This window comes from Halichoerus grypus, chromosome 11, assembly GCF_964656455.1.
Source record: "Halichoerus grypus chromosome 11, mHalGry1.hap1.1, whole genome shotgun sequence".
Taxonomy (NCBI): domain Eukaryota; kingdom Metazoa; phylum Chordata; class Mammalia; order Carnivora; family Phocidae; genus Halichoerus; species Halichoerus grypus.
In genome coordinates this window covers 90,819,770-91,063,562 of record NC_135722.1, presented here as the reverse complement: position 1 = coordinate 91,063,562, position 243,793 = coordinate 90,819,770, and the positions used below count along the sequence as shown (strand labels likewise).

General features: G+C 44.1%; 4 protein-coding genes and 1 pseudogene across 8 annotated transcripts; 3 read left to right on the top strand and 2 right to left on the bottom strand.

Moving 5' to 3' along the window:
- Nucleotides 1-14,396: 14,396 nt before the first annotated feature.
- EI24 (EI24 autophagy associated transmembrane protein) lies at nucleotides 14,397-26,835 on the top strand. Of its 3 annotated transcripts, XM_078058798.1 has the most exons (12): nucleotides 14,397-14,601; nucleotides 16,673-16,732; nucleotides 16,838-16,950; nucleotides 19,299-19,444; nucleotides 19,934-19,994; nucleotides 21,032-21,098; nucleotides 21,583-21,707; nucleotides 22,038-22,157; nucleotides 22,517-22,628; nucleotides 23,319-23,430; nucleotides 23,819-23,893; nucleotides 25,698-26,835. In XM_078058798.1, exons 3-12 carry the CDS (start codon nucleotides 16,909-16,911, stop codon nucleotides 25,858-25,860), a joined length of 1,023 nt encoding a protein of 340 aa, XP_077914924.1. In that variant the 5' UTR covers nucleotides 14,397-14,601; nucleotides 16,673-16,732; nucleotides 16,838-16,908; the 3' UTR covers nucleotides 25,861-26,835. The 3 variants fall into 3 exon arrangements, with proteins under 3 accessions (XP_077914924.1, XP_035979231.1, XP_077914925.1); XM_036123338.2 differs by lacking the exon at nucleotides 16,673-16,732 and having other exon boundaries at nucleotides 14,398-14,601; XM_078058799.1 differs by lacking the exons at nucleotides 14,397-14,601; nucleotides 16,673-16,732 and adding an exon at nucleotides 15,116-15,329.
- A 6,291-nt stretch (nucleotides 26,836-33,126) lies between these two features.
- STT3A (STT3 oligosaccharyltransferase complex catalytic subunit A) lies at nucleotides 33,127-63,405 on the top strand. Of its 2 annotated transcripts, XM_078058797.1 has the most exons (19): nucleotides 33,146-33,224; nucleotides 34,456-34,532; nucleotides 35,706-35,832; nucleotides 36,912-36,972; nucleotides 40,362-40,483; nucleotides 40,840-40,985; nucleotides 42,184-42,274; nucleotides 43,106-43,212; nucleotides 44,432-44,596; nucleotides 46,021-46,201; nucleotides 47,200-47,355; nucleotides 48,684-48,775; nucleotides 49,646-49,801; nucleotides 50,032-50,220; nucleotides 51,232-51,348; nucleotides 51,468-51,570; nucleotides 61,113-61,301; nucleotides 62,122-62,237; nucleotides 62,840-63,405. In XM_078058797.1, the coding sequence occupies exons 3-19, from the start codon at nucleotides 35,745-35,747 to the stop codon at nucleotides 62,876-62,878; spliced, it is 2,118 nt and encodes a 705-aa protein (XP_077914923.1). In that variant the 5' UTR covers nucleotides 33,146-33,224; nucleotides 34,456-34,532; nucleotides 35,706-35,744; the 3' UTR covers nucleotides 62,879-63,405. The 2 variants fall into 2 exon arrangements, with proteins under 2 accessions (XP_035979226.1, XP_077914923.1); XM_036123333.2 differs by lacking the exon at nucleotides 34,456-34,532 and having other exon boundaries at nucleotides 33,127-33,224.
- Nucleotides 63,406-67,987: 4,582 nt separating this feature from the next.
- Nucleotides 67,988-112,501, top strand: CHEK1 (checkpoint kinase 1). The gene is made up of 14 exons (XM_036123335.2): nucleotides 67,988-68,296; nucleotides 69,028-69,112; nucleotides 69,922-70,145; nucleotides 71,245-71,309; nucleotides 71,404-71,473; nucleotides 87,328-87,516; nucleotides 88,150-88,254; nucleotides 90,683-90,778; nucleotides 94,316-94,424; nucleotides 94,612-94,789; nucleotides 95,059-95,190; nucleotides 97,515-97,616; nucleotides 98,844-98,958; nucleotides 112,016-112,501. The coding sequence occupies exons 2-13, from the start codon at nucleotides 69,048-69,050 to the stop codon at nucleotides 98,937-98,939; spliced, it is 1,431 nt and encodes a 476-aa protein (XP_035979228.1). The 5' UTR covers nucleotides 67,988-68,296; nucleotides 69,028-69,047; the 3' UTR covers nucleotides 98,940-98,958; nucleotides 112,016-112,501.
- A 12,707-nt stretch (nucleotides 112,502-125,208) lies between these two features.
- Nucleotides 125,209-130,791, bottom strand: ACRV1 (acrosomal vesicle protein 1). 2 transcript variants are annotated; one of them, XM_078059183.1, is made up of 6 exons: nucleotides 130,740-130,791; nucleotides 128,344-128,412; nucleotides 128,059-128,148; nucleotides 127,807-127,983; nucleotides 126,345-126,464; nucleotides 125,209-125,594 (listed from the first exon to the last, which is right to left on the bottom strand). In XM_078059183.1, exons 1-6 carry the CDS (start codon nucleotides 130,789-130,791, stop codon nucleotides 125,470-125,472), a joined length of 633 nt encoding a protein of 210 aa, XP_077915309.1. In that variant the 3' UTR covers nucleotides 125,209-125,469. The 2 variants fall into 2 exon arrangements, with proteins under 2 accessions (XP_077915309.1, XP_035979234.1); XM_036123341.2 differs by having other exon boundaries at nucleotides 127,807-128,412.
- Nucleotides 130,792-223,832: 93,041 nt separating this feature from the next.
- LOC118540201 (small ubiquitin-related modifier 2 pseudogene) lies at nucleotides 223,833-224,335 on the bottom strand (annotated as a pseudogene).
- Between the last annotated feature and the right edge of the window lie 19,458 nt (nucleotides 224,336-243,793).

Here is a 243,793-nt window from a genome sequence, read left to right as displayed (position 1 = left end):
GCTCTGTCCTACTAGCAGAAAAGGCTGGTTTAAGAATCAGTGTGTGTGTGTGTGTGTGTGTGCACGTGCATGCGCGTGTGCACGGTAAAATATACATAAAGATAAAACTTAGCATATTCACCATTTTTAAGTGTACAGTTTGGCATTAAATACATTCGCATTAGTTACAACTATCACCACTATTCCATCTCCAGAACTTTTTCATCATCCCCAATTGAAACTTCATAACTATGTAACAATAACCCCTGTTCTCCCCTGCTCCCAGCCTCTGGTAACCACTATTCTAGGCACCTAAACCAGGTGCAATCTCCTGCATTTTACTGTTTCATCTTCCCCTTAATTTCTGAAACACAAAGCTGATCTCATTCCTTCCCTGATTCAAATGTTTTGTTTTTTCTAAAGATTTTATTCTTAAGTAATCTCTACCCCCAACATGGGGCCCGGACTTACAACCTTGAGATCAAGACTCACAGGCTCTACCCACGGAGCCAGCCAGGCCCCCCCGGATCCAAATGTTTTAATGTAAAGGTAAAGAAATGGCAGTGCATGGCTGAATCTTTCAGTTTTTCCAATATTTAAAAAATCAGATTTCACATGGAAATCCTGATTTCTGGCCTCTCTTGAAGAATTTTATCACCTAGCAACATTTTCTGCATTGCCACCAGATAGCAGCAACTCCCAGAGCCAAGTCACAACTTCCTCCACACCATCCACGCTGCTCAGCCTGCTTCAGGGGGCCTATAGACATCTGACTTTACAAGCCATGTTTGAACAGTTCCTCTGGGTCTGCAGGAAAAAGTCAAGACAAAACTGTCTCCTTAGGCAGCGATAGGGAAAGAATCAGATGTCCATATCACCTTGGTGCGATCTTCAAAGCAGTGCTGAGTGAAAAAAAATTAGAAGCAGGCTGACATGTATCGCACATCATTTATGTAAATTAAAAAATTATGTACATATTATAAGATGATTCATGTTTTATAAGAACATATTCAAATAAAATGATATCAAACACACAGAACATCTGTGTAGGAAAGGATGGGGAAAGGGGAGTGGAGGTTAGTGATACAGGGGAATGCAGAAATGTAAACAAACCAACCAACAAACGAACAAGCGAGGCCTTCCAGAGCCCAATGATGGCAGTATACTGTGAACTGAGAAGTACAATGAGCTCAATTAGCTGTAACTGATTTAAAAAAAAAAAAAGGAAAAACAAGAAGCTAAAACTCCTTAGCAGTTTATTTATTTGTATATCTTTTTCAAAGATTTTATTTATTTGTCAGAGAGAGAGAGAGCAAGCACAAGCAGGGAGAGTGGCAGGCAGAGGGAGAAGCAGGCTCCCCGCTGAGCAGGGAGCCTGATGCGGGACTCGATCCCAGGACCAGGGAATCATGACCTAAGCCAAAGGCAGATGCTTAACTGACTGAGCCACCCAGAGCTCCCATCTTACCACCTTCCATAATGGTCTTTGCTCACCTTACCAGCCTCTCCTTCCTATTCCACCTCCCATGGGTTCTGTGCTTGTGGTTACCTTACCCGTTCCTCATCCTAAACCAGAATGGTGATTTTTCCTCTTGGCCCACAGACATTTCATCAACCTGACTTTGGCTCAGGTCATGATCTCAGGGTCCTGGGATTGAGCACTGTATGGGCCTCTGAGCTCAGCGGGGAGTCTGCTTGTCCCTCTCCCTCTGCTCCCCCCCTCCTCCTGCTCATGCTCCCTGTCTCTCTCTCTCAAATAAATAAATAGAATCTTTTAAAAAAAACCAATTTATGGGGCGCCTGGGTGGCTCAGTTGTTAAGCATCTGCCTTCGGCTCGGGTCATGATCCCAGGGTCCTGGAATCGGCCCCACATCGGGCACCCTGCCTGGCGGGAAGCCTGCTTCTCCCTCTCCCACTCCCCCTGCTTATGTTCCCTCTCTTGCTGTGTCTCTCTCTGTCAAATAAATAAATAAAATCTTAAAAAAAAAATTATTTGAGTTCAAGTGAATAAAGTAAAGCTTCTATTTCATTTGTAAATTGCTGCCTGATAGGACATTATTATTCATAACATCTTTCAATGGCTGAAATACATTTTCACTGGTTTATTTGTGTAGGGGATTTTTGCCAACTGAATTTGGGCTCCTTCCTACTATCTAGCTATGGACCCTGTGGCCAAGACTCCTAGAATACCAGATTCCAATGATGGCCAAAGAGGCATTTTTCTCATTAGATTCATACATTTAATTGGGGTGTTTAGACCATTTACATTTAATGGAATTATTGATATGACTAGATTTAAATCTAACATCTTATTTTTTGTTTATCCCATCTGTCTCTTCCCGCCCCTTCTACCTTCCTTTCAATTAACTGAGTCTCTTTAATGATTCCATCTTATACCCCTTGTTGGCTTATTAACTATAACTCTTATTCCTTATTTTACAGGTGGTTTAGGGTTTATAGTCTACATCTTTAACTTACCACATTCAACCTTTAAGTAATATTGTATTCATGTGTATTTTAAGAAGCTTAAAAGAATATATGTTCATTTGTCTTTTCCTGGGCTTTGTAATATTGTCATACATTTTACTTCTACACATGGTATGAACCTCCAATATATTATTATTTTTGCTTTAAACAGCTCGTTATTTTTGAAAGAGATCTAAAAAAATTGTGTTAAATCTTTTATACACATATACGCCATTCTTAGAGCTTTTCATTCCTTTGTGTAAATCTGAGTTTCTATCTGGTATAATTTTCCTTCTTCTTGAAGAACTTCCTTTAATATTTCTTGCAGTGTAGGTCTTCTGGTGATGAATTCTTTTACCTTTTCTATCTCTGAAAAAGTCTTTATTTCACCTTTAAAAAACTATATTGAGGCAAAATTCCCATAACATAAAAATCATTTTAAAGCATTTTAAAGCAAACAGTTAAGTGGCATAAAATTAAATGTACACTCCAAAAGTCGTGTAACTACTACTGATGAAGGATAATTGGAAGGCAGGCAGGCAGGGACAAGGAAACCACCTTAAAGGAATTTTACACGCCTTGGAAGTAGCCCTCCACCCTTTCCCATATGACAGATAGGTGACAAAAATCTGATTGGATGACAGGCTCAGGGAAGGTTAATCAGATGGAAACAGCCCACCAATAAGTCCATAAAAACCCCTAGACTTAGAAACTCCAGGGGCAACCCCTTCTGGTCCCCTCCCTTCCTGGGAGCCTTGTACTATCACTTTGCTATCACTCAATAAACCTTGCTTTGCTGCCGACCACTCTATCTGGTCTATCTCTTCATTCTTCCAAGCGGCGTGACCAAGAACCGTGGGCAGCGACGGAGGAAAAATCCTGCAACATTACCTCTATATAGTTCCAAAACATTTTCATCTCTCCAAAATAAAAGACTGTACCCATTAAGTAGCTTCTCATTCTTCCTTTCTCCAGCCCCTGGCAATCACCCATTGCATTGTCTTTATGGATATTTCATATAAAGGGAATTACTGTAATATGTGACCTTTTGTAACTATTTTTTTCACTTAGCATAACGCTTTTTTTTTTTTTAAGATTTTATTTTATTTATTTGACAGAGACACAGCGAGAGAGGGAACACAAGCAGGGGGGAGTGAGAGAGGGAGAAGCAGGCTTCCCGCCGAGCAGGGAGCCCAATGTGAGGCTCGATCCCAGGACCCCGGGATCATGACCTGAGCTGAAGGCAGATGCTTAACTACTGAGCCACCCAGGTGCCCCTAGCATAATGCTTTTGAAGTTTATCCAGTTGTAGCATGTATCAATACTTCATTCCTTTTTATGACTGAATACATTGTATGTATATATCACACTTTGTTTATCTATTCATTCATTGATGCACATTTAATCTCTTTCCACTTTTTGACTATTGTGAATAGTGCTGCTATGAACATTTTTGTACCTGTATCAGTTCTTTTATGTCACCTTTATTTCAAAAAGTATTTTGCTGGGCACAGAATTTCAGTTTGACAATTATTTCCTTTGAATATGTTAAAGATGTTCCTCCATTCTCATATGGCTTACATTATTTCCATCATTCTGATTTTTGATTCTCTAAACATAATATTTCTTTTCTCTCTGACAACTTTTTTTTTTTAAAGATTTTATTTATTTATTTGACAGAGAGACAGTGAGAGAGGGAACACAAGCAGGGGGGAGTGGGAGAAGCAGGCTCCCCGCCGAGCAGGGAGCCCCGCATGATCCCAGCACCCTGGGATCATGACCTGAGCTGAAGGCAGACGCTTAACATCTGAGCCACCCAGGCACCCCTCTCTGACAGCTTTTAAGATTTTCTCTTTATCACTGGTTTTAAGCAATTTGATTATGATGCGCCTTGGTGTATGTAGTGCTCTTCCTGTTTCTTGTGATTGAGTGTCTTAGATCTGTGGGCTTATAGTTTTCATCAAATGTGGACATTTTTCAGCCATTCTTCCCCTCCTCACCTTAGTCTCCTTTAGCATTCTTTAAATCCCTTGAACATGTCCCCTGGCCCACTGATCCACGGTTTCCTTCTGTTTCATTTTGGATATTTTCCGTTCTTGTCTTTATAATTTCATCATTTTTTCTTTTTTAGTGCCTAATCTGCTGTGTAATCCTATAAAATGTATTTTTCATCTCAGACATTGTAGTTTAAATCCCTAGAAGTTTGATCTGGTTCTTTTTTAATATTTTCATACATCTACTTAACTTGCTCAGTTTCTTCTCTACCCTTTTTTTTTAAGATTTTATTTGTTTGAGAGCGAGCATGCATGCACATGCCTCGAGTGCACACACACACACACACACACACACGTTCGTGAGCAGCAGGAGGGGCAGAGGGAGAGAGAGAATCCCAAGCAGACTCCTTGCTAAACACGGAGCCCGACGGGGGGCTTGATTTCACAATCCTGAGATCATGACCAAGCCGAAATCAAGACTTAGATGCTTGACCGACTAAGCCACCCTTGTGCCCCCACTACCTTCTTGGATATATGGAATACAATCACAATAACTCTTCTTGGTGTTCTTACTTATTCTATCATTGCGTCATTTAAGGATCTGTTGCTATTGATTGGTTATTCTCATGATGCATTATATTTTCCTGCCTCTTTGCATGCCTGGTCATTTTTGATTAAATGCCAAACATTATGAATGTTTCTTTGTGGGGAGCTGGACATTTTTCTATTCCTATACATATTCTTGAGCTTCTTTCTGGGATAGAGTAGACTTATTTGCAACACTTTGGTACTTTCTTTCAAGGATGAGGATGGCTTTTAAGCTTTCTTAGGTAGGACTAGTGCAGCCTTTGGTAAGGGCTGGTTTTTCCCACTACTGAGACAATATCTTTCTGGGCATTATTCTACCTTATGTCCTTTAATTATCAAGTTTTTTCCCTTCTGGTTGGTGAGAACATCAAGTATTCCTAGCTCTTTGTCAGGTTCAGGGATTATTTCCTCAAGTCCTTTTGGGTGGCTCTTTCTCAAACTTGAGTAGTTTCCTCATATTTATGTGCTGATGCGTGTTCAGCTGAACCTGCGAGGAGCCTCTCTACAGCTCCCTGGATCCTCTACCCCTCTCTCTGTTCTCTTCCCTCTCTAGAGCTCCGCCCTGTGAACTCTAGTCACCTGTGCCTCCCAGGACCCCCAACTCCAGCTGCTATCCTCGGAGACTGCTGGGTTCAACTGGGTTTCCACTCTGTGTTACGGCCTGAATATAGTAAGGTGAATCAATAGTAGGCTCATCTCATTTGTTTCCGCGGCACTCAGGGATCACTGTCCTGCTTTGCCTGATGTCCAATATCTGAAAACCATTGTTGTGTGCATATTGTCTGTTTCTGTAGTTGTTTCATATAGGAGGGTTACTGTTACTACATCTTGGCCAGAAGAGGAAGTCTCCCTTCCACATAATTTAATTCAATTCTTGATTACTCTGCAGTAGATAATATCATTATAGATGAGGCGTCTGAAGCTTGCAGAAGTGGAATAACCTTGCCCAGAGGAGGGACGCCTGGGTGGCTCAGTCGGTTAAGCATCTGCTGTCCAGCTTGGGTCATGATCCCAGGGTCCTGGGATTGAGTCCCATGTCCCGCTCTCTGCTCAGCGGGGAGCCTCCTTCTCCTGCTCCCTCTGCCTGCCACTCCCCCTGCTTGTGCTCTCTCTGTCAAATAAATAAATAAAATCTTTAAAAAACCCAACAAGTCAGCAACTCTTTAAAAAAACAAAAACAAACCCCCCCCCCAAAAAAAACTTTGCCCAGAGGTTTGCATGGTAGATGACCTGGGGACACTAAAACAAAACAAATAAGCAAAAGATACAAAGATACAAATCTTTCCTGATGGAAGGTAAAGTGGCAAATCAAGAAACGTGCAAAAATCCTCTGATTCCCCAGTACTGTGCCCTTCCTTCCCTTATGACTACCTTGGGCAGTGTTTCTCTGCCTTAAGTCCAAAAATTCCTGCACCACAAACACCCGGAGGGCTGGTTTAAACTGCAAATTTTTTGGACTCCATCCCTGATACACTGAATCAAAATCTCTGGTCTGACTCCTTAGAATGTGTACTTCTAGTAAATATCCCACACCTTGCCTTAAGAAATAGACAAGGCTCCACAAGAACTTTTGATTTTATGCTCTCTCAAATCTCTTCAAGAATCTTTTCTCTAGGGGCGCCTGGGTGGCTCAGTTGGTGGTTAAGCGTCTGCCTTCAGCTCAGGTCATGTTCCCTGGGTCCTGGGGTCAGGCTTCCTGCTCATCTGGGAATCTACTTCTCCCTCTCCCTCTGTCCCTCCTCCCCACTGATCATGCTCACTCTCCCTCAAATAAATAAAATCTTATATTAAAAAAAAAAAGAATCTTTCTCTAGCTTCTCCTTCTGGTTTCTTCAACTTTCCTTTGTATCTGGCTCTTTCTCCTTATAAAAAAAAATTCAATTTTCTCCCAGCTTAAAAAATAAAAGACTTTTTTAGTTCTAATTACCTGATTCTTTCACATTTAAGCTTTTGTTACTGAAAATTGTTATTTTTTAAAATATTTTATTTATTTATTTGACAGAGAGAGATAGCGAGAGAGCAGGAACACAAGCAGGGGGAGTGGGGGAGAGAGAAGCAGGCTTCCTGTGGAGCAGGGAGCCTGATGCGGGGCTTGATGCGGGGCTCGATGCGGGGCTCAATGCTGGGGCTCCATCCCAGGACCCTGGGATCATGAGCTGAGCTGAAGGCAGACGCTTAACGACTGAGCCACCCAGGAGCCCCAATGAAAATGTTTAAACTGAAATGTAACATATATAAAGAAAAAGCACAAATTAAGTGCAGAGCTCAATAAGAAGTTTTCTAAGTGAACCCATCCATGTAACTCCCACCCAGATCAGTAAATAGAACATTACCAGCAACCCAGATGTCCTCCTCCTGTCCCTTCCCCCTTCTTCCCAAATATAAGCATTAAGATGATTTCTATCACTTTGGTTAGCTTTATCTGCTTTTTGCCTTTACGTAAGTAGAACTGTACAGTATGCATCCTCTTGAGTTTGGGTTCTTCTGCCTAATTTAATATTTATGAGACTGATACATTTTCATTCATACAGTACTCTATAAATATGCTAAAAATTTTTGATCAATTTACTGTTGATGCATGTTTTGGTTGTTTCCAGAATTTGGCAGTTGGGAAAAGGGCTGCTATAGATATTCCTGTGTATGCCTTTCACTTTCACATTGGTAAACTGTGAAGATAGAGGGAGCACAGTGTATAAAGAGCACCCTTATTTCTGACACCACTTGCAAGTTCAGGAGTCCCCAAGACCTCCCCTAGTTTCAATAATTTTCTAGAAGGACTCACATAACTCATTAAAAGCTATGTTATACTCATGGCTTCAGTTTATGCTGCTTCATTTCTTTCTTTCTTTCTTTCTTTCTTTCTTTCTTTCTTTCTTTCTTTCTTTCTTCTTTCTTTCTTTCCTTCTTTCTTTTCAAAAGATTTTATTTATTTGACAGAGAGAGACACAGTGAGAGAGGGAACACAAGCAGGGGGAGTGGGAGAGGGAGAAGCAGACTCCCCGCCAAGCAGGGAGCCCGATGCGGGGCTCGATCCCAGGACCCTGGGACAATGACCTGAGCTGAAGGCAGACGCTTAATGACTGAGCCACCCAGGCGCCCCATCTTTCTTTTTCTTTTTTTAAAGATTTTATTTTTGGAACATAACAATAAAAAATTTTAAAAAAAGATTTTATTTTTGGGGCGCTTGGGTGGTTCAGTTGGTTGGGTGTCTGCCTTCGGCTCAGGTCATGATCTCCAGGTCCTAGGATCAAGTCCCTCATTGGGCTCCTGGCGCAGTGGGAAGTTTGTTTCTCCCTCTCCCTCTGCCTCTCCCCCTGCTTGTGCCCTCTCTTTCTCTCTCAAATGAATAAATAAAATCTTAAAAAAAAATTTTTTTTATAAGTAATCTCTAGACCCCACGTGGGGCTTGAACTCACAACCCCGAGATAAAGAATCACATGCTCCACTGACTGAGCTAGCCAGGTGCCCCAATGCTGCTTCATTTCTGTGTGTTTCCCTGGTTGTTCTCTTCTACTTTCATCATTTCAACTATCCCCTACATGCCAACGACTCCCAAATCTGTATTGTTACCCAGATCTCTTTTTTGAGTCCATATCCAGTTGCCTACTGAAATATCTCCATTTGTGTATATGGCAGGCACCTGGAATTCAACACGCATAAAACTGAATTTATCTTCCTCCATGATTCCTACCTCTCCTGCATTTCCAATTTCAGGTCATGACCTTTCTTATCCAACAGGTTAGCCACGCTGGAAATGTAAGAGCCATTCTTTTTTATTTATTTTTATTTTTTAACGATTTTATTTATTTATTTATTTATTTATTAGAGAGCAAGCGAGAGAGAAACAGCATGAGAGGGGAGAGGGTCAGAGGGAGAAGCAGGCTTCCTGCTGAGCCGGGAGCCCGATGTGGGACTCGATCCCAGGACCCCGGGATCATGACCTGAGCCGAAGGCAGCGCTTAACCAACTGAGCCACCCAGGTGCCCTGTAAGAGCCATTCTTGAGCCCTTCTCTCTACCTCCTTGCCCAATCACCAAGTCCTTAAGTTGCTTTTTTCTTTTTCTTTTTTTTAAAGATTTTATTTATTTATTTGAGAGAAAGCGAGAGTGAGAGTAAGAGAGAGAGAGAGAGAGAACACGAGCAGGGGGTGAGGGATAGAGGCAGAGGGAGAAGTAGGCTCCCCGCTGAGCAGAGATCCGGACGTGGGACTCGATCCCAGGACCCTGAGCCAAAGGCAGACGCTTCACCAACTGAGCCACCCAGGCGCCCTTAAGTTGCTTTTTTCTTGTCTCTAAATTGTTTTCTGCAGATTCAGGCTTTCATCATCCCGCCTTTAAATAATGGAAACAACCAGCCTCCAAACTCCACATTCACTACTGCTAAGTTTGTTCTCTTCAAATCCACGTGTCTTCTTGTTACCAGAGTGGCCTTTTGTAAATGCAACTATAATCATAATTGCATAAGTAATTATAATTTAGCAGGATGAGTACTATGATAAGGGAAGTTACCGGTGCTCCAGGAGCTCAGAGGAAGAGCTGGGGGCTAATTGGGAAGGGCTTCACAGAGGATGTGATGGTGAGAAGGACTCTGCCTGAGGAAGGTGTGTGTGCATGGAGGGCGCAGAGGGAGGCAGATGGAGTGCCATTTGAAGACCTGGAAGAGAGAGAAACATTGGTGTGTTGTAGGAATTATGACTGAAATACAGAGTACAGAGAGACATATGGTAAAAGAGATATGTAGGCACAGGTCCCCAGAGTCTTTGTAAACCATAATAATGGTAAATAGTTTAGACTCTGTCCTGATGGGAATAGGAGCCACTGAAGGGTTTTAGGCAGGGAGAGGAATAATCAGATTTCCATTTTCTAAAAGCTCTGTCTGCCTGCTATGTGGGGAATGGGTTAGAGGGAACTGACTGGAGGCAGGAAGACTTTTATAAGAATTTAGGTGAAAAGCAGTGGTGGTGGTAGAGATGGATTCAAGGGTGGAATTGAGAGATTTTTAGGGGGTAGAATCAAAACTACATTTGACCTTTGAACCATGCAGGTCCACTTATGTGTAGATTTTCTTTGATACAGTACATTACTGTAAATGTATTTTCTCTTCCTTACGATTTTCTTAGCATTTTCTTTTCTCCAGTTTATTACGATGCAGTATAGAATACACATAACATACAAAATGTGTATTAATAGACTATTCATGTAATCAAAAAGATTTCCAGTCAACAGGAGGCTATCAGTGGTTAAATTCAGGGAGAGTCAAAGGCTATATGTGGATTTTGGACTGTGTGCTGGGGTGGGGGAGGGCAGCACCCTTAATGTCTGCATTGTTCAAGGGTCAGTGTACTTGGTGATGGATGGGATGTGGGAGGTAAAGAAGAGGAAGCCAAATATGACTATGTCATATTTGCAGCCACACTGTTCTTGTTTTTGTTCCTGGAACATACCAACCAAGTTCTTGCCGTAGGGCTGTTTACTTGGTTTCCCTTGTTTACCCCAGATGGTTACATGGCTGTCTCCTCTGCATTCAGATCCCAACACAAAGTCAGCTCCTTAACATGCCTTCCCTTCCTACCCTTCACATAGCCACGGTCAGCCAGCTTGCCGGCCTTCTCTAGGATGCTTCCGTGTTTTATTTTTTTCATCATTTATCACAATTATCTTATTCTATTTTATGCCATCCTGTCTATTTACTCAACCCCATTAATGCAGACATCTTGTCTGTCTTGCTTATCACTAAATCCTATTATTTCAAAAGAGTCTGGCAAACAGAAACCACTTGATAAATAGGGAGTTTATCTCTTGCCATTTCTCCTCCCATTCTAAGTTCCAGCCTTAATGAACAAATTACAGTGCTCTAAATATGCTGCTTCCTCGGTGTAGAATTCCTTCCTCATCCTTTCTTCTTTTTGCTAATTCCGCATTGCCCCTCAAGACTTTTTTATAACATTGCATTGCCTCGTCTGTTTTCCAGCTGGAGAGAAGCATGTTGAGAACATGATATATACCAAATACCTGGCCAAGATACGTAGGTAGATAACAGGCACTTGATAAATGTGTATAATGATCACCTGGAAGCTTCTTAGAAATGCAGACTCCTAGTCTGCACGTCAGATGAGCTGAATGACAATCTCTATTTAGCAAGGTCTCTAGGTGATTCATTTTCACATTAAAATTTGAGGAGCACTACTTTAGTGATGATAATACACAGCTGAAGTTTAACTAGGAGGCCTTGTAGTGATCCACAAAGCCAGGTATTGTGAAGAAAAGGGCATGGCACTGGGAATCCCACAAACCGGGCTGGTTTTTTTTTTTTTTTTTAATTTTATTAGTTACCTCACTTAAGTGGTTGTTGTGAAATAGTAAGTTTGAAAGGCTTGGTACATGTTTGATGTTTAATAAATCAGAGTATCTCTCTCCCCTGGAAGATTCCAAGACTGGTAACTGGGAGATCTAGCCTCTAGATCTGATATTGTCACCAATTCACTAAATCATGGCACATAGAGTTAGAAGGAACTCTAACCCCACCTATGTAAATATCTATGTAAATATGCCATATCTATGTAAAGATATCTATGTAAAGATTTACATAGATACCATTTATTTTCTTTAATTTTTTTAAAGATTTTATTTATTTATTTGACAGAGAGAGACACAGCCAGAGAGGGAACACAAGCAGGGGGAGTGGGAGAGGGAGAAGTAGGCTTCCCGCCAAGGAGAGAGACCAATGCGGGACTCAATCCCAGGACACTGGGATCATGACCTGAGTCGAAGGCAGACGCTTAATGACTGAGCCACCCAGGCGCCCCTGGGTACCATTTATTTTAGCAACCTTGTGTTACAGATACAGAAACTAAGACTCACAGCTAGACTGGAGGTCAAGTTGTCCGAGTTTAGTGCTCTGCCATACAGCTTCCTCATTTGTAAAATTAGGAAAATAATACCCTCTCCTATTTGTCTCATAGGTTGCATCTAATCTTTTGTTTGTGAGAGCTCTTTAAAAGTGCAAAGTATAATTATTACTGTTTTTTAATTCTAGATCATATTATACATGTTGGGATTCGTAAGATTTCCTTCCATCAAGCAAATTAGAGATTAATATGTATTAAATTCTTTTCTAAGTTCACACTTTTGAAAAAGGATAGAGTTCGGAGGAATGGCTACTATTCTGATAGTTAACAATATTCAGTCTATCATTAAGCCACTTAAATCTCTTTATAACACGATATCTAAGCCTCAGAGGATGGATTGCTTACTTTAATCAAAATAAAATTCCAGGGGCACCTGGGTGGCTCAGTTGCTTAAGCGACTGCCTTCGGCTCGGGTCATGATCCTGGAGTCCCGGGATCGAGTCCCGCATCGAGTCCCGCATCGGGCTCCCTGCTCGGCAGGGAGTCTGCTTCTCCCTCTGACTCTCCCCCCTCTCATGTGCTTTCTCTCTCTCTCTCTCTCAAATAAATAAATAAAATCTTAAAAAAAAAAAAAATTCCAAAAGAAAAAAGAAGCTATTTTATGTAATAAACAGTTTAAGATTTTTACTTGAATGGGGGCAAAAGGAATGCACAGGAATGTCTCCTCTTTGTAATGACTTGAGTGCTAGAGTAAATAAAGCAATAGTTTTGCAGGATTTCCTTTCCTTTGGTGCCTGCAGTCCTTGGTCACCGCTTTGAAGAATGAAGAGGTCGACCAGACCAAGTAGTGGGCAGCAAAGCAAAGTTTATTGATAGTAAAGGGATAGTACAGAACTCCGGAAGAGAGAGGGGACCTGAGAGGGCTGCCATCAGCTTTCTAAGTCTAGGGGTTTTTGTTTTGTTTTGTTTTGTTTTTTTAGATTTTATTTATTTATTTAACAGAGAGAGAGAGAGAGAGAGAGAGAGGGAGAGCAGGAGCACAAGCAGGGGGAGTGGGAGAGGGAGAAGCAGGCTTCCCACCAAGCAGGGAGCCCGATGCGGGGCTTGATCCAAGGACCCTAGGATCATGACCTGAGCCGAAGGCAGACGCTTAACGACTGAGCCACCCAGGCGCCCCAGTCTAGGGGTTTTTAATGGGCTTGTTGGAGGGCTGTTTTAATCTGATTAACCCTCCCTACGCCTGTCATCCAACTAGGTTTTTGTCATCTATCACGTGGGCAAGGGTGGAGGGCTCCTACCAGGGGATGTAAAATCCTTTTAAGGGTGGTTTCCTCTTAGGGCAGGGGCAGCTTGTCCCTGCACCCCTTTCTTCCACCTATCCTTCATCAATAGATTTCATGAGAAAAGGAAACTTGAGTGGATATTCCTAGATCTGTTTTCAGTGACAATGAGATTATTGAAACAAGTAAGAAAAAATGTCCCATCTCAGCTCCCTCCCCCCAACCTCTCCAGGAGTTTACATATAAATCCTAGGTTGGCCCTTTACTTCAGGGCTTCTATTCTGAATGCTTCATTCCCTTCTCTGATCTTGGTCATTTCTAGTGATCCTCTTCCTTGAAGGGAAGGGAAGGTTTCTGCAGGCTCAAGGTAGGGGGCTGGTTTATTTTGGCATGGGGCTGGATGTTGAGCCAGGGAGAAGAGGTCAAGAACAACTCCTAGCCCACTTAACTGGAAGAGTCAGGAGGCCTGGGCATTTGCTCTGCCAATGACCTTGAGTGAATCACTTGACACCCAGGCTTCCTGTCCCACAAATAGGAGGTTGCACTAAATAGCTTCCCGTGGTAAAAATCTGATCCTATAGGTGGCCCTAGCACTAGCAGTTCTAAACACAAGAGGTAAAGGGAAATATTAAAAGAAAAGAAATGGTGAGATATAAGAGGCTGGGAATAGAAAAGAAAAAGTTCTCGGTGAGGCTTAATGTGGATGCTAAGGAGTTGCCATCCCTGGGGTAAAAATGGATTGGTGGGGATGGAGATGAAAAGGCTTTACTTCTATTCACTTTTAGAATTTTAATCTCAACCATCATTTTGCCGGCAGAGTGCACACCTAATGCAGCCGAACGGCATGGCGCCGTGTCCTGTTCTTAATGATCTTGACTTAAGCCCATCGTTGTATAGTACCCTTTGGTTACAGAAAATTTCCAAGTAGATAAAGCAAGGTGACCTCTGTATTTTGTTCTCCTGTTAGGTTTCGTAGGGTTTTAGAAGGACAAGCAACCCCGCAGGAGTAAACGGGGAGGGCAAAAAACAGGATGAGGGATCCGGCAGGACTGGATAAGGAAGGCGGTCCGCGAAGCGTGCTGGGCGTTCCTGGGCGTCCCCGGACTCGGCGCGGGATGGGCGGGGTTGGCGCACGGACTGCATTTCCCAGGCTCCGCCGCCCCGCCTGGCCCCGCCCCCTCCGCCGCTGCGACCCCGCCCCCTCCACCCCACCCCACCCCGGGCTGCGCGGCGCGGCTCGGCTCGGCTCCGCTCGGCTCGGCGCCCGCCCGACTTCCCAGCGGCCCCGTGCGGCCCGGGCATGCCCAGTGCGGGCGCAGCGGCCCCGGCCCTGGGAGCGCCCGGGCGGGAGCTGGCGGCCGGGCGCGGAGGGTCCAGTAGGAGCCGAGTGGGCCCGCGGTGGACGAGGGGCCGGGTGGGCCGGAGCCGCGGCGGCGGAGCGGCCGGGTAAGTGCAGACTGGCCGAGCCAGGCCACTGGCGCCGCGGCGGCTGGGGCCCTGCGAGGCCCTGCGAGGGCCCGAGCGCGGGGGTGCGTGGTTCCGGGCAGGGGCTTCGGGAGGGGAACCCTAGCAGGAAGGTTCTGGCCCGAGTCGCAGCGCGGCGCGAGACGGCGCCCGAGGTGCGGCGCGTCTATGTTTAGCTCTGCGTGTGACCGGAGGTGAGCGTGCTCCGCACCTCGTGCACGGCTGGGTTCCTGGGGGGAAACTATGTTTCCGGTCGAAATTGGCAAGGAGCTACGGCGGAGACGGGTCCGAGCTGACCGGTGGACTTGAAGCCGTCTGTGGAGCCCTCGAGAGAAGCGAGGATGCTCACCCTTTCTGCACCTGGTGTGGGCTAGAACAGCTTCCTCCTTTCCGGACTTGGGTTTGGTGGCTTAGAAATGAAAGAACAGGATTGTGCCTCAGAAGATGCTTAACAAGCTCTAATGACTATTCGGCATCTAAAGGCCACCTGTGTTTCTAGGTTCAAGAGAAGTTGCCCATGGGATGCTCGGAAACTCATTGCAAAGTTTGAGTAAAAGGAAGTCCCGACTGTTAGAATACCAGCGTTTTGAAGTTTGCAGTAGCCTTTCATTTGCTGTAATCTTGGGCAGGCATTTAACTTCGGAGACTCCAGTTCCTGCATCTGTAAAGTGATGAGAACCAGATGCATCCTATTTCCTTCCAACTCAATTGTAAAGTTCCCCCTGTGTGGTCTTAAATTGTGGCAAGTTCTATTTTTCTCCATGCCTCAGCTTTTTGTTAAACCGGGCAATTCATCAAGTATCCGTGAAGGAAGGCTGCTAGGGTCTCACTACAGAATTGAGTGACTTGTCCTTGGACGGCCGCTGTTGGTTAGTAGGTAACCTGCCCCTTGTACGTGCGGAAACCAGGTGTTAATGGCCACGGTTCAGATAACCCAGCTGTTCTGCGGGACTAGGACTGCAGTGCTTCACGCTCTTTGTCAGTGTCCTGTGAGAAATCCAGACTCAGTGATTGGCTTCCTCAAACTCCCAAGCTAGCTCAGTCTTTAGTGGGATTGTGTTTATATAGAAGTTACTGTTTTTCTGTTACTACACCTATTCAAAAGACCTGTGAAGAATTTTAATATCCTTAATTTACAGAGGAGGAAGTAGCTGGTTAAGAATGAATCCGTGATAGTCTTCAGAAACTGGTATCCTGTACTGAATAGTTACTATTCACCTGACAGAGTTACCCTGTCACCCTGAGGTGTTTTTGTTTTTAAGGGAGTATTCACAGAAGTTTCTGAACCCTAGAAACTTCTTTATCTGAAGTAATAGGATGTGACCCCAGGAGCAGGTGGTATATACGGTGTTGTGCAAGTTGTCCAGGTACCTTCCTACTGCAATATTCTCTGCTCTTCTGGTTCTGGGTGGCAGTAGTCCAGTTGGGTCAAGGTACAGTTTGAGGTGGTTATATGTGTGAGGGAAAATGTGCTTATGTTTTGAAATGGGAGTTTTATACAAGGTGCTTGTGAAACTCTGTCATAATTTTTGAAGCTAGGTTTCTCATTCACCTGAGAAATACCTAAAATGAGAAAGCTGTAGTGTTTTAAGGAATACTTATACACGGAACTTTTTTGACCTAATTTATATTCCACTGTTTCTTGCATGTTTATTAAAATTGTGTGTGTATATATGTATATATTTAAAGTGGAAAACATGGGGAGGCCTATTTGATAGTCTAGGTGGGCGATTTCACATTGTACCTTAAGCTTACTTGTGTGCCAAAGGACCCTGTGTGTGAAGTGCATATTTAGTCATTTTTGCCAGAACCTTCATCTTGCTCTTGTATTTTCATTCAAGTGTTTGAGGTTCTACATCAAGTATAACTATCGCTTACGAGGATACTGAAATGTAATTATCACTCCTTTCCAAATACGCAAGTATTTGGGATGTGTAGGAGGGATGGTTTGGGACATCAAGGCCCAGAGAGGAGACTCCTGGACTGAGAGCACATTTACCCCCACGTAAAAGTGGAAGAGTGGGAAGTGACTTAAAAATTGTATTGCTTTCAGGTTTCCGCATTAGTTCCCTGTGTTCCCATCTCTGGGAGTGCCCGAATCTGCTACACTCAGGTAGAGATGCAAGTATGTGGAAAAGTCCTTACGTAGAAATGTACGTGAAGTAACTTACCTGTAAGATACCTATTTGTTGCCCCATTATGCTCCATCCCTTTCTAGGTCCTTCATGATGAAAGATTTTGAGACGCTTCTTCCTCCTCTGTGTAGTTGGTAGTTCGGGTGGTGAAGAGATGGCTGACAGTGTCAAGACCTTTCTCCAGGACCTTGCCAGGGTGAGTACATCGTGTGTCATCTCTTAATCTTTTTGCTGCAGGAACTGACTAGGAAATCCTTTAGGTTTTTTGGGAGGGCAATTTTTGTTATATTTGTTGGGTCCCTCACCTATAGGTTTTCATTCTCATCCACACTACTCAGAAGATTAAGTATTATCTTGCATCTTCCAGAAGCTTGGGAAAGCTGTCTAGTGAGTGTCTCTAGTATTGGAACCTTGGTTAGTTTGACTCCAGAGCCTTTTTTTCAAAAAAGTTTCTATTTTGGAATAATTTTAGACTTACAGAAAAGTTGCAAAATAGTACAAAGAGTTGCCCTATATCCTTCACCAGCATCAAGTTATTTTATGCAACCATGGTCCGCTGGCCAAAATTAAACAATGAACATTGATAGAATACTATTACCTGATCTACTTTATTCCTATTTACATTACAGAACCTACTTTCTCCCCATTCTGCATGGTGCAGATGACGATGCTCTAGGAAAATGTCCCGTAAAGATCTGTTTAGGACTTAGTAACCCAAATTAACCAATAGCAGAAAATTCCATTATAGTGTGTGTCTGAGGTTTAATGCCCTGGTTGTAGCCCCTGTAGCTATATCCTTGGGAGCAGGGGGCTCCTTCCTCAGTGGGAATGCTTAAAAGTTTATTACCTTTGAGTAAAAGAGGGGGAATTGAAGGAGTATCTTAGAAGGGTCAAAGAGACTTCATGCAATGAGATCTACTTTTTTTTTTTTTTTAAGATTTTTATTTATTTATTTGAGAGAGGGAAAGGGAGCATGAGCAGGGGGAGGGAGTAGAGGGAGAACCAGACTCCCCACTGAGCAGGGAGCCTGATATGGAGGCTCTAGGGGCTTGATCCCAGGACTCTGGGATCATGACCTGAGCCAAAGGCAGACACTTAACCAATTGTAAGCCACCCAGGCACCCTGAGATCTACTTTTAATAACTTTACCTCATCTTGCCATTCTTGTGCTATAAAATTTCAACCCTAGATCAGTTCTAAAATGCACTGTTAATGTTTGTCTGACCCAGTTAGACTAAGCATTCAGGGGTGGGAATCCTGTCATCGTCTTAGCACATACAAGGCCCTCAGCCCTTTGAACTTCGCTACCTTAAATATTTAAACAGTTTGTGGAAGATTTAGAAGTTAAAAGCAAGATAAATCTCTACTTGCAGATAAAAAGATCAAGTGCACACTGTGCCAATTTATGCTGTCAATGGTTAGTACATAACCACTTGGCGCATTCCCATTTTTCTGTATCCTGGCAGTTATCTCCAAAATTTGTTAGTAGCTAATAATAGGTAAAAATGCCATTTTTTAGTCCAGATTGGCCTTTGCTTCCAGAATGTTTTTTTTCCACCTATTCTTTGTGAGGTTGAATATCCCAGTGCTACCAATCCATTTTGGACATAAATCTGTTGTGGCACATATTTTAAACTGTTTTTGTTGTTTTTTGGTTATATACTTGTCCTGGTAGGCTACCCGTTTCTTGAGCATTTTCATGTGACCAATGTCTAGCTCACTGAGGATGCTTAACATGTGGGTGGATGGATGGATGAATGAAGTTTTTGGAACTGGGTGATAGGCTATTCTGGGGTTTGTAGCACTAACTTTTCCGCTATTGGAGCTCTTTCAATATGGTGGGCAAGTGCCTCTGTCACTGTCTTTATAGACTTAACAACCCTCTCCCCCTTCATATACTCCTTAAGGACATTCTTTTCTCTAGCTATACTACCATGTTGTTTCTGTCTTACGTGGCATGCTCTCATCCTCCAGCTCTTGCTGGATATCTTACAGTATTAATTTCTTTGTCCTTCCCTAACTGTGGTCCAGCCTCTGGTCCTTTCTAGAGACCAGTGTTTAATTTGTCCTTGTATCCCTGGAGTTTAGTAGTGATTTATACTATACTATACTCACTACTGAGGACCCTGGGATCAAGCCTGCATCGGGCTCCCTGCTCAGCCGGGAGCCTGTTTCTCCCTCTCCCTCTGCCACTTCTCCTGCTTGTGATCTCTTCTTCTCTGTCAAATTAAAAAAAAAAAAAAGGGATACGCATTCTGATACGGGAAAAAATGTGTATATATACATGTAAATAATAAGTTAATTTAGCACATTTATTATTGGTAAATCTGGAGAAAGGATATTTAGAAGTTCTATTCTTAGAACTGCTGTAAATTTTGAATTATATCAAGCTGCCAAGGCTCCCTTAAGCCCTGTGGCAAAATAAGTTCAGTGTTTCCACTGTTACTTCACTTTATGTAACTTAGGGAAGTCTTCTCTGATCCATAATCCTTCCTCTTTAAAATAATACTTTAAAATACTTTAAAATAATACCCTTGTCTATAGGGAATCAAAGACTCCATCTGGGGAATTTGTACCATCTCAAAGCTAGATGCTCGGATTCAGCAAAAGAGAGAGGAGCAGCGTCGAAGAAGGGCAAGCAGTGTGCTGGCACAGAGGAGAGCCCAAAGTATAGAAAGGAAGCAAGAGAGGTAAGGAGTGGGGTTGATGTCAGGAAATGTCTGAGGGGAGGGACTTCAGGAAGTGACTGGTCCTTAGTATAGAATTAAGACCCTATATAGTCACTTGGAATTTCAGTACCCCCTTGTTTGCTTTTTGCATTTTTGCATTTTTTTCCAAAAAATATTACAGGTGACTCTTCCACCCCCCGCCCCACATTGAATTAAACTAGGGTCTAGCAATCATGCTTGCTGAGAATGTCATGGTGTTTTAAAAGACAGAATGGTGAATTGAGAACCACACACACACACACACACACACACACACACACAAAGAAGAAAAACTGCTTCTCTAGAAATATTTTTAGACTTTTCTCATTGACACTAGGAGAACATTGGGAGAATAATAGGTGCTAGAAAAATAACAGTAACCAACAAAAGGTCTAAGGTGGGGAGTGACTGAATGATGATCTGGAAATAGCCTGTATATCTTACGAGCCAAATACATGTGGTCTTTTCCAGTGAGCCACGTATCGTTAGTAGAATTTTCCAGTGCTGCGCTTGGAATGGTGGAGTATTCTGGGTAAGTTCTTTTTCCTCAAATGCCAGGTGCCTTATTTTCAGGTTGTTGCTATGTTAATAGTTCTTGACTCTTGCCTTGAAACTGAGACAAGTAGTTTTCACGTGGTGATACATGCTCAAGACCATAACTGAGGAGTCTGTGCACCAGTGGTGATTTTATTCCCACACAAAGAACACTTGTATGTAAATGTCAGGGATAGCCCTAAATATACACTTTTATTTTTATTTTTTATTTTATTTTTTGAGAGAGAACACAAACAGGGAGGCAGAGGGAAAGGGAGAGAATCTCAAGCAGGCTCCGTGCCCAGCACAGAGCCCAGTGCGGGTCTCGATCCCATGACCCTGAGATCATGACCTGAGCCAAAATCAGGAGTCAGATGCTTAACCAACTGAGCCACCCAGGCGCCTCTACACTTTTATTTAAAAAAAAAATGACTATTTCACCAGTTTTAATGTTAAAAGAGTTCCTCTTGACATTGGACATTTTGGCTAAGAGCCACTATGGGAGATCAGAAGGGAAGGGCAGAAGGACAGGGGCAAGGTTATCCTCTCATCTGGTCTTATCAGTCTATTAGAATTGATTACTATTAAAACCCATACCAGAAAAAGTTACCTAGAGTTCATCAAGAGCCAACACAGACTTAAGGGAAGTTTAAGTACTTTGAAGAACAGGTAGTTAAATTTTTTTTTTTTTTTTTTTGACTTGGAATTCAATATAACTCAAGTTGTCTTGACCTAAACATTTCACAGATGTTTCCAGATGTTTAATAAAGTATTACTACGTATTTAGTATGTACCTGTATTTTGGTCTGAACAATATTTGAAACGTTCATCTATGTCCCCAGGAGTCTCACTGTTTTCATAGGCAATGTCAGGTTTGTACCTTAGGGGAGTATTGGGAGATAGAAATAGCTCTCAGTTTTGGTGTCTCTTCAAGCTTCCTTGAAAAGTCACCTCTATCTGGAAAATAATGACACTGAAACTTGGAACTCTTGTTTTAAAGAAGAGCTTTTAATGTTTATTACTTCTTTCCTTTAGTTAAGTCTCCTCTTGTTTTATCGAGTGTTTATTCCTGTACTACAGTCGGTGACAGCCCAAATTATTGGTAAGTATATGCATTGCTGTGTGCCACCTGCCTGGGATGGGGGTGGGAGGTATTTCCCTGTCTCCCTCGCTTCGTGGAACACTACTGCGTACCAGGAGCTTTAGATGTTCTTAGCTCAAGCCTCTCAACCACGCTTTGAGTGGGTACTGTTACAGATAGCTTTTTTATGGGTGAGGAAATAGAAATTGGTTACTGAGGTTAAACCATTAGTAAGTGACAGAGCTGGGATTGAAACTCGGGTAGTTTCCTGCATAGCGTGTGCTGTTAGAGACCTCTCAGTCACCACCAGGTAAGCAGCACAGATGGCTCCTCTGAGTGAGAGCTGTGACTAGAGGTGGGTGTGTGTCCGAAGAGGACAGTTGTCTGAAATCCGTATGGTGATGCGCTGGCAGGAAACATAGGTGGGGGGTGGGGGGAAGAGTGACCACCTAGGAGTTCCATGTTTGGTGTTTAAACTGACAACTCTTTTCCCCCCCTTTTTTAGGTGATCCATCACTACATGGAGATGTTTGGTCGTGGCTGGAATTCTTCCTTACGTCCATTTTCAGTGCTCTTTGGGTGCTCCCTCTGTTTGTGCTTAGCAAAGTTGTAAATGCCATTTGGTTTCAAGTAGGTCCATGGCAGAATGGAGTCTGGGTCCTGCAGCGTGATGGTTGATGGGTGGTGGGTTGATGGGTGGCAGGTTTTAGCCTGGTGGTCGGTGGCCATGCAGGGAATGATTTCATAGCCTTAACCTTTCTTGCTCATGCAGCCAGTGGGTGATCTTTGTGCGCTTGTAAAATGGAATTATTGTCTCAGGCCACAAAAGCCTCCCTTGGCCAGATGTCCAGGAGCTTTTCTCACCTGGCAGATCTAATGGTAGACCAGCGACCTTAGCTTTGGGGATGGGTGGTGAAGCCATCTTACTCATGTTTTGGTGAGCTACTTTCTCTGTTACAGGACATAGCTGACCTGGCATTTGAGGTATCAGGGAGGAAGCCTCATCCATTCCCTAGTGTCAGCAAAATAATTGCTGACATGCTCTTCAACCTTTTGCTGCAGGCTCTTTTCCTCATCCAGGTGAGACTGGCCTTCTGGGTACATGGGCAAGTTTTGAAAAAAGGTTCGTTAAAATGAGCTTCACAAAGACAGAGTATTGCATTTAAACTGGGGCAGATAAGCTTTATGGGAGGTAATGATTTTTAAATCATTTTTTCACAGAAACAACTAGAAAATTTAAAAATTGTAAAATAATAAGCAACATGAATTGACCTCCTCTTCCCTGCCCACGGGCATTCTCCACTCTCCTGCTGTCGAGAAACGTGAGGAGCATCTATGAGGCTGTATTACAGAGGCAGAGGGGGATGACTCATAGTGGCGGGCGAAGAGTGTTCGGTCTTGAAGCTTTGGGATTCTGATTTCCCATATTTGTTCTTTAGGGGATGTTCGTGAGTCTCTTTCCCATCCACCTTGTTGGTCAGCTGGTTAGTCTTCTGCATATGTCCCTTCTCTACTCACTGTACTGCTTTGAATATCGTTGGTTCAATAAAGGTGAGTCCATCTAAAGAAACTCAGAAGTAGGAGGTCCAGTTTGGAAGTGCTGCTAAACGGACTTCTCGAGAACTGTTCAATACTTAGGCCCTTGGTAAACCATCTTTGGAAGGAAGCAGCCTCTTTGGCAAGAGGGAATTTACACTTGGCTTAGGGGGTTTAATCCGTAACTTTGATGCCGGGGGACATGGCCATGTAACAGTACCTTCATGGTGCTTAATGTGATGCAGCTCTGACTGAGCCATACAGTGGCATAAAGGAGCACGCATTTTCTTGAATTCGAGAAATCAATTTGATGTCAGTGCTTTCATATTCTTTGGGGGATGTTTTAAAGACCTTGGCATATTTGTCCGGTTGTCTATGGTTGGAAGAGGTTACTTGGTTTCTAGAGAATGGCTGCCTTTTTATTTGATACCTTACTTTGTTCGAGACTAATCATGACAAAGGATGCTGATGTTGTAATTCATAATTCCTAGCAGCTTTGAAGTTGTGATTATTGAATTGAAAAACTTCACACAGAAGCCTTATATCATTATTTGGACAATTCCAATTTATATGCTTTAACTGTTCCAAATGACAGATGTGTACCTAAAAACTCAAACCTCAAATAATTTATCTACCATATGTAGTCATTTGACTAAAAGGAAGTAAGCAATCTAATTATTAATTGTATTGGCTGTCTTGTTTTAGGAATTGAAATGCACCAGCGGTTGTCAAACATAGAAAGGAATTGGCCTTACTACTTTGGATTTGGCTTGCCCTTGGCTTTCCTCACAGCAATGCAGTCCTCATACATTATCAGGTAATTTGGCCAGAGGGATTTGATGGGGACTAGTAAAAATACTCAGTGTAGGGAGCATCTTCTGTATGCCTGGTTTTATGGTAGGCACTTATTTGGCCATCAGGAGGCCTGTAGACTTTTTCTCTTTGACAGATAGACATTTGTCAGCATTAAAATCTAGTCTGCATGATGCTAAATGCCATATTCTTTTATGTTGCCTCCCGGAGCAGTGTTTACTGTAGCTAGTGCTTAGGAAAACAAAAAAAGTTTTTTTTTGAAGATGTGTTTGATAGATTAAGGTTTCATCAAGCCATGATGTTAGCTCTGGAGGCAAGGGAACTCTGGGCTTCTAATCTCTTCTCCAAAGTCATGGTTGTCATGAAGGTGTCTGTTTCTCTTCTGTTTACAGTGGCTGCCTCTTCTCCATCCTCTTTCCTCTATTTATTATCAGCGCCAATGAAGCAAAGACCCCTGGCAAAGCATAGTAAGTACTAGCCGGTATTAGCTAAAGTATAGTAAGCTGTGTCTCTGTATAAAGGATCAGGACTATAAGGTCACAATTATAGGAATGAGACTCTTTTTAAAAAAATAATCTCTTACAGTGTAGGAAAGCGTTAATATACACTATGATGAGAGAAGAACACTTTCGGAATATATCCCCCAATTTTCCGCAGGCACATATGCACCTATGTTTCAGAAAATGATGCTATTATACATATTCTTAAAATTTAAGTCACTGAGGGGCGCCTGGGTGGCTCAGTTGGTTAAGCGACTGCCTTCAGCTCAGGTCATGATCCTGGAGTCCCGGGATCGAGTCCCGCATCGGGCTCCCTGCTCAGCGGGGAGTCTGCTTCTCCCTCTGACCCTCCCCCCTCTCATGTGCTCTCTCTCTCCTCTCATCCTCTCTCTCAAATAAATAAATAAAATCTTTAAAAAAAAAAAAAAAAATTTAAGTCACTGAGTATAAGGCACTGTAGACACCTGTAGTGAAACCCATTTTTGTAAGAATGGTCAACTTTTTATAGTGGATCATGTGATCTGGCTTACATGAGTTTATTGATAGTGATAGTAAAACAAAGTATTTTTTAATATTTTATTTATTTGAGCGAGAGTATGAGGGGGCCGGGCAGCAGAGGGAGAGGGAGAAGCAGACTCACCGCTGAGCAGGTTCCTCTGGGCTCGATCCCACGACCCTGAGATCATGACCTGAACCAAAGGCAGATGCTAAACTGACTGTGCCACCCGGGTGCCCCAAAACAAAATATTTTAAAATGAATCTTTAGCGGGGTGCCTGGGTGGTGCAGCCCAGTCATTGTCTGACTTTTGATTTCGGTTCAGGTCATGATCTCAGGGTCGTGAGACCAGGCCCCATGTTGGGCTCCGTGCTGAGCGTGGAGCCCACTTGAAATTCTCTCTCCCTTTTTCTCTGACCTTCCCTCACCACTCGAGCACTCGTTCGTTTGTGCGTGCATGCTCTCTCTCTCAAAACAAATTTAAAAAACAAAATGAAGTGACTCTTTAGCAATAATAATAGCAATCCTAAAGTTTTACCATTTATTTTTTAATATATATATATTTTTTAATTTATTTATTTGACAGAGACACAGCGAGAGAGGGAACACAAGCAGGGGGAGTGGGAGAGGGAGAAGTAGGCTTCCTGCGGAGAAGGGAGCCCGATGTGGGGCTCGATCCCAGGACCCTGGGATCATGACCTGAGCCGAAGGCAGACGCTTAACGACTGAGCCACACAGGCGCCCCAAGTTTACCATTTTAAAAAAAGTTTAATCTTTGATCAATTTTGGTTGAGTCAGTGAGGATACATGTATTAGAAATTTCAGATCTGTTTCAGGTGTTTGCTTACTCTTAACTACCCAGCAGTGCTTAGTGTAATGGCAGTCGCTGGTGTAATTGGCTTTCCCTTGAAACTCTTGAACATGAAGCACATATAGTATATCTTCAGACAGAGCTGGAGGTTTATAAACAGCCATAGAAAAGTACTTCTCCAATCAGAATTAATCTGAAATGTAACTTTATTTCCTCTGAGCCTTTATACTTCAAACGGTGATTCCATTGCACTCATGACAGCAGCTGGACCCAGCGCCTTCTTTAGTTGCTGCCTGTTAACCCGTGTGTCTAAAATCTGTATAGTACTTCTTTGATCAAATTTCAGTTGTCTTGTTTTCCCCTATATCATTTTAAGTTTAATGTAGTCAGGTAAGTTGTCAAGTAATTAAAACATTAAGTTTGATGAACTGGGGATCTAACAAGTCGGGTCTCTTGCCTTCCAGCCTTTTCCAGCTGCGCCTCTTCTCCTTGGTGGTTTTCTTAAGCAACAGACTTTTCCACAAGACGGTCTACCTGCAGTCCGCCCTGAGTAGCTCGACCTCTGCAGAGAAATTCCCTTCACCGCATCCGTCTCCTGCCAAACTGAAGGCTGCTGCAGGCCACTGAGTCGCCTGCCATCCGGAGGAGATGGGTGGGTTTGGAAGCAGGCTGTAGAAGCTCTTTTCCTCGTACCCTCCTCTGCCAGGGAAGGCAGGACCCGCTCTGCCAAGGGCCCTCTGCCTATTCCCGTCTGAGGAATTGGGACTTTTGTCTCTGGTGCGCTTAAGGCAGAAATCTTCCTGTCACCAGTGTGTGGATTTTTAACACCGGTGAGTCTGAATGGACCACAGGTTTTTCTGTAGCTCTTTTCTAGCACTTGCCAGCCCCCGTGCCTGGACTGATTGGAATACTATTTTTGTCCCTGTGCCATTGACCTTCCCAGCTCCCTGTCCTGCCTTCCACCACCCTCGGATGAATGGATTTTGTAATTCTAGCTGTTGTGTTTTGTGGACCTGTTAATTTGTGTTGTTTTTCTGTGAAGCACATGTATTGGATGTGGGAGAGAAAGGAGTATCTCACTTGCTCCCAGCCACTCCCTTCATAGCCATCACTGTCTAGTGTTTCTTGTAACTCAGGTTAGATTCGGGTCTCTCTGGCTCCACTGCAAAAAAACAAGTCTGAAGAGATGGGACAGGAGGAAAGACCTCACAGCCAGATCTGCTGGGTTTGGGGGAGTGATTTTCTTTCTTACCCTTGAAGGGGAAGAAGCTTTTTCACTGGTACCTTTAAAGTTCCCCAGCTAAAGGGAGGTACCAGTTCTGGACAAGTGCCACTACAACACCGAATGCTCAGAGACCCTGAACTTGGAACTCGGAAGGTCTGAAGTGTACTGCTGGCCACTGCTGGGTTTGTCTGGTATTTCAAAGGAATATTGGGTGCTGCAAATAGGAACTGAAGGGGTACACTTATTAAACCCATTAAGCCTGTGATTGGTTGGTGTTTTCCTGTCATTTTAAAGGGACTAAATATGGGGGGGGCAGATGTCAAAACACTTGTCCAATTTTAAAATGTCACAATTAAACGTGAGCTGGTTTCCGACAAGCGTGTAGTGGTTGAATTTTCAAAAATCATCCCCTGGGAAACGTTAAAAGGGTTAAGTGGAACCACGACTTTGCCTCAGACAATTTGGTTGTAGTTTTGGGAGATTAGTCCTGAAAAGTGTTCTGTGAGGAAGTGTGGATTATGGGATTATAACCATGTTTACATCTTATGATAGAATTGGGAATTGTTTTAAAGTCCCTATGTATGTCTCCTGTGTATTCATGAAGGGAGAGAGGTCCTTTCAGGTTTCAGTGTGTTGAACATTCGCATTAGGGAAGAGATTAGACATTTGGTTAACAGAAACCCTTATTTACAAGATGATAAGGATATAAAAATCCTTGCTGGAAGACCTACAAGCAAGTTCAAAGTACAGGTTTTAGAATAGTGGGCATCTTGGAAGTGGGTGTTGTTAGCAGCTTGTGCACAAGAAATTGCAAAAGACAGAGTTAAAATAAGATGTCGTTCCAGTATTCCTCTGTGACCCCTCTGGTCATTTGGCCACGTTGCTGTGGGGTGGTTTGAAGAAGACCTCAGTATTTCAGCAGCCATTACCTTAAGGTGAGTGTAAAGTTTTTACAACTGGCTTTGTTCTTTACGGGCCCACATCTTAGCTGCCTGAAATTTGTGTTTGTACCAACTAAGCTGGTCTCACTTTAGAAGGGTGAGTTGTTACGTGGATGAAGGCACATGATTCTTATCCAGCACTGTGCCTCGCTATAGAAAAATGCGCAAAGTCGGAAGTGAGGAGTCTGCAAAGTTTTATTGGTGTAATTGAAAGGCCAGGCATATCTGCAGTAAAAATCTGACAACCATCTCAAATGAGATGTCCACAAAAGCAGAGTCAATTCCTCTTACATTTTCACTAGGGCGGTGGTTGGGAAATTAGGAGCAAAGGGAGAGTAGGCTCCTTTTTTGCCAAGTTCAGAATGGCAATTGGAGGCAAACTGACAGTAACTGAAAGGAAGGGAGATCGTCCTGTTAAACATGAGAGAGCTTGAGTTTTAACCATGCAACCAGGAGGATCTAAGACATCCTGTTCACAAAAGTCCTTTTCAGGGATAAGCGTCAGCTTGAACAGGCGTATGGGATTCAAAAGACTGCCCTTTTATCCCATCTAGAGCTCAGTTGTCTATGATAGCAACTTGAAAAATTGGAAAGTGGATACTTCAGACCTGAGTACGTTTGCTAAGTCTGTTGGAAACTTTGAAGTGGACAGGTTCATGTACTGACTTGTTCATTGCTCTGCACTTAGTAAGGAGCTAAGATAAAGTTGAAGAGGAATTGTGACAAACTGGAGCAAACCCAGAAGAGGGCAGTCAGTGGCTGTAGGTTTTTGAACAGCCTTAAAAGGATGACAGGTGTGGGGATAAAAAGGCAATTACAGTTGTCTGTTCACGGTCCATTCATTTTCCATCCTCTTGTATTTTCTGATTATAGAAGTAGGACATTCAGCTTCTATATTCACATGTTTACCTCCATCAGGACTGCTCTGGTAAAGGTTATCAGCTCAGTAGTACAATGGAATAGACCTTTCCCTCCTCTCCATTAATATTCCTCCTATGCTATATGACCCACAGAAGTTAAAATGAAGTTGACTTCAGGTCAGTGCAACATGCCTTTTAAACAATGACAGCCATGCATTACTGAGGTATTTTGGATGGACCTAAAGTGAGTCCATAGAGCCAGTCAAGGATCAAGTGGGGAATGGATGACTTCATCATGTAACATTTAAGTGCCTTATCTGTTGGGCACTTTGCAAAGCACTGGGGTTTCAAGGGTGAACCAGAAAGATGATTACTGTCCTCTTGGACCTAAACACAGGGAGAGTGACAAGTGATAAAGCAAATTTTTAAAAATAACACGATCAAATGCTGCTACTTTCCCTAGGTCTCAAAGCTAGATATAAAACATTGGATTTCAGGGAATCTCAGGGTGAGAGGTCAGGCTATACATTCAGCCTCCTATTCTTGTACTCATCATCTGATTTCAAGTTTAAATGTTTTGTAGTGCTTTAGATAAGTAGTTCTGGATCAGCATCAGAATTATCTCTGGAGCTTTCCCTAAATACACATACTACCTGACCCTGGAGGAAATTTAATTCCAGAACAAAAAGTAACTTTAAAAATTCTAATAACTACTCTAGGGGTGCCTGGGTGGCTCAGTCGTTAAGCATCTGCCTTCGGCTCAGGTCATGATCCCAGGGTCCTGGGATCGAGCCCCACATCTGGCTCTCTGCTCGGCGGGAAGCTTGCTTCTCCCTCTCTCATTCCCCCCTGCTTGTGATCCCTCTCTCACTGTCAAATAAATAAAATCTTAAAAAAAAAAATTCTAATAACTACTCTCATAGAAATTTGGGAAACTATTGCATCCGTAAAGTAAGAACAGATTGTTGTGAAAAGGGGACAGAATAGGAAAGTTCTCGGAACTTAAAACAGTTGTGGAAGTAAATGAAATGGCTTATAAAAGTGATAGATGTGCACAGACATTTCTACAAAGAAGACCTACAGATGGCCAAGAGACACATGGAAAGATGTTCAACATCATAATCAGGGAAATGCAAATCAAAACTACAATGAGATATCACCTCACACTTGTCAGAATGGTTAAAATAAAAAAACACAAGAAACAAGTGTTGGTGAGGATGGAGAAAAAGGACTCCCTCGTGCACTGTTGGTGGGAATGCAAACTGGTGCAGCCACTGTGGAAAACAGCATGGACTTTCCTCAAAAAATTTAAAAATAGAACCACCCTATGATATCCAGTAATTGCACTACTGGGTATTTACCAAAAAAAAAAATACAAAAATACTAATTCAAAGGGATGCATGCACCCTAATGTTTATTGCAGCATTATTTACATTAGCCAAACTCTGGAAGCAGCCCAGGTGTCCTTTGATAGGTGAATGGATATATATATATACATACAGTGGGATATTATTCAGCCACAAAAAGAATGAAATCTTGCCATTTTCAATGACATGGATGGAGCTAGAGAATACGATGCTAAGTGAAGTAAGTCAGAGAAAACAAATACTATATGATCTCACTCATATGTGGAATTTAGAAACAAATGAGCATAGAAAAAAGACAAACCAAGAAACAGACTCTTAACTATAGAGAACAAACTGATGGTTACCAGAGAGGAGGTGGGTGGGGGGCTGGGGGGAGACGGGAAGGGGATTAAAGAATACGCATCATGAGAAAAAGGTTAAGTGATAAAGTATATAAAAAAGTGACACTGAAGAGGCTAAATTAGAGAATTGCAAGATAAAACTGAGGAAATTTCTCAGAATATAATGATCAAGACATGGAAAAAGTTAATCATGGAAATGTCCAAGAATCAGGAGGTCTGACACTTGTCTAAATAGCACCTTCAGAAATGAGAATGGGAACATGGAGACAGGAATAAAACCAAAGAAAATTTCCTGGACTGGTGATGAAATTGGTGTTTTCAGATAGAAAGGGTCTGCAGAGAGTAAAGGTGAAAATGAGAGCAAAAATGAAAGGAAAACACACCTGGATGGGATCTCTAAGGAAAAGTCATTTATCAGAGAGAAAAACAGGTTACTTACAAAGGACTGTGATTCACATGGGCATTAGACTTCTCAAGAACAACTCTAGATAACAGAAGGTAAAATTGTAATGCCTTAAAAAGGATGCTTTTTCGTGTGGTCATGTTTATAGGAGATGTGTGGGTCCCCATTTTGTTCCCATAATTCTAGCTATCTTATAAAGGGCAAAACAAAGGCATCGTTTGCTTTCCATTCAGCTTTTCTGAAAAAGTTACATGAAAAATCTATCAAAGGGAAAAATAAATCCAAGAAATAGATGACTAATTAAAACAAAAAGCACCCAACCAAACACGAAACAGTGAAAAAGATGCATTAGGAAGAAATCTTGATAATGTAGCTTTGCAGCACATTTGGAAAAGAAGATTCTGGGGAGAGAATCTTCAAGAAGAAAATAAATACTGTTACTCTGGTGTGCCTCAGATGAGATGAAGGCATGTAAAAGAGGTAAGTCGACACTTCAGGAAAGGCCAGGAGCTCCATAGGAATGATCTGACTTGTACAAAGCAAGCAAAAATAGCATTATTCTAAGCAAGTGAGGAATAGTAAAAATAGTGTTTCTGAAAGAACCAACTCAAAACTTTTGGTCCAATAAAGCAGGAAGGAGAAGGATTAACTAATATGCTGAATTCATGTACAATCTCTGGGTTTACAATAATTTCCCCCATGACTTTGCTGTGCTGACTTTTATTTAATTATAGATAAGACTTTCCCTATCAACTGGTAGTAAAGAATCACCTAAAAATTGGCTTCATGGGGTGCCTGGGTGGCTCAGTCCGTTAAGCGTCTGCTTTTGGCTCAGGTCATGATCCCATGATCCTGGGATAGAGCCCCAGGACAGGCTCCCTGCTTAGTGGGGAGCCTGCTTCTCCCTCTCCTGCAGCATCCCTTGCTTGTGTGTTCTCTCTCTGTCTCTGTCAAATAAATAAATACAATCTTTAAAAAATCAGCTTCAGTTTTAAACTTTGTTCTTTGGTAGTATATTTTGACTTTTGAAAAAGTTGACTTAGTTTTACCACCTGGAAACTTAAGAGATTCCCTTTAAGAAACATGTTCAATAATTATTTTAAAAAATTAATGAAAACCCAAGATCTTATGTTCTTCAAACAGTATCTTTTTTTTTTTTTAACTTCAAAGGAATCTAATTTTAATTCCTTTTTCTGGGGCGCCTGGGTGGCTCAGTCGTTGAGTGTCTGCCTTCGGTTCAGGTCATGATCCTGGGGTCCCGGGATCAAGCCCGCATCAGGCAAGCGGGAAGCCTGCTTCTCCCTCTCCCACTCCCCCTGCTTGTGTTCCCTCTCTCACTGTCTGTCTGTCAAATAAATAAAATCTTAAAAAAAAAAAAAAGTTACCAAAATATACCAAAAAAAAAAATTCCTTTTTCTTTTTTGACAGGGAAAAAAAGCCCTAATTCCTGTTTTGCAGAAGCATTTATTTGAAGTTCTGCAATTCCTTTAGGTTCAGCTTTAGTTTCCTTGCGTTAATAAAATTACATTGAACACATTGTAAGAACAAAACAAAAAAGCAGAGAGCTGTTGAATCATAACGTCCTAGGGTCAACCTGGTCATGCCAATTGTGAAAAGCACTGATTTTGAAGCACAGATTTAAATGTGCTTTCAGTAGCATGTTTGGTCGGTTGCACTCATAGCACCGTAAATAGTAAGACTTTGAAGTTACCGACGCTCCCATTTTCTTTAGCGTAGCTTTTGCCCACTGCAGAGAGAGAGAGAGAGAGACAGAAAGAGAGAGAGAGAGAGAGAGTACATGCGTGTTTGAGGCGATGCAATTGGCTGCTGAACTTCGCCATCTTCCCTACCCTCAGCATTTCTTTTTGGGGGGGAGGAGGGTGTGGTTAAGGGGGAGAGAGGGAGGAGAGAAAGTGGTTAGGGCAGCTTTCACTGGCAGATATCTCACAAAGGGGTGAGCTGACCAGGCACAGCAAGGCTGCGTGCTGGGGCTCCGGATAAAGCCTATCTACCGCTTGGAAGGGCTGCCTCTGCGGCAGTCGTTGACCCTTACTTCTCAGGCAGGGCAGACCCTGCCAGCTTAACCCCCACGATCCCTCTAGGCCGAGCCATGCTCGCTATCGAAGTCCGGGGCTTAAGAAAGGGATATGCCTCAGAAATGTGGCAGGGCTCTCTCGTCTGTCGCAGTTTGCGGGAGCATTGTCAAAAACAGCTCTTGAGCGAATTCTCAGACAAATCTTGTACAAGATGTAGCGGTCCGAACCAGAAAGCGTTTCAGTTTTCATCGAGGATAGGCAGAATAGTCCTCCTTCCTCTTCTTTAACCTTATGTTAGGTAACGGTCAATTTCTGCACTTTCTCCCAAACCGAGACGATAAGTCTCCCGGCCCGGCTTTTTGGGATTTGTAGATTCAGTTTATCGCTCCGCGTAGTTTCCGCTTCTGGTCACATGACTGGGGTGAACCCGCCACACCTTCACCCCCGCGCCTCCTTCTCGGTCCGTAGACCGACACGTCACTCCTCGGCTCTCAACCAAACTGCCCCAAGCATGTTCTTTCCGCGCTCTCGCTCTCACGAGCGAGCCTATCACAGCTCGGCGGGAGCATGAAGTCCCGCCTCCTGGCTGCTAAGTGATATCTGTATTGTCCAGTTAAGAAGTGGGAGCGCGGCTTTGTCCACGCCTCTGGCTCTGACAGACAGCTCCGCAATCCTATCGTTCTTTCGAAGTGTGGTATCGAACCAGAGCCAGCCAATGAGGAGCGGCCCAGGAGGCGGACAGGCCGCTGCCAGGGTTGGGTGCGCCGCTGAACGGATGGCAGAGACAAGCGAGCGGATTCTTGAGGAACGCTGGCCAGGTGAGAAGGCCTTAGGCTATAACTTGAGAATTAGCTGCAGGTGCAGCCCAGGTTGTTGGTGGCGCTGAACGAAGAGCAGGAGGTAGGGCTCTAATGGCGGCGGGTGGGGTGTGTGAAGCGGAGTCTAGGGTCTTGCAGAGGAGGGGGCGTGGGATGTGGGGTGGGGACATCCTGGAATGGAAGGATGTGAAGGTCCGGAGTGGGGCGTGCGCTTAGGCCAGGAGGGTGTGCGAAAGATCGGATCCTGGGACTAGTCCTGGAGAGGAAGGCGCCCAGGACGCTAAGTGGTGGGGTGCCCGCGAGGGGTAGTGTCAGAGCTGTTGAGTTATGTGAGGTGGGAGGCAGGGAGTTGGGACCCGCTAGAGTGAGCAGAAGAGGGGCGTGGAGGGGAGTAAAATAGTGAGAGGGTGCGAGAAAGTGTGCAGGCAAACTGGGCTGGGGAGGTTGCAGTCTTGGAAACTAGAACGAGGGTGGGACTAGGATGCCACAGCTCACAGGCACCGTCGAGGAGAGCAGATGCTAAGTGTATAAAAGTGTCTTTGCCCTTATTTGCTTTAGCGATGTGCTAAAATGACCAGAGAGCACACTAGGAAAACTCCCTTAAGGTCCTGACTTAAATTACCAGTTCCTGTACTCAGTTTTCAGGTAGAGGTTCTAGTACTCTCATTTCCTCTGTTGACTCTTCTAGGTATGTGGCTCATATCAACTCAGTGGTGTAAACATTTTTCTGTTTCAGGCATTCCAGAAAAACATACAAACCTGTTGGGTGTGGCAGGATTATTGACTTCCTAGGGTTAGGTGTTTATTTTTGATTGCAAGATAGGGTAAAATTTTGGGGTTGTAATTTAAAAACACATGTAAAACTGCCCCTCTGGGACAGTTAATTATGGAAAAGATGTTGTTGGGGCTAGGAATGTGTGCTTCTTAATGCCTTCCACCTAGTCCGGTGTTATTTTTTCCCCTCGTTTCCTCCAGTTACAGTGAGAAAAAGATTGGGAGGGATGCAGGTTCCTTTTTTCCCCCTGCAGTCTTGAACAATGTTGCATATCCTTTATTACTATATTCTTTATCATTTGGCCCTTGATCAGCTTATGGTTTAAGAAGGTAGCACTATCTTAAACAGAAATAGCTAACCTCCTTCCTTCAGCATTTTGTTTTAATCTAGTTTTGTTTTTTCTTCCCTGAGCTTTCCGTGCTTCAGTAGGAAAAATTTATTTTATTTTCCCTTCAGATTTTCATCTAGTTCCATGAGCTGTCTCTGAGATCAGTGGCTTAAATCAGCAGTGTCAATTACAGACAAGTCTTGAGGTAGGCATTTGGAAGTGGCTGTAGATCTGAGCAGTAGTTGCAGTGTGATAATATGGGATTGAAAGTGCAGTGATCTGTGTATGTCTGTCTTTCCCTCTTGAGTGCATCACTACCTGCAGTAGTGATCAGTCATGCTCTTTAGTTGACCCTTTGACCCTGTTGGGATTTGGAACAGAAAGAAGCTTGTAGCCAGTCAGTTGCTGCTGAAATGTAGGGCCATAAATTGGGCATATTCAGTCATGACTTATTTCTCTGATTTCTACTTTCATCTCTGTACTTAATATTCATTTCCTGCTTTCTTTCATACATTCCTGCTTTTTTCTAGAATGCTCTCTTTCTGGGGCACCTGGGTGGCTTAGTCGTTAAGCGTCTGCCTTCGGCTCAGGTCATGATCCCAGAGCCCTGGGATCGAGCCCCACATCCGGCTCCCTGCTCTCTGAGAGCCTGCTTCTCCCTCTCTCACTCCCCCTGCTTGTATTCCCTCTCTCGCTGTGTCTCTGTCAAATAAATAAAAATCTTTTTTTTTTTTTTAAGATTTTATTTATTTATTTGACAGAGAGAGAGAGACCGCGAGAGAGGAAACACAAGCAGGGGGAGTGGGAGAGGGAGAAGCAGGCTTCCCGCAGAGCAGGGAGCCCGATGCGGGGCTCGATCCCAGGACCCTGTGATCATGACCTGAGCCGAAGGCAGACGCTTAACGACTGAGCCACCCAGGCGCCCCAATAAAAAAAAATCTTTAAAAAAAAATAGAACGCTCTCTTTCTCCATTTAATTATTTTTTTTCTCTATTTCCAGTCTTTCTTATTTTCTTTGCATCTCTTCCCTAACCACCTTTTTTCTATTCCCATGTTTGCTCTTTACTCCTGTTGTACCATGCTATTGTCAGTAATGATTATGTACTTGTTAGCTGTGAAGGAGTAGGAAGCAGAATTATGGTGATAGAATCCAGTCACTCCTTTTGAGTCTTGACCCATAGACCTGACTTATGCCTACTTCCTTGCCAGTCAGTCATACCTCAGGCAAGGCTTGGGTGTTAGTATTAGCTCTGACCCTCTCTGGCGTGTTCCTTAGCTCCTGTCTCCTTTATGGTTTTTTTGCCACCATAAATTATGAAAATGAATTAGATAAATTGGAAGTGTTTAATATCCTACACTGTTGACTTTTCCATTTCAGCTATTTGAGTGTCATCTGCTGCTACCCATTGATGTCAAGATGACTAAGCTGGGATTTTTGCGGTTGTCCTATGAGAAGCAGGACACACTTCTGAAGCTTCTCATTCTGTCGATGGCTGCTGTGTTATGTGAGTGTGCATGTGGACCTCTCTTTCTTTGGGGATGGAAAGGAGAAAATCTTGAAAAAAACTCAAGAATGGCTTTCTTAGATGCCTTGTTCTTTTCAGTAGGTTGTGATGTGTTCTTTTTACTGTTATCTAACAGTATAATTTTATGAAGACAAAATACAGGAAACACAGGATTATAAAAGTCAGGGGTAGAGATCATCTGAGAAAGAATGGGAAGCATGCTGGGCTAATTCTGTTTTCTCATAGGGCTGGAAGATATACTGGGGACCCTTGGACACTGAATTTTATAAAAGATAATTGTCTTCAGTCTAGTTGCCTACTTTAGTATTTCTGAAAATCTCTTCAGAACTTATTCTATTTTTTTAGATTTTCTAGCTCTTGATGAGTCATAAGTATAGTCTCTTAGTTTGCTCCAAAGTAAAGGTTAGTTGTGGGGAGGGGAGGTCAACATATAAAAAAAGTGAGCATGTAAGTTGAGTGCAGTATTAATAGGTGAATGCGTTGTTACAGGCCTTGATAATAAGTAGTTAAATGTGTCCTACCTATGTGGAAAGTGTAGGTGTCATTGTCAAGGGAAAGTGAACTTGTTTTTGTTTCTCCTGTGTGGGAGAGATGGATAAATACTTTATTCAGGGTTTTTGTTTTTTTTTTTAAAGATTTTATTTATTTATTTGACAGAGAGAGACACAGTGAGAGAGGGAACAAGCAGGGGGAGTGGGAGAGGGAGAAGCAGGCTTCCCGCCGGGCAGGGAGCCCGATGCGGGGCTCAATCCCAGGACCCTGGGATCATGACCTGAGCCGAAGGCAGACGCTTAACGACTGAGCCACCCAGGCGCCCCAGGGTTTTTTTTTTTTTTTTTTTAAGTAAACTCTACCCCCAACATGGGATTCAACTCATGACCCCAAGATCAAGAGTCACAGGCTGTACTGACTGAGCCAGCCAGCCACCCCTGTTTAGGGATCATTTTACATTTCCTGTGACTTCTGTGCTGGATAATATTATTATCTCTATGATACTATAATCTACTATTATTTTTCATGGCAGACTACCATTAAAATATTAACTTTGGTTTACGCAGCGTTCTCCACTCGTCTCTTTGCTGTCCTGAGATTTGAAAGTGTCATCCATGAGTTTGATCCGTGAGTACTTTTGCTTGGTCTGGTATTTGCTTTGGGAAGCTTCAGGTTCATGGGTTTCAAATGTCAAATTCTAATCAGCTCTTGGTGATGGGGATGGGTGCTTCCTATATATTTAGGGCAAAAAACCCTCAAGTTTTCCAGAGGAGATAATTGCTTCCTTTTGAGACATTTCTGTTGGAATTAACCAAGTAAGTCTCTCAAACTCGTTATCTGGCTAGGCTAAGAGAAGTCTGGCTACTCAGCTTGGTCCACAGTTAAGTGATACAAATTGAGGGAAAGGGGCCTGGTGTATGTTTAAGGCTCAGAAGAAGATCACAAGTCATGAACTTGAGATTTATGACTTTTTGTTTAACAATTTATATGATAGAAATTGGGCCTATTGGCTAAGTTCTAAGATATTGGGGAACATTTAAAGCCATGAGTTTGATTAGGGATTTTAGGTGAGTATTCATTTTGTTTTAAGCACTGTTTTACAGATTATCTCTAAATCCTTACAACCCTGTGAGATGGAGGTGCTATTTTCTCCTTTATATAAATGAGACTGAGGCTAGGAGAGGCTATTGAAGGTTACATGTTTAGAGGAGCCAAGATTTGAATCTAGGTTTGTCCATCTCTAGACACTAGAGTCACTATGTTGTATTGCCTAAAGTTCAGGCCTAATTAAAAATTTGGAAAGCCAGAATCATAGGTTCTTTAAGTGTCATTAATATTTTAAAAATATCATATTTTAGCTTATAGAGCATTGATTCAAAAGTTGATCTGCAAATTTGTTATTTTGTGTAGGTATTTGAAAGCACTTTGGAGGCATATTCTTTGGGGCCTCTCAAATCAATTTATATTTTTTTTCTCATGAATGAGAAAACATATCCTTTTGTTTCTTGATCACCAGTCTGTTAAGGCTTTTTCTCAGATTCTCTAGATGACAAACACTGAGGCAAGATGGTCAGGGTAAATGAGACTATCTGCTCTGTGGCCATAGACCTAGAAGGAACTGTAAAGATCTTGTGATTTGATGCTTTCTTTTGTGGAGCAGGAAACTGAGGCCTGGGTTGTGACCCCAGTCCAGACCTCTTCCCACTAATTTATACATCCTCTGCCTTGCCCTGCCTGCCCGTAGGTAAAGGACATAGTTCTCATACATGTTGACTGCCTGCTACCCTCATTCCTTTGTTTCTCTGACAGTTACCAAAATAACATTCATTAGCAACAAACAGAAGGATAGAGATTTCTGCCATCTGCTACTTCTGCTTACTTCAGCTGCTAAAACTTGACTGACCAAGAAGGAAATAGGGTTAGAGGGATGGGCAGGAAAGGTGGTTAGTCATCATTACCTTTAGTAATTAAAAATTCCTTTTATTTATTTATATTTTTCCTTTTTTTTTTCTTATTTATTTTTACTTTTTTAATTAAATTTTTATTTGAATGTAGTTGGTACACAGTGTTACATTAGTTTCAGGTGTACAACATAGCGATTGGACAAGTTTTGTACATTATGGTGTGTTCAGGACAAATGTAGCTATCATCTGTCACCATACAGTGTTAGGACTATATTCCTTATGCTGTGCCTTTTATTCCCGTGAATTATTCATTCCATAATTGGAAGCCTGTGTCTCCCATGCTTTTTCATCCATTTAGCCCATCCCCTCAACCTCTGCCCCTGTGGTAACCATCAGTTTGTTCTGTTTTTACAGGTCTGATTCTGCTTTTTGTTTATTATTGTGAAATCATATGGTATTTGTCTTTCTCAGTCTGACTTTCTTTTAGCATAATACCCTCTAGGTCTTTCCATGTGGCTGCAAATGGCATGATCTCATCTTTTTTATGGTTGTGTAATATTCCATCGTATATATATATATATATATATATATATATATATATATATATGTGTGTGTGTGTGTGTGTGTGTGTGTGTGTGTGTGTGTGTATATATACACCACATCATCCTTATCCATTCTTCTGTCAATGGACTCTTAGGTTGCTTCTGTATCTTGGCTACTCTAGATAATGCTGCAGTAAACATATGGGTGCATATATCTTTTTAAATTAGTGTTTTCATTTTCTTCAGGTAAATTCTCAGTAGAGGAATTACTAGATCATATAGTATTTCTGTTTTAAATTTTTTTTTAGATTTTTTTTTTTATTTTTTGACAGAGAGAGAACACAAGCAGGGGGAGTGGGAGAAGCAGGCTTCCCGCTAAGCGGGGAGCCCGATGTGGGACTCAATCCCAGGACCCTGGGATCATGACCTGAGCCGAAGGCAGGCGCTTAACGACTGAGCCACCCAGGCGCCCTCTGTTTTTAATTTTTGGAAGAACCTCTGTACTGTTTTCCACAGTGGTTGTACCAATTTACATTCCCACCAGCAGTGCATGAGGGTTCCTTTTTCTCCACATCTGCACCATACTTGTTATTTCTTGTCTTTTTGATTTTAGCCATTCTGAAAGGTGATAATCTCATTGTGGTTTTGATTTGCACTTCCCTGATGATGAGTGATGTTGACCATCTTTTCATATGTCTGTTGGTCATTCTTATTTTTATTTTTAACTTTTTTAATTGTTGTTTTCTCTTCTTTTAAAATAAGAAACTTAAGAGGTTACATACCTTGGACCTAAAGAATTGTGTCCTTCCCTGTATAACTCCAAGAATTTGTATCAAATATTTTTTTAAAGATCTTATTTTTAAGTAATCTCTACACCCAATGTGGGGCTCAAACTTACAACCCTGAGATCATGAGTCACATGCTCTACCAACTGAGCCAGACAGGCGCCCCTCAAATATTTTTATGTAATTTATATTTTTATGCTATTACGTAGGTGGCATCCAGAACTATTTTAAATAACATGAGTAGGACTTCTAAGTTTAAACACTCATTAAGAAGTTTGTGTTACTGAGTTGATTAAGAAAATCGTGAGGTGTATAGATGTTATACCAACATCTTTAGAGATGCTCATCACTTGAAGTTATCTTTGTGTCCTCCTCTGTGGTATCAAAATGTTCTTTTTTATGTTCCTGTTTCTTGGAAAGGGCCAAATTTATTGGCGCCTACATCTCAGCTGTTTTATGTTTGGTGCTTGAATTCTCTGACTGGTGCTAATGCCTACTAATTGCCAGGCTGGTAAAGTATCCTGCTTGAGTTAGGCTCCAGTTGCATTTCCTTCTTAGAGAAGCAGTGCTTTAGTTGAGACAAACATGGAGCTAGAAATGAGCAGACTTATGGTAATATAAAATGATTTTCATACTTGGCATAATTTTTGGTACCAAATTGATTTTTATTGGAGTAATGGTAAGTTCCTCAATGATGAAACCTGAGGAACAAAATTCTCTGCAAATTGGTACAAGTATTTGAGTATGAAGAGGAGGAGACATAGATCATTTCTTTCTTGCCACAGGTACTTTAATTATCGGACTACCCGGTTCCTGGCTGAAGAGGGTTTTTATAAATTCCATAACTGGTTTGATGACCGGGCCTGGTACCCTTTGGGACGAATCATTGGAGGAACAATTTATCCAGGTGAGAGGAACAGGATTTTTTTTTTTTTTTAAGAGATATCAGGCATTCTATATTATGGAACAATTTCTCTTATTTCAAATATCTTTATTTTGTGACAATTGTAACTTCATTCTGATTACAGATCCCTAAAAATGGATCTTATATATACAGGAGAATATATATGGGAGATAGGGATGGGTGGATTTTCATAAATTCTGGAATTTATAGGCCTAGCACAGTTGCAAGGTGTTAGTATTTATGGTGGTTTTTCAGGAGTTATGTTATCACTTTATTGATACTTTGATTTTCTCTTTCTCTTTCCCTTGAGTTCTTGTCTTACTAAGATAACCTAATGGGGTTTCTTCTTCCTGTTACAGGCTTAATGATCACATCTGCTGCAATCTACCATGTACTCCATTTTTTCCACATCACCATCGACATTCGGAATGTCTGTGTGTTCCTGGCCCCTCTCTTCTCTTCCTTCACCACCATCGTCACGTACCACCTTACCAAAGAGCTCAAGGTGAAGGATTTGGGGTGATAGGCTTGGGAATGAATGTTGTTGAACCTCTCCACCAGGTGCTAAAGGGTGGGGGATTGAGAGCGTCAGAAGGGCAGGGAGCCAGAGACTAAAGACAACTTTGGCTAGGCTAAATTATTGGGTTCACTCCAGCCCCTTCCTAGAATATGTGGTTTCTCTTTATTAGCAACTGTTTGTCCTTATAAGAGAACATTTGAAGGTCAAATATAAATTTCTACAGAAGGAAAAAAAAAACATTTAAAATGTAAAATGTGAGCTTTAGATTTTGAAGTTCTCACAATCTAAGGGAGAGGAAAAATAACTACAGGAAGTGTTCCAAAATGGTTAATTTTTCCTACTGGCAGTGTACATTTAGCAATTATTTGTTGATTTTTTTTAAACATTTATTTAAAAGTTATTAAACCACTTTTGTAGTAGGCTCCATAATACTGACTCTCTATTTCTAGGTTTCTGCATTGCTGATCCTGGTTCCTTGGATGCTATTCTTAGTTTGTGGCTATGGTGTCAGGGAGATACCTGAGAGGTGATAAACTAGTAGGAGGTCTTGGGACACTTGAGTTTAGTTTGGAAACCTTTTCAGCCTTCTCTTTGCTGCCCTTGTTCCAAATTTGACTCTTCCAACAGACAAGTCCTTACTCTCTTTTGGAGTGTGAGTTATATTTCGCTGTTCCTCTCTTCCGAGCTCACAGATTGCCTTGTGATATTCCAACTTTATTATCCAAGCTCCTGGCATCTTTAGTCCAGATAGATGATCACCTTTTGGCTTTTTAACTTAAATAATAATTGTCTTCCTTTGATTATCCTTGCACACCTCTTAGAGCTGTGACTGTTCGGCAGTGTGCAGATATTGTTAGGGATTTGGGACTCATAAGCCTGGGAATACTCCAGCCAAACAGCCCATTCTGGGGCAGTGTCTGATGTCTGACAGCTTACATGATTTGTCTGTCCTTAGCATATGTGTATTCAGTTTCAGAGAAACTGGTCTCATCATGGGGAATTGGTTGTGAAGTTTTTAGCTTTCTTGTGCTGCAAACATTTCTAGCATTTCTAGCATCACTTCTGCCTTGGAAAGTGTTGGACTGTTCCCTGGGCCCATTTTAAGTAGAATGGACTAGTAGGTCCTCTCTTTTCTCTCAGGAGTGGATGGTGTTAACTTCCTGTTACCCCTCTTTTCTTACAGGACGCAGGGGCTGGGCTTCTTGCTGCTGCCATGATTGCTGTAGTTCCTGGGTATATCTCCCGATCTGTGGCTGGCTCCTATGATAATGAAGGTAAGACTTAAAATGCTGAAGATGATCTGTTCATTTCATTATTCAGTAGATCTTCAGGAAATGCAGTAGAATCTGAGTTCATATCTGATGTTTAGCAATAGCAAAAATGGTATCTGGGTGAGGAGATTAGAAATGGGCAGGAAGGGACCTCAGACAAATTTATAATCTGTCTGTCATCTCCTCCGGAAAGGTAGCTGGTAATTTTCCTTATATAAGGTCTTTTGCTCTTCTCTGGATTCATAAAAGTCGAGTTAGTTCAGTGTTGAATGTTACTGTTATTTTAACATTGTAATCGTTTGCTTTTTTTTCCTAGATAAGAGAGATGGATATTCTTTTTTTAAAGGTTTTATTATTTATTTATTTTAAAGATTTTATTATTTATTTGAGAGGGTGAGAGAGAGAGAGCACGAGTGGTGGGGAGGGGCAGAGGGAGAGGGAGAAGCAGACTCCCTGCTGAGCGCGGAGCCTGATGTGGGGCTTGGTCCCTGGACTCTGGGATCATGACCTGAGCCAAAGGCAGATGCTTAACCAACTGAGCCAGCCAGGCACCCTGAGAAATGGATATTCCTTTTTTTTTTTTTTTAAAGATTTTACTTATTTATTTGTCAGAGAGAGAGAGAGCGCACAAGCAAGGAGGACAGCAGAGGGAGAAGCAGGCTCCCCGCCGAGCAGGGAGCCCGATGCGGGGCTCGATCCCAGGACCCTGGGATCATGACCTGAGCCGAAGGCAGACACTTAACCGACTGAGCCACCCTGACACCCCCAGAATAGTATTCTTAAATATTATGCCAGTATGGCCTTTTATGAATTGTTGTTCTGTTCTTTCTGCAGGGATTGCCATCTTTTGCATGCTACTCACCTACTACATGTGGATCAAAGCAGTAAAGACTGGTTCCATCTATTGGGCAGCCAAGTGTGCCCTTGCTTATTTCTACATGGTAACTTTTCACTCCTTTCTTCCACGAGTGTCTCTATTGGGATCAACTGATATAAACTGGAAATAGCTCTTGGGCTTTGAGACCATGGATTGGAGGCTAGAAGTCTTTATTGTCTTGTGTCCCTACAAAGCCCAATCCAAGGCAGGTGTGGATATCTATCCATTGTATAATAGCAAAGTAGAGATAATGTTTTTAATTTTTAAAGTTCTCCAAATACCATACGTCCTATGGGTACATATTGGTTATATTTTTTCCTGTTCAATCTTATGTATTCACTTCTCCCCTTAACTGCTTTCGCTTAACATGTATCCTTAAATCCTCCATATAATGTTATAATAGATTGCATCTAGATTAACCCTGAGGGTTGGGTGCTTCTTTTTTTTTTTTAATTTTTATTGTTATGTTAATCACCATACGTTACATCATTAGTTTTAGATGTAGTGTTCCATGATTCATTGTTTGTGCATAACACCCAGTGCTCCATGCAGAATGTGCCCTCTTTAATACCCATCACCAGGCTAACCCATCCTCCCACCCCCCTCCCCTCTAGAACCTTCAGTTTGTTTTTCAGAGTCCATCGTCTCTCATGGTTCATCTCCCCCTCCGATTTCCCCCCCTTCATTCTTCCCCTCCTGCTATCTTCTTCTTTTTTTTTTTCTTAACATATATTGCATTATTTGTCTCAGAGGTACAGATCTGAGATTCAACAGTCTTACACAATTCACAGCGCTTACCAGAGCACATACCCTCCCCAGTGTCTATCAGGGTTGGGTGCTTCTTTTGTGATCATGATGGCAGGAGGCATAGGGAATAGGGGATTGAGTTACAGTAATAGGTGTGAATTTGATTTTCCTATTTAAAGAAATCAGTTATTTAAACTCTTTAAGCCACTTGGCATAAATGAAGTTTATAGTTAGTATAAAGAGGTATTCTTTGCAAGGTCACAGGTAATATCCTAAGGTATAGTGGGGGCCTGAGGAGGAATGCTTAGAGGAACTCTTTTTTTTTTTTTTTTTTAAGATTTTATTTATTTATTTGACAGAGAGGGAACACAAGCAGGGGGAGTAGGGGAGGGAGAAGCAGGCTTTCTGCCGAGCAGGGAGCCCGATGTGGGGTTCGATCCCAGGACCCTGGGATCATGACCCGAGCCGAAGGCAGATGCTTAACAACTGAGCCACCCAGGCGCCCTGAGGAACTCTTCTTTTTTATCCTGTCATAGGTTTCTTCATGGGGAGGTTATGTGTTCTTGATCAACTTGATCCCTCTCCATGTACTGGTGCTGATGCTCACAGGCCGTTTCTCCCACCGGATCTACGTGGCCTACTGTACTGTTTACTGCCTGGGCACCATTCTTTCCATGCAGATCTCCTTTGTGGGTTTTCAGGTGAGCCCTAGACTGAGTAGAGTTCTTAGCTACTTCTACTTTCTCTAAACAGCTCCAACCAGCTTGATTTATCTTGGATTCCGATGAAGAGAGTAAGACTTATTCACAGTCTAACCTTGGACTGTTGTGCTAACTGAAGCAACAGAATCATTGGTCATTAAAGTCTCCTTCCAGGGTGCGTTAATATTTGTTCCATAAAGTTTGAATTGAATGACTGTTAATTGGGCTTAGGTTTATTGGAGGAGAGATACTTTGATCTGAGTTGATATAAATGCAAAGTTATTTGCAGTCCTTTTTAATGTTGATGAGTCTATGTATTAGTAATGATTCCTGACCTTCTTGATAGGGCCTGTGTGAAAGTCCTTTAGGAAGCAAAACACAAATGTTGTAACCACATTACTCGTAGGGTTAAGAGACAACTATGAAACCAAAGAGTAATGTGTGGTGTGTTTGATTTCTCACGTAAAATTCTGATGGAAATGGAACCCTTATTCAGAGGTCAGCAGTATTTTCCTTACTGTTCATCTAGTGTATGCAATTTACTAATCAGTGAAATATAAAAATGAAAAATATGATCCTGGTCCTTAAGGGGTCTTTAAGGGAGTTACAGTCTTGCAGGGAAGGAAATACATGCAGGTGTCTATATTCTGTAATACAGCAGTTCTGGAAATGTAATTCCTGGACCAGCAGCATCTGGGAACTTGTTAGAAATGCAAATTCTGGGGGCAGCTGGCTGACTCAGTAGAGTATGCGACTTGATCTTGGGATTGTGAGTTTGAACCCCATGTTGGGTGTAAAGATTATAAAAAATAGTAACAAATTTCAGTATTCTGAAGAAGCAAATGAACTCCAAATTTTTTATTAAAAAATGCAAATTCTGGGGCTTTATCAGAGACTCACTGAATCAAACTCTAGGGGAGGACTCCGAAATCTGTGTCTTAACACCCTCTCTTCTTTGCCCTCCCCATGGTTACGGTGCTCCCTAGTTTGAGAACCACTGGTCTAAGCAAAGAAGGAATTTATAAGTAATATAGGAGATCTAAAGTGCATGGAACATAGAGAATAATGGATTTCAGTTTAGGCAGATTAGGAGGAAATGGTATTTGCATTGGGCCTTGAGTGATGAGAAATTCTGTGAATGTGAATTTTGGGAAAATGAGAAAATTGCTATCTAGGCTAAAAAAATAGCCTGAGTAAAGGCCAGAGGTATGATAATGATACAATATGAGATGCTTTGGAGGATTCCAAATACTCCTTGGAAAATGCAGCAGGTGAATTAGACCTTCCCCTCCATTGGCCCTAATTCCTCTGAGGCCTCAGAACTCATTTGACCCTTTGTTTGGTCCAAACTAGGTCAGGATAATTCAGGTCTAGGCTAGATCCATTGTTTTCCAGCATTGTCATATATATGCTTTTACCTACAGCCTGTCCTTTCATCAGAGCACATGGCGGCCTTTGGGGTCTTTGGGCTCTGCCAGATCCATGCCTTTGTGGATTATCTGCGCAGCAAGTTGAATCCACAGCAGTTTGAAGTTCTTTTCCGAAGTGTCATCTCCCTGGTAGGCTTTGTCCTTCTCACTGTGGGAGCTCTCCTCATGCTGACAGGTAGGGAAGGCTCATAGCTTTTGTAAATGGGTATGGAACATATAATAAAACTTCAAAAATATGGGTTATTTCTTGACCACAGAAAGATTCATTCTTTTCCTCCTAAGAGTATAAAGTCCTGCTTCTTCACATTTCAGTCCACTTGTCAGCCCAGTGTTTGGATTCTGCGTAGTTAAGAATGTCTCATTAGAGTAGCTCTTAATGTCAGAAATATCACACTTGGTGAAAGGACTGTATCTCACTTTGCTAATTTTTCTCCTCTTTTTTTTTTTCTTTCCTATTGGTAGGGTGGAAGAAATCGATACTGCTGGCTGTACCCTACAAATACGGCCTTGTCTAATCCCATATGCACTAACCCATGGCTGTTTAGCATGCCACGTTTTCCTCACTTCTCAGAGGCTGATCTGGTTCTGCCCAAGTCTCTGTGTGTTGTCTACTTTGGAGCAGCACTGGCGGATGTAGCTGACTGGTTTATAGAGTTGGCCATGGTTTGGCCAAATTTGACCTAAAACCCTTTGAACGAAGCACTTTTGCCTCCCATCTCTGAGTTTATGTACAGCCTGACTTTATTCTGCTAGCTGTGCTGACAAAAGTACTCTCAAGTTTGAAAGAAAGGATGGAGTGAAATTCTCAAAGTATTGATGGCATTTTATTTTATTTATTTATTTTTTAAAGATTATTTATTTGACAGAGATAGAGAGAGGGAGAGCACAAGCAGGTGGAGCGGCAGGCAGAGGGAGAGGGAGAAGCAGGCTTCCTGCCGAGGAAGGAGCCTGATGTGGGGCTTGATCCCAGGACCCTGGGATCATGACCTGAGCTGAAGGCAGCCGCTTAACTGACTGAGCCACCCAGGCACCCCTATTGATGGCATTTTAACAAAAACCTAATCCTTCTCTGTGTCAGACTCTTATTAAAATGGAAAATTGTGATTAGTTAGGGTCAGAGGTTATTTTGTTTCAGGAGCGATTGTGAAATGTTTGTTGCTTCTTTGCTGCCAGGAAAAATATCTCCCTGGACGGGGCGTTTCTACTCACTGCTGGATCCTTCTTATGCTAAGAACAACATCCCCATCATTGCTTCTGTGTCTGAACACCAGCCCACGACCTGGTCCTCATACTATTTTGATCTACAGCTTCTGGTCTTCATGTTTCCAGGTCTGTCTGCTTTGTGTTCTTAGGTGGCCTTCTTTTGTAAGAATCACCATTTGACTCAAAATAAGTAAATTACCCTCATCTTGTGTTTTGTTGTTGTTTTTGTTTTTTGCCTGTTTACCCTATGCCATACAAAGGATGGCTAAGCATTTTTCTAATATTTGAGGCAGAGTAGGAGTCAGAAGTTGAACAGTTAGAGATGCTGGCAAGTTCAGAGCCTCATAGTTTTCTGTTCATTTGTGTTATAAGTTAGAATTCAACTCGAATTTGAATTCAGGTTTTTGTTTTTGTTTTTGAGTACTTTCAGAGTACCTCTCTCCCATCCCCCATCCATGATTGCTCCCTATTTATTTCTTGGCAGTAACTGAAGTTTGAGAATAGGCATGGCTGATTGTAAAGACACAGCTACTTATCTTCTAGCCAATCCAGATATGTTTTTGGATTTACTAGAGGTGGGGTGCTTCCTTTTTCTTTTTTTTTTAATAATCATATAACTTCTATTTTTTTTCTTATGAAATAAAGCCTATTGTAAAAAATATAGACAAGTTAAAAAAAAAGTAAAAATTTCAGGAGTTCTCACCACGCATCTGTTGCTACTGTTATCATTTTGATGTATGTTCATCTAGTTATTTATTCATTTATTTAGTTTAGTTTTTTTTTTTAAGATTTTATTTGAGAGAGAGAGTGAGAGAGCGAGCACAAGCGAGGTGAGGGGCCAAGAGAGTAGCAGACTCTTCACTGATCAAGGAGCCCAGTGCAAGGCTTGATCCCAGGACCCTGGGATCGTGACCTGAGCTGAAGGCAGATGCTTAACCAGCTGAGCCACCCATGCGCCCCTTAGTTATTTTTTTTTTAATTAAAAATTTTTTTTAGTAATCTCTACACCCACCCAGGATGGGGCTCAAACTCATGACCCCGAGATCGTGTCATGTGCTCTTCTGACTGAGCCAGCCAGGCCCCCCTCATCCAGTTACTTATTGAATAAAAATGAGATGATATAGTTTTTCCCCAATTTTTTTCATTTTATGAAGAATCATAATTTATGTTATTTAGTATTATTTTAGAGTTATGATATTTAAATATATTATTTGTTTTTTTAAGTACAGAGATGTGTAAAGAAGGCAAATGGTCCATATTATCTTGTAGCAATATTTTAATTGATGTATTGTATTCTATTATATAAATATACTATAGAAACTACCTCTTTTATGTTGGATGTTAGGTGGTTTCTGACTTTTTGCTCTTTTAAGGAGTCCTGTAGTAAACATCTTTGCACGTATCTATGATTATTTATTTTAATTGCTTGCTTCTTTTTATTTTTACTTTTGTAGTTGGTCTCTATTACTGCTTTAGCAACCTGTCTGATGCCCGGATTTTCATCATCATGTATGGTGTGACCAGCATGTACTTTTCGGCTGTCATGGTGAGAAATGCCCTCAGTCATAGCATCAGTTCTGCTCCTGACTCTGAGGGCCATGGCAGGATTCAGAATGTACTGATGATTGTGCAAATGCTTCCCTCGGAGCACTTGAGGGGCTGAGTTGTAAAGCTGCCCACTGTTGCTGCTCCTTCTCAAGGATGTGTAATGGGCTCATACATTCTGGTTGTGTGGCCCAGCTTTCTTGGATTCATAACCTTGTATCAGGAAGGGGCACATATACTCTGTTGGAGAAAGTGACTGTGGGCAGGTTTCTTCCCCTCTCTTTCTGCATGTCTTAAGGAGTTGACATTTTTTTCCTTAAAGCCCTGGGAGGATTGCCAAGTGTTAGATTGTTGAAAGAGGAGAGATTTTATACATTGTAGTAAAACAGTGTTTCTTAAACCATAGTTAAATACATTCTTTTTTTTTTTAAAGATTTTATTTATTTATTTGACAGAGACACAGTGAGAGAGGGAACACAAGCAGGAGGAGTGGGAGAGGGAGAAGCAGGCTCCCTGCTCAGCAGGGAGCCTGACATGGGGCTCGATCCCAGGACCCTGAGATCATGACCTGAGCCGTAGGCAGACGCCCAACGACTGAGCCACCCAGGCGCCCCCCATAGTTAAATACATTCTTTAACATATAGTTATTTGGGGACACATATACATATATACATATATAACTGAAAATAGTTTAAGGAATATATACTTCTACTTTAGATACATCAAGTATTTTCTCATATTCTTTTCTTATTGAGAAATCATGTTTGTTGAAAACCACTGAACTGATGTCATGATGTACTAATAGGTTGAAATCTGTAATTTGTAAAACACTGATTGGACTGTGTTTTTGTTTGCTTCCTGTCTCTTGTAGGTCCGTTTAATGCTAGTGTTGGCACCTGTTATGTGCATTCTTTCTGGCATTGGAGTCTCCCAGGTGCTGTCCACTTACATGAAGAATTTGGACATAAGTCGTCCAGACAAAAAGAGCAAGAAGCAACAGGATTCCACTTACCCTATTAAGAATGAAGTGAGAATTAAGCAATGCTAAGAACAGGCTTGGGAAACTCTGTGTGTATATGTGTGTGTGTTTGTGTGTGTGTGTATCTGTTTTTTGAGTGAGGGAATAGAGTGTTGTCACAGTGGTCAGAGTGAACTCGTATAGCCCCTGACTTGTTTTGATTCATCTCATCTATATTGTGTGTAAGAAGCTGTTCTGAGTCGTGAAATTTAATTTGCTTTATATTCTTCCTTGTTTAGGTGGCAAGTGGGATGATACTGGTCATGGCTTTCTTTCTTATCACCTATACCTTTCATTCAACCTGGGTGACCAGCGAGGCCTACTCTTCTCCCTCCATTGTGCTGTCTGCCCGTGGTGGGGATGGCAGTAGGATCATTTTTGATGACTTTCGAGAAGCATACTATTGGCTTCGTCACAATACTCCAGAGGTAAAAATTTGGGAGGGGTGGGATTGAGGGGTATGGGGAAGTGGGAGACGTTCGCTGTGATAGTGAATCAATAGCTTTTAGGTGGGTGGAAAGCCTGGAGAAATTGGAACTATAGAACCCTGGTGTTGAATGAGCCCTACAGGTCAGCCTCCATTCAATTCAGGATTTCTTCTGTATCCTTACTGGTAATCATCTACACTCTTGACAGCGTGGTGATTTTATCATGAGATAGACCACCCCAATTATAAAAGAAATCAGAAAATAGAAACAAGAGAAAAGATATAGGGGCGCCTGGGTGGCTCAGTTGGTTAAGCGACTGCCTTCGGCTCAGGTCATGATCCTGGAGTCCCAGGATCGAGTCCCACATCGGGCTCCCTGCTCAGCAGGGAGTCTGCTTCTGCCTCTGACCCTCCCCCCTCTCATGTTCTCTCTCTTATTCTCTCTCTCTCTCTCAGATAAATAAATAAAATCTTTAAAAAAAAAATTTTTTTTTCCATAAAGTGATCACCTGATGATAAGCACTTTTAACATTTTGGTTTATAACTTTTAAGAATCTGAAGTGATTTTCTTGCAGTAGCAATAGCCCTTCTGAGTTAGGCACTTGATAAAAGCTTTAAGAATTTCTTAGTTCTCGTCCATTATATTCTGTGGTTTATATTCCCCCCCCATCTTGATATTAACTGCTTTTTGTGTATTGCTAAAGATCATTTATTTAATAAAATTATCTGTTGACACCAGATTATTTATTTGGAAATATTACCCAGTCCCCTATACCTACCATCGTTTTATGCTTGTTTATATAAGGTGATCTGAGATGAAAGGATTTGGAATGTTGAATTGTATAATTTGCACTGAGATTCCATGATTATATTATAAATGTAGGACCAAGTGCCAAGATGTATTTTCTGGTTAGGCAGTGCCTCACTGATTATCAGATGCCCTTCCAGTTCTTCTCTTGTATTTGAATTTTGGAGGCAGCGATCTTGTTTTCATTTCCCATTCTTCTTTCAGGATGCGAAGGTCATGTCATGGTGGGATTATGGCTACCAGATTACAGCTATGGCGAATCGGACAATTTTAGTGGACAATAACACATGGAATAATACCCATATTTCTCGAGTAGGGCAGGTAAAGTGAAGGGGGGTCATTTGAGTGTTTGGCACACAGGATCTAGTGGGGAATATTTCTCTCTGAGGGATCATATGACTTGGAATTTTGCTCTGAGAAATGTGCATTTATTTTTCTAGGCAATGGCGTCCACAGAAGAAAAAGCCTATGAGATAATGAGGGAGCTTGATGTAAGCTATGTGCTGGTCATTTTTGGAGGCCTTACTGGGTATTCTTCTGATGGTATGTACTTGATTCTAACTGTAGGTCATAGAGTCTAAGAAAACTAGATGAATCTCCTATTCTTCTGGTCTTTTTTTTTTTTTAAATAATATCAACATATTTTCTTGGTTGGGAAAGTTCCTAAGTATTTGCAACTTTAGGGTTTATATGTTTTGATTTTTTTTGGCAACAAGTAAGAGGTAAAAGTAAATAATTCTCATATAGGTATGGCATGCTGTAATTGTCTAAAGACCTAGGAGTAGTTCCACAACCAGTAAACAAAGAACATAAAGCTTAGCTGAACCTATTGTGGTGTTCATTTCACAGTATATATATAAATCAAACAGACAAAAAGTAATAGCAAAGTAAAATACAATGTGAAAAAAAAGAACATAAGGCATCTGAAATGAACTTAAGAATTAGCATTTTTAGTGGGTTTAAGCCATAGATTCATATGCCAGTTTAAAATGTTTTATATTTGTGTGTGTGTGTGTGTGTGTGTGTGTGTGTGTGTGTGTGTGTGTGTGGCATATGTTACCATGTTCCCTATGATTAATAGCAAAACCATGTTTTTAGAAGACTTGTCAAAATGTGGTTCTCTGCCTTAAAAAAACTTTAAAAAAACTAAAGCAATACCTTATTTTTACTTGAAAATGTGAAACACTTTTGAAGGTTTATTTATTTTTTATTTTTTTATTTTTTTTTAAAGATTTTATTTATTTGACAGAGAGAGACACAGCGAGAGAGGGAACACAAGCAGGGGGAGTGGGAGAGGCAGAAGCAGGCCTCCCACCGAGCAGGGAGCCTGACGCGGGGCTCGATCCCAGGACGCTGGGATCATGACCTGAGCCGAAGGCAGATGCCTAACGACTGAGCCACCCAGGCGCCCCACTTTTGAAGGTCTATAATAAAAAATGGTAGATACTACCCAGTCCCCAAACCTAAACTCCCTATGATATCAGTTTCCAAAGGCAATTATTTCTTCATTTGTTTCTTTTAGTACTTATGTTCTTATTTCTAAAAATACGTATATTCCTCTATTCGTTGATCATTTTAGATATGCCATATCAACTTACAATTGTAGAGAAGAAATTTCGTCCTTTTTATCACTTCCCACTTCCTCCTTTTGCTCTTGATTCTTCTTAGTGGGGTCAATTTTTAATTTTTGGTTAAATCCAGATAAAGTATTTTCAAAATCGTGACTATGTAAACATTCATTGCTGAGTCAGCCCGTATACCATGGTTACATTCTCACCTAAAATAACTTTTGTTTTCCTGCAATTAATAACTACCTCATATTTTTATCTTAATTTTCTTTGAATATATGACTGCTTCTTAGAGATGTTTAAATTTTAGATTATATGTCTCTATATACAGTACATATAAAGTGCCAAGTATAAAGTTAGAAGACTGGTTTCCATGTGTGTCTTGTACAAGCAGAGGAAGAATGATGATGGTAGGGACGTGTGTCCACAGACTTAAACTTGCACAATTGTACCAGCACTGTTTGTGTAGAATCATTTATAGGTTTTTCTAGTAGTCACAATATAGCCAAATACTACAGAAAAGTATTTGTATATGTATATATGTATATGTATTTTTATATATATGAATATACATTATATGTGGTAGAAAGAGATAATTTCTCAAAATCTTAGCACTAACCACTGTTAAGTAACCACTTTCAGTCAGTCAACCTTTTATTGCCCACAAAGGTACACAGAAGTATGTTTAATGCTGGCATAAAAATGAATGTCATTATTTGGATTACACTGTAGTTTTTTTCTGTGAAATTAAGGAAAGTAGCATGTGAGACACATGACAAAGTAACTTAACATTAAAAGAAAGTGCTAAGATGAAGAGGTTTCAATTGTACAAATATTTTTTTTATTTTTTTTTAAAGATTTTATTTATTCATTTGAGTCACAGAGATAGAGAGCATGAGCAGGGGGAGAGGCAGAGGGAGAGGGAGAAGCAGGCTCTCCGCCGAACCAGGAGCCTGATGTGGGGCTCGATCCCAGGACCCTGGAATCATGACCCGAGCCGAAGGCAGACGCCCAACCATCTGAGCCACCCAGGTGCCCCAATATTTTTTTTTAAAGATTTTATTTATTTATTTGACAGAGAAGAGATATAGCTAGAGAGGGAACACAAACGGGGAGTGGGAGAGGGAGAAGCAGTCTCCCTGCTGAGCAGGTAGCCCGATGTGGGGCTCGATCCCAGGACCCTGAGATCACGACCTGAGCCGAAGGCAGACACTTAACGACTGAGCCACCCAGGCGCCCCTCAATTGTACACATTTTTAAAGTGAACTTTGCATTGAACATTTTTAAAAATGCAGATTTGTAAGTATATAGCGTGATCAATTTTCACAAGGGGAACATATCCATATAACTAGCACCCATCAAGAAACAGAACATTACTAGTGTCCTAGAATAATTCTTCATACATCCTGCATCTGCCCCCCCCCGATCTTCTAAGGGTGACCACTATCTTGGCTTCTAATGCCATTTGTTTGTTTTTTAAACAGATTTATTAAAGCATTTTAACATATTGTACACTGCATATATTTAAAATCTGTAATTTGGTAAGTTTTGACATTAATATATACATACCTGGGTAGTTTTGCCTGTTTTTGAATTTTATAAATGCAGTAGTACAGTATGTACCCTCTTTGTTTCTGGCTTGTTTGGTCAGTATTGCGTTTGTAAGATTCATTCATGTTGCAGGTCATAATAATTTCTTAATTCTCAGGGCACCTGAGTGGCTCAGTAGGTTAGGCATCGGCCTTCCGCTCAGGTCATGATCCTGGAGTCCCAGGATTGAGTCCGCATTGCACGCCCTGCTTGGCGGGGAGTCTGCTTCTCTCTCTGCCCTTCACCCTGCTCTCTCTCTCTCTAATAAATAAATAAGATCTTTTTTATTTTTTTTAAAGATTTTATTTATTTATTTGACAGAGAGACACAGCGAGAGAGGGAACACAAGCAGGGGGAGTGGGAGAGGGAGAAGCAGGCTTCCCGCGGAGCAGGGAGCCGGACGCGGGGCTCGATCCCAGGACCCTGGGATCATGACCTGAGCCAAAGGCAGACGTTTAACGACTGAGCCACCCAGGCGCCCCAATAAATAAGATCTTAAAAAAAATTTTCTTAATTCTTATTCCTGTGTAGTATTCCATTGTGTGAATATAGCATAATATATGCATTTTATTTTTTATTTTAAAGATTTTATTTATTTGACAGAGAGACACAGCAAGAGAGGGAACACAAGCAGGGGGAGTGGGAGAGGGAGAAGCAGGCTTCCCACTGAGCAGGGAGCCCGATGCAGGGCTCGATCCCAGAACCCTGGGATCATGACCCAAGCCAAAGGCAGATGCTTAAGGACTGAGCCACCCAGGTGCCCCTATTTTTTATTTTTTATGAAGATTTTATTTATTTGAGAGAGAGAGCACAAGCTTGGGGGGGGTGGTGGGTAGAAGCAGAGGGAGAAGCAGACTCCCGGCTGAGCAGGGAGCCCAATATTGGGTTCTATCCCAGGACCCTGGGATTACGATCTGAGCTGAAGGCAGATGCTTAACCAACTGAGCCACCCAGGTGCTCCAATGTGTGCGTTTTAGTGTTGATGGGTTCAGTTTGGGGCTGTCACAAATGATGCTCTTATGAACATTATTGTGCTTGTCTTCTGGTGAACATATATATAATGTTAATAATGGAATTGCTAATTTAGAAGGAATGTATGTGTTCAGCTTTAATAGGTACTGGCAAAGAGATTTCTAAAGTGGTAGTACCAATTTACATTCCTACCAACAGTGTTGTTGGTTGTTCTGCATTCTTGCCTAACACTCGGTATTACAAATCTTTTTCATTTGTGCCTGTATGTGGTGGTAATACAGATGTATTGAAGATGAAGAAACTGTTCTAATGAAGATGGAGAAACTGTTCCTTCATAATCACTTAGTTATGTGGGACTATAAAAACGTGACAATCAGAGATTTAGTTAGGTCAAATTGATGCCTAATTGTGAGAATGATAGCATAGGTTAAGTTTATGTAAAGAAAGACTCAGAACACCTTAACAGAGAAAAGCTTTCTTTGGACATTGTGCTATGTTTTTGAATTGTTGCAAGAGTAGTGATTTGACAATTTCTCTGATCTATATATGGAAGCTCGACTTTAAAAAAAAAATAAGATAACCACTGAAAAAAGAACACTGTCATTATCTAAATTTATGAAAACATGCATGTGAAAATCATGAAAGAAGCATTGTTTAATTTTCTCATATTGAATTTATTTCTCAAGGTCAAATGATTAGGCTGCATTAGTTGGAATTCTGAAAAACTCAAGAGGTATGATGAAAAGGAGTGAACCCCAAATCCAGAGATTGTTGCTATTATTGTTACTATTTAAACATGGTAACATTCCAGCTGGTGCCTTCTGTGAATACTTTTTAACATTTTTAAAGTAGCTTCTCCCTCCCTTCTTCTCCCTTCCTGCCTCCCTCTCTCTCTCCCTCTTTCAGTCTTTTACAAACACACACAGACACATGGACAAATGTGCCCCAGAACAGCTACTGGTATTGCCTTGATGGCTAATCCTCTCTTCCCCCATGCCCTAACTCATTTTCAGTCATTATTCTTGCCTCTCCTGAGTCTATTAAAAAAAAAAAAACCCACCACATCATGGGGTGCCTGGGTGGTTCAGTCGGTTAAGTGTCTGCCTTTGGCTCAGGTCCTGATCCCAGGGTCCCGGGATTGAGCCCCACATCGGGCTGCCTGCTCAGTGGGGAGACTGCTTCTCCCTCTCCCCCTCCCCCTGCTTGCACTCTCTCTCTCTCTGTCAAATAAATAAATACTCTTTTTTTTAAAGATTTTTTTTAGATTTTATTTATTTATTTGACAGAGAGAGACACAGCGAGAGGGAACACTAGCAGGGGGAGTGGGAGAGGGAGAAGCAGGCTTCCTGTGATGCAGGGAACCCGATGTAGTGCTCGATCCCAGGACTCTGGGATCACGACCTGAGCCGAAGGGAGACGCTTTACGACTGAGCCACCCAGACACCCCAATAAATAAAATCTTTAAAAAAAAAAATAATAAAACACCACATCTCATCAAGTTGTATATGTTAAATATGTACAGCTTTTGGTATATCAATCATACTTCAATAAAGTGGTTTTTAAAAAGCACATACTGGGCGCCTGGGTGGCTCAGTCGTTAAGCGTCTACCTTCGGATCAGGTCATGATCCCAGGGTCCTGGGATAAAGCCCTGCATCGGGCTCCCTGCTTGGCAGGGAGCCTGCTTCTCCCTCTCCCACTCCCCCTGCTTGTGTTCCCTCTCTTGCTATGTCTCTCTCTGTCAAATAAATAAAATCTTTAAAAAAAAAAAATGCACACAAAATTTGGGCACTGAAGATGATTCTAAAATGTTTTGAGCATTTTTTAAAAAAGATTTTATTTATTGGGCACCTGAGTGGCTCAGTTGTTAAGGGTCTGCCTTTAGCTCAGGTCATGATCCCAGGGTCCTGGAATCCAGCCCCTCATCGGGCTTCCTGCTCCGTGGGAAGCCTGCTTCTCCCTCTCCCACTCCCCCTGCTTGTGTTCCCTCTCTCATTGTCTCTCTCTCTCTATCAAATAAATAAAAATCTTAAAAAAAAAAGATTTTATTTATTTGAGAGAGAGACAGAGAGAGCACAAGCAGGGGGAGGGGCAGAGGGAGAAGAACAAGCAGACTCCCCGCTTAGCAGGGAGCCCCCAACAAGGGGATCAATCCCAGGACCCTGAGATCATGCCAGCCAAGTTAGATGCTTAACTGACTGAGCCACCCAGGCACCTCTCTTGTGAGCATTTTTATGCTAAGTGAGTACCAGTTCCAAAAACAACATTTTCTAAAGGGATTAACATGCATTTGGGTATAAAAATTGTATTGCATTTATTTATTTAATTTATTTTTTTAGAAGATTTATTCATTTGAGAGAGAGCACAACAGGGGGAGTGGCAGAGGGGGAGGAAGAAGCAGGTTCGGCTAAGCCACCCAGGTGCCCCATGTACTGCTTTTTTTTAAAAGTTTCATTATTTCATGGTCATATCTCATGTTTCTTAAATGTTCTTAATTTAAACTTCCTTGAGATGTTGTGTCATGGACAAGATTTTGCCCTTTTGCAAGTCATGTTTATTTCATGTTACTCATTTTCTATTAAATGCTTATACAGATCTAAAATAAAATATTTAGATCTGATGATAGTTCAGACTCTCTTGTTCGAGTTTGATCCAGCACTGCCCTTTAACTTTCCCCTTTTGTGTAGGCAACAGAATCTTTGAGCAGTGGCCTGTCCTTCATGCAGTTGCTGTTACTTTTTACTTCCCCCCTTTTTTTTTTTTGAAAATTTTTTTTTTTTTTAAGATTTTATTTATTTATTTGACAGAGAGAGACACAGCGCAAGAGGGAACACAAGCAGGGGGAGTGGGAGAGGGAGAAGCAGGCTTCCCGAGGAGCAGGGAGCCCGATGCGGGGCTCGATCCCAGAACCCTGGGATCATGACCTGAGCCGAAGGCAGACGCTTAACGACTGAGCCACCCAGGCGCCCCGAATTTTTGAAATTTTTAATAGGAAAGAAAATAAGTAAGGGATTTTATTTTGTTTTTCTAAAGATTTTATTTATTTATTTGAGAGAGAGAGATAGTGAGAGAGAGCATGAGCAGCGGGGAGAGGGAGAAGCAGGCTCCCTGCTGAGCAGGGATCCCAACTTGGGGCTTGATCCTAGGACTCTGGGATCTTGACCTGAGCTGATGTCAGATGCTTAACTGACAGAGCCACCCAGGTGCCCCCAAGTGAGGGATTTTAAATGTTTTCTGAGATACTCCATTATATGGAGATTTTAAGATGAGATACATATCTTTGATGATCCAGTAGACCAGGGGTCCATTAGACTGCAGCCATACCCATTCATTTCTGTATTATCTTTCTCCCCAGTTTTGAGATATAACTGACATTTGACATTATGTAAGCTTAAAGTTTACAACGTAATGATAAGTTTAGTCAATATTCGTCACCTCACATAAATTTTTTTTTCTTGTGATGAGAATTTTTAAAATCTCTCTTAGCAACTTCAAATATATAATACAGTATTGTTAACTATAATCATCATGTTGTATATTATATGCCCAGAACTTATTAATCTTATAACTAGAAGTTTATCACCTTTGACCACCTTCACCCAGTTGCCCCCAATCCCCCACCCCCAGCCTCTGGCAACCACAGAATCTGGCTTCTGTTTCTAAGTTTGGTTTTTTTTTTTTTAAGATTCCACTTATAAGTGAGATCCTACAGTATTTGTCTTTCACTGTTTGACTTATTTCACTTAGCATAATGCTCTCAAGGCCCATCCATGTTGTTGCAAATGGCTGGATTTCCTGGATGGTATTCCATGTTACATATGTGAGATAAATATATATAGTAGTTATATTTTTAATTTTTTGAGGAACCTGCATACTGTTTTCTATAGTGGCTGTATCAGTTTACATGCCCACCAACAGTGTATAAGGTTTCCTGTTTTTCCACATCCTTGGCAGCATTTGTTATCTCTTGTCTTTTCTAACAGGTATGAGGTGATATCTCACTGTGATTTTGATTTGTATTTCCGTTATGATTAGTGATGTTGAGCACGTTTCCATGTACGTGTTGGCCATCTGAATATCTTTGGAAAAATGTCTATTAAGGTTCTTTTCCCATTTTTAATCAGATTATTTAGGGGTTTTGTTATTGAGTTGTATGAGTTCCTTATATATGTTGGCTATTAATCCCCTATGTTAATACATGGTTTGCAGATATTTTCTCCCATTCCATAGATCGCCTTTTCATGTTGCTGATTGTTTCTTTTGCTGTGCACTTTTCCATTCTTACAGCCTGTCAGGTTTTTGCTTCAGACATAACGTTCAGGAAGCTACAATCTCAGTACTCCAGACACTACACTACAGTGCATGAGGAAAGCAGTATTATATATGGAATGCTTACTATGTGACAAATGATACGTGAAGTGCTGTACATGCTCTTACTCATAACCCTGTTGTACATACTCTCATTTTTCTATCTGAAGCTCAAGAGAGGTTAAGTAACTTGTTCAGGGTCACCCACCTAGAATTGGCAATGCTAGAATTCAAACCCAGGCTGTTTAGATCCAGAGTCTGTGTTCTTAAGCAGTGAGATATCCCCTGGAACCCTTTGCTGTAGTGCAGTAGGAACCTTTTTTCCTACAGATCCATAATGCTTTTTTTTTTTTTTTTTAAGATTTTATTTATTTATTTGACAGAGACACAGTGAGAGAGGGAACACAAGCAGGGGGAGTGGGAGAGGGAGAAGCAGGCTTCCTGGCGATGCAGGGCTCGATCCCAGGACCCTGGGATCATGACCTGAGCTGAAAGCAGACGCTTAACAACTGAGCCACCAGGTGCCCCCAGATCAATAATACTTTTTATACTAACCATCCATTTCCCTAACACTCGTGGAGGAGATACAGAGAGTGACATTCTAAGAGAGAGAACCCGAGTTGCTGGTGGTGTCAGTATATATGGACCCTGGTAGTGTGTTTGACATAGAAATGTTGACTTCTCATAGATATGTTTTGGAGGTTTGTAACTTTACAGCTGTAGGTCAAGAAGGTAGCATGGTAGTTCTGATAAAGTTGCTACTTTCTGGGTCTGTGCTGTCTGATAGAAATACAATGGGAGCCACATATATTATTTTAAATTTTTATTAGTCACATCAAAATAAGTAAAAAGAAACAAGAAGTGAATTTTAATAATTTAACTGAATATATCCAAAACATTATTTAACCAAAATATTTTACTCACGTTGTTTTGTTTTGGCTTTGGACTAAGTCTTAGAAATCCAGTGTGAACTTTATACTTAACAGCAAATCTTAGTTTGGATTAGCCACCTTTTTTTTTTTTTTAAAGATTTTATTTATTTATTTATTTGAGAGGGAGGGAGGGAGACAGAGCACAAGCAGGGGGTGGGCAGCAGGAGAGGGAGAAACAGACTCCCCACTGAGCAGGGAGCCCCACATGGGGCTCCATCCCGGGACTCTAGGATCATGACCTGGGCTGAAGGCAGATGCTTAACTGACTGACCCACCCAGGCGCCCCTGAACTAGCCACGTTTCAAGTTTCAGTACCTACATGTGGCTAGTATATACAGCTACTATATTGGACAGCTCAGACCAACTAATACCTGGGAATAATTTCTGTTGTGACTTAAGTCTGGACCAACAGCATAGGCTTTCAGAAGTCTATAGGAAAAGTTGTAAATTTTGAGGGAAAAGTTTTGCCCCCACATTGTATTTCCTATTTTAAAAAATTAGACTTAAATAGTACCATTTCTCATTAGAAAAATATTTTGAGGGATATTCTTAGTAATAGTGACTTTTTCAAAGGTCACATCACTGTGTTGTACACTTTAATATTGTATGTCAACTATACTTAAAAAAAAAAGAAGGAAATAAATAATAGCTTTCATTAGGTGATTTAGCTCTAGCAACCTTTGTGACACAGCCGTTCTCTTTCTGCTTTTTTGTAGACATCAACAAGTTTCTGTGGATGGTCCGGATTGGAGGGAGCACAGACACAGGCAAACATATTAAGGAACACGATTATTATACTCCAACTGGGGAGTTCCGTGTGGACCGTGAGGGTTCTCCAGTGCTGCTCAACTGCCTTATGTACAAGATGTGTTACTACCGCTTTGGACAGGTCTACACAGAAGCCAGTGAGTGACTCATGATAACATTAGTAATAACAGTAAGAACATTGATGCTAATACCTATAGTTTTTTTCATATGCCAGGCACTGCTGTAAGTGCTTTACATCTATTAACTTGTTTGATCCTTACAACAACCCAAACATAGATACGAATATTATTTCCATTTTATATATGAGGAATTTGAGGTACAAATAAGGTACTTACCTGCCCAAAGTCACGTAACTAGTGGCAGGGTTAGGTTAAACTCAGGCAGTCTGGCTCTAGATTCTGTGATTTTACCCATTACATTTTATTGCCTCTCAGTAAAAGGTATTGCAGTGGAGAGAGGAATGAAATGGGGATACAGTGATATAAAGGTCTTTTCATTTCTTTAAATAAATGCCTGGAGAATAATCTGATTAGGTTAAGTCTTTCCTTCTGATTTTAATTTCTTGGTATTGCATTAGGGACAATGCTTGAAGTGGATGCAGGTCTGATTTCTGATGGGTTCTTCTCTGATCCATGGAGGGGTTACTAGTGTAACACAGAGGCCTTTAGGTAGCAATCCTCGGGAATGAGGGGCTGGGAGATCAGCCCCCTGTCTTTTAGAAGAGGTAGCCTCCATGGTCTTTGTCAAACATCAGCTTGGAGAGGACTTGAGTCAGGGTAACACTTGATTTGTCCTAACTACCTGATGTCTTTTTCTATAGGCCCTACTCTCTAAACAAACTTCAGGCTGAGAAGTAACATTCCAGTTAGTAGATGATTTACCAGATTGATTTACTCTTTCCTTAGGAAATCAGCACTGTAGAAAGAAGTGTTTCTCCTTTTTTTTGGTCCCTTCTAGAGCGTCCACCAGGCTTTGACCGTGTCCGGAATGCTGAGATTGGGAATAAAGACTTTGAACTTGATGTCCTGGAGGAAGCATATACCACAGAACATTGGCTAGTCAGGATATATAAGGTGAGTAGATGCTACACTGAGAAAGCAACTCTCATGTTTGTGGATTGGTTCTAGTGCTAAAAAATGGGCCACATATTTCTAATATAGGGACATTTCTAACGTTAGAGAAGTAGCTTACAACTCAGAATGTTACTATTTTTATTTTAGATTGTTCTTCAAGAGTAGACACCCTAGTCTGCTGTCATTTTAGTTGTGGTTACAGTGATATTTTTCCAGTTGGGGTTGTACTTGATTTTGTTGTGATTTTCAGGCCTGGAGGGGGAAGAAAAGAATGTGTGTGTGTGTGTACGTGTGTGCACGTGTATGTGCACGTGTGTACGCTACATTTTCTTCTCTCCCACTGAAGAATTTATGGCATAGAGTCACACAGAAGTGTGTTATATCTCTTACATAAGAAAAGATTGAGAACCCTTGATATATTTGGCAGGTAGATCATTTATACTGCTCCTCAGAGGTACTCCAAAAGGCTAAGCAGAGAGTAGCTAGTCTCAAACCAGTGCTCATTTAGTCACAAAGCCAAATCAGGCAGCAGACCCCAACTTAGTAAAGCTCTTCCAGCTTGACCTGATTGTAAATATTAAAATGACATCTTTATGTTGCAGGTAAAGGACCTGGATAATCGAGGCTTGTCACGGACATAAATGTTACGTCCACCTCTGATATGCTTCGCACTGAGCGTCACATTTAGGACGCTGAAGACGTTTTTTAAATATGCAGTTTATAAGAACAGAGCACGATGGGATTAGTATTGTCTGGAAGTTTTGCCCTGGGCAGTATGGGCTGGGCCAAATGGAATGATTTTTTATAATTCTGAGCAGGTTACCAAATGAAATGTCATGGCTTTACTTTGGTCAATTAAAGGGGGGACCTTTTTTTTTTCAAATGTGCCTTATTTGTTTTGACTTATGACTGATTTGAGAAAGGCAAAAATTTGTGCTGGGCTGATAGAAGGACAGAAAGTAAACCTCATCCATGCTTTTAGCTCCCTAAATGAGCCATGTGGGGGCATTCTGTCTCTCTCAAATCAGGAACACTGTCAAGGACTAGCTCACATCCCACTTGTACAAACAGTTTCGTCATTTCAAAAATTGCAGCACCTAACACAACGCCTTGCATATAGTGGGTGCTCAGTAAGCTTTTATTAAATGAATAAATGTTTGTGGATCTAGAGGAGTGCTGTTTCTGGGCAGGGAAGTCCGCTGTTTGCCATCATGTCTCTGTTTCAGTATCTCTTGTCATTAGAGGCTCTTTGTTTCTATGAGGGACAGAAGGGGACTAGCCACACCTGATGTCACCAGTATTCTTTGGGACTAGCTAGGTTTTTTGTTTTTGTTTTGTTTTTTCAGCAAGAGTAAATCAAGTGAGACTCAATCACTTGAAGTTTTGAAGACTCAAGGCAGACAGTGAAACTGTTCTCAATGGAGAAGATGAAACTCCTCCAATATTATTTATAGAATTTGATGGTCAGGTGTTTTCGAATCAGCTGAAATATAATCATACATTTCTATTTGAAATCCAGCTTTTCAGTCAGTACTCACTTATCCATGATACAGTAAACATCTCTTTGCTCATTTCCTTTAGCTTATATGCTAAAACTCTTGTGATTATTTAAGGGTGAGCTTCTTTCTCAGTCTCAGCTAGATATGTGGCCCATGTTGTTATTATATACCACTAATAAACTCAGTGACCTGGTTTTGAAGCCCTTGCCAAATAAGCTACAAATTAGAAGGGGGGCGGAATTGCTATCAGCAAGTACCCGGAGACAGTGCTAGCCTGACTGCAGTAAGGGGGAAGAGAAACTTAAAAAAATTTTAACTCAAAGCACAGTAGTTGCATCAATATTCAATGTCAGGACAAATAGCCTTATATTCAGTACAGCAGGACACTATGTATTTTACAACATAAGACATATATCAGTGATGTATGTAAACCCTAAGTCATTAAACATACAAGATAACTGTTTAGTGTTACCTGTTTAAGAAACAGGAGCAATTACATGACTTTTAGATAAGTCATAATGGTGCCCCTAAAGGGTATGCTCAGGTATTCTTGTGTACCCAGGAAACGTAACCTTCCAAACCAATTTATATACTAAGTGCTTGACCTGTGGGTGAGATTTAGATTGGTGTAAGATTTAATTTACTATATGGAAATACATTACTTGATTTATATACAGAGTTTCTCCCTAGTGGAAGAGGTTATTCTGAGCTTGTTTTTTTTAACCAATATGAGCAATACCAGGTTAAGATTGTTAGTGATCTTCCTCAGAAGCATATATGGGATAATCACTATAGTTGTTAGTCTTAATGATTTTAATTTTGTTACCTTCTAGGCTACATGAAGATATCTTTTTTAAAAATTTACTTTTCACTTTCATTGTCCTAGTGCATTTAGTGTAAGAAAAATCACATCGCTCTAAAAAAGCAACAACACTTTTCCACCCCCCAGAGACAACCACTTTCAACTCTGCTGATTCTCATATTACTTACCTCCATATCATTAAATAATTTGCTTTATTTTGCTATGTGTTGGTTTTTTAATTTTAGGTATCATCTGGTGACTTGGTGGTGTGGAAACTGAGGGTGTAGCTCTTTCACCAGTCTGTGATTCCCATGGACACACATATTCTTACCATCTTACGGTTCTATCATAGTTACGATTTAGATTAGATCAGTATTTCTTACCTTATGGTTTTCTACAACTAGGCCATGTGGTTACTCTTTTTTTTTTTCTGACATAGCTTTTTGGGGGAGGGTTTTGTTTTGTTTTGTTTTGTTTTTCATTTGTATTTTGTACCTGATGCTCATTTTTCCCCAAACTCTCCTTCATTTGTAACAGCATCCTTTCAATATGTTTGGACTTGTTAGGTATTCATTCTTAGAGAGGTCTTCTGTTTTGATATGTTCTAGTTTGGACTGGTTTACATTCTAGATTTGCTACCCAACCTGTTGGGTTGGTGTATCCTTTCACTGGCATATTGTGTTAATCTCCTAACTTCCTTCTTATCACCTCTACCTACCTTCCTGAGAAAAAACAGGTGGGAGATAAATTTCTTGAGATCTTGCATGTCCCTTGTCACACTCAGATGATTGGTTAGCTACATACAGAGTTCCAGGTTGGGGATAACTTTTCCTTAGAATTATTTTGAAGGTATTGGCCCATTGTTTTGTGTCTTCTAAATGTTGTTGAGAAGTGCAGTGCTATTATTTTTTTTTTTAATTTTATTTATTTATTTGAGATAGCACAAGCCAGGGGACAGAAGGAGAGGGAGAAGCAGGCTCCCCAGTAAGCAGGGAGCCTGGATCATGACCTGAGCTGAAGGCAGACTCTTGACTGAGCCACCCAGGTGCCTCTGCAGTGCTATTCTGATTCTTAATTTTTTTGTATGTGTCCATTCCTCTAACTCCCACCCCAGACCTATTAAGATCCTCTCTATCTATGTAATGTTTTGAGATTTTACCAAAATGCACTTGGAAATGGGTCATCCATTGTGCTGGGTACTTTAAACTTTTAAGTATGGAAAATCAAGTTCTTCAGTTCTGGAAAATTTTCTTTTCTTAATTGTGTATTCCCACAGCTTCTCTTTCTGAAAATGAAGTTACTTGGATGTTGGACTTACTGGGTTAGTCTCCTGATAGTCTATATTTACTTTTCTGTTTTCCACCTTTATCCTTCCTTCTGGGACATTTCCTAAACTTTTTTTTTCTAACCTGGTTTCCTTTTTTTCTGCTGTCATTATTATTATTTTTTTTTAATGTCCAAAAGCTTTTTAAAAATGTTCCTTTAATATTTTTCGTATTAAAGACCTTTTCAAATTCTTGGTTGTCTGCTCTTCTTAGAGAGTGGGGCCCAAAAAGTGGATTGGAAGATCTGTTTGGGGTTGGGCTCACTAAACGTGGGCCTCTCTCCTGTGATCTGGCTGAGCTATCATATTGTTACATAGGAACATATTTCTGTTGTTATATAATTGTTTACATAGGAAATTCCTGATATTAGTATTTTTAGGTCTTTTATATAGGTAAGATTCCCTCAAGAAGGCTTGTATATCCTCTTAGGGATACAAGGCCAGCTGGCAGATTTCTGGGAGTAAGGTGGGGCAAGAAGGCTTCAAGCTTCAGCCTTCAGTACATAAACTTAATACCTTTGTTTTCAGTAAGGTTACCAAGCCTTTAACTGTGCCTGATACTCTCCAGTTAGGATTGGGTTTACCCTCTGAAGTCTTGTACCAGCTTTGGGGAGGAGCAGTTCATTGGGTACACAAAGGAGAGAGGCGTTCCAAGGTTCTTTAGGCTTCTTACACAGTCTTTCAACCTATCCTCTTTTTAGCCCCACCTTCATCTCCACATTCAGTTACCTGAGTCACTAATCAAACTTGAGCCTTTTGGGAGTTCTGTGATATAAACCAAGTTGCTTTCCTTTCCTATTGATGGCTTTAAGATTCATCATTTAAGTTATCATTTATCTGAAATTTTTCAATTTCCAAAATTTTGTTTTTCATATTCCATTCTTGTGGGCTATTGCCTTTTACAAATTTACTATTTTTTATTATTAAATCGTTATTTTAATATTTACTATTCTAGTAAGGTTTGAGAAGGGAAGAGAGGCTTTTGTGTGCACTGATTCTCTCACATGCCATCTTTAACTGGTGTTCTGCCTGAAATCTGTATACCTTATTCTTTATTCAGGCTAAGATACCTTCATTCCACTCAGACACAGGAACTGTGCAGGCCCTCCTCTTCCTTTCTTCATATTCTTGCAGCACAGTGTGAAAATGAGAGAAAACGGAGTAAATGACCTGGAAAACTTAATTTATTACATGAAGCCTAGTGCTGACATCATGGTTAAAAACTTCTCCAGTAAGCACTCTGAAGTGCTCTGGCCTTTTTTTTTTGGTCCCCGACTTTGCTTTAAAACAAATGTGTGCTTTTTTGATAATATGTACACTCATTTTACTCTCTTACTAGTATCACAATCAAGAGCTTTATACTCAAGATATGTGGCCCAATTTTAAGAACTGGAGAATTTAATGGAGATGATCTTGACTGCACCTTGAGTTCCCAGTCTAGTTCATTGTCAAAGGGGGAATACCTATAGTTTTTCCACGTTATTTTGTTCTCAAGCAAGTCCCTTTCCCCAGAATTTTCTTTCCCATTTAAACTGGTTACTCTGCGTTTAAAATCTGCATCGTAAAATGAGGCAAAACAGTCCTTTGCCTCCACCTGTTTCTTACATACTAAGAATGAAAAAGCGGGTAGGACTCGGCTATGGAGGTGCTGTTCCCTCAAAAAGGTTGGGATAAGGTATGGTTTTGGAGCCTGGACACAAGACAGGGCAAAACTGGTTATCTTGACACGCTCTCATACTACAAAAAACTAGCTTGCTTCAGCTGGATGCCTTCCACCCACGCTGCAGCACAGCCAGTCTTGCCAGTCTTTTTTGGGTGCTTCTCGCTCCCGCCACAAAGTTCTTTCATTTTTCACAGGATCGGTTCGCCAACAGCTGCTCCTAGCTTTTCGGCCCTGAGCTGTACCGCATTTTAAAGTTTCAGAAGCAGCATTTCTGAGTACGATTCGCACAATGCTGCCAGGCCGCTGGGCAAGGGGCTCAGAGGGCCGGGCAGGGGGGTGTGCAGGTCCAGAGCGGCGGGGAGGACACACGAGGACCCCGCAGCCCACATAGTGTGTGCCGGCGTCGGAGGGGGCTTCGGCTCCGCCCAGCAGCGCGAGGGCCGCCAGGCTGCGGGCCACGCGCCGGATACTGGCTCGCGCTTGGCCCAGAGATCCTTCGCGCTGATGCGCTCGAAAGTTCTTAAACCTCTCCAGCCTGGATCTCCCCTCCACTCCAAACTAACCCGGGCCTGGCCGGCTAACGCACCGGGGGCAAACTCTCGGCGCCGGCAGCGCATTGTGGCCATCCTTTAAAGCGGCGGGACGAAGGGACGCGCGCTCTCCTGCTTTACGGCAAGGGTGCGCGGGTTTGCGACAGCGTGACGCCGGCAGAGTTTTGGCGGGAAAAGCGCTGCATTTGGATTCCTGTGGTGGCGGGCAAAGGACAGCCTGGTGAGGAGGGGCGGCCGGTAGGGTGAGAAAGGAGCCTGTAGAAGGTGTTCGGGGTCTACATTAGTTGGGAGGGGCATAGCGAGAGAAAGTTATCGGTGACGAGCGAAGGGAATCGGGGAGACTCCCGCTGAGGGGGGGGCGGTTTCGGAGGGTGGAGGAGTGTGGGACCGGGTGACCCCGTTGTGGGGGGATTGGAGAGACTACCCCTTTGCCGGCTGAGGACCCCAGAGGTTTGGGCGCCGGCCGTCTAGAGTGCCTGCCAACCCTTCCTTCCGCTTCTTGGGGCAGTTTGGCCCCGCCCCAGGCTCCTCCCGGCCTTTGGGAGGACGTGGGGTGGGTATTGGAGCTGAGCAAGGGAGAGGAGGGGCTGCAGGCGTCCTAGTTAAACTCTGTTCTTCTCCGCTAACTCGCAGCCCCTCGCCGGTCTCACCCCCTGCCCGTCCCCAGTCATTCCCCTCAAAGCATTTGTGCCCCCAGCTCCTCAGCAGAGCTGCTGCCTTTTCTCAGAGGCCTGAGGAAGGCAGTTTCTGCTTCGTTCTGCGTAGGAATGGGGATGGTGATTTACACCACAGAATGCCAGAATTTAGAATACTTGCTTGTGGTTTAAAGCCTTGGATAAAATACGGGTGAGGTGTAAGGGGAAACCAAACTGTTAGTTATATTGAGGGATCATGGCAGATGGTTGAAGCTTATCCTCACCCCCATCTTTTCTGGGTTCCTGCCTTTTATAGCCGTGGTCCATCGTGGAGTCATGGCAGTGCCCTTTGTGGAAGACTGGGACTTGGTGCAAACCCTGGGAGAAGGTGCCTATGGAGAGTGAGTTCGAGTCCCTTTACCCTGCCTTCACACTTGCTTTAGTTTTCTATCTGTTGTCTTGAGTACATATTTGTTGTTTTGGAATTGTTTATTCTAATACAGTGGCATCTTAGAGAACAGATCTTTGCGTTTGAAGTCTTAAGATTTTTGGGAACTAGAGCCGCACTTTTGTAAGGATTAATCCCCTCCCCCCCCCTTTTTTTTAAAAAAACATTTTCTCTGTAAAGAGCTGGAAGAAACCTGTGAAGTCAATTTCTCCTCCCACATATTCCTTCCTGGGGTTTAAGCATAGTGGTTAAATGAGCAAATGAACGGACTCTGAGTCAGACTGCCTGGTTTCAGATCTTCACTTATCACACTGGTTTGTGTTCTTAGGCAAACTTCTTCATGTGTGCCTCTGTTTCCTCAGCTCTAAGGTGACAATAATAGTACCTACCCCTTAGAACAGTTACCACAGACATATGTAGTATGAGGTTAATAAATCTTAGGTAGTGTTACTAAAATTAAATGAATAGAGCATGTGTATATGTGATGTGGCATGGAATTACTGTTACTCCATTTTAGCTTATTTTGTCAAGTATTTATTAAATAACCTTTGGATGTACCACATAATGACTTCTTTAGAGCATTATTCATCATACTTCACATTTCAGAAAGGAGTAGTATCTGCTGAGAACATGGCAGAAACTATTTCCTTGGTTTCTGCTGGGTAGAGAAAGTAATGAAGGTAAAATTGTTGGTTGAGTCATATTTAATCTTTTGAAGTTTTCAAAGAAATAGAATTCAGTTGTCTTCCTTTTCCTTTTTAGGGTTCAACTTGCTGTGAATAGAAGAACTGAAGAAGCAGTTGCAGTCAAGATTGTAGACATGAAGCGTGCCATAGACTGTCCAGAAAATATTAAGAAAGAGATCTGTATCAATAAAATGTTAAATCATGAGAATGTAGTGAAATTCTATGGTCACAGGAGAGAAGGCAATATCCAGTATCTATTTCTGGAGTACTGTAGTGGAGGAGAACTTTTTGACAGAATTGGTATGGAAATAAGCTTTAAGATAACTATTCTACTAAATAAGTTTCTAAATTTATTTTTTAATCTTGGGTCTGCTATTTGGTCATTGTCCATTCAGAACTGCTTATACAACAGTGAAATTGGAGTAAGTTTTCTTGTTTTTACAAGTTATGTTAACACATTAAAGCATATATGGAATCATCAAGGAAAACCTTTTCCCCAAATTGTGTATGTGATTTTGGTTAGGATTGCTGTTTTGTAGAGTTTAAGGATGATAAACTAATCTTATGGTGAAGTATCATTAGTGCAATGTATACTCACTATACAGTGATTTTTCTTTATAGACATTCCAGTTACATGAAATCATTACATACATTTACAGAGCCAAAATAATAGCATGTTATATTTTTTCTTTATTTATTTAGGTGAAATTAACTTGAGAATTTTCTAGAATTGCTTTGCCTGTATTTAGTAAATTCTGTACTTGCTACTTCAGTGTTCTATGTAGATTCAAAGGCTTGGTATTGCAGGACACTGAGAAGTACATAAGAATAATATTATGTGGATCTAAATTTATTATTTAAAGCTGTTGTGTTCATATTTAAAAACTGATTTTAGAATCTCCAGTATGTATCTCAGGAAAGAGTTCAGTGTAAAAGAAACGAAGAGGTAAAGAGGGAGATCAAAATTTAAATATTTAGTGAAATTCGTTTATATTTGCCCAGGCTTACACTTTGGCAATTACATTTCAGGGGTGGGGAAAATATTGTCAGCATTTGGAAGAAATTAGGGGAGAATTTGAAAGATACCAAATGAATGATGGTTAGTGTATGATAAGCAGAAGTTTTCAAGGTATGGCTTCCATTCTTGATTTTGATAGTAGTTTGTTGTTTCTCTCTGTAACTTTCCTGTGATGTTAATTTATTTTTGCCACATAACAGATGGGGAAATGTGAGTTATTAAATATTGTACGAGTTAGTGGACACCAGAGTCTTAATTGTTACCATAAGATTCTGTTTGCCAGAGTACCATCACAAAAGTCTAACCTTTGAATTAGGAGACTGTGGTTGATACCTTATTATGTTTACCTGGCAAACTAACTTTCATTATTAATTCTTACAGAGCCAGACATAGGCATGCCTGAACAAGATGCTCAGAGGTTTTTCCATCAACTCATGGCAGGGGTGGTAGGTACAGTTGTCTCTTTTCCTTTTGCTTAAAATTATTATGAATGAAGTAAGTTACCAAATTTTGGTATGTTTCGTTCTGTTTCTTTTTTAGGTTTATCTGCATGGTATTGGGATAACTCATAGGGATATTAAGCCAGAAAATCTCCTATTGGATGAAAGGGGTAAGTTCAGCTTTTTGTCACTACTGCCTAAATTATTTTATTTTATTTTAATTTTTTTAAAGATTTTATTTCTTAGCTAGAGAGAGAGAAAACAAGCAGGGGGAGCAGCAGGCAGAGGGAGAAGCAGGCTCCCTGCTGAGCAAGGAGCCCAATGCAGGACTCCATCCCAGGACCCTGGGATCATGACCTGAGCCAAAGGCAGCTGCTTAACTGACTGAGCCACCCAGACGTCGCTGCCTAAATTATTTTAATCCATACAAGGCAGGTTCAGAGCTTTTGCATTATTGAAATTTTAGGGCAGAAAATCTGAAAAGTCTAGGAAGTTTGAGAGACTCCATATATTTAGACTTCACAAGTCCTTCCTGATATAGTTGTGGATGAGATAGAGAAATCTAACCTAGATGCTCACTAAATGAATAGCTGTATGAATAGTCTTAAACGACTTTTCAGTGAATTAAAGTTTCTGTTGGAATACCCTGGACTTTAGCCTTATCTTGTTTTATTTAATTAGGTAGGTAGTTAGTTTGTTTCAAGTTTTTATTTAAATTCCAGTTAGTTAACATATAGTGTAATATTAGTTTCAGGAGTAGAATTTAGTGATTCATCACTTACGTATGACACCCAGTGCTCATCACAAGTGCCCTCCCTAATACCCATCATCCATTTAACCCATCCCCCTGCCCACCTCCCCTCCAGCAACCCTGTTTATTCTCTATAGTTAAGAGTCTCTTTTATGGTTTGCCTCTCCCCGCCTTCATGTTCATCTGTTTCGTTTCTTAAATTCCACATATGAGTGAAATCATATGGCATTTGTCTGACTGACTTATTTCTCTTTGCATAATACTCTCTAGCTCTATCCACCTCATTGCAAATGGCAAGATTTCATTCTTTTTTATGGCTGAATAATATTCCATTATATACCGCAACTTATTTATCCATCAGCCGGTGGACACCTGGGCTCTTTCCATAATCTGGCTATTGTTAATAATGCTGCTATCAACAACAGGGTGTATGTGTCCTTTCAAATCAGTGTTTTTGTATCCTTTGGGTAAATACCTAGTAGTGCAGTTGCTGGGTCGTAGGGTAGTTCTGTTTTTCTGTTTTAAGATTTTATCTATTTATTTATTTGAGAGAGAGCGAGCGAGTGAGAGTGTGTGGGGGGGGGGTTGGGAGAGGGGCAAGCCGACTCCATGCTGAGCGCAGAGTCCGACTTGGGGCTTGATCTCAGGACCCTGAGATCATGACCTGAGTGGAAATCAAGAGTGGGAGGCTTAACCATCTGCACCACCCAGGAACCCCAGGGCAGTTCTATTTTTAACTTTTTGAGGAACCTTCATATTGTTTTCCAGAGTGGCTGCAACCAGTTTGCATTCCCACCAACAGTACAGGGGGATTCCCCTTTCTCTGCATCCTCACCAGTATCTGTTGTTTCCTGTGTTGTTGACCGGTGTGAGGTGATACCTCATTGTAGTTTTGATTTTCATTTCCCTGATGATGACTGATGTTGAGCACTTTTTGTGTGTCTGTTAGCCATCTGTATGTCTTTGGAAAAATGTCTATTCATATCTTCTGCCCATTTCCTAACTGGATTATTTGTTTATTGGGTGATGAGTTTGATAAGTTCTTTATAGATCTTGGATACTAACCCTTTATCAGATATGTCATTTGCAAATATCTTCTCCCATTCCAAAGGTTGCTGTTTAGTTTTGTTGATTGTTCCCTTTGCTGTGAAGAAGCTTTTTATCTTGATGAAATCCTAATAGTTCATTTTTGCTTTTGTTTCCCTTGCCTCCAGAGACGTGTCTAGTAAGAAGTTGCTACTGTCGATGTCAAAGAGGTTGCTGCCTGTGTTCCTCTCTAGGATTTTGAGGGTTTCCTATATCATGTTTAGGTCTTTCATCTATTTTTTTTTTAGATTTTATTTATTTTTTTGACACAGAGAGAGAGAGCGGGTGCACACGAACACAAGCGGGTAGAGCAGCAGGCAGAGGGAAAAGGAAAGGCAGGCTCCCCATTGAGCAGAGAGCCCGACGTGGGGCTCGATCCCAGGACCCTGGGATCATGACCTGAGCCAAAGGCAGACGCTTAATGACTGAGCCACCCAGGCGCCCCCTCTAGTTTCATTCTTTTGCATGTTGCTCTCCAGTTTTCCCAACACCATTTGTTGAAGAGACTGTCTTTTTTCCATTGGACATTCTTTCCTGCTTTGTCGAAGATGAGTTGACCATAGAGTTGAGGGTCCATTTCTGGGCTCTCTATTCTGTTCCATTGATCTCTGTGTCTGTTTTTGTGCGAGTACCATACTGTCTTGATGATGACAGCTTTGTAATAGAGCTTGAAGTCCGGAATTGTGATGCCACCAGCTTTGCTTTTCTTTTTCAACATTCCTTTGGCTATTTGGGGTCTTTTCTGGTTCCATACAAATTTTAGGATTATTTGTTCCATTTCTTTGAAAAAAGTGGATGGTACTTTCATAGGGATTGCATTAAATGTGTAGATTTCTCTAGGTAGCATTGACATCTTCACAATATTTGTTCTTCCAATCCATGAGCATGGAACGTTTTTCCATTTCTTTGTGTCTTCCTCAATTTCTTTCATGAGTATTCTATAGTTTTCTGAGTACAGATCCTTTGCCTCTTTGGTTAGATTTATTCCTAGGTATCTTATGGTTTTGGGTGCAATTGTAAATGGGATCGACTCCTTAATTTCTCTTTCTTCTGTCTTGTTGGTGTATAGGAATGCCACTGATTTCTGTGCATTGGTTTTATATCCTGCCACTTGACTGAATTCCTGTATGAGTTCTAGCAGTTTTGGGGTGGAGTCTTTTGGGTTTTCCACATAAAGTATCATATCATCTGCAAGGAGTGAGAGTTTGACTTCTTTGCTGATTTGGATGCCTTTTATTTCTTTTTGTTGTCTGATTGCTGTGGCTAGGACGTCTAGTACTATGTTGAATAGCAGTGGTGATAGTGGACATCCCTGCCATGTTCCTGACCTTAGGGGGAAAGCTCTCAGTTTTTCCCCATTGAAAATGATATTCCCTGTGGGTTTTTCATAGATGGCTTTTATGATATTGAGGTATGTACACTCTATCCCTGCACTCTGAAGAGTTTTGATCAAGAAAGGATGCTGTACTTTGTCAAATGCTTTTTCTGCATCTATTGAGAGGCTTATATGGTTCTTGTTTTTTCTTTTATTAATGTATTGTGTCACATTGATTGATTTGCGGATATTGAACCAACCTTGCAGCCCAGGGATAAATCCCACTTGGTCGTGGTGAATAATCCTTTTAATATACTGTTGGTTCCTATTGGCTAGTATTCTGGTGAGAATTTTTGCATCCATGTTCATCAGGGATATTGGTCTGTAATTCTCCTTTTTGATGAGGTCTTTGTCTGATTTTGGGATCAAGATAATGCTGGCCTCATAAAATGAGTTTGGAAGTTTTCCTTCCATTTCTATTTTTTGGAACAGTTTCAGAAGAATAGGTATTAATTCTTCTTTAAATGTGTGGTAGAATTTCCCTGGGAAGCCATCTGGCCCTGGGCTTCTGTTTCTGGGAGATTTTTGATGACTGCTTCAATTTCCTTAGTGGTTATGGGTCTGTTCAGGTTTTCTGTTTCTTCCTGGTTCAGTTTTGGTAGTTGATACCTAGGAATGCATCCATTTCTTCCAGATTATCTAATTTGCTGGTATATAGTTGCTCATAATATGTTCTTATAATTGTTTGTATTTCTTTGGTGTTGGTTGTGATCTCTCCTCTTTCATTCATGATTTTATTTATTTGGGTCATTTCTCTTTTCTTTTTGGTAAGTCTGGCCAGAGGCTTATCAATCTTATTAATTCTTTCAAAGAACCAGCTCCTAGTTTTGTTGATCTGTTCTACTGTTCTTTTGGTTTCTATTTCATTGATTTCTGCTCTGATCTTCATGATTTCTCTTCTCTTCCTGGGTTTATGCTTTATTTGCTGTTCTTTCTCCAGCTCCTTTAGGTGTAGGGTTAGGTTGTGTACTTGAGACCTTTCTTGTTTCTTGAGAAAGGCTTGTATTGCTATATACTTTCCTCTTAGGACTGCCTTTGCTGTATCTCAAAGATTCTGAACAGTTGTGTTTTCATTTTCATTTGTTTCCATGAATTTTTTAAATTCTTCTTTAATTTCCTGGTTGACCCATTCATTCTTTAGTAGGATGCTCTTTAGCCTCCATGTATTTGAGTTCTTTCCTACTTTCCTCTTAATGATTGAGTTCTAGTTTCAAAGCATTGTGGTCCGAAAATATGTAGGGAATGATCCTAGTCTTTTGGTACTGGTTGAGATCTGATTTGTGACCTAGGATGTGATCTGTTCTGGGGAATGTTCCATGGACACTAAAGAAGAATGTGTATTCTGTTGCTTTGCGATGGAATGTTCTGAATATGTCTGTGAAGTCCATATGGTCCTGTGTGTCATTTAAAGTCTTTATTTCTTTGTTGATCTTTTGCTTAGATGACCTGTCCATTTCAGTGAGGGGGGTGTTAAAGTCCCCCACTATTAGTGTATTGTTGTCAATGTGTTTCTTTGCTTTTGTTATTAATTGGCTTATATAATTGGCTGCTCCCATGTTAGGGGCATAGATATTTACAATTGTTAGATCTTCTTGTTGGATAGACCCTTTAAGTAGGATATACTGTCCTTCCTCATCTCTTATTATAGTCTTTGGTTTAAAATCTAATTTGTCTGATATAAGGATTGCCACCCCAGCTTTCTTTTGATGTCCATTAGCATGGTAAATGGTTTTCCACCCCCTCAGTTTCAATCTGGGGGTGTCTTTGGGTCTAAAATGAGTGTGTTGTGGACAGCATATCAATGGGTCTTGTTTTTTTATCCAATCTGATAGCCTGTGTCTTTTTTTTTTTTTTAAAGATTTTATTTATTTGACAGAGAGAGATAGCGAGAGCAGGAACACAAGCAGGGGGAGTGGGAGAGGGAGAAGCAGGCCTCCTGCGGAGCAGGGAGCCCGATGCGGGGCTCGATCCCAGGACCCTGGGATCATGACCTGAGCTGAAGGCAGACGCTTAACGACTGAGCCACCCAGGCGCCCCTAGCCTGTGTCTTTTGATTGGGGCATTTAGCCTATTTACATTCAGGGTAACTATTGAAAGATATGAACTTAGTGCCATTGTATTGCCTGTAAGGTGACTGTTACTGTATATTGTCTGTGTTCCTTTCTGGTCTATGTTACTTTTAGGCTCTCTCTTTGCTTAGAGGACCCCTTTCAATATTTCTTGTAGGGCTGGTTTCGTGTTTGCAAATTCTTTTAGTTTTTGTTTGTCCTGGAAGCTTTTTATCTCTCCTTCTATTTTCAATGACAGCCTAGCTGGATATAGTATTCTTGGCTGCATATTTTTCTCATTTAGTGCTCTGAATATATCCTGCCAGTCCTTTCTGGCCTGCCAGGTCTCTGTGGATAGGTCTGCTGCCAATCTAATGTTTCTACCATTGTAGGTTACAGACCTCTTATCCCAAGCTACTTTCAGGATTTTCTCTTTGTCTCTGAGACTTGTAAGTTTTACTATTAGATGTTGGGGCGCCTGGGTGGCTCAGATGGTTAAGCATCTGCCTTCGGTTCAGGTCATGATCCCAGGGTCCTGGGATCAAGCCCCACGTCTGGCTCTTGGCTTGGCGGGGAGCCTGCTTCTCTCTCTCCCTCTGCCTCTCACCTGCTCATGTTCTCTCTCTCTCTCTCTCTCTCTCTCCCCCTCTGCCTCTCCCCTGCTCATGCTCTCTCTCTCTGTATCTCTCTGTCTCAAATGAATAAATAAAATCTTTAAAAAAAAAAAAAAAAAAAAAAAAAAAATAGATGTTGGGATGTTGACCTATTTTTATTGATTTTGAGAGGGGTTCTTTGTGCCTCCTGGATTTTGAGGCCTGTGTCCTTCCCCAAATTAGGGAAGTTCTCTGCTATAATTTGCTCCAATATACCTTCTGCCCCTCTCTTTCTTCTTATTCTGGGACCCCAATTATTCTAATATTGTTTCGTCTTATGGTATCGTTTATCTCTCGAATTCTGCCCTCGTGATCCAGTAGTTGTTTATCTCTCTTTTTCTCAGCTTCTTTATTTGCCATCATTTAGTCTTTTATATCACTAATTCTTTCTTCTGCCTCATTTATCCTAGCAGTTAGAGCCTCCCTTTTTGATTGCACCTCATTAATAGCCTTTTTGATTTCTACTTAGTTAGATTTTTAGTTCTTTTATTTCTCCAGAAAGGGTTTCTCTAGTATCTTCCATGCTTTTTCAAGCCCAGCTAGTATCTTTATAATCGTCATTCTGAACTCTAGTTCTGACATCTTACTAATGTCTGTATTGATTAGGTCCCTGGCAGTTGGTACTGCCTTGTGTTCTTTTTTCTGAAGTGAGTTTTTCCGTCTTGTCATTTTGTCCAGAGGAGAATAGATGAATGAGAGAACAAAATGCTAACAGGGTAACAACGACCCCAGAAATATATACATTAAACAAATCAGAAGAGACCCGAAACCAGGGGAAAAAGAAAAAAAAGAAGAATATGATCAGGCTGGTGAATAGAACAGAGCCACACACTCAATTCTGGGTGTATTTTGGTCTGTTAGAAGAAACTGCCTCCCCAAATTTTAAAGACAGAAAAACTTACATATATACAAAAATAAGGGTAAGTATGATGAAGTGATGATATATAAGGATGAAAATTTAAAAAGATTTTAACAAAGGAATTGATAAGAAGTTGGTTGAAAAAAGAAAAAAAAATTTTAAAAAAAGGAGAGAATGTGATCAGGCGGGAGATTAGAACAAAGCCATATACTAGATTTAGGGTATAGTTTGGTCTGTTACAAGAAACTGTATCCCAAAACTTTAAAGAAAGAGAAACATATATACAAAAAATAAGGTTAAATACAACGAAGGGATAGGATATGACTGTAAAAGTGCAAATGAAAAAATATTTTAAAAAAGGAATTGATAAGATGTTGATTGAATAAGGAAGGACGAAAAATTTTAAAAAAGGAAATAGAAAAAGAAGAAAATAAAGAAAATTTAAAAAAGTAACTGTAAGACTAAAGAGTCATGGGAAAAAGTCATGAATTCTATGTGCTGTATTCCCCTAGTGCTGGAGTTTTGCAGTTCTCATTGATAGGTAAACTTGGTCTTGGCTGGATGTTCTTCCTGATCTTCTGGGGGAGGGGCCTGTTGCAGTGATTCTCAAATGTCTTTGCCGGGGGCGGAATTGCACTGCCCTTGCCAGGGGCCGGGCTAAGTAATCAGCTTGGGTTTGCCCTTGGTAGCTTTTGTTCCCTGCAAGCTTTCCGTATAGCTTTGGAGGCTGAGAGTGAAAATGGCGGCCTCCCAATCTCTGCCCTGGAGGAGCCGAGAACTCGGGGTCCCGCTCCTCAGTGAGCCCCCACTGAAAAGCAGTCAGTCACTCCCATCTCCCCGGTCTCTGGCCACACTCCGTGCTCACCCGGCCTGTGACCAAGCGTTTCTATCTCTGGCACCCGACCCCCTGTGGAGTCTCCAAACCCAGCAGATTCCTGCGGTGCACTCCTACGCCGCTCCTCCCGGTGGAGGAAGGGGAGTCTCCCCGATCTGCCGCTCGTTGGGTCCCTGCTGGAAGAGCAGTGGCCCGACTGTGCCGCGGATCACGGTTTATGGCAACCCCGAGCTGAGAGCCCGCGCCTCGGCTCCGTCTCTGCAGCGGGCTTCCCTGCTCCGATACCTGGGAGCTCTGCCGCATTCAGGCACCCCCGGTCTTCCTGTGACCCTGAGGGTCCTGAGACCACACTGTCCCAGTGAGGGTTCCACCCCCCGCTTAGCCACTGGAGTGACGTCCCTCAGTTGAGCAGACTTCTAAAAGTTCCAATTTTGTGCTCCGCTACTCTATCACTTGCCAGAAGCAGCCGACGGAGGCCCCCTCCCCCTCCATCTATCCTCCCGAATATTGCCTCGGATTCACTTCTCCACACGTCCTACCTTCCAGAAAGTGGTCGCTTTTCTGTTCACAGAATTGCTGCTATTCTTTTCTTCGATCTCCTTTGGAGTTTGTAGGTGTTCAGAATGGTTTGATCCCTATCCAGCCGAATTCCTGGGAGCAGACGAAATTTAGGTCTCCTACTCCTCTGCCATCCTGCTCCTCCCCCGCAACAGATTTCTGTACATTGATTTTGGATCCTGCAACTTCGCTGAATTCATGTATCAGTTCTAGCAATGTTTTGGTGGAGTCTTTTGGGTTTTCTACATAGCGTATCATGTCGTGCAAATAGTGAAAGTTTGACTATTTCTTGATAGTTTGGTTGCCTTTATTTCTTTTTGTTGTGTGATTGCTGAGGCTAGGATTTCCAGTACTATGTGAAATAACAGTGCGAGTGGCCATCCCTGTCTTGTTCCTGACTGTAGAGGAGAAGCTGTCAGTTTTTCCCCCCTGAGGATAATATTAGCCGTGGGTCTTTTGAATATGGCTTTTTATGATGTTGCAGTATGTTCCTTCTGTCTCTACTTTGTTGAGGATTTTTATCAAGAATGGATGCTGTATTTTGTCAGATGCTTTTTCTGCATCTATTGAGAGGATCATATGGTTCTTATCCTTTCTTTTATTAGTGTGGTGTATCATGTTGATTGATTTGTGAATACTGAGCCACCCTTGCAACCCAGGAATAAATCCCACTTGATTGCGGTGAATCATTCTTTTAATGTACTCTTGGATTCAATTTGCTGGTATCTTGTTGAGAATTTTTGCATCCATGTTCATCAGGGATATTGACCTGTAGTTTTCTTTTTTAGTGGTTCTTTGTCTGGTTTTGGAATGAAAGTAAGGTGGCCTTGTAGAATGAGTTGGGAAGTTTTCCTTCCATTTCTATTTTTTGGAACAGTTTGAGAATAGGTATTAACTCTCCTTTAAATGTTTGGTAGAATTCCTCTGGCAAGCCATCTGGCCCTGAACTTTTTTTTATTGGGAGATTTTTGATTATTGATTCAGTTTCTTTGCTTGTTATTTGTCTGTTCACGTTTTCATGTTTCTAGGAATTTATCCATTTCTTCCAGATTTCCCAATTTGTTGGCATATAATTTTTCATACTATTCTCTTATAATTGTTTATATTTCTGTGGTGTTGGTTGTGATCTCTCTTCTCTCATTCTCATTATTTATTTGGGTCCTTTCTCTTTTCTTTTTGGTAAGTCTGGCTAGGGGTTTATTAATTTTATTCTTTTGAAGAACTAGCTCCTGTTTTCACTGATCTGTTCTGCTGGATTTTTTGATTGTTTATTTCTGTATCATTTATTTCTTCTCTAATCTTTTTTATTTCCCTTCTTTTGCTGGCTTTAGGCTTCATTTGTTCTTTTTCTAGCTCCTTCGGGTGTAAGGTTAGGTTGCTTATTTGAGATTTTTCTTGCTTCTTGAGGCAGGCTTGTGTTGCTGTATATTTCCGTCTTATGACTGCTTTTGCTGTATCCCAAAGGCTTTTTCGTGTTTTCATTATCATTTGTTTCCATGTGGTTTTTTATTCTTTAATCCCCTGGTTGGCCTATTCATTCTTTAGTAGCATATTTGTTTTATATGCCAAAATGAGTAGTAAAAATACCTCATTTATTGTAATTGTATAGCAGTCAGTTTTCTTTAGACTAATGTACTGTACGATAGAACTTTCTGCAATGATCGAAATGTTCTATACCTCTGTACATCAAAAGAGTAACTGCTAACCTCATGTGGCCATTGAGCATTCAAAATATGCCTATTGTGACTGAGCTGAATTTTTTTTTTTATTATTATTAGTATATAATGTATTGTTTGTTTCAGGGGTACAAGTCTGTGATTCATCAGTCTTACACAATACACAGTGCTCACCACAACACTTACCCTCCCCAGTGTCCATCACCCAGCCACTCCATCCCTCCCATCCCTCTCCACTCCAGCAACCCTCAGTTTGCTTCCTGAGATTAAGAGTCTCTTAGGGTTTGTCTCCCTCTCTGGTTTCTTCTTGTTTCATTTTTTCCTCTTTTCCCCTATGATCCTCTGCCTTGTTTCTCAAATCATTCTTTAGTAGGATGTTTTTTAATCTCCATGTATTTGTGGTCTTTCCAAATTTTTTCTGTGGTTGACTTCAAGTTTCATAGCATTGTGGTCAAAAAATATACATGGTATGATCTCAGTCTTTTTGTACCTGTTGGGCCTATTTGCGACCCAGTATGTAGTCTAGTCTGGAGAATGTCCCATATGCACTTGAAAGGAATGTGTATTCTGCTGCTTTAGGATGAAATGTTCTGAATATATCTGTTAAGTCCGTCTGGGCCAGTGTGTCATTCAAAGCCATTGTTTCCTTGTTGATTTTCTGCTTAGATGATCTGTCCATTGCTGTAAGTGGGGTGTTAAAGTCCCTTGCTATTATTGTATTATTATCAATGAGTTCCTTTATGTTTGTTATTGTTTTATATATTTGAGTGCTTTCAAGTTAGGGGCATAAATATTTGTGCTTGTTAGGTCCTCTTGTTGGTTAGACCCCTTTATTATGATATAATGCCCTTCTTCATCTCTTGTTACAGTCTTGGCTTAAAATCTCATTTGGCTCGGGGTGCCTGGGTGGCTCAATCGGTTAAGCATCTGATTCTAGATCTTAACTCAGGTCTTGATCTCAGGGCCGTGAGTTCAAGCCCTGTGTTGGGCTCCAGGCTGGGTGTGGAGCTTACTTTAAAAAAAAAATAAAATAAAATAAAATCTCGTTTGTCTGACATAAATATTGCTACGCCAGCTTTCTTTTGACTTCCATTAACATGATAAATGGTTCTCTATCCCTTCAATTTCAATCTGCAGGTGTCTTTAAGTCTAAAATGAGTCTCTTGTAGGCAGCATATCCATTCTGTTTTTTTAATCCATTCTGACACCCTATGTTTTTTGATTGGAGTATATAGTCCATTTACATTCAGAGTAATTATTGATAGATATGAATTTATTTACATTGTATTACCTATAAATTTGTTGTTTCTGGAGATTTTTCTCAGTTCCTTTCTAGTCTTTGTTGTTTTTGGTCTTTCTTTCCCACTCAAAGAGTCTCCTTTAATATTTCTTGCAGGGCTGGTTTAGTGGTCATAAACTCCTTTAGTTTTTGTTTGTCTGGGAAACTCTGTATCTCTCCTCCTATTCTGAATAACAACCTTGCTGGCTAAAGTATTCTTGGCTACATATTTTTCCCATTCAGTATATTGAATATGTCATGTCACTCCCTTCTGGCCTGCTAAGTTTCTGTGGAGACATCTGCTGCTAACCTTATTTGTCTTCCCTTGTAAGTTAGGGATTTCTTTTATCTTGCTGCTTTTAGGAGTTTTTCCCTTATCTCTATATTTTGCAAATTTAACTGTGTTATGTCTTAGTATTGGCCTGCTTTTGTTGATTTTGATGGGAGTTCTCTGTGCCTCCTGGATCTGGATATCCGTTTCCTTCCCCAGATTAGGGAAATTTTCAGCTATTAATCCCTCAAATAAATCTTCTGTCCCCTTTTCACTCTCTTCTTCTGGGACTCCTATGATATGAATATTATGTTTGATGGAGTCACTGAATTCCCTAAGTCTACATTTGTGATCTAATATTTTTCTTTCCCTCTTCTTTTCAGCTTCATTGTTTTTCATAATTTTATCTTTTGTATCACTTATTCATTCCTCCGATTCTTCCATTCTTGTGGTCATTACATCCAGTCGGTTTCAAATCTCAGTTATTACATTTTTCGTTTTGGCCTGACTAGTTTTTAGATCTTTTATCTCTGAGGTAAGAGACTCCCTCGTGTCTTCTGTGCTTTTTTCAAGTCCAGCTAGTATTCTTGTGATTGTTGCTTTAAGTTCTGGGTCAGGCATATTATTTATATCTGTTTCAATCAGATCCCTGGCTCTGACCTTTTCTTGTTCTTTCTTTTGGGATGAATTCCTCCATCTTGACATTTTGTCTAGGTCTTTATTTTGTTCTGTGTATTAGGAAAGCCTGTTATGTTTCCTGCTCTTGGGAGTAATGGCTTTATAAAGAAGAGGTCCTACACTGTCTAGGGACGGGTGCTTTAAGAAGCGTCTCTAAATGTTGTATGTACTCTCTGGCTGTATTTTGGCTGCTCTTTCCCTCAGGTTAGTCCTCTGCAGAGTTTCTCCTTGCCTGCAGTGGGGAGTATTTGGACCTTGGCCAGAGTGTGCTGAGTTTTAACTAGGTGTGTTCTGGTCTGCTTGTTAAAAGAGACCTGATGCTATTTCCACTAGTGCTGAAGCTCTGCAGAACTCTCTTGTCAGTAGCCTTGGTGCATGTGGGGGATTTGTGGTGGTCTTCTGAGGGAGCGGTCTGCTGCACCAGTTCTCAGGCATACTTGTCTGAGAAAAGCAGCACCTTCAGAGCACTGGGTGGGTGAGGCTTGGTATAAGCAGTTCAGGCCACCAGTGTTGGTGCTGTGCTGCTTACTGAAGTTAGTTTATGCTGAGGGGCAGGGGAGAGAAATGGCATCAGCCCCCTCCCTTGTCCCTGGAGAGGGGAGTTTGTACCCGCCACTGTCCTGGAAGCCCTCCCAGAAGAGCATGTGTTCCAGGCATCCCTCAGATTGCTTCCTTCACCCTGTCTGTGTCTGGACTGTCTGCCTGCCGGCATTGTAGTGCACCTGTGTTCTATCCCAGGTAGGCTGGCTGAGTTTTAAAACTCCAAACTTTAGGGACCTGGCATGGCATGGACCATAGGATATATGCTTTTTTAATGTGCATGTGGACTTTATTTTTCAGGACTTCATTTTATTTTGTATTTATAGTGTATAAAAACATTTAGGTTACTTAAAACTTAAAAAAAAAATTTAGGCATGGGGTGCCTGGCTATCTCAGTTGGTAGAGCATGCTACTCTTGATCTTTGGGTTGTGAGTTTGAGCCCCATGTTGGGTGTAGAGCTTACTTTTTTTTTTTTTTTTTTAAGATTTTATTTATTTGAGAGAGAGAGAGCCCATAAGCTGGCAGAGGGGCAGAGGGAGAGGGAGAGGCAGACTCCCTGCTGGGCAGGGAGCCCAATATCGGGCTTGATCCCAGGACCCTGAGATCATGAACTGAGCTGAAGGTAGACGCTTAACCTACTGAGCCACCCAGGTGCCCAGGGTGTAGAGCTTACTTAAGAAAGTTCAGGCATATAAAAATTTATTTAAAATACATGTAATATAATAAAATAAAAATACAGTAACTACCTGTGTACCAGTCTGGCTTAAAAAATAAAACATTAGGGTGCCTGGGTGGCTCAGTCAGTTATGTGTCTCCCTTTGGCTCAGGTCATGATCTCAGGGTCCTGGGATCGAGCCCAGCATCGGGCTCCCTGCTCCCCGGGGAGTCTGCTTCTCCCGCTGCCCCCTCCCTGCCCCCCTCTGCTCATGCTTGCGCTCTCTCGCAAAAATAAATAAAATCTTAAAAATAAAACAAAACACATTATACATATCTACATTGCTCAAAGCATCGGTGTTTATAATAGCAAAAAACTGGAAACAACCTAAATGTCTATTCTGTTGTTGATAGGTACAAGTAGTGAAAGTAATGACATGGATATGTTTCATAGAAGTATTCATACAAGTATGATTCTATTAAATGATGTTCAGAAATATGTAAAATCGAATATATCATTTAGAGATACAAATATGAGGAAAATCACAAAGAAAAGAGAGCATATTAAAACAAAAATCAGAATGGTGGTCTTCTGAGAAAGTAGGGAAGGGACTATATTGAGAGAAGTAATTATAGGGGATTTCAAAGGAAATAGAATGTTCTTAAATTGAGTATTGGATAAGTGGATGTTCATTATATTCCTCATATCCTGCATATTATATAAATATTCTTTTGTTCCTATTCAATATTTAACAATAGTTTTTTTAAAAAAGAAAACATTATGAATGTAGTCCAAGTCCTGTGTATTCCTTCACAAATGTATTCCCTTTTTCTCAGAGATAACCACAGTCCTCAATTTAGAATTTATTATATGCAGGTCTTTAACCTGACTATTATGTTGCAGACATATGGAAACAACAAAATACAAGGAATGTTACAGTTATTCATTAGCATTTTCACTGGTAACTTGGCACTCTTAATCTCAGTGGTTTGTCAAGATTGTGTCATGTATAGCTATTAAAAGGATAATTACAGTAGCTACCTCCCAATTCAAATGCAGGTAAACATCATCAGTGCCTTACATATTATATTGTGTGGATATACTTGATTTTCAAAGAATCAATCCTCTATTTTAGGACATTAAAGTTGTTTCTAGATTTAAAAAGTTAGAACAGCAATGTCTGTTCTATAAATTTGTGCACAGGCCCAATATAAAAATTGGGTCATGTTATAATGGATATTTGCTATGGCACTTGTCATTTTTTTTTCACTTACTCCCTATACCATGTCTGTACTATAGATAGATTTTTTTTTTTTTTTTAAGATTTTACTTATTCCAGAGAGAGAGAAAGCAGGGGGAGGAGCAGAGGGAGAGGGACAAGCAGATTCTGCACTGAATGTGGGGCGGACGCAGGGCTTGATCCCAGGACCTCAAGATCATGACCTGAGACACAACCACTAGTTGGACACTCAACTGACTGAGCCACCCAGGCGCCCTTTTTTCTTTCTTTTTTTTTTTTAAATAACAACTTACCAACATAGTTTTCATTGTATACATGTGCAGTAAGATTTTATCATTTCTTTATTGATGGATATTTAAGCTATCTACAGATAATATTGCTAGGAATATCCTTATATTTGTGAATTTTAGGGGGTATTTCTGTGTTTGTGGTCCCGGAAATGGAAATTGCTAGTTCAAAGAGTGAATATTTCAAATTTCCAGGTTGTCAGATTGCCTTCTAAAAAGGTTATACCATTTGACACCTTGGTAATAGGGGGACTTCCCTCACTCCTCAGATTAGATTAGATTCCCTTGCTATAAGATCTTATAATGCTTTGTATTTTTATAACTTTCGTAGCAGTTGGCTATTGTTAATCTTCAGTAATTTATTTACCTGCATTGGCTAGCAAAGTGTCACTCAGTTATGGCGGATATGCACTAAGGACAGGATAAGTTGAAGGTTCTGCCTGCAATTGTGTGTTAAAGATGGGAAGTTAGAGGAAATTTGCTCCTCTGGTTTATTTTTTGTGCAGAGTTCTCCTTCTTTTCTAAACTTAGCCGCTTAGACAAGAAGTTCTAGTGGTTTGTGGATCTTTAGCTTTGGTACATCTTTATGTATTTTCTTCCTGCCAGCTGGGTTTGTTTGCTGCTGAGAAAGTTATGCCTGTCATGTTATTGATGTCTCCTTCCTGCCGTCTGTACAAGTTGATGAAGGTCTTGGCTCTGCTTTCAACCTAAGACTAGAGTGTCCTTTTTCCAGAAGGGCAACCCCTTTTGACTCCAGTGTCTTTCTTGAACCTGGTCCAAACTGTTTTGTGTATTGATGATTTTTCTCTTAATAGAAGCAATGAGGCCTTTTTCTAGTTTTAGTTATGTGATGATATCTTTTATTTCTTCTTTTTTAAAATTTCTTTTTTGGGGTGCCTTGGTGGCTCAGTCAGTTAAGGGTCTGCCTTCACTCGGGTCATGATCCCAGGGTCCTGGGATAGAGCTCCGCTTTGGGCTCCCTGCTCAGTGGGGAGCCTGCTTCTTTCTCTCCCTCTGCCTGCCTCTCTCCCCCTGCTTGTGCTCTCTCTCTCTCTCTCTATTAAATAAATAAATAAAATCTTTAAAAAAACTTCTTTTTTGTAATTTTAAGGTAGAAAAGTGCTACACACTTTAAGTAACACCAGTGATTTTCCAATAAAACTTAATTACTTTAAGTATATCTATTTATAGAACATTTTTATCCAGTGCCATTCATTTTTCCTTTGGTTTAGATAACCTCAAAATCTCTGACTTTGGCTTGGCAACAGTGTTTCGGCATAATAATCGTGAACGTTTATTGAGCAAGATGTGTGGTACTTTACCTTATGTTGCTCCAGAACTTCTAAAGAGAAAAGAATTTCATGCAGAACCAGTTGATGTTTGGTCCTGTGGAATAGTACTTACGGCAATGTTGGCTGGAGGTAAGAGCTATTTAATTAATCATGATGAAACTCCTGTCCTATGGAAAGCCAGATTTGTTATACCAAAATAAATGAAACAAACCAAGGAAATCCATATTTATATGATAGTATTTTTTTTTAATTTTTTAAAGATTTTATTTATTTATTTGTCAGAGAGAGCATAAGCAGGGGAAGTGGCAGGCAGAGGGAGAAGCAGGCTCCCTGCTGAGCAAGGAGCCCGATGTGGGACTTGATCCCTGGGACCATGACCTGAGCTGAAGGCAGATGCTTAACTGTCTGAGCCACCCAGGCATCCCCTATATGATTGTATTTTAATAGTGAACTTATTTATAACTAAGTTGGAACTTTGAATCCCAAAACTTTAAAAATGAGGTGTGTATAGCTATTAAATGAAATATCACAATAGCAGTCTCTTAAGATTCATGTGAATAATTTTGGAAACAGTAGAGCAGAAGTGATAGTTTATCTTTGAAATGCCTCTGTTTCTGTGAGTTGGGATTCTTAGTTTGAAAACCATATTGAATTAATTTGGAGGAAACTTTTAATGGGTTTGTATCATTGACTATTTTCCTTTAAAACTTTACTATATAATAATGTGAACACTCAGAAAACCGGGACTTGTTTCTTTTTTAGAATTGCCATGGGACCAGCCCAGTGACAGTTGTCAGGAATATTCTGATTGGAAAGAAAAAAAGACATACCTCAACCCTTGGAAAAAAATTGATTCAGCTCCTCTAGGTAACTGGGTTATGTTGATTGAAAGTACTGATTTCTTGGATAATGAAGCTTAGTGATGTTTGAATTTTTTTCTTATATATATTTTTTTCTTTTTAACTTTTAAATAATCACATAAGTAATATGTGGTCCTTGCAGAGAGATTAGAAAATATTAATTTTTTTTAAAAACCAACCATATAATTCCAGCACTCAGAAATAGCTTCTTTTAATATTTTGATATGCAGTTCTACACTTTGTTGTAAAAATGTATAACAAATATATGTGTTTGTTATGTATGTATATTATTTATAAGTATGTATGTTTTTATAGAAAATGAGATCACAGTACACATGCTATTTTATAACCTGTTTTTTTGTCTTAATGCTGTAGTCATGGACATTTTTCCATGACTGTAATTGTAGGTCTACATCATTGTTTTTATTTATTTATTTATTTATTTATTTTTTTAAGATTTTATTTATTTATTTGAGAGAGAGAATGAGATAGAGAGAGCATGAGAGTGGGGAGGGTCAGAGGGAGAAGCAGACTCCCTGCTGAGCAGGGAGCCCGATGCGGGACTCGATCCTGGGACTCCAGGATCATGACCTGAGCCGAAGGCAGTTGCTTAACCAACTGAGCCACCCAGGTGCCCTACATCATTGTTTTTAAAGGCTGTGATGGAATTTTGCTATGTGGTTATGTTTTACTATAGTCATCCAATTCACTTTTTTAGAGATTTATATATTTTTTTAATTTTTCACTTATGAAAGAGATATGGTGATCATCCACGTAATGCACATACCTTTAAATCATTTAATTAAAAAAAATCCAGAAGTGTCAGGATGTATGCAGTTTTTAATTATTATGGTTTACTTGGCCAAATTGCTTTTTTTTTTTTCTTGTGTGTTTTATAATTTTTTTTTTTAAATTTTATTTTATTATGTTATGTTAATCACCATACATTACATCATTAGTTTTTGATGTAGTGTTCCATGATTCATTGTTTGCGTGTAACACCCAGTGCTCCATTCAATACGTGCCCTCTTTAATACCCGTTACTGGGCTAACTCATCCCCCCACCCCCCCAAATTGCTTTCTTAGAAAGTTTGTACCATTTCATCACAATCTCATTAGTTAATATTTAAAAAAATTTTTTTTAAAGATTTTATTTATTTATTTATCTGTTTGTTTTTAAAGATTTTATTTATTTATTTGCCAGAGAGTGCACGCACCAGCAGGGGGAGCAGCGGCAGGCAGAGGGAGAAGCAGGCTCCCCACTGAGCAGGGAGCCTGATCTGGGGCTCGATCCCAGGACCCTGAGATCATGACCTGAGCTGAAGGCAGACGCTTACCTGACTGAGCAACCCAGGCGCCCCAAAGATTTATTTATTTTAGAGAGAGAGCACACATGGTGCATACATGCAGTGGGGAGGGGTAGAGAGTGTCTTCTGCAGACTCCGCACTGAGCATGGAGCCCAACATGGTGCTCAGTCTCAGGACTCTGAGATCACAACCTGAGTGGAAACTAAGAGTCGGTTGCTTAACCAACTGAGCCACCCAGGCACCCCTGTATTCACTGTTTTCTTATTTTTATTTTTAATTTAATACCAGTGAGGTTGTACATCCATTGCTAGCTTTTTATCCATTTTTGTGGATGATCTGTTTTGCTCACTTGTGGCAGTGAGGTTTTCTTACTACTCTGTATGATTTTTTTTTTAACATTAATGTCATTAGATCTTTGCATTTGTTACAAATATTTTTCACAATTTGCTGTGCATTTTTATTTTATGTTATTTTCACATGCAGAAGTTTTATATTTTTATTCAAATCTATTATTTTGTTCTTTGTGGTTTTCTGACTATATTGTTACGTTTGGAAAGGTCTTCCCTACCCCTAACTTTAGAAAAGAATTCCTTGTGTTTTCGTGTTTTTATAGCTTCAGTTTTTCATTTAAATCTTTGGTCCATTAGAAAATAATTTTGGCTTTCGGAGATGTATGAATTTTTTATCAGGATAATTAAGATACTTTAGGATGATAGTTGCTTACATTATTGTCTCTTAAAAAGTTACTGGAAAGTAAATTTTCCTTATAAAACTGTGTGAATGAGGATGTAACATGACATATTGGAACAATGAAGTTTGGTATTGAAAATGGATGAGGGTTTTTGTATCTTTTTGTTAATGTTGTCACATGGGGAGAAACATTTCCACCAGGCTCTTGTTCTACTTATTTGTAGACAGATGAGAATTAGATCTGAGAATGATCTTCTAAGATATAGACAGTAGCAAAGAGCAACTACATGAAATTAAAACAATAATGTAGTAGCTTTATTCTTTCTCTTGCCCAGAAATATTGGATATAAGGAGACTAATAGAGAATATGTTCCACAGCACAAGTTTCTAATCTGCATGACTCTTTTGTAAATGTTGTATTAATATTTTATTTTCAGCTTTGCTGCATAAAATCCTAGTTGAGAATCCATCAGTAAGGATTACCATCCCAGACATCAAAAAAGATAGATGGTACAACAAACCTCTCAAGAAAGGTAATATCATGAAAAATACAAGTATTTTTTTCTGTGAAAGAAAAGACACTTGCAGTCGGTATTATAAGTCAACAACACAAGATACCTGTGGTCTCAGTCCTCATGTAGGTTGGTTATAATGTCTAGTAGGGAAAACAGAAATACAAAAATTAATTTTGAAGTTTATTAATAAAGTGGAAAGTCAGAGTACTATAGCTAAGTATTTGACCAAGTCTTAAGTGGCAGAGAAAACTTGTCTTCTGAGGAAATCACATTAAATCTAAGGTCTGAAGGTTAAAGGGGAGCTAGCTAGATGAGTACTAGCAAGATGAGTGGCAGATTCTGAACAGAAGAAGCAGCATCTGGAGAGTCTTGGAATTTGGAAGGTGGTACATTTGAGGAACTTGAAAGAAGGCCAGTATGGCATGGACCGTGTCTGGCTTATTCATCACGGTTGTCACCAGAGGTTAGCATGGTGTGTTGTACATTGTAGGCTCTCAGTAAATGTTTATTGAATAAATGAGTGAATAAAGAAGGGGGAGAGGGAGAGAGGTTTGAGATGAAGGTGGAAAGGTAGACAGTGACCAAATTGTGGAGGGGGACCTTGTAAACCACATTAAGGATTTTGGGCTTTAACTTGAGGCCACTGAAGAAGCCTTTGAGAGATTTTAAGCCAGGAAATACATGATCATATGTTCGGTTTTAAAAGATCTTTCTAGCTACTTTTTTTTTCCCCATTGTTTTTGACATTTTTGATCCTGAATGTGAGAAGATGGTACCTTGGATGAGGTTAGTGGCAGTGGGATTGGAAGGAGGAAGTAGATTCCAAAGAAATTTACCAATTAGAGTTGATAGGACTGGTGATTGTTTATATGTAGAAAATGAAGGAGGATGAGGAGTCCAGGATGACTCCTTTCTGGGTTGACCAACTCAGAAAATGGTGGTGCCATTTACTGGAATATAACTCAGGAAAAACAGAATTGGGGGGAAATTTTATTTGATTTTGGACATGCTGAATTTGAGAAGTAAAACTGTCTAATAAAGAGATGTGTGTATGTGTGTAACTCAGGAGATAGGACCAGGCTTGAGATGTCGATATTTAGGTGTTTTCTGCAAATAGACAGTAATTTAAACTGGTAGATGAAATTGAGTGTATGAAACTTTAAGGAAACTTAAATCTCTAACATTTAAGAGATAGGTAGAGGCCAGAGAAACAGTGAAAAATAGCCAAAGAGATGGGAGGATTAATAGGAGAATATGGAGGAATTGAGGCTAAGAGAAGAAAACGCATGATACTAGCTAATACTGTTAAGTGAATTAATAACATGAACCCTAAAATTTCCCAATAGTTATTCACGATTGTGGCAGGAACAGGTTTGGTGGAGAGCTGAGAGTAATTGTTAAGTACAGTGATTATAGTCTAAAAGAGAGATAGTGAAGCGAGTGTAGACAGCTCATTCAAGCAGTGTGGCTGTGAATGGGAGGAGAGACGACAATGGCGAGAGATGAATGAGGAGTTTTTAACTCTTCTCTGAATGTGTTTTTTACTTTTCACTGTGTTCTAATAGGAATCCAACTCTCTCCTGAGAACACAGGCTTCCTCTTCAGTGGTAGATGTTTTCTTTCCCACATGCTCCTACCCTTGAAACATGGGGTGGGGCAGACATCCTTTTTGTTCTTCATTGCCACTTTTTCCCTTTTTCCCACATTTCTCCCCCGCTTCATTTTGAATCTCATATTATCAGATTACCACCCACAGTTCCATCCTTGTTACAGTCAGGTTCTGAACCCCCAATTAAAATTCCTGCCACATTGTCACTCTCTCCAACATGACTCTTGATGTACATTTTGTCATGGTTCTTGGTGATTTAAATATTCATTTGGATGATCCTTCCAATATCCTGATCTCATATTTCCTTGACCTTCTCTCCTCTAGTGATTTTCTCTTCAAGCATCCTTCTTTGATTACTGGTATATTTTTTTCTGGTTTCCTCCTCTAGTACCCTGACTCCAGCAATCCTTTGACCCTACTTGGATATGTAATCCACTAATTCTACTTCCTTTTCATTCTCTCTTATCTCCTCCCTCCCTAGGTCCTCATTTCCATCCTCACTACTTTAAATCCCAAGGTCAGTCATTATAATGACTTCTTTACATTCAGCGTCAGCTTTCCAGCCCTATTCTCTCTTCATCATGCTTACTGGTCAAAACCTAACCCAAGTTTAATCCAGTCTTCTGCCTACTCTACACTTAACACCTGCATAGCTGATCACATTTGGACCAAAATATATAACAGTGTTCACTTTAAATTCAGGCTCACTAATCTCAAGTGAGCCCTTAATTCTGCCAGGCAATTATAATGCATTTCTTTACTTCTTTCACAACCTCACTCTCCTAAATCACATTTGTATGCCTTTTCTTTTTTCTTCAACTTCTAATACCTCCTTCTCCATCCTCACTCTCAGTTGGTGACAGTACTTCCTGTTTCACTGAGAAATAGAAACAATCATAAGGAAACTTCCACAAGCTCCCATCACCATCTCTACTCACCTAACCAGTTGCCTCTGTGCTCATATACTCTGCTTTCTCCTCAGTTGCTAGGAATAAATTGTCTGCTCCAGATATAAGCCAACTTTGTCTTGTGCACGATGCCCAGTTCTCCTTTGCTTACTCAGGGACCTTGGCAATTATTCTGTCTTCCTCCTGCATCATTAATTTTTCTCTCTCTCCTACTTTCTCATCAGCATACCAGCATGATGTTCTTTCATCTTACTGCCTGATGCATAGTAGCTTTACTAAATATTTGGATAAATGAATTAATAAATAAAATGTTTGGCTAAATAAAAGTGTGTTTAAATGGTTTCGAGACAGTTCCAGTTGAGAGGAAAAGGCTGAAGGTCTAAGAGAGAAGGAGCATCAAGACCGCTGAAGAGAAAGGCGGGTATGGGGCTCACATACAAGTAGAGGGATGGGCATTGGATAGGAGCATGGAAGGGAAGGAAGGATGGGTAGTTATGGGAATTTCACAAGAGTATAGAAGTTTTGAAGTAATCATTTGGAGAAAGAGAGATGAAACTGACTAGAGAAACACAAGACTAACTGTCAGTGTTGAGGATCCAGTTAAGGATAGTAACCATGAATTTATAGTGGCATCATTTTCTATATAATAATTATTCTTGGTACCTTTTTCAGGGGAGCAAAGAATGTTGGATAGAGTAGATTCATAATGTTTATTGCCATTAACATAAATTATTTTTTATTTTAAAAAGTTTTGATTTTTTAGCTAGGTCTTTTTGTCTTCATAGGCCACTGTCTATTACTATAAATGGTACCATTAAAATTATGACCTTTATGTGAAACCCCACACTTGGAACATACTTACAAGTCAGGATTTGTGAAATGTATAATTTGACAAATGAGTCCTCCTAAGTTTATAATGACCACATTTCTTAGGTAATCATGTACAAGGAGCCACTATTTGTCATGCAACTATTTTGTTTTGGATAAATGGATTTAGATGTGGTTTTAAAACATTTGTATTTATGTTTTCTTTTTTAGGGGCAAAGAGGCCCCGAGTCACTTCAGGTGGTGTATCAGAGTCTCCTAGTGGATTTTCTAAGCACATTCAATCCAATTTGGACTTCTCTCCAGTGAACAGTGCCTCTAGGTAAGATTAATCAATAAAGATCAAATAGTTGTTGAATGTAATGTTCCCATAAGAAAGAATGCATGTATATATTTTTTCTTAATCGTGAATGTGATTTTTATCAGTGTGAGAATGGTAATGTCATATAAGAAGGGCCTGATTGATTTTATCTGAAGATATATTTTTTTCCCATATCTTAATGCCCCAGTGAAGAAAATGTGAAGTACTCCAGTTCCCAGCCAGAACCACGGACAGGTCTTTCTTTATGGGACACCAGCCCTTCATATATTGATAAACTGGTACAAGGGATCAGTTTTTCCCAACCCACATGTCCTGATCATATGCTCTTGAATAGTCAGTTACTTGGCACCCCAGGATCCTCACAGGTAAGGGAATTTAGTTTTTTCAAGTAAGTGATGAAAAACCTCTAGTTTTTGTCATAAAGCCATTTTTTTAAATGTATAAATCTTAGAAATATAGTATTAACACTTTAGTGTATACAGATTTTTTTTTTTAACAAGGAGGAGAGAATTAGAGGATGCTTTCCTGTATAAGAATCTTAAGTCACAGAAAAGAATTTTCAGAACGAATAGCTATGATATGACTGCTTTTGGTAATACCAGATTTATTCAGGTTTCCTCTCTTTGGCATGTAGAACCCTTGGCAGCGCTTGGTTAAAAGGATGACACGATTTTTTACCAAATTGGATGCAGACAAATCTTATCAATGCCTAAAAGAGACTTGTGAGAAATTGGGCTATCAGTGGAAAAAGAGTTGTATGAATCAGGTATGTTTCATTGATTTTCCTGAAGAAAAATGTAAATATTTAAGTAAAAAACGATCATTATCAGTATATTTTTGAAAAAGAAACAATTGGGAGATGCCTGGGTGGCTCAGTCGCTTAGGCGTCTGCCTTTGGCTCAGGTCATGATCCCAGGGTCCTGGGATTGCTTCCCGCATTGGGTTTCTTGCTCAGCAGGGAGCCTGCTTCTCCCTCTGCCTGCTGTTCCCCCTGCTTGTGTATTCTCTCTCTCTCTCTCTCTTCCTCTCCCTCTCGCTCGCTCTCTCTGACCAAAAAAAAAAAAAAATCTTTAAAAAAAAAGAAAAAGAAACAATTGAGATTGAACAGACTTAAGTAAAATGTTCTTTACCTTAAGAAATAATATTGAAAGTCTTCTTTAAGGTTATTAAAAATATCAAGAGAGGAAAATCATTATGTTCTTAAAAACTATATATACTTAAATTGTAACTGACAAAGATTCCCTTCTATGAAAGATGAATACATTAACAATCCCATATTTCTTCCATCTCCCCTGCTCCCACCTACCAGTTTTTGTTGTTTATATTATTATAGCATATTTGTAACATTGAAATTCTAATCTGTCTTTAGGCTTTTCAAAAATCTAATGTCATAAAAAACAATTAAAGGTGAATATTATTTATTAAAGAAGACTGATAATGTAATGCGTGATCTTTCACTAAATCATGGATTTAAAGAAAAGAAAGCTTTATAAAGGATGTTATTGGGACAATTGGGGAAATTTGAATATGGTTTTGTATTAGATAATGTTTCTGTATCAGTGCCAAATTTCTTGAGTGTTATAATATTGTGGTTTGTAGGAGAATGTCTTTGTTCATAGGAGAAACATGTTGAAGTGTTTGTCTTCTATAGCTTGGTTGAAAAACTAAAAAAAAAAAAGACAACCACATAAAAAAAGACAAGTGAACATATACTTATCTAGGTTGATAAGACCAGTGAAGGGTATATAGTTATTATTGTAGATTCTTTCAGGGTTTTTTTTGTAGATTTGTAAGCTTTCCAAATTAAAAGTTGGGGGAAATTGTTACTATGCAGAAATCTGAGGCCAGCCTCATTTTCCTCTCACTTGTGTAGGTAATTTATTTATTTTTTTAATCAGGTAGGTTTACTGAGGTGAAATTCATGTAACCTAAAAATCATCACTTTAACCATTTTAAAGTGTATAATTTAGTGGTTTTGGTATAGTCACAAGATTGTGCTACCATCATCATTTAATTCTAGAACATCCCATTGCCTCAAAAATAAACTATACCAATTAACAGTCGCTCCTCATTCTTTCCTCCCTTCATTTCCTGGCAGCCACTGATTTACTTTCTGTCTCTTTGGACTGCCTATTCTGGATATTTCATATAAATGGAATTATATAATATCATATAAATGGCCTTTTGTGTCTGTCTTCTCTAACTTAGCATAATGTTTTCAGGGTTAATCCGCATTGTTTATATTTATCAGTATGTCATTCCTTTTTATGGGAAAATAATCTTCCATTATGTGGATAGAAGACCACATTTTATTTATCCATTTACCTGTTGATGGACATTTGGGATGTTTCTACTTTTTGGCTATTATGAGTAATGCTGCTACGAACATTTTTGTACAAGTTTTTGTACGAACTTTGCCAGGGCTGTCATAACAAAATACCACAGACTGGGTGCTTAAACAGCAGAAATTTATTTTTTCACAATTATAGAGACAGAAGTCGAAGATCAAGGTGCTGGCAGGTTCGGTTTCTTCTGAAGCCTCTTTTCTTGGCTTTCAGATGGCTGTCCTCTTGCTGCCTCGTCATCTGGCCTTTGCTCCGTGCACATGGGTACCTGTTACCTGTCTCTCTCTGTATCCTAATTTTTTTTTCTTACAAAGATACCAGTCATATTGGATCAGGACCCACTTAGTGGTTTCATTTTAATTCAGTTACCTCTTTAAAGACCCAGTCTTCAAATACAGTCACGTTCTGAGGGGTTAGGGCTTCAACATATGAATTTTGAGGGAATACAATTCAACCCATAACAATATGTTTTCAATTTCTTAGGTATATACCTGCTAATGGAATTGCTAAGGCATATAGTAACTCTGTTTAACTTTTTGAGCTGCCAAGTGGTTTTCCAAAGCAGCTACACCATTGTACATTCCCACCAACAGTGTATGTGTTAAGCATCTTGTACTTTCCCAGAACATGAGGTTCCAGTTTTGCACAATAGTGGTATACCAGTGTATTTTTTAGTCATTCCTTGAAATGAGAAGTATTACAAATGTTTTTGTAATTTGGGCTAAACTTATTTATATTGTCTTAGGTTACTGTATCAACAACTGATAGGAGAAACAATAAACTGATTTTCAAAGTAAATTTGGTAGAAATGGATGAGAAGATCTTGGTTGACTTCCGGCTTTCTAAGGTACATATAACAACATGTTTTTGTTTGTTTGTTTTAAACTTTGTTTTGCTGTTATTAAAGAAGTATTACGTGTTCATTGTAGAAACCTAAAAAATATGAAAACATATAAAGGAGAAGATATGAATCAAGTTTAATCTAATCATCCAGAGAGAACAGAGACCTATTTTATACTGTATTTCATTATGGTAGTCTTACTACTTCTTTAGTATGTGCTATATGGAAATGCTCTTATATGTAGAGATTTTTTTTCAATGGCATTATATTTGTATATACATGGCATTTGTAAATATATGGTAACATTGATTTCATTCAATCTTCTGAACATTTGTTTTTTGTCATTATCCTTCTAAAACATAGTTTTTTCAAATGACATTTTCCTTAATATAGAAGTTTTTTTTGTAGAAAATGTAAATAAGTAAAAATAAAATAAAAATAATCCTAAATTATACTGTCCAACAGTAATTACCCTGAATATTTTAAAGCATTCTAAACTTATTTAATCCATATATATCTTTTTAATAACAATTACGTTTGTCCAAGTGTACAATATAATTAATGAACATTTATCTGTCATAAGTAAGTCTATGATTAATATTTATATACGTAGAGTCTTGTTCACATTTCTGGTTATTTCTTTAGAAATTACTGATTCTGAGGTTATAGTTTGGCCCTGGTATATAAGACCAAAATAGCATTTTATCTGTTTGCTGAGAGATTGTATATGGCTCTAAAGGAGGTTGGAGAAATAAGTCACATTCTAAAATTGGAAATTTGCTCCATTACCATTGTCTAGATGCTTAGTATGGGATTAAATTATTAAGATCCTAGTGTAATGAAATTCTTCTCATAACTGAATCACTGGCTTTGTTGCCACAGTATTTTGGCAAGATTTCAGTGTAGCCGTGTAGCTTAATTTTAGTTTACAAACCCCCAGTGCCTATGGAAAACAGTGACTTAGGTCCATAGATACCAATGCTTGAAATAGACAAGATGCCATTGTTTCTGCTCTCTGAGCCCAGTGTGGTGGGAACTGTGATGGGCCCAAAAGCAAGTTGGAATTACTTATGTAGCCATTTCTTCTAAGACATTTGGTCCTCAGAAGAGGACCTGAAGAGAATTGTAGGTGGACATAGCTAAGGATGTTTGTCTCTACTTACCACTAAAGAGAGTTTGATTTTATGGCAGTCTCTTTTTTGATATTATTTTTGGATATTATTCCTAATATAGGGTGATGGATTAGAATTCAAGAGACACTTCCTGAAGATTAAAGGGAAGCTGAGCGATGTTGTGAGCAGCCAGAAGGTTTGGCTTCCTGCCACATGAGAGATCCACTGGATTCCTGGTGAATATAGTGCTGCTATGTTGACATTATTCTTCCTAGAGAAGATTATCCTATTCTGCAAACTGCAAACAATAGTCTCTGAAGAGTTGTCTTCCCTCTAGCCAAACATTTTCCAATTCTTTTTGTATGTTCTTCATACAAATAATACCTATATCTTCATTGTAAGTAAAGCTTTGGGGAACGGATGGATAGAATTCATTAGATATTTCTTCATCCTGTGTTTAGTGTCTAAAGACCCATGTGATGGAAACCAAGCTTTGGGGATACATGAGCTTACCACCTTTTATACCAACGTAATGAAAGATGATATTCTTGTAGCATTGTTAACAAAACATTTGGTTTCATCCAAAAAGTAGGTGTTTCCTATGTTGATTTAATTACATGGATGGATTAGTAATAAAGCAATCCTGTGACTTTTGGACAGTAGATTTATCAGTCTATAAAGTGAAGCCAACTTCAAAAAATATATCCCCAAGATTTGTACTTATATTTTCACAAGGGCCTTACCAAGTATATAAATCTGTTTTTGAATTATAACTGTTACTTAAAATTGCAAGTAGGTATGTTTTCTCCATTGTAGTTAATAATATATAAAATACTGGTTGTCTTTCAAGTAGAAGTTGAGCATGGACTCTAGTCCTTAACTACCTTTACTCTAAAATTACTATTGCACATTTTAAATATTTTTCTATATTATTTTCTACTTTCACAGCCATATTTTAATTCTTTATTACAGAAATAAATTCTATTTTGAAAATGAATAGCTAACTCTGTGGACTTCTTGGTGACCAAGCTTCTAGGTAGTAGGGAATAAAAGAGGAGGGAGAAGAAGTAAGGAAGCTGTGATAGAAATAGATCTGATCCTAATTCTTTTACTATTAGATTTACTAAGACTTTGTTCTTCTGATAAAATTTATATTAATATTTGAACGTATTAGATTGGGACCTGTATTCCTTTTTCTTGGTAATTTATAAAATTAATCATTTTAGTCTGAAGCTAAGAACATGTGAAATTTTATGGTTAGAGTTTATCGCTTATTAGTATATACTGGTAAATTGTGTTCACTGCAGTATATCCATAGGAGAAATAAATTTGAAGCAATAGGTGACTCCTAAGAATTGAGCCAGTAAATTCTCAAATATGAAACATTTTGTTCTTGAGAATTGTGATTTAGTAACTCTCAAAAACAAAGTTATCTCAGGGTTTGACCTCTCTTGTGAGCTTTAGACCTTTACAGACACAGCCAAGCTGACATTTCCACTTGACTAATAGTGAACACGTGACCAAAACCAGCTTTTGGTCCCTGTCTTCCAACCTGTTCTTCCCTAATTTCTCCCAATCCCAGTAAATGCTATATTCAGCTCTCTAGTTCCTTAAGCCAAAACCCCAGGAATCCTCCTTGACCTGGTTTTCATATTGTACATTTAATTCAGCAAATCCTGTTCCATTTAGCAAATTTATCCACAATCTATCCTACTTCACACCTCTACTAGAAGCACTCTAGTTGAAGGCACTGTTACCTCTCTTTTCATTATTACTTACCCTACAACAGTGCAAAAAGACAATCAGAATGATCTTTCTAAAATGTGAATGAATCAGTTATCCTTCCCCTGTTCTCAACTCTCATGGCTTTTCATCACACTTCAAACAAAATTCAAAATTTTCTCTCTCACCTCCTGGCTTAATGGGATCTGCCTCTTACCAATGCCTGGGCCTCCTCTGCCACTCTTCCTACTTATCCTACCCTAGCTGCATTTGCTTTGCTGTTCTGCTCATGTTTACTTGAGCAGACACATTCTTATCTCAAGATCTTTTCCTTTGATGTTCCCTCTCCCTGGAGTGCTTTACTCCCAAACATTCATGTGGCTTGTGCTTCACTTTAAGTCCTTGCTTAAGTGTCACCCATTATGCAAAGTCTCCTTGGCTTATCTAAAATGTTACCCCACTTCTGTCATTCTTTATTTTTCATCATAACACTATCTGACATTATATTTTTATTTATCTATTAAATGTCCATTTCCCTCATTGCAGTATGTAATATGTAAGCTCCTTAAGGTCAGGGATCCTATATGTCCTGTTCAGTTCTGTGTCCCCAGCACCTAGAAGAGTGCCTAATGTATTACAGTGTGCAATGAATAGTTGTTTAATGAAGAAATAGACACTCCATTGATCCGGTCTATCCTCAGAATATATCTGGGAGCTGAAGACTTCTGTCCATTTTGATTGCTGCCATTCTAGTTCAAGCTCCTTCATCTCCTCCCCAAATTTCTTACTAAAAACTAATGTCTTCCCACTTCCACTCTTGCCATTTCCCAACCCTCTCTCCCTCAAAGTCTTTTCTTGACATAGGTCCTAACTTGTTTTTTTTTTAAAGATAAATTGTACTCTGACACTCCCTTGCTTAAAAACCTCCAGTGACTTTCCACTGCATCAAAAATGGAATCTGGGCGCCTGGGTGGCTCGTCGTTAAGCGTCTGCCTTTGGCTCAGGTCATGATCCCAGGGTCCTGGGATCAAGTCCCATGTCGGGCTCCCTGCTCTGCGGGAAGCCTGCTTCTCCCTCTCCCACTCCCCCTGCTTGTGTTCCTGCTCTCGCTATGTCTCTCTCTGTCAAAAAAATAAAATTAAAAAATCTTAAAAAAAAAAAAAAGGAATCTAAATTGTTTGCTTGGACTGCAAGATACACCATCTGTTCTCTTTGTTCGTCATACTATAGGCAGAGTAGCCTTCTACTTCTACTTCTTATATTCATTAAGCATGCCAAAACTCATTCCCCTTTCAGGCCTTTTATGTTTTCAGCTCCCACCACCTGGAATCCCTTCCAGTAGTTTGCATGACTTACTTAGCATTCAGATCTCAGCCCAAATGTTTCTACTATCCCCAATCACTGTCCCACTGTTTTGTTTTCTTCATAGAACTGATTACTATCTGAAATTACAGTCTGTCTCCCCCACCAAAATGTAAGCTTAGACTTCGTCATTTCTTTTCCCCTTTGTATATTTCCCCCCTCCTTCCTGCCCCTTTGTATATTTTGTATGTGGAACAGTACCTGGAATACAGTAGGCCCTAAATAAATATTTGTTGAATAAATGAATTAAGTATCAGATGAAGAAAATGCTACAGAATATTGTAAGGGGAAGGTGAATAGATGGATAGTAAACAAACTTTCTCAGCTATTGGAATTTGTGTAGAATGGGGGGGAAGTTCCATTCAGACTTGGACAGATTAGCTCTCACAGTTATAATTACGTGAGCATTGGCAACCGCCTCTGTAAAGAGACTGATAATAACTACATTTTAGAGTTGTTTTTAATCTTAAATGAGTTAATGTGTATAAGGAGTATAGTATACAGTGTTGCACAAAAGGCATTCAATAAACATAAGCTGCCATAATTTTTCTGCAGTGTTCATTATACTGTTGGGAGAATGTGTTTACTCCCATTATTAAAAGTAATGTTTGCTTAGCAATGAAAATTTGCAAAATGTAAAAATGGGGGGAATGGAATTATAACCCAAAGATAACAGCTAAAATTTTGATGGAAAGTCAATGCGTGCTGCATTGTGTGTATGCATAGTGTGGTGTGTGAAGTGGGTATGATTGTTGAGATAAATATAAATACGTACAATGTGTATGGCTTAACAAGCAGTTGTAAAGTTAATCTGTTTAACCAAACTCAGTTGAAGAAAGATCATTTCTGGACCCTCACAAGCCTTCCCTTGTACCCCTTCCCACTCAGAACCCATTCCTTTCCCCCAGAAGTAATCATAAAATTTATTTTTATAATAATCCTCTCCTTGGTTTTCTTTAGTTTTCTCAGCTATTTATGCATCTTTATTTTATTTTTTAAAAAAGATTTTATTTATTTATTTGAGAGAGAGAGAGCGTGAGAGCGAACACAGGGTAGGGGCAGAGGGAGAAGCAGACTCCCCGCTGAGCAGGGAGTCCGATGTGGGGCTTGATCCCAGGACTCGGGACCACGACCTGAGCTGAAGGCAGACGCTTAACCTACTCAGCCACCCAGGCGCCCCTATTTATGCATCTTTAAATGACATAGTTTACTTTTGCCTATTTTAGAACTTCATATAAATGAAATTATGCTGTATGTAATTTTTATGTGTTACTTTTTTATTTTCATTAGCATGAATAGCTTGCATGTATCGAATTCATTGATTTTAATTACTGTATAGGATGCCATTTATGAACATACCACTAAAATTATCTATTCTCTCTACTGCTAATGGATGTTTGCATTGTTTACAATTTGACACTATTATTAACACCTGCTAAGAACATTGTTCATGTCCATGAATTTCTCTAGGTCCTGGAGACTAGTGTGTATACCTACGAGTGGAATGGATGGGTTTTAGGGTATGCATATCTTCACTTAAGTAGAATAACGGCAAACTGTTTCAAAAGTGATTGTACCAATTTATACTGCCATGAAAGAGGATGCAATTGCTGGAAAAACAGTTTGGAATGATCTATTAAAGTATCAGAATTTTAATAGCAGAATATGTGCTTCTAGTATTTCAGACTTTCCCTCCATTTGATGCTGTCAGTCTAATTTTTGCCAAGTTACTGGTGTCATATTCTTTGGTATTAATTTGCTCATACCTAAGTTTAAATAAGGTTGAGTGTCTTATGATGTGCCTCCCCCAGTCTTTTCCCCATTTTTCTGTTGTCTTTTTTTTCTTAATGATTTCAGTTGTTTATATGCTCAGCATACTAGTTCTTTGTCAGCTGCATGTATAGCATGTACACTGTCCCATTCTGTGGCTTATTGTTTCAAATTTCATGGAGGTTTGTAATTTTAATGTAGTTCCATTAAGATCTCTCCTGGCTAGCTTTGTTTCCTATTCTACTTCAAGGTCATGAAGATTTTCTTGTATATTATTTTCTAAAAGCTTTGTAGTTTTGGCTTTCATGTTTAGATCTATAATCCACCTGAAAGTGGATTTTGTGTATAGTGTGAGGGAAGAGGTCAAGGTTCATTTTTTCCCCCACTTGGCTATCCAATTTAACATTGGTTAATTGAAAAGATTATCCTTTTCCCCCTGATATCCATTCAGTGTTCAGATTTCCAGTTCTTATTTTTTACAGGACACTTTTAAAAAAGATTTTATTTATTTATTTGGGAGAGAGAGATTGAGAGAACGAGTGGGGGGAGGGGCAGAGGGAGAAGCAGACTCCCTGCAAAGCAGGGAGCTAGACATGGGACTTGATCCTAGGACCCTGGGATCATGACCTGAGCCAAAGGCAGACACTTAACCGACTGAGCCACCCAGGTGTCCCATCTCATTCATATTCTAATTGGAATTTTTTATATTGGGTTTTGGAAATTCTTTATATGTCCTAGATACTAGTTCCTTGTTGGATATGTGGTTTGCAAATGTGCTCTCCCATTCCGTAGCTTGCCTTTTCATCCTCTTAACAGGTTTGAAAACAGCAAAAGTTTTAAATTTCAATGAAGTCCAGTTATTAATTTTTCATTTTATGAATGACATTTTTGGGATCTGTTAAACACAGAGTCTAACAATCCTTTGTCTAGACTTAGATCGCAAAGATTTTTCCTATATTATTCCTAAAAGTTTTTGTTTTTTCATTTTACATTTAAGGCTATGATGCATTTTGAGTTAATTTTTATGTAAGGTATGAGCCTTAGGTCGAGTTTAATTTTTTTTTTTTTTTTTTTTTTTTGCCTCTCAATATCTAGTTGTTCCATTGCCATATGCTGAAAAGGTTATCTTTCCTCCACTGAATTGCTTTCAGACCTTTGTAAAAACATCAGTTGGGTGTATTTGTAGGTCTCTTTCTGAGTTCTCTGTTCTGTTTCATTGTTGTGTCTGTCTGTCTGTCTGTCCAATAATACCACACAGCCTTGATTACTATGCATATATATTGTGAATTTGGTAGATTGATTCCTTCCAGTTTATCTTCTTCAAAATTGGTTTAGATATTCTAGTCCTTTGTCTTTTCATATACATTTCAGAATAATGTTGTCTGAATCTAAAAAAAGAAATTTGCTGGGCTTTAGTTTTTTTATTTATTTTTTATTTTTTTAATTTTTATTTTCTTTTCATAAATTTTATTTGACAGAGAGAGACACAGAGAGAGAGAGGGAACACAAGCAGGGGGAGTGGGAGAGGGAGAAGCAAGCTCCCCGCCGAGCAGGGAGCCTGAGCGGGGCTCGATCCCAGGACCCCGGGATCATGACCTGAGTCGAAGGCAGACGCTTAACGACTGAGCCACCCAGGCGCCCCTGGGTTTTAGTTTAATTGTGGTAAAATATATACAACATAAAATTTATCATTTTAATTATTTTTAAGTGCCGGTTCAATAGTGTTCAGTATATTCACACTGTTGTGTAATTATCACCATCATCCATTCTCAGAACTTGTTCATCTTCCTGCACTGAAACTCTTGTACCTATGAAACAGTAACTCCTCATTTCCCCTTCCCCACTAGCTCCTGACACCCACCATTCTACTGTCTATTTCTATGAATTTGAAAACTTCTAGTCCTTCATATTATAGAATAATATAATATTAGTCCTTTTGTGTCTGGGTCATTTCAATCAGCATTTGTCTTCATGGTTCACCCATGTTTTAGCATGTATCAGATTTCATTCCTTTTATTTATTTATTAAAGATTTTATTTATTTATTTGACAGAGAGAGAGACAGCAAGAGCAGGAACACAAGCAGGGGGAGTGGGAGAGGGAGAAGGAGGCTTCCCGCTGAGCAGGGAGCCCGACGTGGGGCTCGATCCCAGGACCCTGGGATCATGACCTGAGCCGAAAGCAGATGCTTAACGACTGAGCCACCCAAGCGCCCCTCATTCCTTTTAAAAGCTGCATAATATTCCATTGTATTTATAATACACATTTTATTTATCCATTTATCCTTTGATGGACATTTGAACTGTTTGTACTTGTTGGCTATTGTGAATAATGCTGCTGTGAACATGGGTGTACAAATAATCTATTTGAGTCTCTGCTTTCAGTTCTTCTGGGCATATATCTAGAAGTGGAATTGCTAGTTATATGGTAAATCTATTTTAATTTTTTGAGATAACTCCATATTGCTTGCCATAGTGGCTGTACCATTTTACATTCCTGCCATCCTAGAGTTATAACAATATATTTAAAATTAACACCATCTTAATTTTGTCATGAAAGGACTCTAGTCCTCCACAGCTTTGCTTCTACCCTTCCCCATTTTATTTTACTGATGTCACAAATTACATCTAACATAGATTTACAATTATTTTTATGCATTTATCTTTCAAATCATGTGCAAAAGTGGAGTTCTAATTGTTTTCTCCCTATACGTAGGCTTCATTTTTCTCTGGCTGTTTTTAATATTTTTTTTCTTTGAATATGGCGGTTCCTCAAAAAATTAGAAATAGGAATACCATACAATCCAGTAATTCCACTTCAGAGTATTTACCAAACCCCCCCCAAAACCCTAATTCAAAAAGATATATTCATCTTATGTTTATTGTAGCATTATTTACAATAGTCAAGAAGATATGGAAGCAACTTAATGTCTATTGATATATGAATGGATAAAGAAGATAAGGGGTGTGTGTGTGTGTGTGTGTGTGTGTGTGTGTGTTGGAATATTACTCAACCATAAAAAAAAGAAAATTTGCCATTTGTGACAATACGGATGGACCTTTATGGGTATTGCACTAGATGAAATAAGTCAGAGGAAGACAAGTACATGATTTCGCTTATATGTGGAAAGTAAAAAAACAAAAAAAGCCCAGAAACAGACTCAAAAATACAGAAGAAACTGGTGGTTGCCAGAGGAGAGAAGGGTGGGGGGATGGGTGAAATAGGTAAAGGGGGTTAAGAGGTACAAAACTTCCAGCTATAAATAAATCACAGGGATGAAAGTACAGTATAGGGAATATAGTCAATAATTTAATAACTGTCTATGCTGACACATGGTAGCTGTACTTACTGTGGTGAGCATTTCATAATCTATATAATTTTCAAATCACTATGTTTACACCTGAAACTAATATAAGATTGTATGTCAATTATACTTCAATTAAAAATAAAAAAATTTTGGGCGCCTGGGTGGCTCAGTTGGTTAAGCGACTGCCTTCAGCTCAGGTCATGATCCTGGAGTCCCGGGATCGAGTCCCACATCGTGCTCCCTGCTCAGCAGGGAGTCTGCTTCTCCCTCTGATCCTCTTCCCTCTCGTGCTCTCTGTCTCTCATTCTCTCTCTCTCAAATAAATAAATAAATAAATAATCTTTAAAAAAAAAAAAATATTGAAAAAAAAATAAAAAAAATTTAAAATATTTTTTCTTTGTTTTTAGTTTTTAGACATTTATTTATTTATTTATTTAAAGATTTTTATTTATTTAACAGAGATAGAGCACAAGTAGGCAGAGAGGCAGACAGAGGGAGAGGGAGAAGCAGGCTCTCTGCCAAGCAGGGAGCCCGATGCGGGGCTTGATCCCAGGACCCTGGGATCATGACCCGAGCCGAAGGCAGCCGTTTAACCGACTGAGCCACCCAGGCGCCCCAGTTTTTAGACATTTAATTATGATGGTTCTTAATGTAGATTTTTTTTTTGTTTCAAGTTTTTATATAAATTCTAGTTAACATATAGTATAATGTTGGTTTCAGGAGTAGAATTTAGTGATTGATCACTTTCATGTAATACCCAGTGCTCATCATAACAAGTGCCCTTCTTAATCCCCATCACCCATTTAGCCCTTCCCCCAGCCGCCTCCTCTCTAGCAACCCTGTTTGTTCTCTATAGTTGAGTCTCTTATGGTTTGCCTCCCTCTCTTCTTTTTTCTTCCTCTATTTTCATCTGTTTTGTTTCTTGAATTCCACATGAGTGAAATCATATGGTATTTGTCTTTCTCTGATTTATTTCGCTTAGCATAGTACACTCTAGCTCCATCCACATCATTGCAAATGGCAAGATTGTTCATTGTTTTTGATGGCTGAGTAATATTCCGTTGTGTGGGTGTGCATATATATATGTGTATTATATATATATATATATACACACACACACCACATCTTACTCCATTCATCAGTTGATGGATGTTTGGGCTCTGTCCATAATTTAGCTATTTGATAATGCTGCTATAAACATTGGGGTGCATGTGTTCTTTCAAATCAGTATTTTTGTATCCTTTGGGTAAATACCTAGTAGTGTAATTGCTAGGTCGTGTTAGGTTAACCCCTGTGATGAGGGGTGAAGAAGAGAGAGAGGGAGACGACAGCTCTATGGAAAACTCAGATGCTATTGTGGCAACAGAAACCTGCAGAGGGCGTCACCAGCTAAGGCTGGAGCCCGTGTTGCTTAAAGGCTTAGGGGTAGTTATAGGTTCCCGTTGAGGAGGTGAGTACTGCTGTCTTGGGGTGGGAAAAATTTTTGCAGCTAGCCATTGCTAGAGTTGCTAAGGAGGACTGCTTTGCAGTTAAACTGTTTTTTGTCACACAGGATGTACTCTGGGCCCCGGGTTTAGGTGGTAATTTTCCAGTCCAGTTGTCTGAGGTGGCAGCTGGTAGAAAATGGCGTGCCTTTGGCTAATCTTTCAGTCCGTTTTCCTTAAAAAAAGAAATGGGATTGGGTTGTTGAGGGCAATGTGAGTCATCTGGCTGCTTCCTGCTTAGTGGGGGCATTGAGGTTATGGTGTTTTTCTGGCTTAGAAGATATCTCATTTGGCACGGGAGGAAGACGCTGACCATGTGTTTTTGGATAGCTGTCTGTTAAAAGGAATTTAGTTCTTGGGAGATAAGCTAGATAGGACATTAAGTATGCAACAAAGCCCCAACAACAGAATTATGCAGAAAAAGGCAAGAGGGGCCATAGCCAGCATAACTGTTGGCCGCATAATAAGTCCCACCATCCGTGAACCCCTTCCATTGAGAAGAGGTTATTTGAGTTACTTAGGTGAGTGATGACCTGTCCAGTCTTACTGATATAAAAGCAGCACTCCTCCTTTAGGAAAATATATGTTCTGGGGCACCTGGGTGGCTCAGTTGGTTAAGTGACTGCCTTCGGCTTAGGTCATGATCCCAGGGTCCTGGGATTGAGCCCTGCGTCGGGCTCCCTGCTCCACGGGGAGCCTGCTTCTCTCTCTCCCTCTGCCTGCCACTCCCCCTGCTTGTGATCTCTCTCTGTCAAATAAATAAATGAAATCTTTTAATTAAAAAAAAAAAAAAAGGAAAGTGTGTGTTCCCTCAGCATGGGTAGTTAGGAGATTTGGTGTTAGGCAGTTTTGGAGGGTCAATCCATGTAAAGGAGAAAAGATCCTGGCAGGTGGGGTCTAGGGGAATTGTAAAAAAAATGCATCTTTTAGGTTGAGCACTGAAAAAACAAGTGGTATGGGGGATGTGGGAGAGCAGGGTGTAGGGGTTAGGCACAATGGGGTAAATAGGAATTACAGCCTGATTAACAATTTGGAGGTCTTGGACAAGGCAATAGGACTTGTCCGAATTTTTGACGGCAGCTGGGATAGGAGTGTTGTAGGGGGATTTGGTGGGTTTTAGGATGTGAGCCTGAAGGAATTTGGAAATAATGGGCTTTAATCCCTGAAGGCCTGCAGGACTTAGTGGATGTTGTGGCTGATGAAACAGAGTGAGGGATTTTGGAGTTTGATTGTGACAGGCATATGGTGAGTGGCTATAGTGGGTTCCACAGTATATGGTGGGATCCACTTGGGGGAGGAGGGTGGATAGAGGAGATAGAGGGGAGGGAGAAGCGTCTAGGTGGCAAAGTAGGATGAAGGGGGTTGAATTGGAGGGTGCAAACTGGAGGGAGGCCTGGAATTTGCTTAGGATGTCTCTCCCTAAGATTGCAGTGGGGCATTGTGGGGTAGCTAAAAAGGAATGAAGGGAGTGCCAAACAGGTTGCAGAGTAAAGGGCCAGTCGTTTATGTGTGGAGGGTATCCACCCCAACGGTAGAGATGGAGGAGCTAGAAAACTCTGGTAAGACTGAGAATGTTGCCCCCGTGTCCAATAAGAAAGAGATGGGCTTACCAGATACTGACAGCGTTACCCTGAATTCTGAGGCAGTGATGGTGGTGGGGGCAACAGACCCCGGGCCCTGTCAGTCTTTGGTGGCCAGAACCAGTAGGTTCACCAGGCCTAGATTTGGGTGAGGGGGTTGGTTGGAGTTGGAAGTGGCTGGATGGGAAACAGTCTCGCAGAATACAATCCAACTTCCAGTGCCCCTTTTTGCCACAGATAGGGCAAGGCTTTGGTGGTGGTTTGGGGTTGGGGCAAGCTCTTGCCTGGTGGCCCTCCTGGCTGTATTTAAAGCGTGGTCCTGGTGGGGTTATGTGTGGGGCATTAGGTTTTTGAGGACCCTGGGAGACTTGCCTGATGGCAGCCACCAGTGTCTGATATTTTGCCTGATCTCTTTTGAGGTTTTTGGGTTTTTTGCTCCTCCTCTCTATTATCAAACACCGTAAAGGCCACCTTAATTAAATCCCGTTGTGGGGTTTGTGGGCAATCTTCCAGTTTTTGGGGTTTTTACAGATATTTGGGGCCAACTGTGAAATGAAGTGTAAGTGAAGATAGATCCTTTCCTTGTCTGTGTTGGCAGTGAGAGTAGTATGTCTCGTTACAGCTTTTGAAAGCCAGGAGTAGAAGGGGGCAGGGTTTCATCAGGGCCCTGGGTGACTTTTTATCTTTTTATAATTGATGGCCTTGAGGGCAGTGTTATCCATACCAGCCAGGACGTAGATAATCATGTGGCCCCTCCTCTGTTTATCGGGTGTATTGGGCAGGTAGTCCCATTTGTGATCAATTTTGGGGACAGTGATGGTGCCAGTGGGGTTGTGGGTGGCATCCCGTTGCTAGAGGGTGTCTGCATGAATTTGAGCTGCTGCCCAGATATGTTCCCTGTCCTTGGGGAAGAGCGTGGACAAGAGGGTGACATAGATGTAGTAGGTAAGATTATAGGACTGGTTGATGTATAGGAATTCTTTTCAGAAGGTGGTAGGGTTGGTGACGAAGGAGCCTAAGCACTTTTTAATTTGGGAAAGGTCAGCGAGGGAGAATGGCACATGAATGCGGACAATGCCTTTGGCCCCTTCCACCTCCCTGAGGAGGGGAGTATGTTGGCAGGGGCATGAGATTTTTTTTTGAGGGGGGTGGGGGAGGAGGCACCGAGGGATGGGCTAGAGATGGGGGCAGAGAAGTGGGAGGTGGTAATGGGAGCTATGCGTCTGCCTGAAATTGTAGGCAGAAGGTTCTTTTGGGAGGGAAGGGGGGAGGAGTGGGGTTTTCTTTTGAGGAGAAGGACTTGGCAGGGCAATAGGGTTGACAGAGAGAGGGAGGGTTTAGATTAGAGGTGGACAAAGGCCTGGATATAAGGGACCTCAGTCAGACCATTTTCTGTTGTGTTGGAGGAAGTTTCTGAGGTCACACTATATTTGGAAATTAGAAGTGCCATTTTTTGGCCAGCGATTATCATTATCTAGTTCGTACTGAAGCCAGGCCATATTGCAATCGAAAATGAGATGTTTTTGGCTTAATGCTGGAGGTCAGGCCCAAGGATATTATGGATAAGACATCCAAGAGGAATGTCGCGAGGGGGCTTTAAGGGGGTCTGACCCATGATGGAGGCTGAGAGAATGAGGATTCCAGTCCCCAAAGAAATGAAAAATATTAGATGAGAGGGGCATCCCCACAGACTTCTACTGTTTTTTGAAGGAAGGAGCAAGGAGGGCTCAGAGGGTGTCCCCTGAGGGCACACCGGTGTTGGAGCCTGGATGCCTGGCAGACAGAAAATATGAGAGGGTTCTGGGGATGGAGAAAGAAACTTGAGGCCTTGGGGGCAAGGTGAGGGGTTAGGGGAAGATGGCCCACTAGGGCCCCCCCTCTCTCATTGCAGGGTGGCTGATGTCCCTTCTTACCTGGCAACCTGAGTCCTCAGGACCATGTACTGTTTCTTCCCATTGGCTGAATCACTCATTCTTTCAACAAATATGTATCATCTATCTCGAATGTGGGAAACACTTGATCTTGGAGGCCACAAATCAGAGATCCTCTTTTCTTGTCTTTCTCTCCAGATGACAGTCTCCTGTATGGATACCAGGACCGTGGGGACCTCTCCGTGCCCTTCTTGAGACCAAGGGCTCAAACTGGTTTTGAATCCCACCATGACACTGTAAACGATTGTAGAGAGTTGGCCCCTCTTTGACCTGCTCAGTTACTCATTTAGCCCTTTTCTGTGCCCCTGTAGCCTCAAAGGATGGGGCCCCCCTGCCCCAGCATTGTTCAAGCCCTGAAGCCTGCTCCTCCTCAGCTCTGGGTATTGACATTTGCACAGCTTCACCCACCAGATCAAGGCTTTCTGCTTCCCATCGCCCTTGCTGCTCTTTGCCTCTGATTCCTGTCCCCTCCATTTCTCTCTCTGTACCTCCATCCCTCCCTCCCTTCTCCTGTCACTGGCCGCCATATAGCAAGCTCTCCCCACTCCCTCTTTTCCTTCCTTCAATGCATATTTTCTGCCAGCTTGACCCTGTAATTAGATGCTGATTTTAGAACAGTGAATAAAACAGACCCTCAATGTGCCTTCGTGTAGAGGCTTCTTTTCTGCCAGGCTGACCAGAGTCACAATGGCTCCAATATCTTTCCTCCCTCTTACTCATAGAACTTAGGGCTGGAGGGGACTCCTTCACCAGGCTTTCAGTTACACACACACACACACACACACACACACACTCTTCCTCAGTCTTTCCCCCTTTCTACTGTGTAGCTTTTTTCTTATAAATCCTGTATCTTTTTAGGTTGGTGTTTTGGAATTTTTGTTTTTATGTTTAAATTATATAAGTAAAATATTCAATTTAGAAAAAAGTATAAAATAGTGGCCAAAGTAGATCTCACTAGCAATCCCCTCCTATCATGCAGAGACATACCTTGTTTTAGGGCTTATGGTGTACACCTTTAATTTAACACAATTTACTTAAAGTGCCTTTTTCTCCTGATGTCTTCAAGATTTGCTCTTTCTCTTTGGTTTTAAGCAGTTTGATGATTGTGGTGGTGTTTTCAGTACTCATCTGTGTGAGATTCTTTTAGCTTCTTTGGATCTGTGTAATATAGTGATTCAACAGTTCTATACAGTACTCAGTGCTCATCATAATCCCCTTCACCTAGTTCACCCATCCCCCTATCCACCTCCCCTCTGGTAACCATCAAATGTGAGTGAGATCATATGGTATTTGTCTTCCTCTGACTGACTTATTTTGCTTATTATACTCTCTAGGTCCGTCCATCTTGTTAGAACTGGCAAGATTTCATTCTTTTATGGCTTAGTAATATTCCTGTGTGTGTGTGTGTGTTTGTATCTCACATCCTGTTTATCCATTCATCTATCAGTGGCCACTTGGGGTGCTTCCATAATTTGGCTACTATAAAAAGTGCTGCAGTAAACATAGGAGTGCATGCATCCTTTTGAATTAGTGTTTTCATATTCTTTGGGTAAAAACCCAGTGTGGTTACTGGATCATAGGGTGGTTCTATTTTAAAATTTTTGAGGATCCTCCATACTGTTTCCACAGTTGCTGCCCCAGTTTGCATTCCCACCAACAGTGCATGAGCCTTCCCTTTGTTACCGAGAGTGAGATGGAAACAGAAAGAAGCCTCGGTTCTTTTTACTGCCACAGTAAAGAATTACAGGACAGCGAAAAAAAAGTAAAGCAGAGCAAAATTTTATTAAAGTGTACTCCAAGGGAGGAACCAGCCAGTCAAGAGAGAAAATGGAAAACACTCCCCCACAGCCACACTTTTCTACTTTTATTTGAGTCAATCAATACTTTTTAGTATTCCATTTTAATTTTTCCATTGGCTTTTTAGCTATGCCTTTGTGTATTTTTTAAAATGATTTTTCTCCAAGGATTACTATATCTCTTCACAGTTGAATTAAATTCATATTGTACTACTTCACTTAAAAATAAGAAACTTTTGGGCGCCTGGGTGGCTCAGTTGGTTAAACGACTGCCTTTGGCTCAGGTCATGATCCTGGGGTCCTGGGATCAAGCCCTGCATCAGGCTCCGCCTGCTCTGCGGGGAGCCTGCTTCTCCCTCTGCCTCTGCCTCTGCCTGCCACTCCCCCCGCTTGTGCTCTATCTCTGTCAAATAAATAAATAAAATCTTTAAAAAAAATACTTTTTTTTTTAAGTTGGCTCCATGCCCAGCATGGAGCCCAACATGGGGCTTGAACTCACAACCCTGAGATCATGGACCTGAGCTGAAATCAAGAGTTGGATGCTTAACCGACTGAGCCACCCAGGCGCCCCCAAAATAAGAAACTTTTGAAAGTATAGTTCCAGTTACCTCCTCTTTCCTTTGTGCTATTATTGTTATATATATCTTTTTACATTAAAAATAATTTTAGCTTTAAGCAGGCATGGCTTTTAAAATTAGAAGAAATAGTATACATGTCTTAAATTTACCACATTATATCTGTTCTCCACATTTCTTCCTGTAGATCAGAGTTGCCTTGGCATCATTTTCCTTTAGCTTCCTTGAGCACGAAGAAATTACCTTAGCGCCTTTTTTTTTTTTTTTCCCTGTAGTACAAGTCCGTTGGTTGTGAATTCTCTTCCTGTTTGGGTATATGAAAATGTCTTTGTTACCTTCATTTTTGAAGGATAATTGTCTTGTTTGTAACATTTTGACTGACAGATTTTTTTCTTTTATGGCTTAAACATATAATTCTCTTGTTTTCTGCTCTCCCTTGTTTCTGATGAGAAGTCAGCTGACATTGTATCAGTGTTCTCCTATATACATATTACAATGTATCTTTTGTTTGGACCAATTTTGAGTTTTTTTTTCTTTATCTTTGAATTTTAGTAATTTGACTATTATGTGCCTATGTGGTTTTCTATTGTGTTTATCCTACCTTTAGTTCACTGAACTTCTTAGATGTGTAAGTTTATGTTTTTCACCCAATTTGGGAAAATTTTGGCCATTATTTTTTTTAATGCTTTTTCTGTCTCATTATCTCTCTTCTGTTCTTCTGGGACTCCAATTAATTATACGTTCTATTACTTGATACTGCCCCACAAGTCACTGAGGTTTTGTTCACTTTCTTTAATACTTCTTTTTCCTCTGTTTTTCAAATTGGATAAGTTCCATTGAGCTCTCTTCAAAATTGCTGACTCTGTGGTCCCCATTATGCTGTTAAGATCATCTAGTGATTTTTTTCAGTTATTGTACTTTTCAGTTCTAAAATTTCCATTTGGTTCTTTTTTATAGTTTTAGATTCTGTGTTGAGATTCCTTATCTCTTCATTCATATGACACTATTTTCCTTTAGATTCTTGAACACATCTCTAATAAGCAGCGCTTATTGCTTTTGTTCACTAATTCCAATGTGTGGTACATCTTGGGGTCATTAACCTTTTTTTCTTTACTATGGGTCACATTTTTATTTCTATGTCTACTAATTTCTTATTATATAGTGGACATAGTGAATGATGCATAGTGAATGATGCAGAGTTCTGGACTCTGTGTTCCTCTGCAGAGTGTTGACTTGTGTTCTCCTAGGTTGACTTGTAGGCCAAACTCTGTCTTCTTTGAGATAGACAGCAGCACACATCTCTGCTCAGTTCTTTCAGCTTCTAGTTGCTATTGTCAGACCTCCTGGAGTCAGTGATCAGCCAAGAATTTGGTCACAGTTTATACTCATTTTGAGGTTTAATTGTGGCTTCTTTCTTTCCAGGATTTCCCTAATTTTACAACTCCCTGCCTGCTCTAATCTTAGTTCTCTGAATCCTCAAACCAGTAAACTCTGGATTTTTGCGCTCCCTTGATATGTGGACTAAGAAGTCCTCTCAGGCATAAGGCCACAGACTTGCAAATCTCACTCGGCGCTGTTCCTGTCTTTTTAGGGGTGACTTCTTTCCAGTACCTTTCAAGGAACTTTCAAATAGTTCTTTCTTATTTTTCACCCTGTTTATAATTGTTATCTAAAGGAGGGTTAGTTCAACCAGACTCTTCCACTATTAATGGAAGCCAGAACTTCCCTTCTATTACATTTTAACCACATGTTTGAACTTATTTCCTCAACATATGTAGCTATATTTATAGAACAGATTTAGCTAATATTTATCCCCTTCCCTCAAAAAAATATGGCAATAATGTTAGTAGGATTTCATTTTTCTTCTTGCCCTCAGTAGACCTTTTTTTTTTTTTTTAAGATTTTATTATTTATTTGAGAGAGAGAGCACAAGTAGGTGAAGAGGCAGAGAAGAGAGAAAATATCCAAGCAAATTCCTCCTGAATGGGGAGCCCCATGCAGGTCTTGATCTCAGGACCCATGAGATTAGGACCTGAGCCAAAACCAAGAGTCAGACGCTTAACAGACTAAACCACCCAGGCACCCCAGTAGACCATATTTCAAGTTGAGAATTCTTTTGGAATTCCAAGGTTTGGGGCCTTTATTTTTGAATGGCAGTTAATGAAGGGATAGTACTGTGTATCCAAAATAATTTTCATTCAGAAATTTGAGAAGGAGCCTGAAGGAGTGTCTGGACCACCACCATTTATTTTGGCTTATGACAAAACTCTCCAGTTTGTCTTGCTTAGGATCCTGTAATCTTAATAATTTTTTTTTTTAAGATTTTATTTATTTATTTGACAGAGAGAGACACAGCAAGAGAGGGAACACAAGCAGGGGGAGTGGGAGGAGGAGAAGCAGGCTTCCTGCGGAGCAGGGAGCCTGATGCAGGTCTTGATCCCAGGACCCTGGAATCATGACCTGAGCCGAAGGCAGACGCTTAACGACTGAGCCACCCAGGCGCCCCTAATCTTAATAATTTTGTAAAATTGTTTTCAGTATTAAAAGAGAAAGCATAGGGGGGAGGAGCAAGATGGCGGAGGAGTAGGAGACCTGGATTTCGTCTGCTCCCAGGAATTCAGCTGGATAGGGATCAAACCTTTCTGAACATCTACGAACTCAACAGGAGATCGAAGAAAAGAATAGCAACAACTCTCTGAATAGAAAAGCGACCACTTTCTGGAAGGTAGGACGTGTGGAGAAGTGAATCCGAGGTGATATTTGGGAGGATAGACGGCGGGGGAGGGGGCCTCCATCGGCCGCTTCTGGCAAGTGATAGAGCAGCGGAGCACAAAATCGGAACTTGTAGAAGTAGGCTGCTGAGGGACATCTCTCCAGTGGCTAAGCGGGGGGTGGGACCCTCGCGGGACAGTATGGTCTCAGGACCCTCGGGGTCACAGAAAGACCGGGGGTGCCTGAGTGTGGCAGAGCTCCCAGGTATTGGAGCGGGGAAGCCGGCTGCAGAGACAGAGCCGAGCCGTGGGCTCTCAGCTCGGGGTTGCCATAAACCGTGATCCAGGGCACAGTCGGGCCACTGCTCCTCCAGCAGGGACCCAGCAAGCAGCAGATCCGGGGAGACTCCCCTTCCTCCCCCAGGAGGAGCGGCCCAGGAGCGCACTGCAGGGATCTGCTGGGTTTGGAGACTCCACCCGGGGTCGGGTGCCAGAGATAGAAACGCTCAGTCACAGGCCGGGTGAGCACGGAGTGCGGCCGGAGACCAGGAAGACGGGAGTGACTGACTGCTTTTCTCTGGGGGCGCACTGAGGAGCGGGGCCCCGAGTTCTCGGCTCCTCCGGGGCAGAGATTGGGAGGCTACCATTTTCACTCTCGTCCCCCAAAGCTGTACGGAAAGCTTGCGGGGAACAAAAGCTCCTGAGAGCAAACCCGAGCAGATTACTTAGCCCTGACCAGGCAAGGGCGGGGCAATTCTGCCTCCGGCAAAGACATTTGGGAACCACGGCAACAGGCCCCTCCCCCAGAAAATCAGCAAGAACAGCCAGCCAAGACCAAGCTTACCGATCAATGAGAACGGCAGAACTCCAGCGCTAGGGGAATACTGCACATAGAATTTCATGGCTTTTTTACCATGATTCTTTAGTCTTTCAAAGTTAATTTTTTTTTAACTGTCTTTTCTTTTTTCTTTTGTTTTTTTTTTTGAATTTTTCTTTTTCCCTTTTTCAGCCAACATCTTATCAATCCCTTTTTTATAAAAAACATTTTTTATATTTCATTTTTAGAGTCATACTCTATCCCTTCATAGTAGTTACCCTTATTTTTGGTATATATCTATAAGTTCTCTGTTTAAAATTTAGAGATACAGTTTCTTCTAACAGATCAAAATATACCCTAATCTCTAGTGTATGGCTTTGTTCTAGTCTCCTGCCTGATCACAATCTCTCCCCCCCCTTTTTTTTTTAAAACCTCTTCTTTCTTTTTTCAACCAACTTCTTATCTTATCAATTCCTTTTATAAAATCTTTTATAATTTTCATCTTTATAGTCATATTCCATCCCTTCATCATATTAACCCTTATTTTTGTACATATATAAGTTTTTCTTTCTTTAAAATTTTGGGAGGCACTTTCTTCTAACAGACCAAAGTACACCCAAAATCTAGTGTGTGGCACTGATCTTTGCACCAGCCTGATCATATTCGATCATATTCTGTTTTTTTTGTTTTTGTTTGTTTTTATCTTTTTCTTTTTCTTTTTTCTTTCTTTCCCTTTCTTTTCCCCCAGTTTCAGGTCTTTTCTGATTTATTTAGTGTGTATTTTCTGGGGACGTTCTTACCCTGTTAGCATTTTGTTCTCTCATTCATTTATTCTCCTCTGGACAAAATGACAAGACGGAAAAACTCACTTCAACAAAAAGAACAAGAGGCAGTACCGACTGCTAGGGACCTAATCAATACGGACATTAGTAAGATGTTGGAACTAGAGTTCAGAATGATGATTTTAAATATACTAGCTGGGCTTGAAAAAAGCATGGAAGTTATTAGAGAAACCCTTTCTGGAGAAATAAAAGAACTAAAATCTAACCAAGTAGAAATCAAAAAGGCTATTAATGAGGTGCAATCAAAAATGGAGGCTCTAACTGCTAGGATAAATGAGGCAGAAGAGAAAATTACTGATATAGAAGACCAAATGATGGCAAATAAAGAAGCTGAGAAAAAGAGAGATAAACAGCTACTGGATCACGAGGGCAGAATTCGAGAGATAAGTGATACCATAAGTTGAAACAACATTAGAATAATTGGGATCCCAGAAGAAGAAGAAAGAGAGGGGCAGAAGGTATATTGGAGCAACTTATAGCAGAGAACTTCCCTAATTTGGGGAAGGCACAGAGAACCCCTCTCAAAATCAATAAAAATAGGTCAACACCCTGACATCTAATAGTAAAACTTACATGTCTCAGAGACAAAGAGAAAATCCTGAAAGCAGCTCGGGATAAGAGGTCTGTAACCTACAATGGTAGAAACATTAGATTGGCAGCAGACCTATCCACAGAGACCTGGCAGGCCAGAAAGGACTGGCAGGATATATTCAGAGCACTAAATGAGAAAAATATGCAGCCAAGAATACTATATCCAGCTAGGCTGTCATTGAAAATAGAAGGAGAGATAAAAAGCTTCCAGGACAAACAAAAACTAAAAGAATTTGCAAACACGAAACCAGCCCTACAAGAAATATTGAAAGGGGTCCTCTAAGCAAAGAGAGAGCCTAAAAGCAACATAGACCAGAAAGGAACACAGACAATATACAGTAACAGTCACCTTACAGGCAATACAATGGCACTAAATTCATATCTTTCAGTAGTTACTCTGAATATAAATGGGCTAAATGCCCCAATCAAAAGACACAGGCTATCAGATTGGATAAAAAAACAAGACCCATTGATATGCTGTCTGCAAGGGACTCATTTTAGATGCAAAGACACCCCCAGATTGAAAGTGAGGGGGTGGAAAACCATTTACCATGCTAATGGATGTCCAAAGAAAGCTGGGGTGGCAATCCTTATATCAGACAAATTAGATTTTAAACCAAAGACTGTATAAGAGATGAGGAAGGACACTATATCCTACTTAAAGGGTCTATCCAACAAGAAGATCTAACAATTGTAAATATCTATGCCCCTAACATGGGAGCAGCCAATTATATAAGCCGATTAATAACAAAAGCAAAGAAACACATCGACAACAATACAATAATGGGCAGATCATCTAAGCAAAAGATCAACAAGGAAATAAAGACTTTAAATGACACACTGGACCAAATGGACTTCACAGATATATTCAGAACATTCCATCGCAAAGCAACAGAATACACATTCTTCTCTAGTGTCCATGGAACATTCTCCAGAATAGACCACATCCTAGGTCACAAATCAGATCTCAACCAGTACCAAAAGATTTAACAAGATTGATAAACCCCTGGCCAGACTTACCAAAAAGAAAAGAGAAATGACCCAAATAAATAAAATCATGAATGAAAGAGGAGAGATCACAACCAACACCAAAGAGATACAAACAATTATAAGAACATATTATGAGCAACTATATGCCAGCAAATGAGATAATCAGGAAGAAATGGATGCATTCCTAGAGATGTATCAACTACCAAAACTGAACCAGGAGGAAATAGAAAACCTGAACAGACCTATAACCACTAAGGAAATTGAAGCAGTGATCAAAAATCTCCCAACAAACAAAAGCCCAGGGCCAGATGGCTTCCCAGGGGAATTCTACCACACATTTAAAGAAGAATTAATACCTATTCTTCTGAAACTGTTCCAAAAAATAGAAATGGAAGGAAAACTTCCAAACTCATTTTATGAGACCACCATTACCTTGATCCCCAAACCAGACAAAGACCCCATCAAAAAGGAGAATCACAGACCAATATCCTTGATGAACATGGTTGCAAAAATTCTCACCAAAATACTAGCCAATAGGATACAACACTACACAGAAAGGATTATTCACCACGACCAAGTGGGATTTATCCCTGGGCTGCAAGTTTGGTTCAACATCTGCAAATCAATCAACGTGATACAATACATTAATAAAAGAAAGAACAAGAACCATATGATCCTCTCAATAGATGCAGAAAAAGCATTTGACAAAGTACAGCACCCTTTCCTTTTTTTTTTTTTTTTAAGATTTTATTTATTTATTTGACAGAGAGCGAGAGCAGGAACACAAGCAGGGGAGTGGGAAAGGGAGAAGCAGGCTTCCTGCCGAGCAGGGAGCCCGATGTGGGACTTGATCCCAGGACCCTGGGACCATGACCTGATCCGAAGGCAGACGCTTAACGACTGAGCCACCCAGGCGCCCCACAGCATCCTTTCTTGATCAAAACTCTTCAGAGTATAGGGAGAGAGGGTACATACTTCAATATCATAAAAGCCATCTATGAAAAACCTACAGTGAATATCATTCTCAATGGGAAAAAACTGAGTGCTTACCCCCTAAGGTCAGGAACGCGGCAGGGATGTCCACTATCACCACTGCTATTCAACATAGTATTAGAAGTCCTAGCCACAGCAATCAGACAACAAAAAGAAATAAAAGGCATCCAAATCGGCAAAGAAGAAGTCAAACTCTCACTCTTTGCAGATGATATGATACTTTATGTGGAAAACCCAAAAGACTCCACCCCAAAACTGCTAGAACTCATACAGGAATTCAGTCAAGTGGCAGGATATGAAATCAGTGGCATTCCTATACACCAACAACAAGACAGAAGAAAGAGAAATTAAGGAGTCGATCCCATTTACAATTGCACCCAAAACCATAAGATACCTAGGAATAAATCTAACCCAAGAGGCAAAGAAACTGTACTCCGAAAACTATAGAATACTCATGAAAGAAATGGAGGAAGACACAAAGAAATGGAAAAACGTTCTATGCTCATGGATTGAAAGAACAAATATTGTGAAGATGTCAATGCTACCTAGAGCAATCTACACATTCAATGCAATCCCCATCAAAATACCATCCACTTTCTTCAAAGAAATGGAACAAATAATCCTAAAATTTGTGTGGAACCAGAAAAGACCCCAAATAGCCAGAGGAATGTTGAAAAAGGAAAGCAAAGCTGGTGGCATCACAATTCCGGACTTCCAGCTCTATTACAAAGCTATCATCATCAAGACAGTGTGGTACTGGCACAAAAACAGACACATAGATCAATGGAACAGAACAGAGAGCCCAGAAATGGACCCTCAACTCTATGGTCAACTCATCTTCGACAAAGCAGGAAAGAATGTCCAATGGAAAAAAGTCTCTTCAACAAATTGTGTTGGGATAATTGGACAGCCACATGCAGAAGAATGAAACTGGACCATTTCCTTATACCACACACAAAAATAGACTGAAAATGGATGAAAGACCTAAATGTGAGACAGGAGTCCATCAAAATCCTAAAGGAGAACACAGGCAGCAACCTCTTCGACCTCAGCCTCAGTAACTTCTTCCTAGAAACATCGCCAAAGGCAAGGGAAGCAAGGGCAAAAATGAACTATTGGGACTTCATCAAGATAAAAAGCTTTTGCACAGCAAAAGAAACAGTCAACAAAACCAAAAGACAGCAGACAGAATGGGAAAAGATATTTGCAAATGACATATCAGATAAAGGGCTAGTATCCAAAATCTATAAAGAACTTATCAAACTCAACACCCAAAGAACAAATGATCCAATCAAGAAATGGGCAGAAGACATGAACAAACATTTTTCCAAAGAAGACATCCAAATGGCCAACAGACACATGAAAAAGTGCTCAACGTCGCTCGGCATCAGGGAAATCCAAATCAAAACCTCAATGAGATATCACCTCACACCAGTCAGAATGGCTAAAATTAACAAGTCAGGAAACGACAGATGTTGGCAGGGATGCAGAGAAAGGGGAACCCTCCTACACTGTTGGTGGGAATGCAAACTGGTGCAGCCACTCTGGAAAACAGTGTGGAGATTCCTCAGGAAGTTAAAAATAGAGCTACCCTACAACCCAGCAATTGCACTACTTGGTATTTACCCCAAAGATACAGATGTAATGAAAAGATAGGGCACGTGCACCCCAATGTTCATAGCAGCAATGTCCACAATAGCCAAACTGTGCAAAGAGCCAAGATGTCCATCGACAGATGAATGGATAAAGAAGATGTGGAATATATATACAATGGAATATTATGCAGCCATCAAAAGGAATGAAATCTTGCCATTTGCAACGATGTGGTTGGAACTGGAGGGTGTTATGCTGAGCAAAATAAGTCAATCAGAGAAAGACATGTATCATATGACCTCACTGATATGAGGAATTCTTAATCTCAGGAAACAAACTGAGGGTTGCTGGAGTGGTGGGGGGTGGGAGGGATGGGGCGGCTGGATGATAGACATTGGGGAGGGTATGTGCTATGGTGAGCGCTGTGAATTGTGCAAGGCTGTTGAATCACAGATCTGCACCTCTGAAACAAATAATACAATATATGTTAAAAAAAAAAAAAAAGAAGAAGAAGATAGCAGGAGGGGAAGAATGAAGGGGGGGAAATTGGAGGGGGAGAAGAACCATGAGAGACGATGGACTCTGAAAAACAATCTGAGGGTTCTAGAGGGGAGGGGCTGGGAGGATGTGTTAGCCTGGTGATGGGTATTAAAGAGGGCACGTTCTGCATGGAGCACTGGGTGTTATACACAAACAATGAATCATGGAACACTACATCAAAAACTAATGATGTAATGTATGGTGATTAACATAACATAATAATAAAAAAATAAATAATAAAAAAAGAGAAAGTATAAACAAAACTGCTAAATGCATCACACGGCATAGAGTATATATTCTGTAAGTGCTACTTACCACTCTCTTCACAATGATGAATGTCTTCATGGAAATAGTTATCCAAAGTCCCAGCCCATTTGGTTTTCAGCAAATAATACATACTTAAATCCATAGGTGAAAATACTAAATCAACCACAGCTTATATTTCTCTATTAAAGTACAAAAATGTTTAATGCGTTGTCAATTTGGATATTCCCATATAAAAACAAATAAATATGAATGTAATCGTCACTGAGTTATAGACAATGGAAATTAAAATTATATACTGAGAAAAATAATAATTGTTAAAAAAAAAAAGGAAATTTGGAAAGAAGTTCCATTGTCTTCTAGCCAACAGTTACTGCCAATGAAGAATCTATTACCAATGTTTTTGGGAGGTCCATGATATGTGTATGTGTGTGTGTATAATTTTTTAAATCTCACAAACAGAAAATCTGTTTTTTTTTTTTTTTTTTTTAAAGATTTTATTTGAGAGAGAGAGAGAGAGCACAAGCAGGGGGCAGGGGCAGAGGGAGAGGGAGAAGCAGGCTCCCGCTGAGCAGAGAGCTCAACATGGGGCTTGATCCCAGGACCCTGGGATCAGGACCTGAGCGGAAGGCAGATTCTTAACTGACTGAGCCACCCAGGCGCCTGTAAAATCTGTTTCTTGATGTAGTATTCCAAGAGTTCTTAAGCATGAAATCTAAAGCCCTGTCCATAAAATAAAAAATAAATTGGATTTTATTAAAATTGAAGGCTTTTGCTCTGCACAAGACACTGTTAAGACCACCGAGCTGGTTTCAGGCAGTTTTAAATAGAGGTGTGGGAGAGCAGTGGCTAAAAGGAGATGGGCTTGTGTTGGAAGAGAGGATTGATTTTGGTCTTGAAAGAACCATTCTGCCTAATATTTATCATGTGGTAGAAGCAACTCAAATTGAAATCATGCAGATTTGGTTTTGAAATCCAGCCCTGGCTCAATGTTAACTCTGTAACCATGGCCAGTTTGGAACAACATGGTATATTAATAAATAAATTCTATGTATTTGTAAACTAAGGATGATTCTGTCTTTTTTGTCTGCCTTACCGGGCTCTTTTCTGAGGATCAGATGAGACCATGTATGTGCAAATACGTTAAAGAATATAACACTAATACAAGGTGAGAGAGGGACTATTACAGTATTTCCACCTGCTCCTCTATACTGAGATGATCTGGTAACATTGTGTGAGGAAAAGATTTAAGCAGTATCACCTACTACATATTTATATAGCAAATAAAAAAGAGTCATTTATTGTTATAATTTTGTTAAGAGCAGACTCTTGAAGACTGAAAACTCAAGAGCCAAAGAAGGGGTGAGTTTTGGACACCATCATGGGTGGTAGAAGGGGGTAGGGTTCCTATTGGGATGGAAATGGGGGGGTCAGAGAAGGTCCCACAGTATTGTTTAAGCTACCCTGCATTTCTTCTTGTGATCTCTGCCCTGGGGGACCCCTCCATTTTGACGAATGTGGAGTGATTTAAAACACATCCACTTTAGTATGTGGAGGAAGCAGGCTCAGGCTGATCCTGCAACTGGCTGATGGGAAAAGAAGTCCATCTCCAGTCTGTATTCTTGACCATGCAGAATTTATTGAGAAAGCAAAGCATGTTGAGAGATGGGGTAAGGGAAGACAGAAGACAGAGAAGAATGGGTCACAGGGCATGGATAGGAGAGGAAGGGTGAGGTATTTGAACATCCTGTCTGACACTCAGGCAGAGACAGACGTGATTACTTATTGACTGGGGAAGAAACAAAATATAAATTAAGCCCTTTAGGGTGATGGAGAATTTCTGCTGCCTGAGTCAGGGCAGGAAGCAAAGGCACAGGCTTCTAGATCTTGTTGCAAAAAGATTGGTTCCGACAGCATATAATTTGCATCCTGGTTCCATGGGAGAAGAGGTTCATAGATGGGCACATGTTCTCACACCCCTGAACCATGAATTGGAGTTTTCCACCTGAAAGAAGCAGAGACAGACTGTAGTGAGCAGAAGGCTTCCTCCGACCTTCGCCTTCACCATGGTCCCCAGTGTCCCCATGCAGGCATGACCAAGACCTCCGGCTTGTGTATTCTTCCTCCCCCTCTCCTTCCATCTGTCTTTTCTGGGCCCTTCCCCACATCTGTTGCCCACTGCCTCTATTGAGGGACTAGACAAACCACAAGGGAAGTCAGGCAATGTGGTTCACGGGATGGCAGTAACCAAGATCCTTTATTTTGGGGATGAGGAGTGAGTATAAGGGTAGAGAGTATGGGAATATAGCAAGACACGTCTGGCAACCTGTGAACACTGACTGATAGACAATTGTTTATTCATTTATTCAGGATTTACTAAATGCCTACCATGTACTAAACATTGTACTAAGTGCTAGGAATATATAACCATGAACAGGACAGACACAGTCCTGAGCTTATTGTCAATGTCTCAACATCTCAAGGTGCAACTCATACATTTCTTTTGTAGGAAGAGAGCCAGTCTCCCTGTCTCCTTTTAAGACATCATAGGCCTGCTGGGAAGGACCTTTACCTCCCCATCAGTAGCTAGAATTCTGCTCTTAATTTAGGATAAGTTTCTCCTGAATCTCCAACTTCCCGGGAAATCACAGCTTGACCCCTCCTCAGGCTCCCACCACCCCAGCTGCTCCCAAGAGTACTTAAGTTAATTGATGTGTTTCTCTGGCAAAGACTGTATTATGAAGTCCCCACATACCTTCAAAGATCTTCTTTAACATGCACTGCTGGGAATTCTGAGTGGAGCAGACTCCCTCTCCACGAAGACATTTTCCATGATCATTCATATATGAGCATGTGTGGCAATTTAATATTGGGCCTGCAAATTTAAGAGAAGCCTGACGAAATTTCCTGATGGACCAGGCATGGAACCACAAATCACAAGGAGAGGAATGATGGGCCTGGATACAACACATTTCATTGTTTGGTTCTTGTTGGGCATTTGAGGGCCCTGCATCTGATAGAGCAGAGTCTCTCTTCTGGACCAGAGGAAATTCCTTCATTCTTACTGCTTCATCTATAATTTTCATTGCTGAAGAATCCCAAATTTCTCTCTATAATACTGATGTTTACTCCAATTCATATCCCCCACTGGTTTCTGCCATGTCTAACTCCATAGGAGCAAAGTAGAGCTTTAATCACATGACTGGCTTCCCTTTTTACTCCCCCATCATACCCACAAGGCACACTTAGAGTAAGAACTGGCTGATTAGTAAGCTATGTTAGAATGCTCTAATGTTGCAAACTCTGTAAAGAGTGATCGTTCTCCATTTTCAAGTTGACCTTCAACAATGGCAATTTGTCACAAAGGGCATTCTTTGTGAAATGCTTCTATGTTGCCTCTTTTACTATCTCCATTGCCAATTCCCTAGTTAAGGAAGCATAAAGAAATAGGAAGGATGTGGGCTTTGGAATCAGACCAACTTAAGTTTGAATCCAAGCATTGCTACTTTCTAGCTATGTGATGTCAGCCCCACTTCTCTCATCTGAAGATTTGGAATACTACTACTTAGGCAATGGGAGGAAATATGAAGTGCTTATGTCCGGTGATATCTTGAGGGGTCATCAAACTCTGGATCTTGTTGTCCTTCCTTGAACAACCCCTTTTTAGTAAGAGCCAAAGAATTGCAGTTGTGCTGGGAAGTTCTTTATGAATCTAACAGACAAAAGTGTGTTCATGCTTTATTTTCCATGTTCAAACAAACAAAACGGAGCCACCAGCTCGAGGGCTAGTCATCTCCTTACAGAGTTTGCGAGGCATTCTAACATAGTTTGTTGAGGCAGATTTAGCATGAAGCTCATGAAGGTTAGTGTCCCATGAGCCCCTTCCAAGGGAGCAGTGGGCATTTGTATTTATAATTTCTTACATAGAGTGAAGTTGGAGGCACTGCTGGCATTTTGTATTTGTGTTATTTTTTTAAAGGGCCCTCAAAATTGTTTAACCTTCAGGGCTACACAAAACCTATATCCTGCCTCCTGGTATTACTGTAAAGAGATGTAAAGAATGTCTTTGAGAGAGCTGTCTGTGAAGTGTTTGTGAACTAGTCTTTCTTCTATACGCTCTCCTTAAAAGTTGGGTTTCTTGATGTGTTCCCTATTTCTCCCCTGAAGTCAAGGACTAGCACCCATCCAGATGCAATTCCCCTGAAAATGTGCCTCACCTGAAAATGTGCTTGATGGTGGAATGCCTGAAGACTGTTCACCCAGTGGCTTTTCACCTGAAGCCTGTTCACTTGAAGCCTGTTCACCTGAAGCTTGTTCACCTGAACCCTGTTCACCGGAAGGCTTCTCACTGGAAGCTTGTTCACCTGAAGGTTTTTCAGCTGAAGCCTGTTCACCTAAAGCCTGTTCACCTGAAGGCTTTTCACCAGAAGACTGTTCACCGGAAGCCTTTTCACCAGAAGCCTGTTCACCGGAAAGCTGTTCATCTGAAGGCTTTTCACCAGAAGGCTGTTCACCTGAAGGTTGTTCACCAGAAGCGTGCTCACTGGCAATATGTTCACCTGAAGTATGTTCACCCGTAGCATGCTCACCTGAAGCGCGTTCACCTGAAGCGTGTTCACCTGAAGTGTGTTCACTTGAACCATGTTCAGCTGAAGTGTGCTCACCTGAAGTATGCTCACTTAAAGTGCTCTCGCCTGCAGAAGTCTCATATAAAGCCTCACCATCTGAAGGGTTTCCAAGTGAAAAGTACTCACCTGAAAATTGCTGAACTGAAGCTTGATGATCCATAGAGCCAGGAGGCTCATCAGGCTGACCTGATGCTCCTGGGATGGAGAGGAACAAAAGAGAGATAGGGAAGGTGAGAGAAAGAATGTCCGGGATAAAGACTGCTTTTCTTATGCAATAAGGCTAACGTGGGATTCCTGGGTTTCCTGTGGGCCTGGTCAGGCATCTGAAGATATTGCAGATGTTGGAGGAAATCAACTACTTACCCAAGAGACCATGAAGGGCAGAGGTGTTAATGAAATACACGGAGACCGCCTCTGGCATTTAAATTTTTTTTTTTTTTTAATTTTATTTACCTGACAGAGAGAGAGACAGCGAGAGAGGGAACACAAGCAGGGGGAGTGGGAGAGGGAGAAGCAGGCTTCCCGCCGAGCAGGGAGCCCGATGCGGGGCTCGATCCCAGGACCCTGGGATCATGACCTGAGCCAAAGGCAGACACTTAATGACTGAGCCACCCAGGTGTTCCCACCGCCTCTGGCATTTAAAGGAAGAATTTTAAGATCCACATTATTAAGAAATGTACAGGGGAGCCCACTAGCCCATGTACCAAAAGCATCCAGAGGGAAAATGGTGTGCCTCCCTGACAAAGCCAGCATCAGGAAATCAATATGCCATCAATCACAAGATCGGAAGTCTACCACAAGCCCTCCCTCCAGTTCCTCTCTGGGTGAAAGGCAGGAAGGATGAAAATACAAAAGGGGAAGAGAAAGCGACTCGGTTCAATAGCTAAGTAATTCTTGCTGAAATTGAAGGTAGAAGATTTTACCCTTTGGACAGGACAAATTTTAAACCAGAGATGACAAATATCTAATGAACCCACAAAAATGTTCGACGGGATTTAAGACATTTTTATTTGGCAAATTCAAGTTCTTTCTTACACTCAGTCCCCAATCCATGTGGGTTGGAGACTCAAAGTTGGGATCAGTTATTAAGATAAAGGCATTCTTTGCTTATTTATTTCTGAATTGAGATTCCTTGTGATGTACCATTATACCTACTTCATGTAGTTGCATGAGGTTTCAGTAACATAAATTGTGACGTGCCTAGTTTATTGCCTAAGTGTTCAATTAATTTTATTTTTCTCTCCTCCCCACTTTACACTGGGACTTAAAAAAACTCTTAGCCGGTCATTCTCTTCTGGCCAGTCCCTTCTACCTTTAATCCATCTGACCAATGACTACTAGACAAATATTCTTTAGGTAGTACTTTTCATTTTATTGAAGTAGCACCAAACAATTTGATTATTACTCTGTGATTAGACTGAGTAACCCAGAGTAGGGTGGGTAGACTACAAGAACTGAATTATTAATCCTAGCCAAAAGCTGAGAGGAATGACAAGATCTGTTGAGGACAAGGTAGCCTAGGGCTCCAAATTACCCTTATCTCTGTAAGAGTCCTACAATAGATATGTATATTCTGGGTGATTTGCCGTCCTTATAATCAATGACTTTCTGAAAGACTATGCTTAGAATATGTTGATAAGGAAAGGTAAGGTTTGGAAAGGCTATGGGGAGGTTTTTATTTTTAAAAGTTGTTACTGAATATTATTTGCTTGATTGATTCTTTAACAGTTAACAAGTTATAATAAAGAGATTTCTGATGTAGAAAGGTTTGAAAAAGCATACTCATTTCTTAGTCATTCTTAGAGTTGACAACTCACTGCTTCGCCACATGGCTGGCATATACTACCATTTGGTAGCTATGTATCTAAATTTCTGAGTCAACTTTTGAAAGTCTAAGAGAGCAAAAAACAAAATCTCGGACAACCAACATTATAGAAAACACTTTGTCATTTAGCCAACAGTTCAGAGCTCATGGTCTCTCTCTTCTCCTCTAGGAGGAATGAGGGAACACAGCCCACCATGAATGAGGACCCTGAAAGAGGAAATACAGACAACTGGATGGGTAGAACCTGGCCATGAAGGAGAGGCTCATAAGGTCTCTTGCCCATAGCCCTGCTGTGTTCTGAGATGGCTTTCTGGGTACATCACATTCCTATCTCCTTCTATCTTTCCTTGCTACATTAACTACATAAGGATCCCTTGCACTCAGTTCATTGGGACAAACCTTCATTGGACTTCCACAGAACCCTTAGACCTGTTTTCTCATCTCACAGAGCATCAGGTACAAATGGTGAGTGGCTAAAAAAGTAGTAGGAATGAGACAGTGCTAAGCCAGCAGGCTTCTCTGATGGTAAAACCATTACAAGGAGAAATCAACTGGCTCAGGAGTTCTCAGAGTTGAACTGGTTTAGCTATTCCTGATTCTGAGTTAGATTGGTTTGGGTAACTAATATTCTGGTCTTCCTTCTTCAAGGGCTCAAAGACCTGAAAGAAGTCTCCCAGAGCTAAGATAGGGGACTCACCTCTGGCACATCCAATCAGATAAAGACTCATTAGTAAGAGAAACTTCTTCATCTGGATTTTGGGAAAGAGGAGACCCTGGTGTAGGGCACCCAAGAGCTGTGAAGGAAAACTGTGAGCAGAAGCTCCCAATGCTAAGCTACAGCTCCTGGGAATTCTAGAACCTCAGAGACCACCCATGTGCCTCACAATGGGTTGAGCTCTGAGGTTCTCATACAGGCTGTTTGGGCAGGATGGCTCTCTAACAACTCAGGGCAAACGGTGCAGGTGAAGGCTAAATTTGCCATGTATAACATGGTGTATTGGGGCTCTTTGCCCTATCTATAAAAAAAAATCCTATTACCAAAATAACATATTCTCTTTGTAATAAAATTTAAAAGCTATTTATTCTCTTTTTGAAATGTTCTTGACAGTGAGGTATGATTGGCTGATTATTTTGTGTTTGGCTCTTTGTTTTTTTTTTTGGCCCTGTAGCCTAATCTCTGTTGACTTGATCACCTGAATGCTGGTTGTGTTTGGCTTCAGACTGGATTTAGCCAGTGGAAGATTGGAGGGGGAAACACACACACACACACACAGATTGAGATCAAAATATTTGCTCTATATTTATTCTACTTTCTTTCCTGCCATGGTTTTAACACTGGTTGGGTCTTGACATGACAAAGCTTCTGTTGGGTGTCCTATCCTCTGTGGCTCCTGTTCTCAACCAGGCTATGCTAACATGTTGGTTTTGGCCGGAAACAAATGACAAATGCATGATATGGGCCCAAAAAGGGATCAACAAGGGGTTGCTGAAAGCTGTGCCTTGAGCTGTAATTTCTCTCAAGGGGTAGAATGTGGATGCAGTGAGGCATCCACCTGGTAGAAAGCTAGAATTCTTGGGGGTTGCATGGCAGAGATGCTCTGGCCCTTACCTCCTACTTCTTCCCTGCCCACCTCCCTTGGACCACTTTGTTTCATGTAATACTGAAAGCTGGATCCAGAATAGATGCATTTATCACTCTTTTAATTATTTGTTTAATATTTATCTCCTCCATTAGACTCTAAGCTCCTTGAAAGCACGGTCCCTGTCTGTCTTGATCACTGTAGTATCCCCACTACCTAGTGGCAGTTTTGCTTTGCCACATAATACATACTTAATAAATGCTTTCTGAATGAAGGAATGGATGAATTGCCCTTTCTGGGCCTCTCTCTGCCTCACAGAGGAAAATTTATAGAGAGCTCTTAGAGTGGGCTGGCTTTATAAAGATTGTGGGTCAGCTGGAGAAAGTGGGATTTCCAGGGGTCAAAAAAAAGTTGCAGAGGGAGGCCTACCCTACTTGGCATGTGTTGGAGGACAAAACTAGGATTTGTGGGTCTGAGGCTGGGCTTCTGTGGAGTGGAGAAATGCATGAAGGAGCATGTTGTTGATAATTTTTTCTCCATGTGGAGAGAGTCTGGAGAAACAGCTGGGGGATCATACTGAGTTAGACTTTTGTTGATAGAAGCAGTGGAAATGCATGGAAAGGGAGAGGCACTATGTATACCACCCACCAGTTGTTTAAGTTTGGTGGCACCCTTTTTTTGCAACTTTCTGGAATATCGCAGCCTCACCCCTCCCTAGGAGTCACGGTATTGAAAGGCAGGACCTAAAGCCTGAATGATCACTCCTTAAACCTCAGCCTCCAACTTTTCCTCCCTCTTCTTCCTAAGGTTGGTGTTACGGGACTGTATCCGAATCCCACCCAGTCTGGCTTTCCTTAGGCTCTACTTTGGAAACTTTTTCCCTGTTTCCAGTGGTCTGGCACTTCGGAGTCAAACCTGCACTGAGTATCTGAGCACACTGTATAAAAAAAACATGGAGTGATGGAGAATTTGCCGTGGGACCAGAAGTGTTCCGGAGCTAAGATGTCCGGAGGTGCTCCAGTCCCTGTGTCCTTCTTCTGCCCATCTCTGCCATCCTAGATGAGGGGAAGCTCCAGTTTCTAACAGCCCAAAGCAAAGCAAAGACCCTGCTAGGTCAGCCCTGGTAATGTTTGCAGCCTGGTTTAAAAAGATGAGCTGAGCCAAACAGTCTTCTCCCAAGGGCTTGTAGTGGGAACACAGAAAGAGAGAGGCAGCTAGGCTCCCTAGGAATAGTCATATGTATAGAGAGCTGAGAACCTTTCACTGGACCAGCTTCTTTGCGTGGTGGTGACTTAATCCATGATGTACTGGGAACTGACTTGAACTGGCTGAGGGCAGCTGATTGGTAAAGTTTCAGGAATTCCACAATCTGGTTGTTGAACACAGATATTATTAAAATTAACATATAAACTGACAGATTATATTAGAAACAAAGGTAAGAAATACTCAAAACCTCATCACTTCTTAATAATTTTATGACATTTTACTATTTACTATCTGTGCTCATAAGGTTATTTAGTACTGCTGTATCTGTGTGCGAGAAATACTCTATAATGGTGGGCACATCTCTTCAATTCCCTATTCAGTGATGTCAGGATGGTAGCTGCAAATTGCCATTTGCACCGTGGAAATCTGCAAATCCTACAAATCAGGACTCTTCCCATCCAGCCTCGCCCCACAAGCCAGTTGTTAAACGTTTACCAGCACACCAGGGGGCTAAACCCATGTACTTGTAACCTGGGGAAGATGGCCAGCTTGTCAGGACGTTGAGACCTTGCACGCTTCTTCAGCATAGGAACTCCTGTCTGACCGGACGACAACTGATCAAACTAGCAGCCAGGAATTCTGCTGGGGTTGAACCCAGATAAAGAATGATAGTTTGGGGGCGCCTGGGTGGCTCAGTCGGTTAAGCGTCTGCCTTTGGCTCAGGTCATGATCCCAGGGTCCTGGGATCGAGCCCCACATCGGGCTCCCTGCTCAGCGGGAGCCTGCTTCTCCCTCTCCCTCTGCCTCTCTCCCTGCTCATGCTCTCTCTCTGTCTCTGTTATCTCTGTGTCTCAAATGAATAAATAAAATCTTTAAAAAAAAAAAAGAATGATAGTTTGAACTAATGATTGTATCCAATCTCTGCACTCTTTTGTCCCCAACGGTTATTATTTTTTTTTTTTTAAGACTTTCTCCTTTTTTGAGAGAGAAAGCAAGAGAGCACAAGTGGCAGGGAGGGGGAGAGGGGGAGAGGGAGAGGGAGAGGGAGAAGCAGACTCGGGGAGCCTGACATGGGGCTCGATCCCAGGACCCTGAGATCATGACCTGAGCCAAAGTCAGATGCCCAACTGACAGAGCCACCCAGGTGCCCCCCCACCCCATGCTGGTTATTGATAAAGGTTATTAGTGACCTTTATACAAGGGCCTGTTCTCTCCTGAAGCCTGGGAATTCTGCCACCTTTGTGCCAAGTATAGTGTCTTGCTCTGGAATGTTTCCAGAGGGTGGAACCCTGATGCCCAGGACTCTGCCTTCACTGTATGCACCCACAGCCATTCCTCCTCTCACTCCTTGGGACTCTGCCAGGGAACCAGGCCACCTTCTTATAACTGAGGGCAGGGAGGGATATTAGCCAATAGCATACAGACTCAATATCTCCTTAGGTTACCACCGTGTGTACCCATGCTTATATTTATGTCACAGAACAGAGAAGAGCATCACAGAGTCGTTTTATGGGCAACACCGGGCTGGCTGGGAGGATCCCAAGTTACTTGGTTCCCTGCATTCAGGAAAGAGGGAAGACATAAGGCAGAGATTTCAGAGGCATCCCGGAGGGGGGGCGGCCACATGGGGTTGTGGGGGTCAGGATCTGGGGGACACTGTCTACTGAGACCAGTGCTGAATGTCAAGCTCATTCCTACCTCTACCCCTTCATCCTTAACCACTCATTGAAAGCATCTGAGCAAGGTTTCTTTTTTCTTTTTTTCTAATTTTATTTTATTATGTTATGTTAATCACCATACATTACATCATTAGTTTTTGATGGAGTGTTCCATGATTCATTGTTTGTGCATAACACCCAGTGCTCCATGCAGAACGTGCCCTCCTTAATACCCATCACCAGGCTGACCCATCCCCCCACCCCCCTCCCCTCTAGAACCCTCAGTTTGTTTCTCAGAGTCCATTGTCTCTCATGGTTCATCTACCCCTCCAGTTTCCCCCCCTTCATTTTTCCCTTCCTACTATCTTCTTCTTTTCTTTTTTTTTTAAACATATAATGTATTATTTGTTTCAGAGGTACAGGTCTGTGATTCATCAGTCTTAAATTTGAGCAAGGTTTCTTAATCTTTAAAAAAAAAAAGCACATCATTTTTGGGTAAACATCTAAATTCTTACTACACCCTAAGGAGGCCTCCTTTAAACTTCCTTGACAATGATGGAAAGGGGGTTGACTGCTTTTTGATACCTCCATGTGCTGTGATGATTTTATCAAGCTTTATGTAATTTGTACCAAGAAAGCAATTAAGTTTTTTTCCCATCCCCCACCCCCCTCCCCTCCAGAACCCTCAGTTTGTTTCTCAAAGTCCATAGTCTCTCATGGTTCGTCTCCCCCTCCGATTACCCCCCTTCATTTTTCCCTTCCTACTATCTCTGTAATCATGAAGAGAGTATGGTACTGGCACAAAAACAGACACACAGATCAATGGAACAGAACAGAGAGCCCAGAAATGGACCCTCAACTATATGGTCAACTAATCTTCGACAAAGCAAGAAAGAATGTCCAATGGAAAAAAGACAGTCTCTTCAACAAATGGTGTTGGGAAAATTGGACAGCCACATGCAGAAGAATGAAAGCAATTAAGTTTTACTCACTTTTTTTCAAGTGTATTATGTTAACTATATTAATATATTTATGAAAATGATGCATGGTCTCCCATCCTAAGTTTCTGTCATTATCTGTCCCCCCCCCCCAGTTCAGGCACAATGCACAATGTTGAGTCCCTGAGCACCCCACAGGCTGACCAGGGTCTCATCCATTTTTTCCACTGCAGGAAGGACTGGGGAAGGGCAGCCAGGGGCACTCCCTGGCCTCAGGGAGCTTGGAAAACTGGAAAGAGGGTCAGGGATTAGCTTCAAGGAGTAGAAAGGAAAGAATCCCCTGGGGCTGGCCTAAACAGCAGGGCCCCCATCCTGCTCCAGAGCATTCTAGGATTAAGACTAAATGGGAGTCTCAGAAGAACCATTTAGTAAAAACCTTATGAGTAGATTACAGAAAATTATTTTTGCTGAGACATGTCCATTCTTGTGCATGATGTGGAACAGGGGCTGGGGGCCTTCTGCATCTGAAGGAGCCATCTCTGGCAGTAGGAATCCTGATTTCGGGTCCTCGGATATTAATGGGGCGGCTCTTGGTGATGTGTTTTTGGAGTAGTGATGTTGGGGTCCAGAGCCGATGGCCAAGAAAGAATTCTTGAGATGTGTTTGGTGTAAAAAGGTGGTTTTATTAAAGCTTGGAGATAGGACCTGTGGGCAGAAAGAGCAGCTGTTACCCTCTGCTCCCCGCTGCCCCAGGATTGTGAGGGGCAACTGATTCTACACTTTCGGGTGGGGGGGGGAGTAAAGATAAGGGAAGTTCCAAAAGGATTTTCATATGCTAAAGAAGACACAGGATACAGGAGGCCTTGCTATGGTCAAATTAAGGTTGTTTTTCCCTCTAGCAAGACATTAACATTAGGACAGTTGGGAGCTTCCTGGAGGAACATTATATCCGGCCTGCCTCAAGTATTTGTCAATGGGCCGCAGGTTATATGGACATTTAATTTTATCACCGTTTCCTTCTGCCTTGGTTTCCCACATCATACCCCCCTGAACAATTTTGACTCTTAAATCTTTAAGGTTGCTGAGGGTGGAAGGTCTTATCTTCCGTAACTTCTTCCTGCTGAATAGGCGTGTAGAGATGTCCCTACCTGTGGGTCAACATTGGTCAGTTGGGGAATTTATATTCAGGAGTTACCGAAGGCAGAGGCAGTCAATCCAAGGTAGACAACATAGGGATATTAGCACAGGGCATACAGACTAAATACCTCATTAGGTTACCACAGTACACACCCATTCTTGAGTGGAAAGGACCATCTGTCACCTGGCAGTTATGGCAGTGAAGGAGTCTTAGCACCAGGCAGGGGGACATGGGAAAAGACAACAAAATAAGGTTAATATTATGAGAAAGAGAAGCCCAAATAAAGAGACCTTTGGTAGTTAACTAAAATTTTCTTCCAGTCCTTTATTGTTCTTTGAAGAGAATTTTTTTTTTTTTTAAAGATTTTATTTATTTATTTTGACAGAGAGAGGCACAGCGAGAGAGGGAACACAAGCAAGGGGAGTGGGAGAGGGAGAAGAAGGCTTCCCGCCGAGCAGGGAGCCCGATGTGGGGCTCGATCCCAGGACCCTGAGATCATGACCTGAGCTGAAGGCAGACGCTTAACGACTGAGCCACCCAGGCGCCCCCTTTGAAGAGAAATTTGAGGTCTTCCACTGGCTCACAGGAATAAGAAGTCATGTTAGTTTGCTCATTGGTCTCCTGTGTGGGAGTTACAGGTTTTATTCTAGATATATGAGCCCATGAAGAGTGTCCCTCTAATTTTACTGCAGTGGGAGGACATAATATGACCCTGTAGGGACCCTTCCATTTTGGAGTTAAATCCTCTACTGTGTTAGACTTCCAATCTTTTAAATAAACCATGTCTCCAGGGTCTATATGGGGTGGGTTGCTAGTAACTATCAGATCAGGTTTAAGGAGGATATGGTTTGCATATTCATTTAGAGATTTATGAATTAACCCAGCCTCAAGTGAGTAATTAACAGAGCATTACAGTCTCCATCTATTGATAGGTCTACAATGAGAAAAGGTTTTTTATATAGTAACTCAAAAGGACTTAACCCTATTGGTTGTTTTGGGGCAATCCTCATTCCAGTTTTCTTGAGTCTCAATGCTTAAAATCTAGTATCTACAAAGATGTGTTATTGAAATATTTTCAGAGATAGCCAAATCAGGACTAATTTATTTATAAAACAAGTCCAATTTTAACAAACTTGGCCTAATTATTTACATAAGCTCAGCAAGAATAGTGCTTGATCATATAGATCTTTCAGAATCTGCTTTGCTGGAACTTTTTACAAGGAATCTCTAGGTTGAACTTTTAGTAGCCTCTCCAGGCCAGAAGCCAAGCCAAGTGCTTGCCAGACATGCCTGCCATACCTGTAGATTTGGGTGGATTCCTCTTCTCGAGGTCACCAAAATATCCTGAGGTTCTAGCACCTGCCAGGAAGTGACATTCTTTACTCACCTGGTGAGGCTGCTGGGAATTCTTTAAGCAAGGTATCAGGTCAACAGTTCCACGGGGCTTTCTGGCTCCAGGTTTCATAAAGTCAACTTTAGTTCCTTAAAGCTGTATGGTCATATATGAGTCTATGCAAGTCTCTCTCAAATATGACATTCCCGTCAAAGCCTTGGTAAAATAACCAGTATTTCCAATGGTGTCCTGTTACAAGGAGAACAGATTCTTATTGAACTTATGCCAATGACCATAATCGCCACAGAAGAAAGAACACTTATGGAGATTGGTTTTCTGGGCAGACAAAAGAGAAAAAAACCTGTTTACGTTGTATCAAGAGCAGACCAATAATTCAAGAAAACCTTGCCTTTTGAACAGGGAAAGAGGCAGAATTTCAATCTTATGCCATAGTATTTTTAAAATCCATTCATTTCAATCTTAGTCCATTCTGACCACACCTAAAATTCCTTTCCAAAAGATTTCCCTTCACAAACCTTCCACAGCTTTCCTTACATTCAGATTTTGTCCCAAGCCATTTCTCTCCAAACAACCAGTCTCATTTAGGACAAAGTTACTTTCTTTTACCTTCAACAAAAATGCATTTCCATTCCTTTTATCTTTCTTACACATACAGAGTTGCTTCCCTTATTTGCATCAGTTTTAATGACACTTAGAATTTCGCACTCGTAGAAACCTTAGTCTCCAGGGAAAACTAAGTAGTACCCAATTGTGAACTGTTACACCAAAACTTTTTATTTATTTATTTATTTTAAAGATTTTATTTATTCATTTGAGAGAGAGAATGAGAGACAGAGAGCACGAGAGGGAAGAGGGTCAGAGGGAGAAGCAGACCCCCCACTAAGCAGGGAGCCTGATGTGGGACTCGATCCCGGGACTCCAGGATCATGACCTGAGCCGAAGGCAGTCGCTCAACCAACTGAGCCACCCAGGCGCCCTGCACCAAAACTTTTTAGATGGCAATTTTATGAACTGGTTAAGCACCAAGCATGTTTACCAACAGGCCCAAATATTCTTAGTTTCTTTGCAATAAGAAGTCAAAAGCACAAACCTATGTCCAGTAATCAGTGTTTTAGCACCCTATCCTTGTAAAAGACCTATATTTCCAAGGAATTCAATCCCATTTATCATCCAAGCAAAACTTTCAGGTTTCAGTTTACCAAAGACTTTGGAAGCTGTCTTAACAATTACCCATGAAAACTTTGAGACAGGGGCGCCTGGGTGGCTCAGTCGTTAAGCGTCTGCCTTCGGCTCAGGTCGTGATCCCAGGGTCCTGGGATCAAGCCCCACATCGGGCTCTCTGCTTGGCGGGAAGCCTGCTTCTCCCTCTCCCACTCCCCCTGCTTGTGTTCCCTCTTGCTGTCTCTCTGTCAAATAAATAAATAAAATATTAAAAAAAAAAAAAAAGAAAAGAAAACTTTGCGACAATTAACCATCATTTAAGTCATATTTTTGCTAACAAATTGCAACAGACATAACACGAGCTTATTTGACCTTCAGCAAATCTCGACAGAATAAAAATTTCACATTTAATGTTGATACCTTTAAAGACATGTTTATCGGGGCACCTGGGTGGTTCAGTTGGTTAAGTGACAGCCTTTGGCTCAGGTCCTGATGGAGTCCCAGGATCCAGTCCTGCCTCAGGCTCCCTGCTCAGCAGGGAGTCTGCTTCTCCCTCTGACCCTCCCCCTCTCGTGCTCTTTCTCTCTCTCCCAAATAAATAAATAAAATCTTTAAAAAAATAAAGACATGTTTATCTTCATTAAACCAACAAACTTAAATTAGTTTAAATATCGAACTCTGTTTTACCTGGATCTGCTTTTAAAAGTCTGTTGTTCCCCATTGTCAATGTTTACCTGGGACACTGGTGTTAAGTCCAGGGGGTGTTCTTCTTGGCTCCTTGATAGAGAGGGGAGGAGGAAGATCCATGGTGCTGGAGGCACCGAGGATGGTCTAGAATCTGGTTATGCAGACTGAACCCAAGGGGGTGCAGAAACCAGAGGAGGGAGGGAGAAACAGAAGAGGCAAAGTGGCGCCAGAAGGCAGAGAAAGGGTTCCTATTTCTAGAGCTCATCAGCTCCGCAGAGGAGCAGACATCATGGTTTCCCACCAACAAAAGGAAATAGGCAGTCCATGTTAGGCCAAAGAAGACAGGGAATTTCCATGAAACAAAGGGAGTTTCAGCAGCTCCTGGGAATATTCCTTAAAGTCATCGTCCTGAGGTAGACTAAGCAGAGACAATTTTGATTCCAATTATAGCCATTAACCCAGGAAATGAATGAGGGAGAAGCCCCCACATACCACTGGGTCTATTAGGAGGAATAATGAAAGAGAGAGAAACTCAGAGTCCCCTTTGCTAGGGGGGGCTGTGTTTCCTCCAGCAACCTGGGTTTATTTGCAGGAGTCCTATTTAGGTAATTATCATCCAATATGTCAGGAGGGAGTTTACTAGCTGACACATTTAGGCAAACACATTCTGCAAGAGGCCCTTAGGTCCAGGTATAGAGCAATGAAGGCCTACGTATGAGCAATAATGAAGGTACCCTAGGTCCGTTTGCCCTCTTTCCTGCAGAAGAGATCTGATAGATTTTACTGAGGTCATGCAGTACCTTGGTTAAATTTTGCAATCTGAATTGTTTCCAGTGGGATAAAAGGCATCCCAAGGGAGAGTCCTTGGGGATTGAATAGAGAACGTCCATTATCAAGAAAACCAGCCCCCCACCTCCACTACTGGGTGGTGTCCCACGTGCAGGATATGTCAGATGTTTCTGGTGTCATAGCGACCTGAGGTATCCCTCGAATGAAATCGCTATGATCACCACCTGCCGTAAATGCCCTGTAGGAGAGAAGCCGGCCCTCCTCTCGCTTCCCCATTGCATTCTTGTCTACGATGGGTGCCAGGGTATGGACCAAGTTTGCCTTGCTGTGAAGGCCACGTGCGCCTTGGCTTGCCCTGCTGAGGGCCCCGCTGTGAAGGCCATGTTGCCTTGTTGTGAAGGCGACTTAGAATCCACCGTTTTTAACCCATGGAATACACTAGAGAAGTTTTACAAGAGGAAAGTACCCAATTTTGTAACTTAAGTAGTTAGTAGAAGACATTGACGGGAAGATAGAAATCCATCATGATCTAAGCAACATTCCAACCCATGTAGTCCTCATAGCCAACGTCCCTAGGAAACTGGTCCCCCATTGGGTTTTAATTCAGTCGGGTACTGTTTTCAGCCTGCTCCAAACTGAGATCTCCAGCCAGAAGTGGCTAGACCAGGGATGTAAAGGGGATCACATTAGACCAATGAGGAGGAAACCTCACACGGGAATCTTAGGATTGGCAGTCGTCCTGGTGACTTAGGTGGCTGTCCCGTGCCCAAGACAGACGATTTTGCATAAGGACAAGAATAAAGAGAGGGCACCAAGTTTCTGGGTCTTATTACCATCCCGGCCAGGGTACTAACTTCCAGCCAAAAGGCTGTCTTCTTCTCCCCATAGAGTAGCCATGGGCTAGAGGATTGCAGTCTGAGCAATGGGCATGAAAATGTTCCAATAAGACCGTACTCCTTGAAGGGCCCCTGAAATGAGAGTAAAGGACAAGAAGAGAAAGTACTCCCCAAGTTTGCACCAAAGCTCAGAGTTTAGATGAAAAGACTCAAAGGCCCCATGTTGGGCTCAAAATGATGTGGTTTTGGAGTAGTGTTGTTGGGGTCCAGAACTGATGGCCAAGAAAGAATTCTTTGGTGCAAAAAGGTGGTTTTATTAAAGCACGGGGACAGGACCCTTGGGCAGGAAGAGCTGCTGCCCCAGGGTTGTGAGGGGTGGCTGATTATATACTTGGGGGTTGGGAGTAAGGAAAAAGGATTTTCAAAAGGATTTTCCTATGCTAAAGAGGACCTACAAGATATTGGAGGATTTGCCACTGTCAAGTTGAGGTTGTTTTTCCCTCTAGCAAAGCATTAACATTAAGAGTGTTGGGAGGGGTGCCTGGGTGGCTCAGTTGTTAAGCATCTGCTTTCGGCTCAGGTCATGATCCCGGGGTCCTGGGATCAAGCCCCGCATTGGGCTCCCTGTTTGGTGGGAAGCCTGCTTCTCCCTCTCCCACTCCCCCTACTTGTGTTCAGTCTCTTGCTGTGTCTCTCTGTCAAATAAATAAATAAAATCTTAAAAAAAAAAAAGAGTGTTGGGAGTTTCCTTCTGGAAGTTAGGTTATTGATAAGAATGTTTTTTTCTTGTAAATCACTGAGACATTTGTAAACTGAGGGAGACTCCTGTCCCCCAGGAGTGTAATCTCTGTAAATTAACCATTTGTCTTCTCTTCCCTTAGCTTTAGGGCAGCAGGGAGTGCCTGAGGAATGTCACACATGTCCCACCTGGGGGGTGGGGCCTTGTGGGGTGTCAGCTTGTGCTTTGTCCTCAGCTTGCCTTCTGCTCCCTCATCAATATTGTTCAAGTATTCAGCAGTATGTCTGTCACATAGCAAGTTCTCTATCAATGTCATATGCTGTTTTGGGATGGCATAGTTGACTCAGCCTCTTCAGACTTCAGAGGTGGGCTGGGGAATAATTTTACCCCTATGGGGTAAGCCCTCCATTTCAGTGGGTTTCCTGTTCTTAAGTTGGGAGAGAAGGTTAATGCAGGAGGGGAGCAGATATGTTCATTCTTGAGGTCTGCATTTGGGTAAGGGTGGACCCAAGTTCCGGGGTGTGCCTAGGAGTGCAGTGGAGCCTGAAGCCAAAGCTACAAACTTTTTTTTCCCCCCAGATCAGTGTTTTGTTTTAAAAGATTTTGATTTAAGTAATCTCTATACCCAACATGGGGCTTGAACTCACAACCCCAAAATCAAATGTTGCTTGCTCTACCCACTGAGCCAGCCAGGCACCCCTCCAGATCAGTGTTTCGTTTTTTGGGTTTTGTTTTTTTAAGATATTTATTTATTAATTTGAGAGAGAGAGAGAGAGAGAAAGCAGGAGTGGGGGAGGGGCAGAGGGAGTTGGAGAAGCAGACTCCCCGCCGAGCAGGGAGCCTGATGCGGAACTGGATCCCAGGACTCTGGGATCATGACCTGAGCTGATGGCAGACACTTAACAGACTGAGCCAGCCAGGCGCCGCCAGATCAGTGTTTTTAAATTACATTTCTCAGCATATAAACAACCCAAAATCTCTAGTCTGGAATGCAGCCTTCATGGAAGATAAACTCCTTAGGTCAACACTTGTGACAAGGGATTGAGAAGAGAGAGAGAGGGAGAGGGAGACGGCGCCTCTATAGCAAACACAGGTGTTATTGTGGCAACAGAACCCTGCAGAGGGCATCACCAGCTAAGGCTGGAGCCCTCTTACAGCTTACAGGCTGAGGGCTAGTTCCAGGTTCGGGTTGAGGGGGTGAGTACTGCTGTTTTGGGGTGGGGAAAATTTGGGGGGCTAGCCCTTGCTAGGGTTGCTAAGGAGGAGCCCCTTGTTGTTAGACTGCTCTTTCGTCAAAGGGGATGTTCACTATAGTGGGTTTTTTTTTGTTTGTTTGTTTTTGCAACAGTAAAGGCACGTATCCATTTCCGAGAAATGAGATTTCAGTCTGGGCTCCCAGCATACTCAGGCAAGTGGCCAAAGGATGAGAAACCATTTGGTGGTGTGCCCCGCCCCTGCGAGGCAAGCAGGAAGGCTGGGCTCCCACCAGCCACTCTGCTCCTTCTATGTTGGACGTGCAGCCCTTTGCCTCCGCGCCCACTGGCGGCCCCTCCCAGCTGGGCTTGTAAAGCCCCGTACTCAGGGCCTGCGTGCCAGTGGCTCTGACTTGCCTTCTTCTGCGCCCTGGTCCTTCAGGCACAATGGGACCTGCCTTCCCACCACTGCTGCTCCTGCTGCCCCCGGTGGTGCTGTTGCTGTCCCTCCCCTACCTATTGCGCTGCTTTCAGCAAAGACGCCCTGCTGGACATCACGAAGGACGTTGGGAACAAACTCACGGTGAGCTGTGAATTGGTGGCCCCGGGGCGGTGAAGAGCAAGGCACAAGGGCCTAACCTTAACCTCAGAGGGCACCACAGCCTTCGCCCCCTCACTCCACTGGGTTTCCTCCCTCTCTGCCTCCCCTCCCCTTTGTTTCCTCCACTTTTGTCCCTGCTTTTCCCTTTCTCCTTCCTCTCCCCTTCCCAATTTTACTTCACCTCCTTCCCACTGCAGTTCTAATCCCTGACACTCCCCAGTTCCTCAGGCTTTCTTGCTGAGAGCCCTAAATTTGAGTTGAAAAGGAGCAAAGAAAGTTTTGTGGGTGGTGAAGGCAATGTAGGCTGCCTTTTGGGAAGGATTGGGAAGATGGTCATAGGGCCATATGAGTGGGGCTGGAGGAGCTACAGGGTAGGACCCGACTTTCCCCGGGCAGCACAGTCCATCCCTGGGAGGAGGGGGGATCCTGTCAGTACTCGCAGGTGTGAACCAAGCACCCAGAAATCCCCCGATTTCAGCCACCTCATCGGGCCTGGGAACTGGCCATTGTCCAGGCTGCCAGTGGCCCAGAGGGTGTGCACCCTCCTGACCTGTGGGAAGGCAGGGCCCAGACAGCCTCATTATGTCTGTTTCACTTTCCAATTCTAGCCTATTCCCAGAATGTAAGAGTCCACACCGGTGTGTCTTTCAACGCCGCAGTGGTTATCAATGAATATGGGGTTTCCAGGGATAGGCAAAGTGCCAACCAGACTGAAGAGCGCCAACAGAGCTCTCTGAGGACAGAACATGAAGGTAGGTGGGGTCTGAGTTGTCACCTGGGTGACCTTTACCTGATCTTGAGGGAGGTAGCTCTCAGGAGCCCTGGGGTCAATAGCAGAGAGATTGGGAAGGGTTCTTTTCTTCCTTAAAAAGTTACAAAAGAAGTCATGGCCAGAATGCATCATGGATTTCCCCGTGGGTGGTGGTTTTAACTAAATTACTATTATCAGCTTCCTGGAATTATAATCTGGAATTTCCTTACAGGGCTTGGCATTTGGCTCTTCCTTGCATACTCCACCCTTAAGCCCTGGGAAAGCTATCCCAGATTAGGGTTCAAGCACTGTTTGCAAAATTAATGCTTCCATTGTTTGAGCCAAGGGCTGAAATCAATGTAGCAGTATTTAAATGTCATCTAAGCATATATATGATAGTGAAAAAAGGGCTGTGAAATCCTTTGGGAAAAACAAAATATTGCACAAGCTTCCTGGATCTGGTGCTGGACTGGCCCTTGACTGGACCAACAGAGTTATCAGGGGGAAAAGGGCTTGTTGAAGGGCACCTGGGTCTTTGGGGAATCCCCATGCAGACCCAGGGATGGGAGGGACTGGGATGAAAATTGCAATGGAGTTTGTTAGTGGTAGTGCTTGTGGGAACTTGAGGCCTTGGGGGCAAGGTGAGGGGTTGGGGGAAGATGGCCCACTAGGGGCCCCCCTCTGTCATTGCAGGGTGGCTGATGTCCCTTCTTACCTGGCAACCTGACTCCTCAGGACCATGTACTGTTTCTTCCCATTGGCTGAATCACTCATTCTTTCAACAAATATGTATCGTCTATCTCGAATGTGGGAAACACTTGATCTTGGAGGCCATAAATCAGAGATCCTCTTTTCTTGTCTTTCTCTCCAGATGACAGTCTCCCGTATGGATACCAGGACCGTGGGGACCTCTCCGTGCCCTCCTTGAGACCAAGGGCTCAAATTGGTTTTGAATCCCACCATGACACTGTAAACGATTGTAGAGAGTTGGCCCGTCTTTGACCTGCTCAGTTACTCATTTAGCCCTTTTCTGTGCCCCTGTAGCCTTAAAAGATGGGGCCCCCCTGCTCCAGCATTGTTCAAGCCCTGAAGCCTGCTCCTCCTCAGCTCTGGGTATTGACATTTGCACAGCTTCACCCACCAGATCAAGGCTTTCTGCTTCCCATCGCCCTTGCTGCTCTTTGCCTCGGATTCCTGTCCCCTCCATTTCTCTCTCTGTACCTCCAACCCTCCCTTACCCTTTTCCATATCTCTGTGAATTGCTTTCCTTCCCTTTGAAGTCCCAGACCCCTACCCCTTCTCCTTAGTTCAGGAAAACATAAATATATCATTTTGCCTAACTGTCCTTGGAATCTCATGTTTATGTGAATTCCCCATATGTTCATCAGTAAATTTGATTTTTTTTCCCCTGTTAATCTGTCTCCTGTCAATTTAATTCTTAGACCACCTATAAGAATCTAGAAGGGTATATAAAATTTTTTCCTCCCCAACAGTGTATTTGGGAGAATGGGCTCTGTAATGTGAAATATTTATGATTAGCAAAATGAGTGGAGAGTTCTTCAAAGAATGACAAGAGCAGCTACATGACCTATGTGTGTCACTGGCAGGAAGCGCAGGGGGCCGAGGTGGGGACAGGGTGGGGGATGACCTAGAGATTGAAAATGATGCTGGTAGATGGCAAGCTTTTCCTCCACTTCCCACACAGACTTCCAGTATTTCCCAAAGGCCACCCAGCACTGGTCCCAGGAGCTCCCCCCAGGCCAGGAGGCTCTGCCCCGCCCAGGGGTGTCTGCGCAGCCCCTCTGCTCTCACTTGAAGATGGGAGACAAGCAGGGGATCTGCCAGCTGGCTGGTATTGCTTTAGGAAGCCCCCCTAAAACCTCTTTTCCTTTTGTGCAACATTCACCTTAAGGACAAAAACCATTTTGGGGCAGGATTCCTAGCTGACATACCAAACTCTTTTTGTTTTCCCTCTCTCCCCTTCTCAAAATAGCTCCCACTTTCTTCTAGGGAGTTTCCAGTCTATTTTGTGGCTGCCCTCAGGGCGAGTTTTTGGCAGGCACAAACAGAAGATGTTTGAGAACATCCTCCCCCACTTGCTGGTTTATCTTGAAGCCTGAAGTCCTTGGCAGGATTTCCTAGATAGTGAGAGGAGGAGAGGAGAGGAGGGAATGCCTTGGGGGCTGTGGGAGGATGGGATCATTTCTTTCCACCCTGATTCTGACAGCGCCCGAATGAGTGGGTGACCTCACAGGGACACAGTCTAAACAGAGAGGTGGCCCCTCTTCATGGATTTCAGACTTGGCAGGAACCAGTAAGGCCCCAAGTATGAAGCCAAAACAGGGACCAGGAGCTCCAGCAAAGTCAAATATTTCTGCTCTAAGTTCGGGCAAACATTCATGACGTGAATGTTTCAAACTTCCACTGATGTGTGTCTTTTTTAGAAACTCCTCTTGATGGTAGTGAGAGGAGGGGAGAAGCCCCTGAAATAGCAGAGATGGTTGTTTTAGCATCCGGGGGGGTGGGTAGTGGGGTGTCAGATTATGTATGATTTTAAGAGGATGAGAAATGAGGTATTTCTTGGACCCCAGATTATAGTACCAATAAATCCATACCTACTCCACCTATACTTTTTGCCCAAGAAAACTTTCAGAGAGCCCTCCAAATCATGTATAAGTAAATTATATTCAGTTCAGATGAGCTTGAGCCCCCTCCTGGTTTCTTAGGTCTTTGTCACAACTCCACTGAATGTTGGACCAATGTGCCATGCTATCCCTGGTCCTATATTTTGCCAAACAAGGCTGTGTAATGGGTCTGCGGGAAGGATGGGGACAGGCTAGGAACTTTCTCATGACCTGTACAACTCAAATTTTATACCTAAGGAGGGAAGGAAGGAGGTGTCATAAGTGCTCATTTTCTAGCTGATCCATCTGATGCCTCAGATACTAGGGGCAGCTGGGGTTAACACCTGTCTCTTGGTCAGAGTGTGTCTGCCGGCCTTGCTGCCCCTACACTCCGAGACATGCCAAGACTGGACTCACTTGTAGTGCAGGCTGCTGGGGGGCAGGTCTTCTTCCCAGACGGTCTACCAAAGGAAATACCATGCAAACTAGCTGCTTCCAGATGCCCCCACTCTCTGGGATGTTGAGCCAACTGGAGCCCAGAGGAGGAGGGGCCAGCAAGAAAGTGCTCATAGCTCTGAGTCTTTCCTAAGGATCGAAGCACAGGTAGATAGTGATGTTGGTCATAGTGTTCACCTGCTCGTGGAGGTAGCAGGATGCCCAGCTTCTCCTTATCTCCTCTTCTACCCTATTTCTCCCAGATGTGGAAAGGTCAGAGGGCAGAGGTTGGGGGGTTGGTCCTTGTGGTCTTGGTCTCTATGTTCCTAGTCCTGCTAGTTGGCACTCATGCTGATCTGGGAGGGATCTGAGCATAAATGTCCTATTCCTGATCCTGAGGGAGACAGAGAAGACTGAGAAGGGCAGAGGGTGTTGTAACTTGTGGGGCACAAGATGCCCTCGCTGACCAGAGACTCTGCCTCAGGGGAGAGCCTGAACCTCTCCCACCCAGAGGGAGGGAAAGAGGGAGGGAGGGAGGTAATGCAGACAGAGAAAGATGGGGGAAGGAGGGGAGAACAGTGAGCCCAGGGTTTAACTCACATCAGTGGCAGGTGAGGAGGAGGACAGGCTGAGGGAAGGAAAGCGTGGCATGAATTCGGGAGATGTACCTGCTCAGGGGAGGCCTGTTTCCCTGCTTCCCAGTGAGCCAGGGGAGAGACTGTGCTGTCCCAACTGAGGGGGGTGGCTGTGCACATGCTCCCCCCACCTTCAAACCCAGAGCCTTGGTCCCCTAGCTCTCTTCCCACCCAGAGAAAAATGATCTGACTGACACTCCGGAGCAGGGGTCACAAAGCAGAGAGCAGCCTCAAAGGTTCTCTTCCCGGCTGCACCTGAGCCAGAGAAGAGGTCATCAGATTTGAAGAGCCCCCCGTGGTTGTCAAAGCTGCTGCACATACAGGCCCAGCTGGACTCCTCCCTGCAGATCGTGGACTCGGAAAGGCTTCTGTGTTTGCTCTGCCAGTGGGGACGTGCAGACTCAGAGCATCAAGCACCGTCCTGAGTCACACTGCTTTACAGAGGCAAAATTATGACTCAATTTAGTTAAGACTCAGACTTTATCTGTTCCTATGGCCCTGGCCTGGCCCTCTGTACCCACCAAGGACTGTGCCATGCCCTCCCTCCCGCCGCATCCCCAGCATCCAGCTAGAAATGTCCAATAGTGCCCGTAGCCTTCAAGTTCTGGGTCACGTGGTTTTTTTTATCGTGTGTGTGTGTGTGTGTGTGTGTGTGTATTTTAAGATTTAAATATTTCTTTGAGGTGGGGGTGGGGCAGAGGGAGAGGAAGAGAGAGTCCCAAGCAGAACGTCGGGGCCCAACACAAGACTTGATCCCGCGACCCTTAGATCCCGACCTGAGCCAAAACCGAGAGTCAGACCTTCAACCAACTGTGACACCCACGCGCCCCTGGGTCACAGTTTTTAAACAAGAAAGGGCATGCACTAGTTAAAGAGTTCTTCTGGGCAAAAAGCAATGTGAACCACCCACATGTCCTCAGCCTCAGCTGGTACTAGTGATTTAATTATGTTGTCCCTGGCCACTGTCCCCAAACTCTACAGCAGATGGGCCTTTGGGGATATCCCCCTCCTGCCATATTTATATCTATATCCCCTCTAGCTGTCCAGACACTGTGTTTGCTGACACTCCAGCTCAGCTCCAGGACCCCCACCTCCACCACCACCTTGGCCCCTCTGTTCTCCCCTTTGCAGGGACTTCGGCCCCTACCGGGCCTTCAAGATCGAGGCTCCCTGCTTCCTTGTCTCCAGGGACAGCTGTCCTTCTGCCCTCACCTCCAGCTGGGGCCAAGGGAAGTGTCTGGGCATGGGGCTCACATGCTTATTTCTCCTAAAAACTTTGATATGAATGCTTCCGGCCACACTTCATCTGTGAAGGAAAGGTCATGGTTTTCTTCTGTGTTTCTCTTCCTGTTTGTTGAAGCTTGTGGTTTTACATAGTTTTGAGAAAATGCAACCATGTGATTTCACAGAACACTGAAAATTATAAGAAATCACACGATGGTGAGTTTGGAAGGTTCAGGAGGCAAGCAACTGAAAAGGGACACACCTGTGACCTCGTCGATCCCACTTGATTTATTTACTCATTTCAGCAGCAGGATGGAGACAAGCTGAGCTGTCCCTTGCATTAAATCCTTGGAAGTGCCAACACGGGGTCCCCAACACTGCCTGGGTTCCAGGGGACTCGCCAACACCTGCCCCTCACAGCCCGGGCTCCCATGTGGTGACAGTACGGGGAACAGCTTTACCAAAGCAAAGGGCCACCGATTCCAAGTCTTGAGCTGAGCAACACTAAACAAACAACACATAAATAAGTAAATAGCAATGGAGAGAAAAATCTTGCAGAGGATTTCTGCCTCTTCAACAAAGAATCAAAACGGAGAGAGTGGCGACCCCAGAGAAAATGGCCGTGTGGCCACCCCCGTCCTGTTTGCGCTGCCTGACTCACACCTGGGACAGCTGGAGAGCTTGTCCAGAGGCCTGGCCTGGGCCTCCCTTAGGAGCCTTCAGGAGGTGTCCATATCTGCGTGTCCCTTGCGGGTCAGCATCCCAGGCTCCTCCAGCTTCGGCTGGGGGGATTCTGCTCTGCTCCGTCCTGAGGGCAGCAGGGGACCTTGTCCCTGCCCCTGGCCGTCCTCACACGTGAGCTCAGTGACCTGAGGATTCAGGTGGGGCAGGCAGAGGAGTCGTGGCGCTTACACAGTCACAACATGCTGAGCAAGGCTGCCCCTGCAGGCAGCCTCTGCGGGGAGGACACACGTTCAGCCTGCCCCCTGTCCTCCTGGGGTGGGCGCAGGGCGGGCATCTGGCCCCATCGGGATTCAGGGGCTTCTCCTCCTTCCTGGGGGGGCGGGGGGGGAAGAGTGCAGCTGGTGACCCAGAAGACACAGCTCACTTAGATGGCCTGGGAGACTCTCCCGGCCTCCTTCCCCTGTCTCCCTCAGGGCCCTACGACTTCTGACAGGTCTCTCTAGAGAGGTGCAGTCACCTCAAAGTCTTCCTCTCTAGCCCCTGGCTCTCTCCTTCCAAGGAAACACCTGTTTCAGTGAGCACCGTCCTCCAGCAGGTGTTCCTGGGTGGAAGCCCAGTGTCCATGGGATTCTGTCTCTGCACCTCCAACCCACGAGGAAACAGGGGCTCGTCCGAGTACCTCTGCCCGAGGCCAGCTTTCCCCTAACTAGGAAAGCCCCCAGGGTATTTGGAAATTCTGCATCCATGCATGTGGCTATGACGCGCTTGACTCTCTCGCATGGTCACCGTGGGTTCCAAGGGCTAGCCCTCCCTGGACTCATGACCTCACCCTATTTCTTCCAGGGCTTCCCTTGTGCCTGGGCTGACGCCACCCCACCCTCCTACAAGGGAAGTAGCCCCTTTGCTGAGTTTCACACCTTTACCTTCAAAGTAACAAAGGGTATTTGTGCACACGGGGATTTTTCAATCTTTGAACTCCTACTCTGTAGGAGCCTTCCTGCAAATCTGAGGCAGGTGTATTTGAGGCGGTACAGGGCAGGGTTCCCCTGTTCCCACCGCAGGACAAGCTTGGGAGCCCAGTTCTGACCGAAGTTTGCTTAAGCTTGCCAGGCTGCTCTAAACTCTTGTCAGGCTCGAAAATCACATACAGGCAGTCCTGCCCCTGCCCCTCTGTAGCTTGCAATCAGTCTGTACTTCGACCACTAAGAGCGGACTCCCTGAGCTGGTCGCACAGCTGGGGCCAGACTTTGGTGCATCTCCTGATGTGTGAATGCTCCCAGACGTCACAAGGGGGCGCCACCGACCAGCTGCCCTGCCTTGATTTGGGAGGCTTGGGCTCAGTGGTGATCTCAGATGGATTATTTGAGAATTGTTCATTTGGCTTCTCTTGATTGCCAAATTAAGTGGAAAATAGAGAAGTTTCCATGGTGGTAGCAGAAATGAGAACTGTAGTTTGCATAACTTAGTGCTTGATCGCAAACAGAGAAGCAATAACTGCGGAACAGGTAGGATCTAGAGCTTCCGCTGAAGGCTCATGGACCTCAACTTTGTGACCAGTTGTGGGGATAACTGCACAGGAGGAGTGGGTTCGAAATGCTGAAAGGAACATATTATGGGTTGTGTTCAGGGGAGACGTGTCATTAGGAATTTTCTTTTTTTTGGTAAAGGTTTTAAATAGTCCCTACACCTAATGTGGGGCTCGAACACACAACCCGAGATCAAGAGTCACACATTCCACTGAATGAGTCCCCCAGGTACCCCAGGGATTTGAGATTTTTAGTTATCTAGGAATGGAAACCTGCTTATAACATGAAGCTAATTTTCCTATTACTTTTTCACATACATCTTCAGGATCCATGGTGCCCAGAGCCCACCTGAGCTGGCAGAAGGTTCTGCGCAACACTGAGCCCCTAGCCTTTCAGACCAGCACTGCTAGGTTTTTGAGTGGAAAATCCCAGCCCTTAATCCTGTCCCAATTCCAAGGGGAAAGAGTCAGGGGCAGTGTGCAGTTCCCAGACCATGTGGATGGGGTTGGTCATCTGGTTGGGTCCTTCCCCCAGTCCAAGGTCCATGGGAATTGGGGGTGGTGCCCCGGGGTCTCTCTCAGCCAGGACACAGTCACATTCTCAGTTACTGCCCATAGATCCAGCTGCACCTGTCTGTCCCGTTTTGTGTAGCTGAAGGCCCCTGCTAATGGGGCTCTTGGAGGCCAAAAAGCCACAAAAACTGGTGGGCCTAGCTGAGCACTGAGAACTGTCAGAGCACTTGCCACCAAACCCAAAGATGCCTGAGTTCAGGGGAGCTGGTCATGGAACCGGTCACATGGGCCCTGGGTCCCCCTCCCACCTCAAGAAGACTTCCGGGCAAGGAGGTGCATCGGGAACCACGGCACAATGACCCCGGGGCACGTTCTGTTTAGGTGATGAGTTCGGGTCTAAGAAACCCAGAGGATTAGCCAAAAGGATGCTTCAACTCTAAAGACTCAAAGGCGCCTCCTTCGGGCACACCTGCTTAATTTATGTCGAAAACCTATGGTCCTGGAAGCTGTAAATATCTACCAAAATGAAAAATGTTACTGTGTCCTGAAAGCTTGTTATGGTCAACATCAGGTTGGGGCCCCAAAATATGGTGCTCGGCACCCATTTGGGCCCCGATGTGGCCAGACAGAAGTGTGGGGGGACTGCATTTGCGGCTGAGCGTCGTCCTGCCAAACCACGGAAAGCCTTCAGGAGAACGACAATGGCCGTTACGAAGAACTTCCCCTTATATAAGAAAGTGTGAGAAGTGCACGTAGAAGTAACGGTTTCAAAATTAAACAAGCAGGATGGGATACCTATTTTAATTGGCATACAAAAGCCTCACAAAGTCTTCAAAATCCAAAATAGCTTCATTGAGAGGGTCCTTGCAAAAGGCCACTGAGAAACGACAGATAGGGGTTGTTCAATATGACCAGCAATTGTTGTTGTTTGTCCAACTCATAAACTACAAACTGGTTCTGTGATTGAAATTGGCCAGATTGCAGAGCCTGATAGAATTAAAAAAAATGTTTATGCCTCCTCCCCTCAACTGAAATGGAATGAGGTCCCCAGAGGGACAGAAAAGCATCTGCAACCTTCCTGAAGGTATTTACTAAAGAAGATAATGTAGCTGGAGGGTGGATCCACCTATGATAGCATTTAAGGTGCAACCCAGTTCCTCCAGCGATTGGGAGTCCCTGGCCCCACCTTACACATCGCTGCAACACTACAATGTGGCCCTGGAGGCCAGCCGAACTTCTCGGAGGCCTTTTCCCCAATCCGCAGATCTCCCCGGTTTATCCCAAAGGGCTCCGTAACCTGCGTTCTGGCCTGGGCCTCTGAGAGGTCAGTATCAGAGGACAGACTGCAGGGAGGTGGTCATATCAGAAGTTGGAACTGCATTTGGAACTTGGGCCCCTGGGAAATCCTGAGTGTAGGGAGTCTGAAGGTCTCTGTTCCATCCGACTGCATGGTCTGCTCGCATGTGGTGGAGATGGGTGCTATTCTCTACCTCCAGTTGGGATTGCCGAAATTCAGAACTCTATGTAGTTGACATAAAGAAAATCAAGCACTTTCCTAAATTAAGTCTCCGTAGAAATTCTCAGAATGATCATAGGAACTAACCGCACTACTTTTCAGGTTCAAAGGCTCTGGGATAATCTTTGGCCAAGAAAAGCTAGTTTCAGTTTGGTTTCATTAAATCAGGCCTGTCTTCAGCCTTAGCAGCATTAAATATCGTGCAGAAATACCGCTTGTATTCTACCTGGTCAGACCAGCTCAAGTTCCTCTCACAAAATTTGTCAGCAAGAGGAGAAGCTTGGAAAGATGGCCGACTGTGTCTAATGTCTCATGAAGTTGTTGTGAATGGTCTAAACATAATTATTAAGAACAAGGAAATTAAATAGATAGAGCATAAAATATTTTTAGGTGGACTTTTTAAGTTTCTCCAAATCTTTGGGTCATCTGAAGACTTAAGTGTTCCTAAGTTAAATGAAATGATAGATAGTCATTAACTGTCTAGGCTAATACAAATAAGATGAAAGACTAAAACATTAAATGCCAAACAACGGCTTGCTTTTACAGGGGCCACAAAAGAGACCTGGGTCTATTAGTGAACATGTTACAAACCCTGAAACAAAATTTACCTGAAGAAAATACGTTTCCAGAAATTATAAAACATAATCATAGATTTGCCAAGCCCCAGAATGTTAGTATAAAAGACTGTTCACAGTTGTGTACTTCTTTATTTTCACAAAACATTAAGGTTTCTAAGGGTGAAAAATTCTTTTCTTTTTTTTTAAAAATATTTTATTTATTTATTTCACAGAGAGAGAGACAGCGAGAGGGAACACAAGCAGGGGGAGTGGGAGAGGGAGAAGCAGGCTTCCCGCTGAGTGGGGAGCCCAATGCGGGGCTCGATTCCAGGACCCCGGGATCATGACCTGAGCCGAAGGCAGACGCCTAACGACTGAGCCATCCAGGTACCCCTAAGGGTGAAAAATTCTAATGCATGTAATTAAAACAACCAGAAGAAATAAGGGAGACTTCCCCTAATGCAAGATAAGTAGGATGTGTTTTCAATAGCAGAGGATATAAAGGATGGAAAGACATCCTTTGTTGAGGGAAAAGGAAGGAATTTTGTCCTAAGAGAGGCTGATTATTTTAAAGTAGGGAAGAGAAAAAACACAAGACAAAATCTGAATGTGAAAGTGAAAATTGTAGAAGGTTTATGAAAAAGGAAACTTTGCAAAGGAATTTTAATATGCCGTCAAATCAGAAATCATTTAATTAAGTTAAATGAATTTTAGATTTATTTATTTGAGAGAGAGGGAGTGGAAGAGTAGAGGGAGAGGGGGAGAGAGACTTTTAATTTTTTTATTTATTCATTTATTTGACAGGGAGAGAGCCCAAGCAGGGGGAGTGGCAGGCAGAGGGAGAGGGAGAAGCAGGCTCCCTGCTGATCAGGGAGCCAGATGCGGGACTCAATCCCAGGACCCTGGGATCATGACCTGAGTTGAAGGCAGATGTTTCCGACTGAGCCATCCAGGCGCCCCCTGAGACTTTTAATTTTTTTTAAAGATGTATTTATTTATTTTTAGGGAAAGAGGGCGTGAGCAGGGGGAGGGGCAGCAGGAGAGGGAGAGAGAGAGAAGCAGACTCCCCGTGCAGTGTGGGGCTCCACACAGGGCTCAAGCTCATGACCCTGAGCTCATGACCTGAGCAAAATCAAGAATCAGTCGCTTAACCAGCTGCACCACACAGGTACCTCAAAGTTACATGAATTTTTTTTTTTAAGATTTTTTTATTTATTTGACAGAGAGAGCGTACAAGCAGGCAGAGCGGCAGGCAGAGGGAGAGAGAGAGAAGCAGGCTCCCCGCTGAGCAGGGAGCCCGACGTGGGGCTCGATTCCAGGACCCTGAGATCATGACCTGAGCTGAAGGCAGACGCTTAAGGACTGAGCCACCCAGGCGCCCTGAACATGAATTTTAATATCAAAAGTAAGTTGGTGCAAACTCAGCATTGGTTTTCTCTTTGTTAAAAGGACAAAGTTTCCTTGAGCTATTGGTCTGCTCTTGATGAGAGATTGTGTAAGACTTTTCTTTACTTTTTTTCAGTAATCCGCCTAGAAAGCAAAGATTTTGGGTTTTCCTTAATACGTTATGATGCATGAAAATGTTTCTAACCATAACTGTTCAGTCTTTCTTTCCTTCAATAGAAAAACTTTAATCCACCTGCTACGTGATCCCAGCAAGAACTTCCTCAGACTTTGCTTCTGGGGAACCCGTCACTCCGTGATCCTCGGACACCCACAGAGCATCCTCGCTCATGTCCCTCTATGTACCAATTCCATACACACGTGCCTTCAATGCCTATAGATGCCGATGAAACAGGAGGGAATCTTAGTGGTATTTGAAGCTCTGCATCCCGGGTTACAAGGTATTGCCGTGACACAGGTGAGGGTCATCGCCTCTTCTTTTTGCCAAATGAGCGACTTGCTATTTGTGAATGAAGAAAATTCGTGAACATTTTCTCTGCCCGGAGCAGTATCCACCATTGTGCCAAACAGTGGAGGCCTGGTTTGTGACAGCGACATCATGGAATCCTCCAGCCGAGGTGACGAGGCAGGCACAGGGTGCTCTTCTCTGGCTACGCTGAACCAAAGAGGTGACCTGTGAGCAGGGACCTGAGGAAGCGGGTGGTGAGGCCTGAGACTCTGCAGGGAAAGGCCTTCCCGGCAGAGGGAGTAGCAAGTGTGAAGGTCCTGAGGCAGGACTTTGCTCGGGGCTTTGCCTGAACAGCTGAGGAGCCTGGAGAGTCTGAAGTGGCGAGGGTCACAGCAGGTGAGGGCAGAGGGCCTCTGGGACCCCGGATCTGGCAGGCCTCACAGCCCCTGTAAGAATTCCAGCTTTACACGGAGCACACCGGGGAGCCAGGGAAGGAGTGGAGCTGACGGGGGACCTGATGTGCCCCCGGTGTCGCAGGAGCTCTCTGCTTGCTGGTGTGCAGGACAAAGTGTGGAGGGTGAGGAGGAGGGCCCGGATGGAGGCAGGGAGACCAGACAGAGGCTGCTGGGGTCTTCCTTCTGTCCTTCCTTCCCTTCCCTACTCCTTCCTTCCCTTCCCTACTCCTTCCTTCTTCCTTCCTTCCTTCCTCCCTTCCTTCCTTCTTCCCTTCCTTCCTTCCTTCCCTTCCCCTTCCTTCCTTCCTTCCTCCCTTCCTTCCTTCCTTCCTCCCTTCCTTCCTTCTTCCCTTCCTTCCTTCCTTCCTTCCCTTCCCCTCATTCCTTCCCTTCCCCTTCCTTCCTTTCTTCCTTCCTTTTCTTCTTTGTGGATCTAATAGGTTTTTTAAAAACATAATCTTCCAAATTTCTATTAAATAAAAAATTTCTATGATTATTTGTGTGTACATGAACAGTTTTGAAAGCCTCTTCTGCACATCTGTTTATCTATCTTTTTAAAGAACTAAGTGTTTATTTGAATGAGGCAGAAATCTCTTTCCCCTGTCATCTGAAAGCCAGGCTGACCCCCTGAGCATTGTAGGCTTTATTGCCCCGTGGACTCCAGCATCCGGGTTGCTCCTAACAAGAAGGATGTCACTTCAATTAGTCCACAGTCGATCTGCTCTTGTCTCTAGGAAACGGACATATCTTCCTTATTCTTGCCCAATGTACTGGAATCTCACCGTGATGGTGCAGTGAGGTCTTACTCTGTTTTTCCTCCTTGACACTTGCTAGATGCTTTCTACTAAAGATTCATGTCTCACTTGAGGAAACTTGTTTTTCGATGAAAAATTCTTGCCATGGTTTCTCTGGAATGCTGTAGGTTGGTGTTGCACTCAGGGTTGACCTTCCACATCTTAGGAATGCCTCAAACACTTGTTGTCTTTGTCATTTTTGTCTGCTCTGGGCGATGGAAGGCAAGACAGGCACCAGGGGAGAGGGGGAGAGTCCAACAGCCCAGAACGGGTTTTTGAGAAGGAAGGAGCAGCCAATCACACATGCTTCCAGGGAGTTAGGGAGAGAAGGGCTGACAGTGTTGGGGCCCGGTGTCCTGACCCTTCTGCGATCAATGGCCCCATGAAGCTCAGGGCAGGGCAGCCTCTGGGAGCCCAGCCGGGCCTGATGGGGTCTGACTGGCTAGAGTTGCAGGTCCTGGAGAAAATACTTTGCGGCTGGTGTTGTTCACGTTTAACGTAAAAACTGGAAGCACCCCACAAGGCACATCGCTCAGGTCCACTTGGGACTGGGCCTCCCCGCCCACCCTCAGGCACACTCACCCCAGCCTAAGCCAACACCCAGAGGCTTCCCCAGGAGTCTACTCAGCCCCTCGCTGACACAGCAGCGGTAGATTCAGCCAAGGGGAAACTCATGTGCGCTTCCTGCTCTTTGTCCCTGGGACTCTCCGCCACTCTGGCTGCAGGAGGCCTGTGGAGACGAGGCTCCCTGAGAGCTGATCTCCCAGAGCACGGGAAGCCATGCTGTTCCCTCCCAGACACTGACCCTAACTGTGCTTACACATGATTTGGAGGGCTCTCTGAAAGCTTCCTTGGGGCAGGAAGTGCAGGTGCGGTAGGTATGGATTTGTTGGTACTATAGTCTGGGGTCCAAGAAATACCTCATTTGTCATTCTCTTGAAGTCGTCCATAATCTGACACCCCCCCACCCCCCCGGATGCTAAAACAATCCACCTCTGCTATTCCGGGGGCTTCTCCCCTCCTCTCATTACCATCGGGAGGAGTGTCTAAAGAAGACACACATCAGTGGAAGTTCATGACGTTTGCCTGAACCTAGAGCAGAAATAGCTGCCTTTGCTGGAGCTCCTGCTCCCTGTTTTGGCTTCATGCTCGGGGCCTCCCTGGTTCCTGCCAAGTCGGAAATCCATGGCGATGAGGGGCCACCTCTCTGAGTGGACCGTGTCCCTGTGCAGTCACCCGCTCCTTCGGGCGCTGCCAGAATCAGGGTGGGAAGAAGCGATCCCACCTCCCACAGCCCCCAGGGCATCCCCTCCTCTCCCCACTATCTAGGTAGTCCGGCCAAGGGCTCCAGGCTTCCAGATAGAGCGGTAAGTTGGGGGGGTTGTGCTTGCTTCTGTTTGTGCTGGCCAAAACCTCCTCCCTGAGGGCAGCCATAGAATGACTGGAAACTTCCTGGAAGAAAGTGGGAGCTATTTTGAGAAGGGGAGAGAGGGAGGACAAAAGGAGTTTGGTATGTCAGCTAGGAATCTTGCCCCAAAATGGTTTTTGTCCTTAAGGTGAATGTTGCACAAAAGGAAAAGAGGTTTTAGGGGGGCTTCCTAAAGCAATACCAGCCAGCTGGCAGATCCCCTGCTTGTCTCCCATCTTCAAGTGAGAGCAGAGGGGCTGGGCGGACACCCCTGGGCGGGGCAGAGCCCCCTGGCCTGGGGAGAGCTCCTGGGACCAGTGCTGGGTGGCCTTTGGGAGATACCGGAGGTCTGTGTGGGAAGTGGAGGAAAAGCTTGCCGTCTACCAGCGTCATTTGCAATCTCTAGGTCATCCCCCACCCAGTGAGCCCTGGGAGAGTGGGGCCCCGGGGCAGCTGTCCCCACCTCGGCCCCCTGCGCTTCCTGCCAGCGACACACAGAGGTCATGTAGCTGCTCTTCTCCTGCTTTGAAGAACTTCCCACCCACCCGCTAAGCATAAATATTTCCTGTGGTGAGACCCTTTCCCCACATAGCCCAGGATCACAAGCCGCCTCGGGGCCGGCTTCCCGCTCTGTCCCCAGGCCCCATCCACACTGACAATGAGCTCCTCTGTGCCGACATTCATCCCACGGCCAAGGGGTTGTTGTGTTGCATCTCCTGTGGTGCCTTACATGACGGCGATTAGACCGATTTTATTCTCCGGATATAAGTATTGTCTCCTGCCCCCCACACCCCACATGTGCGAGTTGGGGGTCCCTGTCCCAGAAGCAGACCCGGGAGAGGACCTTCAGCCCTCCATCCCCTCTGGGCTAAGTCATAAAGTTCAGGTCCACTCTATGTGCCGCCATGACATCGGTGTACCCGGGAGGGCCTGGAATGATCCAACCATCCATTCCCCGCCTCATTCTGCTCCTGTGGCTAAGGTTCCCAGGGACCAGTCCCCTCCTCAAGCCACCAGGCGCGGTTCCTGCTCATCCCTGAAGAGCAGATTGCAGTTCCCTGACCTCCGTGGTATGATTTCTCTGACCCAGTCCCATCCTCTCTGAAAACTCGGGGTCACCGAGCCTCCTCCTCCTACAGAGCCCACCCCCCACACTCCCTGTGTGCTGCTGCTCTCCCCACGGGCAGCCCCGTCGGGCCCTGTGTGGCGGGAGGGGTCTCCCTCCCCCTTGCCGTGAGGTAAAGCGCTGGCGATCTCATCGGGCCACTGTCCCACAGACGGCTGTCGGCCACCTTCATAAATGAGGAGTGGGAATCCCTCCCTCCTCGACGGGGTGGGTAGGAGGTGCACAGCACCCTCTTGATCCAGGGATGGAAGCGCGTGTCCCGGGAGCCTCAGGGGCCCGCTGGACTCAGGATCCTGCAGAGAGTCCGGGAGAAGCTGCAAGGGGCCGCATCCCTTTGGGCTGAGCCCAGCAGCTGGGTGCTCTCCGTCCTCCTGTCCAGCTCTTCAGAAATCATGACCAGGAGTGTCAGAAGAACCGCTCTGCCTAGAGACTATAAAATAGCTTTTCTCAGTCCATATGCTTATGGAGCCAGATTGGGCCCGAAGAAGGCCTCTCAGAAAGCGGAGACATGGACAAGGGCCACCTCTCTAAGGTGCGCCGGCGCGATGTGGGCTCAGGGATTGGACAGAAACCGTTTCCGCCGGGGGGGCACCCGCCCCGGGACCGGCCCCTCCCGGAGCAGAGAGCTGGAGCCCAGGCCCAGGTGCCAGGTCCCAGCTGTGCGGAGCTGGCCGGGGTGCTGACCTCAGTCTCCAACCGCACGAGGTGGGGGTAACAGTGCCCAGTACGCTGGACGTAGGGGCGCAGATGGCAGTGCTCCTGGAGCTCTTGCCCGGGTGCCTGGCACTGGGGGGATGCTTAGATGAAAGTCATTATCATTTTGCATCTGTGCAGCCTGGGGCCCGTGGACAACAAGAGTAGCGTCGTGGAATAACTGCGCTGCTCCCCGGGGCTTTGCGGGCATTGCCGGTGAGGAAGCACGGCAAGCGTGGCCTGTGTGTGACCTTGCACTGAAGTCTGGGGGTGAAGTCTGGCCCCCCATGCAGCCTCAAGCCAAAAGGTTCTGGACCGACCGTCCCTACCTTTCAGGTCTCCACTTAGGATTGTTCAACTTCCGGTGGTGTGAAAGCCGTACACATTTGGTAGAAACTGTACTTGGGTTTTTTTTTAAGATTTCATATTTATTTTTTCACTCACTCATTCATTTATTTTAGAGACAGAGAAGAGGGAGAGGGTGCATGGGAGCGGGGGGAGGGGCAGGGGGAGAGGGAGAGAGAGAATTTGAAGCAGGTTCCACACCCCGCTTGGAGCCGGACGCTGCGGTCGCTCTCACGACCCTAAGATCATGACCTGAGCTGAAATCGAGAGTTGGACGCTTAACTGACTGGGCCACCCAGGCGCCCCAAAACTGTACTTCGATTTTAAATCTGGATCTTTCCCTGGGTGGGGAGAGGCACTGGGACACCCCGTCCATGGGCGTGGAGGTGGCAAGTCACGTTCCCAGTCAGCCCCGCCGACAGGGGGGCCGACAACAGAGACTCTGACAACCATTGTGTCCCTGCAATCATGCTGTTACACCTTCATGACATTCTTCAATGAATTACAGGAGATATTGGACTCTGCTATGTAACAGGTTTGCGTCGATGATTTTGCCCAACTCTGGGCTGCTGGGAGTGCTCTGAGGTCTAAGTGGGCCAGGCTAAGCGATGAGAGGGAGGAGGCGAGGTGTGTAGTCAATGCTCTCTTGACGTACGATTTTGTAACCAGGATGGCTTTGTCGGTGCATAACTTCACCGGATGTCAAGGAAGATCTGTGTTGGCTTCCGGTTGTTGCCGAAAAACATCACCGCAACTTAGTGGTAAACCACCACGTACCCATTCTCTTAGTATCCTGGAGTTCGAGAGCCTGAAATGAGTCTCATGGGGCTCAAGTCCAGATGTGAGCTGCGCTGGATCCTCCTGGAGCTTCTGAGGGAAAATCCTGTCCTTGCTTCTTTCAGCTTCGGGAGGCTGCAGCATTCCTTGGCTTGTGACCCCCTCACGTGGCTCCAACTTCTGCCTCCATCACCACTTTCCCCACGAGGGATGGACTGATCCGCTTCCTCTCAGAAGGACCCCTGTGGTTACTCGCGCCCCACGCAGAACATCCAGTCTCGTGTCCCCGTCTCCAGGTCCTTAATGACATGTGTGTACCCCCTCTCTGCAGGACAGTATTTGCAGGTTCCAGGGATTAGGGCGCGGACACGCGGGAGAGCCACCATGTGGGTACTGATTCCTGTCCTGTACGCAGTACATGGTATCCACAGTGCACACGCCCCAGACACAGACACACAGATCCGTGTGCACGAGGATGCATATGCATATCTATCTATCTATCTTAAAAGATTTATTTTCAGAAATGGACTCAGTGATCAAGGGGGTTGACAGGTCCCATGTTAGACAAGCCACCTGCAGCCTGGACACTCGGCAGTCGCAGGGCAGAGTTTCTCCTTCTCCAGGACACTGTTTTTGCTCTTCAGGCCTGCCGCCGATTGGATGAGCTGCACTCGCCTTAGGGACGGGAATGTCTCTTCCTCGCAGTCAACTGATCGTCCACATCCACGAAACATCTTCCCAGCGACACCTGGACTAGTGTTTGACTCCGTAACTGAGGACAGAGCCTCCGCAGGTGGACGCGTAAAGCTCACCATCCCCGCCGTGGACGTTCACGCTTTCCATCCCGTCCGGGGCCCCTTCAGCCATTGTGTCTGCCGCCTTGTTTTCCGCTCCTTTCTCTCTCTCTCTCCCCTCCTGATTCTTCCGTGTGCGTCGGGCTGGGGGCCTGACGGTGCCCCGCACGCCTCTGAGGCGCTGTTCCTTCTGCTGCTTTTCTTCCCATCCTCAGATCGCATCATCTCCGTCAACCTGTTTAACATCTCTGGTCCTTTCTTCAGCCAGTCAGAGGTACCGCTCTCCCCTCTCGTGACTTGTTCACGGCAGCTGGCTTATCAACTCCAGAATTTCCATTCGGTTCTTTTCTACCATGTCTCTCTCCTCGTTGGTGTGCTATCGGAGCTGCTGTCGGTTCCCTTTAGTTCTTGAACACACCCAGAAGGGCTGCTTGGCCACCTTGCCCCCACCAGACATCAGGCTGTCTCACCACAAGGTCTTCCCCCCGCTTTACTGAGGGGTAAAGGACAATAAAATGATATATATTTAAGGGGGTACCATGTAATGATTTCATACACACAGATGTTGTGAAATGATGACCACATCAAGCTAACTGATCACTTGGCACAGTTACTTCTGTTGTGTGTGTGGTGACGAGTAAGGGACAGGCGGGGCTAGATAGGGACAGAGCGATAGGGGGCTCTGTGCTCAGGCTCACAGAAATCCCAAAAATGCAGAGGTGTGAGGAAACCAGAGATAAGGGAACACACCAGACCACCCCCGCCTGGTGTCCGAGGGGGGACTCTTCTATATGACCGTCTCCTGGGGTCAACAGAAAATAACCAGACCCTAAGAAGAAGTAAACCATTAAAGATGTTACCACTAGTCCTTTACCAACCGTGTTGTCAGTGGAGAAGTTAAAAAGATTTAAGTGGGGGCACCTGGGTGGCTCAGTCGGTTAAGTGTCTGCCTTTGGCTCAGGTCCTGGTCTGGGGGTCCTGAGATCAAGCCCCACATCAGGCTCCCTGTTCAACGCGGAGCCTGCTTCTCCCTCTCCCTCTGCCTCTCCCCCTGCTTGGGCTCTCTCTCTCTCAAATAAATAAAATCTTAAAAAAAAAATAAAAAGATTTAAGCTCCCTGGTGAGCTTTCGATAAAAGACCAACCCTAAAAGCCCTCAGTGTGGGGACCCCTCTCCCTCCGGAGAGCTTTTCTGTATCCTTCCTTAATAAAGCTCAATCGCTTTCCTCACCCTCCGTTGTCCGCGAGATTCATTCTTCGACTCCGTGAGACAAGAACCTCGCTCTCCCACTTTGGTGAGATTCCCCTCGGCAAATGCAAGTACGCAGCGCAGTGTTAACCGGAGTCACCAGGCTCACACTGGTTCCTCGGCACTTAGTCCGCTTGTAACTGAGCGTCTGAACCCTTTACCAACATCCCCCACCCCCATCACAGACAGTTTCTAGCACCAAGTCTTTGCTGAGTGTGGGTCACCCGGGCCCGGGGCTTCGCTTGCCTCGCCTTTCTTGGATGCACCTGGACATTTGAGGTAAACTGTTGCAGCAACTCTGGGTAGCGAGTCCTGCTCTTCCATCCCACCTCCCAGCACTTTGGGTTGGTGTTTTCTTGACTGTTTCCTGACTTGCCTGGACGTGTGCAGTGAAGTTGACTTGCCTGCAGGGAAAAACGTCTGCCGTCTCCCGCAGAGGGTCAGCTGTGTGCATGCTCCCTGTGACCCGGGGTGGGGGGGTCTAGCAGGATACTTTAGGACTGTCTCCTTCCCTCTTCCCTCTGTTAAGCTCTAGCCTCTGTGGCTTCAAGCAGACAGTGAGCTCCACTAATGACTGGATAATGGTTCCGTGATTTCATCAAGGCCCTGGGGCAGAAGAGTTCCCCTGTTTGAACTTGCTGGATGTCTTTAGGGCAATTCCCAGAGTTTCCAACCAATGGTTTAAAAACCATTTTTCACCTGTTAGGAGTGTTTTGCTGGGGCGCCTGGGTGGCTCAGTCATTAAACGTCTGCCTTCAGCTCAGGTCATGGTCCTGGCCGCCTGGGATCGAGCCCCGCATCAGGCTCCCTGCTCAGCGGGAAGCCTGCTTCTCCCTCTCTCACTCCCCCTGCTTGTCTTCCCTCTCTCGCTGTCAAATAAATAAATAAAATCTTTAAAAAAAAAAAAGGAGTGTTTCGCTGGGTGGGGTGGGGTGGGTGTGTAGTTCTCCTCCCAACACCATTCTGGAAAGGAATCCCTCCACCCGCTGTAATCTAGCATCCCGAAGAGGAAAACTTATTTAAAAAAGAAATGGTGAGTTTAAAAAAAAAAAAAAAAAGCTAAAAAGGAAAACCAAGTATGGGTTACTTGCAGCATAGCTCTTAAAGTTGGGAGGAGAAAAATTTCCTGTGCTCCTGTTTGCCCAAACATGACCAAGAATGCCGACATGTTTTATTTCTAAGAAATGAGACAACAGCACTCCCAAATCTGTTGTGTTCTTTTGTGTTCTGTCCTGCACTTTCCAAAAGTCTAAGCACGTGCTTATTTCTCTGTGTTTATTGACTAGGAGAGAATCTTGAATGGGGGGGGGTATGTTTATTCACACCGCTCTTCGGTACTTCGCTTAAGTATGGTGAACGCCGTTGGATGGGGACACGTTCCCTCATTCACTTGGATCTCCAGTGCTTAGGCTATGGTAGTCAGGCTGCATTATTGCATTTATGATTGGGAAATGGAGATGCATTTACGATTGGGAGATGGAGATGCATTTACGATTGGGAAATGGAGATAGAAAGAGCGATGTCTTCCTATCCACTTGGCTCACTCGGTCAGGCCAGTGGAGGGAGCTGGGCCAGTATCTCTGGGCAGAAGGCAGGGTCCTGGCTCCTGAGGCTCTTTGTCCCCTCGGTGTCCTGGGGACATGAGCCTTCGTTGGGCTGTCATCGTCTGCTCCTTCAGCCAGCACTTACACAGCCAGGCTTCTCAGAGGCTCTGGATGTCGGTGACCCTGCCCTGCTTCTGCCGGGCCTTGGGGCTGGGTCCAAACGCAGAGATGGGTCTAAGCCTCCTGCCCCTGCTGCTGCTGTCCTCACAGCTGGGCTTCCTGCAAGGTGAGTCCCTGGGGGGCAAGGGGCGGTGGCGGGGACTGAGGGGGGCCTGGAGGAGTGGGGCGTCCCTCTGACTCTCTACCTGCCTGCCTTGTCCTGACTGACACCCCACAGGTCAGATTACCCCGGGAGCTATTCTCTAACCGGGGACATCTTTTTGTAGGGACACATTTCAGTGCCTTTCTCCTTGCAACTTGGCCCTTCATAACTTCGTCTGCCTAAACACTCTTCAGGTCCTCCCTCTGTTGCCCTTTAAGATTTCAGCAATTGGGTCATCCTGGAGCATCAGGATGACCGCTCACCGCAGATTTGGCTCGATGTCGGGACCCATGAGGCCACATTGCACCCAGAGGGAAAGAGAAGGCTTTCCACTCACCTGCTGAGACTTGCGGGAAAGCAGGACTTGCGCCCAACTGGTCTCCCGATGGCCTGAGGAGCAGGGAAGGGAGACTGGCTTGGGATTGACATGGTGGTTGGGAGAGGGCCAGGGGCGTTCCTGCCCCCAGCAAGGGTCTGTGTGTTTTGAACCCCCCGCCATGCCACTGGCAGGTGTCCCCGGGCCCAGAGGTGAGGCAGAAGGGGTCAGACTGGAGAGCCGCCCCCGGTCACACATCATAAAATGGGGTCAGACACTTTATCAATGGGAACAAATGTGGGGTTCCATAGCACTGTGCACACTTAGATGGAATCGCAAGTTAGTCTTCAGGGGCTTCACCACGTTCACACGTGCTGCTGACGGGAGCCGGGCACAGCTTGCTGAGAGCCGTGTAGGTTCTTCATCACCTTCCATGCAAACTTCTATAATCCAGTCGTTGCACCTGCGCGCACGCGCGTGTGCATCTGTGTGTGTGCGTGCGCGGGTGCTCACGTAGCAGAAGATCATTTACACTTGACCCACACAGAGAGGCACACACACGCTACACAATTGTCCGAGCACAGTCAGGATAGAGTTAGCTCGTTTTCTGGTTATACTGTCACCACGAAAGACATGACTTCATGTTCAGTGTGAACTTTAACACTGAATTGATAACAGCATTCACAGAGGTCAGACGTTTGACCTTCTACAGAACACGTGTGCACAGCTTTTGTTGGATCCGAGGGCTGAGTGAAAAGTGGAATGATCCTTGGCATCGCTGGCAACATCTGCTTGCAACCTTCTCCTTCAGCCGGGGGGATCAGCCTGGGAATGTTCTCGTTTCTTTGTGGGCGCGCGAGCACCCGAAGACTCGGAATACAAACGACGCCAGATGCACTGAGAAAACGCTCATTTGATCTAAACGAAAATTCATCCTCCTGACCTGTGTTCCCCCAGAAGCTGGATCTGAGGTCATTTGCCTGGACAGTGGTCCCAGGAGATGCCAGCAAGGGCGTGAGCCAGTGAGACACGGAAGGGAACGAGCTAGAGAAGGAGGCGTCCTCGAGCTAGATGCACGGCGGGCACGTGGAGCCCAGTCCTGCCAGGACCTTCTGGAGGACAGTGTGGAGCAGGCCCCAAGCTGTCCCAACTCAGGGGAGAGAGCCGGAGCATCTAGCCACCGATTCCCCACCTGCTCTGGGGAGAGGGACGCCTCCAGGGGCTTTGGCTCTGTAGGACCCCAGCCCGCCCCACAGGCCCCAGTCAGGGTCTCAGGTGTGTGCGGGAGCAGCCCGCAGCCTGTGCAGGTGAATCCGAGGCTGGGGGGCAGGGAGAGGCCCACTGCAGGGACTCCACTGACTGGTGGCTTTCTCCCCACTTCTGTCTCGCCCATCTCTCGCCTTGGCCTCTTGTATGCTGTCCTTCCTCAAAGTCCGTCATCCACACAGTGGCCAGAGCCTGCTTGCACAACACAAACCGGTTCATGCCTCGCCCTCTTTTTAAACCTCCGATGGCCTCCTCTCTAGAGCAAAATCCCAGTTCTTACCATGGCTACGGATGTCATTTTGAATTTCTGAGTAGACATATTCAAAAGGTCAGAAACACGTAGAAGTTATTTTAATAATGTGTTTTATTTACCTTGATAGATCTAAAATAATAGTATCAGTTGCACGTACATTACCAATGTTACACTTATTTATCAGCAGGTAACAGAATGTTTGTACCACCTGCCTGAAATCCACTTATGGCCCATTCATTTGGATTTTTTGGGTTTTTTGGGTTTTTTGTGCTTTTGTGTGTGTGTGTGTTTTATTTATTTTTTCTCATTGCAAAAAGGTGCTTTTATTAAAGCACAGGGACAGGACCCCTGAGCACAAAGAGCTGCACTAGGGTTGTGAGGAATGACTGAGTCTATACTTTTTAGGGAGTGTGGGTTAGGGATAGCTTCCGTCTCCAAGGAATTTGAGCATGTTACAAGCACGGTCTCCAGGACCTTGGAGGGCTAGCTATCATTAAGATAGGGCTGCCTTTACTATTGTCTGTAAAACACTAGTCACGAACCCCTTCAAATGGGGATCAGCGGGCCTAGTGTTTGCAAGGTGATTGCTAACCTGTGGGGCGGGTGTTAACGGTTAGCAGAGGGAAGTCACGCTGAGGAGAGCAAAGCTGTCGTGGTCACTCGGTGAAGGACGTCCCTGAGGGAGCGGCAGGGCTGTTACCCTCTGAGAGCCTCGGCAGCTCTGCCTGGAGGGAGACTCGAGCTACAGCCCAGTCCGGTCCCTGCTCTGTTCTCCCATCACCTCCCCCCGGAACAACTTGGGCCCTTCAGTCTTTAAGGTTGCTGCGGGCAGAAGGGCCCATGTTCTGTAACTTCCTTGCTGAAGCAGGGCGCAGAGAGGTCCCTACCCCGGGGCCCCGCCGGTCACTGAGGATTTACTAGGAGTCCTGCAAGGCCGAGCCGCTGTGTGTGCAGGTGCTAAGGGACGGGAGTCTCCTCCGGTGCAGAGCGTCACCTGTGGGCCTGACCTGGTGGCCGTGAAGGCGTTTCGGCCCCAGGCGCAGAGACATTGGAAAAACCAGCAAAACAGGATGAAAAGAGCAAGGAGAAGGAGAACCTCAAGGAAGAGTCCTTTGACGGTTGACCGAGGTCCTGGGGCCCGCGCGTTTGGGCCAGTCACAGGGCACAGGCTCAGCAGTCCCAGGGGGCAGGGCCCCGAGTGGCCGGTGCAGCCCTGAGAAGGGACCCTCGAGTCTGGCCCCCGGAACCTCTTCCAGCTCACTTCCTGGTTCTGCCGGCCTTCCCATCTCCTCGGCCCCTGCTGTCCTTTCCCTCCTGGGACGGGCCACTGCAGTTTTCTCTGTCTCCGCACTTGCCCCCATGTGTCTTCCTGGAACCAGTCCCCAACTCCTCCCAGGTGTTTAAAGAGTCAGCTCCTCTTCTTCCTTTAACTTGCTCAGGTGTGAGCTTATGTGACCCATGAGAGCGCTTCTCTGATGCCCCGTGTGACGGGACAGCCCTAGGCGCTCCCACCTCACCAGGTCCCTGTGCTTAGGCCGCGCTCTTCCTCTGTCCCAGCACCTGTGATCCTCCTCCTCGCTTGTCCTTTGTCAGCCACTTCCCCCATGTACTGGCTGTCTTCAGGAAATATGTGACATGCCTGTTTCATTCCTCCCTCCTGTCACTCTCTCCCCACCACCTGGGAGAGCGCCTTGCACACAGCAGGTGCTCAGTATTTGCAGAGGGAAGGCAGGGGCCAGGTGCTGCCCTCCTAAGGCTGGAGAAGAGAGAGGAGCTGGGCCTCTGGGCCAGACATCTGCAGGGACACCTGCGGCTGCCTGCCCCCCTTCCTTCTTCTCCTTTCCTCAGTCCTCCCTGGCTTGCCTCCTTCCCTCCCTCTGATCTCCTCCTACCCTCCTCCATCCCTGGGACTCGAGGGGGACCCTGTCAGTACTTGGGCAGGTGTGTCTCCCCCAGGTATGAGCTAAGCACTCTGAAATCACCTCGTAGACTGAACTGTGCCTCCTGGGTCACCAGCTGCACTTTGCCCGCCCCCCCAGGAAGGAGGAGAAGCCCCTGAATCCCGATGGGGCCAGATGCCTGCCCTGCGCCCACCGCAGGAGGACGGGGGGCAGGCTGAACGTGTGTCCTCCCCGCAGAGGCTGCCTGCAGGGGGCAGCCTTGCTCAGCATGTTGTGACTGCGTAAGCACCACGACTCCTCCGCCTGCCCCACCTGAATCCTCAGGTCACTGAGCTCACGTGTGAGGACGGCCAGGGGCAGGGAGAAGGTCCCCTGCTGCCCTCAGGACGGAGCAGAGCAGAATCCCCCCAGCCGAAGCTGGAGGAGCCTGGGATGCTGACCCGCAAGGGACACGCAGATATGGACACCTCCTGAAGGCTCGTAAGGGAGGCCCAGGCCAGGCCTCTGGACAAGCTCTCCAGCTGTCTCAGGTGTGAGTCAGGCAGCGCAAACAGGACGGGGGTGGCCACACGGCCATTTTCTGGGTTTTCTTCCCTTGTCCTTCTTGGTTTTTTGAGGAAGCAGAAACCCTGAACATAAAGCCACAGTTAACACCCAAAACTCTTTCTCCATTTCTATTAGTTTGTTGAGGGCTGCTAATGGCTACGTTTGGAATCAATGGCCCTTTGCTTTGGTGAAGTCATTCTCCATATGAGAAAATTAATTTCTCACATCTAATAAGAAATTGCCAGGCAAGAGAATTCATAGGCCCAGTTGGTCAAGCGTCCACCACTCTTACTGTCAACTCAGACCAGAGGAGAGAGTCTTGTAAGGGTCACATGGTTTGACCCTTGAGGAGGGGCGTCTACACCCACTCTCCCACCCAGCCCGTGGCAAGTTGTGAGTCTGGGTGTGACCCATGAATCCAGAGGCAGCTCTAGCCCCCCTGAGACCATTACTAGGTGATAACGCAAGTCACAACCCATCTTTTTCTGAGGAGGAAAACTTCACGAGTAAATGAATCTCCCAGTGGATGAGAAAACTGTCTCCCGAGAAGGGCCAGGACACACCAGAATGCGTGCTGTTAGCATTGGAGCGTGTGCAGCTTCTACTGAAGGATGCCCAGGTAACTGAACCAACCTCTGTGTCCGGGGTCCTCTGCTGACCCGGACCAAAACTGGGGCGCACGGCTAATGCCTTCAGCTGCATCCCCCGCATCAAAACTCATGAATAATTTGCAGGTGCAGAGGAGCCCTGGGAGAAGGCGGTTTGGGGGACATGCCGGGGTCCTAATGATGAAGGAAGCCATGGAGATAGCAGTGAGATTTCTGACTCTGTCCAGCCCTCATGGATGGTTTTGAGTTGCAAGGGTTCAGAGTCTGCCACTCCAAAAATATGTCATTTGACACAGGATCATTTTGAGTTGAAAGTCATTTCTAAGATGCAGATACAAGGAAAACTCTCTGGCCGCCCTCTCTCCGCCAGGAAGGGCAGGTGGAAGCTTGGTCACTGGAGGCAGCTCTAGACACCAGCCCTGAGGCATCTCCGTAACAATCTGTACTAAGTAGCCTTTCCATTCCTTTCTTCATAGAGTTACGTTTCCATATTTTGCCCCCCCGAACGTATAAACCCCTTTTCTTCTGTCACTTCTGTACAAAATACTTCTCCTTTGTTTAAATGCTGTAGCAGCACCATTTGTGATTACTCATCCGTGGTGACCACCACGTGTAGGTGTGGATGAGGCTAGTGTCAACACGCTGATTGGATGTCCTCTTCTTCCTCTGCCTTTTCCCAGTCTAGAAACTCAGGAGACCCAAAGCTGTTCCTCCCTACAGAGTCCTGTGAGGAGAGGAGCCAGAACAGAAGTGGGGACGTTGTTGCCACAAAGTGATGAGTGGACAGGGCAGGTCTCTGGTGTGGACAGACTATCACCAGTGCTGCTGGTCACCCTTAGGACAGTATGTGAGGGAGAATCAGGGGGACCAGTGTTCTCCTGAGGGCTGACTGCTGGGGGAGAATGAGGACATGATACCACTGACAGGAATACAGGGGTTCCCAGGGAGGCCCACAGCAAGAGAGCTCTGAGACCCCACGGATAAGCTTGTGAGGCATGCTGGGCTCCAGCCTCCATGTCGGGGAGGCTGAAAGGGTGGGAGTGGAATATCTGGTCAAGTCATATGTGTTTTACGTTTAATCAGTGTATGGTGCTCTGTAGTCCCATTTGCTGGGTCATTCTTTCCTTTGTAACAGAGGTCAAATGTGGGTGCAGTTTGAGGAGCCTGAACAGTGGGGGGCAGAGTGGGGAAAGGAACCAGGCTTCATCCACTGTGTTCATCAAAGCATCTGAATTTTCTCTCAGGCACACCAGATTACAAGATTACATTTTTTACAAATTATTTGGGGTCAAGTAATAGTGGAATGCAGGCAGAAATTATGCACAACACTTTGAGTTCCAGCCATAGAAGCCCCCATGTGTCTCTCTATGCTTACTTCCCCTTCTGTAGAGAGCTTGGAGACTATGTTAAAGATGGCGGCATGAAAGAAGCTGGGATCTCTAAATAATCACCACCACCTCGATGAACTGTGAGGTGGGTTAGCAATCTTTTTTTTATTATTTTTCATTATTATTTTAAGACACCAACATTTCAGAGATTTTTTTACAGCTTGCCCCCTCCAACTCATACATCATTTACAGCCAACTCATTCCTTATGCTCTTCAGCTTCTGAAGACTCTCCTTCTTCCTTCAGCTAGCTGCCTCCACAACACCCAGAATGACAGAACCCACAGTCTCCCACAGACCCTGCCTTTTTAAAATGAAAATAAGCATGACTCGTGATTAGGGCCTCGAAAGGAAGAAGGCATGCTTGGACCTACCCATGCCCACCACTCCTCACGCCAATTGGATTTTAAAGACTCTCCCGGTAGCATCTCACAATGCGGGAGAGAAAAGGGTGATTGGACCTGGCACAGAACTAGCTTATGACTTCTCCTTATAGGGAGCCCATAGTCAGTGCACAATAGTTGTAAGGATCCTGAGAGTTGAAAAGTGTGTTCAATCAGCTTCATCCATCAGGTCAGGGCAACGCTGGGCTCCATCTTTAGAACTTGTTGCAGAAAGGTGAGTCATTGCAACATTTATCCTCCAAAGCAACATCCATATAAAAGATTGTCATAGGGGAACACACACTGCTACAACTTTGGTATCCATATGAAAGGATGGTATCTACAGAGAGACAGAGAAGAGGGTAAGTGAGACCCCAGAGCCTGGGTTGCAGACCCATGGCTGTGGGGTCTAGCACATCTTGGCATGCAGTGCTCAATCAATATTGCTGAAAGGATCGGTGGGTCATTGCATCAACAAATTAATCAAGGAACGAGGAGAAGATGGAACTTTCCATCAAGGACTCCTGCTGGCAGGGAGGAGTATCTGCCTCCCAGGATTGAGATATTTGAGATAGGGCCCCCTAGTGGGCCCTTGTAGGATAGCTCTGGGGGCTCTATGTCCTAGGATTCAGTCCCTCCCCACACAGGAGAGGGCAGGAAGGGGTGAATAGAAATTGCCCTAATCACCCTCCCCACTGCTCTCCCCCTACCTCCACCTCCAGTTTCCCAAAACTCTACCACACTCAAGTTCTACTCAGTGGGATTTTAGCAGCCCTTCCTGTCATCCCAGGAGCTAACAGAGGATGCTGTCTTCTTCTCTTACGGGTACTGGCCCAGTTGGGAGCCGCTGACAGCCGAGTACCAGAACCAGATGACACAGATTCACAAATTTAGTCGAAAAAAATAAAATCAACCCCTGCCTATATTGGTGTTACTCCCAGGGTTCCTAAGATCCCAGTTCCCTGGGTCCTAGAGTCGCCTCCCTCTGGTTGCATGGGGGTCCCACTCCCAACCCTGAACGCCCACTGCTAGCACCTAACTTCACGCAAAGGTTGCCCAGGAGACTTCTTAGGCCCACCTACCTTTATAGACCCTCCTCAGAAAGCACTGCTGGTTGCCTTTAGCCTGGCAGACACTTTCCCCAGTCTCGCAAGCCCCACTGGCATTGATTCGTTGACACTGGAAACACTGTAGAGCTGGAAAGTGAAAACGGGCTTAATAAGGCTCTCCGGGCCCTGCCTTCCTCCAGGTCGGGAGGGAGCACACCTCTGGGCCACGAGCAGCCTGGACAGTGGCCAGGTTCCAAGCCAGATGAGGTAGCTGAAATCGGAGGATTTCAGGGTGCTTAGCTCATACCTGGGGGAGACACACCTGCCCGAGTACTGACAGGGTCCCCCTCGAGTCCCAGGGATGGAGGAGGGTAGGAGGAGATCAGAGGGAGGGAAGGAGGCAAGCCAGGGAGGACTGAGGAAAGGAGAAGAAGGAAGGGGGGCAGGCAGCCGCAGGTGTCCCTGCAGATGTCTGGCCCAGAGGCCCAGCTCCTCTCTCTTCTCCAGCCTTAGGAGGGCAGCACCTGGCCCCTGCCTTCCCTCTGCAAATACTGAGCACCTGCTGTGTGCAAGGCGCTCTCCCAGGTAGTGGGGAGAGAGTGACAGGAGGGAGGAATGAAACAGGCATGTCACTTATTTCCTGAAGACAGCCAGTACATGGGGGAAGTGGCTGACAAAGGACAAGCGAGGAGAAGGATCACAGGTGCTGGGACAGAGGAAGAGCGCGGCCTGAGCACAGGGACCTGGTGAGGTGGGAGCGCCTAGGGCTGTCCCATCACACGGGGCATCAGAGAAGCGCTCTCAGGGGTCACGTAAGCTCACACCTGAGCAGGTTAAAGGAAGAAGAGACGCTGACTCTTTAAACACCTGGGAGGAGTTGGGGACTGGTTCCAGGAAGACACACGGGGGCAAGTGCGGAGAATGAGAGAAAACTGCAGTGGCCCGTCCCAGGAAGGGAAAGGACAGCAGGGGCCGAGGAGACGGGAAGGCCGGCAGAACTAGGAAGTGAGCTGGAAGAGGTTCCGGGGGCCAGACTCGAGGGTCCCTTCTCAGGGCTGCACCGGCCACTCGGGGCCCTGCCCCCTGGGACTGCTGAGCCTGTGCCCTGTGACTGGCCCAAACGCGCGGGCCCCAGGACCTCGGTCAACCATCAAAGGACTCTTCCTTGGGCTTCTCCTTCTCCTTGCTCTTTTCATCCTGTTTTGCTGGTTTTTCCAATGTCTCTGCGCCTGGGGCCGAAACGCCTTCACGGCCACCAGGTCAGGCCCACAGGCGACGCTCTGCACCGGAGGAGACTCCCGTCCCTTAGCACCTGCACACACAGCGGCTCGGCCTTGCAGGACTCCTAGTAAATCCTCAGTGACCGGCGGGGCCCCGGGGTAGGGACCTCTCTGCGCCCTGCTTCAGCAAGGAAGTCACAGAACATGGGCCCTTCTGCCCGCAGCAACCTTAAAGACTGAAGGGCCCAAGTTGTTCCGGGGGGAGGTGATGGGAGAACAGAGCAGGGACCGGACCGGGCTGTAGCTCGAGGCTCCCTCCAGGCAGAGCTGCCGAGGCTCTCAGAGGGTAACAGCCCTGCCGCTCCCTCAGGGACGTCCTTCACCGAGTGACCACGACAGCTTTGCTCTCCTCAGCGTGACTTCCCTCTGCTAACCATTAACAACCCGCCCCACAGGTTAGCAATCACCTTGCAAACACTAGGCCCGCTGATCCCCATTTGAAGGGGTTCGTGACTAGTGTTTTACAGACGATAGTAAAGGCAGCCCTATCTTAATGATAGCTAGCCCTCCAAGGTCCTGGAGACCGTGCTTGTAACATGCTCAAATTCCTTGGAGACGGAAGCTATCCCTAACCCCCACTCCCTAGAAAGTATAGATTCAGTCACTCCTCACAACCCCAGTGCAGCTCTTTGTGCTCAGGGGTCCTGTCCCTGTGCTTTAATAAAAGCACCTTTTTGCCATGAGAAAAAATAAATAAAACACACACACACAAAAAAGCACAAAAAAACCAAAAAACCCAAAAAATCCAAATGAATGGGCCATAAGTGGATTTCAGGCAGGTGGTACAAACATTCTGTTACCTGCTGATAAATAAGTGTAACATTGGTAATGTACGTGCAACTGATACTATTCTTTTAGATCTATCAAGGTAAATAAAACACATTATTAAAATTACTTCTACATGTTTCTGACCTTTTGAATATGTCTACTCAGAAATTCAAAATGACATCCGTAGCCATGGTAAGAACTGGGATTTTGCTCTAGAGAGGAGGCCATCGGAGGTTTAAAAAGAGGGCGAGGCATGAACCGGTCTGTGTTGTGCAAGCAGGCTCTGGCCGCTGTGTGGATGACGGACTTTGAGGAAGGACAGCATACAAGAGGCCAAGGCGAGAGATGGGCGAGACAGAAGTGGGGAGAAAGCCACCAGTCAGTGGAGTCCCTGCAGTGGGCCTCTCCCTGCCCCCCAGCCTCGGATTCACCTGCACAGGCTGCAGGCTGCTCCCGCACACACCTGAGACCCTGACTGGGGCCTGTGGGGCGGGCTGGGGTCCTACAGAGCCAAAGCCCCTGGAGGTGTCCCTCTCCCCAGAGCAGGTGGGGAATCGGTGGCTAGATGCTCCGGCTCTCTCCCCTGAGTTGGGACAGCTTGGGGCCTGCTCCACACTGTCCTCCAGAAGGTCCTGGCAGGACTGGGCTCCACGTGCCCGCCGTGCATCTAGCTCGAGGACGCCTCCTTCTCTAGCTCGTTCCCTTCCGTGTCTCACTGGCTCACGCCCTTGCTGGCATCTCCTGGGACCACTGTCCAGGCAAATGACCTCAGATCCAGCTTCTGGGGGAACACAGGTCAGGAGGATGAATTTTCGTTTAGATCAAATGAGCGTTTTCTCAATGCGTCTGGCGTTGTTTGTATTCCGAGTCTTCGGGTGCTCGCGCACCCACAAAGAAACGAGACCATTCCCAGGCTGATCCCCCCGGCTGAAGGAGAAGGTTGCAAGCAGATGTTGCCAGCGATGCCAAGGATCATTCCACTTCTCACTCAGCCCTCGGATCCAACAAAAGCTGTGCACACGTGTTCTGTAGAAGGTCAAACGTCTGACCTCTGTGAATGCTGTTATCAATTCAGTGTTAAAGTTCACACTGAACATGAAGTCATGTCTTTCGTGGTGACAGTATAACCAGAAAACGAGCTAACTCTATCCTGACTGTGCTCGGACAATTGTGTAGCGTGTGTGTGCCTCTCTGTGTGGGTCAAGTGTAAATGATCTTCTGCTACGTGAGCACCCGCGCACGCACACACACAGATGCACACGCGCGTGCGCGCAGGTGCAACGACTGGATTATAGAAGTTTGCATGGAAGGTGATGAAGAACCTACACGGCTCTCAGCAAGCTTTGCCCGGCTTCTGTCAGCAGCACGTGTGAACGTGGTGAAGCCCCTGAAGACTAACTTGCGATTCCATCTAAGTGTGCACAGTGCTATGGAACCCCACATTTGTTCCCATTGATAAGTGTCTGACCCCATTTTATGATGTGTGACCGGGGGCGGCTCTCCAGTCTGACCCCTTCTGCCTCACCTCTGGGCCCGGGGACACCTGCCAGTGGCATGGCGGGGGGTTCAAAACACACAGACCCTTGCTGGCGGCAGGAACGCCCCTGGCCTCTCCCAACCACCATGTCAATCCCAAGCCAGTCTCCCTTCCCTGCTCCTCAGTTGGGCGCAAGTCCTGCTTTCCCGCAAGTCTCAGCAGGTGAGTGGAAAGCCTTCTCTTTCCCTCTGGGTGCAATGTGGCCTCATGGGTCCCGACATCGAGCCAAATCTGTGGTGAGCGGTCATCCTGATGCTCCAGGATGACCCAATAGCTGAAATCTTAAAGGGCAACAGAGGGAGGACCTGAAGAGTGTTTAGGCAGACGAAGTTATGAAGAACCAAATTGCAAGGAGAAAGGCACTGAAATGTGTCCCTACAAAAAGATGTTCCCAGTTAGAGAATAGCTCCCGGGGTAATCTGACCTGTGGGGTGTCAGTCAGGACAAGGCAGGCAGGTAGAGAGTCAGAGGGACGCCCCACTCCCCCAGGCCCCCCTCAGTCCCCGCCGCCGCCCCTTGCCCCCCAGGGACTCACCTTGCAGGAAGCCCAGCTGTGAGGACAGCAGCAGCAGGGGCAGGAGGCTTCGACCCATCTCTGCGTTTGGACCCGGCCCCAAGGCCCGGCAGAAGCAGGGCAGGGTCACCGACATCCAGAGCCTCTGAGAACCCTGGCTGTGTAAGTGCTGGCTGAAGGAGCAGATGATGACAGTCCAACGAAGGCTCATGTCCCCAGGACACCGAGGGGACAAAGAGCCTCAGGAGCCAGGACCCTGCCTTCTGCCCAGAGATACTGGCCCAGCTCCCTCCACTGGCCTGACCGAGTGAGCCAAGTGGATAGGAAGACATCGCTCTTTCTATCTCCATTTCCCAATCGTAAATGCATCTCCATTTCTCAATCGTAAATGCATCTCCATTTCCCAATCGTAAATGCATCTCCATCTCCCAATCGTAAATGCATCTCTATTTCCCAATCGTAAATGCATCTCCATCTCCCAATCATAAATGCATCTCCATCTCCCAATCGTAAATGCAATAATGCAGCCTGACTACCATACCTAAGCACTGGAGATCCAAGTGAGTGAGGGAACGTGTCCCCATCCAATGGCGTTCACCATATTTAAGCGAAGTACTGAAGAGCGGTGTGAATAAACATACCCCCCCATTCAAGATTCTCTCCTAGTCAATAAACACAGAGAAATAAACATGTGCTTAGACTTTTGGAAAGTGCAGGCCAGAACACAAAAGAACACAACAGATTTGGGAGTGCTGTTGTCGCATTTCTTAGAAATAAAACATGTCGGCATTCTTGGTCATGTTTGGGCAAACAGGAGCACAGGAAATTTTTCTCCTCCCAACTTTAAGAGCTATGCTGCAAGTAACCCATACTTGGTTTTCCTTTTTAGCTTTTTTTTTTTTTTTTAAACTCACCATTTCGGGGCGCCTGGGTGGCTCAGTCGTTAAGCGTCTGCCTTCGGCTCGGGTCATGATCCCAGGGTCCTGGGATCGAGCCCCACATCGGGCTCCCTGCTCGGCGGGAAGCCTGCTTCTCCCTCTCCCACTCCCCCTGCTTGTGTTCCCTCTCTCACTGTGTCTCTCTCTGTCAAATAAATAAAATATTTAAAAAAAAAAAAAAAATAAACTCACCATTTCTTTTCTAAATAAGTTTTCCTCTTCGGGATGCTAGATTACAGCGGGTGGAGGGATTCCTTTCCAGAATGGTGTTGGGAGGAGAACTACACACCCACCCCACCCCACCCAGTGAAACACTGCTAACAGGTGAAAAATGATTTTTAAACCATTGGTTGGAAACTCTGGGAATTGCCCTAAAGACATCCAGCAAGTTCAAACAGGGGAACTCTTCTGCCCCAGGGCCTTGATGAAATCACGGAGCCATTATCCGGTCATTAGTGGAGCTCACCGTTTGCTTGAAGCCACAGAGGCTAGAGCTTAACAGAGGGAAGAGGGAAAGAGACAGTCCTAAACTATCCTGCTAGACCCCCCCACCCCCGGTCACAGGGAGCGTGCACACAGCTGACCCTCTGCGGGAGACGGCAGATGTTTTTCCCTGGGGGAAGTCAACTTCACTGCACACGTCCAAGCAAGCCACTGGACACGTCCAACGTAGTCAAGAAAACACCAACCCAAAGCACTGGGAGGTGGGATGGAAGAGCAGGACTCGCTACCCAGAGTTGCTGCAACAGTTTACCTCAAATGTCCAGGTGCATCCAAGAAAGGCGAGGCAAGCGAAGCCCCGGGCCCGGGTGACCCACACTCAGCAAAGACTTGGTGCTAGAAACTGTCTGTGATGGGGGTGGGGGATGTTGGTAAAGGGTTCAGACGCTCAGTTACAAGCGGACTAAGTGCCGAGGAATCAGTGTGAGCCTGGTGACTCCCGTTAACACTGCGCTGCGTACTTGACGTTTGCCGAGGGGAATCTCACCAAAGTGGGAGAGCGAGGTTCTTGTCTCATGGAGTCGAAGAATGAATCTCGCGGACAACGGAGAGTGAGGAAAGCGATTGAGCTTTATTAAGGAAGGATACAGAAAAGCTCTCCGGAGGGAGAGGGGTCCCCACACTGAGGGCTTTTAGGGTTGGTCTTTTATTGAAAGCTCACCAGGAAACTTAAATCTTTTTATTTTTTTTTTTAGGATTTTATTTATTTGAGAGAGAGAGAGAGAGAGCCCCAGCAGGGGGAGGGCAGAGGGAGAGGGAGAAGCAGGCTCCGCGTTGCACAGGGAGCCCGATGCGGGGCTCGATCTCAGGACCCCCAGACCAGGACCTGAGCCAAAGGCAGACACTTAACCGACTGAGCCACCCAGGTGCCCCCACTTAAATCTTTTTAACTTCTCCACTGACAACACGGTTGGTAAAGGACTAGTGGTAACATCTTTAATGGTTTACTTCTTCTTAGGGTCTGGTTATTTTCTGTTGACCCCAGGAGACGGTCATATAGAAGAGTCCCCCCTCGGACACCAGGCGGGGGTGGTCTGGTGTGTTCCCTTATCTCTGGTTTCCTCACACCTCTGCATTTTTGGGATTTCTGTGAGCCTGAGCACAGAGCCCCCTATCGCTCTGTCCCTATCTAGCCCCGCCTGTCCCTTACTCGTCACCACACACACAACAGAAGTAACTGTGCCAAGTGATCAGTTAGCTTGATGTGGTCATCATTTCACAACATCTGTGTGTATGAAATCATTACATGGTACCCCCTTAAATATATATCATTTTATTGTCCTTTACCCCTCAGTAAAGCGGGGGGAAGACCTTGTGGTGAGACAGCCTGATGTCTGGTGGGGGCAAGGTGGCCAAGCAGCCCTTCTGGGTGTGTTCAAGAACTAAAGGGAACCGACAGCAGCTCCGATAGCACACCAACGAGGAGAGAGACATGGTAGAAAAGAACCGAATGGAAATTCTGGAGTTGATAAGCCAGCTGCCGTGAACAAGTCACGAGAGGGGAGAGCGGTACCTCTGACTGGCTGAAGAAAGGACCAGAGATGTTAAACAGGTTGACGGAGATGATGCGATCTGAGGATGGGAAGAAAAGCAGCAGAAGGAACAGCGCCTCAGAGGCGTGCGGGGCACCGTCAGGCCCCCAGCCCGACGCACACGGAAGAATCAGGAGGGGAGAGAGAGAGAGAAAGGAGCAGAAAACAAGGCGGCAGACACAATGGCTGAAGGGGCCCCGGACGGGATGGAAAGCGTGAACGTCCACGGCGGGGATGGTGAGCTTTACGCGTCCACCTGCGGAGGCTCTGTCCTCAGTTACGGAGTCAAACACTAGTCCAGGTGTCGCTGGGAAGATGTTTCGTGGATGTGGACGATCAGCTGACTGCGAGGAAGAGACATTCCCGTCCCTAAGGCGAGTGCAGCTCATCCAATCGGCGGCAGGCCTGAAGAGCAAAAACAGTGTCCTGGAGAAGGAGAAACTCTGCCCTGCGACTGCCGAGTGTCCAGGCTGCAGGTGGCTTGTCTAACATGGGACCTGTCAACCCCCTTGATCACTGAGTCCATTTCTGAAAATAAATCTTTTAAGATAGATAGATAGATATGCATATGCATCCTCGTGCACACGGATCTGTGTGTCTGTGTCTGGGGCGTGTGCACTGTGGATACCATGTACTGCGTACAGGACAGGAATCAGTACCCACATGGTGGCTCTCCCGCGTGTCCGCGCCCTAATCCCTGGAACCTGCAAATACTGTCCTGCAGAGAGGGGGTACACACATGTCATTAAGGACCTGGAGACGGGGACACGAGACTGGATGTTCTGCGTGGGGCGCGAGTAACCACAGGGGTCCTTCTGAGAGGAAGCAGATCAGTCCATCCCTCGTGGGGAAAGTGGTGATGGAGGCAGAAGTTGGGGCCACGTGAGGGGGTCACAAGCCAAGGAATGCTGCAGCCTCCCGAAGCTGAAAGAAGCAAGGACAGGATTTTCCCTCAGAAGCTCCAGGAGGATCCAGCGCAGCTCACATCTGGACTTGAGCCCCATGAGACTCATTTCAGGCTCTCGAACTCCAGGATACTAAGAGAATGGGTATGTGGTGGTTTACCACTAAGTTGCGGTGATGTTTTTCGGCAACAACCGGAAGCCAACACAGATCTTCCTTGACATCCGGTGAAGTTATGCACCGACAAAGCCATCCTGGTTACAAAATCGTACGTCAAGAGAGCATTGACTACACACCTCGCCTCCTCCCTCTCATCGCTTAGCCTGGCCCACTTAGACCTCAGAGCACTCCCAGCAGCCCAGAGTTGGGCAAAATCATCGACGCAAACCTGTTACATAGCAGAGTCCAATATCTCCTGTAATTCATTGAAGAATGTCGTGAAGGTGTAACAGCATGATTGCAGGGACACAATGGTTGTCAGAGTCTCTGTTGTCGGCCCCCCTGTCAGCGGGGCTGACTGGGAACGTGACTTGCCACCTCCACGCCCATGGACGGGGTGTCCCAGTGCCTCTCCCCACCCAGGGAAAGATCCAGATTTAAAATCGAAGTTTTGGGGCACCTGGGTGGCCCAGTCAGTTAAGTGTCCAACTCTCGATTTCAGCTCAGGTCATGATCTTAGGGTCGTGAGAGCGACCGCAGTGTCCGGCTCCAAGCGGGGTGTGGAACCTGCTTCAAATTCTCTCTCTCCCTCTCCCCCTGCCCCTCCCCCCGCTCCCATGCACCCTCTCCCTCTTCTCTGTCTCTAAAATAAATGAATGAGTGAATGAAAAAATAAATATGAAATCTTAAAAAAAAACCCAAGTACAGTTTCTACCAAATGTGTACGGCTTTCACACCACTGGAAGTTGAACAATCCTAAGTGGAGACCTGGAAGGTAGGAACGGTCGGTCCAGAACCTTTTGGCTTGAGGCTGCATGGGGGGCCAGACTTCACCCCCAGACTTCAGTGCAAGGTCACACACAGGCCACGCCTGCCGTGCTTCCTCACCGGCAATGCCCGCAAAGCCCCGGGGAGCAGCGCAGTTATTCCACGACGCTACTCTTGTTGTCCACGGGCCCCAGGCTGCACAGATGCAAAATGATAATGACTTTCATCTGAGCGTTCCCCCAGCGCCAGGCACCCGGGCAAGAGCTCCAGGAGCACTGCCATCTGTGCCCCTACGTCCAGCGTACTGGGCACTGTTACCCCCACTTCGTGCGGTTGGAGACTGAGGTCAGCACCCCGGCCAGCTCCGCACAGCTGGGACCTGGCACCTGGGCCTGGGCTCCGGCTCTCTGCTCCGGGAGGGGCCGGTCCCGGGGCGGGTGCCCCCTCGGCGGAAACGGTTTCTGTCCAATCCCTGAGCCCACATCGCGCCGGCGCACCTTAGAGAGGTGGCCCTTGTCCATGTCTCCGCTTTCTGAGAGGCCTTCTTCGGGCCCAATCTGGCTCCATAAGCATATGGACTGAGAAAAGCTATTTTATAGTCTCTAGGCAGAGCGGTTCTTCTGACACTCCTGGTCATGATTTCTGAAGAGCTGGACAGGAGGACGGAGAGCACCCAGCTGCTGGGCTCAGCCCAAAGGGATGCGGCCCCTTGCAGCTTCTCCTGGACTCTCTGCAGGATCCTGAGTCCAGCGGGCCCCTGAGGCTCCCGGGACACGCGCTTCCATCCCTGGATCGAGAGGGTGCTGTGCACCTCCTACCCACCCCGTCGAGGAGGGAGGGATTCCCACTCCTCGTTTATGAAGGTGGCCGACAGCCGTCTGTGGGACAGTGGCCCGATGAGATCGCCAGCGCTTTACCTCATGGCAAGGGGGAGGGGGACCCCTCCCGCCACACAGGGCCCGACGGGGCTGCCCGTGGGGAGAGCAGCATCACACAGGGAGTGTGGGGGGTGGGCTCTGTAGGAGGAGGAGGCTCGGTGACCCCGAGTTTTCAGAGAGGATGGGACTGGGTCAGAGGAATCATACCACGGAGGTCAGGGAACTGCAATCTGCTCTTCAGGGATGAGCAGGAACCGCACCTGGTGGCTTGAGGAGGGGACTGGTCCCTGGGAACCTTAGCCACAGGAGCAGAATGAGGCGGGGAATGGATGGTTGGATCATTCCAGGCCCTTCCGGGTACACCGATGTCATGGCAGCACATAGAGTGGACCTGAACTTTATGACTTAGCCCAGAGGGGATAGAGGGCTGAAGGTCCTCTCCCGGGTCTGCTTCTGGGACAGGGACCCCCAACTCGCATATGTGGGGTGTGGGGGGCAGGAGACAATACTTATATCCGGAGAATAAAATCGGTCTAATCGCCGTCATGTAAGGCACCACAGGAGATGCAACACAACAACCCCTTGGCCGTGGGATGAATGTAGGCACAGAGGAGCTCACTGTCAGTGTGGATGGGGCCTGGGGATAGAGCGGGGAAGCTGGCCCTGAGGCGGCTTGTGATCCTGGGCTATCTGGGGAAAGGGTCTCACCACAGGAAATATTTATGCTTAGCGGGTGGGTGGGAAGTTCTTCAAAGCAGGAGAAGAGCAGCTACATGACCTCTGTGTGTCGCTGGCAGGAAGCGCAGGGGGCCGAGGTGGGGACAGCTGCCCCGGGGCCCCACTCTCCCAGGGCTCACTGGGTAGGGGATGACCTAGAGATTGCAAATGACGCTGGTAGACGGCAAGCTTTTCCTCCACTTCCCACACAGACCTCCGGTATCTCCCAAAGGCCACCCAGCACTGGTCCCAGGAGCTCCCCCCAGGCCAGGGGGCTCTGCCCCGCCCAGGGGTGTCCGCCCAGCCCCTCTGCTCTCACTTGAAGATGGGAGACAAGCAGGGGATCTGCCAGCTGGCTGGTATTGCTTTAGGAAGCCCCCCTAAAACCTCTTTTCCTTTTGTGCAACATTCACCTTAAGGACAAAAACCATTTTGGGGCAAGATTCCTAGCTGACATACCAAACTCCTTTTGTCCTCCCTCTCTCCCCTTCTCAAAATAGCTCCCACTTTCTTCCAGGAAGTTTCCAGTCATTCTATGGCTGCCCTCAGGGAGGAGGTTTTGGCCGGCACAAACAGAAGCAAGCACAACCCCCCCCCCCCACTTGCCGCTCTATCTGGAAGCCTGGAGCCTTTGGCCGGACTACCTAGATAGTGGGGAGAGGAGGGGATGCCCTGGGGGCTGTGGGAGGTGGGATCGCTTCTTCCCACCCTGATTCTGGCAGCGCCCGAAGGAGCGGGTGACCGCACAGGGACACGGTCCACTCAGAGAGGTGGCCCCTCATCGCCATGGATTTCCAACTTGGCAGGAACCAGGGAGGCCCCGAGCATGAAGCCAAAACAGGGAGCAGGAGCTCCAGCAAAGGCAGCTATTTCTGCTCTAGGTTCAGGCAAACGTCATGAACTTCCACTGATGTGTGTCTTCTTTAGACACTCCTCCCGATGGTAATGAGAGGAGGGGAGAAGCCCCCGGAATAGCAGAGGTGGATTGTTTTAGCATCCGGGGGGGTGGGGGGGTGTCAGATTATGGACGACTTCAAGAGAACGACAAATGAGGTATTTCTTGGACCCCAGACTATAGTACCAACAAATCCATATCTACTGCACCTGCACTTCCTGCCCCAAGGAAGCTTTCAGAGAGCCCTCCAAATCATGTGTAAGCACAGTTAGGGTCAGTGTCTGGGAGGGAACAGCATGGCTTCCCGTGCTCTGGGAGATCAGCTCTCAGGGAGCCTCGTCTCCACAGGCCTCCTGCAGCCAGAGTGGCGGAGAGTCCCAGGGACAAAGAGCAGGAAGCGCACATGAGTTTCCCCTTGGCTGAATCTACTGCTGCTGTGTCAGCGAGGGGCTGAGTAGACTCCTGGGGAAGCCTCTGGGTGTTGGCTTAGGCTGGGGTGAGTGTGCCTGAGGGTGGGCGGGGAGGCCCAGTCCCAAGTGGACCTGAGCGATGTGCCTTGTGGGGTGCTTCCAGTTTTTACGTTAAACGTGAACAACACCAGCCGCAAAGCATTTTCTCCAGGACCTGCAACTCTAGCCAGTCAGACCCCATCAGGCCCGGCTGGGCTCCCAGAGGCTGCCCTGCCCTGAGCTTCATGGGGCCACGGAGGGCAGAAGGGTCGGGACACCTGGCCCCAACACTGTCAGCCCTTCTCTCCCTAACTCCCTGGAAGCATGTGTGATTGGCTGCTCCTTCCTTCTCAAAAACCCCTTCTGGGCTGTTGGACTCTCCCCCTCTCCCCTGGTGCCTGTCTTGCCTTCCATCGCCCAGAGCAGACAAAAATGACAAAGACAACAAGTGTTTGAGGCATTCCTAAGATGTGGAAGGTCAACCCTGAGTGCAACACCAACCTACAGCATTCCAGAGAAACCATGGCAAGAATTTTTCATCGAAAAACAAGTTTCCTCAAGTGAGACATGAATCTTTAGTAGAAAACATCTAGCAAGTGTCAAGGAGGAAAAACAGAGTAAGACCTCACTGCACCATCACTGTGAGATTCCAGTACATTGGGCAAGAATAAGGAAGATATGTCCGTTTCCTAGAGACAAGAACAGATCGACTGTGGACTAATTGAAGTGACATCCTTCTTGTTAGGAGCAACACCGGATGCTGGAGTCCACGGGGCAATAAAGCCTACAATGCTCAGGGGGTCAGCCTGGCTTTCAGATGACAGGGGAAAGAGATTTCTGCCTCATTCAAATAAACACTTAGTTCTTTAAAAAGATAGATAAACAGATGTGCAGAAGAGGCTTTCAAAACTGTTCATGTACACACAAATAATCATAGAAATTTTTTATTTAATAGAAATTTGGAAGATTATGTTTTTAAAAAACCTATTAGATCCACAAAGGAGAAAAGGAAGGAAGGAGGGAAGGAAGGATGGAAGGAAGGGGAAGGGAAGGAAGGGAGGGAGGAAGAAAGGAAGGAGAAGGGAAGGGAAGGAAGCAAGGAAGCAAGGAAGGAAGGAAGGAAGGAAGAGGAAGAAAGGAAGGGAGGGAGGAAGGAAGGAAGAAGGAAGGAAGGGAGGAAGGAAGGAAGGAAGGGGAAGGGAAGGAAGGAAGGAAGGGAAGAAGGAAGGAAGGGAGGAAGGAAGGAAGGAAGAAGGAAGGAGTAGGGAAGGGAAGGAAGGACAGAAGGAAGACCCCAGCAGCCTCTGTCTGGTCTCCCTGCCTCCATCCGGGCCCTCCTCCTCACCCTCCACACTTTGTCCTGCACACCAGCAAGCAGAGAGCTCCTGCGACACCGGGGGCACATCAGGTCCCCCGTCAGCTCCACTCCTTCCCTGGCTCCCCGGTGCGCTCCGTGTAAAGCTGGAATTCTTACAGGGGCTGTGAGGCCCGCAAGATCCGGGGTCCCAGAGGCCCTCTGCCCTCACCTGCTGTGACCCTCGCCACTCCAGACTCTCCAGGCTCCTCAGCTGTTCAGGCAAAGCCCCGAGCAAAGTCCTGCCTCAGGACCTTCACACTTGCCACTCCCTCTGCCTTCCTGGGTCTCAGGCCTCACCCACCCGCTTCCTCAGGTCCCTGCTCACAGGTCACCTCTTTGGTTCAGCGTAGCCAGAGAAGAGCACCCTGTGCCTGCCTCGTCACCTCGGCTGGAGGATTCCATGATGTCGCTGTCACAAACCAGGCCTCCACTGTTTGGCACAATGGTGGATACTGCTCCGGGCAGAGAAAATGTTCACGAATTTTCTTCATTCACAAATAGCAAGTCGCTCATTTGGTAAAAAGAAGAGGCAATGACCCTCACCTGTGTCACGGCAATACCTTGTAACCCAGGATGCAGAGCTTTAAATACCACTAAGATTCCCTCCTGTTTCATCGGCATCTATAGGCATTGAAGGCACGTGTGTATGGAATTGGTAAATAGAGGGACATGAGCGAGGATGCTCTGTGGGTGTCCAAGGATCACAGAGTGACAGGTTCCCCAGAAGCAAAGTCTGAGGAAGTTCTTGCTGGATCATGTAGCAGGTGGATTAGAGTTTTTCTATTGAAGGAAAGAAAGACTGAACAGTTATGGTTAGAAACATTTTCATGCATCATAACGTATTAAGGAAAACCCAAAATCTTTGCTTTCTAGGCGGATTACTGAAAAAAAGTAAAGAAAAGTCTTACACAATCTCTTATCAAGAGCAGACCAATAGCTCAAGGAAACTTTGTCCTTTTAACAAAGAGAAAACCAATGCTGAGTTTGCACCAACTTACTTTTGATATTAAAATTCATGTTCAGGGCACCTGGGTGGCTCAGTCCTTAAGCGTCTGCCTCCAGCTCAGGTCATGATCTCAGGGTCCTGGAATCGAGCCCCACGTCGGGCTCCCTGCTCAGCGGGGAGCCTGCTTCTCTCTCTCTCCCTCTGCCTGCTGCTCTGCCTGCTTGTACGCGCTCTCTGTCAAATAAATAAAAAAATCTTAAAAAAAAAATTCATGTAACTTTGAGGTACCTGTGTGGTGCAGCTGGTTAAGCGACTGATTCTTCATTTTGCTCAGATCATGAGCTCAGGGTCATGAGCTTGAGCCCTGTGTGGAGCCCCACACTGCACGGGGAGTCTGCTTCTCTCTCGCTCCCTCTCCTGCTGCCCCTCCCCCTGCTCACGCTCTCTTTCCCTAAAAATAAATAAATACATCTTTAAAAAAAATTAAAAGTCTCAGGGGGCGCCTGGATGGCTCAGTCGGAAACATCTGCCTTCAACTCAGGTCATGATCCCAGGGTCCTGGGATTGAGTCCCGCATCTGGCTCCCTGATCAGCAGGGAGCCTGCTTCTCCCTCTCCCTCTGCCTGCCACTCCCCCTGCTTGAGCTCTCTCCCTGTCAAATAAATGAATAAATAAAAAAATTAAAAGTCTCTCTCCCCCTCTCCCTCTACTCTTCCACTCCCTCTCTCTCAAATAAATAAATCTAAAATTCATTTAACTTAATTAAATGATTTCTGATTTGACGGCATATTAAAATTCCTTTGCAAAGTTTCCTTTTTCATAAACCTTCTACAATTTTCACTTTCACATTCAGATTTTGTCTTGCATTTTTTCTCTTCCCTACTTTAAAATAATCAGCCTCTCTTAGGACAAAATTCCTTCCTTTTCCCTCAACAAAGGATGTCTTTCCATCCTTTATATCCTCTGCTATTGAAAACACATCCTACTTATCTTGCATTAGGGGAAGTCTCCCTTATTTCTTCTGGTTGTTTTAATTACATGCATTAGAATTTTTCACCCTTAGGGGTACCTGGATGGCTCAGTCGTTAGGCGTCTGCCTTCGGCTCAGGTCATGATCCCGGGGTCCTGGAATCGAGCCCCGCATTGGGCTCCCCACTCAGCGGGAAGCCTGCTTCTCCCTCTCCCACTCCCCCTGCTTGTGTTCCTGCTCTTGCTGTCTCTCTCTCTGTCAAATAAATAAATAAAATATTTAAAAAAAAAAAAGAAAAGAATTTTTCACCCTTAGAAACCTTAATGTTTTGTGAAAATAAAGAAGTACACAACTGTGAACAGTCTTTTATACTAACATTCTGGGGCTTGGCAAATCTATGATTATGTTTTATAATTTCTGGAAACGTATTTTCTTCGGGTAAATTTTGTTTCAGGGTTTGTAACATGTTCACTAATAGACCCAGGTCTCTTTTGTGGCCCCTGTAAAAGCAAGCCGTTGTTTGGCATTTGATGTTTTAGTCTTTCATCTTATTTGTATTAGCCTAGACAGTTAATGACTATCTATCATTTCATTTAACTTAGGAACACTTAAGTCTTCAGATGACCCAAAGATTTGGAGAAACTTAAAAAGTCCACCTAAAAATATTTTATGCTCTTTCTATCTATTTAATTTCCTTGTTCTTAATAATTATGTTTAGACCATTCACAACAACTTCATGAGACATTAGACACAGTCGGCCATCTTTCCAAGCTACTCCTCTTGCTGACAAATTTTGTGAGAGGAACTTGAGCTGGTCTGACCAGGTAGAATACAAGCGGTATTTCTGCACGATATTTAATGCTGCTAAGGCTGAAGACAGGCCTGATTTAATGAAACCAAACTGAAACTAGCTTTTCTTGGCCAAAGATTATCCCAGAGCCTTTGAACCTGAAAAGTAGTGCGGTTAGTTCCTATGATCATTCTGAGAATTTCTACGGAGACTTAATTTAGGAAAGTGCTTGATTTTCTTTATGTCAATTACATAGAGTTCTGAATTTCGGCAATCCCACTGGAGGTAGAAAATAGCACCCATCTCCACCACATGTGAACAGACCATGCAGTCGGATGGAACAGAGACCTTCAGACTCCCTACACTCAGGATTTCCCAGGGGCCCAAGTTCCAAATGCAGTTCCAACTTCTGATATGACCACCTCCCTGCAGTCTGTCCTTTGACACTGACCTATCAGAGGCCCAGGCCAGAACGCAGGTTACGGAGCCCTTTGGGATAAACCGGGGAGGTCTGCGGATTGGGGAAAAGGCCTCCGAGAAGTTCGGCTGGCCTCCAGGGCCACATTGTAGTGTCGCAGCGATGTGTAAGGTGGGGCCAGGGACTCCCAATCGCTGGAGGAACTGGGTTGCACCTTAAATGCTATCATAGGTGGATCCACCCTCCAGCTACATTATCTTCTTTAGTAAATACCTTCAGGAAGGTTGCAGACGCTTTTCTGTCCCTCTGGGGACCTCATTCCATTTCAGTTGAGGGGAGGAGGCATGAACATTTTTTTTTTATTCTATCAGGCTCTGCAATCTGGCCAATTTCAATCACAGAACCAGTTTGTAGTTTATGAGTGGGACAAACAACAACAATTGCTGGTCATATTGAACAACCCTTATCTGTCGTTTCTCAGTGGCCTTTTGCAAGGACCCTCTCAATGAAGCTATTTTGGATTTTGAAGACTTTGTGAGGCTTTTGTATGCCAATTAAAATAGGTATCCCATCCTGCTTGTTTAATTTTGAAACCGTTACTTCTACGTGCACTTCTCACACTTTCTTATATAAGGGGAAGTTCTTCGTAACGGCCGTTGTCATTCTCCTGAAGGCTTTCCGCGGTTTGGCAGGACGACGCTTTCCACAAATGCAGTCCCCCCACACTTCTGTCTGGCCACATCGGGGCCCAAATGGGTGCCGAGCACCATATTTTGGGGCCCCAACCTGATGTTGACCATAACAAGCTTTCAGGACACAGTAACATTTTTCATTTTGGTAGATATTTACAGCTTCCAGGACCATAGGTTTTCGACATAAATTAAGCAGGTGTGCCCGAAGGAGGGGCCTTTGAGTCTTTAGAGTTGAAGCATCCTTTTGGCTAATCCTCTGGGTTTCTTAGACCCGAACTCATCACCTAAACAGAACATGCCCCGGGGTCATTGTGCCGTGGTTCCCGATGCACCTCCTTGCCCGGAAGTCTTCTTGAGGTGGGAGGGGGACCCAGGGCCCATGTGACCGGTTCCATGACCAGCTCCCCTGAACTCAGGCATCTTTGGGTTTGGTGGCAAGTGCTCTGACAGTTCTCAGTGCTCAGCTAGGCCCACCAATTTTTGTGGCTTTTTGGCCTCCAAGAGCTCCATTAGCGGGGGCCTTCGGCTACACAAAACGGGACAGACAGGTGCAGCTGGATCTATGGGCAGTAACTGAGAATGTGACTGTGTCCTGGCTGAGAGAGACCCCGGGGCACCACCCCCAATTCCCATGGACCTTGGACTGGGGGAAGGACCAAACCAGATGACCAACCCCATCCACATGGTCTGGGAACTGCACACTGCCCCTGACTCTTTCCCCTTGGAATTGGGACAGGATTAAGGGCTGGGATTTTCCACTCAAAAACCTAGCAGTGCTGGTCTGAAAGGCTAGGGGCTCAGTGTTGCGCAGAACCTTCTGCCAGCTCAGGTGGGCTCCGGGCACCATGGATCCTGAAGATGTATGTGAAAAAAGTAATAGGAAAATTAGCTTCATGTTATAAGCAGGTTTCCATTCCTAGATAACTAAAAATCTCAAATCCCTGGGGTACCTGGGGGACTCATTCAGTGGAGTGTGTGACTCTTGATCTCGGGGTTGTGTGTTTGAGCCCCACATTAGGTGTAGGGACTATTTAAAATCTTTACCAAAAAAAAGAAAATTCCTAATGACACGTCTCCCCTGAACACAACCCATAATATGTTCCTTTCAGCATTTCGAACCCACTCCTCCTGTGCAGTTATCCCCACAACTGGTCACAAAGTTGAGGTCCATGAGCCTTCAGCGGAAGCTCTAGATTCTACCTGCTCCGCAGTTATGGCTTCTCTGTTTGCGATCAAGCACTAAGTTATGCAAACTACAGTTCTCATTTCTGCTACCACCATGGAAACTTCTCTATTTTCCACTTAATTTGGCAATCAAGAGAAGCAAAATGAACAATTCTCAAATAATCCATCTGAGATCACCACTGAGCCCAAGCCTCCCAAATCAAGGCAGGGCAGCTGGTCGGTGGCGCCCCCTTGTGACGTCTGGGAGCATTCACACATCAGGAGATGCACCAAAGTCTGGCCCTAGCTGTGCGACCAGCTCAGGGAGTCCGCTCTTAGTGGTCGGAAGTACAGACTGATTGCAAGCTACAGAGGGGCAGGGGCAGGGCTGCCTGTATGTGATTTTCGAGCCTGACAAGAGTTTAGAGCAGCCTGGCAAGCTTAAGCAAACTTCGGTCAGAACTGGGCTCCCAAGCTTGTCCTGCGGTGGGAACAGGGGAACCCTGCCCTGTACCGCCTCAAATACACCTGCCTCAGGTTTGCAGGAAGGCTCCTACAGAGTAGGAGTTCAAAGATTGAAAAATCCCCGTGTGCACAAATACCCTTTGTTACTTTGAAGGTAAAGGTGTGAAACTCAGCAAAGGGGCTACTTCCCTTGTAGGAGGGTGGGGTGGCGTCAGCCCAGGCACAAGGGAAGCCCTGGAAGAAATAGGGTGAGGTCATGAGTCCAGGGAGAGCTAGCCCTTGGAACCCACGGTGACCATGCGAGAGAGTCAAGTGCGTCATAGCCACATGCATGGATGCAGAATTTCCAAATACCCTGGGGGCTTTCCCGGTTAGGGGAGAGCAGGCCTCGGGCAGAGGTACTCGGACGAGCCCCTGTTTCCCCGTGGACCAGAGGTGCAGAGACAGAATCCCATGGACACTGGGCTTCCACCCAGCAGCACCTGCTGGAGGACAGTGCTCACTGAAACAGGTGTTTCCTTGGAAGGAGAGAGCCAGGGGCTAGAGAGGAAGACTTTGAGGTGACTGCACCTCTCTAGAGAGACCTGTCAGAAGTCGTAGGGCCCTGAGGGAGACAGGGGAAGGAGGCCGGGAGAGTCTCCCAGGCCATCTAAGTGAGCTGTGTCTTCTGGGTCACCAGCTGCATTCTTCCCCCCCCGCCCCCCCAGGAAGGAGGAGAAGCCCCTGAATCCCGATGGGGCCAGATGCCCGCCCTGCGCCCACCCCAGGAGGACGGGGGGGCAGGCTGAACGTGTGTCCTCCCCGCAGAGGCTGCCTGCAGGGGGCAGCCTTGCTCAGCATGTTGTGACTGTGTAAGCGCCACGACTCCTCCGCCTGCCCCACCTGAATCCTCAGGTCACTGAGCTCACGTGTGAGGACGGCCAGGGGCAGGGACAAGGTCCCCTGCTGCCCTCAGGACGGAGCAGAGCAGAATCCCCCCAGCCGAAGCTGGAGGAGCCTGGGATGCTGACCCGCAAGGGACACGCAGATATGGACACCTCCTGAAGGCTCCTAAGGGAGGCCCAGGCCAGGCCTCTGGACAAGCTCTCCAGCTGTCCCAGGTGTGAGTCAGGCAGCGCAAACAGGACGGGGGTGGCCACACGGCCATTTTCTCTGGGGTCGCCACTCTCTCCGTTTTGATTCTTTGTTGAAGAGGCAGAAATCCTCTGCAAGATTTTTCTCTCCATTGCTATTTACTTATTTATGTGTTGTTTGTTTAGTGTTGCTCAGCTCAAGACTTGGAATCGGTGGCCCTTTGCTTTGGTAAAGCTGTTCCCCGTACTGTCACCACATGGGAGCCCGGGCTGTGAGGGGCAGGTGTTGGCGAGTCCCCTGGAACCCAGGCAGTGTTGGGGACCCCGTGTTGGCACTTCCAAGGATTTAATGCAAGGGACAGCTCAGCTTGTCTCCATCCTGCTGCTGAAATGAGTAAATAAATCAAGTGGGATCGACGAGGTCACAGGTGTGTCCCTTTTCAGCCGCTTGCCTCCTGAACCTTCCAAGCTCACCATCGTGTGATTTCTTGCAATTCAGTGAACTGTGAAACAAAGCATGGTTTCATTTTCATTCCCCTTTAGAGAGCAGAGCTCTGGAGCCCGGGGCCGCATGCCGTAGGTCCTGCCTGTGCTCAGAGCCAGGAAGGGAGTCTGGCTGGGCTGAAGGTGGTCAGCGAAGCTGTTTGCAGAGCCTTGAATTCTCAAAGCCCAGGCCGAGGCGTGGTGCTAATATGTACCACTACATACTAGCACATGCCGACTGGGGGGCACTGTGGTGGGCTCTTCACACGCTTGATCATGGCCCATCCACCCGCCCCTCTCCTGCCAAGGCTGGAAAGGAAGTGATGGCTGCACAAGGTTAAGTATCCTTCCTGATATCCCAGATATGGCAAGTGAGGTACCGAGCCCGCATCTAAGAGCTTTCGACAAGGTCACAGTGTCCTTCACATCTCTAGAGCCTGAGAAAGTGGCAGAAAGCCCGCACAGTGGGGTGGGGGTGGTGCAGAGATGAGTCTTCTCTCTTTGGTGACCCATCTGTGGAGTTCTCCCTCCTGTGCACTACACGTCGGCTGCTCCTCCACGCTGGAAAGTAGAAGGTCAGGCTGTTGCATGTAGGTCTGAGGCAAATCCTTCCATCAGTTTTTCTCCTTTCTGCCTACAACATGGCTTATCTTCTTCCCATGCCTCCTTTCTCTTGCTCTTCTTCTCTTTGTCAACTTCCTCTGAGTGAGTTAGTGCCAGGGAAGGCATAGGGGGCAGGAGAAGCAGGGTCGGGGCTGACATGTTGTCCACCATGTGGGACCCACACAGCTGACTAGAGGCCGCTTCGGACTACCGGAGGCTTAATCCATACCCTCCACCACGCCTTCTCCTGCATCGTGTCTGCCACACTCATTTCCCTGTCTCGGGGCCCTGCTGGCCCCCAGCCTCATCAGCCCTTTGATCAGTGGCTGGGTACCCATTCCAGATTCTTCTTTTCCTAAAAACCACCCTGAAAACCCTGATATTTGGGACAGACAGGAAACAGCAGGTAAAAATGAGCTTAGCATGGGAGGGGGATGGGGCAGGGGGTTTAGAAGCAGACCTGAGAATCAATGACAGGAACTGGTTTCTATTATTTGGTGGCTCAAGCCAAACACGCAGATCTCTGTGGATATCAGGAGGATCCTGGTCTGTTCACTAGCCCAGGTCTGGCCTCTCCCTTCACTGAGGTCTAGTGAGAATGTGTGGAGCGAGCAGCTTTCCTAGTGGTGGGATATCAAGGGAAGGGTCCCTGGGTTTACCCAGCAGAGCACTGCACACATGTAGATCCAGATATTAGGGTTAGGCTTGATCTTCTTACTCGATTTTTGAACAATTTGGAGGGAGGTTGATTGCAAACTCATGGACAGATGAAGATAGATGTTTTAGGGTGCTAAATGTCCCAGCTATTGAAGATCAATGTGATTAGCAGAAATGACTAGATAAATGATCAATGTGTGGACACGACAAAGTTATATACTGAGGGAAATGACCCGCGTGCTCTGTATTTAGGTTCAAGACGATAATCTGGTAGTGACCTCAGGCCTGTTCTCTGCAGCCGTTGGCCGGGTATGAAGCTGTACCCTGAATAACAGGAAGAGGAAGACAGAGACAAAAGGTGTGTTCAGGGCATCTGCCTCTCTCTGCTCACATTTTACTATCAGCACCGAGGAGAAATCAGGTCATGCCTTTAACACTTGGCTTAGAGATCCCCTCACCTAAAGTCCAAGGTCATCACTTGTCAGTTCTACCTTCAAAACACTAAAAACAAGACACTAAACCACAAGTTAGTCAAATTCTTTGCCCCTTATAGTGAAGATTGCCTTTCCTCCAGTTTCTGATAACATGTTGCTCATTTCCATCTGAGGCCTCATTGGAATCACCTTCAACCTCCGTATTTCTCCCAACGGTCTTTTCAAGGCCATCTACACTTCCTCTGAATGTCCCTCTAAACTCCTCCAGCCACCACCCATTGCTCAGGTCCAAAGCTGCTTCCACACTTTTGGCAATTTGTTCCAGAGGCCTTGGACTCTGGGGACCAAAATCTGTATTTGTCTGTTGGCTGCTAGAACCACACACCACAGACCGTGTGGCTTCAACCACCGAATTTTTTCTCACAGATCTGGAGACTCGAAGTCCATGATCAAGGTATCAGCAGGTCTGGTTTCTTCTGAAGCCTCTCTCCTTGGCTTACAGATGGCTGCCCCCTTGCTGTGTGCTCACCTGGTTTTTACTCTGTGCGTGTGCTCCTAGTGTCTGCTTGTGTTCAAACTTCCTCCTCTTAGAAGGACACCAGTCATTTGGGATTAGGCCTTGTTTTTAACTTAATCACCTCTTTCAAGGCTCTGCCCTCAAAGGCAGTCACGTGCTGAAGTACTAGGAATTAGGGCTTCAACATATGAACTTTGAGGGGACACAATTCAGTCTATAGCCATACCATTTGGGTAAAAAAGTAGAGATGCCTAAGCCCATCTGTTAGTAAATATACAGAATACTTTTTGTAGGATACACAAAAAACTTGAAATATTGATGGCTCCTAAAGAGGGGACTAGGGGCTTGAGATGAGGGGAAATTTTCCTTTTTCTCTACACTGTTTTGTAGTTTGATTAAAAGTTTTCTAAACTTGGTTTTAATTTTTGAAACATTGGAATATACTTGACCTATAACATTGCGGAAGTTTAAGGTGGACAACAAGGTGATTTGATATGCTTATAAGTTGTGATCTGATTACTGCTGTAGCATTAGCCAGGCTCTCTCACGTTACATCGTATGTTTCTTTTTTTATGGTGGCAGCACTTAACGTCTAGTCTCTTAACAACTTTGAATTTTGTATTAGAGTATTGTTGGCTATAATCACTACGCTGTGCATTAGCTTCCCAGGACTTACTTATCTACTAGTTCCCAGTTTGTATCTTTAAACAACATCTCCCCAATTCCCCCATTCCCTAATGCCTGGTAACCACCATTTTACTCTCTGTTGTTACAAGTTTGGTTTTGTTAGATTCCACATAGAGGTGCTATCTATATAAATGTCTTTGGATCGTATGAACATTTTAACAGTTTCTTTTTTTTTTAAGATTTTTAAAAATTTATTCATTTGAGACAGAGAGATACAGAAAGAGAGAACATGAGCAGGGGGAGGGGTTGGGGGAGGGGCAGAGGGAGAGGGAGAAGCAGGCTCTCCGCTGAGCAGGGAGCCCGATGCGTGACTCGGTCCCAGAACCCTGGGATCATGACCTGAGCTGAAAGCAGAGGCTTAACCATGTGAGCTACCTAGGCGCTCCATTTTATTTTATTTTATTTTATTTTATTTTATTTTTTTAAAGATTTTATTTATTTATTTGAGAGAGAGAATGAGAGACAGAGAGCACGAGAGGGAAGAGGGTTAGAGGGAGAAGCAGACCCCCCGCTGAGCAGGGAGCCCGATGTGGGACTCGATCCCAGGACTCCAGGATCATGACCTGAGCCGAAGGCAGTCGCTTAACCAACTGAGCCACCCAGGCACCCTAGGCGCTCCATTTTAATGGTTTCTCATCCATGAATATAAGTTATCTTTCCACTTGTTTGTGTCTTCTTCAATTTCTTTCATCAAGGTCTTATGGTTTTCCTTGTACAAATCTTTTACTTCCTTGGTTACATTTATTCTTGAATCTTTTATTGTTTTTGATGCTATTGTGAGTTGATATTGTTTAAAAGTTCTTTTTCATAGGTTTCATTATTCTTGTATGGAAATGCAACTGATTTCTGTATGTTGATTTTATATCCTGCAACTTTACTAAATTTGTTATTTAGTTACAACAAACTGAAGAGTCTTTAGGATTTTCTATATATAAGATCATATTATCTGCAAATAATGACAATTTTACTTCTTCCTTTCTGATTTGGATGCTTTTTATTTCCTTGTCTTGCCTAATTGCTTTAGCCAGGACTTCCAGTACTATGTTAAATAAGAATAAGAATAATATGTCTTAGAAAAAGTCTTTTTGCATTGAGACAATTAAGTGATCTGTTAGCTTCCTGTATTTGGATGTTCAATTCCTTCCTTAGGCTTGGGAAGTTCTGTTATTATTTCTTTAAATAAAATTTCTGCTCCCCTTTCCTAATCTTTTCTTTTAGAAATCCAATTATTCTAATATTTGTCCTTTAGATGGAGTCCTATAGATCATATTGGCTTTCTTTGCTCTTTTTCATTCTTTTTTTTCTTTGTTTGCCTCTAACAGGGTTATTTCAAAATTCCTATCCTCTAACTCATGTCTTCTGTCTTCTGTTAGCTCTAATCACGGCAGGTGCTCTCTATGACAAATCTAATTTCATTCATTGGATTCTTCAGCTCTAGAATCTGTTTGATTTTTTAAAATAATTTCTATCTCTTTGTAAAAATTGCACTTTGATCATGTATTTTTTGACATTTCATTGAATTGTCTTTCTGAGTTTTTAATTTGTTGGGTTTCTTCAAAATAGTAATTTTGAATTCTTTTATCAGATGACAAAATTTTATTTCTTTGAGCTTGGTTATTGGGGAATTATTATTTTATTTTGTGATGACATGTTTCCTGGATTTTTTCACGTTCCTTGTAGTTCTGCATTGCTGCTTTCATATTTGAAGTAGCAAACATCTCCTTAAATCGTTGTTAGTGACCTTTGGATGGTGTATTCTGTTCAATGCTGTTATTATATGGACTTTTCTGTCTTTGTAGCAGTATATCTTTTCCACCTTTTTTGCTTTCTAATGCAGAATTCTTAAGTTTCTGTGTCTTCTCTGGTTCTTACAACTCCTCAGGTGGGCGGCTGGGAACCTCTCTTTTGGTTTCCAGAAGGTGGTGCTATAGCTCATGTTTGTGGTTTCTTCTTCACCCTTAGACCAAAGCCTCTTTTCTTTCCTTTCTTTCTTTCTTTCTTTCTTTCTTTCTTTCTTTCTTTCTTTCTTTTTTTCTTTCTTTCTTTCTTTCTTTCTTTTTCTTTCTTTCTTTCTTTCTTTCTTTCTTCCTTCCTTCCTTCCAAGATTTTATTTATTTATTTGTCAGAGAGCGAGAGTGAGCAAGCACAAGCAGGGGGAATGGCAGACAGAGGGAGAGGGAGAAGCAGAGTCCCCACTGAGCAAGGAGCCCGATGTGGGGCTCGATCCCAGGACCCTGGGTTGGTGACCTAAGCCTAAGGAAGATGCTTAACTGACTGAGCCACCCAGGTGTCACCCAAAGCCTCTTTTCTAAGCCGTTCTCCCCATCTGCTGGAGCACTGGGTACAAGGTGCTGAAGCAGAGTGGTGGGAGGTGTGGGTTTAGCACCTGGGGCTTTAGGGGTGCCCATGGACTCAGTAAAGACATCTCCAGGTGTGGTACTCACAGAGGCTCATGGGTGGACTTCCTATTGAGTGAAATCCCTTTATTATCTTTTGAAATTCTTATCTGACTCTTTCCCAATATCCTCTTACCTCCCCAAGTCATGGAGGTCCCACCTCTGTGTTCTGGATGCTGATGAAGAGAAACGGGTTTCTTCAGCTGTGTCCTATACAACTGGGGTAGCTAGGCACTCACTCATTGGTCCCCTTTATCCCCCCATGGGAGGTTGCCACTCTCCGATAGATCAACCCCAAGCAGTGTTTCCTTGGGAGGGGAAGGGTGATGCTGGATAAGTTTCTTACTGTTGCCTCTGCTGCAACCAAACTCATACTTTAACCTTTTTGGATCCACTGAGGTGTTAGAATCTCCCCTATATAGGGCTGAACTTCTGCAAATTCTCTCATGCTGATCTTCCCAGGTCAGCACTTTCTAGATTTTTTTCCCCCCGATCAGGGTAAAATGGGTCTGGGCAGGTTCGCTGGCTCCATGGGTTCTGCAGCCTATTTTGAAGTCTGTCTGCCTATTACCAGATGCACAGGTGGATGGGACTTCTCCCAGGTCTCTTGACATATTGTTCTAGATCTCACAACACCCACGAAGGTGCTTTTGCTTGTGGATGGATCTCTAATCACTGTTTAAAAAGTGGGATAGAAAGGAGGACAGTCTTACACCCCCTTGAGGTTGACGTTACTTGCTCAGTGTGACTTTTTAAAATCACGTGCATGTATGATCTATGTCATCTGTTTAAAATAGATACATTGGTAAAAAAGACAAAAGAAAAACCATATGCAGCAGAAGTCTGTTATAACATTTCTTTTATCCACAAAAATTTGGAAACAGTCTAGATGTCCAACAACAGGGGAGATGTTAAATCTATGTTGGGATGGCTATTAAATCAAACATCAGGTACACTTAAACAATGGTTATTATTCTGTTAAAAAGCCCTATAAAAATGACACAGAAACCTGTCTTTTGGGGGGTGCCTGGGTGGCTCGGTTGGTTAAGCATCTGCCTTCAGCTCAGGTCATGATCCCAGGGTCCTGGGATCGAGTCCTACATCGGGCTCCCTGCTCCTCGGGGGGTCTGCTTCTCCCTCCCCCTCTGCTGCTCCCCCTGCTTGTGCTCTCCCTCTGACAAATAAATAAATAAAATCTTAAAAAAAAAGAAACCCATCTTTTGTACTTGTATTTAGTGGGGACTAATTCATCAGCATGGCTTTCTCTTGAACTAGCTTACAGAATCACATTTCGGAACCTCCTTGAATAGAGAGGTAGAGGGGCAAAATGGTTCAAACAGAGGAAATCAGGAGAAGTAGAATTCAGAGGGGTAAAAAACTGAAAGGGGAAGAGAAATACGGAAGTAGAAAGGTAAAGAAAAGAAATGGAGATATGGAAAGAAGCAGGGAAAAGACGCACGTGAGGTGGTAGAGAGACACGAGGAGCCAAGGGAGTGTATGTGGTGGATTGAAGCTCGGGCTGTGGTGACAAACAGACATGGATCCAACTCTGGCTCCCGCACCTGTTTGGCAAGTTACTTATTATCTATGACCTCAGTTATCCATGAACTTCATGTGATTGCAGTGATTCTTCATTCATTCCACAAATGCTGAATATTTACTACATCCCAGGGATTATTTTAAGTGCTGGGAACTCAGAAGTGGAAAAGAAATGACCTCTCAAAAAACTCAAACAAAAACAAGCATCAAAACAAAGACCTTGCCTTCATGGAGGTTATATCATAACGAGAAGAGACAGACGATAAACAAATTAATAACAAAATGCATTTTTGGAAAAAAAGATCCGGGATAAGGAATTCTGAGGAAAGAAATGGGAGTTGCAATGTTTAAGTTAAACATCCCCAAGAAGGTAGCATTTGAGTAAAGCTTTAAAGGAGCAGGGGAAGCTCAAGTCACAATGAGCTCTGGGGGAAGGGACAATTACTTGTAATGCATGCAAAGTGCTTAGCACATTGCCTGACCTGTAAAAATACTCAATAAATGGGAGCATAAAGAGGTGGTGAATGGACTGAAGTAAAAGAAAATTGCTCAAGAGTACATCTCAGCTATTAAATAGACACTGGGTTTTACGGTTTGGACAACTTGATTAGAGGATGGGCAGAGTGATCACATGGTATTAACAAGTGAGATCATTTTCTAGGTATCTGAAAAAATCAATTAAAGAGTGTTAAATAGACTATTCACCAAATGAATTAATTTTTAGTACTTTTCCAGCACATTTTTATCTCAGGGAGTTGTGAACAAAGGATCTTGTAACTAAGAGGTACGAGATCTTTGCATAGCTGGGGTTGGTGGGAAGAGCAGAAAGACCTGGACTCTCTTAGGGGATTCCAAGGAGGTAGGAAGTAGCCAACAAATCAATTCAATTGCTGGCTCTTAACTGTCTCCCCTCCTTCCAAAAGTTAAGAGTAAGCAGAGGCATAGAAGAGTCTACTAGAGTTATTGGTATTCATGTTTACTCTTTTCTTTATCTTTTTTTTTTTAAAGATTTTATTTATTTATTTGAGAGAGAGAGAATGAGAGACAGAGAGCATGAGAGGGAGGAGGGTCAGAGGGAGAAGCAGACTCCCTGCCGAGCAGGGAGCCTGATGCGGGACTCGATCCTGGGACTCCAGGATCATGACCTGAGCCGAAGGCAGTCGCTTAACCAACTGAGCCACCCAGGCGCCCTCTTTTCTTTATTTTTAAGAGAAGAATGAAGATCTCCAAATGTGGTTTCAAATTCATGCCTTAGCTTTGCCAGGATGTTAGGTCTGAATCTTATTCTGGTTCTTCATTTTATTTTATTTTACTTTTTAAAAAATTTTATTTATTTGAGAGAGAGAGAGAGAGAATGAGCGGTGGGGAGGGGCAGAGGGGGAGAGAGAGGGAGAGAAAGGTATGAGAGAGAGAGAGAAGCTGAGCAGGAAGCCTGATGCAGAGCTTGATCCCAGGACCTGGAGATCATGACCTGAGCAGAAGGCAGACACTTAACCAACTGAGCCACCCAGGTGCCCCTAGTTCTTCATTTTGGATGAACTCTTGCAGGGGCGTTTTGATGAGCTGTGAAGAGTAGCTTTTCATTCCGTAGACATTTCCAAAGGGTAAGGTCCTTTCCAAAAGGATAATCTTTAAGAGGTATCCACACTGTGTCTGGGGATGAATGAAGACCTCACAATTTCCCTCTATACCTTTCTGGATATTTACTGCCAGATATCCTGTGTGTGCTGGACACTCTCTGAGCAGTAAGATACATTCCTTGTTCTCAGTTAGGAAGCCTGACACGAACAATTTCATTACAATGCGATATGTGTTGGGACAAAGGTAAACATAGGATGCTATGGGAGCACAGATCAGGGGCACCATAAGCTAGTCTAGGGGTTCTAGGTTTGTAAGAGATGATTGTTGGGTGAATTGTATGAGGATCATTTAGAGCCAGCTGAAGGGAAGAGTGGGCGGCAAACATTCTAGAAAAAATATACCGTAAGACCAAAGAACTGGAGCTGGGCAACGTGTACGTGGGCAACCACAAGCTGTTCAGAATTATTCAAGGATAAAGTAAAGAGCAAGAAAGAGTGGGAGAGGAGTCTGGAGAGGAAGTAGGTAGAAGGCCATTGGTTACTTTGTGTGCCAAGCTGTTTAGTAGATATGGGAAGAAGATAGCAGATTTACAAAATGTTTGGCAGGTGAAGTCTTACTGATAGACTGGATGGGGGTTGGGGGGGTGGTGGACAGACCAAACTCCTAGATTTCTGGTTTGGATGTAACTATGTAACTGGAGGCATTTAGACTGGGAATTTAGTGGGGAAAGCAGTTTGCATGGGAGGACCATGAGTTCTCTACAGCACATGATGAATATGATGGGCCAGAGGAAAAGCCAGGTGGCAATGTCACCAAGAAGCTGGATAGAGAGGTCTGGGGATCCAGAAAGATGTCAGGACCATGGATAAAAGACTCGAGACCATCAACCTGTACAGTAGATGGTTAAATGCATCCTAACAGCATTTGATGACTATTATTTTGAGAGTTAATGAGATTTTTTTTCCCCCGGTGAATTCTGTAAGAAAAGCTATGTGAGAAATACACTGAGGAAGAAACACCAGGAAATGTCAGTGTTAATGGGGCGGGCAAAGAAGACTAAGAGTGAGAGACAATGGTCAGGAAGGCAGAGGGAGCACCAGGAAGGGGTAGAGTTGCAGGAAGGGGTAGTTACAAGAACTCTGGGGAACAGAGAAGGTGAACAGAGAACAGAACCCTTGGAATGGGTGTGAGTGAGAGAACGACCAACAAGAAATTTTCCAAGTAGACAACCTGCAGGCTCTCTGGTGTCTCCTCTTCTAAGGGTGCTAATCCCATCATGGAGGCTCTAGTCTCCTGACTTCATCTAAACCTAATTACATCCCAAAGGCCCATCTCCAAATACCTTCACATGTGGGGTTAGGGCTTCAACATATGAATAGGCAGGGGTAGCAGGATTGGTCCTTAACAAATGGTGACTCCAGGGGAGAGAGATTTGAGCAAAGGTCCCTGGAAAGCTGGTGGAGAGGAGTACTCTTGGAACACTTCTCTTTTCCAAGATAGGACAGGAGAGGCTGTGTGCTTGTGTCAGCTGGGAGACCGTATCAGACAGTCAAGATTCTTCAGGCTCTTGGTTGCTTGTCCCCTAGGAAGCATTGCTGACCCATCTACTTCTAGTTATTCATCCCCTCGCCCTCCCCAGCCATCCACACATCCAGCCATACCTGGCATGCACCATGGAGAGTCTTGGCTACAGCAGGGCCAGGGTAGAGAACGACAAATCCTCCCCATGTTGCCAGGCTGAGGAAGGCATGGTGGTGGTGGTGGGGGGGGCAGGGGGTGTGCCTGTGTGGGGAGGGAGCTGGGAAAGAGAAGTTTGGGAGCTCTGACAGGGATGGCAGATGAGGCTGCCCCTCCCCCCCCAACTCCTTCACTAGAGCACCTCTGGTGGGCTGATGCGGACCTGCTTTGACCAGTGCTGTAGGGGGCGCCATTTCCATTGGTGTAAACTGAGAGGTGATGAAGAGCCCCTGGCCTGGGCCAGCTGCTAATCCTTCTGTTCGAAGTTTCCATTTCCACCTTGCCCTTTGGCCTGGGACAGTGGCCTCTCTGAGTGGGACATCTGGGACAGGGAGGAGTGTGAGGAGGGACGCGCCAGCCCCGGGACCATGCCGGCTCTGAGGCTGAGGCCTAGCAGGGTTTCACATTCTGTGGTGTGAGGGGGAAAAGTGTGGCTGTGGGGGAGTGTTTGCTTATGTTGGGAAGTGTAGGGCTGTCAAGAGAATGAAAGGACACAGGAAGCGAGCTTGGGGGAGGGTCGTGTTCAGTCTTCACCTCTTTCCCAAGCCCAGTTTTATCTGGGCCTTGTGTGGCCGGAACACAAAGTTAACAATGATAAGACAATAAGACTAGGTAACACATATCAAATACTTAAAAGGCATCATTTTATTTAATCCCGGCAAAACCCTTGCAGGTAGTTTCTATTATTGTCCCCCTTTGCCACATGGAGCAGCTGATGCTTTCAGAGAGGTTAAATAACTTGGCCAGGGTTTCAGGCCAGTAAGTGCTGGAGTCAGGATTTGGGCCCTGACCCAGTGGTGATAGAGCCTGTGCCTTTAGCCACCCCGCTCCACTCTGGTCCAGCCTCAACTCACCGCTGGAGGTCTGATAGGGATTGGGGTGAGCCTGGAAGCCTGGGGAGTTCTGTATAAGGATAAGCTGAAAGTCCCCAGTCAGGGAACCTGGAGGGGCAGCAGGAGAGGTTGGGCCTGATGGCCTATAAGGTCCCTGCCAGCTCTCAGAGGTTGGGTCCATGATAACCTTCTCTGCATGTTGCAACCATCAAGACTTCCTCTAGTCTAACGTGTGAACTCCCCAGCCTTCTCGTTTCTTGAATAGTCTGGAAAGCTCACAGCTTGGCGTTGAAGACCCAGCCTTATCTGGTCCTATTAGACCATCTGAATGTCTCTCCCATCATGGACTGAGACAGAGACGTGGGGAGCTGGGGCTCAGGATGCTCTCGAGCGTTGGCAAGGGTGGAGGAGGTGAGACCACGCAGGAGTGGAGGTGGTGACCACCCGTCTGGGGAGGGTGGCTGTGGGCTCAGGTATGAAAGAGTAAGTTTGAGCTGAGGTAAACATTCGAGGAAAACACATAGAAGACTGTGACAGATGAGGTGTAGGGGAGGGAAAATGGAGGACCCACCATTTTGTGCCTGGAATAACGTGAAACAGAAAAATACTGAGATAATAAAAATCTTAGCTTGTATTTTCTGGAGATCTGAGGTGGGAGAGCAGGTCAGACCCTTTTCTAAGTACGTTATATTAAACACTCCCAGCTATTTCATTGTACTCTCTTGGCAAATGAGGTTCCTGATGTCTCAGGGAGGCTGAATACCTTTTAAGAGAAGGGAGTAGAAAGGAAGTGGGAATTCGGGAGGTGACATTTTCATTGGGGGAGATTATGATGACTCAATATTTGGAAATGATTGACAAAGGAGAAGTCCTATAAACATGTAAAATTCTTTTTTTTTTTTTAAGATTTTATTTATTTATTTATTTGAAAGATTTTATTTATTTATTTGACAGAGAGAGACACAGTGAGAGAGGGAACACAAGCAGGGGGAGTGGGAGAGGGAGAAGCAGGCTTCCCGCCGAGCAGGGAGCCTGATGCGGGGTTCGATCCCAGGACCCTGAGATCATGACCTGAGCCAGAGGCAGAAGCTTAACGACTGAGCCACCGAGGCGCCCCTAAACATGTGAACTTCTAAGGGCTATGGACCTAACATACTCTTTTTTTTTTTTTTTAACTATGACAGCCAACTTCATTGGTATTTTTATTTATTTATTTGTTTGTTTATTTATTTATTTTTAAAAGATTTTATTTATTTATTTGAGAGAGAGAACACAAACGGTGGAGCAGTAGTGGGAGAGGGAGAAGCAGACTCCCCACTGAGCAGGCAGCCCGATGCAGGACTTGATCCCGGGACCCTGGGATCATGACCTGAGCTAAAGGCAGATGCTTAACTGATTGAGCCACCCGAGCATCCCTTCTGTTGTATTTTTAAAAAACTCGACTCTCTGCCCACAGATCTGACACCTCGGCCCCTTCAGCAGCAATTCTGCGCCGGGAACGACCAAGCCACAACCGGACTAAAGGGGCTAACATACTCTTTTTGTTCCTTTCCCCAGAAGGCTGGTGGGACATCATGGCAGCCAAGAGGAGAGTGGGTTCCGAGAAGGAGACAGTGGTCAACCAGGGCAAATGCCACTGAGGGGTCCAAACACATGGGCAGAGAAGTCACCATTGGATTTGGTAACATGGCATCATTGGTGAGCCTGGCTAGAGTAGAAGATGGCCACTTGATTGGGGTGTGGCTGAGCATAGAAGACAATGAGAGGTTGGTGAGGGCTGGTAGAGAGAATGGAGAAACCCTTCAACAGGTTTTGCTGTGAAGGTGAGGAGAGCACTGGGGTAACAATAGCAGAGTAAGCATTAACACAGATTTCCTCCACTTCCGTCATAACCACCACCTACACCTCCATCACCAACATACCATTGCATCTTACTGCCATGGGCAGGGAGCTAGCTGAAAAACTCTGAAAAGAGATGGGGAAGAGATATTAAAGAAAGGAGAGGAGCCCAAATGCTCCTGTTGGGCCAAGGGCACAAGGAGCCTAGGAGGCAGAAACGCAGACTAGCCCAAAGCCAAGTGGGTAGATGGGTGGTTGTGGTGAAGGAGGGGGGGTCAGACTCAAAAGAAGTGGGCATGTCAGCACAAACCCCAGTTAGACAAGGGACCCCAGTCTTTGTGCTCCTGGACACTGGAGTGGCTTCCTCACCAGACAGGGTATCTAATGTGTCTGGTCAAGCAACCTGGCTCTGATCCCTGGCAACCCCAAGGGAACTGGCAGAGATAGTGGAGGCACTCTTGCCCAGTGGGCCAAAGGTCCTGGTTTGGGGCACAGGATTCCCTGTGTTGGGGGTAAGGAAACACCTATAGGCCTTTGTCTAAAAGGAAGCTTCTGGGAGTGATTCTGGCTGGAACTTTAGACCTCCTTTCATGCCACACTGTTGCTGTCTCTCCAAGGCTGGGTCCTCTGTTCCAGCCACCCTCCCCCCATCCCTTTCCCTACCTGCTATCCTTGGAAGCGATGGACAAGTTCCAGTTGCTGCTCCCGGTGCTGAGAGCCTTCTCTCTCTCTCTCTCTCTCTCTCTCTCTCTCTGTGTGTGTGTGTGTGTGTGTGTGTGTTTTCTTTAGTTCTTTTGTCCCCGTCACCCTGGGTGAGATCCTAGGCTGGACTGGGGCAAGGGGCAAAAGACTGGGTGTAGGGGGAGGCTAGGGATTGGGTCCTGGGCTGATGTGATCAGCAGCAGAAGGTATCACAGGGGCTATGTGCTGCTTGGGCTCTGGCCCTGACCTCTGGCTGCTGGATTTGCCAACCTAGGTGCTGGTTTTGAATCTGCTCAAGGGCTTATTTAGGAGAAGTTACTGGCTATAGGCACAATGGTGATGGGGCCCTTTATGCTTTAGAGTTGGTAGGGCTGCAGTAAGACAGAGGCAGTGTTCCATCACCTCCATATCACAGGCCTCAGGGGCAGCATTATCTGTTTGGGAAGGGGCACTAAAAGACTTGACTTGAAGCTGCATTTCAACAGGAAACACACAGATTGCACTTGGATGGCAAGTTTATTATTCCCCCATGCACACGGATAAGTCTTAATCATCAAGGCATCAAAAGCCTGTCTCCTAGCTCCTAAGTAAGCCTTGGTGCCCTGGTCAATGCCTGGTTGTCCTGATGCTTTATTCACCCAGGGACCTCCAATGAACTCATCTACCCTTTGTTGGGGCACCATTTTTTCCCCATTCCTGTCTTATTTGTCTTCTCTCTGCTCTCTTACCTCTCCTGTAAATATCCTAATGAAACTGCAGGCATTTGAATCTTGATGCTAACCTTGGTTAATCTGGCTGGGATTATTCATATTTAAGGGGATGGAGAGAACTTGAGGAGACTCCAGAAACATTCAAGTCTCAATGGAAGCAACACAATGGAAGAATTTTAGGTACCGTAGTATATGGTGGGGAATTATATCTATGCCAGGGTCTCTGAAATCCCCAACTCTCTGACTCAACTACGCTGAGTCCTAGCTCTCCCACCCAAGGGTTTGGCCTTAATGTCTGCTCATCTAGCCTCAACCATAGTGTGCATGGTTTGCTAAAGATTTTTAAATGGCCAATATCAGGAAGGTGAAGGGAAGTGCAGCACGACAGAAAATGCAGGGTGCAGAGGTGGGAAAGTACACCCTGAGACTAATCCAGGTAAAGCTCTCTGTGCTGAAGCCCTGCTAGCCTGAATGGCATCTTCTGTCTTGGTGCTCCTGTCCAAGGGAGCCCAGGGTGAGAGGTTGGCATGTCCCTTCCCTGCAGCCCCGAAGGTGGTGGGCAAAAGACTCTTTCATGTTGAAGCCATCAATCCCACTCAGCTGGTTGGAGCCTCTCCACCCCATCCCTTTCTTCTTTCCCTTCAGGGTGGTTTTATGACCTCAGAGTGTTGGCCTGTTCAATGCTCTGTAGTCATGCAACATCTAAGCCACTAAGGAAATGGTGTTTCGAGACAGCCGCTAGGCAGGCAGGGGCTTCTCTGGCCTAGGTACATGGATACATTGGTGTGAAGGTTTGGGACAATTTCACAGCTGGAGATGGCAGGTTTGGGATCATAAACAGCTACATGCAGATCAAGGACATATATGCTGCTAAAGTCATGAGAGCTAAGTAGTTGACCACTGAACCAAGTGATGAGTGACAAGAAAAGCATGGAATTTAAAGGAATGGGAAAGTTAAAGAGTTGGGTGAAGAACACGCCCTTAGAATGTGGAGGGCTGGTCAGAGAAATAGGATAAGGTCCAATCATACAGGCGAGACCTTGGTGATTATTGATGACCGTGGTCAGAGCATGCACAGGTGAGCATTGGTGGTAGAAGCCAGAAGAGAGGGCACTAATGGTGTGTGGATAGAGCTGAACTGGAGGTAGTGAGTGTGGCCATCTCCTCCCCGCATGTCAAAATGTTTGGTATCTAATACTTCTGTTTTTCTATTTTCCACTGATCCCTTTTCTAACATTATTCTTAACACCACTCATTAAATACCATATGATTTCACTCATAGTGAAAAAAAAAAGAACATTGTCTTCCAGGCAGATTTTGGGTCCACCACATTGGCCATTGGCTACTCCAGTTGCCATTTTTTTAATTAACATATAATGTATTATTTGTTTCAGGGATACAGGTCTGTGATTCATCAGTCTTACACAACATCCAGCGCTCACTGCAACACATACCCTCCCCAGTGTCCATCACCCACCCCCTCCCTCCCACCCCCTTCCACACCAGCAACCCTCAGTTTCTTTCCTAAGATTAAGAGGCTCTTATGGTTTGTCATTTTTAAAAGCAAAACGATTCTCAGGGCAAGCTTTGACATGTCACAGTTACATCCGGAAAGTTTTGTAGATCGTGCAGTCATGTCCAGTACTGACCTTGCAAACAGATTTCCTAAACTTGCCTCCATTTTTATTTCAAATACTTGAGAACTAACATAACCTGTGATAAACATCCTGCCACAGCGACTACCAACTTTGCAGCCCCTGTCACCCTCACGTTTGGTTTTTCAGTCTCCGGCACTTCTCATTCAAGAAGTTTCAGCCTCCTGCCCACCCGTCAGCCATGTGACCCTGCCCTCAGGCCTGCCGGTGGCCTGTTCTGCCCCGACCCCTCTGCCCGCATGGTTACCAGCTCCTCTGCTGGCTCGAGGGCTCCCACCTGGGGAGCATAACCGATTTTTTAAAAAAAGATTTTATTTATTTATTTATTTATTTATTTGAGAGAGAGTGAGAGGGAGAGACCACAAGCAGGGGGAGTGGGAGAGGAGGAGGGAGAAGCTGAGCAGGGAGCCCGATGCAGGACTTGATCCCAGGACGCCAGGATCATGACCTGAGAAGAAGGCAGACGCTTAACGACTGAGCCACCCAGGCGCCCCCCGCCTCCCCAGCATAACTGATTTTATGTGGGTGCACCAATCAGTTATTCAAGGCTGTGTAGAATTCTCCTAGGTTCCTTAGCAGAATCTATCAACTATGCTTGCAGGTCCTCTCTGTCATGCTGGATTTCCACATTTAGGTAAGTATTTAAACTAGTGGTGAAAGAGAGAGAGGTGAAAATAAAATAATAAAAGGTGAAGGGGGAACAGAGGAAAGAAAATAAATCGTAGATGACACAGGGCGTTGTCTGGTTGTCCTATTGGTGGGGTGAGTTGTCCCTCAGCCTATGCCACTTTTTCTTTAAACTTTTAAAAAATTTTTATTTATGTATGTATTTATATATTTATTTGGGAGAGAGAGAGAGAGAGAGAGAGAGTGCGAGTGGGGGGAGGGGCAGAGGAGGAGGGAAAGAATCCCAAGCAGGTTCTGCATTCAGTGCTCAGTGCAGGGCTTGATCCCGCGACCCTGAGATCATCACCTGAGCCGAAATCAAGAGTCAGGCGCTCAACTGACTGAGCCACCCAGGCATCCCTTGCCTACGCCACTTTTAATCACCCATCCGGTTCACCCTTCTGATTCTCTCAAGTGCAGGGTCAGAAATTGAGTCTGTTCTTTTTGCTTTTGTTATTCAAATAAATAAATAAATAAATAAATAAACCAAGTGCCATGTTTGAGGGCATCAGCAGATCAGAGAGTGAGACCTGATTTATAAAGTCAGGAAGGAGTTGATACCCAGGCCCCATGACTCTGAATGTCTGGTATTTGGACAAGCCACTGAACAAAGGGGGAAGCACTTTGGACCCAAGGCCGTGATTCTGGAAGAGAGATACACAGACCTGCCTAAGAGAGATACAGGGATACGGAGAAGGGGCGAGGTATGGTCTCACTGCCACAGTTACTGTCCTAAAATGTCATTGCAGAAATTATGGGCCACACAGCAGATAGCCACGTTCTCTGCCCAGATAGCATCTTGTAATCTGTGGTGTTTTATAGCTGGCTTTGGAATTCAGTGAGCCACTGGAGGGGGAGGGTGGCAGGGAGAGGGAGAGGATGCATCCCATTTTTGACTTTAAAAGCCAGTAACTGGTAGCAGCTCTTTCTGCCCGTGGGTCCTATCCCTGTGCTTTAATAAAATCACCTTTGTGCACCCCCCCAAAAAAACAGTAATTGGATTGTACACTACTAGTGGAATATAAGGATAATAAAACTACAAAATGGCCTTAGAATTGTCTCAGATATTATAATTTTGTAATAAAATTAGTGTTATGCTGAAAATAATATATATACACACAAATACACACATGTGTGTACCCACACACACATCACACACACACACGTGTGTGTGTATGCATATACAAAATTCATTGTATACATGTCAGGAACCAAGCATTTCAGCACAAGAAGAAAAGAGATTCAGGGACACCTGGGTGGCTCAGTCGGTTGAGCATCCGACTCTTTTTTTTTAAAGACTTTATTTGTCAGAAAGAGCGAGCACAAGCAGGGGGAGAAGCAGGCTCCCTGCTGAGCAAGGAGCCCGATGCAGGACTCAATCCCAGGACCTGGAATCATGACCTGAGCAGGAGGCAGACGTTTAACCACCAGGCGTCCTGAGCATCCGACTCTTGATCTCGGCTCAGGTCATGATCTCAAGGGTCATGAGATTGAGCCCCTTTGGGCGCCGCACTGGGCATGGAGCCTGCTTAAGATTCTCTCTCTCCCTCTCCCTCTGACCCTCCCCCATCAAAAAAAAAGATGCAAATATAGACAAAAATGTTAAGAAAAAACAGTCATAAATTTCACTGGGAATATCAGTATGAGTTTATGACAAATACTCACTTTTTAAAAAGTGTTCCAGTTACCCGAAAACTTACTCGCTTAAAACAAGTGTTTTACACAAATCTGCAACTCAGGCACCCTTGGTGAGATTGCCTCAGCTCAACTCCACGGTGTTTGAGGCCTCAGCTGGAAAACTTGAAAGGTTTGGATCTGGAACAGCATGTGGCAGGTCAGGCATGTCTCTCACTTCGTGTGGCCTCAAGGCTTCTCCATGTGGTCTCCTTTCTGTCTAGTACGGTAGCCTCTGATGAATCAGAATTCTTATATGGCACTTCAAGGTTACAGCTGTTCCAAGTGCAAAGCGCAAGGCCATTTATACCCTAGCCTTGAAGCAATGCAATGTCATTTCCACAATAGTCTATTGTCATGCAGGGTCAATCACCTTTCAAAAATCCCTTCCATCTCCTTTATTATTATTATTATTATTTCATTTTCACTTAACATAAGATCTATGTTTTCAGCACATCTTAAGTCTATAATACGGTACTGTTATCTATAGGTGCTATGTGTATAATAGATTTCCAGAACTTATTCATCTTGCATAACTAAAACTTCATTCTCCTTGGCCAGCATCTATCCATTGACCCTTCTCCCAGCCCTGGGTGACCATCACTCTACTCTCTGCTTCTGTGAGTTTGACTATTGTAGATTCCACATGTAAGTGAGATCACACAGGATCTGTCTTTCTGTCTGGCTTATTTCACTTAGCCTAATGTCCTCCAGGCCCATCCTTGTGGGCACAGTGGCAGGATTTCCTTCTTTTTTTAAGGCTGAGTAATACCAACTGCATGTATACACCACACCTTCTTCATGCATTCACCTGTCGATGGACACTTAGGGTGTTTCCATGTCTCGGCTATTGTAAATAATGTTGCAACGAACACGGGGATGCAGATACCGCCAAGCAATAGCGATTTTATTTCCTCTGGAGAAATACCTGGAAGTGAAATTACTGGATCAGATGGTAGTTCTATTTTTACCTTTTTGAGGAACCTCCATACTCCATTCCCACCAATGGTCCCTCTTTCTCCACATCTTGGCCAACACTTTTCTGTTTTTGATTATAGCCAACCTGACAAGTGTAGGGTGGTATCTCAGTGGTTTTGATTTGCATTTCTCTGATGACTGGTGACATGGAGCACCTTTTCAAATACCCATGGGCCATTTGCATGTTTCCTTTGGAGAAATGTCTACTCAGTCTGTAATCCCATCCCATTACAGCAATAAATGAAAATCCAGGATCTTGTCATCTGAAGCAGGTCCTGGGGTGGATGAGGCTTCTCAGGTGCGGTTCTTCGGGTCTTATGAACTAAATAGACAAATATCCGCTATCCACACACCTAACATAAACTAGCAGGAAACAGAATAACTATAATAAATACTTCCATTCAAAAGGAGAGAATGTAAGGCACATACCAGTCTCTGGTCCCTGACAGTTCTGAAGCCCAGCCTTTCACAGGGAGTCAGTCCAGCACTTGAGAATGACTCTCTGTGGATCTTAGCTCCGCCTTCCTGGCTCCTCCCCCTGAATCGCCCTTCCATCTACGAAAGATGGTCCACATTCCCAGCTGTCAGTCTGCTTCCTGTCCCTGAAATACTGGAGGTCAGAAGGACTCTTTTCACTTGGACTGTCTGTGCCTTTTACCCCACACTGATAGGATTCCTTTAAAAACCTCTGAGCTGCTGCGGATGCTCTGAGCAACTTCCACCTGGGACCTCCTCATTGTCTTACTTCCCTCGCTGTCCAGCATCTTCAAAGGCTGCGGGAGCCCAGGAAATGATTAATTTTTTTAAGAATTGTTTATCAGGGGGCGCCTGGATGGCTCCGTTGGTTAAGCGTCTGCCTTTGGCTCAGGTCATGATCCCAGGGTCCTGGGATCGAGCCCCACATCGGGCTCCCTGCTCCACGGGGAGTCTGCTTTCTCCCTCTCTCTCTGCCCCTTCTCCCCCTCATTCTTGCTCTCTCTCTCTCTCTCAAATAAATAAAATCTTAAAAAAAAAAAAAAGAATTGTTTATCTGGTGAAGGAAACTGAGTGCTTTCAAGATATAGATGTGTTCCACTGTAGGTTGTGTGGTTTCTCCTATATGAGTTCTCAGCACAGAATGCACCAGAAGAGCTAGAAAAGGAAGAGAAAAAAAGATGGCCAGCCCATCCCTGAGAGCATTTTGAGAATGTGTTAGATCAACGCTGCTGTGCAAAATCTCTTACATTGGCCTGGCACGCCGTGGACATCACTGAATCATTATTCCGTTAGCGAAGTAAGGTAGGGCTGAGATAGCATTACAGCCTTAAGTTCCACCACAGATCTGAGAGCAGAAGTGAACTGGTCTGATTCCAGAAGCTCCCGGGTACAAGAGGCACGTGTCACTAAACAGAAGGAAAATTTTCAGGGAAGCAGCAAGGTTGTCATTCTGTCCAGACCTCCGCAGTCTCTGGGGGGCATCAATCCTCCACCAAAATACTCTTTCTATCTGCCCTTTTCAATGCCCAGCTCACTCCCACCTCGCCAAGGGAGCGACCTCGGCTCCACTGTTAGTGTCGGAGATCTCAGGCTGCACAGAGCTCTGGTTGCTTTCTGTATGACGATTTGCCTTCTGGCTAACTCAAGAGTCGCTTTAGTACACAGACTGCTCACCTGTTTCTTGCACTGCCCCAGCCCAGCCCTTTTCCAGGGCCCAGGGCACAAGGTGGGCCCTCCATGATAAACTAGCTGGCGGGGAGATTACCACTGGGACAGCCTGCAGCAGTCCAGGCTGGATGTGGGAGAGGGAGAGGATGGTCAGAAGGAAGGAAGCCAGAGACACATGGACAACGAGTGTCGGAACAGGGTCGCTGCTTCCTCTCAGATGAGGGGTCAGCCCAGAAATCAGATGGCTCCAGGTGCTAAATAAACATTAGACAAATAACAAACTAAATTAGAGTGACAGTCTGTTCTATTTTCATGGTTTCATTCTCTCCTAGCCCACTGTCCCTTCTTCTATAACACTGGACTTGAATCTCCCGTTGAGCTGTTTCCTCAGATAATGATCACAGAACATTACTATCCAACCCTGCACTGCTCTAAACACTCCGCATGGATAATCACATTTGAATTTCATCAAAGCTCTGAGACAAACCCTTACCTTGTACCCATTTTACATATGAGGTAATCAAACACGGTACTGACGAGACTTGCTCAAGCCCAGACTGCTAACATACGCATCCCTTGGGATTTAAATCCAGGCTGTGTGAGGACAGAACCTACACTCTTAACCACTACAGCACAGTACGTCCAAATCTGTCCCCTGCTCCTGTTTCCTATATTTCTATCCTATGTGCCTGTGACCTCAGATTCCTCATGAACACACCCCACATTTTCCTCACTGCAGACCCAATGGCAGTAACAGCTATGCATTAAATGGATGTTAATCAGGGACGCCTGGGTGGCCCAGTTTGTTAAGTGTCTGCTTTTGGCTCAGGTCATCATCCCAGGGTCCTGGGATCTCTGACAAATAAATAAAATCTTAAAAAATAAATAAATAAGGGCGTCTGGGTGGCCCAGTCAGTTAGGTGTCTGCCTTCGGCTCTGGTCACGATCCCAGGGTCCTGGGATTGAGCCCCGCATCGGGTTCCCTGCTCAGCGGGGAGTCTGCTTCTCCCTCTCCCTCTCCCACTCCCCCTGCTTGTGTGCTCTCTCTCTCTCTCTGACAAATGAATAAAAATCTTAAAAATAATAAAATAATTAAAAATGTTGCAATAAATAAATAAATAAATAAATAAAATAAAATGAGGCAGCTGAGTTCCGCTAAGGTCAGTTCCTGAAATGTTTGGGATTGTGCCTACTTCTCCTTCCTCTGCTTTCTCTTTCACCACCACCTCCCAATTTACGCACCGCACGAGGTTATTTCCTCCAGCTGGAACCACATCTCTCCAGACAGACAGGAGGTTGGTTATTCCTCGCTTAGACATTTTCTCCTCGGCACTGCTGTGTTAGGCTCGCTGCAGAGGCACTTCAGCTGCTTAACGTTTCTGGTGTTATTCAGTAGAAAATTATGCCCGGGCAGGAATAGGAGCGGTTCAAGGTCGCTTCCAATAGGAATGACCTCCCTCGAAAACTAGGGCATTCACTCTCTCAAAGCTTATCTTAGTCATGAAAATTGTTTGCAACGTGGTGTCTTTTCCAGACAGCTAGCCGAAGAGCTTCCATGCAGAACTCTACTAGATGGACAGCCCTTGGTTGTCCCAATAGGATGCATTCCTTTCCCCCCTTTCAAGAGCCGCAGATTGCTGGTGGAGAATCATGTGACTGCAGGGAGGCCTAGTCGTCCCTGGTCCCCGGGGGTGGCGCAGAAACCGAGAAACTGAGTCAATAAGTGAGTCTTGGCCAAAGGACTTGTTTTGAGTGGGCATGTGATCTAAACTGGTCTGATGGAAGTGAATATCAGGCATTTGGAAGAAAATTCTGGCACAAATGAAGTCTTTCTCTGGATAATGTTTATATATTTGAGACCTGGGGCTGATGCAGCCATTTCGTAATCATGAACATAAACAGCAGGAGGACGAATCCTTCCCAGGGAAAAAAAAAAGGGCAGTGTGAGAGAATCCCAGAGAAATGAACCCAGAGTTCCTATATTTGACCAACTCTGGAAAAAATTCATCCTTTCGATTTCCAGTGTGGTCGACTAATAAATTACTTAAATGTCTTAGCCAGCTTGTGGTGGGGCTTCCATTACACCCAATCTAAAAAACTATTTGATGATATAGTTGAATTGGACAAATTTAATAAAAATGATACTTTTTTTTGTTATTCCCAAGGAGGAATTGTTATTTAAAAGCAGTGACCTGCATTCTGAATTCCTTCCTGGATTCTTAGTTTCCCATCTTCATAATTTGATGTTCTCTTTCTCTTCCAAATAATGCATATGCACTGATAAAATACCACAAATTTAACAACTCCCTATTTAAGCATGACAATATTAATCAAAAGAATATTTGCTGCAATTAGGATATTTTTCCTCTTTATACTATGGCACAAAATAATACAAACTACATTAAAAATATAAGAAAACGTGAAGTCTGAAGACCCTCTTCTAAAGAAATCATTAGCCTTTATAAAAGGATAACTAAAGCAAATCACTGGAGATTTAAAACAATCTGTTTATTTTTTTCATACAGACAGTCTTGAGGTTGTACTTTAATTTCTCAATGACCTTACATAATAACAGATATTTATAACCTCAATATTATACTAGTCCAAGCCCCCTCAGAATCAATTAGACAGAATATTATGTCTAGAATTATATAAGAGTAGTATTAAAGTTCATATTAAAAATTATTAGAAAATACTTGGAATGATAAAATAAAATAATATCATAGGTATATATAATATTTCAATATTTTCTAGATTTCAAATGGAGCATATACACAAAAAGGAAAAGTCAGTCCATATAAAAAAAGGAAAAGAAGAATGTCAAATCAATAAAATGTGGAGGTAATCTCCAAGAAGCCACAAGATCAATTTATAAAAGGCACCAGTTACTTTAATTACAACAGATTTTAGTTGTGAACCTATAGTCATGTTATCTGCATTCCTTCCCAGGTACTTAAAGCTATGATGAATTACAAATTTGGGCTATTTTGGTCTTAGGACAAAAATATGAATTTCTACACAGATTAAAGTGTCCCAAAGTTGTACCTCAAATTTGGCATCATTAGGAAACTACTATTGCTGCCAAAATAAAATCTTTCCTTGCCTAAGAACATATGAAATTCACTGTTCCTATAAAAGATACTGTCCCACTTTCTCAGTTCCTCCCAAGCTCCTTGGAAGAGCTGCCCATACTCCCTATGTCCTCCTGTCACGGTCCCTTCATTCCTCAACCCTCTGCCATGTGACTCCTGTGCCATTTCTCCATTCAACCTGCTCTGCCAATCACCTGCCGGTTGTCACAGAAAAGAGATGGCGATGCTCCTCCGTCCTGGGTCCCCACCTGCTTCTGTGGCCTTCACTCACTTCCTATTCCCGTGGTCTCCCGTGTCTGTGATTCACCAGCCCCGCTCCCACTCCCCTCCCTGGACAATGGAAGCCATCAGTAGGCTCAGAGAATGTGTGTAGCATCCAAAGCTGGTGAGCCCATCTCTGCTGCCTCAGGCCTTGACACCTTCTTCTCTGTCCGTCTGCCAGTGGGACAGGTTTTCCTGAGTTTTCCACTGACCCCTCCAACTCCTGATGTGCGAAATGGAACCCCTGCCCTGTCTGGGTACATCACAGTCACTCCTGAGTTGTGGGACTAGAAACCAGGCAGCCTGTCAGCCAGAGAAGCCAAGTGATTGTGAAGGAGGAGGAGACGCAGGGTGAGGAGAGCTGGTGATTTGCAGACAAGAGGACACCAAGGGCGACCCGACAGTGTCTGGTGTTGGGGAGCAGGAGCCCGTGGGCAGGAGGGAAGTGAGGAGGGGAGCTGGGAGGAGACGGGAGGATGCTGCGTGCTCCTCAGGAGCACATGTGGAGGGAGAGAGGCCCAGAGAGGGTCAAGGATGGCCAAGGATGGGGATGGGGGAGTGGACACCTCCACCAACAAGGGAAGAACCATTAGCGAGTCTTCCATTCCCATCCTTTTCCTTGATATCTATTACAGAAATCTCGACCTTTACAGCAAAAGTTTGAAATCTTCAGGGCTCCTAGATGGAAACTTACAGATAGGCAATGATCAGAGCAGTCCAGTTCAGTGTGGTCGTAGCGCCACCCATCTGGAAGAGAAGGATGTTCATACTCAGGGTCAGAGAGCAATAGTTGGAGCTCAAAGTAAGAGGACTTCCCCTAACCATGCCCAGCCTGGCCTCCAGACTAGGGGCACACCCACCTCCCAGCAAAGCTCCCTCAGACTGGAGGACCTCTCCACAGTTTCAAGAGGCAGGCGCCAGCTCAAGCCAGTAGAGCCTGGCTTGACAGCATTACCTATCTCCGTGAAAATGAAGAAATCTCTGGTTCTGCACCCAGGACCTTGTTCCATGGTGCAATTGCCCTTGCCCCTCAAACAATGACCTCTCTTAAAATTGTTGCAGACCATACATAATGTGGCTGGGCCTGTGAAAAGAGACATGAAGGTTAATCCCAGGGTTGAATGGATTGAGACTAAGGTGTGCTAGGATACTGGTAGGACCGAAGAGTTCAAGGGGAAACCATGACCCTAAACACTTCCTCCAATATACTCTTAAGGCTTGGAAATGCTCCCCTATTGGATTAAGTCCATTGATTCTTTAAGGATATGGTCCTTTGACACAGGCATCTTGATTCCGTTAAAAATAAAGTGAAAGTGCTTAGTTATGGTGTCCTTATGCAGAACTCAATGAGAGCATCTACACACAGCTGCCTGAGGCTAGGAATCTATTAGAAAATGATAGGACATAAGGACTGTAGAAGCTCCAAAGTAGGGATGCAGTTTTACAAGATTTCCTACCGTACCTCCCCGTAAAAGTCATCTGATGCCCAAACACATCTACGTGGCAACGATGCGCTTGTTATGGCAATACTGGTTCAGCATAAGCCCTTCAATGACCTGTTCCTGCTAGAACACTACTCTAGGCTGCTTCTTTATAGAAAGTCTCAAGCTACCGTTGGCTCTGCTGCTTAAGGCCATCCCAGCCAGCTCCAAGGCCCTAAAGTGGGAAGAGCCCTTGGCCCCAATCTGCCCCAAGGGAGTGACTGACTCCACTCTGAGATCTTAGGAAGGGACCTGAACTCTTTCCCTGGGAGTAGTCAGGGTGGGGACAGCAGACAGAGACCTTAAACCCTTGGGGGGCAGATCATCGCAGAACCTCATCCTTAACCCCGTTCCCTCCCAGCCAGGTCAGGCCATCACCCTGGGGCTTCTCCCTCACCCCTGCCCAGCCGCCCCAGGGCCTCACCCACTCCTTGGAAGAACACAAAAGGGAAGACTGCCAGCAGCAGGAGCAGGAGCAGGGACTTGTCCATCTCAGTTTGGGATGGTAGCAAGATGCACAGGCTGGCTGGAGAGGGGAGCAGAGTGTCCAGGAAGAGCGAGGACAGATTGCTCTAGAACCTGGACTTGACCGCTCCCAAGCTGTGGGCAGAAGCTTCCTTTTATGTACCCACCAAGGCAGGTTTCACCACCGCCCAGTCCCAGGAAATGCTCCCACAGACCTAGCCCCATTGGATACTTCCAAGGACAAAGGATGTCCCATGTGTCCCTCCTGTTCCCTTGAGACCACCTCTGGTTGAGTGGAGGACCTGCTGCTTGGCCGGATCTGCTGGGCCCTCAGCAGTCCCTGCCCCTTCACTCTCTGGACATCCCACTGTGCCAGGTCCAAGACAGGGGCTTATGTGGGCAGGGCTTTGCTAACTACCCATTTCCTCTGGGTCCAATGTCCTGTATGACCACCTCCCCACCAGTCCCATGGCCCAAGCCAGTCGTCAGCCTGGTGAACACCCTGCTTCAGGGCTCAGGATGTGTTCATCACAGCTGTGGTCCATAGCTTCTTCTGTCCCTTCCCTCTCCCTATGTTGTGCTCATAGTTAAGATAGGGCCTTCTGCTAAATAAAAATTATTCATGACATTTGTTAAAGATAGTAAGGTAGACTTTATCCAAGGGGGCAATTGTAAGAGGGTTTTGTAGTAAGGGAAAGAGATAGGATTCAGCTCTGAATCCAAGACAATCAAATGGAGATTTATAGCCAAGAAGCAGAGTGGGGTCTGTAATGCAAAACAACTGAGAGGACACGTCGGGTCTGTGAGAATTCTCGCTAGGTGGACTGGTGTAGTGAACACGAGTCTTGCCGAAGGCAGGGCAGGGTGATAGGATATGGAGCGCTAGGGATGAGATATTCGATCAGATATCAAGGTGAAGGTGTTTTGCTAAACTGACCCAGCAGGCTTCTTGCTAAAACTGGACATAACAGGCCCAAAGTCAGGAACTAGTCAGAAAGAGTACTCAGGGGAGCTTTACTCAAGTTTGGTGAAAGTAGGGAGTTTTTGTGACCTCTTGGTAGTAAATCGGTGTTGGCAATGTGAGAATAGTTATAATAACAATCATTTATTTAGTATTTTCTATAAACCAGGATCTACATCTGCTGCCACCATACAATGTGATTATTTAAGATATATCTTCCGCCTGTCATAAATACATAAAATATACAGCAAATACTATCCAAACGACAAAATAGAAGCCTTATAGATAGATAGTGGCTAGGTTCTTTTATAAAGAATAAAACAGTCCCTACTATATTCAACTGTCTTATTTTGCTGGCCCCTAAAAACACAGACTCGCATTCACCAAGATGAATTTACCTCAGAGAGAAACTCACACTTACTGCTCTGGGACCTGGCTGGAAGGTTCAGAATTTTACGAACATTCTGCATCCGTGTGGCTCGCGAGGCCGGTGGGACACACCAAGCAACTTAGGTGCAAATTATTTTTCTGACTTCTTGATTCCAATTTTCTGCTCACATCCGCTCAAGTGTCTTCAGCTCGCTCATTGTGCCTGATAAAAATATCCAACCCTCCACCAGAGTATTCATGCTTGGAGATCCAGCCAAGGGAAGGAGAGAGACCATGGAGCAAGATCCCAATGTGCGGAGTGGGAGCTGGAGAAAATGACCCAGGTAGCAGTGGCACCTTCTCGTTGCCCTCTGTCCTCTTCCGTCTAGACAACACATTCCCAGCAGAGACCTTGACAATCATGTTTCCCAGCAAATCAGAAGCAGTCAGCACAATGCACGGGACAGAGCAGGAGCTCAAGAAATATTTCTGAGTAAACAAGAATGATAGAGCAAATGGATGAATGCGTGAGTATCTGCCTGCCCAGGAAGCAGCTGCAGAAGAGAAAGGGCTGAGAACCCCTCACCCCCACCCCCACCCCCAGACTGAGAGCCAGCTGCATCCTCCACTGTGAGAGCAGAGCTATGATGCATGAGAACACCCCTTTACCGCACTCCCCAAACTGAGGAACTTTGCTGAGTAACTCAAGGTCACCTGCATGCCAGTGTGCCGCTCTAACAGCGGCAGTGGAACTCAAGGGGAGCCCGCAGTTCCCCAAATCTGACATCACCCCCATCATAATCGTGCAAAAAAAAAAAAAAACAGTGAGGGAGGAGTAGAAAATGGGGGAAATCATCAGAACTGCCAAAGAGCAGCTCTGTTCTTCCGTAGCATTGTTTTACTGAAGACACGCTGTTCTCTGCAAACTTGAAGAATGTCATGAGGATGATGCCTAATGTGATATTGGAAAGCGACACGGTATCACCTGGGGAACCGAGGCAAAGAGAGTGAACACAGAACATAATGATCTGGTCAGATCTCCTTGTGGAAACTTATACTCCTCGAACATCCTGCTGGTGCTTCCTAAGGAGAGGATTATGGAATTCCTGTCGAATGATGTACCTGTTCTATGTAGCTTGCTGGCAATAAACGAAACTTCTTTTAAAGATTTAGGGCGATGCGACCCCACTGGAAATTGTCCATGGCGGCTATGGAATGGCAGTAAAATACAATGGAGGTGGTAGCTGACTGCGAAGTCCCACTTGTGTATCTGGGACCAGCCAGGAATCAGGTGGAGACCTCACAGGCTCGGTCTGTACCAGCAAAGGGCGTGATCACCTGACGGAAGAAGCTACTGCCCTAGATTCCTGGCTGGTCTTCCTGCACTCGCTCTTCCAGTCAAGCTTCCTCAACGCCACCCCGTCATGTCTCTCCCTCAGGTGCACAGGAAGGTCATCTGACATGGTGGAATGGTGCTGAGTGCTAAGTTGTGGAGGTTTCCTGACTGTTCAGAAGCAGGGGAGGCTCGGGTCCATGAGGAATTGGAAACATGATGGATGCCACATATTAAATTCATCTGAAGCCCACAAATGCCTCCCAGACTCATGAACTTGGCGAAAATCCAATAGTGAGAATGATTTATGCCTCTATTCTAAGCTTAATTATTAATAAAGTCCCATTTACTCCCAATTTGTCCCAGTCCGGAGGATAAATTATGCAACCAGCCTACTCAGAGGTGACCAGGCACAATCCCTCCCCAGTGCAGGAACCTCCTCCTCTGCAGCATCCAGACAGCCAGCATCCAGAACCACCACACTTCCAGGCCCACGTCAGTCCCCATCGGATCTTCCCATCATGTGTCTAGGCTGAGACCCAACAGGGGAGTGCCGTGGCCAGAGCACAGACTCAGAAGTCAGACCCATCTGGATTTAAAGCCTCATTCCAGCATTTAAAAATTTTAAGGCCAGGGGCGCCTGGCTGGCTCCGTTGGTTAAGCATCTGCCTTTGGCTCAGGTCATGATCCCAGGGTCCTGGGATCAAGTCCCACATCAGGCTCCCTGCTCAACAGGGAGTCTGCTTCTCCCTCTGCCCCTCCCCCCTGCTCGTGTTGTGTGCTCTCTCTCTCTCTGGCAAAAATAAATAAATAAAAAAAAATTTTAAGGCCATGACAAGTTACATCATGTTACATTTCAATTCCTCTACCAAGGAGAAATGATAATAGTACCTAACTCACAGAATGGCTCTAGGAAAAAAAATTATACACACACACTGAATGTCAGGTTTTTATTTTTATTTTTTTTAAACAACAAGTTTATTTAAACAACAAGATGCTTGACTTGAAGGGAAAACTACCTAGGATTCATTTCTTTTAGGGTAATACATCCCTACTTAAAGACAGATTGCCCTACATGTAACAGCTACGTACAAAAAGTTATAAAATTGTCCTTGGTTTTACAATGATAAATGAAAAACATTAAAATTCTCCAGTTGAACAAGATATGCAAGGATTTTTCTGTTTTTCTTTTTTTGTTAAACTGTGAGAGCAAAATAACTTACTGGAATATAAAGATAAGAGCTGACTGAGCATGCCACTAATGGGGAGAGGGGTATTTTCACAGAAACAGTATTTTCCCCCATCCCATCTCCATTTGATGTCGATCAAAGTATACCATTGGCCATTTAGTTAAAAAAATGCGATATGCTTGTGCACATACACAGTTACTTTATGTACAATAAAGGAACGGGGAAGGGGAAAATGAAAGAATAGAGAAAACTATACTGTAGTAGTCAGGATGTGGTGGAACCAAATTGTGGCTTTCTACTTGAGAATGTCTTCTTGGTCTGGAGGAACAGAGTTCTGGAGTAAAGTAGCAGGTTCCCCTTTTAGTAGACACCTCCTGTCTGCTGCTGGAACACATCAATTGTATCTTCATCCTCCATTTCCAACTGTGCAGGTTTGTCTGTTTCTTTGATTGGCTGCCCATCAAATCGGAATCTGATCTGCCTCATTGACAAACCCTATTGTTCGCAATAGGCTTTCATTGGTTTACTAAGTGGTGTATGCCTCTTAATCGTAAACTGCACCACAGAACCATCCTGCCCTGCCACCTTCAAATTAATATGATCGTTGTTCTCAGTCTTGACTCCTTCCTTGGGCTTTTCATTGGCCATGGCGAGCACCGGAGTCTCCTCAGCTGCGGCTTCACCAAAGAGGTACCAGGTCCGCACCGAATGTCAGGTTTTTAGCACAATGTCCAATGCAGAGTAAGGATCCAATAACTATTACCTCAATTATCCGTATTATTGTTCTGTCTCAATGCTAACAAATATGACTCTCTTAATAAAAACTGGATTTAAAATCGGTACTAGGAAATATCACAAGCTTATAGTTAGTGATGCCTAGTCTCTGCCTGTGCGGTCAGCAGTCCTAACTTCACCCCAGCACACACACACTCACACACACATCCCTCCATATGGACATGCCCTTCCCTCCCCCCAACAGCACACAGAGGCCGCAGCTACAAAGGCAGGCTGAGTCCCTGATCCGCCATCTCCCACCACGTCCCTCCCTCTCGTTCATGTTCTATCCCGGGAACCTGCTGCCACTGTCCAGACCAATGACAAATTGTAGCAGCAAGAACCAGAGTGTTACTTTATGAGGCAGTGAACAGGCTGCCCTGCCACTGGCCCTTCATGGATTCCCAAATTACCACTGTGAACATGTGTCTTCTTCCAACGTGTCTCCTGTGGATTCCATGTAGTTTCATCCATGATGCACAGTGTAATCTGATGGAAGAGCCACTTACCCTGGAATGCTGATTATAAAACCCATATGGATAAACCCCCTGGACCCAGCCCCTAAATCTCTCCTGTCTGGCTGGCCCTGCCCGCCCCCCCCCCAGCACCATCCCCCACCACCACCGCTTTCCTCTCCACCACCGACACCGACCACGAATGCACTCCAGCCATTCTTCACTCATTCTTCACCCATCGCGGCTCGGCAGCCAGGACATCTCTGGTGTGATGTGGGCTTGGGGCAGGGAAGAATGCGTATGTGGTGGGGAGGGGTATGCATGGGGGCAGAAAGCACTGGGGAAATCAAACTCTGAGTCTTCGTGTCTGTTTCTCAGATGACATCATTGTAAACTTTCTTTCTGACATATACTCCAGGGAATCCCCTCCCTCCACTATCTGTTTTGGCATCATTCACGGAACTCCTTAACTACCTCACACATAGAAAGGAAGGACATGCACTGGGAATGCTTTCAAGGGCCAGCTTGATAAAGGGACTTGCCACTCAGCCCTATTCCCCACAGTGCTACTCTCCTCAGAGCTGGAAGTCCTTGTCAGAGTGTTCTTATCCTATCCCGGGACACTGATGGTCCCTTTGCCCACTTGGGTGGGATGAGGGTAGAGCCACAGGGAAGATTGGCCATGGAGCTGTCCTGCTGGGAAGATTTCACTTCCAGCACCTATCACTATCTGAGAATTGACACATGGGATAGGGCAAAGAGAGCAGTTTAACTTTTCCCACATCACCCCTCTCCCAGGGAGGAAGATCTTGGTGCCAAGAGAGACTCCCGCAGCCCATGGTTTCTACCACAGGGAAAAGTGAGATAGGAATGAGTGCCCAGCTTCTCCCAGCCTTGTAAGATGTTGTTAAAGTGACTGACTCACTCTATGTTGCCCCACCCAGAACATGTAGGGGATCAGCAGGGCTGAATAGTCTAGGGGGACCTAGAAGAAGGGCAAAGGGGAGGGGCTGGTTCCTGAAAACTGTCCACAGATCCTACTAACATGCTGGCAGGCTCCACCAACAGGCCCACACATGGAGACCATGGGACATCTTATCTGTAGGACCCTCCAGCACCCTGCACATGCCCTCAGGTTGGTGCACTGGAGACTAGTATGAACAATTTTGCTGACAAACTAGATAAATGAAAAGAAATGCATAAATTCCCAGGAGCATATAACCTACCGAGACAGAATCATGAAGAAATAGAATTTCTGAACAGACCAATAATGAATAAAGAGATTGAAACAGTAATCAAAAGCCACCCAAAAAAGAAAAGCCCAGAATGAGATGGCTTCACAGGTGAATTCTACCAAACATTTAAAGAAGAATTAATGCCAATATTTCTCAAACTCATCCAAGAAATTTAAGAAAAGAGAGTACTTCCAAACTCATTTTACAAGGCCAGCATTACCCTGATACAGATAAAGACACTACAAGAAAAGAAAATCTAGGTCAACATCTCTGATGAACATAGATGCAAAAATCTTCAACAAAGTACTAACAAACTTAATTCAACAGCACATGAAAAGGATCATACACTATGATCGAGCAGGATTTATCTCTGGAATGCAGTGATGGTTCAACATATGTAGATCAATAAATGTGATACACCACATTAACTGAATGAAAAATAAAATCATATGATCATCTCAATAGATGCAGGGAAAGCATTTGACAAATTTTAATATCCCTTCATGATAAAAACTCAACAAATTAGGTATACAGGAAATATACCTCAGTATAATAAGGACCATATAAAGGACAAACCCAGAGGTAGCATCATATACAATGGTGAAAGCTGAAAGATTTTCCTTAAGATCAGGAACCGACAAGAGTTCCCATTCTCACCACTTCTATTTAACATGGTATTGGAAGTCCTAGCCAGAGTAATTAGGCAAGAAAAATCAATAAAATGCATCCAAATTAGAAAGGAAGAAGTAAAATTGTCTCTGTTTGCAGATGACATGTTTTTAAATGTAAAAAAAAACCAAAGTTACCACCAAAAATACTATTAGAACTAAGAAATGAATTCAGTAAGGTTGGAGGATACAAAACCAAGATATAGAAATCAGAAATCACACAACCAATGAACTATTCAAAAAAGAAATTAAGAAAACAATCCCATTTACAATGCCATCACAAACAAGAAAATACTTGCAAATAAATTTAAACAAGTGAAAGAACTGTACACTGAAAACTATAAGACATCAATGAAAGAAATAGAATAAGACACAAATATATGGGAGGATATCCCATGTTTGTGGTTTAGAAGAATTAATACTGTTAGAAAGTCCATACTACCCAAAGCAATCTACATATTCAATGTAATCCCTATCAAAATCAAAATTAAATTAACATTGTTTAACTGAAGTGTTAAGGAAAATGTTTTTCTGAAGATCTAACAATTTAATATTACACAATTAACTCCACTATTTTCTAATGTTAAGATGGACTTGGAGGCAAGGTTTTACTAGATGTGGAATTGATTGTAGAATTGGCTATATTGGGGTTGCCTGGGTGGCTCAGTCGTTAAAGTGTCTGACTTCGGCTCAGGTCATGATCTCGGGGTCCTGGGATCAAGCCCCATGTTGGGCTCCCTGCTCAGTGGGGAGTCTGCTTCTCCAGCTCCTTCTGCCCCTCCCCCTGCTCATGCTCTCACACTCTTTCTCACTCCTTCTCTCTCTCTCCCTCTCAAATAAATAATCTTTTTAAAAAATCCCAATGACATTTTTCACAGAAATAGAAAAACCAAACCTAAAATTCATAGGGAACCACAGAACACCTTAAATAGCCAGATTAAAGCTGGAGGCATCACTTTCCTGATTTCAAATCATATTATAAAGCTAGACTAATAATCAAAACAGTATGTCACTGGCATAAAAACAGACACATAGACCAATGGAACAGAGAGACAGCTAGAAGTAAATCCACGTATGCAGTCAAGTAAACTTTCACAAGGACGCCAAGAATACATAAGAGAAAAGATAGTTTCTTCAATAAACAGTGGTGGGAAAATTGGACATACACCTGCAAAAGAATGAAATTTGACCCCGATCTTACACAAAAATACACAAAAATCATCTCAAAATAAATTAAAGACCTAAACATAAGCCCTAAAACTGTGGAACTCCTAGAAGAAAGCATAGGAGAAAAGCTCCTGGCCATTGATCTTGACAATGATTTTTTCGGATTTGACACCAAAACACATGTAACAAAGGCAAAAATTAATGTGTGGGACTATATCATACTAAAAAGCCTCTGCACTGCAAAGGAAACAATCAACAAAATGAAAAAGCACCTTATGGGAATGCCTGGGTGGCTCAGTCAGTTAAATGTCTGCCTTCAGCTCAGGGTTCTGGGGTGGAGTCCTTTATCGGGCTCCTTGCTCAGCAAGGAGCCTGCTTCTCCCTCTATCTGCCATTCCCCCTGCTTGTGCTCTCTCTCTCTTTCTGACAAATAAATAAAATCTTAAAAAGAAAAAAAAAAAAGAAAGAAAAAGCACCTTATGGAATGGGAGAAAATATTTGCAAGCCGGAAAGGAACACATGAAACTTAATACCAAAAACATTAAAAACCCAATTTAAAACTGGGCAAAGGACTTGAATAGCCAGCAGACCTACAAATGGCAAAAAGGTATACGAAAATGTGCTGATCATCAAGGAAATGCAAATGAAAATCACAATGCGATAACACCTCACACCTGTTACAATGGTTATTATTTTGAGAAAAAGCGTTGGTGAAAACGTGGAGGAAAGGGAACCCTGATAAACTGTTGATGGGAAAGCAAACTGGTACATTCACTATGGAAAACAGCATGGAGAAATGACCATATGATCCAGCAATCCAACTTCTGGGTATTTATCTGAAAGAAATGAAATCAGGATCTCAAAGAGATACCTGTTATCTTATGTTCAGCGTTATTCACAATAGCCAAGATACAGAAACAACTCAAATGTTTATCAACAGATGGATAAATAAAATGTGATATTTGCATACAATGGAATGTTATTCAGCCATGTGCAAAAACATGGAAAACATTATGCCAGGTGAAATAAACCAGATGCAGAAGCACAAATACTGTATGGTCTTACTTATATATGGTATCTACAATAGATTTTACTTATTTTATTTGAGAGAGAGAGAGTAACCACGAGTCAGAGGCAGAAGGAGAGTGAGAAGCAGACTCCCCACTGAGCAGGGAGCCCAATGCCGGGCTGGATCCCAGGACCCTGGGATCATGACCTGAGTGAACCAAAGGCAGACACTTAACAGACTGAGCCACCCAGGCATCCCCATAGTCACATTTTTTTAAAGAAGCCCCTGATCCTTCATTCTCTCCAGACACCAGTCAACTCTCTAATTCTTGTTTCAAATTTCTTGCAAGTGTTGGCTACACTCACTTTCTCCACTTGCACACTGTCTATTCACTCCTCAGTGATAATCTGACTCATGCTTCCACTTTGTCAACCGATCTACTCTGGGCAAGGTCACGCATGGTCACAAGGTAGCCAGATTCAACGGACTCACATTCATCCTTACAGTGCTGGGCCTCTCTGTGTCCTTGGGCATTGTGGACCTGACAATATTTCTTAGAACTCTTGACTGTCTGGAGTCTAGACATTGTTCCCATGCTTCTCTTCCCATCGGTCAGACCAGCATCCCTTGATGATGGGAGTCTCCCTCACCCAAGTCTTTATCTTTGGTGTTCCTTAGTATTCCTTTTATCTCTACCCATTTAATTGCTAAAATCACTCTCCATCTTCTCATGATTGTTACTACATGAGTGTGTGGAGTGTGTATTAGGTTTTCCAAATCTGTCACCTCCAGCTCTGAAATCTATATGGATTTTCACATCTCTCTAGCCATTACATGAAGCCTGAAACTCTTTTAGAATGCTGCTTCCATTGGATCTTGAATATTTCCGGGGGCTTTCATACAAGTTCTCCTCAACCCTGTAAAGGTTGGATAACCTTCAACAAGGTTAAGGAAAGATGAGCTACCAGATTCAAACACCCCAGGTTTCAGATGAAGCGGTACAGGAGGAGAAGTATGAGAGGGAAAAGGAAAGAAGCAATCAAACCTTGAAGAACAGAGGAGTCCAGACTCACATCAAGCCCAGGGACATGGATGAGAGATCACACATGGCACAGGCTCTGACGGGTGACACCAGAAGATGGAGGAGGCAGGCTTGAGCCCCTTGTACCCTCTCAGAGCTAATAAACTTACTACCTAAGGAACACACAGCGAACTTGCTATTGAAATGCAGCTTTGTGACAAGTGCTTTGCATTTCTTCTTGGAACCAGATTGCTGCCACTAGTTATGGTTCTGTGGGAAATGTGGAACAAATACCATATATGCCTTTGAAGGCAGGACAGCTACCTTAAGATATTAAGATACCTCGAGTTTATCCTGTCTTTAGAAGTGAGTCCCCCACAATAAGCCTTTTGGTAAACCCTAAATCCCTGCCTAGGTCAGGAGAGGGGATGGGAGAAACAGCCAGAGGTCAGGCCCAGGTTTGGCTGGATGCTGTTCATACGATTCTTTTTTTTAATAATTTTTTATTGTTATGTTAATCACCATACATTACATCATTAGTTTTTGATGTAGTGTTCCATGATTCATTGTTTGTGCATAACACCCAGTGCTCCATGCAGAACGTGCCCTCTTTAATACCTATCACCAGGCTAACCCATCCTCCCACCCCCCTCCCCTCTAGAACCCTCAGTTTGTTTTTCAGAGTCCATCGTCTCTCATGGTTTGTCTCCCCTCTGATTTCTCCCCCTTCATTCTTCCGTTCCTGCTATCTTCTTCTTTTTTTTTTTTCTTAACATATATTGCATTATTTGTTTCAGAGGTACAGATCTGTGATTCAACAGTCTTGCACAATTCACAGTGCTCATCATAGCACATACCCTCCCCAGTGTCTATCACCCAGCCACCCCATCCCTCCCACCCCCCCACTCCAGCAACCCTCAGTTTGCTTCCTGAGATTAAGAATTCCTCATATGATATATGTCTTTCTCTGATTGACTTATTTCGCTCAGCATAACACCCTCCAGTTCCATCCACATCGTTGCAAATGGCAAGATCTCATTCCTTTTGATGGCTGCATAATATTCCATTGTATATATATACCACTTCTTCTTTATCCATTCATCTGTCGATGGACATCTTGGCTCTTTCCATAGTTTGGCTATTGTGGACGTTGCTGCTATAAACATCGGGGTGCACGTACCCCTTTGGATCCCTACATTTGTATCTTTGGGATAAATACCCAGTAGTGCAATTGCTGGATCATATGGTAGCTCTATATGTTCCATACGATTCTGACCCTGATCCAGATCCACCCAGCACCTTGTTCCTAACCTCCCCCAATCCAGACTCTGCTCCAGACAAGCATTTCACCCACTGGTGGAAAAACGAGAGCAGGGACCACTCCCAGCTACTAGAGCAGGATCAGGAACTTACTCTTCTATTCCAGAGATAACGATATAAATATGTACGTATGTACATATGACAATCAGTGTAACACACATGGAAAATGATTGGCCTGAAAAGGAAACTAAATCAACTCTAGGTAATTATACACAGCTAAATACAGATATAAATACCTTTAAAAATGGAAAAGAATACATAAGAAGAATATAATTAGGTAAGAAATATCAAAAACAATCTGCAAAAGAAAAGATCAATAAAAACATGTATTTTGAGGGCCGCCTGGGTGGCTCAGTCAGGTGGGCATCTGCCTTCAGCTCAGGTCATGATACTGGGGTCCTGGGATCGAGCCCCACGTCGGGCTCCCTGCTCAGCAGAGGAGTCTGCTTCTCCCTCTCCCTCTGTGATCTCTCTCACTAATAAATAAATAAATAAATAATAAATCTTAAAAAAACCCCATATTTTGAAAAGAATTCCTACTACTTAGTCAAGTCTTGGTGGTCATTAAAGTGTTTTCCCATTTTTTGTTGTTGTTGTTGTTGAGTAAAATACACATAACGTAAAATTACCTATTTTAACCATTTTTAAGTGTACAGTTCAGGGGTATTAAATACATCCATAACACTATGCTACCATCACCACCATCCATCTCCAGAACAATTTCATCTTGTAAAACTGAAACTCTATATACATGAAACAATAACTCCCCATTTTTTACCACCCCCCCCCCAACTAGCAACCACCATTCCACTTTCTGTCTCTATGATTTTGGCTACTCTAGGTGCCTCATATAAGATAAATGATACAGTATTTGTTCCTTTATCACCGGCTTTTTTCATTTAGCATAACATCCTCAAGGTTCACCCATGTTATAGCATATTGCAGAATTCCTTCCTTTTTGAGTCTATATAATTTTCATTGTGTGTATACAAAACGTGTTGCTTATTCCTTCAACCATTGATGGACACTTGGGTCACTTCTATGTTCCAGCTATTGTGAATAATGCTGCTATGAACATGAGTGTACAAATATCCTGTCTCAGTTCTTTGGGGTATATATTCAGGAGTGGAATTGCTGGATCATATGGTAATTCTATTTCTAATTTTTTGAGGGACCTCCATACTGTTTCCCACAGTGGCTACGCCATTTTCCCTTCTCACCAACAGCGCCCAAGGGTTCCAGCTTCTCCGCATGGTCACTAACACTTGTTATTTTGAGGTTTATTTTTTTATAGTAATGGGTGTAAGGTGGTATCTCATTGCAGTTTTTATTTGCTTTTCTCTAATGATTGTGATGCTGAGTATCATTCCCATCTCTACCAATTAAAAGAATTCCCTTTTATTTCTAGTTTGCCAAGAAGTGTCTTGTTGTTGCTCATAAACAGGTCTTTAACCTCATAAAATGAAATTCTCATCAACTGAGATCATCACATGATTTATCTCCTTTAGGATACTGATGTGGTATAAATTGATTGATAGATCTTCTAATACTTACCATTCTGGCATTTCAGGTATGATCCTGAAATTCTTCCACATGAATTATTTTGCCATTTGTTTTTTTTAATTTTGCAGCTAATATTTTATTTGGCATTATTATAATCATAAGGAAATGGCCTATAATTTTCTCTCTTTTACTATAATCTTCTGAATTTGGAGTCAAATCGGCTGGTTAGCTTTAGCTTTGCTTCTATTTCCCAGAAACTTTTTCAAAAGATAGAGATGAATAATTCTTGAAAGTTTGGTAGACTCACACACATGTGAAGCTATAAGAACCTATTTTGGGTTTTGTTTGTTTTGTTTGTGTATTTTAAAGAGGGTCTTTCACTACTATTTCCAAACTTTTAATATGACTGCTCTATTTAAGAACCATATTCTTTAGTTCATTTGAGAACTTCTTAAAATTGTGTTCAGATGGCTTTAAGTCAATGAACTAAAACAATGAACTATAAACTTCAGCTGAGAAGTTTTATGTCCACCTAAAAATTTACTAGATGGTAAGAGGGGAGGTGTGGACAGTGAGAGAGACAAACCATTTGCCACACGGAATAAAGTCAGGTTATACATAGAAGCCAGGTGTTGACACCTGTTTTAGAGCCCCATACCTAGCATCCAGTGCCATCTGCTCTTTTTTCTTTTTTTTTTTAAAGATTTTATTTATTTATCTGAGAGAGAGAGAGAGAGCGTGAGCAGGGGGAAGGGGCAGAGACAGAGGGAGAAACAGACTCCCCACTGAGCAGAGAGCCCGACATGGGGCTCGATCCCAGGACCCCAAGATCATGACCTGAGCTGAAGGCTGACACTTAACCAACTGAGCCCCCCAGTCACCCCGCATCTAGTCTTTCTTATCAAACAACTTCCCACAAACTCACATAAAAACTCACCCAAGGAGATAGTTATCACTCCTATCCGCAGGGATTGGTCTGCCCTGGGTCTTCTAAGAGCAGCCCAGTCCCAGGGAGAAGCAACATAAGGTTCCAGAGGTCCTGACACTGACTCTTCATTCATCTCCCTGCAGTCAATGAGTCATAAACCCTTTCCAGCTTACTCTAGCCAAATAGGAGGAGGAATCTGAGAACACCCTTTTCCCCACTGGCTCTTCCCACACCACTTCCCCAAGTTTCCCTGGCACTTCCAGAATCAGAAAGGGACCACACGAGTTTGGAGGGCTGTCACTCCTGAAAGTTTCCAGGAAAGGGAATTCACAAAGCAGCCCAATCACACCCCAGGATCACAGGACAGCAACCCCAGGGGAAGGAAACTGGAGTGTTCTCTGCTCATGCTCAAGAACACAAAGGGCAAAAACCACTCTGCAGCCAGCTGACCACTGCCTGACTTCATGAAGGCCAGTGTCAGGCTAAAGCACCAGGCTCTGGAGCCTGCCGCTGCCTGAGGGCGCCTGAGAGCCTTGGACAAACAGGCCTCTACTCTGATGGTTCTTGGTGGGGTGAGGCAGAGGGGAACTGAGAGTAGGGTTCCTGGCTGCCCCCAATCCCTCCCCTGAAGGAGGTGAGCTGGGAGGGAGTCTGAGAGGATAGGCTGGAGCAAGATCTAAGCTGGTTTAAGACAAATCAGGAGTCTGAGGCCTCCTCTGGGGCCTTGACCTTGGCCACCAAAGAACAATTGACATTCAACATCCATACTCTACGCACGATCCTACTCTTATAAAACATGTGTTTAAAAACTTACATATGTGTAGGTGTATATATTGCCAGGTATGTATGCATCCACATCATGAGAAGTCCTGTATGATCCACCCAAAATTTATAATATTAATTTCTAAGTATTGGTTTGGGTGGGTTTTTTTTTTTTCAATAATTAAAAAAAATTTTAGAACAGTTTTAGACTTAGTGAAAAATTGCAAAGACAATATGCAGTTTCTCACCCCATTTCCCCCGCTGTTCACAGTTTACATCATCTTGGTACTTTTGTGACAACTCGCGAAAAAATAGTGACTCATTATTATTAACTAAACTCCATGTTGTGTTCAGATTTCCTTAGCTTCCTGCCTAACGTCTTGTTTCTCTTCCAAAATACTTCATCTTTTTCATTCCTCATGTTTCTTCATCTCCTCTGGGCTGGGACAGTATTTCAGAATTTCCTTGTTTTTTGTAATGTTGATCATTTTGAAGATGAGCATGCAGCTATTTTGCAGGATCCTCCTCAGCTTGGGTGTGTCTGATGTTTTTCTCACGGTTAGATTAGGGTTATGATACGATGGCAGGAGAACCACAGAGGTGAAGTGCTGTTCTTGTCCCAGCCAACCAAAGGTGTATGCTATCACCCCACCGTATCACTGTGGGTGTTAACCTTGACCCCCTGAGTCCTGTGTGTCAGGCCACGCCACCGTAAGTTTGCATTTTTCCCCTTTCCATATGGTATCCTTTGAAAGCAAGTCACTAAATGTAGCCCATTATGTCTGTTTTTAACTTTTCTGTTAGCTTATCTGTATTTTTCAGATATTTTACAATTGTTAGGATTTAGCTTGTTCATGAGAGTATGGCTAATAAGGCAGCTTTTAAAAGAAAAAAAAGCCTCTTGCTGGTCTGGCCTCTCTCACCCTGACCCATCCACAGCTCTCTTTAGTACAGCAGGACCCAACTAGATAAGCTTAATGTAGACTGGAGTGCTTGAGTTGGGTTTTATGACTGTGGGTGCTTATGGGGTTGTTCCTGATGTTTTCAAGTTTAAGGACAAGGTTGTGTTCCACATTGGCTGATCCAACTGGTTGTACCTTTTATCTCCTCAATTTTAGGAGGGAAAAAAAAAATCCATAAAAAATATTTACATTTGACATTCTGAAAAGAAAAGTCAGTATTGAAAAGATATTCTTAAGAGTTCCAAAAAATATTAGCTAAATAAAAACCACACAGAATGAACTTGTATTTGTTAGTTTATAAGAGAAACAAAACATTCCTCTTTGTTTTAATTTATGAATGAAAATTATAAGCTTATGTTAAATAAGGAATTTAACAAGATAATGGTCTCCATTTTTGCATCATGGCAGATTAGGTAAAGAGAATGAAAGGAAGAGATAAGGACAGAGGAAATTTAATATAAAGGGAAAAAGAAAGAGAGGTCAAAAGAGTGGGAAGAATACATATAGAAGTGGTGATAGAGGTTTTAAAATATACATTGAAAAGATAATAAGATGGTGACAAATATTCCTATAATAATAATAGCAGAAGCATTTTACACTAAAGAGAAGATACAAATCTTTCCTTGCCTAAGAACGTATGAAATTCACTGTTCCTATGAAAGATACTGTCCCACTTTCTCAGTTCCTCCCAAGCTCCTTGGAAGAGCTGCCCATACTCCCTATGTCCTCCTGTCACGGTCCCTTCATTCCTCAACCCTCTGCCATGTGACTCCTGTGCCATTTCTCCATTCAACCTGCTCTGCCAATCATCTGCCAGTTGTCACAGAAAACAGAGATGCTCCTCCGTCCTGGGTCCCCACCTGCTTCTGTGGCCTTCACTCACTTCTATTCCCGTGGTCTCCTGTGTCTGTGATTCACCAGCCCCGCTCCCACTCCCCTCCCTGGACAACAGAAGCCATCAGTAGGCTCAGAGAATGTGCTTAGCCTCTAAAGCTGGTGAGCCCATCTCTGCTGCCTCAGGCCTTGGCACCGTCTTCTCTGTCCGTCTGCCAGTGGGACAGGTTTTCCTGAGTTTTCCACTGACCCCTCCAACTCCTGATGTGCGAAATGGAACCCCTGCCCTGTCTGGGTACATCACAGTCACTCCTGAGTTGTGGGACTAGAAACCAGGCAGCCTGTCAGTCAGCCAGAGAAGCCAAGTGATTGTGAAGGAGGAGGAGATGCAGGGTGAGGAGAGCTGGTGATTTGCAGACGAGATGACACCAAGGGTGACTGGACAGTGTCTGGTGTTGGGGGGCAGGAGCCAGTGGGCAGGGGGGAAGTGAGGAGGGGAGCTGGGAGGAGACGGGAGGATGCTGCGTGCTCCTCAGGAGCACATGTGGAGGGAGAGAGGCCCAGAGAGGGTCAAGGATGGCCAAGGATGGGGACGGGGGAGTGGACACCTCCACCAACAAGGGAAGAACAGTTAGCGAGGCTTCCAGTACAGTGACTTCCCTCTATATTTATTGCAGAAATCTTGACCTTTACAGCAAAAGCTTGAAACCTTCAGGTCCCCACGAATCAGTTTCCAGGACTTACACTCGTTGGAGCAGTCCAGTTGAGTGTGGTTGTAGCGAAATCCATCTGGAAGAGAAGGACGCTCATACTCAGGGTCAGAGAGCAATAGTTGAAGCTCAGAGAAAGAGGATCCCCAACCATGCCCAGCCTGGCCTCCGGACAGGTGCACATCAGTCTCACCTTCCTGACAGTGTCAAGAGGCAGGCACCTGCTCAAGCCAGTAGAGCTTGATTCAATGTCATTACCTCTTATATTGAAATAGAATATATCCCTGGTTCTGCATCCTGGGCCTTCCTCCACGGTGCAGTTGCCTTTGCCTGCCTTACATTTGCCCTTTCTAAAAAGACTGCAGACCATACACGTTGTGGCTGGAGCTGTGGAGAAACAGACATGAGCCTGGGGTGGAATGAACTCAGACTGAGGTGTGCTAAGACACCTTAGGACCCAGGAGTTTAGGGACACAGCATGCCTCTAAATACTTCCCCCACACATAATTTGGGGCAGGAAATATTCCCACTAGGTTCCTTCCATTAGATATTTAGGGACAAGTGGTCTTCCACATAGTGATCTCAAAATCTATTAAGGATAAATAACTGTATGTATACTTCATGAGTGAATTGCATGGTATGTGAATTATATCACACTAAAACAGTTTACCAAAAATAACCTTGAGCAAAAATATAAGATGTTACCTGCCAGGTGATGTGAGAGATACTAGCAAGTGAGAAATAAGGACAAAAGGCATGGGTTCTGACCAGGCAAATGAAATTTCCAACCTTGCACCGAACAACTCTAAGTGATTATCTTTCTTTAATTTTTGTTCCCTAGGAGCCTAGCTGACCCCCCGCCCCCTGCTGGTACCAGCTTTTTGCTCATGTGCTCATAAAAATCTAAAAGAGGGGGTGCCTGGGTGGCTCAGTTGGTTAAGCATCTGTCTTCAGCTCAGATCATGATCCCAGGGTCCTGGGATCGAGCCTCACATTGGACTCCCTGCTCAGTGGGAAGCCTGCTTCTCCCTCTCCCTCTGCTGCTCTCCCTGCTTGTGCTCTCTCTCTCTGTCAGATAAATAAATAAAATCTTTTTAAAAAATCTAAAAGAGGTTACTATGTGAAGGGTCTCCTCTTAGCTGTGGAGGCATTGTGCAGAAGACAACCAAGCACCTGCCTACAGCCACCCTGGGTCAGGGTCTCTGGGGGAAATGGGTGAGCATAAGGATTACACTGGCTTGACGTTGAGCAGGTAGATTTTAGTCTCCAGAGATTTCCTAGCCAAACACCAAAAGTCATCCAAAATACCTACATGTTTAAGTGAAAAGACTGCTGTGAAAATATTGGTTCAAAATAAGCCATCTAATTACCTCTTCTGGCTCCATTACGGCCCCTAGGCTGCTTCTTTATAGAAAGTCTCGAGCTACCGTTGGCTCTGCTGCTTAAGGCCATCCCAGCCAGCCCCAAGGCCCTAAAGTGGGAAGAGCCCTTGGCCCCAATCTTGCCCAAATTTTAATCTGCCCCAGAGTGACTGACTCCACTCTGAGATCTTAGGAAGGGACCTGAACTCTTTCCCTGGGAGTAGTCAGGGTGGGGACAGCAGACAGAGACCTTAAACCCTTGGGGGGCAGATCATCGCAGAACCTCATCTTTAACCCCGTTCCCTTCCAGCGAGGTCAGGCCACCACCCTGGGGCTGCTCCCTCACCCCTGCCCAGCCACCCCAGGGCCTCACCCACTCCTTGGAAGAACACAAAAGGGAAGACTGCCAGCAGCAGGAGCAGGAGCAGGGACTTGTCCATCTCAGTTTGGGATGGCAGCAAGATGCACAGGCTGGCTGGAGAGGGGAGCAGAGTGTCCAGGAAGAGCGAGGACAGATTGCTCTAGAACCTGGACTTGACCGCTCCCAAGCTGTGGGCAGAAGCTTCCTTTTATGTACCCACCAAGGCAGGTTTCACCACCGCCCAGTCCCAGGAAATGCTCCCACAGACCTAGCCCCATTGGATACTTCCAAGGACAAAGGATGTCCCATGTGTCCCTCCTGTTCCCTTGAGACCGCCTCTGGCTGAGTGGGGGACCTGCTGCTTGGCCGGATCTGCTGGGCCCTCCGCAGTCCCTGCTCCTTCACTCTCTGGACATCCCACTGTGCCAGGTCCAAGACAGGGGCTTATGTGGGCAGGGCTTTGCTAACTACCCATTTCCTCTGGGTCCAATGTCCTGTATGACCACCTCCCCACCAGTCCCATGGCCCAAGCCAGTCCTCAACCTGGTGGACACCCTGCTTCAGGGCTCAGGATGTGTTCATCACAGGCGTGGTCCGTAGCTTCTTCTGTCCCTTCCCTCTCCCTAAGTTGTGCTCATAGTTAGGCCCCTCTCAAAACTGAATCAGTGTTGACAGTGGTGGGGATAGTCATAATAGCAAACATTTACTCAGTTGAAAAGGGGATGAGGAAGGAGTAGAAAACAGGGAAACAGGTACAAACTTCCATTTATAAAATAAGTAAGTGACGGGGATGTCATGTACAGCATGGTGATGACAGTTAATAACAGTATTGTATATTTGAATATTGCCAAGAAAGTAAATTTTAAAAGTTCTCATCACAAAGAGAAAAAACTTTTTGTAACCAGGTAAGGTGACAGATGTTGACTAAACTTATGGTGATCATTTCACAATTTATATAAATATCAAATCATTATGGTGAACACCTGTTCTGTGCTGGTCTCAGCCTATCAATCAATAACCAATAGTGTGGTTGGCCTCGCCCTTATAATTGCAAAATACCCTTCAGCAGCAACCATCAGGGAACTTTGAAAAAAAATAGGTTGATTACTTACAAGACCTGGACATGACACAACATACCCGGGGCCACACAGTGAGGGTGGGGGTGGGGGAGGCGAGCGCATGCACATGTCTGCTTTTCTTGAGGTTGTCTGTGGGGCTTAGGGTTTTGTGGGCTCAGTCTGTATTGGTAAGTTAAAACATAAGAATGGGAGATTGAAGTGCAGGAAGAGGAAAAAAACAAGTGGCACCAACAGTCAGTTATCAAAATCAACCAAGATCTCTTTTTTAAAAAATATTTTTTAATTTAAATTTAATTAATCAACATATAATGTATTATTGGTTTCAGAGGTATAGGCCTGTGATTCATCAGTCTTATATAATACCCAGTGCTCATTACATCACATGCCTTCCTTAATATCCATCACCCATCCCATTCCCCTCCCCTCCAACAACCCTCAGTTTGTTCCCTATGATTAAGACTCTCTTATAGTTTATCTCCTTCTCTGATTTCATCTTGTTTTATGTTTCCTCTCTTCCCCGATGATCTATGTTTTGTTTCTTAAATTCCACATATCAGTGAGATCATATGATACTTGTCTTTCTCTGATTGACTTATTTCGCTTAGCATAATACCCTCTAGTTCCATCCACGTCCTTGCAAATGGCAAGATTTCCTTTTTTTTGATGGCTGCATGGTATTCCATGGTTTATATACCACATCTTCTTTATCCATCCGTCAATGGACATCTGGGCTCTTTCCATAGTTTGGCTATTGTGGACATTGCTGCTATAAACATCAGGGTGCAGGTGCCCCTTTGGATCACTACATTTGTATCTTTGGAGTAAAAACCCAGTAGTGCAATTGCTGGGTCATAGGGGTAGCTCTATTTTCAACTTTTTGAGGAACCTCCATACTGTTTTCCAGAGTGGCTGCACCAGCTTGCATTCCCACCAACAGTGTAAGAGGGTTCCCCTTTCTCCACATCTTCACCAGCATCTGTCATTTCCTGACTTGTTAATTTTAGCCATTCTGACTGGTGTGAGGTGGTATCTCATTGTGGTTTTGATTTATATTTCCCTGATGCTGAGTGATGTGGAGCATTTTTTCATGTGCCTGTTGGCCACTTGGATGTCCGCTTTAGAGAAATGTCTGTTCATGTCTTCTGCCCATTTCTTGACTGAATTATTTGTTCTTTGGGTGTTGAGTTTGATAAGTTCTTTATAGATTGTGGATACTAGTCCTTTATCTGATAAGACATTTGCAAATATCTTCTCCCATTCTGTCGGTTGTCTTTTGATTTTGTCGACTATTTCCTCTGCTGTGCAAAAGGTTTTTATCTTGATGAAGTCCCAATAGTTCATTTTTGCCTTTGTTTCCCTTGCCTTTGGAGATGTGCCTAGCAAGAAGTTGCTGTGGCCGAGGTCAAAGAGGTTGCTGCCTGTGTTGTCCTCTAGGATTTTGATGGATTCCTGTCTCACATTGAGGTCTTTCATCCATTTTGAGTCTATTTTTGTGTGTGGTATAAGGAAATAGTTCAGTTTCATTCTTCTGCATGTGGCTGTCCAATTTTCCCAACACCATTTGTTGAAAAGACTGTCTTTTTTCCTTTGGACATTCTTTCCTGCTTTGTTGAAGATTAGTTGACCATAGAGTTGAGGGTCCATTTCTGGGCTCTCTATTCTGTTCCATTGATCTATGTGTCTATTTTTGTGCCAGTACCATACTGTCTTGATGATTACAGCTTTGTAATAGAGCTTGAATTCCAGAATTGTGATGCCACCAATTTTGGTTTTCTTTTTCAACATTCCTTTGGCTATTCGGGGTCTTTTCTGGTTCCATACAAATTTTAGGATTATTTGTTTCAGCTCTGTGAAAAAAGTTGATGGTGTTTTGATAGGGATTGCATTGAATGTGTAGATTGCTCTAGGTAGCATTGAAATTTTCACAATATTTGTTCTTCCAATCCATGAGTATGAACATTTTTCCATTTCTTTGTGTCTTCCCCAATTTCTTTCATGGGTATTTTATAGTTTTCTGAGTACAGATCTTTTGCTTCTTTTTAGGTTTATTCCTAGGTATCTTATGGTCGGGGTACAATTGTAAATGGGATTGTCTCCTTAATTTCTCTTTCATCTGTCTCATTGTTGGTGTATAGAAATGTAACTGATTTCTGTGCACTGATTTTATATCCTGCCACTTTGCTGAATTCCTTTATGAGTTCTTGCAATCTTGGGGTGGAGTCTTTGGGTTTTCTACACAGAGTGTCATGTCATCTGCAAAGATGAGAGTTTGACTTCTTCTTTGCCGATTTGGATGCCTTCTATTTCTTTTTGGTGTCTGACTGCTGAGGCTAAGACTTCCAGTACTATGTTGAACAGCAGTGAAAATGAACCAAGATCTCTGACACAAAAGAGTCTCAGTGGAGGCAGGAGGCCCGGCTTTTGATTTAGTATGTGGCTGGCTATGTGTTTATTCCAGACAAAATGCCTCCTTGAAATGGATGCCTTGGCCATCAAAACTTAAGTCAGGCACTTGAGTTACAAAAAAAATTAAAAAATAAAAAATGAAAACAAACCCCCCCAGAAAAACAAATATAATGTTATATGTCAATTATATTTCAATTTTAAAAAATAATTTAAAAAGAAAATGGGGAAAACAAATTTTAAACAAATCATTAGAACTGTCAAAGAGCAACTCTGTTCTTCCGTAGCATTGTTTTACTGAAGACACGCTGTTCTGTGCAAACTTGAAGAACGTCACGAGGATGATGCCTTATGTGGTATTGGAAAAGGACATGGTATCACCTGGGAAACTGAGGCAAAGAGAATGAACACAGAACATAATGATCTGGTCAGCCTCCTTGTGGAAACTTATGCTCGTTGAACATCCTGCTGGTGCTTCCTAAGGAGAGGATTGCGGAATTCCTGTCGAATGATGTACCTGTTCTATGTAGCTTGCTGGCAATAAACGAACCTTCTTTTAAAGATTTAGGGCGATGCGACCCCACTGGAAATTGCCCATGGCGGCTATGGAATGGCAGTAAAATACAATGGAGGTGGTAGCTGACTGCGAAGTCCTACTTGTGTATCTGGGACCAGCCAGGAATCAGGTGGAGACCTCACAGGCTCGGTCTGTACCAGCAAAGGGCGTGATCACCTGACGGAAGAAGCTACTGCTCTAGATTCCTGGCTGGCCTTCCTGCACCCGCTTTTCCAGTCAAGCTTCCTCAACGCCACCCCGTCATGTCTCTCCCTCAGGTGCACAGGAAGGTCATCCGACATGGTAGAATTGTGTTGGATGGCACATGCATGTCGCTGAATGATGTGTTATGGATGTTTCCTGGCTTTTTAGGAGAGGAGGCTTCAGAGATCCATTAAAGATTGAGAGCTTGACAGATGTCACATATTAAATTTATCTGAGCCCATGAGGGCCTCCCTCCATACTCCTAAAGTTGGGAAAGAGCTAATAGTCCTAATTCACGACTCAGTCCAAGCTTACTTACTAAATTATTCCTTTTACTCCTAATGTGCCCCAGTCTGGAGGATGAATTATGCAACCAGCCTACTCAGAGGTGACCAGGCACAATCTCTCACCCAGTGCAGGAACCTCCTCCTCTGCAGCATCCAGACAGCCGGCATCCAGAACCACCACACTTCCAGGCCCACGTCAGTCCCCATCAGATCTTCCCGTCATGTGTCTAGGCTGAGACCCAACAGGGGAGTGCCGTGGCCAGAGCATAGACTCAGAAGTCAGACCCATCTGGGTTTGAAGCCTCATTCCAACACCTATTGGCTATGAGACCCTGGCTAGTTATTAATCTATAATCCCTCAATTTCCTCATCGAGGAAATAGGAACTATAATAGCACTTATGTCATTAGGTTACTGATTCAATTCTTCATATTAACTTTCTGTTCAGTTATTCACTAAGGAATCCAGTTAAGAAAACTTTAATTTAAAAATCGGTACTAGGAAATATCGCAAGCTTATAGTTAGTGACGCCTAGTCTCTGC

What these genes read in the sequence shown, in the direction of transcription:
- EI24 (XM_078058798.1), top strand. Translation starts at nt 16,909, where the DNA reads ATGGCTGACAGTGTCAAGACCTTTCTCCAGGACCTTGCCAGG. An exon ending in GGAATGGTGGAGTATTCTGG is followed by an intron (nt 19,995 to 21,031) that starts GTAAGTTCTTTT and finishes TCTTTCCTTTAG; the next exon opens with TTAAGTCTCCTCTTGTTTTA. An exon ending in CAGTCCTCATACATTATCAG is followed by an intron (nt 23,431 to 23,818) that starts GTAATTTGGCCA and finishes TTCTGTTTACAG; the next exon opens with TGGCTGCCTCTTCTCCATCC.
- STT3A (XM_036123333.2), top strand. Translation starts at nt 35,745, where the DNA reads ATGACTAAGCTGGGATTTTTGCGGTTGTCCTATGAGAAGCAGGACACA. An exon ending in TGTACTTTTCGGCTGTCATG is followed by an intron (nt 48,776 to 49,645) that starts GTGAGAAATGCC and finishes TGTCTCTTGTAG; the next exon opens with GTCCGTTTAATGCTAGTGTT. An exon ending in CTTACCCTATTAAGAATGAA is followed by an intron (nt 49,802 to 50,031) that starts GTGAGAATTAAG and finishes TTCCTTGTTTAG; the next exon opens with GTGGCAAGTGGGATGATACT.
- CHEK1 (XM_036123335.2), top strand. Translation starts at nt 69,048, where the DNA reads ATGGCAGTGCCCTTTGTGGAAGACTGGGACTTGGTGCAAACCCTGGGA. An exon ending in ATCAACTCATGGCAGGGGTG is followed by an intron (nt 71,310 to 71,403) that starts GTAGGTACAGTT and finishes TTTCTTTTTTAG; the next exon opens with GTTTATCTGCATGGTATTGG. An exon ending in TCTCCTATTGGATGAAAGGG is followed by an intron (nt 71,474 to 87,327) that starts GTAAGTTCAGCT and finishes CCTTTGGTTTAG; the next exon opens with ATAACCTCAAAATCTCTGAC.
- ACRV1 (XM_036123341.2), bottom strand. Translation starts at nt 130,791, where the DNA reads ATGAAGAAGTTTCTCTTACTAATGAGTCTTTATCTGATTGGATGTGCC. An exon ending in TCTGATTGGATGTGCCAGAG is followed by an intron (nt 128,413 to 130,739) that starts GTGAGTCCCCTA and finishes TCTCCATCCCAG; the next exon opens with GAGCATCAGGTCAGCCTGAT. An exon ending in ACCATCAAGCACATTTTCAG is followed by an intron (nt 126,465 to 127,806) that starts GTGAGGCACATT and finishes TTAAATTTGCAG; the next exon opens with GCCCAATATTAAATTGCCAC.